A 241,195-nucleotide genomic window follows, 5' to 3' on the forward strand; every position below is an offset into this window, starting at 1 on the left:
CCACCGCGACCCCGCGCTCGGAGGCCCGCCCGCTCGCCGCGCCCTCTGCCTCCGCCCCGCCCCCAGCCCCGCCCCCAGCCCCGCCCACATCCCTCAGCCCCGCCCACAGCCCCGCCCAGCCCCGCCCCCCGCGCAGCCTCCGCCCCTTCCGCCCCGGCCTGGCCGCGGCCTGCAGTGCGGCCTCCCGGCGGGGGGCGTCGCTGTGTCGGGGTGCGCGCCGCTCCCCGGGCCGCCGGCGCTCGGCGGGGGCGGGAGGCGGGGCGGGAGGCGGGGCGGGGTCGCGGCGGTCGGAGGCGGCGGGCCGGGGTCTCTGCGCCATGGCCGCGTCCGTGTTCTGCTGCCTGCGGTGCTGCCGGGACGGCGGCGCGGGGCACATCCCCCTCAAGGAGATGCCGGCCGTGCAGCTGGACACGCAGCACATGGGTGAGGCCCCCGCCCCGGCCCAACGGCCCACGCCCCGGCGCGCGGCGGGACCACGCGACACGGCCCCGCGGGGCGCCGCCCCCCCCCCCCGGCCCCGGCCCCGGCCCCCGGCCCCCGCCCTCCGCCCTCCGGGTCCCCGGGCGCCCGGACACCCCTGCCTCCTCTCCCGACCCCGGCCCTTGGGGCCCCGGGTCTCCCGTCCCCCCCACGACCCACCCCGCCTCCTACCCGCCCCTTGGCTCCCCAGATCCCCCGGGCCCCCCCAGCTGCCCCCCTGCACCCGCGCGCGGCCTCGCGGGGTCCCCGGGTTCCCCGCCCCCCCTGCCTCCCAAGTCTCCCTGGCCCTCCGGGGACCCCCCCACCCAGCTGCTCCCCTCCACCGGGGCATGGCCTCGCGGGGCTCCCCGGGTCCCCGCCCCCCCAGCTGCCCCCCTGCACCCGCGCGCGGCCTGGCGGGGCTCCCGGTCTGCGCCCGCTCGGCCGGGCCGTGTTGTGCGTGGAGGCCGTGGAGGGTCCTGCCCCTCCCCCCCGCCGGGCCCTGCACCTGCCGCCCCGTCCCCCCGGCTCTGGCTCTCGGCGCCGCGCCTCCCCGGACCCGAGCCCCCGGCCCAGCGCTCCTCCCGCGGGGCTCCTCCCGGGTGGCCTACACAGGATCTCTGGCCGCAAATGAATATTAAATACAAACATTCGGGGGGGGGGGGCGGGGACAGTGAACTAAAAATTGTTTCGAATGTATCAGCATTTGTATCTTTTGGACTGAATATAGCGTGGCTCTATTTTTGGCTGAGCGTTAAAAGTGAAACAAATGAACCTTGATGGTTGGATGAGAATTGAAAAAAGAAAACTTGACACGGCCTCTGCATTTTTTTTTTTAATTCAGGAACGGATGTTGTCATTGTGAAAAATGGAAGAAGGATTTGTGGGACAGGAGGCTGTTTAGCCAGCGCCCCTTTACATCAAAACAAAAGCTACTTTGAATTCAAAATCCAGTCCACAGGTGGGTATAATGGTTCTTTACCATTGGGAGCCCTAACTGTAAATAGTAAGAGCAGTTTTGGGGTACATGAGAAAGATCAGTGAGACAGTAAAAAAAAAATCACAAAGCTTGTTTGGAAAGCCCCTTTCCCCCCCCCCCCCCCCCACCTCTTGTGTGATCCTGGTTAAAGTAGTTAATTTAGTTATTTTAGGTTCAGTTTGCATATCTATAAAATGAGATTACAGGAACTACCATTCCTGCTTTGCATTAATCATACTTACAGATGTGTTTTGCACTGGGTCTGTGTAAGGCGCTGGCCTTATTGAATGGGTACTAGATGCTCCATTTCATTCGATCAAGCGTATAAGGTGTAGATTCCTGCTGTGTTATCTTAGGATAGAATCAGTCTTACGATCCTGAATTTTTTTTAACACTTGTTAAAATACCAAGATCTGTTGCCTTCTGAAGCAATCAGCAGATTTAGAATTCTAATATCTATACTTCTCATTAAAAAATTTACAGAGTGTCTTGAATCATATGACAGTCCTGTTTGAGTATTAGAGTAGCAATGAGTTAACTTGGAGCTGTACTGAATATGAGGAAATATATTGTTTAAAGCTTTGTTGTAAGAAAAAAAACTTCTAGTGAAATATAGCTTGAAAAATATAAGTATAGGTATAAAATAGGAAAACTAGCCGGGAGTAAGTCAATCAACCATACTCTTCTTACTCGACAAGCTTGAATGATATAAAACATCCTTCTGGGGCTTATTTTCTTAATTAATGTAAAATACTGATATTCTTAAGTATATGAAATAAAAGGAAACTGTCCTCCATTCTTTTATAAGCTAAACTGCAAAATGTCTCTGGTTGCTAAAATCTTCTCAAGTACAATCTACCTTTCTCAAGAGAAGCCATTATATTCTTGAACCTTAAATTTGGTACAAATTTTCATGTGGGTTTTCTGTAAAGGATGGCATCCTCAGTGACATCTCTAGGATAAATACATTGTTGGGGTTTGTAAATTGATCTCTCAATGCAAGCCTGAGACAGTTGTGCCCAAGGGCATCACAGCATGCACAGTTCTCTAGCGGTAAGGAGACTCTAACCCCGTCTAGAACTGTTGTCCACGAAGCTAGTATTATCACCTCTGTCACTCTTAAAATTGTCCCACTCTGGAAGGTAAATTACATAGTCGGATTATCGAGGAAGCCTAGACGGTAATATCCAGACATGCAGCTTTTTGATAGTGCTGCTCACTTCAGAAAAATTGGCAACCTGATCTTCAAACTTTCTACCATTTATAGATTTTCTTCTAACTGATTTTGATAAAAACTGAGAAGGAAACAGTTTGAGACAAAAATCCAGAGCTCTAGGTAATTCAGTTTCACTGGTTAGCTGCTTGCTTTAAAATCAGCTTAGACCAAAAGGCTTTAAACTCACTGACTTAAGGTACGGGTAAGAAAATCATTTTTCTATCATTAATTTTCTCCTCTTTGTGATCTTGACCAGGTCCTATATTCTCTGTCACACACCATGGACAGAAAAGTTAAAGACAGATTTCCCACCTCTCCAAGTAGTGCTTGGCTAGAACCCTGGGCCATTTAAATTTGTTGTGTAGCTTTTTCAAAATGTCTTTTAAAGAATAGTGATGACAATAATAGCTAACATCTTATAAAAAATACTCTGCGCTTTACTTAACCGATTTTGGGGGGGATACTTACACTGATCCAACTATTTACTAGGTTACCTTCCTGTATCTCTTAATAACTGAAGTACTGTTAGAAGCCCAAGTTCGCAGGTGAGGAAGCAGAGGGAGGTTAAAGACCTTGCCCCAGATGACGTAGCTAAGCCGAGGTTTCACCCAGGCAGTACGGGTTCAGGACGCATTCTTACCTCCTAGGTTGTGCTCCATCCGTAGAGAACATAGGGTACTTTGCAGCCTACTTTTATTTACTTATTTTTTCCTAAATATATATATTTTTAAAGATTTTATTTATTTATTCATGAGAGACAGAGAGCGATTCATGAAAGAGGCAGAGACACGGGCAGAGGGAGAAGCAGGCTCCATGCAGGGAGCCCGACGCCATCTCGATCCTGGGTCTCCAGGGTCACACCCCAGGCCGAAGGCAGGCGCTAAACCGCGGGGAGCCACCCAGGGATCCCCTGCAGCCTATTTTTAAAATATTTGTTTTTTAGAACATAAAAAATAGTTCAGTGATAGTATGCCTCTTCTTTTAAAAACAACTTATATTCTTCTTAAAAACAATTCCTTCTTTCATATTTGTATTCCTTCGATTTTGGGGGCATTTAAACTGTTATTTTTTAGGAATATGGGGTGTTGGCGTTGCAACTCAGAAAGTTAACTTGAATCAGATTCCTCTTGGCCGAGATGTGCACAGCCTGGTGATGAGGAATGATGGAGCCCTGTACCACAACAATGAGGAGAAAAATAGGCTGCCAGCAAACAGTCTTCCGCAGGAGGGAGATGTGGTGGTAAGTTTTCTTGTGGGATTGTTTCCCACTGTAACTTATTAGACTTGAACTGCTTAAAAAACAAAAAACAAAAACAAAAAAAGACTTGAACTGCTTTTAGCCTGGCAGTTTGTGCTTTGAATTCCGAAGTGCTGGGACTGGGTCTCCTGAGATGGCACATACTCCAGAGACAGCCCCTCGGGTAGTTGCTGCTGCCTCACCTGACTGCCCTGCTTCCTGACGCCGCCGCCGGCTGGGAAGAAGAGCGTGAGCCCTTATTTCCATTCAGGAGAATTAAGGACAGGTTGGCTGTTGATCAGCGTTTCCTGCTTCTCTCACATCAGAGAAGTTCTTGGTCCACAATGTTAAAAGTTTGCTGATGTTCATATTAGAAAGTACTAGGTATTTTCCCCACTCGAGATCTCTTAGAGAAAATTGTGACGTTTATTGCAGGCATACCTCGGACATGCTGTGGGTTTGGTTCCAGACCGCTTGCAATAAAGCAAATACGGTAGTAAAGCAAGTCAAGTGAGGCTTTGGTTTCCCGATGAATATAAAAGTTATGTTTGCACTTTACTGCGGTCTCTTAAGTGTGCGATAGCGTTACATCTAAACAAGTATACGTACCTTAGTTAAGAAATACCTTATTGCTAAAGAAATGCTAATCATCATGTGAGTTTTCAGTGAGCCATAATCTTTTTGCTGGTGGAGGGTCTTGCCTCAGTGTTGATGGCTCCTGACTGATCAGGGGCAGTTGCTGAAGGTTAGGGTGATGGGACAGTGGCTTAAAAGCAGATGACAATGCATTTTGCTGCAAAGATTGACTCTTCATTAACAATTTCTCTGTAGCATGCAATGCTGTTTGAGAGCATTTTATCCAAAGTAGGTCTTCTTTCAAAATTAGAATCCATTCTCTCAGACCCTGCTGCTGCCTCATCAGCTAAGTTTGTATGATATTTTTTTTGAAAGATTTTATTTATTTATTCGTGAGAGACACAGAGAGAGGCAGAGACACAGGCAGAGGGAGAAGCAGGCTCCATCCAGGGAGCCCGACACAGGGCCCGATATGGCCTGAGCTGGAGGCAGGTGCTCCACCCCTGAGCCCTCCGGTTGGCCCTATATAATATTCTAAATCCTTTGTTGTCATTTCAACAGTCTTCACAGCATCTTCACCAGGAGATGTTATCTCAAGAAACCACTTTCTTTGCACATCAGTATAATAACTCTTCATCTGCTGAAATTTTATCATGAGGTTGCAGCAACTCAGTCACATCTTCAGGTTCTGCTTCTAATTCGAGGTCTGCTGCTATCCCTACCACCTCTGCAGTTATTCCTCTAAGTCTTGAAACCCTCGAGGTCATTCATAACAGTTGAAATCAACTTCTTCTAAACTTCTATTAATGTTGATACTTTGACTTCTTCCCATGAATCATGAATATTTTTCTTCTTTTTTTTTTTTTTTTTTTTTTTTTTTTTTTAAGGTAAGCTCCATGCCCTTATGGAGCCCAACACAGGGCTTGAATTCATGACCCTGAGATCAAGACCTGAGTGGAGACCAAGGGTCACATGCTTAACCAGCTGAGCTACCCAGGTGTCCTGAATCACAAATGTTCTTTTTATTTTTTTAGAGATTTTGTTTATTTATTTATTTGAAAGAGAGTGAAAGAGAGAAAGCGAACACAAATAGGGTGAGGGTAGAGGGAGAAGCAAACTCCTGCAATCACGAATGATCTTAAGGGCATCTAAAATGATGGATCTTTTTCCGAAGGTTTTAGGTTACATTTCTGAGATCTTCCAGAAGAATCATCATCTATGGCAGTTGTAGCCTTACAAACTGTATTTCTTAACTAATAAGACCTGAAAGTTGAAATTACTCCTTGATCCATGGGCCACAGAATGGATGCTGTGTTAGCAGGCATGAAAACAGCATTAATCTCATATATTTCCATCAGAGTTTTTGGGTGAACAGATGCATTGTCAGAGAGTAAGGATTTCATTTTTTCAAACCAGTGGGTCTCAGCGGTGGGCTTAAAGTATTCAGTAAACCATGTGGTGTTCTCCAGGCTTTGTTGTTCCGTTTATAGAGCACACAGCGTAGAAACACGTCGGTCTTCAGGGCCCTGGGATTTTTGGAATGGACAGTGAGTGTTGGCTGCAACTTAAAGTCACCAGCTGCATAGCCCCCAGTAGGAGGATCAGCCTGCCCTTTGAAGCCAGGCCTGGACCTCTCCTGTCTAGCTCTGAAGATCCTAGATGGCATCTTCTTCCCGTGTAAGGCCGTTCCATCTGCCCTGGCGATCTGGTGTCCAGCGCAGCCACCTTCCCTTGGCGAGGTCCCCGGGATGACTTGCCGCAGCTTCTGCTCAGCACGGGCTGCTTTACCTTGCGCTTTTGTGTTATCGAAATGGCCTCTTGCCTTAAACTTCATGAACCGACTTCTTCTCGCTTCCACCTTTTCTTCTGCAGCTTCCTCTCTCAGCCTTCATGGAATTGAAGGGAGTTCACTGGTTCAGGCTTTGGGTTGAGGGAATATTATGGCTGAGGCGATCTAAGCAGACCACCAAAATTTCTCCACATCAGCAGTCAGGCTGTTCCGCCTTCTTACTATTTGTGTGTTCGCTGGAGTAGCACTTTTAATTTTCTTCAAGAACTTTTCCTTTGGGGATCCCTGGGTGGCGCAGCGGTTTGGCGCCTGCCTTTGGCCCAGGGCGCGATCCTGGAGACCTGGGATCGAATCCCACGTCGGGCTCCCAGTGCATGGAGCCTGCTTCTCCCTCTGCCTATGTCTCTGCCTCTCTCTCTTTCTCTCTCTGTGACTATCATAAATAAATAAAAATTAAAAAAAAAAAAAAAACTTTTCCTTTGTAGTCACAGCTTAGCTACTTTGTTTGGTACAAGAGGCCTAGCTTTTGGCCTGTCTTGGCTTTCTACAGGCTTTCCTCACTGAGCTTGGTATTTCTGAATTTTGATGTAAAGTGAGATGCACGTGACTTCTTTTCGCTAGAACACTTACAGGTCATTGTAGGGATATTAACTGGCCCAACTTCAATATTGTGTCTAAGGGAATAAGGAAGCCGGAGGAGAGGGGGGAGACGGGAACAGTCAGTCACTGAAGCAGTTAAAACCCACACATACATCCATCAAGTTTATGGTCTCATATGGGTGTGGTTTGTGGCACCCCAAAACAGTTGTAATAGTAGCATCAAAGATCGCTGAACACAGATCACCTTAACAAATACAATAGTGCAAAAGTTTGAAATATTGCAAGAACTACCAAAATGTGACCTAGAGACTTGAAGTGAGCAAACGCTGTTAGAAAAACGGCACCAATAGACTTGGTTAACACATGGTTACCACAAACCTTCAATTTGTAAAAAACACACTATCTGTGAAGCACAATAAAACAAAGTATAAAAAAAAATGTATGCCTCTATTTAATTTATGAACTTCTCTTAAAGAATTTCAGCATTTTACTAGGAGTATTAATCCTCATTAAACTTAATCTTATTAAATTTCTTCACTTTGAGAACTTTTCAAAGAGGGACCCCGTGGGTGGCTCTGTGGTAGAGCATCTGCCTTTGGCTCAAGTCGTGATTCCAGGGTTCTGGGATCAAATCCCACATTGGCCTCCCTGCATGGAGCCTGCTTCTCCCTCTGCCTGTGTCTCTGACTCTCTCTGTATCTCATGAATAAATAAATAAAATCTTAAAAAAAAAAAAAACTCTTCAAACAATAGGACTTAATCCTAAGACCTCTCTATTTTTATTCCCAACTAGATATATTTAAGTCTTTACCAAAGCCACCCTGTTGAAAATGAAATCCGGAGATCCCTTTCTGCTTTCCCTGTTACTTCTTACATGGCATTATCCAAGAACCTTACACACTGGGTGTGGGCTATCAGCTCTTGATTGAGAAGAGAATCCTCGGCTCCCCTTCAGCAAAGGTGCCCTTATACATAGAGCCTTGCGTTCCTGGCTCTGGTACCAACTTGAAAGAAATCTATGTAATGAAGGAAAGTTTCTAATGATAAGACAACACAGGGTAAATCCAGGTTTTTGAATTGAGGAAATATACAGCATTTTGGTGAGAAGGAAGACACATGTGGAAATTAAGATTTTTAACTGTGGTCTGATCTTTCATTTTTCTTAAAGGTTTATTTTACAGAAAGAGTGGGGGAAAGGGGCAGAGGGAAGGGGAAAGAGAGACTCTCAAGCAGACTCCTGCTGAGCACAGAACCCAGTGTGGGGCTCAATCCCATGATCCTGAGATCATGACCTGAGCCAGAAATCAAGAGTTGGACAGCTAACCAGCTGAGCCACCCAGGTGCCCCTGATCTTTCATTTCTTTTCTGCAATTAAAAAAATACAAAGAACGTTTAGTTTGCAATTTTTTTTTTTTTTTTTTAGAGAGGGAGAGAGAGAGAATCTTAAGCAGACTCCATGCCTAGCATAGAGCCTGACTCAGGCCCCATGTCACAGCCCTGAGATTATGACCTGAGCCAAAATCAAGACTTGGACACTTAACTGACTGAGCCACCCAGGTGCCCCTAGTTTTTTTAAATAGGTAAATTATTGAAAGATTTTTAGGAGAAAAAAAAAGTAAATTGTTTTAGGAGACAAAAGACATAAACCATTTATAAAATCTGCTTTTCTCTGTTCTTCTTTTTAAATAGTTGGTTTTGTATTTGTAGATCATTGCCAGATGTCCGTAATACGGAACACCCTTACTCAAATGGATATTTCTTGAAAGAGAATCTTGAAGTCAGGTCGATGCTATCAACCTGTTTACACTAAGATGAAATTCAAACATAAGCAAGGATAATCAGTAACAAATGTTTGTCTTTGTTGGTGTGTTGAACTTCTACCGTGTGTTATTCTTGCCTTCCTATCTCATTTGTTGAGATTACTGATACCACAAATTGACAGATTTAAGAATGTCATTTTTAGTCTGTCAGCTTTATTAAATTAGACTTTGAGTTCTCATACCCATTCTGATAAAAGGAGGACTTTAAAAAAGGTGAAATATATGCAGAATCAAGAAAAGTAAAACATTACCTTACCATATTACCTTCATCTGCCTAGTTCGGACATTTGAGAACAAATTTCACCAAATTGCTGACAGTGGCATAGGAAAAATAGGATGGATTTAAGACAGTGAAAACACTCCCATATGTGTAACATTTCAGTCATATACCATTCTCTGAGGAGAAATCAAGAAAAATAAGCTTTCAACATCCGACCAAATGATTATATTCATGCGATAGTCCTACAGTGCCCACAGGGCCTGCTACAGCACGAGGAAGGTATACCTGGCTTGGGAGTGTAGGTGAAGAAATGTAATGAGATTAGGTTTAATGAGGATCAATACTTTTTTCCTTTTATATATAGTCTTGGAAAGTGGAAATCATTCTAAAATTGTACTTTTTGGTTCAATTTAGAGAAGTTTTATAAACATTCTTTGTAATGATAATGGCAAACACTTCTCTAGCATTTATTATGGGCAGGCACTGTTTTAAATGCCTAGCAAGGATTAAATTGTTTAATCCTCATAATGATTCTATACACTCTCTAGTATTATTACCATCATTTTACAGATTAGGAGAAGTAACCTCTTCTGCGGAGGGATCCTGGGTTAAAATACAGGCGTCGTAATTACAGAGCCTGTTCACTGAATATGCAATTATTGATAAATGCCTTGAACACATTAGATTATTTGGTATCATTATGGTGGAGTGAAACCTGGTTTCTAAATCATATAAAGGACTAAGTTAGAAATACTTGGGCTGAACTCTGCTCATAGTACTTAGTACTCCTATCCTTTCCCACTTGTTTCTTTGGTTTTAGGATTTTGCCCTCAGCTGCAGGTTTGGGCAACTAAAGCTTGCTTGCTTGCAGTAGGTTATGCTGCCACCAGGTGGTGGAGGCCGCCTGGATTATGCGGCTGATTACGCGGCTGCTCCAAACTGAGAGGTACCCCATGACATGTTCCTATAAAGAAGGAACACATTGTTTCTACGTAATTCTGTTTTCATTACAAAAAGAAATCCCAGCCACCAGTTAGCTTTATTATTATATTTAAATAATAAACTAAATGAAACAGAAACAATCTGTCTTGATATTTTTTGACTACTAACAAATTTTTATTTAACCCTGGCTAAGATTTGAGGTTTTTTTTTTTTTTTTTTTTAAGATTTATTTATTTTAGAGAGCATGCATGAGTGAGGGGGGCAGGGCAGAGGGAGAAAATCTTCAAGCAGACTCGCTGCTGAGCGCAGAGGTAGGCCCCAGGACCCGAGAGATCAGGCCCTGAGCAGAAGCCAAGAGGCCTGACTGAACACCCAGCTGCCCCAGGAGAACCTTTAATAGCGCTTAGTACGTGGACTCGCCTGGGACTTGGTTGTTTTAACTAGAAAGTGCGGGAGGCAGGCTAGATCATCTGTACGATCTTTTTCTAGCTCTATAAAGTTTTTAAGTTGATATAGTATATCCACAGTCAGAAATCCCTGGAGTGGTCTTTTTGGTCTATGATGATTTTGCAGTTGAAAGATCTCTGCTGTTCTGCATTCTTCAAAGCTCTCCTCCTGCCAGCTCTTAGGAGCTATGGCATCAAGCTTTAAAGAGAGGCAGGATGGTGCGCCACCAGAGTAAGTATGCTGCGTGGGTGTAAATCCCAGGCCTGCCACTTCCCAGCTCTGTGGTCTTACGTAAGTTACTAAACCTTTTTGTGCTTTAGCTACTTCATCTGTAAAATGGGGATAATAGTAATAATAATACCCATTTTGTGAGGACTAAATGATTAAATATGAAATACTTAGAATGGTGCTTGGTTCATAATACAGGCATTAAAAGTGTTTTTCAGCATTTTATTAGTAATAGCCGTTTATTATTAGTCTTTTTCACCATCAGTAACATACAGATGTAGAGAGTGATCTATTTTTATTCCACCTTTTTTTTCCCCTACTCTTTTGAGTTATTTTTCTGTTTTCAACTTGATGTATTCCATTATATAAACACTTAATTTATTTATTTTTTATATATAAACACTTTACCTTGGTAATGGATTTGAAGTGCTTGAAAGCAAGGTAAAGAGATACGGAAATGTATTTCATTTCAGAAATAAGTTGTATCGGGAAGCCTGGGTGGCTCAGCAGTGGAGCGTCTGCCTTGGGCTCAAGGCGTGATCCCGGGGTCCTGGGATCGAGTCTGCATCGGGCTCCCCACAGGGAGCCTGCTTCTCCTATGTCTTTGCCTCTTTCTGTGTGTCTCTCATGAATAAATAAATAAAATTTTAAAAAGAAAAAGTTATATGAAGATACTTTTTCACAGTTTGAGAACAGTGACAAGTAGTAAGCCCTAATGCAGAAAAATTCATTGTTTTTCCCCCTATCTACAGAATTAAGATAAAATTCTGTTTTTTGTGTATGAGTTTTAAGGGTCTCTCTCTGAAGGTGCCGGGGCGGGGGGTACAGTCAGGTAAGTGGCCAGCTCTGGTTTTGGCTCAGGTCATGGTCTCACGGTTGTGAAATCCAGCCCAGCCTTGGGCTTTGTGCTCAAGGGGGACTCTGCTCCTGTCTCTCTCTCTCAAATAAGTAAATAAATCTTTAAAAAAAAGATCTCTCTGTACGCGGTCGGCAGTACTTCTATCATCTTAATATTCAGATTATAAAATTAAGATTATCTAAATATAATACCAGACATCAAACTGTTCTCATTTGTTTTACCTCTTGGAACTTTACCTGACTTCCCACCACATAATCACCACTGATTTTTTTTTTTTTTTTTGGTCTCAGTTCAAGTAGAACTCTACCAATTTGTAAACCCTTAATGAAAACTGTTGTGACACTAATTACTTTTTCCATGATTTTCAGTGAGTGCTTTCTGACTATTTAGACTTTTTATGTGAAACATTTATATTTTTACTTTGTAATATTTTCTTTCCTTCCTAGGGTATTACATATGACCATGTAGAACTAAATGTATATTTGAATGGAAAAAATATGCATTGTCCAGCATCAGGTATACGAGGGACAGTGTATCCAGTTGTTTATGGTAAGCTAAAATATTTCTAAATATTACTGTATATTAACTTTTACTTGACATTTTCACTAACTTTATAACTATCATTCAAAAATCTGGACAAGTTAATAAGGACCTTTCTTTATATGAAATGTACTCAGTAGGGTATCAGAATTCCACTTTGCAGAACTAAGGAAGTTTTTCTTCTGATGTATAAAAATTTTTTTTCCCAAATACAATGATCATACTTTAAATATGCAATAGCCATACTCCCTTTTTTAAATCATATAGTCTTATATTCTAGAAAGTTCCAAAAAGCTTTGATTTTACAAAGCTCTTTCTGCCAGTATTAGGGAGATTTAGATGACCGAAAATATAGTTGTAAAAAATATTGTGGAACTAAGGATGGGAATTTTATGTAGATTGAGCATTAGTTACCTTTGTAAAATTACCTGTTAAAATTCTTCTGAGAGAAATTGTGACTTAGAATAGTTTCATATTAGTTGTTTCGCTTTTGATGGTTATCTGTATGTCTGTACTATAGTTTTGCTCAAGTGAGTCCTGCCCAAGAATTGGGTTACTAAAGAGAGGATTCTATACCATTTATTAACTTTAATTTTTATTATAGAAAAATTCAAATGTTTATAGAAGTAAAGAGAATAGTATGCTGAACCCTCATGTACCCATCACCCAACTTCAAATAGTTATCAGCCTGGAGCCAGTCAGGTTTCATCTACCCCCTAATGCTAATACTCCTTCTGTTCTTCATCTTTCCACCTTAGATTATTTTGAAGCAAATGCCAGACATTTTATCATTTTATTCATAAGAATATTTCATATGTATCTCTAAAAAATCAGGTATCTTTCTTTATTTAAAAAACCAAACATAAGCACAGTGCCTTTATTCCTCTATTCTGCTTTATTTTTTATGTTACCAACTTTAAATCAACAGGTGTATGATTTTTCTGCCTATGACCTTAATAGATATAAAAATATTTTCTCATTTAATCACTTTAAGTTCTTATATTTGAGGGACGCCTGGGTGGCTCAGTGGTTGAGCATCTGCCTCCAGCTTAGGGCATAATCCCAGGTCCTGGGATCGAGTCCCACATCTGACTCCCCGCAGGGAGGCAGGGAGCCTGCTTCTCCCTTTGCCTGTGTCTCTGCCTCTTTCTGTGATTCTCATGAATAAAGAAATAAAATTTTCAAAATAAATAAATAAATAAATAAATAAATAAATAAATAAATAAAAATTTTTTGAAGTTCTTAGATTTGAGCCATAAATAGAAACCGATTAATTTTATAGTAATTTACTAGAAAGGTAGCAGCATTAGAATGACAGGCTGGATGTCAAAAAAGTATATAAATAACAAATATAAATATTTAATAACATAATAACAACCAAAGCTTATGCTTTACTTTTTAGTTTTCATTAGTCTTTTCTCCCCAAAATTACTTTTCAGTGATTTTACGGTCTTTGCATATAAAAGTGTATTTTTAAGTTTGATTTTAGTTAGTTTCTTTACCATATTGGATAAACCTAAAAGCAATTCCTTTATCTACTTAAATGGAAATGTAGCTTAGTATTCTAAATAATATTGTCTGGAAAAAGTATTCTAAATAATATAGTCTGGAAAATGAAATTTAAAAGTACACAAATGAATGTAGCAAATACAATTTTATTCCATATTGTTTCTTTGATTGAGCATAATTTTAATGTAGTAAAGCTATGGATAGTAAATTACATAGAGTAAAGCATATTTTATAAATTGGCATTGATATATCAGTTAAATTAACCCAAATATTTTAATAATCTGATAATATCAGAGAGAAAAATAAAACTTAAGGAGCGCCTGGCCAGCTTAATCAGTAGAGCATCTGACTCTTGATCTCAGGGTGGTGAGTTCAAGCCCTATATTGGGTGTAAAGATTACTTTAAAAATAAATAAAAATAAAACTTAAATTTAATTATCCTTTGTCCTCTATCCCATGCCTAATCCTAGATCCATCCATTCATTTTGTCAGTTCTTATACTATGGAGAGAAAAGGCTTTATCACACTGAAAGAAAAGTGTCCTTACAAAGTTATGCCTTCCAGCCTAAGCTCTCAGCATTTGTGGCAGTTCTTTTACATTTGTGCACCTTCTAGACCTTCACCATACTTCTTGAATTCCCTCCTCAGTCTCCACAGATGACCTTACCTTCTACTTTATAAAGAAACAGGCTGTCAGTAGTGAACTCTCCCTTCCCACCCCTGCCCTCCTGAAGCTTTTCTGGATCAGATACAGCCTCGCCTTCTTTCTGTCCCATCTTAGATGAGGTGGTTTCCTTCATGTTAGAAACACTATAGTCTAGATCTCTAGGATTCATACCCCTTTGTCGGTTATTTCACTCATACCTCAAGTCAGGAACCTGTCTCTCCAGTGCCTGTAAACATTCTATGAGTCATCCTTATCCCTCAAACCCTTCCTAAATTCACTAGCCCTTGGTTCGACTTCTCTATGTGGCTATATTAGCAGTGGCTACAACACTTGGTGTGTCGTTCAGTTGTTCTTCAACCCACCACTTCACCCAAAGTACCCTTCATAAAATCTCTAGTGGCTTGATGAATGTCAAGTCCAGTACTTTTCTCTGCATTTCTTATGCAATGTAAAATTATATTTAGTCATGTGCATTAAACATTTGTGCAGTTTAACATGTAGCTCTGAAGTAAACACTCATGTCATTACCAGAGTCAACATATTCATCACCCCAAAAAGTTCCCTCCTGTTCTCGTGTAATCCTTCCTGCTCCCCTCTCTCCACCACCGCCCCAGGCTTACACTGATCTGCTTTCACTACAGACTATCTGAATCATAAAGTTTGTATTCTTTTTATACATGGCTTCTCTCGGCATAATTATTTTAAGATTGATCCATGTTGTAGCATGTATCCATAATTCATTCATTTTTATTGCCGAGTAGCACATATAGTTCATCGTGTGCTTATATTGTAATTTGTTTTTCCCTTTGCCTGTTTGTGGGTATCTCAGTTGTTTCCAGTCTGGGGCCATTACCAAGAAAGCTGCTGTGAATATTCATGTACAAGTTTTGTGTAAGACGCTACCACTAGGGGAAGCTGGATGAAGGGCACAGGGAACTCTATTATTTTTGCAACCTTTTTTGAATCTATAATTTTATCAAAATAAAAGAATTTTTAAAAAGTAATACATCTTGATGTATAAAACAAAATACAGAGGCAAATAAGGAAAAATTAAAAGTACTCATATTCACACTAATTATCAGTAATATTTTAATGGATCTCCTTTTTAGTGTTTTAATTTTATTTTTCATTGTGGTTATTTCTACCTAATGGGATTATGTTTTGTAACCTGGGGAGCAGATGTATCTATTCTTTTTGCCTGTTAATATTATGGTATTATGAAAATAGTTTATTTTATAATTATGCATTCTTGCGATTTAAGCTGTTAGCTTCTAATTTCTTTCTTTCTTTTTCTGTCTTTAGTTGATGACAGTGCAATTTTGGATTGCCAGTTCAGTGAATTTTATCATACTCCTCCACCTGGTTTTGAAAAAATATTATTTGAACAGCAGATCTTCTGAATGTATTTGTTTTTGAAACTTGTGTTTCTGCACTTTTAAAAGTGTTTACCATTTAATAAAGCTTTACCTGACCTGTAGATGAAAATATATTCTTAAAAATATGCTTGTTAATGTTGTTTAAGAAACCAATGTATTCAAGATACCATCTGGAAGTTGTGATTTAAAATATTTTTGTTTTGTGAGATAAAATCAGCATTTGGGGCAGTTTATTTAATTCTTATTTAAATATAACTATGGGTTTGATTAACAGTATTAAGTGGAAATATGTATATACATATTTAAAAGGGATCTTTCTTACATAAAATAATTTGTTTTTATAATAGAGATGTAGAGTTGGGTGGGTTTTTCTCATTCTGAAATTTAGACCTCATCAACTATTTTAAGTCTGCCGTCTAAGATTTTGTGTCTGTGTTGTCTTTTATATAGAGTGTAACAAAGTGAGAAAATATACATTATTGGCAACTTCTTTTTTGGTGGTTTATTTACTGTAAATCGTACCACTTTTCTTAGACTTTAAATTGTTTACTTTGTATGTCATTGCTTTAAATTTGCTTTGTGAAAGGAGGTAAATGTTTCAGTAACTGTCAGAGCGTTTTGTTGAAGACCATCATGCTGTGTTATTTCAGTACCAGAGTAAGTCATGGTTGATGGGCGATGTATACACTGGCAGACATTTAGAATAGTATGATGCTTTAAACTTAAATGTAAATGAGATTATTCTTTTAAGAACTTTTATTTAAATGTGTGTTTTTCTGTAAGAAATAATAAAACGATAGTAATTAAGTAATACTTAGTACTATATTAAATACATGTTCTTCCTGTTTTGTAATTATATGTTAAGTTCGTTTCATCCTGATTATTTCAGAAGTTCAGAGATAAGTGAAATGCTCTCCGTGACCCTGAGCCTTTGTCGAGTCCTCAGTAGAGATTCCTTCAGTACCCTACTAACTTGAACTAATTCATTGTACACACGCTGGTACAGTCTCCACTTCTAGCAAGTATGCCAAGGATGTGGACGTTTCACTCCTTTGTCAACAGAGAGCAGTATGTTGTACTAGAAAACCACGGGACTTAGAATCAGATATCTGAATTGTAATTTTGCCACCTAATCCCATTACCTTCTCAGCTGAGTTCCTTAGCTTCCCTGAGCTCAGCTTCCTCATTTATAAAAGATACTCATACCTGCTCGATAAGATTCTATAAGTAAATAAGGTAATATATGTAAAACACTTGAATCACCATAGGCACTTAATAAGTGTAGCTTCCTTGTTGACCCTTAAAACAGTGGGTTTCATAGTGTTGTCAGACTAGCAGCCTCAGCAACACTTGGGAACTTGTTAGAAATGCATATTCTCAGGCCCCACCCCAGACCCACTGAATCAGAGACCGTGGGGATTAGCACCCTGGAGTCTGTGGTTGAACGAGTCTTTCAGGTGATTCTAATACATGCTAAAGTTTGAGAACCACTGTTGGGGAGAGAATGGTTGACTACTATAAGTTTTCTAAAATTCTAAGACTATTTTTGACCTATAGGCAAGAGAATCCTGCAGTGTTTGTTTATTTGGTAGATAAAAATGCAACAATATGCTTTGAAAACATAAGTATACTTGAGTAAGTTTATTGACGTAAAACCCAGATTTACCTCTGAAGATACATAATTGAAATAACTATATTATTTATGCGTTTTTGTCTGACTTTCTGTCCTAGTAATCTTAATTTGTAAAGAACATGCTTACTTTGGAAAGCAAATTAAAATGACTACTGTTTGCTGTCTTTATAATGTTATCTACCTCTTAGTTACCCTTTCTTTTTTTTAAGCTAGCTTTTTAAAATCATCATTTTCTTTACTCAATACTATTTTTCTGTCTCTAGTCATATGGAATAGGGACAATACTAAAAATGATATATGAATTACGTCCATGGCAATGGTTTGATGAAGTCTAGATGTGTTTTTAATCTGTAGGTATTTAAGTCCTGTTAGGAAAATTATCTTCTTAAAACTATGACCTCAGTCTAATCTTAAAGAAGACATCAAATTCCAGTACAGGAGCAACCTACAAAATACTTGAACAGTACTCCTCCAAACTATCAAGGTCATCAAAAAAGAAAGAGAAAAAGAAACTGTCATACCCAAGGAACTGAGCCCAACGGGACACAACAAGTAAACGTAATGTGGGATCCAGGAACAGAAAAAAGATACTAGGTAAAAACTAAGGATATATGAATAAACTATGGATTTTAATAATAAAGTATCAATATTCATTTATTAATTGTAACAAATGTATCCTGTGTACAATGTTAATGGAGAAACTGGGAGAGGGCATATATGGAAATTCTGTACTACTCAGTTTTCCTGTAATTCTAAACTATTCTAAGAAATAAAACCTTAAAAAATTACACTGATGGGGCACCTGGCTGGTCAGAAGAGTATGCGATCTTGATCTGAGGGTCTGGAGTTTGAGCCCCACGTTGGGTGTAGAGATTAAATAAAAGAAATTACATTGAGCTAGGAGAAATTTAAAAATAAAGCCTTTCATGAAGCCATCATGAAGAACATTAGTATAAACCCATAGCTTAAATATTTAATGATAGCCAAATACAGGCCTAGATGGGACATAAAACACAGCATTTGTTCCTGGCTGAAGAGACAATGTCCAATGTCTTGATTCTGTATATTGTAAAAATATGTTCATACTAGTGCAATTTATCATAGTTACACTGAAAATTATTACTCATATCAATGATTTAAATATCGCAAATGATTTATAATGTTAGATATGTGAAACAATGAGAATCTTTTACATATTAAAAGCCAGAAAAAGTAGATTTGGCTTTTAGTTGCCTTAGGCTCATTCGTTAAGATAATTTTTTTTTTTTAAAGATTTTATTTATTTATTCATGAGAGAGAGAGAGGCAGAGACACAGGCAGAGGGAGAAGCAGGCTCCATGCCAGGAGCCCGATGCGGGACTCAATCCCGAGACCCCAGGGTCATGCCCTGAGCCAAAGGCAGTGCGAAACTGCTGAGCCACTCAGGGGTCCCTCATTAAGCTAATTTGAACATATTTTCAACTTGGATTACGGACTATTATACATTAACTTTGGAATGATATAAAACATAATTTGACCTAGGGCTTTTCTAAATCATTAACAAAAACAGACATGCATAACATTGTTGCTCAGATCTTTAATTGTATGTTTATTTTCTAATATAAGTCTAGTTATGGACAGCAAAAGTGTTAGCTAGAAATGCAAGTGAGATCTTGGACAAGTCTTGATAAAATACCTTAAATCAATGACTTCTAGATAATGCAAAAGATCTAGATATGACTGAGAAGAAATCTGTCATCAAAACTCTAATTTCCCTGTACACAGATAAAACCAAACATAGTGCTCAGAAATGGAATATAATCAACTACCACTTATATTAATTTGCATTAATTGTGCAACCTGGCAGGCAGATACTGTTGGGAGCTAATTGGGCCGTTTGTGGGAATGAGTGGAAACATAATAGTAGAATCAATTAACTATTGTTCTTGCATGTACTGAATAAGATAGGAGATTCCCTTTCAACTTGCTCTTTTAAAGTAACTGGGACGAAATTATTCAAACAGTGGGTACAAAGAGGATAATGTTAAATATGATGAGCTAACATAAATGAAACCACGTACCATCCAAGAGTTCTATAGAAACTTAAAGAGGAAACTCTCCCAGTATTGGCTAAATTGTGTAATACGTAGTCACATAGGAACCATTACAATGTAGTCATCCAACAACTATCATCCATGTGCTGTGTTTCATAAATACTTAAGTCTCTGCCCTCAAGGAGCTCTGCTAATCGCAGTTAATAAGTATGGCTCTAGAATACCCAAGATAGATTGATGAATGGTACAAAAAAAAAAACGTTATTAAACATTTCTGTGTTTAATATGAACCATTAAATGCTAGAGTCTAGGAAAAAGTAATATATATACATACATATATATGTGTATATATATATATAATATCCTGGAAATAAGATTACTGGGCATTATGTCTTTTATTAATAAAGTTACCTGGTAAATTACTAGTTGATGTCGTGCCAGGCGCCAGCGTAACCCTGACCCCCGGACCCAGGAAAGTAATAGTGCCCGTGAAGCCACACGTGGATAGACCAGTTCTGGCAAACGCTGCATGTTTTTAAAGGACAGCGACAAACCAGTGGGGGCTACCAGGCTGCCAAGGGTCCGCTGACCCCACGGATGAGTGAATGACGATGGGAATGTTAGAAAATACTCAATTCACTGGGCTGTTGAAACCACAGTGACTAGTGAAATGCTGATCATTGTAAGAAGGAAACTAGAGGGCGGCTCGGTTGGTTAAGTGGTTAAACATCTGCCTTCGGCGCAGGTCACCATCTCCGGATCCTGGGATCAAGCCCCGAGTCGGGCTCCCTCTGCCCCTTCCCCTGCTCACATGCGTGTGCTCTCTCTCTCAAATGAATGGATAAAATCTTTTTTTTTTTTTTTAAGGGAGACTAGAAATAAAGCCAAAAAATTCTGTAGATTCATGTGTGTGATTCTCACAAATGTATTTCAGGAAGGCAGTCATAGGTGTGTTTCAGATCCTCGATCATTCACTTGAAAAATAAAAAGGGGAGTAGATTATTCTCTGTTGCCCTGGAGGCAGAAGTGTTTGGAAGGTTCGGGAAGCCGGCTGCAGTTCCAGCTGGGCGGGAGCTGTCCTATCAGGTCACCACTGAAGTCGCCGCCTTGCAAAGAAATGGGCTTCTGGTCCCTGGAATCGTTGTGACATTTGTTTTAAAGATGGAGGTTTTTTAAAACTGAGAGATGGTGGGCCAACAGATCGGGGACAAATGCCATTGGAAAAGATCCTTTGTCACAGTTCCCAAGAGGAAAGGGCACCCGGGCTGCCTGGGGACACACAGGGAGGCATCGGGTTAGGTCAGGACGGCATCATGTGAATTCTGCAGGTTCGTGGGTGAGTCATCTGTGTAGCTGCAAATGGCAAGATTTCATTCTTTTTTTTTTTTTTTTTTTTATGGCTGGAGAATATTCCATTGTATATATAATGTCTGTGCCCCACATCTTTATCCATTCATCTACCGATGGACGCCTCGGCCGCTTCCGTAGTTTAGCTGTTGGTCACGCACCGATTATTTAAAAACGACCGCTGATTCAGGTCGGATCGATAAGCCTTGGAATAAAATATGGATCCAATACGTTAACATTCAAATGTATCTGAATCGATTTTACTGGCCGTTAAAAATTGGCCATTTGGTATTTCGAGGCGATGTAGAGTTTAAGCTTTTCTGCTGCCCTGTGTGTCGTCAACAGTGTCTCCCTACGTGCGTTTCAGAGAACAGCAGTTCTAGAGGGTGTTGGTAGAAGGGGTTCAAGGGCAACTGCTTTGGGAACCATGTCTACTTGCTGCAGAGCCCCGGGCCCCGGGCAAGCGCGGCCTCGGTCTTCACTGCAGTGAGCACGGGGGTGGGGGGTGGGGGGGCAGCGGGGTGGGGGGGTGGGGGGTGGCAGCGGGGTGGGGGGGAGGTGTTGAGCAGTGTCAGCAGGCCCCGCGGCTGAGAGGCCTTGGTCGGCGGGCTGCGCCCTAGGGTGACCGGGCCAGGGGAGCGCCGCATCGGGGAGCTGGGGCTCCGGGCTGGTGGGGTGAAGGCAGCTCGCCGCAGGTGGGGCGCCAGTGCCAAGGCATCGGGGACACCGCAGACGGAGCTGGGTTACTGCACGGCCTGGGTTGCCGTCCCGGGGGCGCCGCGGCGAGGCCAGACTAGATGTTTTCTGGGGCTGTGATTGGGATCCATTCGGCCCGTTGCCCCGTGTCCTCACGAGTGACACTGACGACAAAGCAGTGGGAGACACGGCAGCTGCAGGGAGCGAGGCCGGTTTGTCCTGTGAAGCTCCTGTTCCTTCTGGAGCCGGGAGAGGCCGCCGAGGTTTACTGGGGGACGTAGCCCTAGCTCGGCCCTTGCACGGTTTCGGGAGTGAACAAGTGACTTAAAAGGGGTGAACAAAGGCCTGTGAGGTTTGGGGGCAAACAGACGAAAGGCCGCGGGTCGCGTGGCCTGTGGAGCGTTTCAGCTCAGCCAGAGCCCGAGGCTCCGGGGCACCGCACCTGCCAGCACGGGGCTTGCGGGGAGAGGGAAGCTGGCGAGCGGCCCAGGGGACGAAGCTCGCCCGGGGCCCTCGCGCCCGGCCAGGATTACCGCCTGCTTCCGGCGAGGCGGGTCGAAGGGAGCCCCGGTGACCCCGAGGGGTGACCCCGAGGGGCCGCCGCTCGCCACGAGGGCCTGCGGGCTGGGAGCCAAGGCCCGAACAAAACGCACCAAGCCTGGAGCCAGGGTGGGCGTGGGTGGGCCGGCCCCGCGGGCGCCCACTGGGCATCCGATTGCTGGGTGCCGGCAATTAAAGCAGAACCTTAAGTACCCAGAGGCGGGACAACTTCCCGCTGATGCCGTGGGAGCCGTGGGTCCACGTGGGTCCACCCACGCCGGGGTGGTGCAGGAGGGCGAGCTTAAGCCACAAGACATCCTGGAGGTCATTCGTGCAAACCCTCACCTCACGCTTGGACAGGGTAGCCAAGAGCCATTAGGTGTCCCAGCCACGGTGACACCGTTAGCAGAATCCGCGTAACCAACATCCGTGGAGTGACACAGCGCCCTGTCAGCCGCTGTACCAAGTTCATTCTACCGGGGGTCCCCGAGGGGCTCAGCAGTTGAGCACCGGCCTTCGGCCCAGGGCCTGATCCTGGAGACCCGGGATCGAGTCCCGAGTCGGGCTCCCTGCGTGGAGCCTGCTTCTCCCCCTGCCTGGGTCTCTCTCTCTCTCTCTCTCTCTCTGTCTTTCATGAATAAATAAATAAAATCTTTAAAAAAAGTTCATTCTTCCTTGGCGTGGGGCTAGATAAATCCATTAACAATTTCTAGAAGTTTCTAAAGGAATGTTTGCTTGTTTTTAATTTAAATTCAGCTTGCCAACACATAACACCCAGTGCTCATCCCCTCAAGCGCCCTCCTTAGCACCCCTCAAGGGTTCTTGGTGGAAGCTGGACATTTCGGGAGGTGAGGCTTCTAGCACTGACCGCGTGGAAGAGGCCTTTGCAGTCCTCGAGACACACCCTCGTCACATGAGACAAAGGCCAGGATAATCGACCTAAGGTCGATTCACATTTGATTACGCTAGTTCCACGGTCAGTACCTGTAGAGCTGTCGGAAACGATGAGATGAACCCCTGCCTTTGGGGATGATCTGGGTGACAGCTCTCCACGAGCACAGGTAGTGGTTCGCCCACTCTCATCCCTGGGTCGCCTGTGGACACGGAGGCGTGGCCTCCAAGACAGGTAACCAGGCAGCATCTGATCTTTCTCCTCGTGTTATATTCTTGTAATTAGATGGGATATGTCCCCTGAAGCTTGGAAAACCCACAGTCCTGTAACGAAGTCTGCTAAGACTTAGCTTCCGTGCACCTCCTGGAAGGAATATGACACTATATGTTAACTAGAATTTAGGTAAAAAAATTGAAAAGGAAAACATGTAAATTGCTTCAGGTACTATAGACATTTTCACAATATTTGTTATTCCAATCCATGCACATGAAATATCTTTCCATTTGTGTCATCTTCAGTTCCTTTCATCAGTTTTTTTAGGTTTATTTATTTTTAGCAATCTCTGCACCCAACATGGGACTCTAACTCATGATCCCAAGATCAAGAATCTCGCGCTCTTCAAACTGAGCCAGCCAGGCACCCCTTGCATTAATGTCTTAGAGTACAGATCTTTCACCTGTTTGGTTGCATTTATCTCACGCATTTTATTATTTTTGGTGCAACTTTAAATGAGATTGTTTTCCTAATTTCTCTTTCTGCTGCATTGTTATTAGTGTATAGAAATGCAGTGGGTTTCTGTTCATTAGTGTCCTATGACTTTACTGGAGTCATGTATCAGTTCTAGTAGTTTTTCCTTGGAATCTTCAGGGTTTTCTATATATAGAGTCATGTCACCTGCAAATAGTGAGAGTTTTACCTCTTCCTTACCAATTTAGATGCCTTTTATTTCTTTTTGTTGATTGCTGTGGCTAGGATTTCCAGTATTGTGTTAAATAGTTATGGTGAGAGCAACATCCTCCTCTTGTTCCTGACCTTAGGGGAAAAGCTCTCAGTTTTCTACCATTGAGTATGATGTTAATTGTGGGTTTTTATTTTTTTTATTTTTAAAAAGATTTTATATATTCATGAGAAACAGAGAGAAAGAGGCAGAGACATAGGCAGAGGGAGAAGCAGGGTCCATGCAGGGAGCCCAACGCGGGACTCGATCCCAGGTTCCCAGGATCATGCCCTAGGCCAGAGGCAGCGCTAAACCACTGAGCCACCCAGGCTGCCCAACTGTGGGTTGTTATTATGTTGAGGTGTATTTTCTCTAAATCCACTTTGTTGAGTTTTTTTTTTTTTTTATCATGGAATGGATTTTGTACTTTGCTAAATGTGTTTTCTGTGTCTAGGAGATAATCATACGGTTCTTACCTTTTCTCTTATTGATGTGGTGTATCACATTGATCCATTTGCAAGTATTGAGCCATCCTTGCATTCTAGGAACAAATCTCACGATTGTGGTGAATGATTTTTTTAGTATATTGTTGGGTTCAGTTTGCTGATATTTTGTTGAGGATTTTTGCATCTATATTCAGGGCTATTGGTCATAGTTCTCTTTTTTGGTGATATCTTTATCTGGTTTTGGAACCAAGATAATGCTGGCCTCATCAGATGAATTTGGAAGTTTTTCTTCCTCTTCTATTTTTTGGAAAAGTTTGAGAAGAAAAGGTATTAACCTCTCTTTAAACATTTGGTAGATTTCACCTGTGAAGCCATCTGGTCCTGGACTTTTATTTGTTGGGAGTTGGTTTTTTTTTTTTTTGTGGGTATTTTTGTTTTTTGTCTTTTTTTTTTTTTTTTAATACTGATTCAATTTCATTGCTGGTAATTGGTCTGTTCAAATTTTCTATTTCTTCCTGCTTCAGTTTTGGTAGGTTCTGTTCCTAGGAATAGTATCCATTGTTCAATTTGTTGGCATATAATTCTTCATAATATTCTCTTATAATCCTTTGCATTTCTGTGGTGTCATTAACCAGCATATTTATTTGAAGAACTTTTTTGTTCCTTCTGCAAAATAAGATTTTTTTAGAAGCAGTGATTCAAAAATCTTTTTACCACAAAAAAATGGAAAATATAAAGACTTAAAGCCCACAAAAGGCAGCTCTATACAAGCACAATTTCTTGATTAATTATTGTAAAAACTCTACCATTGCTTTAATTATCTGAATGACTGCTTCAATCTTCATTACATATTATTTAAGAATGACTACTGATTCAGGTCTGATAGATATGCCTTGGAATAAAATATGGATCCAATATGTTAATACAAATGTATTTCAATCAATTTTACTGGCCATTAAAAATTGGCCATTTGGTATTTCGAGGTAAAGCATAGTTAAGCTTTTCTACTGACCTATATGTGGTTAACATAGTGTTTCCCAAAGTGCGTTTCAGAGAACAGCAGTTCTAGAGGATGTTAGTAGACAATTGTGCAAAAATGGTTCAAGGGCCAACTGCTTTAGGAAGTATGTCTGTTTACTACAGAGCTTTAGAGAACCAGCTTGTGACCAAGAGAGGGAGACAGAATACATATAATATTACCTAAACACTTAATCCAGGAACTCCTTTTCTTAGGAACAGGGTGTGGTACAATACTTTGGCCAATACTCATCTAGTGAGTTCAGGTTATTTAGGAAGAAAATTGAAAGTTGATTGTAAGTATAAATGTTATAACTCGCTTCTGCGTTTCAGAGGGACCACAAAAGAAGATAAAATGCATAGCGCTTCATGTCCAGGCACTGTTCTAAGAACCTGACTTGCATTTCCTTCTTTAACGTTCAGAACAACCTTCTGAGGTAGTTACAATCACCGTCATTTTATAGATGCAGAAACTGTCCAAGTTCCTGTGGCCACGATGTGGCACAAGGAGGATTCAGCCCCATTCTTCATAACTGTTCCACTATCTGGCATTTCTAGGAGCAGGTATAGGTCTAACCTTCCTGAACCTGTCTGATATTGCACCAGTGTTAACAGGTTTAATTATTGTTGCTTTTTAGAATGTTCTCTCGTCTTTGTAGGGCTTTTCCCCGCTCTGTACTCTTTTTTTCCTTGATTCCCATAGCTATTATCATTTGTTTCTTTTTCTAGATAACCTACAGAGTAATATGTTATGTTCCAAAAATAAAACAAAAATTTTATTGGGGCTTTCATTTTGTTAAAACTCTAAGTTAATATGAGAAAAATTGCCATTTTATGATACTCAGTCTTTCTGTTCATTAACATGATTGCCTTCCAGTCTTCTTTCAGTCTTGCATCTTCTCGGGGAAGTAGTTCTTTTCAAGTGCATTTTAAGTGACTCAGACTCTGTTTAGGGACATTTGGGGTAGGGATCTCTCTTCCAAAACCATCTCGGTCCCATAATGCGGCCCCCTCACCTTTGGCCCCTTTCTTCATCCCATGCTGTAGCTCCTAACTGTGCCTTCTCTTCTCTACTCCTTGACAGAATTTGAAGCCTTATTCTACTATTTAATGATGATATTTATGTTTATTTATTTATCCCCAGAAATCCTCCAGCAAGACTGGACCACTTAGCACCTTCCTTTTACCTCTACCAGTCACCTAGGGCAGATCTCATTTTCCCCTTGCCCCCTCCCTGTTTCACCCCCCATTTCAGGACATTACTGACTCCTCCCTACCCCAGGGCTCCACTGTTGTTGGAACGCTGCCCCCATTCACATCCTGGCCCTGCGCATCCCTTTGGAGGTTTCCTTTCCCTTTCCTTCCCTCACCAAACCAGACAAGGGCTGTGACCTAAATAACACTGCCTCCCCAGCTTCTACCCGGCCTGGGGAATTTCAACAGATGTTTGATCTCTTCCCCTCAAGTCCTGATGACAGAGATGGTGCGATTGGCTTTACAAAATAAAATAATACTTTGTGTTCATCTTTCTCCACTCTCAAAAAGATCATGACTACCACTTAATTTTTATCCCAACACACATAAAGCACAAGGTATACTTGTAGCAAAGCAGGAAGGAGGGTGGTGGTGGCCAAGCAACAGAAGCAAGGTAGCAGTTCATTTGTACTTATATTGAGAAGTTGATTGTTCATAATTCAGGAAATGGCTATGTCCCTAATGCGTTATCAGAACATTATCATTTTACTTAAATATGTGAGGTTTTAAACTTTATAGACTCCTAAGTATGGTTTTATTTTGTTTCAGGTTGGTTCTGGAGATTTCTGTTAGAATTTCTTCTAACAGAATTTCTTCTGTTTTTCTCCAACAGAATACTTCTCTCATCTGACGGTTAAATCCAATGAACTAAATAAAGGATTTCTGGCTTCTTCCATGTCCATCTATCTGTAAGAATATAATCATTGTTGACATTTATTGACTGGGCTAAGCATTGCAAGGAGATATAAAAAGAGACACGTGGTTCTTTTCCTTTAAGAGCTGACATTTGTGGTGCGGAGGGGTGGGGAGGACTCCAACAGAGAGCTCCTAAATAATTTTTTCAGCCTCTGCTTAGAAACCCAGCTCCAGAAAGTGCATGGAAGGGAAGCTTTTTATTTATTTATTTATTTTTGATAGAGAGAGAGAGGCAGAGACATAGGCAGAGGGAGAAGCAGGCTCCATGCACCGGTAGCCCGACGTGGGAATCGATCCTGGGTCTCCAGGATCGCGCCCTGGGCCAAAGGCAGGCGCTAAACCACTGCGCCACCCAGGGATCCGGAAGGGAAGCTTTTCAAGCAGGCTTTTCATAAGGAAACAGAAAAACCTCAAGAAAAAGTTCCCTCAATTAATACAATTGTATTAATTAATTAATTAGCCTCACTGAGTCATAGGCTAAATGGAGGGAAACCAAATAATCAATTTACCATCAGTGTAGAGAGTAAAGAAACTTAGTATGGAAATGAGGGGGTGAGTCCTTTGTCTTATCTACAAAGAAGAGATTGGATGCTTCGGCATCTTTATCCACCTGTTATTTCAAGGTTTATAAAATAAATCACCATCGTCTCTCCCCTCATACCACTGCAGTTGTCTTCTGACCAGGTGTCATACCTGTTCCTGCCCAGTGAGCAAACAAATGAATATCTGCTGGGTCTCTTAAACCTTCAATTCAATCTATTGATTAAAATATGTACTTGGTTCAACCTGATTAAGAAAAGTGGACATGATTCTGGTTATTACCAGAAAGAAACATTTCCATGAATTTGTTTCGGCTGGCCTGACCACTAGCTTTTGCTGGGTCTCTCCCATGGCAGTATCAGGCGCTGGGCTGGCCCTGGGTTTATAAGTAGCTTGATAAGAAGTAACGTTCTCTGCCTCTGAGTTGCTTACAGAGACATTGGAACTAGAGACTTGAAAAGAGATCATTATGGTGTGATGGTACAAGGAAAGTATGATGGGGACACAGTGGGAAGCTGTTACCTTTTTCTTTCTTGAGGTGGGAGGAGGAATAGAACGGGGTTTTGAGAGATAAACATTCCAAGTGGAGGAAACAATGTACACAGTCACCAGGCCTGGTCGGGGAAAAAGGCATCAACAGAGGAATATCAAAGGGCAGCTGAATCCAGCTGTGAAGGGTCTTACATTCCAGGCTAAGAAAATTATCCTTTATTTTATGGGTGAGGAGCTAAAGGAGGATTTTTACACAAGGGTAATTTAGTAATTCTAGCAGCAGGTGTTTTGGAGTAGAGTAAGAGTAGAGGCAGAGAGACCAACGGGAGGCTATGGCCAAGGTCCTGGAGATGTTAATGGTCTAAGTCAGTGCCTTAACTCCTAGAAAGTGAAGGGAACAATAACAGGGTCTGCAGTCTACTTTATTAATTCACTAAAAGAAAGATTTGCTTTCCTTAGCTTCCAAGAACACCCTCAATTAATTAATGTAATCAGCCATCAGAGAAATGCAAATCAAAACAACAATGAGATATGACTTCATACCCAAAGACAGATAATAACAAGTGTTAGCAAAGGCATGGAGAAAGTGGAACCCTCATACACTGTTAGTGGGAATGTAAAATGGTGCACTACTTTGGAAAAGTATGGCTGTTCCTCAAAAGGTTAACATAGAATTAACATCTGACCCAGCAGATCCATTCCTAGGTATATATCCAAGAGAAATTGAAAACATGTGCATGCAAAAAAACTTACACATGAATATCCAAAGCCACGTTATTCATAAGAGTCAAAAAAGTGGAAACCACCCAAAGGTCAATGTCTTAGTTGGTTTGGGCTGCTTTAACAAATTACCATAGACTGAGTGTTTTATTTTTTTTAAGGTTTTTTACTTATTTATTCATGATAGTCACACAGAGAGAGAGAGGCAGAGACACAGGCAGAGGGAGAAGCAGGCTCCATGCAGGGAGCCCGATGTGGGATTCGATCCAGGGTCTCCAGGATCGCGCCCTGGGCCAAAGGCAGGCGCCAAACCGCTGCACCACCCAGGGATCCCAGACTGAGTGTTTTAAACAACCGAAACTTATTTCTCACCGTTCTGGAGTCTGGGAAGTCCAAAGTCATGGTTGGACTCTGACGAGAATCCTCTACTTGGTTTACAGTTAGTCGGTCATCTTCTCATTACATCCTCCTAGAGGACTGAGAGAGGAAGGAAGCTCTTCTATGTCTCTTTTTATAAGGACAATAATCCTATCAAGAGAACTCCACCCTCATGACTTAATTACCCACCAAGGGCCCCACCTCCAAACACCATCACATTGTAGATTAGTCTTCCACATATGAATTTGGGGGGAACACAAGCATTTAGTCCATAGCAGTCCATAAGCTGATGAACGAATAAATAAATGAAGAATATTACTTGGCAACATGCTACAACATGGACGAACCTTGAAAACATTACACTAAGTGAAAGAAGCCAGTCAGTCACCAAAGACTGCACACTGTAGGATTTCATTTATATGAAATGTCCAGAGTAGGCAAGTCTACAGAGACAGGTTGATTAGCGGTTGCCTGGGGTTGGAGAGGAAATGAGGGGTGACTGCTAAAGGGAATGTTTCTTTCTGGCAGGATGCAAATATTCTAAAATAGATTGTGCTGATGATTGCACGACTCTGTAAATAAACTCAAAACCATTGAATTGTATACTTTAAATAAGAGATATGGTATATGAATTAGATCTCAATGAAGTTGTTATCAAAAAAGGATAAAAATGTCACACACTGATTATGGAAAGAGAGAAAATATAAGTAAAACTGATATAACCTTCTTCACCAATCTGCAATATGAAACAGCCTATCTCTTCTCTCTCCAGATGATCACGCCATCTCTTTTGAGACCATGCTTTCCAAACTGATGCATGTAGAGGGGCAGTCCTTCCCAATGCCAAGAGAGAGCATGAGAGACCCAAGCCACCACTCCTCCGTGCTCCTGCTCCTAAAGCTGGATCCACGGAGTTAGGGGTCCTGGGGAGGAAGACCACAGAGGTAAAATGCCATTTTCATCACATAATATCAAGGTTGGGTACTATCAACATCACTTGTCACCGTTGATGTTGATCGTGGTCACTTTGCTGCAGTAGTGTTTGTCAGGTTACTCGCTATAAAGTTACTCTTCCCTGCCGCGCCCCGACCCTTTCCATACTGTACTCTTTGGAAGGAATTCACTATGCACAGCCCGCACTTAGAGAGTGGGGAGTTATGTTCCACCTCCTTGTGGGCAGAATAGATTTGGAATTCTTCTGCGTGGGAGATATGTTCATTCTCCCTCCGTTAGTGAAGGTTCTTCTGAAAAACAGAACCAATAGATGATAGATGATAGATAGATAGATAGATAGATAGATAGATAGATAGATGATAGATAGATAGATAGATAGATGATAGGATATAAAGATATGCATCTTTATAGGGATATCTACATCTTTATAGGGATATCCCTTTATAGAGAAAGGGTATAAAGATATGCATATAGATAAACAGAGAGAAAGGGACAGATTATGAGGAATTGGCAATTATGGAGGTTGGTGAGTCCCAAGATCTGCAAGGTGAGATGGCAAACGAGACCCAGGAGACCTGATGGTACAGTTCTAGTCTGAATCTGAAGGCCTGAGAACAAGGAAAAGCTAATGTTTCAGTCTGAGACTAAAGACAAGAAAAAGCCTATATCCCAGTTCAAAGGCTGTCAGATAGAAAGAGCTCTCTCTTACGTGGAGGAAGGTCCACCTTCAACTGTTTCAATGAATATCTCCTACATTAGGGAACACAACCTGATTTACTCAGCCTACAATCTGAACGTTAACTTCATCTGAAAACACCTTCATAGAAACATCCAGAATAAATTCTAACCAAATATGTAAGCACCTCATGGCCCGGCAAGTCGACACATATAATTAACCATCACAAGTCCACACCTTGTATATGTGGCACCCGTGTGCACCTCCTTCAACCATACTTAATCTCCAAATAAAGACAATAGCAAAATCATGATCCCACCTAGCATGATGCAATGATCTTGCCTACGGCTGACAACACACTAACCCCTTACTCAGAAGAGGACACAAAGTCCTTGAGTAACGTTGATTCTTCTCCTGACATATCCTGTAACTTAACAACTCATAAAATTTATACTCCTTGTTTCTACAACTGGTCACATGGTTATAGCTGATATTTATGACTACCTTCCTCCACCACCCGTTCTGTATTCCTTTCACCCTCAACAAGCACCTCAGCTGGTCGTGGTTCTTTTTTTTTTTTTTTTAATTTATTTTTTATTGGTGTTCAATTTACTAACATACAGAATAACACCCAGTGCCCGTCACCCATTCACTCCCAACCCCCGCCCTCCTCCCCTTCTACCACCCCTAGTTCGTTTCCCAGAGTTAGCAGTCTTTACTGGTCGTGGTTCTTTACCTGATGGAGTGACCCAAACCTTCATTCCTGAAGAATCTGTGCCATTAATAGTCCAGCCTGGATTGGGTTGTAGATTTCCATTTACCTCAATCATAGGACACGGTAATACTAAGAGACACCCTAAGAGATCTCCTGCATGCCAGATACTCTCTTCCTTACATTCAGTATGGAGTCGCAATCCAATTTCCCCTCGGTAGCCAATGTCAGTCACCCCAGGCAGCACAATAGCTCCCTTCTTTGCTTGTTGACTCAGAGGCATGCGGAGCCCAAAGTGACTGGGCAGCAGTCTTAACTTTCAGTTCAGTGGACTCATTGTGTGTCTTCTGGTGGAAGCATTCTTCCCTTTAGAACTAAGGCCTCTATTCACCAAATGATGTTGGGAAAACTAGACAGCAACATGCAGAAGAATTAAAATGGACCACTTCCTTACACCACACACAAAAATAAATTCAAAATGGATGAAAGACCTAAATGTGAGACAGGAAACCATCAAAATCCCAGAAGAGAACACGGGCAGCAACCTCTTTGACCTCAGCCACAGCAATTTCTTACTGGACACGTTGCCAGAGACAAGAGAAACAAAAGCAAACACGAAGTATTGGGATTTCATCAAGATAAAAAAGCCTCTGTGCAGTGAGGGAAACAACAAAATTGAAAGGCAGCCTATGGAATGGGAGGAGATATTTGCAAATGACATATCTGATAAGGGGTCAGTATCCAAAATCGATAAAGAACTTGTCAAGCTCAACACCCAAAAAAGCAAACAATCCAATTAAGAAATGGGCAGAAGACATGAATAGACATGTTTCTAAAGAAGACTTCCAGATGGCCAACAGACACGTGAGAAGATGCTCAACATCACTCGGCATCAGGGACATACTAATGAAAACCACCATAAGGTTCCACTTCACACCTGTCAGAATGGCTAAAATTAACAAGGAACCAACCCTCTCACACTGCTGGTGGGAATGCAGACTCTCCAGCCCCTCTGGAGAACAATGTAGAGATTCCCCAAAAAGTCAAAAATAGAGCTAACCTACAACCCAGCAATTGCACTACCAGGTGTTTACCCACAGGATACAAAAATACAGATTCAAAGGGATACATGTGCCCCAAACTTTATAGCAGTGTTATCAGCAACAGCCAAAGTGTGGGGAGAGCCTAGATGTCTATCAATTGATGAATGAATAAAGATGTGAGATATAGATATATACTGGGATATTCCTCAGCCATCAAAAAGAATGAAGTCTTGCCACTTGCAATGATGTGGACGGAGCTAGAGTGTATTATGCTGAGTGAAATAGGTCAGAGAAAAATATTTGATTTCACTCATATGTGGAATTTAAGAAACAAAACAGACGAACCTATGGAAAGGGCAAAAAAAAAAAAAAAAGAAAGAGAAAGGCACACCAAAAATGCTTAATTATAGAGAACAAACTGAGGGGTGACGGAGGGAGGTGGGAGGGAGGTGGGCTAAGTGGGTGATGGATATTAAGGAGGGCACTTGACACCAGGAGCACTGGGTGTTCTACGTAAGTGACAGATCACTAAATTCTACTTCTGGAACCAACATTACACCATATGTTAACTAACTAGAATTTAGTTTTTTGAAAAGGAAAAGAAAATACTACGAAAGAAAAAAAAAGTGCTCAAGACCAGCAAAGCACAGGCTGTGGGAATCGGAAGCAAGAAATGTTGCCAGTGGGTGCCTGGGGCTTCTGGCAGCGCCGCCCCCTCCTGGCCCTCGCTGCGGCCCGTGGCTCCGGGAAGGGCGCCGAGCAGGTGCGCGGTGTGTGCGGCGCCCCGAGAGCCTTGCCCCGGCCCTGCAGGGCTCGGCCACCCGCTGGTGCTGCAGCTGCGCCTGCACAGGGCCTGCCGCCGCTCCCCCTGCTGTGTCCCCCGGCCCGCGGGACCGTGCGCAGCAGCCGACGGGGACCAGGCCTTCTGAGCGACCTCGGGTGGCTGCTGCGGGGACGCAGCGCGGGGAGGGCCCACGGATTCGGACCTGGCCTAAGTGTCCATTCCAGGGGAAACAGAAGGGGCTCCTTCCAGGTCAGCCGCCAGGTCACTGGCTGGTCACCCCGGGAGATGACGCCCTATCCGAGCTCAGCGTGGTCTCTGCCGTTGGCCCGGTGGGTGCCGAGCGGTGACCGGAGCAGGTCAGCCTTGGCCCTGGAAGCCCCCGTTGCCGAGCCCGTGCGCGACCCCCATCCCTACCACCAGCCCGCTTTGTCCGAGCTCTGGAAACAGGCTGAGTCATCCCCTGCACTCGATCATCAACCGCCTCCTGTGCGAAGCTCACCCCGGGTGATAGTCCTACGAGACACGAGCGGTCACATCTCGTCCCACCCACAGCGGTCTTCCACGCACCCAGCCCCAGGCTGCCTCGTCCCCACCATCTGGCCTGCCCGCGGCCACAGCCCCGCACCTGGCCCAGGTGCACAGCCAGGTGCGTTGCCTGCAATCCTGGCCATGGGGAGGGTCTGCGTCCACCCCCACCCTCACGGGCGTCTCAGGAAGGGCCACGGCTCTGCAGCCGTCCCCCTCGGTGGGGGCCTCCTGTCGTGCGCGGCCATGTGCAAGGTGGCCCGAGGCCTGTGTCCCTGGCTCAGCGGGTTACAGGGAGCTCCCACGGGGTGGTGGGCGCCGGCGGGCGGGAGGAGCACCTGCACCTGTCCCCGTCGTCACGTCCCCACGGTCACACGTATGCCATCTCCACTGGAGGCTGGAGCGCCGCAGCCTGTGGCTTGGCTGGCCCCGCAGTCCCCGCTTCAGCCCCCCGCGGTCTCTAACCAGGCCCAGCTGCAGGCCCAGGCCGACAGCTGCTGCCCGAGGAGAGCAGGTGTTTGCGGAGGACCTGCTCCGGCCCGAGCGCACCCTGCGGTTCCCGGGCGGGCACCTGCCCCTCGGCCCGGGGTTCCCCAGACGCCACGGGGCAGCTCGTGGGGCCTTCAAGGCTGTCGCGGAGCCTCCTATCACTCGGGGCCCCCCTCAACACCAGCAGCTCCCTCGGTTACGCGGTGAATGGGCCGGAGCGACACACTCAGATGGAAAATCTGTTGCCTCCAACATCCAAAGCGGCCCCCCAAGGTGCTGTGCCTGTTTGGGTTGCAGGAAGGGACGGGTGCGATTTAAGGACTTCCGCTCCCCCTCCCGGAGGACAGATGTCGTAGCTATATCATTTGTTCAGAATCCCCCTGCACAGAAGAGGAGTCTACTCTCATGTCTTTACTCAAGCATTTATGTAGGTCAGCACTGACTCGTGAATATTTCCTTCTATCTCGGGCTCTAAGCCACTCCTACTTAATCTTACTGCTCACGTTGTGCCAGCTTGGACCACGGGGATCAGTACTTTATAGATTTCCACAGGTGATTCTGATGTGCAGCCAAGGCTGAGAACCACTGCTCCACGTAAAACACTGTATAGAATTTCACCACCACAGAAGCATTGATCTCCCCAAAATTAGGACAGATCCAAACTAGGAAAAAAAAAAACACCTGCAGAAGGAGTCCTATGCACTTGCAAATACTACTCTATCCCTTCAAAGGCAGTTCATTAGGAGCTTCTCCTCCGTTCCCTTTTTTACTGCAGATACATAAAATAACACTCATTTCTTGATCAGGACAAATTTTAAATAAGTGGGGACTGTAGGATTCAGCTGTTGGATCAACAAGCTGAGAGCTGCCCCGTTGCCCCGGGCGAAGAGAAGCTAAGTGACCCTGCGATGACCTCAGTGACTAGAACTCAGATTTTTTTATTTTTTAAGATTTTATTTATTTATTCATGAGAGACAGAGAGAGAGAGAGAGAAAGAGAGAGGCCGAGAACCAGGCCAAGGGAGAAGTAAGCTCCATGCAGGGAGCCCGACGTGGGACTCAATCCCGGGACCCCGGGGTCACGCCCTGGGCCCAAGGCAGGCGCCAAACCGCTGAGCCCCCCAGGGATCCCCAACTCGATGTTTCTGCAGAGACGAGTGCTTACCTCACTGAGCCGCCGTTTCCTGCACGTGGCCTTGGCGACAGCAGCCTCCGTAGCTTGACCTCCAGGGCAAGCCCCAAAGCTGGTTTCGGGTAGGTCGAGCCGGCCGACGGCTTCCCCAGGGCTCCCCGGGGAGCAGAAGTGGCAGCCCAGGAAGTTGCCGGTTCATTACTCCGAGGTGCAACCCCTTCCCCCCGGCGTGGGCCCAGCCAGGGGACGGGTTACAAGGGGGCGGCCACCCCGACGGCCAGCTCCAGCAGTCTCCCCCTGCCGCTCCACGGAAAGGCGCTCGCGTGGATCTTCTTAGAACGACCCTGGCACGATCTTCGAGGAACGGTGCTTGTCAAGGTGCGCCCTGAACCAGCAGCACCCGCGGCCGCGTCCCCTGGGGACTTGTTGGGAGCCTCCATCCTCCGGTCTCCCACGGAACCTACTGTGTTAGAGCCCCTAGGATGGTCCCCACAACCCAAGTCCCAACAAGGGAGCCCCTCCGGGTGACTGGGGCACATACTCGGGTCCAAGAACCACTATCCTGGGAGAAACCCAGGGGTTTCTGGCCACGGGCTCCCTCTTCCCCTGGCGGTCCCTATGCGGAGTCCCGGGGACACAACTCCTGCTGCCCCGTGGCGGGCCCTGTCCTCCCCTCTGTCTGTCCCGCTTCTCTCATCCGCGGACCACCCCGTCGGTCGTGTGGCTACAGGCCAGCCTTAACCTTCTAGACCCTCACAGAATCCAGCCACCGTGGGGTCCCCTGCGGTGTGGGGACGGGCTGGGGCTGCTCCCCCCGCCGTGACTGCAGGGTCCTCCTGTCGTCGTGAGCCACAGTCGTTCACCCCAGCCTATCACTAACTAGTTAGCATCCCATGGTGCGTGGGTTCCCCTGTTCCCCTGTGGGGCCGAGCCGCCTCGAGGGGGGGCTATACAGAGAGCCACCGCACACCAGCGGCCGGTCCTCAGGAGGAGCCCTCCCACGTGGGGCGGCGCCGTCATCCTCGCAGAGCCCCCAGGAGGCAGGCCAGGCCCTGGTGTCACGGCCCCCACGGCCCGTCTCCCTGCTGGCCGCCAGTCGAGCCCTTCTCACCGCCTCGTTGGCGGTTTCTGGCTCATTTTCCATGGAGCGTTTGTTCAAACCTTTCAGTTGTGTTCCTATTGTGGAGTCTTGAGTGTTGCTTGTGCCCCAGATGCAGGCCTTGTCAGATAGATGCTTGGCAGAGCACGTTTTATTTTTTTAAAAAGATTTATTTATTTATTTATGATAGAGAGAGAGAGAGAGAGGCAGAGACACAGGCAGAGGGAGAAACAGGCTCCATGCAGGGAGCCCGATGCGGGACTCGATCCCGGGACCCCAGGATCATGCCCCGGGCCAAAGGCCGCTAAACCGCTGATCCACCCAAGGATCCCCCTAGAGCACGTTTTAATGTCAAAAAGAAAATACCTTGAGAACCGCGGTGACGATTGCGGCCTTAGGCCTTAGCGTCTTGGTAGCTGCGGAAATGAGGCAGACGGGCGGCCTCGGGGCTTGATAAGCCAAGTAGGTCCCTGTGGCGTCACCCGTGGCGGCACGTGCGTCCTCAGGAGCCGGTGAGGACAGGGTTTCTCAGAGAGAAGGGCAGCCTGGGGGGCTCCTCGGTTTAGCTCGGTCTTGGGCCCAGGGCATGATCCTGGGGTCCTGGGATCGAGTCCCACGTCGGGCTCCCCGCATGGAGCTGCTTCTCGCTCGGCCTGGGTCTCGGCCTCTCTCTGTGTCTATTGGGAATAAATACATAAAATCTTAAAAAAAAAAAAAAAAAACAAAAACAAAAAAACTTAAAGAAAAAAGATCAGACTCGTATAGGCTGGCGACCCTGTGTGTTCGGGAGGCGCCCAGCCCAAAGCACCACCTGGTCGGCCTGTGCCCCGGGGAGAGGTTGCCAGGATACGCCTACTGGTTTGGTTGCCACTGTCACCCCGAGGGAGGGTCTTCAGTTCGAATCCTGTCTCCGTCCTGCTTTGCGGTCACTGCCAGCTAGGAGAGACCTCCCCGGCACCGCCACTCCGTCCTTCCGCTGCATGTGACCCCCACCTGAAGGGGGGGGCTGTGTCCATCGGCTGTGTCCCCGGGAGCCCTTCTCCGTGGCCCGGGACTGTCCCAGGCCCTCCGCCTCGCCTCCGGCCTTAAGCCAGGCCCCGGGGCTCGCAGACACCGTGATGCTTGGGCGGTGGCCCAGGCCTGCGGCACAGCTGCCCGGCACTCATCCTGCCTCCAGAACCGAAGCTCTTCTGAGGACCAGGCCGCACAGCTCCCTCCACTTCCCCCTCGACGCGGCTCATCACCTCTTGGCTGCACCTGCATCTGGAAGAAAGGCCACCATTTAGCCTCCTGCCTCCTCTTCGCAGCGCTCGCTCGTCATGTCACTCTCGCCCACTCTCGGGGAGCTCGGCGTTGAGTCGCCACAACCACCCAACACCACGGAGCCGAATCCTTCAGCACTCTGGGCGCTTAGGCCTCCGGCCAACATTTCCAATGACCTCTCCTCGTTCTGCCTCGGCCACTCACCCGCACAGCCACACGCTCAAGACTTCCAGAAGGGACCCCCCCACCGAAACCCGCCCCAAGCATCCTGCCCTCTGAGCACCACCTCCTTCCCTCCAGGTCCCTTGTTCTGGTGCCTCCGCTACCATATTTCTTCACACTTAGCAAAATCTCCAATCCCCTGGCCCCCTGCTTGATTCTCATCAGCTTCCTCATGACTCCGTGCTCCCTGTCTAGCCTAGGTGCCCTGGGCCACCATCGCCACTTCCCCAGGAAGGCACCGCACCCCTGAGCCCGGCTCCCTTCTTCCGTGGCAGGTCCTCCACCTTGGACTAGCTCTTTCATGCCCGAATCGAAGCAGCTAAACGTCACTGGACGAAGATCACACATAGACTTCCCTGGTTTAAAAAATGAAAAAAATGAAAAAAATGAAAAAAATGAAAAAAATGAAAATGTGTCTTAACAGAAGTAAAATATGCTTGTAGAAAAGTATTTAAAAAAATGAACACCTTGGGGGATGCGGACTGCTTAATGGGTGTAGAGTTTTCTTTTGGGGCGATGAAAGCATCTTGAAACGGGATGGGGGTGTTGGTTGCAGAACATTGTGGATATACTAAAACAGCACTAGATCGTTTACTTTAAAATAGATAATGGTCAGTTTTATGTTATGGGAATTTTACCTCCATTCTTTAAAAAAAAGGGAACAGCTCAGTTAATTGGCATAAAGTGAAGACACACCTGTAACCACCGCACAGGTCAGAAAATAGAACATTACCAGCACTCGAGAACCCCTGCGAGGCCCACTGCCAACTACAACCCCTCCGTCCTGCCCAAAGGCAACCAAATAATTAGCTTCTTTTGCCCAAATTATGTTTGCGAGAGTCACTCATGTTACGCCTATAACTATGATTCATTCATTGTCACTGTTGTATCAACCCTTTTTTTTTTTTTTTTTTTTTTACTATCTCACAATTTACTTAACCATTCTATTGTTGATGAACTTTGGGGCTGTTTCTAGTCAGTTGTCATCACAATAATACATGCAAACCTTTGGTCAGTTTTACACCTCGGAATACAACTGCTGAATCACAGGGTGTGCGTTTCTATCAGCAACAAAACAAAAACAAAAACCTCCAGCATCCTTTTTTATTTTATTTATTTATTTTTTAAAATACTCACATTCCTCTCTAGCTCCTTCCCCATTTCTCTGTTCCTCTTCATGGTGAAACTTCTCCAAAAAGCCATCTATGCATGCTACCTCCGTTCTTTATCTCACATCTCACATTCACTATTTTTGAGCTCACTTGTTCTTGTTTAATTTCTGCCTGCTTTTCTTTCACGATTTCTTGGGGGTTTTTTTTTTTGTTGTTGTTGTTGTTGTTTTTTTTGAACATATAGGATGATTTGAATACCCAGGATAAATTGACGGAAGTCAATTTCTTTTTTTTTTTTTTTTAAGATTTTATTTATTTATTCATGAGAGACAGAGACAAAGAGAGAGAGGCAGAGACCCAGGCAGAGGGAGAAACAGGCTCCATGCAGGAGCCCGATGCAGGACTCGATCCCAGGTCTCCAGGATCACACCCTGGGCCGAAGGCAGGCACTAAACCACTGAGCCACCCAGGGATCCCCTGGAAGTCAATTTCAAGCGAAATCTGAAATCAGTGGAATGTCGTTAAAAATCCTTCCAAATTAATCGTCACAGAAGCAAAAAGCACACTTGAATTCTATTTGTATAAGATTTTGTAAAATAAAAAAGGCAACGTTTCCGTAAATGTAATGTGCAACATCATAGGTTCCTGCCACTACGTGCATCAGTATTACAGGCGATCCTAAATACAGCACAACTAGTCAGCAACAAGCCATCTATATCCAGGCTAACCAAGCTTTGCACGTGTTCCACGCTATGCAGTAAGACAGAGACCAGTCCATAAGATTTCCAAAGCATATCTTACAGTCGACGTGACCACAGCAAGTCATTAGACGGTAGTGCCCTAAAACACCCCCCATGGAAAATTAACACCGACCCGTTAGTGCCAAGGGCTTCAGGCCAAGTCACGGAAACTCCAAAGATCAACTCAAATCTCAAGTCCTTTAGGCAAAGTGACATCTCGCAGGATCCACCAAGAAGATCACAGCAAAACAAAGCACAGAAATAACCAAGCTACACTGGCCACCGTCTTAGATGAAAATCACAGGGACATGAAGGTGGAACCCGCGGCTACCTGTGTGTTTTGCGCACCGTGTGTGTGTCTTTTGCGCACCGTGTGTGTGTGTTTTGCGCACCGTCATTTAAGTGGGTACAGACGAGCTTCTCGTCAGTGCTCACACAATCTCAAATAGGCACACGTTCCTGTGCATAAAAAGACAATCGTGCATGATTTTTTAAAAAACCCTCCCACCATTAGTCGGTTGTAATCACCCGTTAGCATCTTGGTTACCAGGAGCCACGTACTTTCCTTCTTTACCACAAGGACGGGACACGTGAGAGAAGAGCGACATCAGAGACAGTGAAGCAAAGGTAAGTTGCAGCCCGTCTGGGTCCAGGGTTCAAGAACACCTTGTCACTGCCAAGAGTGGGTGTGCCGGAGGTCCACCCGAGAACCGACACACACGCAGGCAGCCGGGGAGGGGACACATCCGGACCCAGGCCGCTTTCCTGCCACCAGCTACTAGCAGACGCAGGAGGTCACCTAGGAAGACGAAGGGTTTGATAAAGAACTTCTCACCTTTCCGTTCCAGCGTTCCCGAGCTTCCGTTTTGCTCCTTGAACATCTAGACAAACATTTAAAAATCACTGTCACCGGGGGCAGCCCGGGTGGCTCAGCGGTTTAGCGCCGCCTTCAGCCTGGGGCCTGATCCTGGAGACCTGGGATCGAGTCCCACGTTGGGCTCCCTGCATGGAGCCTGCTTCTCCCTCGGCCTGGGTCTCTGCCTCTCTCTCTCATGAATAAACAAAATCTTTAAAAAAAATAAAAATAAAAAAATAAAAATCACTGTCACCGGGCCCCTGGGGGGCTCAGCGGTCTGGCGCCTGCCTTCAGCCCAGGGCGTGACCCTGGGTCCCAGGATCGAGTCCCGCGTCGGGCTCCCTGCATGGAGCCTGCTTCTCCCTCTGCCTGGGTCTTGGCCTCTCTCTCTCTCTTTCTGGGTCTCTCATGAATAAATAAGTAAAATCTTTAAAAAATAATAATAATAAAAATGAAAATCATTGTCACGGGGCCCCTGGGTGGCTCAGTCGTTAAGCATCGGACTCTAGATTTTGGCTCAGGTCACGAGAGCAGGGGGTGACACTGAGGCCCACGACGAGCTCTGGACCATCTCTCCCCCTCGCCCCCCCCCAACCTGCCCTGCTCCCCGCCCACAGGCACTAGACTAAATAAATAAATAATAAAATCTTCGAAAAACTATTCTTGTTCCGTTGTCACTTACTAGAGGTCGTTGCTCTTATGCCCCGTGTCACATTGTCCCTTAGTAGAGGTCATTGCTCTCATGCCCCGTGTCACACTGTCCCTTAGTAGAGGTCATGCACTCTAATGCCCCGTGTCACACTGTCCCTTAGTAGAGGTCGTGGCTCTCATGCCCCGTGTCACACTGTCCCTTAGTAGAGGTCGTGGCTCTCATGCCCCATGTCACACTGTCCCTTACTAGAGGTCGTTGCTCTCATGCCCCGTGTCACACTGTCCCCGACTAGAGGTCATATGCTCTAATGCACTGCCACACTGTCCCTGTTAGTGTGATGAAGTGTAATACAGGGTCACACTCCCCTTGACTCTGGGTAATGCACTGCTTGGGGCAGAGAACACCTACCCAGGAAGAGCCCGGAATGGGGGAAGTCTCAGTTCTAAAGGCTGGAAGTCCAAGGTCAAGGTGTCAGCAGGGTTCTCTCTCCAAGTTCTTTTTTTTTTTTTTTTAAATAAAATAATTTTTATTGGTGTTCAATTTACCAACATACAGAATAACACCCAGTGCTCATCCCGTCAAGTGTACCCCTCAGTGCCCTTCACCCACTCACCCACACCCCCCGCCCTCCTCCCCTTCCACCACCCCCAGTTCATTTCCCAGAGTTAGGAGTCTTTACGTTCCGTCTCCCTTTCTGATATTTCCCACACATTTCTTCTCCCTTCCCTTATATTCCCTTTCACTATTATTTATATTCCCCAAATGAATGAGAACATACATGTTTGTCCTTCTCCGACTGACTTACTTCACTCAGCATAATACCCTCCAGTTCCATCCACGTTGAAGCAAATGGTGGGTATTTGTCGTTTCTAATGGCTGACGAATATTCCATTGTATACAGAGACCACATCTTCTTTATCCATTCATCTTTCGATGGACGGCTCCTTGCACAGTTTAGCTATTGTTCTCTCCAAGTTCTAACGGAAGAATCCCTTTCTGCCCCTTCCAGCTTCAGGCCGTTCCCGCCAATATTTGGTGTCCCCTGACTTACGGGTGCTCAGGTGCTACGCTAGCAGGACTTGCTGGATGCAGGCTATTGGGCTGCCAGCAAAAGCCGTGCACAGGAAGGTGTCGTGCCTCCCAACATGCCCAAATCTGCTCTCTGGGGTGCCAAGGATAGCTGTTCACAGACAGGTGCCATGCTGGCATCACTGTGCTCCCAGTTGCCCAAGGTGGGCCCGAGGAAGCTGCCGTGGCCACTGGCCCTGCCTCCCGCAGGCCCCGGCCTCATCAGCCACCCTCATGGCTGAGCCTAGCTGCATGTGAAGCAGATTAGAACCAGGAAGCAAAACCCTCCTGCCCAAGGGTTCCCACCGCACCTTTCACCAGCAGGACTTAGCATCATCCCGGCAGGCGAAGGAGAAATAGCTGTAGGGTCCGTCTCCATCCAGTAGCACAGAGCAGGCTATGAAGGGTGGGTCTGGAGCCCAGAGGCAGGAAGTTGATCACTGATACAGCCCACCTCTCTGGCTATGTGGCTTCCATATACGGCTCTCTACAAACATTGCAACTCCTATAAAATAGCAAAACAACTTTCTATTTCTTTTCTTTCAGATTTTATCTTATTTTTTAAATTTTATTTATTTATTTATTCATGAGAGAGAGAGAGAGGCAGAGACACAAGCAGAGGGAGAAGTAGGCTCCATGCAGGGAGCCCGACATGGGACTCGATCCAGGGACTCCAGGATCATGCCCTGGGCTGAAGGCAGGTGCTAAACCACTGAGCCACCGGGGCTGCCCTATTTTATTTTCTCATTTATTTTATTTATTTATTTTTAATTTTTTAAAAGATTTATTTATTTATGATAGACATGGGGGGGGGCAGAGACACAGGAGGAGGGAGAAGCAGGCTCCATGCTGGGAGCCCGACGTGGGACCCGATCCCAGGACTCCAGGATCACGCCCTGGGCCAAAGGCAGGCGCTAAACCACTGAGCCACTCAGGGATCCCTATTTTATTTTTTTAAAAGATTTATTCATTAATTTTAGAGGGAGGAGAGGGGCAGAGGGAGAGGGAGAGAGAGAATCTAAAACAGATTTCCTGCTGAGTGTGGAGCCCAACACAGGACTCGATCCCAGGACCCTTGGGATCATGACCTGAGCCAAAACCAAGAGTCAGACACTTAACTGATCCACCCAGGCACCCCTAAGATTTTATTTTTGTAAGTAATCTCTACACCAAATGCGGGGCTCGAACCCACCACCCCAAGGTTGAGAGTCACATGCTCCACTGACTGAGCCAGCCAGACACAACTTAATATTTTTAACTAAAACTATAGGTATCCTTCCAAGTAGAGAAGTTCTCACCGTTTCCTCAAAATGAAGAGAGGTAAAGTCCAGTCACCGTATCCATCGCTAGTTATGTTCATTAATCCCCAAGTTTTGTCACAATTCGATTTGCTATTGTATGAGCCCAAAGACTAAAGTTAACGTCCAACGACTTATATTTAAAAATAAAAATGAAGAGAAGGAGAAAGACGAAGGAAATGGTGATATATGCAAATAAAAACCTACATATACCAAGCAAAGAGAAAAATATGCAAAGCAATGTACCCCTCACTTCTTTATTTGGCCACGAGACTGTAGTTGATATCTATGGCTTCTTTCTTTTCTTACTCATCCTGTGTGTCTCCCACCCTCAGTCAAAACTTCAGCTGCCAGAGATTCTTTATGTAGTGGAATGACCCAAACCTTCATTCCTAAAAAGGACAGGGCGGCCAATTATCTTGCATTTGTTGCTTGTTTGTTTCTATGGTCTCCATTGACCCTTCACGTTGGGCATGGAAACACTAAAGACACCCCAGAGAATCCCCTGGGTGCCAGACGAATTCTCCTTGTCCCCACTGTGTGCAGCAACTTCGTTTCCTGTTGGTAGTTAAGACCGATCACTGCAGCCGTTAGACTTTTCTGCTGCCGATTGGTTCAACGGCATTAGGCACCCACAGAGGCCAGAGGAAAGTCTCACTTCCCAACTTAATAGCACCATTGTTGTTTCCCTGGTAGAAAGATTTCCTCTTTGGGGATTAAGACCTCCAGACCAGCAGAACCCAAGGATGAGAAGCAAAACTCAACTAGAAGTGAGTTATTAGGTAAAATACTGAGAAGAGCCACTCCCATTTGGAACCCTTGATTCTGGACCCATGTGTTCTGGTTAGAGGGGAGCCCGTAGGGTCCTTTCTCAAGGGCTCTTATTTAATCAATCAAGGAGCTTTCGATCTGTAAATTGATGTAGATTGGGAGCTTGGTAAAAGGCCATGACTGCCCGCAGTGGCTCAGCAGAAGCGTTGGGCTACCAGTCTTGTCTAGATCAAGCAATTCTTGAGTAAATGGCTCAGCTGTTCTCATTCCGGGCGCTTGATACGCTACCCACCACCCAAGGTCAGGCGGAGGCATTCTGATCACGCTCCAGGTAGACGCACCCACTCTGCCACTGGGGCCTAAGTGACTGTCGCTCTAAGGTCCCATCCTCACCCCTGGGATTGGGGAGGCTGTGTTGGTGGCGACCGCTTCCATCTGGCCTGCCAAGCCGACCAACCACAGGGCCATCCTTGAGAGAGTTTGCAGGGGCTCCACTCCTTGATGCAGTCCTCGCTCGCTTCAGTGAGCCAGATGCGCTCTGGCCTGGTCATGCAGCATAGCGGGGTGGCAGGACTGAGTCATGACGTGATGAGAACGGTAAAGAAATGTTTTGTACCATCTTCCGGGCTCTGTTCACAACTGACTAGTTTTTTCCTAATAATATGGACCATTCTGGGGACACCTGGGTGGTTCAGTGGTTAAACGTCTGCCTTCGGCTCAGGGCATGACCCCGGGGTCCTGGGATCGAGTCCTGCATCGGGCTCCCTGCATGGAGCCTGCTTCTCCCTCTGCCTGTGTCTCTGCCTCTCTGTGTGTCTCTCATGAATAAATGAATAAAATCTTCAAAAAATAGTAATAATAATATGAACCATTTTTATGGCATGGTGGAAAAATATAGATTCTACATGAGTCAAAGCCTCAGAATAGCAGAAACCAAGAAGTCCTGGGTTCTTTAGGTGCATTCATTTGTGAATCTCTTCTTTTTTTTAGGATTCTGCTATTATTATGACAAATTTCCCATCCTTACCCTTGGGTTTCTCCATTCAAGTTCTAGGGGGGGAAAAGCTGATTTTCCCCTTACTATTTTTTCAGTATTCTTGGAGCCAATACCAATCAAACCCAAATTCAGTAACAAGGCGTGCTCCTAGTAGGCCCAGTTAGCAAGTATTTTGAAGAGTAAAAAACTTTAACATCAACTTCCACAAATGCATGTGACATCATGCTTTTAAGCTGGAAGAAGTGCTTGGGGAATGACACATGGTATGAAGAAACCTGAACAGGCTGTACTCAGGGAAAAATATGTGATTTATCTAAGCATCGTAAATACTTCAGAGTTTAGTTTTCCTGGTAGGAATGTCTCATGTAAACAGTAGCAGGGACTATCCCAATAGCAAAATTTCCAAGCACGAAAATAAATCAAATTTTTCTGAAGAACGTTTTCTCGGTAATATCTGGGCCCTTTTATTTACAGAGCAGAAGAGGGAAGAAATATGAAAAACATACTTCTATTGCCTTATCTTTGCTCGTATCCTTTTCCTTGCACTGAAGAGAAAATGCACTGTGCGCTAAATTCAAGGCCAATGCCGTATCACTAAAGCCATCAAGTTTTGCAAATCCGTCCCATGGCAATGCAGCACTACTTGTTTGGGAACCCGCTGTCTGGGCGCGGGTACCCCCAAGGCCCCCCAGACCCCTGCATTACCAGGGCTCCTGAACAAGGCACGAGCCAAGCCTTTAAAGGAGAACTGGAGCCTCTCTCATGCAGCCAAATGAAACATATTTGTGCTCTGTTAACTCTGTCTTCACTTTTGCCCACAGAATCTGGGATATTTGAGGTGCTTAAAATATATTGCTTTCAAAATGCAAAAGCAGCTCCAGCATTTCAGAAACAGAAGAACAAAACCAAAATGTTGAATTCTGATCCATCTAATCTTCATTAGATTGGCTTGTTGTCTTCCATCTGTGTTGTTTTTTTGTTTTTGTTTTTGTTTTTGTTTTTGTTTTTTTAATCCCTGCTGTAATCCCTGATCAATACTCATTTTCTCAGGGTGTGGTTTCATAGCTTTGGTACCACTTCCTATCTCTCCACGTCTGAGAAGGTACCAGCCACTTACATTCTTCTGTTTTACAGGCACTGATTGTTTGCTCTTTTCCTTTTCCCATCTGCCGAGCTGATTCCACTTAACTCAATGAAACTTCAGTCTCTAGATTCTTTTATTTTAGTCATTTAAGCTTTCTCACGTTAAACTAAATCGTGAACAAGCCAGACCTGTGTGTTTGACCTGGAGTGATAAAAAAACACAATGCTAGTCAAAGAGGCCCTTGTGAAAATCTAAATGAGCGTAGAATAAGCCAGGTGAGCTTCAGAGAGGAAGACAAACCATGAGAGACTCTTGGCTCTGGGAAACACATGGGGGGTCTCTGGAGGCAAGGTGGGTGGGGGTAACTAACTGGGTGATGGGCACTGAGGGGGACACATGATGGGATGAGCACTGGGTGTTATACGCAACTGATGAGTTACTGAAAACTACATCTGAAACTAATGAAACTAATGATGTGTTCTATGTTGGCAAATTGAATTTATATTAAATAAACAAACAAATGTCTCCATATATGTTTATAGGTTATGTGTTACCTCCTCTGTGAAAACACTTTTTTTTTCTTTTTTTTTTCCTCTTATTTTTCTACTTGGCTGCTTATGCTTTTTTTTTCCCCCCCACTGATATGTATATTGATAATTATTCCTGGCCAGTTTTATGTACTTGAATATCTACTAGATATAACTTTTCACCTTCTCTAAGGTACTTTTTTTAAGATTTTATTTATTTATTATTGAGAGAGAGAGAGAGAGGGAGAAGCAGGCTCCATGCAGGGAGCCTGACTTGGGACTTGATCCCGGGACCCCAGGATCACGCCCTGGGCTGAAGCCGGCGTTAAACCACTGAGCCATCCAGGCTGCCCTCTCTAAGGTACTTTTGATGAACAAAAGTTCTTAATTTTTTATAGTAATGTTTATCAACCTTTTATAGTCCACATTTTTGTGTCTTCTTTACAATCTTTCTCTACTGCGATGTCTAAATTCTGTCTACTTCTGTTTTCTACAGTGAATTTTTAATAAACCTGGGAGGAGAGAGGGTACCTGGTTGTCTGTTCAACCTGTTAATAATCAAAGAGAAATGTTGAAATCTCCCAGTAGGATAGTGGATTTACCATTTCTGCCTATTGTTCCATCATTTTGCTTCATATTGCATCCTTTTGTTTTAGGAGGTGTGTACATGCTGTGTATCTTCTTGCTTTTTGTTATTAAGTCCATTTTATCTAATGTTACTGTAGTAAGCCAGCTCTATTTCAAGTAGTATTTTACTGATACGTCATTTTTCATACATTGACTTACAACCATTTTATTTCCTATGCCTTATGTTTATTTCTTTTTTTTAAAGATTTATTTATTTATTCATTCATAGAGAGCAAAGAGAGAGGCAGAGACACAGGCAGAGGGAGAAGCAGGCTCCCTGCAGGAAGCCTGATATGGTACTCGATCCTGGGTCTCCAGGATCACACCCCAGGCTGCAGGCAGTGCTAAACAGCTGCGCCACTGGGGCTGCCCCCTTATGTTTATTTCTTATTAGTAGCACAGTTTAAAAGAAAAACAACAACAAATGAATCCAATTTGTTGAGGTACCTGAGTGGCTCAGTCAGTTAAGCATCCAACTCTTGGTTTTGGTTCAGGTCATGACCTCAGGATCATGGAGTGGAGCCCCATGTCAGGATCCGTACTCCTCAGGGAATCTGTGTGAGATTCTCTCTCCCTCTCCTTCTGTCCCTCCCCTTGTTCATGTGCACTCTCTCTCTCATATAAACAAATCTTTTTAAAAATGTTTTTAAAAGTCCAATTTATGAATCTTTGTATGTGATGAATTTAGCTCATGTACATTTATTGTAATTATTTTTATGTTTGGATTGTTTCTGCCATCTGAATTTTTTATTTCACCTATTTTTTATTTGGCTTTTATTTTTAGATTTATTCGTCACTCATTTTTTTTAAATTAATAGCTATATCATTCCCCAAATAAGAACAAAACTTTATTATATACTCATATCTCTTCATCTCTACTCCTCAAACCCATATTACCTTAATATTACATTATTACCTATATTTTAATGCCAGTTTATTGTGGATAATAATTTTTCTCTAGTCATAGTTATTCTTCTAAGTCAAACAAATTCTACCAAGCGCTTGATCATCTTTACTTCACATATTTCTTGCAATATCTACTACTAGATTTTTCTCTCCCCTTTTGAAGCCCTTTGTCTAAAATAGTTTCCAACATAGTCTTTGTGTGATAAGTTTTCTGAATACTTCTATGCCTGAGAAAATTTTTTATCATGCCCTTGCTTTTCAGTGGCAGATTGGACATAAGGAGAGAGGATGATTCTAATTTCTTTTCCTGCAATATTTTGAAAATACCACTCTGCTACATTTTTTTTTATTTTAATATTTTATTTACTTGACAGAGAGAGAAAGCACACACAGGGGGAGCGGCAGGCAGAGGGAGAGGGAGAAGCAGGCTCCCCATGGAGCAGGGAGCCCAATGCAGAGTTTTATGCAGGGCTTGATCCCAGGACCCCAGGATTACGATTTGAGCAGAAGGCAGACTCTCAACTGAGTGAGCCACCCAGGCGCCCCACCGCTCTACTATATTCCTGAATCAATTGGTCTTTTTGAGAAATCTGATGTCAGTCTGACTTCTGTGTTCTTTTCATGATCTTCTCTCTCTTTGCAGTCTTTTAAGATTTCCTCTGCTTCTCTGAAACTCTTTAATGTAAAGTGTCCTGATGTGGAATTTTTTTCCTTATCTCTCCTCCATAACCCTTTCAATCTTTTATATTTTTCTTCTTGGTTTTTTAAGTTCAATTTGTCAATATTATATTTTTATAATTACAGAAAATTATCTCAGTTTTCCTTCAAACATTTCTTTCTCTTCATTTTTATTTTGCCTCTTTCTAGGCCTCTTATCACCCCTGTGATAGTACTTCTATCTTCCAAATAACCTTTCTTTTTCTTTATATTTTATACTCTTTTGTCCTTTCCTTCTTTCTTCTGAGAGGTTTCCTCCACCTGGTCTCCCAAGTTGCTGACTTGTTCTGCATCTCTATCCATTCTGTTCTTTATCCATTCTGTTCTTTATCCATCCGATGTGTTCATTTCAGCTTTTATATTTTTCATACCTAAGATTTCTTTTTGGTGTCTTTTCTTATTCCTTCTTTTAGAAGCCATATGCTTTTAAATCTCTTTTGTGTGTTTATTAGGCCAATACTGGCTATTAGGTCAACTATTGATCCATCTGTTTTTGTGTATATACTTGGTTCTGTAATCTAATAGGTTATTTTTCATCTCAAGTAGTTGTGCTTCTCAAATATCTCTCATTACTTTGACGTGTGACTTCATGTTCCCCTGGAGGTATGTGCTCTGTCTGGTAATGCATATAAGGAACACCTGTCCTAATTAGCTCACTCCTATTCAGCCCCAATTAGCCCAGAGGGTGGGGATGGATTCGGTGGGGAAGGTAGCCAGGGCACAAGAAAACCAGGTCACTTGCTCTCCACCTCACAGGACAAGGAAGTCAGGATTTCACTCTTTGTCTTCCAGAGATATTCAACATTAGGAGAAGACTCTCTTGGAGGCTAATTTGCCAGCCTGGGGGTATGGAGAGGAAGGAAAAGTGACAACTCAAGGTTAGTTAATCCTCATTTCAAGCACAATTATTGAATCTAAAGTTGTGAATCTGACCTGTAGCCCTTGTCTGATATCCCTGGGAGGCAAGTCCTTGGCAGATCATCCACCACTGGTCACTATTTGTATGAACATTCTCCTTCAGTGGGTACCAGGAAATCTCCTTTGTCCAGAAATAATTCTTTTTCAAGAATTTCCCAATTCTATATCCCATCTCTTTGCATTACTTCCCTTATGATTTTTCCCCTCCCGTACTTCTTCAGACATGTATTAAGATGTACTGTGCATCAGCCACTGTGCTAGGTTCTGATTGTGACAGGTGTGAAAATCACATGTTCTTAAATAATTAAAAAGGGGGAACAGAAATGTGGCCAAGTTTGGGACATTAAAGACAAATCTGACCTTCTTTCCCTAATAGCACGGCAAGGAGAGAGGGCTGCCTTCCTCTGAGAGAGAGCCCAGGATGATGATGATGGAAAGGTGCTCTAAGCCAGTGGTTCTGACCTTGGCTGCTCCTGGAACCACCTGAGGAGATTTTCTAAATCCCAATGTCCAGACATACACTGTCAAATAAATCATCATCTGTGGGGATAGAACCCAGGCGTCAATAACTAAAAAATTCTCTAGGTACACCCAATGTACACGCGGCTATACATGCAAGTACCAAGGTCAGAATCAAGAGTTTTTGGTTAAATACCATTAGGACTGAATCGAGTGCCCCCAAAATTCATTTGTTGAAGTTCTGGCCCCTCGTGCCTCAAAAAGTGACTTCGTGTGGAGCTGGGATCTTCACAAAAGTGATCAGGTTAAAACAAGATCCTTGGGGTGGACTAGTGTCCATATAAAAAGGGGAAATTCGGGGCGGACACACACGGACTAAACACCACGTGACCACGAGGAGAGCCATCTGCCATCCAAAGAGGAGGTTCTGAAGCGATCCCGACTTTACAGCCCTCAGAGGGACTGAGCCTTGCTTCAGGCCGGCAGCCTCGGGGCCTGTGGGACGATGAGCTGCTGCTGTGTAGGCGCCCAGCGTCTGGGGGCTGGCGGCTGCACCCCAACGACCGAACAGCTCCCCACACAGCGAGTCTCACTGCGTGGCCACAGTTGCCCTCCTCACGCTGCAGTCACGGACACCCGCGCCGCGCCCTCAGGTGTGCTGTGTGCTGCACGGAGGGGGCCAGCCTCGGGGGCGGGGGACCCTGGTTCCTGAGGTGGCCCCCGGGGGCCTGGACTCAGTGGGGCATGTGGGGAGCCCGGCCTCACCCCGTGACCCCGGGGCCACCTCACCCACCCGGACGGCCTTGCCCCTAATCCCAAAGCAGGGAGTTAAGGCTCAGGGAGGTTAAGGAAGGCAGTCGGGACCCCCAGCAGGGCAGTGGCACCAGGTCGGCCTTGTTCCTCAAGGCGCAGGACGCCTGTGTCCAGCCCCCCACAGGCAGGCCTGGCACCGGCCCTGATACTGGCCTGCCCCCCGGGAGCCCGCCGCCCTGGCCAGCAGACCCCTGCCCCTCTCGGCACCCCCAACCCTCCCCACCCCGGTGGTCGTTGCTGCTTGGTGCGTGTGAGAGAAGGTGCCAGAGCTGCCTTCCTTTTCCTTCCTTTCTGCCCTTCGGTATCTCTCAGGATGCTTGATTCTCACAGCCGCTCCAAAGGAGTATTTAGGACAGTCCAGGAGCGACGGTTTTAATTATTTACTGCCTCTCTATTGAGAGAGTCAGGACATGTTTAAAAAAAAACACTGGTAACGAGATGTAATTAATTAGCTGCTGGTGTCTACACTGCTAGGCAACAGCAGCTTTTCCACCAAGACATAGTCCCTATGCCAGAAAAACTAACCAATGATAATTCTAACGTTTTATGTCTCAGAATTTGTATGCTGAGGCTGTCCAGGTAACGTTCTCCGACTCCTTCCTGCAGTCCTCTGTTCCGAACACATTCCAAACACATCCACTCATCCACCCACCCAACCCCCATCATCCACCCAGCCAACCCCTATGCATCCATCCAGCAACCCATCCACCCACCCAACCCCTACCCACCCATCCATCCACCCACCCACCCATCCACCCATCCATCCACCCACCCAACACCTATGCATCCATCCACCCACCCATCCACCCACCCACCCAACCCCTGCCCACCCAGCCATCCACCCATCCATCCATCCACCCACCCAACCCCCACCCACCCATCCATCCACCATTCACTCATCCACCTACCTACCCACCCATCCATCCATCCACCCATCTACCTACCCACCTATCCACCCACCCAATCCCCATCATCCACCCAGCCAACCCCTATGCATCCATCCATCAACCCATCCACCCACCGAACCCCCACCCACCCACCCATCCATCCACCCACCCAACCCCTGCCCACCCAGCCATCCACCCACCCACCCATCCATTCATCCACCCACCCATCCATCCACCCACCCGTCGGTCCATCTGTCAGTCCATCCATCCATGCATCCTGCTGACAGTTCAGAGTCCACAATGCAGAGCCGTGGACAGGTGCACCTGGCCAGGGCTTTGCCCACAGAACATTTGTGATTCATGGGAGGATGGCACCAAGAGCACATTGAGGAAACTCTCTTTGATGAAGGCCATGCTCATCCAGAAGATGCCAGTTCTTTCTGCAGTTTTTGTTTTGGTTTTGTAGCAATTCTTTTTTTAAAAAATTTTTATTTATTTATGATAGTCACAGAGAGAGAGAGAGAGAGAGGCAGAGACATAGGCAGAGGGAGAAGCAGGCTCCATGCACCGGGAGCCCGACGTGGGATTCGATCCCGGGTCTCCAGGATCGCGCCCTGGGCCAAAGGCAGGCGCCAAACCGCTGCGCCACCCAGGGATCCCTGTAGCAATTCTTCTTAAGAGGATTAGAGCAATTAGAGAAACAGCTGGGAGGGGGGACTCGTGTCCTCTCCGTGGCGCTAACCAATGCTGAGCTTGTGGACAGGCCATTGGCTTGTGTGCTTATAAAATAGGGAACATGGGCTCCTTTTCTGGCTCTGCCGGTGTAGCATGTCACAGGCTGGTGTCATCAGCTGCAGCAGCCTTGAAACTCCTCTACTAGCTCACCTGCCCACACCAAAGTTCACCAGGCACAGTGCTGTCCTTGTGCAAGGTGATCCGTATTGACACCCCCAGAAAAGAGACCTCGGGGCCGAGGCAGCCTCCCTGCCCCACCCCTTGCACATTTGTTCTCTAGGTCAATAGACACAGGGAGGCCCCTGGGTCTCTGAGCAGCCCCCTCCCTGGGCCCTTTGTTCTTCGAACATCTTTGCTCAGACATGCCATCACAAACGTCTACGTAGGTATTATGGGGTATTCTGGCAAGTAAGGACACTTGGAAGGTGCTTGTGAATGAGAGTCATAATGAAAGAGCAGAGAGTTTACAGAACAATTCCCATTCCTTGGGTCAAGCTGATGGGATCCAGTCTGTAGGCGTCGGCGGCACCCTTTCCTGCTCCCCATTTCTGGCAGGGTAGGTACCTTTGCCCCTGCCCTGGTGCCCGGTGTCCTCACCGCCGCCCACCAGAGCTGCAGAGCAGGGACCGCGCAGTGTTCAGAGGGAGGTCGGCCCCGCGTGTCCCTGGCTTCCAAGCCCGTGTCCTCGCTGCCCATGAGGATGCTGAGACCACAGCGCGCACCCCACCCGGCACCGGACGGAAGGCCCTGGCCCTTGGCCCGGGGCAAGTATGTTCTGTAAAGGGTGTTACCTCCCCCGGGCACCTTTCCTGCCCCCAGACACCATCGTCTCGGGTTGGTTGAGCTCAACAGGACGGGAGGGTGCGCGTCTGGACTGACCCTTCCTGGCTTCCCACGCGCTCAGGGGAGGGAGCCACCTGCCGCCATCCCGGCACGGAGGTCCTTCGAAGCTCAGGCCATCAGAGCAAAGCCCTGCTCTCCCCTGCTGGCCCCTTTGCTACGTCCCAGTCCTTAAAGATGTGGGGCTTGAGCTCCGATCTTCCTTTCCAGCGACCACTCCACCAGCCGTGGCCTCTGCGTTTCTCACCCTTCCCCCGTCAATGACTTTGGGCTTCCCCGCTGGAGGTCGGCTGCTGGGCCTGGCCGTCCCCCCTAGACCTCAGTTTGGAGCCCCTCACTTCCAGACCACCTGCTCCCCAGGTAGTCCCCGTCCCAGAGCCGCCTGCCGCCTCTCTCGTCACGCGTCATGCTTCGGCTCCCCGCGCTGGCCCCGCCGAGCAGGCTGCTTCCCACCTTTTCCCGGGTCCTCGGCTCCGTCCTCAGCCTCCGGGAGGCTCCATTGCCCCGCTGCACCCCTGCACCCAGCCAGTGAGCCGACAACACCAGCTGCTTGAGTCAAGGGCCAAACCTCAGGTCCTCCGGCCACAGCTCCCATGTGCATCCTACACCCCTTCCTACTTGTCGGAGGCACCCCGGACCCAGAGCGCAGGCATCTGCAGGGAGGCCGCCCCGGGTGCCTGAGCTCCGACCCCCCGGGACGTCCCGAGTCGGGATCTGCATCCTCACCAGGTCGTCGGGTGACCGCTCCATTCCACACCGAAGGTTCCAGGGCACTGCCCTGCGTGGCTTGCTTCCCGGATGGCCAGAGGTGCACTGGGCACCTTCACATCTTCCACCTGCTGCACCTGCGTCACCTCCTTCCCCGCCCCTCAGCCTGCGACAAGGGCCGCAGCGGGGTGTTGCTTGCCCAAGGCCCCGAGGCCTGCACCCGCGTTTGAGAAAAGGCCGTGGCTCCCGCAACGCGGCCTCGCCGGGTCTGTTTGGGGGAGGGGGGGACACCCAAATGCTCTTGTTATCTCAAGCGAAGAGGAGGAAGACGGTCCCTGAGTATGAAGAACACCGCTGTTCCCGTGGGGGGAGACCGCAGGGGCCCCCAGGGAATCTCCCCGCGGCCCTGCCGGGTGTGGGGCCTGCCCCCCGGAACATGCCTGGCCTGGAGCCACATCAGGAAAGACCTGCTGCTCCCCTTCGGGTCAGTGGCTCCGGGGGAGCCGGCCGCCCCTCTGAGCCCCGGGGTGGGGGGGGACCCAGGCCTCAGGCCGCAGCCTGCAGCGCTCACCCACCCTGAGGCAGGCCCTCCTCCAGAAGGATCCTCCAGCTTCCGGGCCTCCCTCCGATGCCCTGCGGCCTCCGTGGCCACGCGTTCTGCTGTCCCTGCCACCTGCCCACCTCTCTCTGCAGGTGGCCCTTTCCGCTGACTGCTTTTTTTAAGATGCAGTTATTTGTTTGGCAGAGCGAGCGCAGCCCCCGGTGGGGAGGGCAGGAGTCCCAAGCAGCCTCCGGGCGGAGGATGAGCCCGAGATGACGACCTGGGCCGAAACCAAGAGTGTGGCCCCCGGGGGATGGGCTGCGGGGCGCCCCGGGCCGGTGTGGAGCGCAGGTGGCACAGGGCGGCGGGCAGGTGGCCTGCGCAGGGTGGCAGTGCGGGGCTCTGTTGTCTTCACAGAATGGACTCGGGGCTCCAAGCGGCTGGAGGGGGCTGCGCCGGCGTCTGGCCGGGCCTGCCACTTGCCACTGAGTACTTCGCGTGTCGTCTCTTTGGCCTCTCAGAGCCACCCTGCGAGGAAGCCAAAGTTCAGAGAGGTCACTCACGGAAGGTCACACGGTGACCGGAGGCCAAGCGGCCTGCTCTAAAGCCAGGGCTCCGGGCCCTCATGGCTTGCGATCCAGGGCTGCCCCCCAGGCCCCTCGAGGATTTCTGCCCTCCCAGGAGCTCACAGTCCCTTAGACTTTATTTTTTTTCTGTGTAAATTCTGTTTGTTTGTTTTTTATTAGCTTCGAGTCCCTTTTCTAAAAGTCCTTTTGCTGTTAGTAAGAGTAATTATGTACCCACGACCTTGATCGTTAATACAGTGACTCCACAGTTAAAAATGAGCCAGAGGGACCCCGTCAGCTGGACAGACCGCACCTGGCCACCCTCCCGGCGACGGGACTTGTGGGCCACTTAGAGACCGGCGGCCGGCGCGGCCTGCAGCTGCCGGGCTTACCACAAAGGCACGTAGAGGAGCCCTGGTGAGGCGGTCAGGGATGCAGCCCCAGGGATTCAGCCCCGGGTCGTCTCTGCCCATCTCTGAACTTGCAGAAATCGCAATGTGAGAAATAGTTTAGCGGTCTGTTTGCATCATTCCTCAGCAAGTTAGAAAGCAAATTGCAGTGAATTAAATACATCACTTCTCAAAAGGGGCTCCTTATCCCTTGAATCATTAAACATTTTACTTTTTTTTTTTTTACTGTTAGAAACTACTTTCTAAAGGAGCCAGTTGGACACATCAGAATTTAAATCCTGGAGATTACTGTGTCTCTATTCAAGTTCAAATCCCCGTTAATAATAATCTACCAAAACACAACACACACACACACACACACACACACACGCACGCGCGATCCTCAAACACTAGTGTTTCGCATTAACACTACTTGTATTCTAGAATTCTGAAGTTACAAACCGATAATAGGTCATTAGGTGACCCCACTCCATCTTTCTAGGTTTGGCAATGGAATTGTCCTGTTTCAACACAGAGTCCTTGTCCTGCAGACTAAGACGCCTGGCCACAGGACTTTGCAGTTCCTCCCATCAAAGGAAGGAGCCCCTCTCCTACCCCCTTGCACCTGGGCCTGCCTTGTGACTTGTGTAGGGCAGCGGAATGAGGTGGAAGTGAAGTTGCATGGGCTCCGAAGCCCAGACGTTAAGGGGTCTTAGGGTTTCCACTTTCAGTCTCTTCATGAGCTGCCGGTGCCACGCAAGGAGCAGGCTCAGAGAGAGAGGCCCGCTGACAGCCAGCACCAGGACTCAGACGCCCTCCCCGCTCAAGCCACTAGATGTCCGCAGCGGCGTGAACCACCCCGGGGAGACCGCTGGCACCATCACCCGCTGAGCCCGGCCTCGCAGCAAAAGTGTGAGCAAATAAATAGTAGTTGTTATAAGCCAGTATGTTTGGGGGTGGCTTGCAGATAATGGATACAGAGATGGGTACAGAAATATTTAAGGATGAAGCTGTAAACATTGTCTCGCACTTTCTTAAAAATTATCAGATGGTAGGAGGAAGATAGAGGTGTAGACGAAGGAAGATCAGCTGTAAGTTAATAATTGCTGACAATAGACAATATGCATGTTGGGGGATTCATTATTCTTTCTAACTTTTTAATTTTGGGATATAGTTGAAATTTTTCCTACTAAAGTTTTGAAAAAGAAAAAAAAAAAAAAGAGTCAGCATTGCAATATTGCAAACCCAGTGAAAAAATTGCCTTTCTGCCATGGTATAACTTAACCTTTCATGTTGAATATTGGAGGATGTCATGAATGGTCCCATTTAAAAAAAAAAAGTAGAATCAAGACCAAAGAAATCAGGCTAAAAGAAATATCCCTGCATAGGGGATCCCTGGGTGGCTCAGCGGTTTGGTGCCTGCCTTCACGCCCAGGTCATGATCCTGGAGTCCCGGGATCGAGTCTCATGTCGGGCTCCCTGCATGGAGCCTGCTTCTCCCTCTGCCTGTGTCTCTGCCTCTCTCTCTCTCTCTCTCTCTCCATATATATATATAAAATATATATATATAAAATATTTTTTAAAAAAAGAAAAAGAAATATCCCTGCATCAAGGGCATGGGTTCTCACACCACCTGAGACTGAGTGCTGAAAACATGCCTGGGAGCCAGGGTTCAAAATTAAATTCAGGAAAAGATGCTGAATCCTTCTCAATCACCCATGTGTCAGACCCTATGCCAAATACAGAGAAGCACAGCAAACAGTAAAGCCTCCCCCACCCCCCCACCACAGTTCATGGAACCTTCTTGACTGCCTTTGGACACCTGTACTCTCCTTAGCACAGGGGCAGGAAATTCAAATGCCTAAAAAGCCCGGTCAGGTACACACATGAGTGAGATGACCACAAGGTGGGGACCCCAGCATGTGTTCTAGTGAGGAAGAGCTGGATGAGGATCCAGAGAAGCATCTAGAAAGGTCACTGCAGCTACTGGTTCTCCCAGTAGCAGCTCTTCCCTCACATGACAATTCTCACATTATGGTAGACTTTCAATTGGGGCGCCAGGGAGCCCAAAATACAGACTGCATTTTCAGCCTTAATTGCTGGGTGTGGTCGTGGATTAAGATTGAGACAGTGGGCTGTAAAAATAACATGTGCAACTCCCAGGTTATGCCCTTGAAGAGAGAGATCTTATCCCTGACTTTCTTTTCTTCTCCTTTCAGCAGCCTTCTGAGACAGAGTGGACCATAAAATGAGAGTAAACACCCAAGGAGGTGACAGGGCTGCATTATGACTTTGGAGAACCCTGGACACCCATGGCTTTAGGGGCCCCTTCTTCTATTAAAAAAATAATAGTATTAAAACTTCTGTTTTACACCTGCATTGATATAATGGCAAATATAATCCAAGTTGGATTCATTTTTATACATTCATTATTATTTTTTTTTCTGATTCTAAATGAAATTAAAACATTTTCATGGATTCTAAAAACATCACAGACCTTGGGCACTGTACCTGCTGCGCCTAAGGGGTCAGTTGGCCCTGGGTGGTGGAACAATTAGGGAGAAGAGCCAGGGTGCCAGAGGGTGCAACACCAGACAGGACTCCCTTGAAAGAGAATAAACATCTGCCTCTTTAAAAAGTTACTATTATGTGGGTTCTCTGTGGCGTGGACTTGAACCAGTGTATCTCCATGAAGACAGCCATTGAGCCCAGTGACTGGAGACCCAGGAGGCTCCCTAAAAGAGGTGACATCATGAAGGATGGATAGGAATTGGCCAAGTGAATGGGAGAGGGTTAAGGAGAGCCTTTCAGGTGAGAAAACAGCAAAGGCCAAGAGGAGACATGGGGAGAGGCACCCTAACCATGTCAAGTCTTCCAACCTAGGAACATGGGATCTCCATTTATTTATGTCTTCTCTGACTTCTTTTGGCAATGTTTTGTAGTTCTGACCCTACATGTCTTTCACCTCCTTGGTTAAGTCAATTCCTAAGATTTTGTTCTTTCTGACACTTTGTAAATACTACATTTTTCTTACTTTCAAGTTCAGATTATTCATTGTCACTATAGAAATGCAACTTTTCCACAGATGCAAATGATTTTTGCACGTTGGCTTTGTATCTATGACTTTTCTGAATTCATTTATTCTAAAAGTTTTTTTTTTTTTTCGGTAAAATCTTAAGGGTTCTACATATAAGATCATATCATCTGTGAACAGAGACCATTTTATGTCTTCCCTTCTGGCATATAGAAGTTTTTATTGCCTAATTGCTCTGGCTAGTACTTTCGGTTCTCAGCTGACTAGAAGTTGTGAAAGCAGGTATCCTTGCCTTCTTGCTGATCTTAGAGGAAAAGCTTCCCATCTTTCACTGTTTTTTTTTTTAAATATTTTATTTATTTATTTATACATGAGAGACAAAGAGAGAGAGAGAGGCAGATACAGGCAGAGGGAGAAGCAGGCTCCATGCAGGGAGCCCAACGTGGGACTCGATCCCAGGTCTCCAAGGATCATGCCCTGGACTGAAGGCGGCACTAAACTGCTGAGCCACCCAGGCTGCCCCCATATCTCACTATTGAGTACATTTTCTATGGAGTTTTCAAATATGGCTTTTACCACGTTGAGATAATTCCTAGTTTGGGGAGTGCTTTTGTCATGAAGGGTGTTGAATTTCATCAAATGCTTCTTCTGCATCAATTGAGATAATCATGGGCTTTTCCCTTTCGTTCTGTTAATGTGGTGTATTATGTTGACCAATTTTTTGTGTTGAACTATCCTTGCACTCCCCTATTAAATCCCACTCGGCCGTGTATAATGCTTCCAGTAAGCTGCTGAATTTGGTTTGCAAGTGTTTTGTTGAGAATTTTTGAGTCAATGTGCATAAGGGCTATTGGTCTGTAGTTTCTTTCCTGTTGCGTCTTTGGATTTAGTATCAGGGTAAGGCTGGACTCATGAACTGGGTTAGGAAGTGTTCCTTCCCTCCTTTCAATTTTTTGGAAAAGTTTGAGAAAGATCATGTTAGTTCTCCTTTAAATGTTTCACCAATGAATTCACCAAGCCCAGGGCTTTTCTTTGTCAGGAGATTTTTTTTTTTTTTTTTATTAGTGATTCAGTCTCCTTACCAGTTATTCAGGTAAATCTTCTTACCAGGTTGATTCAGATTTTCTATTTCTTCATGATTAAGTCTTAGTAGGTTCTGTTTTCCTACTAAGTCATCCATCTTATCTAAGTTATCCAATTTGTTGGTGTACAATTGTTCAAAGTTATTTCTCATAATCATTTTTACTTCTGCAGAATCAGTAGTGGTGTCCCCGCTTTCATTTCTGATTTTAGTAATTTGAGTCTTCTCTTTCTCTCTTTTTAGTCCAGTCAGCTAAAAGTATATTAGTTTTGTTGATCTTTGCCAAGAACCGACTTCTGGTTTAATTGGTTTTCTTCTCTCTATTTCATTTATCTCGGCTCTAATCTTTATTATTTCCTCCTTCTGGTAGCTTTGGGTTTAGTTTGTTGCTTCTCTAGTTCCTTAAGTTATAAAATTAGGTTGTTGACTTGAGATCTCTCTTGTTTTTTAAACAAGCATTTATAGCCATAAATTTCCCCCTTATCACTGCTTTCCCATGTTGTGTTTCAGTTTTCATCTATCTCTAAGTATTTTCTACTTCCTCTTGTGATTTCTTCTTTGATTTACTGGTTGTTTAAAAATGTGTTGTTTAATTTCTGCAAATCTCTAAATTTTCCAATTTTCCTTCCATTATTGATTTCTAATCTCATCCCGCTATAGCCAGAGGAAATATTTTGTATGATATCTATCTTTTAAAATCTATTGAGACTTAATGTGTGGCCTAAAATATGGCATGCCTGTGGGGACCTTTTGAGCTACTCAGACACGAATGAAAACCTGGAAATACTAAAGAGTTGCCCATGTTTGGGCAATCTTTGAAGAGTTTGGGTAACTGGACAATTCTGAGGTCCATTCTCCCCAGCAACTCAGAGTCCCCAACAGGATTAATTCCCAGGTGCCCAGAGCAGCAACTGGCTTAATAGTACCAGCCTTGGATTCATTCTCCCTTCTTCCTGCTTTCACCCAGATACTACTCTCCCATTTCTGAGGATCATTTCCTAAATAAACTACCAGTAAGTTCTGTTTCAAGGCCCATGCAGGGAAGTCGAGAACACCAAGTTCTAATGGAGGGAATGTGTCCAGAGAAATAGTTACACGTGTGATATAGGAAGCTGAGAAGCCCACAGGGGGCAGAGAGACCAGTTAGAATTAGAAGCCACTAACCTCTAGGCAGGAGGGACTAAGGACAGAGGTGATGCCAATAGAGTCTGGCAGATGGAAGAATCACCAGGAGCCTGTCTAGCAGGAGCTGGAGCCACAAAGGAGGTGCCTCAGCTGCTGAAGGTACTGCCTCCTCTACTCTCTTGTTGGCAGAGTTGAGCCCAAAGCCAGGTGATGGAGGAGCCTCGGAAACGCAGCCTTTAGGGATCGGCTCACAATAGCAAGACATGCAGCAGGGCAAGGGAAGGCTTCAGGGCGAACCCGTGTGGACTGGGACAAAGGAGCGGGCAGGAGAATAGAAAGACAAAGAGACTGACCTGAATGGCCAAGAAGTCTGATGCCTCAGAGAGCCCGAGGAACTCACCCAGAATTACTCATCAGTCAGTGGCAGATAGGAGACGATCCTCAAGTGATGTACTTCTTACGTGTGGGTGAACTCAGGACCATATTACTGAATATCAATGTTCATAAGCTAAACATAGAATTGATTTTATATTAATGAGAAAATCTTGACCTTGGGCACTGTCTCACAGGAGGATACAACGGACACATTGAGCTACAGCACCTAGGGCCCTCCTTCCGCACATGCTCAAGGTAGGGAATCAGTAGAATTCCAGAGAAAGCGGGAAGTTTGTTGGTACCCTCTACAGTCTTCTGTTATCTATCATTTGTTGCCTACCCTCTACCTTTGATATGTTGTTGTTGTTGTTTCCAAAAGGCTTTGACTCGTTTATGCAAGTCCGACAGGGAAGGACAAGACTTTGAAGTTTTTAACTAACAGTTACCTAACACAACTCTTTGTACATAGAAAGCCCTACGGAATGAATATTACTGAGTAAACAAATCTGTAAGAGTTCCAGTTTACACCTCGGTGACCAGATCATATAATAATGTTCCCATGGATGATGGCCTTAGGAGAGATGAAAAGGCTCCAGAGGACTGAGAAACAGTCTGAGGAAGAAGTAGGAGGTGCCATCAATTAGTAGACAGGTAAAGAAAAGGGAAGCTGGAGAGCTGGGACTTAACGTTACTCTGCAAAATTTTTCTTGGTGACAACAGCAACGCTTCCTATCACAATACAACTTTTCTAGATTTGCGGATACCCAGGAAAAAGGAGGAGGAGTTCATAGAAGAATTCCCAAGCACGAGGAAACTCCCCACCAGTACAGAAGGGAGCAGGAAGTGATGTGAGGAGGCAGTAATAAGCCAAAAGCAGAAACAATGAATATCCCAGTTCTGCTAACTTCTGCCAAGGAGAAAAAAATCTTCAGTGACTGGATATGATGTGGACAGATTGCAAAGCAGCATAGGATTTGCTGGCAGAGGTTTTAGCGGACTTGGGGTAGAGGACTTGTTCTCCTGATTATGAACTTAAAATAAGGATGCTGCTGCTGCTGATGATGATACTTACCTTATTGGGTTATGTGGATTCAAATCCCCATCCTAGTTTTCTCATCATTAGTTTACAGTTTAGATATTGGAAACTCACTTTCCTTTGAAAAGTGTCCTCTCTCAAGGGCTACTGTTTGCTGAAATTTGTCTTAGAGTCAACTTGCTGCAAGCTAAGTCCTGTTCCCCAACCCCAGGGCTGACTCTAAGGGATTAGGACCATGCGAGACCACTGAGGATGCTCATCTTCCAATAGAAGACAAGAAGCATGTGGGTAATATTTGGATATTATTTTCATGTGATTTGATAAGGACGTGTTGCTGAGCAAATAAATGGGAGAGAATAGACAAATTGCCCATGTAGAATTCCAAGTGGTTTATGTAGATATCCACTCAAGAATGTGGGGAACAAGAAAATGGGGACCATAATCCCCCACTCCTTAAGGGTGGGCCATGCATAGTGACTCTCTTCCAGAGTACAGTAGAGAAAGTGCGTGAGAAGGAGTAACTTTACTGTGGAGAAACCTGACAAACATCACCTTAGCTGGGTGACCAAGGTCAGCATCAGTAATCAAAAATGATGTATAGGGGCACCTGGCCAGTTCAGTTGGGTATAGCATGTAACTCTTAATCTCCAGGTTGTGGGTGCAAGCCCCATGTTGAGCGTAGAGATCACTTAGAAACAAAAAAATTTTTTTTAAATGATGTTGGGAGTGCCTGTGTGGCTTAGTTAGTTGAGCATACAACTCTTGATGTAGCCCCAGGTCATGATTTCAGGGTCCTGGGATCAAGTCCCATGTTGGGCTCTGTGCTTAGTGGGAAGTGTGCTTGAGGATTATCTTTCTCTCTCCCCCTCTACCCCTCCCCATGCTTGTTCTCTCTTCCACTCTCTCTAAAATTAAGAAATCTTCTAAAAAATGATGTTGAGGGGTGCCTGGATGGCTCAGTTGGTTAAACATTTGCCTTCAGCTCAGGTCATGATCTCAGGGTCCTAGAGAAGAGCCCTGTGTCGGGCTCCCCGCTCCATGGGGAGTCTGCTTCTGCCTCTCCCTCTGCTCCTCCCCCCTGCTTGTGCTCACTCTCTCTCTTTCAAATAAATAAGTAATGTTTAAAAAGATGATGGTGAGGGGATCCCTGGGTGGCTCAGCGGTTGAGCGCCAGCCTTCAGCCCGGGGCGTGATCCTGCAGTCCTGGGATCGAGTCCCACGTTGGGCTTCCTGCATGGAGCCTGCTTCTCCCTCTGCCTGTGTCTCTGCTTCTGTCTCTCTCTGTATCTCTCATGAATAAATAAATAAAATCTTAAAAAAACGATTAAAAAAAAGATGATGGTGATAGTATGTACATTTGATATGAAGTGATGAAAATAACATTTTGCATCTGTGACCTTAATCCTCCAAACCCATTATCACAGTCTGATTATGAGAAAAATACCAGACAGATGCCAATAGGAGGCCATTCCACAAAATACCTGACCAATGCTACTGACCAATACTGTCAAGCTCATCAAAAGCAAGGAGAGTCTAAGAAACTGCCACAGCCAAGAGAAGCCTGTGATTCTAGACAGGATCCTGGAACAGGAAAAGGACATGAGGTAAAACCTAAGGAAATCTGAATAGAGTGTAGACATTAGTCAATAATGTATCAGTTTTGATTCATTAAATGTACCAAATGTACAGTACTAATGTGGGATGTTATAGGAAAAACGAGGTGGGGAATATATCTCTACTCTGTACTATCTTTGCAATTTTTATTTAAATCTAAAACTGCCTAAAAATAAAGCCTTACTTTTTAAAAATTTGTTAAGAAGAAAAAACAGAACAAGAATAATAGAAGAGATTAGTGAGGGGCCCCTGGGTGGCTCAGCCAGTTAAGCATCTGACTCTTGATTGCGGCTCAGGTCATGATTTTGGGGTTGTGGGCTTGAGCTCAGTGTCGGGCTCCAGGCTCAGGGGGAAGCCCGCTTCTCTCTCTTTCTCCTTCTTCCTCTGCCCCTCCCTCACTCATTCTCTCTCTCTCTGTCTCACTCTAAGGAAGGAGGGAGGAAAGGGAAGAGGGAAGGGAGGGAGGGAGGAAGGAAGGAAAGAAGGAAGGAAGAAAAGAAGGAGAGATAGCCCAGTGGAGTATACGATTAATTGACAAATCATATAGATAATAATTATTCTGGAAGTTCAGTGGAAGGAGAGACATGACTTGAGACTAACGAATGCTTTATGGAAAACTGTGGGAGTTAAAGTGCTTCTTAAAGATTGATAAGATGTTGACGAGTACAAGTTGAACCAACTTTATCCAATGAGTACAGTTGACCCTTGATCCACACTGGCTTCAACTGTGCCAATCCACTTAGACGCAGATTTTTTTTTTTTTTATAAAAACAGTACAATACCACAAATGTATTTTCTCTTCCTTATGATTTTCTTAGTAACATTTTCTTTTCTCTGCCTTAGTTTATTGTTAGAATATGGTATAACATACAAAATCTGTGTTAGTTGATGGTCCATATTATCGGTAAGGCTTCCAGGCAACAGTAAGCTGAGTAGTCAAGTGTTTGGGGAATTGCAAGTTATATGCGGATTTTTGACTGAGCCAGGCAGGTCAGCGCTCCTAACCCCTACATTGTACAAGAGTCAACTGTAATCGTAGTATATCTGGATTAACTAATTGATGAACTGTTCTCTAAGTCCAAAGCTAAACTTAAAATTATTAATATTAGTTCATAATATATAAGCACTGATGGTACTCTACAATAATTCAGCCTCTGAATGCAAAGGGGATTTTCTTATTTGTATTCTTTGTTAAACATTTTTTGAACAAGAAAAACTTTTTAAGGGGTGCCTGGCTGGCTCAGTCAGTTAAGCATTCGACTCTCGATTTAGGCTCAGGTCATGATCTCAGGGTCGTGAGATCGAGCCCCGCATCAGGCTCCGTGTTGAGCACCGACCATGGATCCTGCCTAAGATTGTCTCTCTCCCAACCCCTCCTTGCTTCATAAACAAACAAGCAAACATATTTTTTTGACAAGACAAACAAAAACAAGTGAAAAATCCTTTAACCAGCCTCTACCTAGACTAGACTAGCCCATAAGCAGAAAAGCAATATCTACTTCTTCAAATAGTGATTAGAAATGAAACTAATTCAGAATAATTAAAAGAGAAAATATGAAACCCCTGAGAGTCTGAGTATCCTTGCATCTGCAGTGCCCAGCATAATACTCACTTCTCTTGGTTCAACTCTAATCTTTTTGACCCCTTTTCCTCAATCTCTTTTACTACGTCTGCCTCCATCTGCCGATTAGGAATCAAAACAGATATAAACAGGTTTGGAGAACTGTATGAAAATATGGGTCATGCTCTTGTACTATATTTAAAAAGACAGCGGAAAAATTGATGGCTTCCTAGTAAAATATAATTTACCAAAATTGATCCAAGCAAAGGAAGGAAAACTAAACAGATCAATACATCGAAGCGATTAGAAGAGTAATTTAAAACTAACATTTGAAACAGCAGCAGGTCCAGGTGGCTCTGTGACTGTGCTCTATCCACCCTTTAAGGCGGTGCTACTTCCAGCAGCCAGTTAGGGAACTGTGTATTACCAGTCTGCCAAGAGGTAAGGAGCTTACACTAGAACGTAAATCAACATGTTGCTCCCTTCAAAAAGCCTTGCTTAAAAAAAAAAACAAAAAACAAAACAAAACAAAACAAACACACACACACAAACAAAAACAGAAACAGAAACAGAAAAACAAAGCAAAAAAAAAAAACCCCAAACATCTGATTTTATTAACGGTGTCCTGAACTGACCCCTTTGGATTTAGTAACTCAACCTGGGGGGGGGGGGGTCCCAGGAAATATCAGAGAGGAGAACCTTTGGAGAAAAATAAGCCTGTCATATATTGGGATATATATTTCCAAATGAATATTTGTGTATTAAATATGTTGTGGCCCTATTATACCCTGAGCTGATGAGGTAGACATATATCTGTTTGTTTTCTATTACTGTTGTTATAGATTTGGGGGAAGGATATTGTTTTAAAACACCTTTAAGGCACCTGGGTGGTTTAGTTGGTTAAACATCTTCAGCTCAGGTCATGATCCCAGGGTCTGGGATCGAGTCCTACATCGGGCTCCCTGCTCAGTCCACTTCACCCTCTCGCTCTGACCCTGCCCCCTGCTCATGCTCTCTTGCTCTCTCTCAAATGAGTGAATAAAATATGTTAAAAAGATAAATGAAATACCTGTGATTTAAACACCCAGAATCAAGCACTCTGGGATATATATATTTGGTGTAGATGTACAAATTTAGATATGGGGCAATTAGTATCCTCCAAATTAAACACTATACAAACTATTTTGTAATCTGCCTTTTTTCACTTAAAGAATGTGAATGAGTTTCCATATCAAAATTGATCTACAAAGATCCCTGGGTGGCTGAGCGTTTCAGTGTCTGCCTTTGGCCCAGGGCTGATCCTGGAGTCCCAGGATCGAGTCCCACGTCGGGCTCCCTGCATGGAGCCTGCTTCTCCCTCTGCCTGTGTCTCTGCCTCTCTCTCTCTCTCTCTATGTCTATCATGAGTAAATAAAATCTTTAAAAATTTTTTGAAAAAAAATTGATCTACATTATAACTGAATTATATTCTATTAGATGGATGGATATGCTATAACTTTTTCAATCAGCTCCATGTTAAGAATGAATTCGATCGAGCATCTTCAACTTTAAAACATCATAGATATCATCGTAGAGAACAACTGTGTGTCCATTCCTTGTGCCACCACCCTCATTATCTCCTCCAGAACTGTTGCAGTGGCTTCATAAATAAGACCATTTTGGCTGGCAAGAAAAAGAAGAAGAAGAAGAAAGAGAGAAGGTCAGCCGAACTAAACAATATATTTAGTGACAAAGCCGATTTACATTTTCATGCCTGCAGATCACATTTTGAGTAGCGTTGCTTCCATAAGTGTACACTATTTATGTTATTTAAACTATTTTAGCTCATTAGGATGAAAAAAAAACCTAAAAATGACCAAAAAAATGTTATGAAGTTGTCAGAATCTTAAAATCCAATTAAGATACTAACAACAACAACAATAAGAACAAAAGGAAGGGGAGCAGAGAAAAGGAAGCGAGAGACTGGAAACCTAGAGGGGAAGGAGGCAGAGCACCGGGTGTGTAGGTGTCATTGTAGAGGAAGGACATGGGCCGGGGCATAAAAACAAAACACGACAAGTGCTGTGAAGAAGATTAAAAATTGGGCAACGTGGTGGAGAGTTACAGGAGGGGGGGGCAATGCACTTTAGCTGTTGTAACAGAGACTCTTGTTTTAAAGATTTTACTTATTGACAGAGAGAGAGAAGGAGGGAGAGAAGGAGGGAGAGAGGGAGGGGGAGGGCGCAGAAGCAGGGGGAGAGGCAGGCAGAGCAGGAGGGAGGAGGAGGCTTCCAGACCCCAGGACCCCAGGATACGATCTGAACCCCCCAGTCGCCCCACAACTCTGATTCTGTGCAGATTTGCCACCTTTGGGGTGCCTGGGAGCCTTAGGCGGTTGGGTGTAGGGCTCTCTGCTCCATCATGGTCTGGGGGTCACGGGGAGCAGGCTTGGCCTGGAGTCGGCCTGGGCTCACTCTGCCTCTGGGATGTTCACTTGGGTCCTTCTCTCACCAGGTGGCATCTTGAGAAGGGCTGTTGATGGGGGACGGAAATGCAGGGGAGGCAGGACGTGGCCAGCGACAAGCATCGGTGGCCTTAACCAATGAAAATCCTTCCCCCCCCTCCGTTCAAAGCTCTTTGGAAGCCAATGGCCAGCCCGGTTTTTACAAGGTTGAAGCAATTCTAGGATGAACAACCAGGGAAGCAACAACTCGAGGGAGGCTGCTTCCCAGAATTCGATTCCACTAGAACAGCATGCCCAGTTGGGGCGGCCCTGACACCCGTGGGCCTCACACGCTTCCCGCAGAGCCAGCCGAGCTCCCCTCTGTGTCCCACTCCCGCAATAGTGCAAATGTGGGGCTGGGGTGTCGCAGGTCCCGGATCCAGGGCCTCCCAGCCTCTCTGCACCTTTGCGTCTCCTCCACCACCGCCAGCAGGGAAAGACCGACAGCAGGGAAAGACCGACAGCCACTGCTGAAACCGGGCGTGGGGTTGGCACCGCCGTTCCAGGCCGCAGGGGAGGCTCCTGAGACAGAAGGCCCCCCCCAACAGACACCTCCTCAGGTCTCCTACTGGTGTCACGGGCTGTGACCTGAAGGACCTCACACGATCTCTCAGCCCGATTGTCCCTGGCTGTCTCTCCCACCTCTCCCATCCTCCTCATTCTAGCACCTTCCCTAGGGGACGAGGTCTTCCTCTAAGCGCTCCCTTCCTCAGCTCCCATCCACACCCCCTTCTCGGAAAGCCAAGGCCCATCAGTCAATTGGATGGTATTGATTCTCTAAGTGCTTTCTTTAGTTTTTCTTAAATGTTTTTGAGTATGATTTATGTGCCTTCTAAAAATGGCAAGACAACCGAAAGGTACGCAGTGAAGCATGCGTCCTTTTGCCTCGACGCCCATCTGTTGCAGACGCACACACGTCCCGTGTGTATGAGCGCTGGCTTCTTTTACACCAATGGGCACGTGACGCTCTGTTCTCCACCTAAATGTCTAGGAGATGAGGCCACATCCATTCAGGTGCATCTGTGAGAGGCTTTTGTGGCTGGGGAGTGTTGTGCTTCGCGGTCGGCCGAGTTGGGGTGGAGGCCTGGGCCTCTTCCCAGGCTGGGACTTCAGATAATGCATCCGCTGTCTGGTAGCCTTGTGGTAGACTTGTGGGCTAAACCTTAGGACAAAAGTGCTTGCCCGGCAGCGTGTCATGAACAGTCGTGGCTGACGAGCTCGGGGCGACGGTGCCGTCCTAGCATCTTAGACGGGCCCTCACTCAGCTGGGGCCGGGGCCCGCCTCGGGAGCCTGGGAGCCCAGGGCACTTGGGCCCAGGGAGAGGAGCCAGCTCTCCAGGTGGGCATCAGGCGAGGGCCGCGGAGGGAGGGCTCCGCCTCAGTTTTCACCTGTGCCAGGGCGCTGTTCCCGGAGATCATGACTCCTTTCCGTAGTATAGGGATGGGAGGGCGGGGGGAGAGACAGTGTGGGCAGGCTCCAGGGCTGTAGAGGCCCGGGGTGCTGCACCCCCACCGCCCGCAGCCTTCATCCTCAGCGGGGGCCCCGGAGCTGCCGGCCTCCCCTTGGCCTCCCAGTGCGGTTCCCAGGCCTGAGAGGTGCTCCGCTAACTGAGCCCTGGGGGCAGGCTCGGGACGCTGGGCCCCCGACCGCCGGAGAGTTACCCTGGGAAGGGAGAGGCTGGGCGGCGGGCCTCACTCTGGGCCAAGGAGGAGGGGGCCGCGCTGCCTCCCCCCACATCCCCCTCGCCGCCCAGTGCAATCGCGGGAAGACCTCCCAGGCTGTGTGATTTACCGTAGAGTGGCTGGGGAGGGCCGTGTACGGGCGCGCAGGTCTCCACCTGCACCCCATGGATGGGGCTGAATACAGGTGCGCGGGTCTCCACCTGCACCCACGGAGGGAGCCGTGTACAGGTGCGCGGGTCTCCACCTGCACCCACGGACGGGCCGTGTATAGGTGCGCGGGTCCTGGCCTAGTAGAGCCTTTAAGATGCTGCTGGGAAAAGCGAGGCAGGGGCAGGCGCGGAGAGTATTCGGGATCAGGGGAGCTGTGCGGTCAGCGCGGGAGGCTGTCCAGGGATGTCAGGGTGAGCGGGGCCGTCGAACCAGGGTGAGAGGAGGGGGGCAGTGGGCTGCGGGCCAGCGGGGCCAGGCAGGGGTGACTGAAGGGGAGCGAGGGGCCCTGGGGCTCTGTCCCCCAGGAGGCGCTCGGCTCCGATGGGGTGAGGACAGGGCGTCAGAGGGGGGCCGCTGGGAAGGCTGACAAACCACAGCAACCCCCGCGCCCGGATTCTGGTCTCTAAATTCAACTTGTCACCAAAGGGGAAGCAGGGCTCCTCTGGGCGATCCCCGATCACAGAGCTGGGGCAAGGACTGAACATCCTGTCCCACCAGAAAGCAAAGAAGCTTTCGAAGACTCGGGGCCTGGCCAGAAGACGAGGTCAGGAGCCGGGGCAAGGAGACTCTCAAAGTTCAAGGATGGACTAATTGGAGTGTCTGCAGTGGATCAAAACACATCAAACATGTTAAAATCCACGAGTTTATAAATTATACCAAGGGGAAAAAAATACCCTGCGTAGGTCACCTTTACAGGTTGCTAGGGAACCATCTCACTACTCTGAAAACTGGTTTAAAAAGGGAAAGAATCGAGCATTTGTCTTGTCTTTTCTATAGGAACTGTATCTCAGGATAGCTAAGTCGTCGTTGAGCAAAAGTTCTTCTTTTAGCAGCATTCCAGCTAATTGAGGAAAGAGAAATAGTAGACCGAGGGTGCCTAATTTTTGCAATTCTTAATGAACTGATAGATTTGTGATAATCATTGATGGCTCTTGAAAACTACCAGGGGAGGAAGGGCACCTGGCTGCCTCGGTTGGTAGAGCGTGGGGCGACTCTGGATCTCACTCAGGGTCATGAGTTTGAATCCCATGTTGAGTGTGGAGCCTATTAAAAAAAACAAAACAAAACAAAAAAGATAAAATTATCAGGGGAAAAGCTTATGGGAGACTTTTGCCAAAAAAATTTGTATTATTTATTTTTAAATTATTTTAAATTATTTTTCTTTTTAAATTTTATTTTTATTTCTTTTTTATTTTTAGGTTTTAGCTCATGGGTAATTTTTAAATGACTGGATCAAGCCGTCAGTGTCTCAATCCACTAATCAGTATTTTATTTTATTTTATTTTATTTTATTTTATTTTATTTATTTGCTGGAGAGAGAGCACACAAGGTGGGATAGCAGGAGAGGGAGAAGCAGACTCCCCACTGAGCAGGGAGCCCAATGCGGGGCTGGATCCTAGGACCCTGGGATCATGAACTGAACTGAATCAGACGCTCACCCACTGAGCCACCCGGGCGCCCCTAAGATTATTATTTTTAAGCAATCTCTATGTACAACATGGAGCTTGAACTTACAACCCAGAGATCAAGAGTCTCCTGCTGTACCAACTGAGCCAGCCAGGCACCCCTGGAACCTGAATTCATCAAGATCCAACTGATACTTTTCAGGAAATATGGGGATAAGGTAATATGTTGTATGATACCACAGGGATGCAATCAGCCAAGTGCAGGATGTGGGAAAGTCTATGGGACAAATGACACAGTTTCTCCAAAAATACATAATAAGGGAAAAATAAAAGAAGGCAGGGGAGCCTTTAAGTTAAAAGAGACATAGATGATACAATAACCAACAGCAAAGTGTGGGTCCTGTTTGGACACTAACCTAAAAAAAAAAGAAAACTATAAAAAATCGTGAGAAAATTGGGGAAATTTGAACACTATTTGATAATATTTTTAAAACCTTAAAAGTATGATACCATTACGGTTATGTGTTTATTTTTCTTTAAAGTCCCTATTATTTATTTATTTATTTATTTTTTAAAGTCCCTATCTTTTAAAGACAGGATACTAAAATAATAATACTAAAACGTATGGATGAAATGATACGAAGTCTGGGACTTAGTATCACCCAGGGAGGTGAAGGCAGGAAGAAGGGTGGAATGGGATTTCCATATGTTGATAATTATTAAAGGCGGGCGGTGGTCTGCAACAGACACTATTTTCTATGTTTTGTGTATGTTTGAAACATTTCATAATATAAAGTTTGAAGAGAATGTGCTGGGGGCCAATAATCACGTACACAGGAGTCATTAAAGAAAGATCTTCTAGGACAAATGGGAATAATAATCCCTATTTTCTAACTATAGGGCCGACAAATAAGTCACCCTTCGCACAGTGTCTCCTTTGGTAACCAGTAACGTACAGGAGCCCTAAAGAACTATTTCGGGGAAGATCAGCTTCTTCTTGTGAACAAAAGGGCTCAGCTCACAGTTATCAGGTGAGGTGTGGGTAGACTTTTCGGGTACATCAACAACAACGACCAGGGCCAGTGCTTGGCTGGAGGATGAAACCATGAGAGAGGCACAGAATGCTTCCCGCCTCACCTCCCCGCCCCTTCCCCCCCGGCCTCCTTCTTACTGCTTTGCCGCTCTCAGGAGCAGGGCTACCTGTCCAGCTGAGTGGCCTGTGCACTGCACAACTCACATATAGAGCCTGTGTGGATGACGCCCCCTGGACCAGAGCAGCACGGAGGCCCTCAGCGGGAGCCTGCTCACCTCAGGCCATCTCTGACTTTTGGGGTCCTTAGTCTTCATCCAGGGATATTTCCTTAGACCCTGTTTTCAGTCTCTGCTAAGGTCAATGGGTGATGATGTAAATCATGTTGGCTTTTTTAAGTTGGTATTTTTCTAGTGCTTTCTACTAGTCCCTTTCTCCCAGCGATCATAATCCTATATGTCCTAGTCAAGATAGGCAGACAACCCCCAGATTTCAGTGCTTTAAGGAAATAAAGGCTTGTTTCTTGCTTCCATCACAGTCCAAGGGATCTGCGTCCTGCTCCTTTGGGCTCCCTCCTCTATCGTCACCTCCTTCCCTGGGCCCCCGGCAAGGCAAGAAAGTGGGGAAGGCATGGCCCTCCGAACGGCCTCTGGCTGGGCACCCCCAACGCCCGGACCCCCATTCCTCCAGCAAGAGCCCACGGAGGGGCGGGGTGCCAGGGAGGTGACGCCGACGTTTCAGGGCCACCGGCCAGGGTTGGCTGCGCCCCGGGCCGTGGAGTGCCTCCCCATCCTCGGGCACCGGGGGACGCCTGCCCTGCAGACACCCGACACTGGCGGCCCAGCTGCCCGGCCCCCCGAGAGCTGAGGGACAGGGGACGTCGGTGGGGCAGCTTATGAGGCTCCTAGAACCCCGCAGCCGCGCCCTTACCCCACCTGCCAGGGGCTAATTGCTCTTCCAGGGCAGGAAGCCGGGGAGAGGGACATGTTCTGTTAGATTGCTTTCACTAGCCAGAGGCTCAGGGGGGTGGTTGTTGTTTTTAAAGATTTTATTTATTTATTCATGAGAGACACACACAGAGAGAGAGAGAGGCAGAGACACAGACCGAGGGAGAAGCAGGCTCCATGCAGGGAGCCCGATGTGGGACTCGATCTCAGGACTCTGGGGTCACCCTGTGAGCCAGAGGCAGATGCTCCACCACGGAGCTACCTGGGCGTCCTGAGGCTCAGGGGTTTTTAATTTGGGGGGGGGTCCATGAAGTGCTTCGACAGATTGGTGATTCCCTGAAAACCATATGTACAACTTGTGTTCACATGTAAAATTTTCTGGGAAGAGGGTCCATAGTTTGACACCTAGAAGGCATTCGATAAATATTCCTTCTAAAAACTCACAAAGAGTCTGCAAGACTGAGTGTTCTCCAGAGAAACAGAAGTAGTAGGATGTGTGTGTGTGTGTGTGTATACACCCACCCCCACACACACCCCCTACACACACATAGGTTTTAAGGAATCGGCTTGTCCAGGCCCCACATCTGCAGGGGGAGCTGGTGGTCTGGAAACCTAAGAAGAGCCAATACTGGGGTCCCCGGGCGGGGGCGGGGAGCTCAATGGTTGAGCGTCTGCCTTCGGCTCAGGCCGTGACCCTAGGGTCCTGGGATCGAGTCCCGCGTCAGGCTCCCTGCATGGAGCCTCCTTCTCCCTCCCTCTGCCTGTGTCTCTGGCTCTCTCCCTCTGTTGTCTCTCATGAATAAATACATAAAATCTTTTTTAAAGAAGAAGAAGAAGAGCCTATGGTGCCATTCAAGTCCAAAGGCTGTCGGGCGGGAAATTCCCTCTTGCCTGAGAGAGGTCAGTCTTTCGCTCTATCCAGGCCTTCAACTGATAGGACGAGGCTCACCCGCATTATCGAAGGCACCGATTTAGATGCCCATCTCATTCAAAAGCACCCGCACAGAAACATCCAGAACAGCATTTGAGGCTACATCTGGGCGCCACGGCCCAGCCAGGTTGATGAATAAAATTCACCCTCGCAGGAATCTTGACCCATGCGAACGGTAGAGATTAGGAAAACTATATCTAAGAAATTCCCACCATCCTCCTTCCTCCTCTCTGGCCAGGTTTCTGTGCTCACCCAGTTTCTGTGCTCAGCCCTAGAATAGCTTACTTTTTTTTTTTTTTTTTTTTTTTTTTACTTATTTTGGCGACGCGTAGAAAATCTGCCTAACAACTCCCTTCTAGCGACTTCCATCTATTTCACCCCAAAAGAACTGGGGACAGGGATTCCCAATTCAGGTTTAGTAAATGTTCAATAATGTTAAAGACAGCATTACTTCTCTCCTGGAAAGAAGAAAAGAAAAGAAAAGAAAAGAAAAGAAAAGAAAAGAAAAGAAAAGAAAAGAAAAGAAAAGAAAAGAAAAGAAAAGAAAAGAAAAGAAAAGAAAAGAAAACGTTGCTTAACCCAAGCATCTGAGCTTTCCCACCCCGCGTAGGTCAATGATCGTGCCCAGCGGGCTGAGGTGCGTATCTTTATTGTTTATATGGTACAACCCTGCCTCCAGCCATTTATCTTGAATAAATCCTCCTGCCAAACGAAGTCCTTGCAATCCCAGATTATACTTTATCCCTCTGCAATCCTGCACGGTGTTGACAACGCTGCTGGCGCAGGCAGGAGTGCTGGGTAACGGCTGCTGTTGCCACATTCTGTTTTCTTTGACTCTGCTAATATTAAGCCACCAGCCAGCCCCGGTATTAAAAATAGCCCAGATTTATCTTTCAGGGTTGTCACCCAGCTTCGACATCTGCACCTTGCTTCCACCGACAGAGCTGCTCGCGAAGCAAACTGAGGCAGGGCTGGGGCGAGAAGCTTCTTGCTGTGCGGCTCTTTGCCGGCGTAGGGAAGGCCTGATGGTTCAGTGCAGGTGTTGTCTCCCGTCCTCCTTCCCCTCACGTCGTTTTCACGGGCAAGGATGCGGGGAGGCCCATCTGGGGGGACAGGGCCCATCTGGGGGGGACAGGGCCCTCTCCGCCCGCCCGCTGAGCCTCCCCTTCCCCGGCCTGGGAAAGAAAGGACGTTCCGCGTTATAAAGTACCGAGGGACCTGGACGGCTCCACACGGCTCTATTAATATAAGATGAGCTGATTCCCCAGCTGTCGTCCCGCCGCTTTCAGCAGAGCCATCCGAACATTTGCAAAATAGCAGAGCAGTTCTGGGTGGGAGGGCCCGGGGTTCACCATCCAGACCACCCAGCGGGCACCCCAGGTGACGGGCTTTGCAGGCGCCCGTGGGGAAACTCGGTAACACATCGAGGGTCTTGCACCATCAGTCTGGGCCACGGGGAGACGGTGGCTGGCACCCCCGCTTTGCTTCCCGGTTACTTCCTTTTCCCCATTATCTTTCCCCTCCTTGTGCGCAACCAGACATCTTTCTGAAAAATCTATTCAGAAGGAGTTATTAGGGTAAATCAAACACAAATCCAGGTAAAAGATAGCAAATGCTGCCTTGATGTAGAATCTGTCGTCCGGAGCCCGCACTATGACCGACTTGTGTTCGATTTTCACAGGCTCGTGACCAGTAGCTGAGATGGGCCAGGGAACGCCGGGGAAAGGTATGTACCCGAAGCAGCACCTTCTCCAAAGTTCAAGTGCACCAAAGCACCAGGGATCCTGGCGGAGGGGAGGGTTGGAGAGGGTTGGGGGGACGGGCCCAGGAATCTGCATTTCTGAACAGCAATCGAGGGATGGACGACCCTTTGAGCGGCAAGGGTCCGGATTCAGTGTTGTCCCACCATTTCCAGTTTGGGGCACATTTGTAAATATGCCCAAGTGATAGAAAACGTAGTCTGAGTGCATCACCAAAGTGGCAAAACTGCTCTCCCTGAGGCTGAATTCCTTCAGAACTACTTTGGGACAGAAATATATGTGAGAATGGAGCACAGCGTGACAGCCGTTCAGAAACCCCATTCTCCTCTCCGTCCTTCCCACTGATGGCTCACCCGCCCTACTTCTGCTGGTTTCCTACTGGACACCCCCTTTCTTATTTCCAGGGTCCTCACCCTATAACGACCCCTCCTGTGAGATGTGTTCTCTGGGAGGGAAGGTTCCAGAAGACACTTGGCCTGGTGGCGGGGAGGGTCTGAATCGGGCTCTGCCAGCTGGGAAAGGAGAGCCCTTGGGCCAGTTCGTTCCTTCGCCGCTCCCGTCCTCAGTCTCTGCACCTGAGAGCGGTCGGGGTGTGAAAAGTTGCTTTTGGATCTTTAAGTGAGAAAAACAGGACAAGAAGCCTTCCGGGACTAGTGTTCGCTTTAGACGAACCGGTGGGCCGACTGCGGCCCGTGGGGGTGAGGAATGCACGGAGCCACGTGAAGAGCTCCCCACGCCACCCGAGCCCCGACGCCGGCAGTCGGGGTGCCCAGACGCCCTCCCAGTGAACCGTTTCGAAGGGGGAGCTTTCCCAAGCGTCTGTCACCCCCACCGCATGTATGGGGCGCACTCCTAGTCCAGGTTAGGTCTCTGCTTGACTCGGGGTCCTTGTCTGGGACATGAGGGACTGCTCCGTCCTGAAACGCAGGGTGGCCTCAGCTCGGGCTCGGCGACACCACCGTCCCCAGCTGTCCCCCAGCCCTGCCGGCCCTCCCGCCTCCTCCTTCTCCGTGCAGCCTCCAGAACAGCACTGAACACGCGGAGGCAAGGACGCGAGTCTGCCTCCCTTCTCAGGCTGGGCCGGGCCCTGTAGACGCTTGCTGTCCAGCGACACTTGAAACTGCCTCGCTCGTCAGCTGGGCTGGGGCTGAGGGCCGGGCTGTCCTCCTTCGGTGGAGGTGGCCCCGCCTCCCCAGGACCCTGAGACGGTGGTGTCCCCCTGGGCCGGGGGCTCCGTGCCCGTCCGTTGGCCTGTCGCTCACCCGGTCTTCTGCGGTGCTCCGGGCCACCTCCACTGGTGGCGGGGACATTGGGGGCAGACAGGCCTGGGCCCGGGCTCTGTGGACCCACTGCCACTTGACTTTGGGTGAGTCGCTTAAATTTTCTGCAGCTTCCAAGTGTGTGAAGTGGGGTGACAAGTGTCGCCCTGCAGAGCCACTGCAGCTGCATTGGTGCCCCCCACCCTGCGTCCTCCTTGCTGCCGCCCAAGCCGGGGCAGAGGCGCCCCTTCGGCTTCTCTTATTAGGATGCTGGGATGCCGAGATCCACTTTTATTATTAAGGCTCGGGTATGGATTTAATGGCAAACCTTCTGAAATATTTCTGGGAGATGTTTTCCTTTCTGGCGAGCACGCATGTGTGTGCAGGGAGCTGGGCGGCCAGAGAGTGAGAAGGAAGGCTCCCTTCTTACCTTTGGGTGAAGTTACCTGCCGAGACCATTCCTAAGCGTTAGACATTCCCCATATAATGACCACGAGGGACAGCTCTGGGGACGCCAACCTCCGGGGCGCGCGTGGCTGGGGGGAAGGCCAACGGCACCCAGTGGGTGCTCGACGATCTCACCGCGCCTCTGAACCAACCAAGCCTGGACCCGATCCCTCCAGGGAGGAGAAACCTTATTGTTGGAGCTACCCTGGGTCCCCGGTTCTGTTACTGGGTCTCCATCAGCACCCAGCACACAACTGAGGCCGGGCCTTGGAGACGGCAGGAGGAGGGGGCTGGCGATAGCGGGACAGAAGGGGACGCTGGGGAAAAGTCACCTCGGGGGAGGATTTTAACCGTTCCTGGATGTGCAGTGTAAACCTCTGCTCCGTGCCGGGAAGGCTTCAGTGAATTCCACAGTTCCTCACGGATGCTTTCGGTGCTGGGGGCTTGTTCTGAGGGATTCGAACCAAGGTCGAGCTCTCGAGCAGGAACGAAAGCAGAGACACACCTGGGAATAACAGTACTTTGGAGTTACGGGAGGACTAGAGATCATATCTGTCCGCGTCCAGAATGATGCCTGGGATCACGTAGGACACGTGCGACAAAAGGATGGATACGATTCCTGTTCTATATTGCTAGTACTATGATCTCGGCTCCTGATTGGCGGCCAGCAAGGACGTGGAGGTTAGATGCCCGTGGGTAGGGCTGGACCTGGGGGCAGACCCAGTGTAGGCTTCGCGAGGCAGCTCTGGGGTGAAGGCTGTATGAAGTCAGCTTTGCTTGGCGGCAGCCCCGGCAGGTGGGCAGTTGGTGCCCGGAAGGCCGCCAGAGCTTCTGTGATCCCGCCGATGGAGCCCAAGGCTGGATCCGGGGGCCGGGGCAACGGGGAGCTGTGATTCCATGGGCACAACGGAGCTTCCGTCACGCTAGACGAAGAGGTTCGGGAGATCTGTTGGACAACAAGGTACATAAAACGCGACTGCAGTGTAGACTTAAAAAAAATGGTGAAGATGGTGAATTTTATGTGATGTGTTTACTATAATTAAGAAAAAAGGGAGGGATCCCTGGGTGGCACAGTGGTTTGGCGCCTGCCTTTGGCCCAGGGCGCGATCCTGGAGACCCGGGATCGAATCCCACGTCGGGCTCCCAGTGCATGGAGCCTGCTTCTCCCTCTGCCTGTGTCTCTGCCTCTCTCTGTCTCTCTCTCTCTGTGACTATCATAAATAAATAAATAAATAAATAAATAAATAAATAAATAAATAAGGATATTTAAAAAAAAAGGGGGGGGGAAGCTCGATCTCAGTTCCTAGAACTAAGGGGTACAGTCCTAACAGGTTCAATAGGAGCCTGACTCATTTGCGTAGGCCTTCCTGAGCTTTCCCCGATTAGGAAAGGACCGGTCCCAGATCTCAGGCTGAGATTGACCCTGCATCTTCCATGTGGAAGTCAAGAGTCATTAAAATCTATCTTCATATATATGTATATGTGTGTGTGTGTGTGTGTCTCAAAAGTGGTATACAAGCTCTGCGTGTGTGTGTGTACACCCATACGTATGAAATCCCCTTTCTGCGTGTATGTGACTCTCCTTATCCTACTTGAACTCTCAAAAGGACCTCAAGTGTCGACCTCATTTACGCAGCCAGCTCCCGGGAGCCCTAAGAGCCAGGATCTTGCTCTGATCGGTGAGGTGTGACAGGGTGGGCCACTGTGCATGTTTCCACCTGCTGTTCTGCTCTTTCTCCTTCTGCCACAGGAATGGCTTGTCTCAGATAGAAGCCACTTCTGCAGCCGTGGTGCCAGGATGAGAGAGCACGTGGAGAGGAGCAGCAGAGCCCTCTCTGATGTGGCGGTGACTGTTTAAAGGCAGGGTGAGGAACACTGGTTGTGACAAGCTGACTCGGGGAGCCTGTGCTACTGTGGTAAAGCTGACTAATAAGTCTGGGCAATCGCCCACTGCCAACGCACAGAATCAGGAGAGCTAATAAGTTGTTGTTTCTAGCTACTACGTTTTAGGGCTTTCGTAAGACAATAATAGGTAAACAGGGGCATCCTGTAAAGAAGGGACGTCAACCTGAACCAAGGCAAGGTTGGCTGAAAGGAGCCGATGAATCGAGAAATATGAAAGGGGTGGTCTGGAACTCTTAATCTCTAACGATAGAACTTAACCACAAAGTGGGGTTTATTGGCTTAAGGTACTGAAAAGGACTCAGGACTGAAGTGATGTCACAGGGTTCGGTTTCTCTGCATCACTTGGCTCTGCCTTCCCCTGGCTGAGTGGGTTCCCTGGACTCTGTGTGGCAGGTTCCAGCCACCTTGGGGACAGCACTTGCTGATTGACGTCTTCCCAATTTCAAGTCCAGTGGGAAGAATTCTTTTCTGGTCATGCTATTTTGAGATCCACTCTGCATAGACCGGCTTGAGGACCCCTGAGAAAATCTCTTTGGCTGAGTGGGGATGGTGGTGATTGGAGAAGAGAGTGTACGTGGGTCATGGGTCCTTCTGTTGAAACTCAAACAGTTCTTTAAGAGGGAGATTTATTCATTCATATAACTAAAAAAAGAAAAATTCATGGACTGTCTCAACTTCAGGTGCAGTTTGATTTGCAGACAAGGATGTCACCAGAATTCATCTCCTGACTTTTCAAAATTGTTGCCAGCTGAGACACTGGGGATTTCAAAAACCAAGAAGTGGGTTTGAGGATGACAACAAGCTCCAATCGAATGTGTGGGGCTCTTCCTTTTAACTGCTTTTTGTAAACAAACACAGGGGTAAGTTATTGGTCCTGGTGAATGGTCATAGGTTTGGGTTTAAGTTCAACATTATTCAGACTGTCCACAGAGACGAGAGCGTAAGGTGAATCCAGATTGCTTGAGCTTAGGTCCTGGCTCTCACACTGATTAGCTGGTGACCTTGGGTAACTCATTTAAACACTCAGTGTCGGGCAGCCCCGGTAGCGCAGCGGTTTAGCGCTGCCTGCAGCCTGGGGTCTGATCCCGGAGACCTGGGATCGAGTCCCGCGTCAGGCTCCCTGCATGGAGCCTGCTTCTCCCTCTGCCTGTGCCTCTGCCTCTCTCTCTGAGTCTCTATGAATAAATAAATAAAATCTTAAAAAAAAAAATAAACACTCAGTGTCTCAGTGCACCTATCTGTAAAATGTGAAATGACATTATCTACCTACCTTTGAGAGCTGTTGTCAATAATATATGCAGGCCACTTAGAAAATCCTAAGTGCTCAATGTTCATTATTACTCTCATGTCTACTGTAAGCGAATAATAATTTGCAGACTTTTATTTTAGAATTATGGCCATTTTAGATGGCAGGTGTTGGGTTAGTTTTAGATCTCTCTCTTCGCAGTGAGTGACTAGAACTATATCTGCTCGTAATATGGGTCAGAGAACACATTCTGACAGCATTTTGCTATGTATTTTCACTGGCCCCAGCCATGCTCCCATGAGTTACTGGACTGTAGTCTTCCAAGAGAGGTATCTTCCTTTATCTATACTTCTTTGGTATGAAAGAAAACCTAAGAGAAGTTTGATTAAAGGTCTAAAAAGGGGACAAAACACAGGCTTTTTAAAAACTAGTGAATATTTTGCAATACAGCTCTGAATAGTGAGGGCAGAGCATTGTCCTGTATCTTTTTATCATCTCATTGCATAATCTTGTTTTTTTTTTTTTGACAAGCTTAGAAAAATGGAAATTTCAAAGTAAGTGTGATGTTCGCAATTCCTATCATGATGAGTAGCAGGTTACTCATAGCTTCCCCTGGTTATTTTTGTTGGGTTGTTTTGTGTAGTTGGGGTTGGTAGAACAATTGTTCTATGAGTCTGGAATTATCTTGGCTCTGGCTGCCTGCATTCCTAACTGCAGTGTGTCCCTCTGTGAGAGTGGCAGGGATTAAGCTCTGTGGGCACATTATCCACAGCTTTCTCTCTCAGTTTTGGATGCTCTTACATAAGGCTCCATATTGATCTCAAAGGGGGGAGAGTGGGTGGGGCTGGGGAGACAGATAAGTTGAAATACTTTCAAAAATGCTGGGATGTGTAACTTGCATGGGTTTTCTCTCCAAGCTAAAGGGTGGTGGGGACAGGGACACAAATTTTGCCTCGTTGCTCTGCAAATCAGCCTTGGTTAGCCAATAGTCTTCTCGTTCAAATACAAACATTTGCTGGACATGTTTATGAATTAAATTGCAGAGATGGTTTGGGAAATCAGCAATCTCCCGGGTTGCTCTATAGATTTAAACAGTTATGTGACTCTAAGGCTTCTCTGGGGCAATTCAAGTTGTTTTTCTCTGATAGAAGTTTGATGTCTTAGATGAAGAAACGATATAATAATGCAAGTGTCCTACGATGTTCTTAATTTTAATTCAATTTATATTTTTGAGTAGCCAGCAAGATGTATCGAGTACTCATGGTATGAAGCAAATATTGGTGTTCTAATTTGAGTCTCCAAAGTTTGAATTTGATCCCTAAACATTAATAATAAGCTTTATCAAGTAATTAAAATGTGCTAGGCATTAGCCTGGTGTAAGTATTTGTATCTCTACAATTTAACTAACTGAAGCTCTAAAAGTTTGAGAAACTTAATGTGGTCACAAGTCTGGTGAGAGATAGTTACTTTTTTTTTTTCTTTTCTTTTCAGTAATCTCTAAGACCAACATGAGGCTCGAACTCATGACCCCAAGATCAAGAGCCACTCACTCTACCAACTGAGCCAGCCAGGTACCCCACAACTCTAATGAAACACGGGAATCGAACACAGATCTGTCTCTCACTAAATCTGTGTTCTTTCTAAGGCAGTGCTGTCCCATAGAATTTTCTGTAATAATGTCCTATATCTCTGTGGTCCAATATATGGCAGGCACAATATGGTAGCTACTGAGCATTATTTAAAAAAGATTTTATTTATCTATTCCTGAAAGACACACAGAGAGAGGCAGAGACACAGGCAGAGGGAGAAGCAGGCTCCTCACAGGGAGCCCGACGGGGGACTCGATCCCGGGTCTCCAGGATCACAGCCTGGGCCAAAGGCAGATGCTCAACCACTGAGCCCCCCGGGCTTCCCACTACTGAGCATTTGAAGTGAGACTAGCGGGGATCCCTCGGTCGCTCAGTAGTTTAGCACCTCCCTTCGGCTCAGGGCGTGACCCCAGGATCCCAGGATCGAGTCCCACATCGGGCTCCCCATAGGGAGCCTGCTTCTCCTTCTGCCTGTGTTTCTGTCTCTCTTTCTCTCTCTCATGAATAAATAAAATCTTTAAAAAAATATTAAGCGAGACTAGTATAAATGAAGAAATCAATTTTTAGTTTTATTTAATTTTAATTAAGATTAAAATTTAATAGCCACATGTATTGGATGCATAGGACATCACAGTGTCTGGCCTACAAACACTAGAGCTACTGTGATCATCTAGTCCAAACTGCTTCTTTTATAGGTAAGGAACTCGTGACTTAAGAGAGGCGAAATAACCCATTGAAGGACACACAGCTGCTTATTTAAGGAACCAGCAAGTCGCTAAGCTTCTGAGGTGGTGCTCCTCTCTAGGATATCATTTGGTTCTATATCCAGGATATCGTGAACTTATAATCAAGGTCCAGGATCCTGACCTTAAGATATGGAGAGATGCTTAAGTATATTCAGAATTATTGAATCATGCTTTTTATAATTATAGTATGCTCACTATAATTTTAACATTAAGTTGATTTTCTTACACCCTGATTACCTGAGAATTATACTGGAAGTGTAATGTGTGCGTTGTAGGTCCACGGGCCCATCACTACGAAACGAAGCCTCTTTATCTGTATTATCCGCATCATTATGTGTAAGTGCTCACTGGCCAGACGCTAGCCCCCCTCTAGGTGACCCTAGTCACTTCCGAGAGTTCTCAAGTCCTTCCTCTATGACTTTTCACCTTATTGCCACAACGCTGTGTCTGCTGCTACTAACTTTTGAATCACAGCCTCAGGCTCCACCTGTCCCAGAAAGAGATGCAGATGAGAATTCCAACCGTGCGGTGTTCTCAGGGGGATTAGAGATGATTTATGTAAATGCCTGGCATGTGGTAGGTATTCAGTAAAGACAAACTCTTATCATTATTTTAGATTTCTTTGCCACCGGAGTTTTTTGAGAGCACAGCTAGGCGGCTGAGTTGATGAATTTCAACATAATTTTCTTCAATTTTCTGCATTTGCTCTTTCCTTTAGGCGCTCTCAGTAGCGAAATCATCTCATAACATGATTATGAGCGAGGGAAGTTCATTCATTCACTCACTCATTCGTTCAGAAAGCATGTGTGAGATTCAGTTATTCTAGGCTGGGGAGCACAAATATGTACAAGCTATTTCAAGGGTCTACGCAAATCGCAGCAATACAAGACACTTTGTGAACTCTTCTGAGTCGCAGAGAGGAAGATACCCCTCCCGGTTGGAAAGATGGTAACAACTAATATTAATCTAGCCATTTCCAAGCACTTCCACGTGCATCTGAGAACTTGATTCTCACAAACACCCTGTGATCAGAACTCGGGTTTGTAGAGAATACAGTTCACGGGAAAGAGGGACTTACCGGGGTTGTTGTGGTAGGGTCCGCCCTAGGGTCTGACTGGCGAGGTCCCGAAGGCCGCTCCACGGTGTCCTGCAGGGAAACCTTCGTGCACAAGGGGGCTCTTCACCTGAGTATTTAAGGAGGGACCACCTGGGGCAGGTGGACACAGGGCCAGGGCCTTTTAAGTAAACCAAACAGCAAAGATGTGAAAACTGGGAAGGTTAAGACGTATTTTGGAAAGGGTGAGTAGGGCATGTTAGCTGAAGCATCAGCTATTTCTGGGGGAGTCAGACGTAAGAAAAGAGCGCTGCACTGCGGCTGCATCACCCGGAGCTGAGCCACCCACCTAAGTTGTTTAGGAAGTATTCAGAGGCAACGGGAGAGAGGAAGGCGTGTGCTGAACTCAGGGAGAATTAGGACGATCCGAGGGGTGAGTCAGACTGTCGAGGAGAGCATGGGGAAGGCAGGGGACCCAGTTAGGAGGCGACGTTAAGGCAGACTTGTGGGTGGCAGGGGAAGAGGAGCCAGATCCCAGAAGCACTGGATGGTGTGTTTGTGCTGCGACGGTGCGGGCGGGGTGGCGAGGTGTGGGAGCTGAGACAGAGGCAGGGGAAGATGCCTCTTCGCTTTGAGTGGAGTCCCTGCGAGAGTGGTCACGCCGCTAGCAGAGCAGGCGTAGCTGCAGAAGCAGCTGGCTCAGAAGGACAGATCCTGAGCTCCCTTTGGTTCTGCTGCGTCTGGGCCGCATTCTGTGTTGCCACCTGACTGTCCACTGGGAAAGTGGGAGGTGAGGAAGAAGAAGGGTTTGGCTGACCTCCCTGGCAGAGGGCTCTTCCTTCCTGTCTCTGCTCTGCTCCCCAGTCCCCCTACTGCGCCTGATGACAACAACGCCTGCTATGTGGGAAACACTCAACATAACTTGGGGAAAGAAACCCACTTAAAAGAAGATGTGTCGGGAAAAGTTTTAGGGCAAGGGAGAAGACGAGGGTGCTAGAAGAGAGATGTGTGCCAATAATGGGAAGCACCAAATTCGAGTCACTGGATATAGCAATTTCTCGGAGATTAAGGACTCCGTGGCCTATGTTCTATCTCAGTGTGGGAAGGAGCCAGGAGATGCGAAAGAAGGGGAACAAAAGTTGGGTAAGGGGTTGGCTTCTAGTCCTATTTGTACCATCGCATTCTGAAGCAGAAGTCCAAGAAGTCAGGGAATTTAAATTCAAACCCAGACTTCCAGGTTGTAAAGAAAGCACCAAACCGCTGAGTCACCCAGGGATCCCCTAAATTTTTTTTTAAAGTAGACTCCACACCTAGTATGGAGCCCAACATGGGGCCTAAACTCATGACCCTGAGGTCCAGACACGAGTTGAAATCAAGAGTTGGACACTCAAGTGACTTGGCCACCCAGGTGCCCTACACCTTCTCAATATTTACATGTGTGATATGTAGATCTCCATTTGGGATCCTATCCTGCCGTGTTAGGTGTCTTCAGAATCAGCCGGTCATAAAGATCTCCCTTGCTGTGAGTCTTGAGCTTCCTTATCCTTTCTTGACAACCACCACACTTTTTGGGTGGTAACTTGTTTTATTGGCTGTCTCCTCCGACAGACATGAAGCTGTGAGGAGGCAGGAACCAGGCTGTCTTGTTTACAAATAGATCCTAGTGCTAGTGCAATAACTGACGATGGTATGTGCTCACTAAATGGGTTTCAAACCCTGAAATGATGAAAGACTTATTACACATTTGATGACAGCAAGTAGGGTGAAGAGAAGCGATGGAAGGGAGTAGAGTAACCTTTAAAGAGAATGCCTTGCTAAATCATAATACAAACAGAGCAGCAGTCTGGCAGTTTCTCTCACAATCAGGGCAACTGCCAAACGCACACTTCTATTGCCTTAAGAACTAAAGTTGAAGTAATCTATTCATTCTAAATGTTAGGGGTTTGCTGTTGTTGTGGTTTCCCTTCAAATGAGTGGTTGGATTAGGATCAGATATCATAAAAAGTGAGGGCCTGGAGTTATCAAGCGACTGATTCACTTAAGTGCATTTAAAAATGCAAATTGACATTTAACAATAAAGAATAAAACACAGCTTTTTGGTTTTCCTTGAAAAATTTGGGGATCCCTTGGTGGCTCAGCGTTTGGCGCCTGCCTTTGACCCAGGGCGTGGTCCTGGGGCCCCTGCATGGAGCCTGCTTCTCCCTCTGCCTGTGTCTCTGCCTCTCTCTCTCTCTCTCTGTGTGTGTCTCTCATGAATAAATAAATAAAATCTTTAAAAAAGAAAAAAAAAATTGGACCTTTGGCAACAGTGGTCTGAAGCCTTTCCATGGGCCTGTGTTTATCAACAGGCCACATCCCACCACTCCCAAAGCAAATGCTACCGGCATTGTAAGGCCTCCGAAGTCATGACCCTTGCTCTTGCAGGATCTTTAAGTCCCCTTTGCTTGGGGGGGAAGCTGTCTTCTTTGATCTCGGTAGGGTTCTATTTCTCAGTATCGCCTGAACGGTACTATGATATTGCATACCTGCTTATATCTGTCATAGACTCTGAAACTGGCTATTTCACATATAATCAGGGGACCCCCAACTGCTCCAGAAGGCTCCCTTCTGCTACTGTTATTGATCCACGTTTCCTCTAATCGGTCCTCCGATGACCCTAAGGGGCGATCCTGCTAGGACAGCCGGTCTGCAGGTGGGAATCTGAGTGCTGCCCTAAGGCTGAGAGCATCGTGTGTGCGGTGGGGGCACGAGAAGGGTCGGAGACGCGGAAACGCGGGGACTGCGGGTGTGAAGCTTGCAGGACCGGGCTTGGGAGGATGACCGAGACAGGACGCCGCAGGGCCCGTGTGCTCGCAACCCGCCCAGAACTGCGGTCGCCGAGCCGAACTCCAGGTGCGCTAAGCCAGGTAGCGCATCAATGAACACGTGCACCGCAAATCTCCATGTCAGATGGAAATAACTGCTATTTATAAAACCCAAGCAGAGCCGGGGAACAGCGGGCGAGGGCGGCTGCTATTCCGGGAGACCCCAGAGCAGCAAGTCAGCGAAGCCCAAACCGTCCACCGGGTTCTAATTCTCCAGGCTCCCCGAGAGCGAGCCGCGCCTCCCGCGAAGCCCCGCCCCCGGCCTCCCCATTGGGCGCCGAGGTAAGCCCCGCCCACTTCCCCGCCCACAGGCCGCCTTGGGGGCGGGGCTCCGCGCCGCGCTGAAAGCCGCGCGCGCAGACTTCCCGGCATTCTTCGCGTTCTGTCAAGCCGGGAGGATCGGCCCCGCCTTTCGCCACTTCCCCCTCTCCCGCTCCCTCCCGTCCCACCACCCTCTGCGGTGCGTGGCATGCTGGGAATTGTAGTTCCGCCGTCCGCTCTGCGTCTCGCGCGCCGCATAAAAGCGACGGATCCGGTCGCGTCGGAGCACGCGGCCTGCCTCGTCGAGGGGGCGCGAGGGCGGGCGGCCCGCGGGGGTCCTCGCGAGAGCACGCGGGCGGCCGCCCCGGTCACGTGACCCCCGCTGGCCGGCGCCGCAGCGCCATTCCCGCCGCGCCCGGCAGCCGGCCTGCGCCTCCCCAGGCGCTGCTGCCACCTCGCGCTCGGAGGCGTCGCGGAGCGCGCTCCCCGGCGCCCTCCCCCTCCCCCTCCCGTCCCCTCCCGCCCTCCCCCGGCTCCCCCGCCCGAGCCTCGCCGCCGCCGCCGCCGCCGCCGCCGCAGCCGCAGGAGTAGCCGCCGCCGGAGCCGCGCGCAGCCATGGCCGAGAACCCGGGCTTGGAGAACCACCGCATCAAGAGCTTCAAGAACAAGGGCCGCGATGTGGAAGTGAGTGTGTGCGCGCCTCGGCGGCCTGGGCCCGCCCGCCCCGCGGCGGGCGGCGGGCGGCGGGCGGCGGGGCGGGGAGGGGCGGGGGCCGGCGGCGGGCGAGCCGGGCGGCGGGCGGCGGGGGCCGCGGGGCTGGGGGGGCGGGAGGCGGCCCCGTCGCGCGGGCGCGGCCTGCAGCGGGCGAGGAAGGGCTGTGCGGCCGAGGCGGGGTCGGCTCCCCGCGCCGGGCTCCCGCGGGCCGGGCCGGGGCGGGCGGAGGGGGTGGGGACCAGCCGGGCGGCCGGGCAACCGACCTGCCGGCGGGCGGCGGTGGGGGAGGGTAGGATGCGCCGGGACCGCCGCCTGCCGCGCGGCGCCGCCGGCCTTCGAGCGGGCCCTTGGACGTGCACAATGGTGCCGCCCATTGTGCGGAGGCCCCGGGGGCGCCGCGGGCCCCGGCTCCGCTCCCGGGACCTGTTCCCCTCGCCTGCCCGGGCTCCGGCTGGCGCGCGGGATGGCCGCGTCCTCGGCGCCTTCCACCGGCACACACGGGATGCGCCGCCCCCTGGGGCCTCGCAGGGCTCTGCCTCGCGTGGGGCTGCTGCTGGCACTTGCGGGCGGTTGCAAAACCCCGTAAACAGCGCGGTCACTTGGTTGGTCGCCACTCCGCGTGTTGCCATTGTCTCACTAAGGTGACACTAGCAGGTACTGTTTGCAAACTCGGCTTAGGGAGGCAGCGCTAGAGGTCTCTCTGCAGCTACTGAAAGCAACATATTATGCAGGGCACTAACTTCCCTGGGACTCTGACCTCTGGGCTCGACGGGGAGGACGTGCTTGTAGGTCCACAGCGTCCTTTTCCAAAGCGAGGTGACATGATTTGCAGTTTTGGGATTCTTGAGAAAGGGCCGGTGGGACTAAGGAGCGTGCATGTTTCCCCCCAGCCCTTGTCTTAGTGGTGGGAAAACGTTCAGCGTTCAGTTTTGTCCAGAAACACACACACACAAAAACCTCAAGCGACTCTTTTTTTTTTTTTTTTCCCCCAGAGCTATAAAACCGAATGGTAATTGGAAACAAGAAAAAAAAAAAAAAAAAAAAGCTAAGGAAATACTGTGGAGTTCCCATTCGATTAACACAAGTGAAGGTCATCTGTCTCTCCGTCCTGGTCCTGGTTAAATTTCTTTTTGTGAGAAATAATTCTAAGCAAAAGTGAAACTTTAGGAATAGCAGCAAGAAATTTTGGGACCGCCTCTCGTTACTGGTTCACTTGATGAGAGGAATTAACTGTGAGCTTTTTCCATCAGTAATTGTTCTTGAAGCTTTACCTCTGTTATAGAGCAAAACTTATGTAGTTTGGGAAATGCCCATAATTGTTTGTGTAGAAGAACCAATAACGCGGTTTCCTCCGCTGGATATTGATGCTGGGTTTTGTTTTATTATTTGGCCGTATTACTGTGTTCTGGGAGCTCAGTGCTACCCAGTCAGGACGCTTGGACGTGATAGGTATACGATAAATGTTTGCTGGTGATCAGAATGTGATCAATGACTTATAGGTGCCTGAAAAAGAGGATGGTTGCCAAGCCTTTTAGCCTGAAAATGTTGATCACATTACATTCCCCAGGATACATCAGGGTAACTAAGGCATGAAACAGCGGACACTACACTAAGAGCTTCATGAGATTTCATTTAATCCTTATAAGAACTTTATAAACTAGATATAGAATTATCCCTACTTTACTGGAGGAAAGTACTTTAGGCGAGGACACGTGAGTGTGCTTATGTAGCATATAGAAGGTTCCTAAGTGGCAGCGAGCATTCATTCACTAATTGTCACTTGGACGTCTCACAGTGTTAGGTCTTGGGGATACAGAGGAGGCTAAAATTCAGCCTGTACCTCAAGAAGTTTACGGTTCAGTGGGAGCCATAGAAAAGTAAACTGATAATTGCAACGCAATTCATTGATAAGTACATTCCGAGAAAATTCTAACTTGAAGCTGAGCAGTCCAAGGAGATGTTCTGGTTGATTCCTAGTGGATGAATTGGAGTAAGCTGATCCTGAAAGGTGAAAGAAAGTTGGCCCGGTAAAATGCAGGAAAAGGGAGGGCGCAAGGAAGGGGCATTGCAGGCTTGGGGGAGGAGTAATTGGGCAGTCCTGAGAGAATGCGGTAGGACTGCTGCTAGAGAAGGGAGTGTGACTAAAGGGTGAACTGGGGTCAGATCTGATAAGGAGGTGCCTCTGCTGTGGATTTAGGTATAATCAAGACTAGACACTGTACGTAATGTAGTTTTATCTATTAGAAACTGTGTTAGGTCAAGCTTCCACGACAATTTAGACTTGTGACTAGTTGAGATTATTCGTTATTTAAAACAGTGAGATGCCCTTTGATGAGATAGGATTCCTACCTTTTCACGTACAGGATGTACAGGATCGAGGAAAGATGAAACGTTACAAAGTATACAAGCAGCTGATACACGAATAAGATGCTGGATGCAAATATAAAATACATATTTTCCAAAGAAAACTCACAATTCACAATTGTGAATGGGAAGAAGGTTGAGGAAGAGAGTAATTTCAAGAATGGCTTCTTAGAAAAGAGGTTGGTGAATTTTATAGGAAGTATGTGCTAAACTTGAGCAGAGAACAAAAGAAATTAGTGAATAAAGACCCAGGTCAGAAGAAAGAATAGATTCGGGAGTGAAGAGATGAGACTTCCGTATGGTGCATGGTGGCCTGAGAAATATGCCCGCAGCGCAGAGTTGCTTAGACACTTCTTGATAGGGAGATCTGAGGGAATTTATTCTGGAGTCACGTTAGAGGTACAGTGTGGGTAGAGTGGTGGAAAAAGGCGTGACTGGCAGTAATATCTAGAATTAATTCTGGAGGAATGATGCCCTTATCCCATATGTAAGGAGGAATTTTCAAAAAACATTGAGATTGGGGATGGTCATAACACGGAATGAGAATTTGAACTTCCTCTACCGCCGCCTCTTCCTTTCTCTTCCTCTTCTTCATAAAACTCACAGTAGAGCAAGGGGATAAAAACTTATTCTGAGGTCTGTAGATACAGATAGGGGAGGAAGTAATTATCCCGGATAGCAGTTTGGTGCTTTAGTAGGAGGAATGGATTTTGTAGCTAAAACTAGGGAATACGTTGTGAAAAGGAAGCTCCTAATTATCTTCATTTGCTCCGGAATGTGTGTTTAATACTAGTCTTTTTTTATGTAAGGCATTGTTCTTAGGCTTTTTCCCCCCCCTCTTAAAAAAGTATTTAAAACTTTTCCAAGACACTTACAGAAAAATGCACAAATGGAAATGTTACATTCAGTGAATAGTTATAAATCAAACACTCTGGTAATTGCCACCCAGGTCAACTTCGCTTTTACTTGTTCCCGTATGCCTCGAGAATATAACATTTTTATCAGTAACAATAACTAATAGCAATTATTTTAAAAATCTTAACACTTTTTAAGTCTTTGCAGTATACCTATATACCTATATACTCAGTATTTCATATGGATTAGTCTTTGCAACAATCCTATGAAGTATGTACTATTATTATCCAGATTCACTGCTGAGGAAACTTGAGGCCTACGATTCTTAAGTAACTAGCTCTCTGTCATCAGGGGTAGGTGGCAGGACCTAGATTTGTGGTGAAGCAGGATGACACTAATGCCAGAACCCTTGCTCACCATTCTTTACTGTCTCTCCACTGCATGGAGCCTCAGATCTGACTTTATGGAACACATCTGAAAGTTAATTAGTGGGGAAAATACTTAAGAAATCTTGGCTATTTCACAGAAATTCCTATCTTGGTATTTTAGAACCTTGCTGATAAAAATTTCTGATATAATTTGATTTATGTGCCTCTTTTTCCTTTTCACTCTCACAAAGTTTCCTTATTAACGAGGAGCTAGTTAGTTTCACCAAAAAATAACAACCAGTGTCCTTGGGCACTTAAATTTTAAAGCTTAAGTTTCGTGATTAAGAAAATTAAATTAATTTTAAATTAAATTTTATGCTTAAGTTTCTAATATTGGGGATAATATGTATTTTCTCATCTGCAAATTTGACCAGCATTACCAAACTCAATTTTCTGTCTTTTGGAACTTCTGTTGCTAAGTGGTACTACCTAATTGCTTAAGCTTGAACCCTTATTGACTCCCTTTTCTTCCTTTCCTTCACTTTTCTGTATTGGTCAGTTATCCGAAGAGCCTTCGTATTTTATCTTCAATACCAGCCGTACTACAGCTGCGCTGGTTTGGGCTGCTGTCACTTTCACCTGCGTGAGTATGCTGGTGCACCTGGGTGCTCTGTCGCCAGTATCTTCCCTTCCAGTGGACCTTGTGGGTTGCTCTTTCTGAAATCTTTTTGTATTAACTTTCCTGGTAAGAACATTCCCATTGCCCTCAGGATAAGAGGAAAACTTAAGATGCCACACACAATCCCTTTTATCTTCTTTGTACCAGCTGTGAGAAAGGACTGGAGATGGTGTGTGATTTTCTCTCCATGCCTCTGCACACGCTCTTCTCTTGTGTACCTTCTTTTGCTGTTTAGAGGGGCTCACTCTGGCAAACTCTTCCTTCACTCAGACTGCTTCCTGTATTTCTGGAACAGCAAGATTATAATTCTGCCACAAGCATGTCATCCTAGTTCAAGAAAACGAACTCTTCAGAAGTTCTTCAGGGGGCTTTTCCTGACTGACCAGTAACATATTTAGTACTATCAGTCCCTAGTTTTTTCTTTCTAATGCTTTCCTAGGTGAGTTTGCCTTTACCTCCTTGGGATAAATTGCTATGATCTACAACAAATCCTGTGTGTGTGTAGCTATTAAAGTGTGTGGGCTCTGGGGAGGAAGCTGTAGGGATGGGGCAACTGGGTGATGGGCATCAAGAAGGGCTCTTGATGGAATGAGCACTGGGTGTTATATGCAACTGATGAGTCACTAAATTCTGCCCCTGCAACCAATAATACACTGTGTGTTAACCAAATTGAATTTAAATTAAAAAAAAAAATTCTTCAGGGGTGCCTGGTGGTTCAGTCAGTTAAGCCTCTGCCTTTGGCTGGAGTCAGGATCCCAGGGTCCTGGGACCAAGCCCCACATCTGTTTCCCTGCTCAGGTGGGAGCCTGCTTCCCCCTCTCCCTTTGCCTGCTGCTCTCCGTGCTTGTGCTCTCTCTTTTTCTCTGTCAAATAAATAAATAAAATCTTAATTTTTTTTTTTTTTTAAAGTATGTGGGCTCCATAAAGAAGCTCACTGAGGGTAGAGACCTTGGGCTGTGAGTGGTCATTTTAGTGACCAGTCTATAAAATTTAACAAATATTCTGGGAAGAGAGACTAGATAATATACTTAAAAACACCGTACATTTGGGAGTGAATGGTGCTCTATGATTTTAGGATTTCAGTAATTTCTTTTGGTGTTGACTCCATGGCATTGATACCGTTGCCTAGCCCTCCTTTGACAGTCTGTTCTGCTATAATGTATTTCTGTAACATGAACTAATTCATATTTGAATGCTGAAGAGGAATGATGTTAACGCAGAATTCATGTTGATTCATATTTGATTTTTGAGTTGCTTTTTACCAACACATTGACTCTTTAGCACTCCCAAGTAATAGCACTTGAACATGAACACGTGAAGTACAGAAACACAGTTGAACACAGCAAGTCTGAGTGCACCCACATTGCTCCTTCACCCATAACCTACCTCTAGGCTCCATTTAGCCCTGTGTTCCATCCTAAAGGTGCTTGTAGCCCTAACCATCTTGATGTATTTTCTTTTTTTCTTAATTTCGCAGACCATAAAGTTTTTCGGGAATTCTCACACAACAGATAGGTTATAATTATCTTTATTTGAACTCACTAATGGCATAAAATTTCTTCTCATCCTTCTGCCTCATTGATTACTCCTTTTTGGTTGATATTGCCAACTCTTCTCCCTACCTATTGAGTGTAGGCATGTCTTAGGATTCCGTCTGTGACTCTTAAGATTGTTTTTCTTACCCACATCCAGCAGCTCTCTTGATTTTAACTATCATTTCAGCGTGGGGGACTTAAATCTGTTTTAAGCATCTGCTGGAAATTAATCATGAACATCACATCAGCTTCTTAAGCTCAAAGTGTTTAAAGCTATGTTCTGCCTTTTTTTCTTTTTTCTGTTTATGGCATCATCACCCTCACTGTGACCTGAACTTGAAACTTGAGAGGCTTCTTGGACTCCTTCCTCATCTTCCACATTCGGTCAGATGTCAGTCATGTAGCTTGAATCTCTGTGCTGTCTCTGGGTTTTGGCCCTGCCTCTCTATTCACTGCCTCCAGCCCACTTTCCGGCTTAGTACTTATCATCTAGCAATTTAAAAGTTGTCCCCAAAGTGGTGGTCTTTCTCCAGTTTATGAGATCTTTCAGTGAGTCTGCTACCTGATAATTTTTCCAGATTCCACTTTCCTCTCTCCATCCCTTTCTGCCCCTTTAAGCTCTAGCAACACTGAACTTCTTATATGCTTATACATAATCTGGAATCCCGCCCTCCGCTGCTTGCCAATGCTATTTCTATTCTCAGGGCTATCCTGCTGACTGGAATATCCTTCCCTGCCTCCTGTTGCCTGGCTAATTCCTACCCCTCTTGAAATACTCCACTCTGGGTTTAGCTCTTAAGAGAAATCTTTCTGAATCTCCTCATCTTCCCAGGTTGAGTTAGGTACCATTCTTCGCTCCTGAATCTATCTTTCTCATTGCAGTTATGATCATGCATTTCAATTATGTTTTCTTTCTCCTACTAGATTGTGAACACTCTGAGCACATTTGCCTGATTCTTAGTACAGGGGCTGGAACAATGTAAGCACTAAAATATTTCTTGAATGAATATATCTGTGCTAGGTGACACCAGCACAATAATTTTCTTAAAATATATTTTTGAACTGAAACTTTTAATCTTTTAGTGCCTTTTCCTATTGCTTTCCAAAATAAGTTCAAGCTTTTTATTACGATAGGTAAAGTGTTGGGAGATTAAGACACATGCACAGTGAAATAATTTTAAATTTTTTCTTATTTTTTTATTTTATTTTTTTGAAATATTTATTTATTTATTTTAGAGTGAGATCAAGTGAGGGAGGAGGAGAAAGAGTTGTAAGCAGACTCCATGCCAAGGGGCAGTGCCTGTCTTGAGGCTTAATCCCCCAACCCCTTGATCACAACCTGAACCAAAACCAGGAGTCAGACACTTAACAGACTGCACTACTCAGGTGCCCTCTTACTTTTTAATCATAGAAATATTCCAATATGTAGGGAAGTAGGGAGAATAGTATAATTCCATATACATATCACTACCATTTACTAAGTAACAGCTTGCTCTTTGTTTCATCTTTTATACCATCTACATATATAACAGACATCATGACATTTTACTCTTGAAGACTTACGGCTACTTCTGTAAAAAAAAATAATGCATTCTTACATAAATACCATATCACCCTGATGCAATAATTTCCTAATAACATCTAATCTAGTCCACATTTAAATTTCTGCAGTTGTCTCTTTCTTTTTCTTTTTCTTTTTCTTTTTCTTTTTTCTTTTTTCTTTTTTTTCTTTTTTTTTTTTTAACATTTAGTCATAAGAACCAGGATTAAACAAGATCAGATCACATTTGGTTATGTTTCCTAAGTCTCCTTTGACCAAGAACAGGCTCTTCCCACCATTTTTTTATTGTAATAAAATATACATAACCTAAAATTTACCATTTTAAAACTATTTTAAGTATACAGTTCTGTGGCATTAAGTACCTCCACATTCGTTGTGTAATGATCATCACTGTTCCATCTCCAGAACTTTTTCATCTTTCCTAACTGAAACTCTGTCTCTATTAAACAGGAACTGCATTCCCTTTCTCCTCAGCCCCTGACAACCTCCCTTTGACATTCTGTCTTTATGAATTTGACTCCTGTAGGAACCTCATATAAGTAGAATCATATAATATCTGTCCTTTTGTGACTGGTTTATTTCTTTCAGCATAATGTCTTTAGGATTCATCCATGTTGTAGCATGCGTCAGAATTTAGTTTCTTTGTATGACTGAATAATATTCCCTTGTATGTAGGTACCACGTTTTGTCCATTCATCTGCTGATGGACTTGGGTTGCTTCTACCTCTTGGCTATTGTCCCCCAACATTTTATAAATGCTGTTAATTTGTTGAAGAAATGAGGTCAGTTTTCTTGTATTAAGTTAAACCACATGAAATTTCCATTTTTGAAGTTAAAAGTATCCGTCAAATATCAGCAGTTTTATATGGTTCATCCTAATAAAATGACCTAATTACTAGATTTGTCTGTTTCTTTGTTCCTCCTGTAACTTGCTCCTCCTATTTCTTAGCCACCTCTGGATTTTCTGTAAACTGGAGGTTAGTTTTAGAAGCATGATTATCTTCAGTTTAAACATTTTTTTATTTAAAAAAAAAAAAACCTTCCATTGGTGATGCTATGTATTTCAGACTATATCCCAGTAGTGGTGGTAATATCAGTCAAAGAGTTCAGATGATAAAGAGTAGATAAAGATAGTTTAGATAAAGAATTAGGGGTACCTGGGGGGCTCAGTTGGTTAAGTGTCCAACTCTTGATTCCAGCTCAGATCATGATCTCAGGGTTGTGAAAGCAAGCCCTGTGTTGGACTCCATGCTGAGTATGGACTCTGCTTAGGATTTTCTCTCTCCCTTTCTCTCTGCCCCCCTCTCTCTCTCCCTCTCCCTCTCTTAAAAAAAAAAAAAAAAGAATAGTTTAATGTTATAATGTCATAGTCATTACATTTGGTGAAATGAATTTTAGTTATTTGGGTAAAATGTGACATAGACTGGGTAACATTTGCAGTAAAAAGAGTAATCTGACATCTTGGTATCCAACAAAGGAGTTAGAAAATGTATCTGGAAAATCTAACTTCAAAGTCTGTGGCGTTTTCTTTCCATGACTGACACTATTCTTAAGTTACTTTGGTTTCTTAGCATAAAGTTTGGCTATATTCTCATTTCCAAGGCTCTATTCCTTTACTTTGAAGATAAGGCAATAGTGTAAGGAGGATATAGCTGTACTTTCAGCATTTTTGCCACAAAAGAAAAATTTTGTCAAGGTGTCTAGGTGGCTCAGTTGGTTAGGTGTTTGCCTTGAGCTGGGGTTGTGATCCTGGGGTCCTGGGATCAGGCCCCACATGAGGCTCCCTGCTCAGTGGGGAGTCTGCTTCTCCCTCTCCCCCTGCTGTTCCCTACCACTTGTGCTCTCTGTCGTGCGTTCTCTCTCTCTCTCTCTCTCTCTCTCTGTCAAATAAATCTTTAAAAAAATCTTTGTCACAGCCTAGGATACCAACATTAATAGTTAAAATGTGATAAAAATAAATCATGACTGTATTTATTTGGAATTAACCTTTCTAAATGGTTGTGTTTCTGGGCTATAAGTTTATTTGTTTACATATACATACCAAACTTTGTTATTTTGAAAGGTCAGTGTTTCTGAAAATGTCCTATACATTTCTCTACATTCTTAAATAGAATATAATTTATTTTCTTGTTTCTTGAGAATCACCATTGTGCATATGGACATCAGTTTTTACTTTTATTTAAGTAATGCCTTTAGGTTCTTAGATTTGTCAGAATTTTATCCTTAGATTTGTCAGAATTTTATCCTTAATTTCTAAGTTTAAGGAGTTTTTGCTCTTCATAATTCTTTTGTCCTTCCCTTGCACAGTCTGTCAGCTTTCTCTTTTTTATTTTTTATTTATTATTTATTACCCTGGAATTATGACCTGGGTGGAAGGCAGGTGCTTACCCAACTGAGTCATTTAGGCACCCTGTCAGCTTTTTCTTTGATATTGTCAGTGTGTTAACCTATAGTAGTTCCTCTCGTCTCCTTTAATTTAATGCTTCATATATCCTGGTGACTTGAATAATAGATTTATCACTTATATAGCATTTGCTATGGACTGAGCAGGCATTGTTAATGCCAAAGATAATAAGTATAAATAACATTGTCCTTGCTCAGTTTAGTCAGAGACTGATACCTAAGCATATACAATTGACTCCTGAACAATGTGGGGGTTAGCAGTGCCCATTCCTGTGCTGTCAAAAATTCACATATAACTTTGGATTCCCCACTTAACTACAGATACCCTGCTGTTAACTGGAAGCCTTATGGATAACATAAACAGTCAACCAACACATATTTTGTATATGTATGTATTATATAGTTGTGTTCTTAGAATAAAGTGAGCTAGAGAAAAATGTTATTAATAAAATTATTAGGAATAGAAAATACATTTATAGTACTGTAAAAAGAATTGTATATAAGTAGACCTGCATAGTTCATACCCATCTTGTTCAAGGGTCAGCTGTACTCTGTGTACAGCATGGTAAGTTCTGTGATACAGGTATGTAATTTGCAAAGTACTATGAGAGCATAGAGAAAGAGAGTGACCATGTCTGGGGAAATTGAATGAAGTTACACAGAAGATCACATTTGAGCTAGGTCTTGAAGAATGTGTAGGAGTTTGCCAAAATAGAAAGAAAAACAACATAACAGTGAAAAATGTCATGCAGTCTTAAAGGTGTGATGTGTTCAAACAGTAGTTGATTTGGTAGCCTTAGAAACATTCTCTTCTTTTGGAAACCACATTCAGATACGGCCAATTTCTTAGGAAGCTACTCTTCTGCCGTTGGGTATCTTTTGGGGAGATTTTTAATCTAAGTGGTCCTGTCTCCTTTCGTTGATTAAAGTGTCTTTTTCTGTTTAACACAACACCAGTCAAATGCTGTCCTTAGCATGTAAATCTTAATTGAGCTGATACTGAGACCTGAGTGATTCACCTTGGCAGAAGTACTATGAAGAAGTTTTTTATTAATTCCCACCACTTAGATCTGTGGAGTTGTTTTCATCCTGAGTTTTTCATAGATGAGATTCTATAGCTTTTCCTTTGCTTCTGTGAATTGCTCCATATTTTTTTTTCAGTGAATTCTCCTGCGCCTCCCTCCCCCTTGTTTCTTAAACTAACTCAAGTCTGTTTTTACTGTTTGAAACGTAACTCTAATTTAAGGTGACCAAATGTCCTGGTTTGCCCAGGACTGAAGGAGTTCTCAGGACACGGGACTTTCAGTGTTCAAACCAGTAAATTCCTGAGCAGACCTTAACAAGTTGGTCACTTCACTGTAATTGAAACAGTTTGGGAGTGAAGATAATGAGTTTGGGGAACCAAATGTTCAGATGGAAATATCCAGTATGCAGCTGAAAATAATGTGTGCAGAACTAGCTTGCTCTGGTTATTCACTCAGCAGCTATTTGAATTCTGAACTAAGTATGAGAGAAAACAGTGGAAAATAATACCAGTAACTGTTGAGCACTCACTATGTACAAGGCACTATATTTAGAATAATAATAGTAAGTAGTAATGATTACATAATTGCCATTATACAGTTTGTTTAAAGACCTACAACTAGGAGGAGGCCGACCTGGAATTCAGTCCTAGATTTCCTACTTTAAAACCCTCTTCCATTACTAACCATCCTTCCGCTCTGCCTCAGGACTCCCAGTCAAGGAATGTGTTGATTAATATGGAAATGAAGTAACAGCAAACAAATGCTTAGAATGGAGGTGTGTAGAGAGAACACTGGGCACATAGAGGAAGACTCAGCATGAGTGAGCCAGAGAAGGCTTCATGGAGATGATTGTTCTTAAGCTGAAACTGGAAAAATATAGGTCTTTCTTTGATAGTAAATCTTGGGTGGGCCTAGAGATAAGAGACAGCATGAAATATCCTGGAGAATAAAGTAAATCAGTTTTTTCTGACAGGTGGAGTGACTGGAACGTTGGATAGGATAGACAGGGGCCAGATTGTGAAAGACCTCTCCTGCGTTTTGTGCATTTAAAACTGTTGCTTCAGTTATGCCATAGGAGATAGATTGGTGAGGGTGAGAAGGGAGCTGGGAAGAACAGTGAGAAAACGGTCAGGGGTCTTAGAGAGATGAACAGTCTAATAACAGCACTGGCGTTGGGGTCCAAAGGCAGGAAAAGATTAGAACTGTTGTGTGGCATATGTTACCTTCTTTTTTTTTTTTTTTTTTTTAAGATTTCTATTTATTAAAGAGAGAACTGCACATGTGCACTAGCAGCGGGGAGGGGCAAAGGGAGAGGGAGAAGCAGACTCCCTGCTGAATAGGGAGCCCAACGTGGGCCTTGATCCTAGGACCCAGAGGTCATGGCCTGAGCTTAAGGAGGATGCTTAACCAACTGAGACACCCAGGCGCCCCTGTATGTTACCTTCTAGAACAGAGGTTGGTGAACTTTTTTTTTTTTATAAAGGTCCATAATATTTTTCAAAGCCTAATAACTGTATTAGACTTTGAGGGCCATACTATTTATGTCACAACTATTCATCTCTGCTGTGAGCATGAAAGCAGCCATAGACAATAGGCAAACCGATGGGTATGGCTGTTCCAATAAAGCTTTATTTATAAAATCAGGTGGCAGGCTAGATTTGGCTTGTGGGCTAGATTTAGCTCATAGGCTGTAGTTTACCTAACCTCTTTCTAGGATATGGCCAGTAGTGAAGATTTGGAAGATAGGTCAGGCAATGATTTGAGTAATTAAGATGATAATATAGATGAGAGTTCTTAGGTATAAGAAGAAGAGAGACCAGGGGAGGAAAGAACCCAAGTAAGCACATCATCCTAGGGCACTAGTGAGAAAGCCACTGAACAAGAAGTCTGTAGGAAGCTTACAGCAAAGTGGTATATTAGAACTTAGCGGGGGAGAGTTTCCTGAAGGAGGGGCAATAGTTACACTATCAGTGCTACTGAGAGGAGAGCTATGAGGAAGGACCTGAAGTGAGCCATTCATTATATTTGGCAATTGGGGCCAGGGAAAAGTGGAAAACCAAACAGTGGAGGAGGCTGGGAGCTCAATTATGATGGAGTGAGAAGTGAATTAGAGCCGAGGTAGTAGAACCAGTAAGTAGAAACTCAGTTTAAAAATTTGGTAGCCATGGGAAGGAGGAACCACAGGTTTGTGTGAGGAGGAAGTAGGGTTAAAGAAGGCTTTTTGTTGTTTCTTGTTTAGAGGTATGGAATTGACTCTTGTTTGTAGGCTGAATTGAAGAAGCCAGAGCAATAGAGTTAAGGATCTGGCTAGAAAAGGAGTAAACGATTGAGCCAAGAGTAAGTAGGGAGCTGTTAGGAAAGTGATATAAGAAATATAAGTTGTAGTTAGATTCTGAAGGGCCTCAATGGAAAGGACTTGAAGATGACCAGAGGGGAGTGAGGATGTGCTGAAGGTAGGGTAGGGAAACTTGAACAGATTATACCTAATGAAAAAAAAAAAAGATTATACCTAATGGCCTCTATTTTCTCTGATGTGATTCTCTCTGGGGAATAAAGGGCCTAAGAGAGGAAAAGGTTTTTCAGAAATCCAGGATATTTGGGGAGCAAAATACCTAGGAACAAGGGACCCAGATGAGTGACTATAGTGTTATTTTGATAACAGTTGTAAGCAATTTTCAGTTAATTGTATCAGAATTAGCTGTGCTTTTTTTTTTTTTTTTTTTTTTAAATGCATTTTGGATTCTAGTTAGGGGACACCTGGGTGGCTTAATGGTTGAGCATCTCCCTTTGGCTCAGGGAGTGACCCCGGGGTCCCAGGATCGAGTCCTGCATCGGGCTACCTGTGTCCTTTGCCTCTCTGCCTGTGTCTCTGCCTCTCTCTCTGTGTGTGTCTCATGAATAAATAAATGAAATCTTATTTAAAAAAAAAAGATTATAGCTAGAATGGTTAAACCAAATTCTAAGTGTAGAGGTAATATTCAGTTGAATCATAAAAAAATTGAACTAGCAGGAATGTCAAGATTTAATGAGTCCAAACCTCATTTTCCACAGATGTGGAAACTGAGGACATAGAGAAAGAATGAATATTGTCTACTCATCTAGTTGGTAGCCAGAGTTTCTTAAATTCCAGTACTTGTATTATTTAATACAACACACTTAAAGATGACAAAAGCTATAGTTTATATATTTAAAGTAGGCTCCATGCCCAACATAAGGCTTGAACTCATGACACTGAGATCAAGAGTCGCATGCTCTACTGACTGAGCCAGCCAGGCTCCCCGACAAAAGCTGTATTTTAGAAAACTTCCAAATATATGCGAAGTACAGAGAATGAGATATTGAACTGCCATGTACCATTTAAAAACAAGATAATTTATGGCCAGTCTTCTTCACTTATATCCCTAAACACTTCATCTTCCTTTGGATTATTTTGAAGCAAAATCCAGACACCATCTTTTTTTTTTTTTTTCTTAGAGCGAGCAAGCGAGCAGCAGGGGGAAGGGCAGAGGAGAGAGACAATCTTAGTGGGCTCCATGCCCGGAGCAGAACCTGAAGTGGGGCTCAGTCTCACAGCCCTTGAGAGCATGACCTGTGCTGAAATCAAGTCGGACACTTAACTGACGGAGCATCCCAGGCGCCCCCAGACATCATCTTTTATATGTCAGTGTTTTAACATGTATGTCTAAAAGTTAGGTCAGTTTTGACACCAATTCTAACTTTTGAGTTTTTCCCCATACCAGGTAAATCTCCTACACCCGCTGGGTGTCCTGCAGTTCAGTTTAGTTCTGGCACTGGGTACCTGGTGATAGCATCGGATTCCACAATTTAAGGGCTTAGTTCTACAGGATTTTACCCCCTGCCCCCCACTGCCCTTCCCATCTACACCATAGATTGGAGGTTCCTACAACTACCACTTCCTTTTTATTTTGCTGGAGTGACTCACAAAACCCAGAGAAACCTTTTACTTACTAGATTACCAGTTTATTATAAAAAGATGTAACTCAGGAACAGCCAGATGGGAGAGATGCTCTCTCTTGGAGAGTGCCACTCTACCAGCATCTCCATATCTTCACAAAGGAAGCTCTCTGCACCTGGTCATTTTAGGTTTTTATGCAGCATGCTTGATTAAATCATTGGCTGTTGGTTACTGAAGTCAATCTCCAGTCTCTCTCCCCTCCTCAAGGTTGGGATGAGTGGGGATGGGAAGTTCCAGCCTTCTAATGATATGATTGTTTCACCAGGCAACTAGCTCCCATCTTTAGGTGACCTAAGGGGACTTTCCAAAGTCCCCTTAATAACACAATGAAAGACTCCTTTATAGTTGTCAACACTTAGGAAAGTCTAAGGGTTTTAGGGCCTAGGTGCCAGGAACACTAGCTGAAGATCAAATACATATTTCTTATTATAAATTGTTATATCACAGTAGGACATACAGTATTATCATACTTTAAAACCCCAAAACAGTAATTGTCATATCATTACCGAAATAAAAATGTACTTCTGATATGAAGTTGCAAAGTAAAAATACCTGCTGTCATACCACACATTTACAGACCAAAAGAACCATCTTTGTAAGTTGTTTGGAGTTGGGTGTGGCATAGAAAATTAATATTAAAAAAAAGAAAAGAAAAGAAAATTAATATTTTAAACAATTTCTCCAGGGATCCCTGGGTAGCTCAGCGGTTTAACACCTGCCTTCGGCCCAGGGCGTGACCCCAGGGTCCCAGGATTGAGTCCCACGTTGGGCTCCCTGCATGGAGCCTGCTTCTCCCTCTGCCTGTATCTCTGCCTCCCTGTGTCTCTCTCTCATGAATAAATAAATAAAATATTTAAATAAAATTTTTCTTCTCTACTCAAACTAAAAAGAAATAAAGGAATAATCCTACCTCTGTCAAAACAGGTTGATGATAATGTGTAGTTAATCTTTACAAAATGGTATAGAAATTGTTACACAATGAGACTTTATGGAACTAAAGGTGTTTCCGTATTTGCAATATTTTGATAGTGATTTTCTTTTACTTTTTCGGATGAAAATGACCAATGAATGCTATTATACATTATCAGAAAGATATTAAAAAGTACTGTGTATGTCTTTGAAACAGCTTGATGCATTCCAGTTTATTAAACCTTGACTTAAGAAAACAACAAAAAGTTTTCTTATCAAATGTATAAGCAAAAAAAAAAAATGTAGAAGCATTAGAATAATCAAGTAGGACAGCAATGAATTTGTGCTATGGTCCTTACCGTGTTGAAACACTGTGTTTTTTCGTTGCATTCACTATCTCAGAATTGCAAAGCTGGTAAAGATCAGCTTTTCTGGATATCTCTGTGATGTATACAGAGAGTATTAAGGTAGACATTGTTGTCATTTTTCTGTACTTAAGATAACAGTGGAGAGACAGGGACACCTGGGTGGCTCAGCGTTTTAGCGCCTGCCTTCGGCCCAGGGCATGATCCTGGAGTCCTGGGATCAATCCCGCGTTGGGCTCCCCGCAGGGAGCCTGCTTCTCCCTCTGCCTCTGCTCCTCTCTCTCTTTCATGAATAAATAAAATCTTAAAAAAAAAAAAAAAAAAAGTGGAGAGACAGCTGAAGACAATGGAGGAAGGTAGCTGGATAGGCATTAAAATAAGAGATTGGATAATGTCTGTATCTTCCTCTCAAAATTCACGTATGGGAGAAAAAAGGAATTAGGTAGCCTGAGAAGGATGATCATGTTAGGTGGATATTGGGCTGTAGATGGTAGAGATGCAAACATAGATGATAGAGGACAACGTACTAAGTGTACTATACAGTGTTAATCTCAACTAGCAGAGAGCCATGTACTATACAGTTAGTATCTTTTTGTAAATTTGAACCTAATTTTGCTAATTTGAATCTAATTCCATGAATATCATATATATATATATATATCTTGGTTTTAGAATAAAGTATAATTAAGAACATTTGTTGAGGCTTTTTATTTTATTTTTTTAAAATATTTATTTATTTATGATAGACAGAGAGAGAGAGAGAGAGAGAGGGGCAGAGACACAGGAGGAGGGAGAAGCAGGCTCCATGCTGGGAGCCCGACGTGGGACTCGATCCTGGGACTCCAGGATCACACCCTGGGCCAAAGGCAGGCGCTAAACCGCTGAGCCACCCAGGGATCCCCTTGTTGAGGCTTTTTAAAAATACTTTGTAAAAACAAATTTTTAATAACTTTAGCATTTGGTGTTTTAAAGAAAAACCTAGGAAGTGGATAGAATATTTTGGGAATGGTACTGCATAACACTGATTTGTGTACTAATTCGTATTAGTAGTTATTCACTTATTAGTTGTATTTATTCTGCTTTTATTTAAAAGTTAAATATATTTTAAGGAGCAAGAGAAGATGAAACTATAAATCATGATTCTAATGAGAAAATTTCAGCATTTAGATATATTCACAAATTTTAGGGAAAAAGTTTATAAACTGGTAATTCCCAATTAGGGTTATAACACTATTTAATGATAAAATACAAATTTACTCCTGTATGAAAAGAAATTCTCATTGACTGAAATCCTTTAGTGAGAGTGATGATAATTTGGAATGCCTGGGTGGTACAGTTGGTTAAGTGTCTTACTCTTGATTTCAGCTCAGGTCATAATCTCAGGGTCATGAGATTGAGCCTCCGGCATCTGCTTAAGACTCTCTGTCCCTCCTCCTCTGTCCCCCCTCCCCCAGATAGATAGATAGATAGATAGATAGATAGATAGATAAATTTTTTTTTTAAGTGACAATAATTTAAAATGCTCCCTCACTTCCTTTGGACCATTTACAGTTACTGTCATGGACTGTGGCTGCTGGCAGCGGTGTGGTTTTCAGTTATGCATTGAGTTTGAGAATTGTTTTTGCTACAAATAAACGTATTTGTATTTGGATGTTAAAGTTCTATAAGGGCTGAATGTTTGCTTTTGCTTTCTAAATTTTGTTAATGTGGGGCTAATACAAATACTTTCCTTCATCCTTTTGAGGTTTTGAAACTTTGGGAAGGTGGGATACTTGACAGACTTGGAGCTAAATTAATCTAGATTGGGAATACAGAGGGAGAAAAAACATAGACTGTATACTGTGATTATGATATAGTGCAAATAGCACTGTCATGACTCATCCAACTTCAGATTTAACATTGGTTGTGTAGACCACCCTTTTTTGATGGAAAAAGGTGGAGCAGAGGGAAATAAAAATGAATGAAACAAGATCCCTGCCGTCAAGGGGCATTTAATCTAGTAGGGTAAATATTACAGCTAAAGATAACTATAAGGCAGAGTGCGGTGGTTTAATAAAAGAAAAGATAGTTTGAGAACAAAGAGGAAGATCAGGTGAATTCCAGCCTTGCTTATTTGCCAGAGCTTTATAGCAGAGCTGACATGAATTGGACTGAACATTTATTTCATGGTTTGAACAGATGTTGAATTAGAATAGCAGAGAAAAACATTTTTTTAAAAGATTTTATTTATTCATGAGAGACACAGAGAAAGAGAAGCAGGCTCCATGCAGGAAGCCCGATGTGGGACTTGATCCTGGGACTCCAGGATCACGCCTTGAGCCAAAGAGAAGTTCTCACCTGCTGAGCCGCCCGGGCGTCCCACAGATTTTTTTTTTTTTTAATTTTTATTTATTTATGACAGTCACAGAGGGGGAGAGAGAGAGAGAGAGGCAGAGACATAGGCAGAGGGAGAAGCAGGCTCCATGCACCGGGAGCCCGATGTGGGATTCAATCCCGGGTCTCCAGGATTGCGCCCTGGGCCAAAGGCAGGCGCCAAACCGCTGCGCCACCCAGGGATCCCCGATTTTTTTTTTTTAAGCTAATTTGTGATCATCTGTGAATGAATTTCCCTCTGAGCATGAAAATCTGTGGATCTAGAGCTCCCTTCCTCTCAGGAACAGAAAAGGGAGAAGGAAGCAGAAGAGAAACTTAGTTTTAAAGTTTGAATTTACAACCCTGAAGAAACCAGGCAGCTGGATATCCTGGCCTAGGTGTTACAGGAGCAGCCTAGTTGTGACTGTTGGCAAGTGTTGAATTCAGGCACTAGCTCTAGATCCTGGGACTGGTATGGCATGAAATCCCACCCCTCACCCCGCGTTGTATCGGAAAGGAGAAATTGGAGCTCCAGCTTTCTTCTATTACCAGAGGAGACACTAAGACAGTTCTAGCGAAGAAATAGTTCTGGTGCCACAGATTTTCAGAACATGACTACTTTGTGTGTGCGTATGAGATAGAAGATGCCTAGAGGTGTTTAGGGCTCTTCAGAAAAGATTCAGCATCCTCTTGCTCTTTGTTCAGTTCCTCTGCCTAATAGACTTTAATAATGTTAGTTTGGCTTCGTAACAGTACTGTAAATAAAATTTTTTTTGCATAAGTATAACATTAAATAAGTGTCACGTAAACAGCATTGTAAGTTTTATCCATAACACTGTTAAGTGTTAGTTATTGACTGCGTACAAATTTTTTTAATTATAGGGAATATTTATCAACTGCTGAAGTAGCAATAAGCAATACAACCAGTGCATAATACAGTTTTAATAGAAGAAAAAAATTAGAATGTTATTGGCAATTATGTATTATAGAAAAATTAATCTTTGAAGCAAATTAATTTAGGAAGGGTTTTAAATAATTTGAGCTTTTCTCAGTGGGATAATGAACTTGTTTTAAATTACAGAAGTAATACACACAATTGGTAACATAAATTCAAAGGAGAAAATGAAACGTGTTACCTTCATTTGCCATCTCTCTATGCAAGTAACAACTGCTTTTAATAAACTTTATTGGGGTATATTTATCCATCTTAAGTAATTAGCTTGATGAGTTTTGACAAATGATTACTTCCTTCTAGGCACCATCACTGCCAAAATGTAGAATATTCTCCCTCAGAAGTTCCCCTATGTCCGTTTGCAGTCCTTTCCAGTCCCAAATACTAATCTGCTTTCTCTCATTATAAATTAGTGTGCTTTTTCCACTATTTCATATAAAGGTAATCATAATACCTACTCCTTTGTGTCTGTGTCTGTAGTATAACAAATATTTTTTTGTTTACTTGGAGTTCAGTATTGTTAATTGGTGGCACATAGTCCATTCTGTGAATGTATCACAATTTGCTTATCCATTCACCTGTTACTGGACATTTGGGTTCTTTTCAGTTTTTGGCAGTTATGTGTAAAACTGCTATGATACTTGTTTACAAGTCTCTGTAGGTATTTTTTTTCTCTTGGATAAATCCCTAGAAGTCTAGGAGTAAAATGGCTGTATTATATATATGTGTGTTGTTAGCCTTATAAAAAATTTTGAAACTTTTCCAAAGTGGTTTTAGTATTTTACATTCCCACCATAAGTATGTGAGTTCCAGTTATTGTTTTGTTTTGTTTTGTTTTGTTTTTGAGTTCCAGTTATTTCACAACTTCACCAATACTTGGTATTGGCAGTCTTTTTAATTTCAGCATTTAATAAGTATATGGTGGTATCTCATGGTTTTAATTTTTATTTTTCTAATGGCTAATGATATCTACCAGGTTTTTGTTGTTTATGCACTTACAGGCTAGTCATATATCTTCTTTGTGTAGTGTCTGACTTTTTTGCCTATTTTAAAGTTGGGTTAAAAAAAATAAAAGTTGGGTTGATTTTTCTAATTACTAAATTGAGTTTTTAAATAATCTAGATACAAGTTCTTTGTCAGATATATGTATCATGAATATTTTCTCTCAATCTTTTGTTTGCCTTTTCATTTTCTTAAGTGTCTTTTGAAAAGCAAAAGTTTTAAAGTTTTGAAGCTCAATTTATCAATTTTTCTTTTATGGTTCATGCTTTGTAAAACCTTGTTTTTCTTATGCAAAGCTTTTTTTTTTTCCTTCTTCTGGAATTTGTTACTTTCATTTTTTCATTTAGGTTTATGGTTCATTTCAAATTAATATTTGTACTATGAGGTAAGTTGTTACAACACTTCAATTACCTGGCACTTTTGTTGAAAATCAATTGACACATATGTACGGTTCTCTTTCTGAACTCTATTCAGTTTTACTGATTTGTATGAATATCCTTATGCCACTACCTCACTGTCTACTGCTCTAGCTTTGTAGTACTTTTTTTTTTTTTTTTTTCTTTTAAGGGGCAAAGAGTTTGTCATAAGCACATTGTTCTGAGAAAACATTTTTATTGAAAATATGGGATGACTAAGTCTTGAAGTCAGCTTTTGTAATCTTCTATACCTTGTTCTTCCTTTATGAGATTGTTTTGGCTACATAACAGACATCATTGAACACTTTACCCAACAAGGTTAGGCTATACATTTACATTCTTCAAATTTTCATGGGACATTCTATAGGATAGGTCATATGTTGGGTCATAAAAGAAGTCTCAATAAATTAAAAGGTATTTAAATCACACTAAATATGTTCCTTGACCCCAGTGGAATAAAACTAGAAATCAGTAATAGAAACAGGAAATTCACAAATTATGTGGAAATTAAACAGCACACTTCTAAATAACCAATGGGTCAGTGAAATTACAAGGAATTAGAAGATGAAGTTAGAAGAAAACAGAAGAAATTTAAGATGGATAAAAATGAAAACGCAACATGTTGAAACTTACTGGATGAAGCTACAACTATGCTCAGGAAAATGTATAGCTATAAATACCTAAATTAAGGAACCCCTCGATGGCTCAGTTGGTTAACACATTGACTCTTGGTTTCAGTTCAGGTCTTGAGCTCTGGTTCGTGGAATGGAGTCCTGTGTAGGGCTCTGCCCTCGGGGCAGAGTTGGCTTGAGATTCTTCTCCCATGCTTCTCCCCCCACTTTCCCCTCTTCTCCCCCCTCCCTTCCACTTCACATTTTCTCTCTCAAATAAATAAAATCTTTAAATAGATACATTAAAAATGAAGTATAAACTAACAGCAAACAGAAGATAGGAAATAATAAAGGTTAGAGAAGACAAAAATGAAATCAAGAATAGAAGAATGATAGAGGAAATCAGTGAAATCAAAAGTTGGTTCTTTGAAAATGTCAACAAAATTGACAAACCTTTAGTTAGACTGATGGGAAAAAGAGAAAACTTAAATTATCTTACAGAAATAAATCCGATAATAAGGGAATACTGTGAACAATTGTATGCCAGCAAATTACATAACCTAGATGAAATGGAAAAATTCCTTAAAAAGACATGAACTACCAAAATTGACTCAAGCGGAAATAGAAAATCTCAATCGATTTGTCACAGGTAAAGAGATTGAATCCATAATCACAAAACTTTCCACAAGGAAAAGCCCTAGAACAGAAGGAACCGGGAACATTTTCCAACTCATTCTATGAGGTCAGTATTACCATGTTAACCAAACTAGACAAATGTATCACAAGAAAATAATATTACAAACCCATGTCTTTTATGAATATAGACACATATATCCTCAAGAAACTGGGAGCAAATAGAATTCAGCAATATAAAGAAGATTGTACATTATGACCAAGTAGATTTATCCCTGGGATGCAAAACCTGTTCTCCATATGAAAATCAGTCAACATAATATACCATATTGATAGAATAAAGGATAAAACCACATAATCTTCATAATAGGTACAGCTACAACATTTGACAAAGTCTAGCACCCTTTCGTAATAAAAATATTCAAACTAGGAAAAAAAAGGAGCCTCCTCAAGCTCATAAAGAGCATCTATAAAATATCTACAGTTGGTCTCATATTAATGGTGAAAGATGAAAAGAAAGTTTTCCCCCTAAGATCAGGAACAAGATAGAGATGTTCATTGTTCTTTGTATTCAACATTTTACTGGAGGTTCTTATTTATTTATTTTTTTTTAATTTTTATTTATTTATGATAGTCACAGAGAGAGAAAGAGAGAGAGGCAGAGACATAGGCAGAGGGAGAAGCAGGCTCCATGCACCGGGAGCCTGATGTGGGATTCGATCCCGGGTCTCCAGGATCGCGCCCTGGGCCAAAGGCAGGCGCCAAACCGCTGCGCCACCCAGGGATCCCTTTACTGGAGGTTCTAACCAGGACGATTAGGCGATGAAATTTTTAAAAATTTAAAAAATGGAAATAAAAGCCACCCAGATCGAAAGTAAGTAAAACTATTCTCTATTTGAAAATGATATAATCTTATATATGGACAATCCTAAGGAATCCACAAAAAAACTACTGAAGCTCTAATATGTGAGTTCAGCAAAATTCAGGATATAAGATCATTATATACATAGCAGTTGTATTTCAGCACTGTCAATGAACAATCTGCAAAAATTTAAGAAAACAGTTCCATTCACAAAGAAATACAGAAGAACACTTAACAGAAGTTTAAGACTTCTACACTGAAAACTGTAACTTCATTGAAAGAAATCAAAGATCTAAATAAATGGAAAGACATTGTGTATGTGTGGTTTAGAAGAGTTAATACTGGTAAATTGAGATACTCCCTACATGATGTACAGATTCTGTGCAGTTCCTAACAGAGTCCAAATTGGCTTGCTTTTTCTTTCTTCTTTTTTAGCAGATTTTGACAGGTGGATTCTAGAATTTTTGTGGATATAAGTGACTCCAAATAGTCAAAACAATCTTAGAAAAGAACAAAGTTGGAGGACTCCTACTTAGCAATATCAAAACTTTTACTACACACCTACAGTAATCCATCCTGTGCAGGACTGGCATATGAATTGGACCTCTGCCTCACAGAATACACAAAAATTAATTCAAAGTTGATCAAAGATCTAAATGTAAGAACTAAAGCTATGAAAGTCTCAGGAGAAAACATAAGTGTAGATCTTCATAATCTCAGATTAAGCAGTGTTTTTTGTTTTTTGTTTTTTGTTGTTTTTTGTTTTTTTTTTAGTATGACACTAAAAACACAAGTGACAAAAGGAAATATCCAATTGGACTTCATCAAAATTAAAACCTTTTATACATTGTGGTGCCTGGGTGGCTCAGTGATTGAGTGTCTGCCTTCAGCCCAGAGTGTGATCCCGGCGCTCTGGGATCGAGTCCAGCATCAGGCTTCCTGCAGGGAGCCTGCTTCTCCCTCTGCCTGTGTCTGTGTCTCTGCCTCTCTCTCTCTCTCATAAACAAATACAATTTTTAAAAAATCTTTTGTACTGCAGAAGACACCAAGGCAGCCCACAGATGGGAGAAAATCGTATGTCTGATAGAAATTTTTATCTTGAATATATAAAGAACTCAGAAGTAAAAAGACGATCCAAGGGGCACCTGGCTGGCTTAGTTGGTGGCATGTGCAGTTCTTGGTCTTGGGGTTGTGAGTTCCAGCCCTACTTTGGATGTGGAGATTACTTAAATAAAATTTTTTTAAAAATCCAGTTTTTAAATGGGCACAGGACTTGAATAGAAAATTGTCTAAAGTTATACAAGTGGCTAATAAGGGCATGAAAAGATTCTCAACATTATTAGTCATTAGGGAAATGCAGATCAAAACCACAACGAGATATCCCTTCATACACATTAGAATGACTAAAACAAACAGATAATACCAAATATTGGGGGAGGATATATAGCAATTGGAAAACTCATACATTTCTGGTAGGGTTCTAAAATAATGTAGCCACTTAGGAAAACATTTTTGCAGTACTTCAAAATATAGAATTGCCATATAACCCAGCAATTTTACACCTAGATACATACCCAGGAGATACGAAAATGCATGTACACAGATGCTTATAGTCACATTATTTGTAATAGGCAAAATGTGGACACAACCCAGTGTTCATCAACTGATGAATGGGTAAATTGTGTATATTTATACAGTGGAATATTAGTAATAAAAAGAAGTAAAGTACTGATAAATGCTATAACCTGGTTGAATCTCAAAAGCATTTTGCTAAGAAATGAGACAAAAGGCCACATAGATTATTCCATTTATATGAAATGGCAGTCCATGGATACAGAAAGCAGATTAGTGGTTGCTAGGGTTTGTGGAAAAGTACAGAGAATGAATGATAAAGGGTGTGTAGTTTCTTTTATGACGAAAATGTTCTAAAGTTAGATAATGGTGATGGTGTACAACTCTGTACTAAAAACCCACTGAATTTATACTTTAAAGAAGTGAATTTTATGGTATGTGAAATATCTGAATAAAACTTAGAAAAAAGGTAACGTACACCTAATATATTAGCACAAGTTACATAATGAAAGCATTTTCAAAATGGAAAATTATATGTAACAAGGGTAATGAGTTCTGGTATTTAAAGTCATTGGGTTTTTTTTTGTGAAAGGGCAGTGTTGTTCAGTTTCAACAGTCTTTGAGAAAAAAAAATCACTTAAGAAATGTCATCTTTTCTGGGAAATTCCTCTAATACTCCAAGGCAGAACTAGTTGGTGTTTCTAATGATTACACACATTGTTGCTGCCCATACTTAAAGGCTAAGAAAAGCTTAAAAAACAAATTGTAGTCAGCACTAAAGTGGAGTATCTTTGAGTGGGATAAAATATGTATCTAGAATTCATGGTTCCTGTGCAGCTAGGTTGCCCTTTTCAGTCAGCATTCATCCCAGGAGGTGTTCTCTTCTCAATATTCAGGCAAGGGCTTATTAGTGGCTTTCTACCATAAAAATTAAGTGTTCAGGGGAAGTAAAAGCATTTCAAATTGAAAATACAGATCTCAATCTGTAGAAAAGGGAAATAAACATTGATGACAACCTGCTTTGTGATACAAACTGTGCTTTTGTTAATGTTTATCTCATTTAATTCTCAGAACCACTTTTTGAGGTAATTTATTCTACTTTTGAAAAGTGCTGTTATCTAAAGTAAAAACAGTAGGTGAAGCAAGATCAATGAGAAAAATGATGAGCTCAGTTTTGAATACGTTATGGGACTTGGGGTTTTTCTGGGGAGTGATCCAGGAGGCACTTCAACACAGGAGAGAGAGTTGAGCTTAAATTGAGCTGCTTACATTCCCAAGGGTGTTGGTCTTGCAGAATATACCAAAACCTGCTTACTTACAAATACAACAGTTTATTTAAAGTATGCTGGCTAAAGGGAGCTGCAGTTGAGGAGATGGTTCAAGTCTGGCATCTAAAATTTATATTGACGGGCAGCCCCGGTGGCGCAGCGGTTTGGTGCCGCCTGCAGCCTGGGGTGTGATCCTGGGGACCTGGGATCGAGTCCCACATCGGGCTCCCTGCATGGAGCCTGCTTCTCCCTCTGTCTGTGTCTCTGCCTCTGTCTATGAATAAATAAATAAAACTTTAAAAAAACTAAAAATAAAATTTATATTGGCTGCCTTTCCTTCCAGGAAACTAAGCTTCCTTTCACATTCTCTCCCTGCCCCGATCACACATTTTTGTTTTTTATGGGTAGCACTTAATTTTTTTTTTTTTTTTTTAGTTGTGCACAGACTATTATCTGCTGGTGTGGATAGTCTCTTTAATTTCATTTTTAAGAAATTTTGTATTTTCTTGGGGGCTTATTCTTGAATGAAGTCTTCACATACTAGTAGTACTATTTTTTTTTTAAGATTTTATTTATTTATTCATGAGAGACACAGAGAGAGAGGGAGAGGCAGAGACACAGGCAGAGGGAGAAGCAGGCTCCATGCAGGGAGCCCGAAGTGGGACTAGGATCACACCCTGAGCTGAAGGCTGCTAAACCACTGAGCCACCCAGGCTGCCCTAGTAGTACTAGTTTTAACAGCTTATCAATCAACAGTAATGGTTCATTAATTGAGATTGTGTGGTACTGACCTAAGGATAAGCATATAGATCAATAGAATAGAACTAAGAGTCCAGAAATAAACTTTTACATTTAAAGTAAATTGATTTTCAGGGGTGCCAAAACAGGAAAAACAGTCATTTCAGCAAATGGTGTTGGGACAACTGAACTGGATATTCTCATGCAAAAGAATGAAGTTGGGCCCCTACCTTACACTATAAAATTAACTCAAAATGGGTCCACAACCTAAATGTAAGAGCTAAATCATAAAAGTAGATGAAAAAAATGTGCAAATCTTTATGATCTTGGGTTAGTTTCTTAGCAGCAAAAGCAATCACATAAAAATGGATAAATAGACTTCATTAAAATTAAAAATCTTTGTTTCAAAAGATATCATCAGGGAAGCAAAAAGAAACCCATAGGATGGAGGGAAATATTTGCAAATCATATCTAATAAGGGATTTACATCTAGAATATATGAAGGATTCTTAAAACTCAGTGATAGGAGTGCCTGGGTGGCTCATCAAGCATCTATTTCAGCTCAGGTCATGATCTCAGGGTCCTGGATTGAGTACCCTCCTCATACTCACACACTCTCTCTCTCAAATAAATAAATAAATCTTAAACCCAAACCCCTCAATAATAAAAAGACAGCCCAATTCAGAAATGGACAATGTACTTGAATAGACATTTCTCCAAAAAGGATATACAAATGGCCAATAAGCATGTGGAAAAATGCCAAATATCATTGGTCATACGGAAATATGAATCAAAACCACGATGAGATGCCATTTCATTAAACCTACTAGCATGCTAAATAATAAAAATAGATTACTAGTAAGCCTTGGTGAAGATATAGTGAAATTGAAACTCTCGTCATTGTTGGTAAGATTGTGAAATGGTGTAACTGCTTGGGAAAACAGTTTCACAATATCAGAAGGTTAAACATTAAGTTACCATATGACCTACTAATTCCATTCCAAGTTATATGCCCAAGAGAAATAAAAGCATATGTTCCTCCCAAAACTTACTCATAGCATTATTCAAAGTAGTCAAAAAGTAGAAGCAATCCAAATGTCTATCAGCTGATGAACCAATAAATAATGTGACATATCTTTATAATGGAGTGTTATTCAGCAGTAAAAAGGAACGAAGTACTGTTAAATAGCTAACATGGGGGCAGCCCGGGTGGCTCAGAGGTTTAGCGCGGCATTTGGCTCAGAGCATGATCCTAGAGACCCGAGATCAAGTCCCACATCAGGCTCCCTGAATGGAGCCTGCTTCTCCCTCTGCCTGTGTCTCTGCCTCTCTCTCTCTCTTTCTCATGAATAAATAAATCTTAAAAAAAAAAAAAAGCCAACATGGATAAACCTTGAAAACATTACACTAAGCAGGAGTAACCTAACAGAAAACACATACTGTATGATTCCATTTATATGACTGTCCAGAAGAGGCACATCTATAGAGACAAAAAGATTAATGGTTGTGTAGAACTGAGGTGGGAGGATGAGTAGAATGGGGTGGAGGTGACTACTGAAGGATACAAGGATTCTTTTTGTAGTGATGAAAGTAACAAACTGATTTTGGTGATGGTCACACAGCTCTGAATATACTAAAAGCTATGGTATGCTTCAAATGGGTGAAATGTGTGGTGTGTGAATTATATCTCAAAGCTGTTATGATAACAAAGAGTAGCGGTTCCACTGTGATATATTGACTATTTGCAACCTAGATTCTATGTAGGTGGACAAAACAATATACTGTACTATTTTAAACCCTAGATATAAATATTTCCCTATAAAGATTAAATGTTTCCTGTTATGTGTATTCTGTTTATGACCCTTTGAAAAGTTCCACATTATTACATGTTTCCAAATTCATCAGGAAACAGTGCTCGCTTCGGCAGCACATATACCAAATTCATCAGGAAACAATTCCAGATGACTCAGTTATTAGTATGTAGATGGTAATTGAAGCTACAGAAATATGTGTGACGTGATATCTTGGGTAGAGTGAGTAAATGAATAGGCCTATAGGGCTGTAGATAGAATATAGGGAAAAACAACATGGATGAGCGGAGGAAGACCATAGAGGATAGTATGGAAGTTAAGGAGGTGAGAATAAATAGTTAACTGTTTTCCTGCAGAAATGCCACATAAGGATTGTGTTCCATGAACAGAAGGTCGCTGATGATCTTGGCATTGGAACTTTGGGAGTGGGCTAAGTGAATGGAAATGAAGAGAGTATAGGCCATTCTTTCAAGAATTTAGCTAAGGTGGAGAAGAAAATATAGGGTGAGGGAGGACTTTAAAAAACGTAAGATGAAGGAGACATGAGGTTACCCATGATGATGGGAAATAGAGGTTGAAACATGGGAGAGAGGCAATAATTGATGAAGCAAGGCCCCTAGGAAGATGAGAGCAAAGACAGATACCTCTGGCTCTGTCATTTTTGATAGGGTGAAATGAGACAAGGATATTGGAGAATGTGGGTTATCAGGGCTGGGATGGGGGAGAAGATTTGGATTTGCACGAAAGGAAGTTGAGGGAATTGCTACTATCTACTTTCTTAAATAGGAGGCCTGGTCATATGTTCAAAAGAAGGAGGACACAAAGAAGGGGGTTTGAAAGTAGTAGCTTTTTGTACAAAATAATAAGAAACCTGGAAAAATTTCCGAACAGCAAGCATTGTGATCTTAATTGAGATTAGAGACCTAGAATTAGTAATACCTATAATGAAGGGAGGTGGAGTCCTTTTTTTTTTTTTCCTACTCCCAGCACTTCACAGCCCAGCGTTTAGAGTGAGAATTGAAGTGACCCAAGGTAAAAAAAGAAAAGAAAAAAGAAGAAGAAGAAGAAGAAAGAAGAAAGAAGAAAGAAAGAAGAAGAAATGACCCAAGGTTAGCTTTTTGCCAAAGCAATAAGTTAGAATCACAGGGGACAAAAGAGTTTTAAGTACGAGGTATGTAAGAAGAAAGCACAAACAATAGGGGGTTGATAAATTGATAGAAATTGAAGGGGCTAAGAGATTAGGGTAATCTTTGTGGATCTAGGTCAGTCTGTTGAATGGCTAATTAGTGGGGAATTGTTTAATGCTTTAACTGGATCTAGGGAGAGTTTTGCTGCTAGGGTCAGAGAATTCCTCAGATTAGAGAACACTGTACAAAGTGTTTAAATTCATATCTTCATTTCATATTTAAATGTTGAGCATTTCATAGTTCTTGAATGAAATGTAAAACATCCAAAATTTATCCTAATTATACTGGCAGATCTGTGGCTGGTTCTTGATTGCTACAAAATTTCAAGTCATGGTGAAACTGAAATGTAGGAAAAAAAGAAGAGCCTCAATCTGTCCCTGACCAGCCTCTTCAACTGGATTGCTTGAAGGGTTGTTGAAGGTACCAAGGATGCTGTCAAGACTTGGTTTGAGAAAGAAAATTGAGCCAGCTGTCAGTCTTCAGTGAATATAAGGGAGATGGTGATAGAAATGTGAATGGACACAGGGGGATATGTGGCTAAATGATAGAAACCTTTTCTACAACCGGGTAGAAGCAGTGGTCTTGTAGTAGTTAGAGACAGGTAAGATATTGACCCTGACACCTGTGGAATACGGGAGCATCATTAACAATGATGATAAAGGTAACTAACGTTTATTAAGGGCTTTCTATGCCAGACACTGCCCTCTTATAAAGAGTTAGCATGAATTCAATTTGTTTTAGTAACTCTTTGAGGCATTGCAATCATCATTTTATGGATAAAGTAGCTGAGATAGGCCAGCAACATTCCTTAAAATATCATAAAGTTTGCATGTGAGGGGGCCAGTATTTAAGCCTGCTGACTCCTAAGGAGATGTTTCTAACCATGTTGTGCCATCAACAGTGCACTAGTCCAATATATGTATTCTGTGTACATTGAATAATTTACATTGTTTATAAGTACCTTTTAGGAAAATTGTTCAGTAGAATTTTTTGATGCTTTCTAATTGATGATTGTGTTGTTATATGTCTCATAGAAATATTATCATAGAATTGTACCCTGAAATTGTGGTTCTTGTGTGGGCCTTGGACCAGTAGCATCAGTCTGGGATCTTGTTTGAACAGATTCTTAGCCCTTACCCCAGACCTGCGGCTCAAGAAATTCTGGGAAGAGAGCCTACCAGTCTGTTTTAAACAAGCCAGAATGGGCAGCCCCTGTGGCACAGCGGTTTAGCGCCGCCTGCAGCCTAGGGCGTGATCCTGGAGACCCGAGATCAAGTCTCACGTCGGGCTCCCTGCATGGTGCCTGTTTCTCCCTCTGCCTGTGTCTTTGCCTCTCTCTCTAGCTGTGTCTCTTTGAATAAATAAATTTTAAAAACCTTTAAAAAAATAAATAAACAAGCCAGAATGCAGGCTAAAGTTTGAAAACTACTCAGAGCAAGGTGTAGTATGAGAAAGTGAATGAGAGTTTGAATCAGACACTGGAATGGTATTGAGATTACCAGTGTTTATCAGGTCATGTTCTGTGAGTTGAAATCTGACGGGGAATTATTTATGGCTGCAGTTTGGTATGTTGGTGCTACTAGACACAAGTGAGATGGGAGGTAAAATGTCAGTGGATCAGAACTATTGACAACTCATAATGCATATTCCAATAGTATTGTTTTCTTTCCCTTAAACATTTAAAAATTATATAATATTTGATATACAAAAATAGGTAATGTCCTCACAAGTTTTGAAGCCATAATAAAACAGATATTCATGAATCTGATCACATCCCTAGCTTCCTACTGGAAATAATCCACTGTCAGAAATGTGTGTAAATCATTATTTTGCTTTTCTAGATTTACCATACATGTCTATATCCTGAAATAATATATTTAGTTTTGCTTGCTTGTTTTATAAAAATAATCTGAAATACTCCTATTCATAATATTAAAAAATAAGGTTTTTTTGGTACTTTGTTCATCTAATGTTACATATTGGGATTTGTTCATGTGGGTCTAGTTCAGTCTTCCTTGTTGCTAAGTTGTATCTCACAATTTATTCTCCTTTTAGTAAACATTTGGGTTGTTTTAATATTTTTGTGTTTTGCTGTCACACACTAATGATACCAGAAACCACTTGTAATATGTCTCATGATGCGTATATGCAAGAGTTTCTGGAGGATTATATCCTGGAGTAGAATTGCTATAACTCTTGGGTATTTTTCCACTTGACCAGATTTTTGCCAAATTGTTTTCCCAAAATGGTTGTACCAATGGACCTTTTACCAGTTGCTCTACATCTTCATGAATGCTTGGTGACACTATACCTATTAATATTTGGCCATCTTAAGTGCAAGATGATATCTCACTGTGGTCTTAATTTGTATTTTGAGTAGTAAGGTTGACTACTTTTTCATGTTGGCTGCCATTTTATCTTTTATGAAATGCCTTTTCTTATCTTTCTCTTATTTTTTATTTTGTCTTAATGTGTGTATACTTTATATATTCTGGGTATTTATTCATTATTTGTGTTTCAAGTATCCTTGCAGTTTGCTTGTGTTTTCACATTCTTTTTCTTTCTTTCTTTTTTTTTTTTTTAATTTTTATTGATTTGACAGCACACGCATACACAAGCAGGGGGAGGAGCAGATGGAGAGGGAGAAGCAGGCTCTCTGCTGAGCAGAGAACCCAACATGGGGCTCAATTCCAGGACCCCGGGATCATGACCTGAACCAAAGGCAGATGCTTAACCAACTGAGCCACCCACACATATCCCTCTTTTCACATTCTTTGTGACATCATTCAAAGAACAGAAATTCTAAGTTTCAAGAGTAGTTCTTTTGGTTTTAGCATTTTTTACATCCTCCTTAAGAAATTTTTCTCCCCTCAAGGATCATAAAGATAGTTTTCTTTAAAAATTTAAAGTGTTGTTTTTATAAGTGTTCAAACCATCTGGAATTGATTTTCTGTATAGTGGTACAGTAGGTATCGAGTTTCATTCCCCCTCCCCCAAATGGGTAATTATTTGGCCCAGCACCATTTACCGAATAGTCTGTTTTTTCCCTTTGTTCTGTAATGCCCTCTCTATGGTATCAAATTCCCATATATGTTTGGATTAATTGGGGGCTCTTTTCTATTGGTGAATTTAATTTTCCTCTTTAATGTTTATATACTTTGTTATATGCCTTTAAATGTTGTCAGTTAATAAAATTGGAGCTAAACATGAGTAGTAATAGTAACTTATCATTAAATATGCAGTGTTAAAATTTCCCCAGTTGTGTTTTACATGTTTGAATTTGTTTGGATTAGTATCCAAATAAAGTCCCCTTATTGTGAGTGGTTGATATGTCTCTTAAATCTTTTAATCTGTAGGCTCCTACTATGTTTCCCCAATCACCCCTCCCACCTTTTTTGCTTTGTTGCCTCTTGTTAGAGAAATGGAATTATTCTGTATTTGGCTGTTTGTAGCGCAGTGTTTAGTATATCTTTCTGTCCTCTATTATTTCCTGTAAATTGGTTGTTAGATATAAAGGTTCAGTAGGGTTTGTTTATTTATTTGCCAAGACTGATTTATAGATGGCATTATATATACTTTTTAAAAAAACATTTTGTTGAGATAAAATTCACATGCATTTTCACATAGCACACAATTAGTGTGTACTCAATGGGGTTTTTAGTATATTCATAGAGTTGCATAACTGTCACCACAGTAAATTTTAGAATATTTTCATCACCACAAAGAGAAAGATTGGGTGCCTCGATGGCTCAGTCAGTTGTCTGCCTTTGGCTCAGGTCATGATCTCAGGGTCTTGCTCCCTCCCCCCCCCCAATTCTTGCTCTCTCTCCCAAATGAATAAATAAAATCTTTAGAAAGAAGAAGAAGAAGAAGAAATGTTATGTCCTTCAGCAGTCATTCCCCATTTCCCTATCCTCCCCAAAGAATCCCCTCGCCCAGACCTAAGCAACAATGAATTTACTTTCTGTCTCCATAGATTTGCCTGTTCAGGGCCATTCATATAAATTGAACCATAGAGCAGGTGATCTTTTGTGACTGGCTTCTTGTACTTAGCATAATGTTTTCTAAGTTCTTGCATGTTCTCAGTATGTGTCAGTATTTCCTTCCTTTCTATTGCTGAAATGTGTACCATTATATGGATATATCACATTGTATTTATCCATTCATCCATTGATGAAGGTTTAGATTGTTTATACTTTTTGGCTATTATGGATAGCATTGCAGTGAACATTCATGTGTACGTTTTTGTGTGGACATATATTTTCCTTTCTCTTGGGTATTTACCTAGGAGTAGAATTGCTATCAGATGGTGTTTTGATGTTTAACCTTATGAGGAACTGCCAAACTCAACCAAAGCGGCTATGCCATTTTACAGTCTCACCGGCAGTGAATGAGAGTTCCAGTTTCTCCATATCCTCACCAGTACTTACCTGTCTTTTTAAAATTTTATCCATCCTAGTGAGTGTCTCATTGTAATTTTGATTTGCATTTCTCTGATGGCTAATTTTTTTTTTAATTTTTATTTATTTATGATAGTCACACACACAGAGAGAGAGAGAGGCACAGAGACATAGGCAGAGGGAGAAGCAGGCTCCATGCACCGGGAGCCCGACGTGGGATTCGATCCTGGGTCTCCAGGATCGTGCCCTGGGCCAAAGGCAGGCGCTAAACCACTGCGCCACCCAGGGATCCCCTGATGGCTAATTTTATTGAGCATCTTTTTATGTGCTTATTGACCATTTGTTTATCATCTTTGGGGAGCTGTCTATTCAGATCCTTCTTTGCCCATTTTAAAAATTGTGTTATCTTCTTATTGAATCAAGGGCTCCTTTATATACCCTAGATTAAAGTCCCTTATCAGGTATGTGATTTACAAATCTTTTCTCCCATGGTATTATATATTTCTATTAGGTGATACATAATGTCTGGTTATCTCTGTGATACCATCAAGCCTTGATAATCATTGCCTGGATCTGTTAATTTATTAACTATTGTGAATTGGTGGTATTTGAATTCTTTTGTTCCTTCTTTATTAGGATGCTAGTTTGAAGTTAATGTTCTTTCAGCACATTGAAGGTATCATTGCACCACCTTTGGTTTCCATTGCTTTTCAGAAGTCAGTTTTGTCATATATTCCTTAACGTGGATGCCCAGTTGGTGGCAGTCTTAAAGCGTATCAGCACCAGTACCCTTTAGGTTTTGTTTTGTTTTTTTGCTTTTTGGGCTTTTGTTTGTTTTGTCCCAGAGCTATAGTTTTCTAGCTCTCTCACCTCTTGAAAAAGCAATTTTGTATCCTTATATAGTCTGTATCTTCTTCTCCCCAAATAAAATGTATATATTTGCTTCAGTTGGTATACTTAGAAAAAAGGAATTCCTAGCCTCCAGAACAGTATATAAATACCCAGATTACAGGGGATTTTTAAAAGAACAGGTTTACTGAGGTATTATTTGTCATATAATTCACTCATTGTTAGTGTAAAGTTTGATTTTTAGTAAACTTTTACAATTGTGTAACCATCTCAATCCAGTTTTAGAACACTTCCACCACCCCAAATCCTGTCCTTTACTGAAATTATTTATTTATTATTATGGATATTAACAACTTGGAGTTGACATAGCTTTTTTTTTCTGTTATTTAAGATTTTATTTTTTTTTTTTTTTTTTTTTTTTTTTTTTAAAGATTTTATATATTTATTTTTTTTTTTTTAATATTTATTTATTTATTTATTTATGATAGGCACACAGTGAGAGAGAGAGAGGCAGAGACACAGGCAGAGGGAGAAGCAGGCTCCATGCACCGGGAGCCCGACGTGGGATTCGATCCCGGGTCTCCAGGATCGCGCCCTGGGCCAAAGGCAGGCGCCAAACCGCTGCGCCACCCAGGGATCCCAAGATTTTATTTTTAATAATCTCCACACCCAACATGGGGCTCAAACTCACAACCCCAAGATTAAGAGCCACATGCTCCACAGAGCGATCCAAACTTTTCATAACTCTAGAACCACCTGAAATTGCATGTCAACATGTTCTACAAGGCCTGTTTTGAAAAAGCAAAATTTCAGTAAAATGAAAATTATAAATTACAGTCAAAACCATTGAGTGTATCTTGTTAAAGTGATTCTGAAATTGTTCCTATTACTGCAAAGCTTTAGGAAAGAAAAATATGGGGATGTGCTGTTTAAAAAATAAAAATTAAATTAAAAATTAATTAAACATTTTTAAAACTTATAATTTCATAATAAAGTTACAGACCTGGGGATCCCTGGGTGGCTCAGCAGTTTAGCGCCTGCCTTTGGCCCGGGAGTCCCGGGATCAAGTCCCAACAGTTGGGCTCCCTGCATGGAGCCTGCTTCTCCCTCCTCCTGTGTCTCTATCTCTGTCTCTGTCTCTGTCTCTCTGTCTCTCTCATAAATAAATAAAAATAAATCTTTAAAAAAAATAAAGTTATAGACCTGTAAAATATAACCATTTATAAGGTCCATTAGCAGTGAATAAAATCAATAGAAAAATTTTTTTAAGTCTGTTTTCAGACTTTGTGTTTTTAAAGATAATCTCTTTTCTCTGGCTATTTTTTGGATTTCTTTTTTCTTTTCTTTTTGTTTTTCCCTTTTGTGTCCTGCAGTTTTACTGTGATTTCTTTTTATTTTCCCTTTTAGAGTTTATTTGGCTCCTTAAATCTGTGGTTCAGTGTTTTTCATTAATTCTGGAAAGTTCTCAGCCAGTATCTCTTCAAATATTGCTTCTGTACAATGCTTCTGATGTCTTTGTAGAACCCAAATAAACAGTTTTGTAACTTTTTACTCTGTCCTCTGTTTCTTACCCTTTCTTCTGTAATTATAAAATTTATGCTTTTTATATTTCATAATTGTTTCTTACCAACTTTACAGTTAACAGGATCTCTGTTAAACTCTATCAAATCTACTTATAAAATTCATCTATTGAGATCTTAATTTTAGTTATAGTACTATATTTCAACAATTATTTTTCATATTTCAAAAATATTTGGTTCTTTTTTCAGATATCCATCTTTCTCTTTTCTTTTCTTTTTTCTTTTCTTTTCTTTTCTCTTCTTTTCTTTTCTTTTCTTTTCTTTTCTTTTCTTTTCTTTTCTTTTCTTCCTTCCTTTCTTTCCTTTCTTTCCTTTCTTTCTCTCTCCCTCACCCACCCACCCAACGTGGGGCTCAAACTCAAAACTCCAAGGTCAAGAGTCACATGCTCTACTGACTGACTGACTCAGCCAAGTGCCCCCAAATCTGATAATTTCTTCTGGCTTGCTGATAATTTTAATTTCATTTTTCTATTTCTTGAATATTTGCTGATATTTATATTTTATAATTTAAGTTTAGTATTCTAATTTACTTTAGTAAACTAATTCTAAGTTTAGTATTCTGTATTCTTAGTTGTCTCCACTCTGTGGTTTTGACTCTCTTTATAGTGGTTTATTTTCTTGTATATTTGGTGAATTTTCCTTAATCCTGAGAACTTAATGGAACTGCTTTTTAGCAGAAGGGGTTTGCATCTATTGAGGAACAGTCCATTTTGGCCATTTTGAGCATTCTGACTAAATGAGAAGTTTAGTTTTCTAACCTTGCATTAGAGTCTGAACTTAATTTCTGTTCCCAATGTGAAATAGATTATTAACCTCATACTTTCCCTTTCATATATTTACTTTTGATAACTTCCCCTGTAGGTTGAACTTTACTGGCTTCTCTGTCCCCTTATTACTTACATGAGTTTAGCAATGCATTTAGAAAGTATTTTTTCTGTTCTGGCTAGGACCCAGTTTAATGAAACAGAAGACTTCTCAAAAGTATGAGGTCTTCCAGAAGTGACATATTTTATTAGGAAAGATGTATGTATGCTATTTAAAATAAATAACAGGGATCCCTGGGTGGCGCAGCGGTTTGGTGCCTGCCTTTGGCCCAGGGCACGATCCTGGAGACCCAGGATCGAATCCCACGTCGGGCTCCTGGTGCATGGAGCCTGCTTCTCTATCCTGTGTCTCTGCCTCTCTCTCTCTCTCTCTCTCTCTCTCTGACTATCATAAAAAAAAAAAAATAACATTACCACATTTCTCTTTCTCTCACACACACCCGCCTCACCCTAAAAGTAACTCCTTTAAAACTATCAAAGTATCCATCGTTCAAATTTCCAATTACGTCAAGTGTTATATTTATATATTTTTGAACAATTTGTTTGGATCAATATCTGGATAAAGGTCTGTAGGCTTACTGTGACTGAGTGAATTTGAAGTCTTTTTAATCTTTTTTTAAAAATTCGATTAGCCAACATATAGTAGTACATCATTAGTTTCAGATGTCGAGTTCAGTTGTTCATCAGTTGCATATAATACCCAGTGCTTATCACATCATGTGCCCTCCTTAATGCCCATCATTCAGTTATCCCATTCCCCCCCCCACCCCACCCCCAGCATCCTGTTTGTTTCCTGTGGTTAAGAGTCTCATGGTTTTTCTTAATCTGTAATCTTTTAACTTAAGGTGGTTTTTTTCCTTTTATAATTAGTCATTTAACATGTTTATCTGTCCTCTGTATTTCCTATAAATTGATAGTTGAATCTGGAGGCTTTATCAGATTCAGATTATTTGGGGCAGAGGGGACAAGGGTGCATCATATATGATGGTTTCCTCCTCCATCAGGATGGCACATAGTGTCTGATTGTCTCTCTCTGTCATGCTGACAGCCATTGAGGAACATTGCCTAAATTTATTACTTACTAGGAGTTGTAAATGGTGATATTCTAGTTCTGCCCTTCCTTCTTTATTAGCTGGAATACTATTTTAAACAGAAACTTCCTCTCATTTAATAACTGGTTAGGTTACCCTCATGATAAAATTTGTTTAGGTTAGGGCAGGATGAGTACTTGATTCTATTTATGTTTTCAGAACAGTGAGGTGGATGATCAATCCAATAATGACCAATCTTTTTTTTCATATTCTGAATTCATGAATTGAACCATATGTATGTTTCAGTTCATTGCGGGGTTTCTTTTAAAGATTTCGTTTATTTTGTTATTTGAGAGAGAGAGAGTTGGGGGGAGGAACAGAGGAGTAGGGACAAGCAGACTCCATGTGGAGCTTGGAGCCTGACAAGGGGTTCTATCTGATGACTCAAGCCAAAATTAAGAGTCAGACTCTCAATTGACTGAGCCACCCAGGTGCCCCCATTATAGTTATTATTTTTATTGATCCTCAGATTGACCATCCTTGACCAATTGGACCCCCTTCAAGGTGGCTTCTGAGTGTTTTTGACAGATACTGGAATTTTAAGTGGACAGATCTAGGAATATTTTTAAAAAGATGTATTCTGGATAAAGAAGATGTGGTTTATGTATACAATGGAATATTACTCAGCTATTAGAAATGACAAATACCCACCATTTGCTTCAACCTGGATGGAACTGGAGGGTATTATGCTGAGTGAAGTCAGTCAGTCGGAGAAGGACAAACATATGTTCTCATTCATTTGGGGAATATAAATAATAGTGAAAGGGAATATAAGGGAAGGGAGAAGAAATGTGTGGGAAATATCAGAAAGGGAGACAGAACGTAAAGACTGCTAACTCTGGGAAACGAACTAGGGGTGGTAGAAGGGGAGGAGGGCGGGGGGTGGGAGTGAATGGGTGACGGCACTGGGGGTTATTCTGTATGTTAGTAAATTGAACACCAATAAAAAATAAATTTAAAAAAATAAAAAATAAAAAAAAATAAAAAGATGTATTCTGCATATATTGAATTTCCAATTCAAATTCAGGACAATAGGTAAGGTTTTCCTAAACAACTTCTGTTGTGTATCTCTATATCCTTTGTCCCAGGTTGAAATTCCTTGTTTTCTTTGATACCAGGGATGGTAGAATTAGAATATCGCATTATTTTATTTCCTTTACTCCAAATACATACACAATAGTGTCAGAATAATAATCTCAATACTAGAACCAGTAATAGGATTACTGAAAATAGGGTAGAGTTTTCTTTGTATTTACCTTGTCTTTAGGGTTGACTGGGAACGTACAAATTACTACGTTGAGAAGTTATTTGGGATAGTGTGACTGTGTCACCAAATGAATATACATTTACGTTAATTAATTTTTAAAATTCTTTTACAAATTGCTTTCCTTTTTAAGTTTAATTTTGTTATACACGTATATAATTCATTTTCATATAGTTTTGAAGTCAAAGGGTGCCTAGTTCCCTTCAGTTCTTTACCCTATTTCCTCCCTGTTCCTGTATATTTTTCTGTGTAATCTGTTTTATTTACTATATTTTAGTTTATTTTTGGTATTTTGGAAGGTTTGTATACTTGTTACAGTGGTTAACTTTATTTAGTCTCCCCTTTTTTAGTTATTATTATCTATTGATTCCCTTTTGTGTGCATTATTGAAATTGGTTGTGACCTCTTCCCCTTCAGCATCTCATGTGAAGTATATCCTTTTTAAAAAAAGTTTTAAAGAATTGACCATTGTTTTGAGATATAGATGGATATGTAGTTGTAAAACATAATACAGAGAGATCCTATATACCCTGTACCCAGTTTCCCCTAGTGGGAACATCTTACAAAACTATAGTAAAATACTGATATTAATACAATGAAAATATAAAACATTTCTGTCACCTTAAGGATCTCACATGTTGCCAGTTCATAGCCATGCTTCCTCCCTTCCGCCCCTGCCTCTCCTCAACCCCTGGCAACCACTGATCTCTTCTCTATTTCTGTAATTTTGTTATTTCAAGAAAGTTATATAAATGGAATCATATGGTATCTAACCTTTTGAGAATAGCCTTTTTCTCTTAGCATAAGTCCCTGGAGATTCATCCAAGTTGTTGCACGTCTGAATAGTTGGTTCCTTTTTACTGTTGGGTAATATTCCGTGGTGTGTGTGTGTGTAGTTTGGCTGAATTGTGAAGGATACCTGCGGTGTTTCCAGGTCTGGGTTTTTATGAATAATACTCCCTTAAACATTTGTGTACAGATTTCTTGTGAACATAAGTTTTCATTTCTCTGGGATAAATGTCTAGAAGTACAGTTGCTGAGTATTATAGTATTTACATGTTTTGTTTTTTAAGAAACTGTTGTCCTAATGGCTGTACCATTTTACAATCTCATTAGCAATGTATGACTTTCTGCACATCCTTGCAAACATTTGGTGTTGTCACATTTATTTTAGCTGTTCTGATAAATGTGTAGTTTTTATTTGTGGTTTTAATTTGCATTTCCCTAATGGCTAATAATATTGAAAATCTTTTCTTGTGCTTATTTTGCCATCTGTATATCTGTCCTCTTTGATGAAATGTCACTTCATTTCTTTTGCCTATTTTCCAGTTTAATTGATTGTCCGTTGTGGTTTGAGAGTTTTCTATGTATTCTAGATAGTGGTTTGCAGATTTTTTTTTTTTTTTTCAGTCTCTAGCTTGTCTTTCATCCCCTTCACATGGGGGCTTTCTCAGAGCAACATTTTTTAATTTTGATGAAGTCCAATTTACCAATTATTTCTTTAATGCATCATGCTTTTTTAAAAAAAAAGATTTTATTTATTCATGAGAGACACACAGAGAGAGGCAGAGACACAGGCAGAAGGAGAAGCAGGCTCCCTGTGGGGAGCCTGAGGCGGAACTCGATCCCAGGACCCCAGGATCACACCCTGAGCTGAAGGCAGATGCTCAACCACTGAGCCACCCAGGTGCCCCATCCATCATGCTTTTAAGGTCAAATTTATTAACCTTTGCCTAGCTCCAGAGCCCAGAGATTTTTTTTTCTGAATGCTTTATAGTTTTACACTTAAACGTGATCCATTTTATATTAATCCCTGTGTAACATTTGAGACTTAAGTTGAGATCCATACATTGTGTCTAGCAATGTCTACCTGTTCTGGCACCATTTGTTGAAAAGTCCATCTTTATTGAATTGCTTTTACCCTTTGTCAGAAATCAATTTGAGCATATTTGTATAGCTGTATTTTTTTTTATTCTGTTCCTCTGATCCACCAGTATAACACAGTGTTTATTATTATCTATGTGTTCTTGAAATTGGATAGACTGGTCCCTCCCACTTTATTCTTCTTTTTCAAAATTGTTTTAGTTCTTCTAATTACTTTCCTTTTCTATATAAATTTTAGAATATTTTCTGTATTTACAAAGAATATTGCTGGGATTTTGAGAGGAATTGTTTTAAACCTGTATATTATTGTGGGAAGAAGTGACATTTACTGTGTTGAGTTTACCAATCCATGAACACAGTATGTCTCTCCATTTTTTTAGATCTTTGAATTCTTTCTTCAGTGTTGTGTAGTTTTCAGTATGTATGTCCTATACATGTATTGTTAGGCTCATACATAAGTACTTTTTTGAAAGATTATAAATGATAATGGATGTATTTTAATATTGGTGCTCATGTATTCATTGCTAGTATAGAGACATAAAATTGATTTTTGTATTTTTATGGTGTATCTTGTGACTTTGTTGAATTGACTTATTAGATTTACCTAATCACTGGATTTTTTTCCTAATGGCATTTTTCTTTCTTTTGGAAATCCATTCATTTTCCTAATATATCTTGATATTGTTTTCTCTCAGTTAATGTCCCAGGCATCGGTATACTCGTCCAGTATTTCATTTAAAGGTTTCTAGTTTTTAGTATTTGCTTTATTCCATTGCTTTCCTTTTCTTCTTTGAGGACTCCTTATTATATGTATGTAAGATCTTTGGTTAACTTTGTCACTTTCTTTTTTTTTTTTTTTTTACTTTGTCACTTTCATTCTAATATTTTCACCTTTATTTATTCCTCACTCTCTCCCTTCCTTCTTCTTTCCTTCCTTTTTAAGCAATCTCTACACCCATTGTGAGGCCTGAACTTAAAACCCTGAGATCTAGAGTCACATGCCCTACTGACTGAACCAAACAGTTGTTTCTCACCTTCATTTCTTTTGACTAAAAATTTATTTGCACATTCTTTACCTCTTAAGCATTATTTATTATATATTGAATTTCATGACTATTCTTGATTAGATTTCCTTTCTGAAATGATTTTTTTCTTTTACTTCAAATCTTTTCGTGATTTCTACCACCTGATTTCTAAGTTTTTCTAATTCTGATTTAGAATGTTACTTCATATTTTGGTGAATATAATTTTCATTTGTTTTGTGGGTATGGCTCTTTGGTGGCAAGCTTTTAGTATCAACATTCTACTCCTTATTTTCCCATTTCTTATGGCATGGAATTTAATCTCACTCCTTTTCTGTTGTTCATGTATAATAGGTTTTCTTGAACTTTTTGGAGCAAGGGATTGGTCAGGATAGCTTTCCTAGCTTTACTACTGTATATCCCCTTCTTCTGTTGACTTTTACAAAATGATAAGAAGTATTTAGCTTCCCGTGTTCTGAGATAAGGCTCTGTTTCATTAACCTAACTTTTGTCTGGACCCTCCTTTTCTTTGCCTCATTGTGCCTGTCTTGCTCAATTGGAATAATTCTTCCAGAAGTCCTTTTCAGTGTAGGGCTTTGCCTAGGAAGGGAGACTTCAGTCCTTAGTTTTTAAGTCTAGAGCCTTATCTGTGTGTGTGTGTGTGTGTGTGTGTGTGTGTGTGTGTGTGTGTGATAGAGAGGGGGTGGGGGAGAGGGAGAGAAAGAGAGGAGATTGTAGGAAATTAAAAACTTTATTGAGAAGTTTTTATTCAAGAGAAATATAACACAAGTTAGGAGGCTGTTGTAGTGATCCAGGTGAGGTGATGGTGGCTTAGTCTAGGATAATAGCAGTGGAGCTAGAATGTTTGAATCCTATTTTTGGTGACTTGTTGGATGTCAAAGAGTGAGAGATTGAGCAGACATGGATGATCTCCCAAGATTGGAGTTCTTACAACTGTTTAGATGGTGGTGCTTTTTCCTCATGTTGGGAATATTCATGGAAGAGTAGTTTTTTGGGGGGAAAGGTTTTTTTTGTGAGGGGAGGAGTCAAAGGAGGAGAGGGACCAGCTATTAAGATATTTGTAAGCATGTGGAATGTGAGGCCTTGGAACAATCTATCCTCTACCCCCAAACACACATATAGACGTTTCATTTCTTCAGGGAGCTTTTTCCTGACTCTAACCATGTCTCCTTCCAGTGCTGAACTTTATTTACTTTCCTATCTTAACATTTAACACATCTGTATTACTGCTTATTACTAACGTGTTTTTCACTAGACCAACTGTTAGCAAACTTTCTCTTAAAAGGACAGATGGTAAATATTTTAGGTTTGGGGAGCCAAGAGACAAAAATAAGGATATTATATGGATACTTAATATCCTTTATAGTATAACCACTTAAAAGTGTAAAAACCATTCCTGATCGGCCCTACAAAAAAACAGCTGAAAAGATTTGGGCCGCAGGCTGCGGTTTGCTGACTATTGTTGTACTAGGCTGTAAATTCTATATTTGTCTTCCAGTTACCAGCATATTACCTGGTGCATTTTAGATGAATTCAGTAAATTTTTGTTGAGTGAGTGAAGATAGTATTTACAGATTTGGAGCTCAGGCAAGAGGGCTGATGAATTAAAGATAGATATTTGAGAGTGGTCATCAAACAGTAATTGAAAACATGAGAGTAAATGAGATCACTTGGGAAGAATGTTAGGGAGGAGAAGGCCCAAGATGGAGCCTTTTTCTGTAGCTCAAACAGAACTGAATGAGCCCTGACAGTGGTACTTGTATTGCATACATAGTAGTCAGTACCTGCTGGTGACAGACCCAAGCCCTGTGCTATTTTACATGCATCCGGTTCTTTTGGATGAATAGGAGGCCTTTAACTATTAGAAATAGGTGAGGTAATAGAGATTTTTTTTCTTAGAAGTTTTATTATCGTGAGTTATGTTATAATAAAAGAGGCTTTAGAATTCTGCCCCTTATACAAGTATGTGTCCTCAAGCAGTTGCCACCTTGCAGTAGAACTTCAGCTGTAAGCATTTACCATAAAGAACTGGTGAGGATTAGGTGACAAAATCTTCCAAGAAAGGGTGGGATATAGGATCAAAGGGAGGCCTAGACTCAAAAACTTCTCTTAAGACAGACTCTGGTCCTTGCCAGATTCTTAAACTGGAAACAGATAAGAATCAAGGCACACACATGCACAATATTCGCATATAGTCTATATATATATATATATATATAATCTTGAATAGTTCCATTTCAACAATAAAAAGTTATTTCCAACGTCTCTTATACTAGTTAACAAACTATTATCTAAATTCAGATGTATTCAAAGCACTTACTTAACTGGGAGCTAGCTTCTGATACGGGTGCTTCAAATGCTGACACCTACTTTGAAGTATGGATTCCTAAGTTAGGGAACTTCACAAGTTGACTCACCACTCCTATTGATCCTGAAGTATTTTAATGTGAATTACAGTGTAGCATTGACTTGATTATATTTTGTAAGGGATATGTTGCCTGAATCTTTTTTGTTGTGTGCCAGTCATCTTACTAACACTTCATAAACAATTAAATGGAGTAGTTATTGCAGTGAAAATATCGTTTCTTCTCAGTTCTAGTAACAGTTGGATTAGATATTGATATAGGCATATTTTAACTGTGGTGCAATTCTGAGTGAATCAAGTGATTCAAGACAGTTTAGAGTTATCAAATTAGTATTGGTATTTGAAAATTGCTCAACATTTATTACCATTCTATATGATGAATTTATACATGAAATGGTCTGTGTATTAATAATATTAAAGTCAAGGGATGCCTGGGTGGCCCACTGGTTGAGCATCTGCCTTCAACTCAGACATGATTCCAGGATTCCGAGATCAAGTCTTACATTGGGCTCCCTGTGAGGAGCCTGCTTCTCCCTCTGCCTGTGTCTCTGCCTCTTTCTCTGTGTCTCTCATGAATAAATAAATAAAATCTTTAAAAAAAAAAAAGGATTAAAGTCAAAATACAGAAATATAAATTAGATTCAAGGCTGTCATTCTACTGTTGAACCGTAATGGTGATAATAGTTTTATTGGAGCATCATTTCTTCACATTAAATGAATACTACTATTTTGTTTGGCAGTTTTATGTTTTATATATATTTAAGCTTAATTTTATATCTAGATTAATATTTCAGTATATTTAACAAACTTTTTGATTTGATTTTTATGGGATTTTTTCCCTAAAAAGAGTTAATTTATCACTCCAATTTAAGAAGATTTGACAGAGAAACCATAACAAAAGAATTATTAAATAAAATAGTAGCATACTGAATGTGGCAATATATTAAAATGTATCATGACCATATAATCTTTATGGAACCAGTATTCCAAAAATGTAAGGATTTTACCATACTTATACATGCAGCAAGATAATCCATCGTATCAGTACATCAAGGGGAGAAGGGATATCTAATCATTTCAGTCATTCCTGATAAGACCATGCCTAATAGAGCCTCTCAGTAAACTTAGGACACTTTGCCTTTTGATACAAAATATTTATCCCAAATTTATTTTCCCTTATCATGTGGTTTTGAGACCATGACAATGAATTATTTACTTTTTTAAAAATATGAATCATGGGCAGCCTGGGTGGCTCAGCGGTTTAAGCGCCCAGGGCGTGATCCTGGAGTCCCGGGATCAAGTCCCATGTCGGGCTCCTTGCATGGAGCCTGCTTCTCCCTCCCTCTCTCTCTCTGTGTGAATAAATAAAATCTTTTAAAAAATAAAATAAAATAAAATAAAATAAAATAATAAGAATCACTTGAGGTAGATTTCACTGGTTGCAAACATTAAAACCAACTCTGGCGGACTTAAGCAAAACCAATTCCAAATTTATTAGAAGAATATGGGTAGTTCATAGAATAAGTAGGGACACCTGAGAACTGGGACTAGTGCAACTCCAGGATGTAGGTATTACTTATTGTCTTGTCCAAATATTTCCTTTGGAAATTAATGTGCTACCCTTCTTTTTTTTTTTTTTTTTTTCCTTTCCACTTAGCTCAAGGTTCAGAGCTGGGGCGAGAGAGTTCTGGTGGCATGGTGTTAGTTTCATGCCCTATTCAAAACTAGGAGAGAGTAAGATACTTCAATAGGCAGCTCAATCAAGGCAGCCCACAGCAGAGGGTATATAATTCCCCAAAGAAATCTGGGTGCAGTTAGAAGAGGGGAATGGATTCTAGGGAATCAAGCTCCATCTCCCACTCTCCACAAAATTAACCAACAGCTTAGCTTTTCAACCTCCCATGGTTCATTTGAAGTCTAAAACTGACCAATTGCTTAATCCTTAACAATGAATTACTTCTAAAAAAAATGTTAAATATTAAATGCCTCAGACCTTAATTTATCTACTAGCAGTATCAATATTCAGGTACTTATGTATTCTTTATTTTTCCTTTTAGACAATGCGACGACACCGGAATGAAGTGACAGTTGAACTGCGGAAGGTAAGGGTGGTTGCATGTAATAGAAAGTAAAACTAGGAGGTTTTTCTGATTTTAAAATTCTGTATAACATGAATAATGAAAATACTTTGGCAAATTAGTGGTCATCCCTAAACCATACAGCATAAAAATACATCATTAAATAGTTTATGATGGTGTATACTTCTGATAGCTTTCATTTACTGAGGTACTTACTATGTGCTGTGTGAAGTACTCTAGTGCCAGCATTGAAATTCTCACAGCTGATGAAATTAGATACTCTTCTGGTTTGGTTTGGTTTGGTTTGTCTCAATATGCTCTTTCTTTGGGCTGTGTGCTAGACAGGATTCCTCCACGTTCTTCATGTAGAAGTTACACATACTTGTTAAAGATGCTTTAGAAAAATAAAGTTGAATGACCTTATGTCTTACCAATTAAATGAAACTGCCATTAAGATTAATTGTGTTTTCTTCTGTTTTTTTTTTTTTCTGAGGACTTTAGAGTAGTTAACATTCATGAAATTGTGTGCTCATGCAAACACATTTTATTTGAAGCAAGTATTTTAATTGCCAGTCAAGAAAATACACATAACTATTCTCTATATTACATGTACATTTAAAAAAGATCTTGAAATTTATTTCCAAATTTTTGTGTTCATCTTAGATTAGAGCCTTTTCTTGATCTTACTTCACTCCTGAAATTCCTATATTAAATTACCATCTTGAAACTTCTCAGTTTCAGAGAGAAGGAAGGTCTTGATTCTGAGAATAACAATCTAATAAGTATTTATTTAATACCTACTTTGGGTCATGAATTTTTAGCCAGCATCAACATTGCTCATTGGTATATGGTTCCTGAAATTCATTTTCCTGTACTACCTCCTCCTCCCCCACTCTTTAGTATAATTGAAAAATGCTTGCTATTTTCAGTGTTCTTTCAACTCCTTAACCTTTCCAAAGATACTTACAGATTAACAATAGTGATTTGGCAATCATGAATTTAGGTCAACATATCCTAAGTGTACAGCTTAGTGAATTTTCACAAAGTGAACACTTCTGTACCACAAGCTCCTAGATCAAGAAAGAGAACGTGATATGTATTCCAAGGCTCCTTTCCAGTTACTCCTTCCCACTAAGGGTAATCATTATCTTGATTTTTAATATTATAGATTACTTTGCATAGTTCGAATTTATATAAATAGAATGGTAAGTGTCCTTTTACATCTGGTTTTTCATTAATCATGTAAAGACTGTTCTCCTCAATAGAGACAGTAGGAGTAAAACATCTGTTAACAATACACAATCTATCCCCAGATATGGGCCTTTACTTTCCCTTAAATTTTCATGCTTGGAATACAACTCTAAAACTTTTGTATTGGTCCTGGTATTATTACTATTCAGATTCCTCTTGTTCTAATGTTTTTAGTCCTTCTAATATGCTTATAGTATTCATTTGTGTTTACATTGGTTATTTGTTCCTCCTTCTATAGTTGTGCTGTCTTCTATACTTAATTTTTAGAATTAAAATTTCTTGCTTGTCAGAGTACATCTTTTTAAATATCCCACTTTGATTACCTTGGAGTCCTCTTATCTCTTCTTCATCTCCCTACATAATAACATTATTTCCTTTCCAGTCACTAGAATCAGTTCTTAGAAATCCTTATGGAAGAACCAAAACTGAAGTCAACTAAAGAAATCTCAAGAAATTCCTTACTTCACATTTCAGATTGCCTGGTTATACAGAATGTGAACCATTCTGAAGCAAAACCTAAACTTCAGACAAAGCTTAATTGATTTTGATATAGTCCTCTAGAGGTGTGGAGAGCTCTTCAAGAGAAGATTCCTTTACTGTTTTTAGTTAGTGTCTGTCTCTACTTCTAGCCTTGCTGTCTGTATAGCTCCATTGAGGAGAGAAAAATCACAGCATTGTTGTTAATGACATTGAGGTTCTTGAAAATAAAAGAAAATGAGTTTCCAGAGTTTCATAGATGAGCTTGCTATCCATTTGCATTAGATTGTAATCTTCTAAAGTGAGGGTAATAACTATACTCCCCCACCCCAGGTACTCCCAAGTCTCTCTCCCAGTCTATCCAATGCCTAGTCAAATTCTGGACCTATAGTTGGTACTTATTAAATGCTAAATATTCAAGAATTAAATTGATTATGATATCTTAAAAATTTCTGTATGCTCAAATCATTTATTGAACTTTTATTTTAAAAAATCATTTATTAAATTTTTAAGACAAACACTATAGATCCAGAACTACTCAAAAATACTAATCTGTGACAAGTTAAGGAGTTTGTGTCAAAATATTAAACAAGGGACTACTTCCTTTAGCAGAAAATCCTTCTGCCTAAATAAATACATTAATGAAACTAAAGAGTGTGTTAAAACAGTGTGTTGAAACACATTGTTTAGTTTCATAGTTGATTTCTGGCACAAGCTCCATATCTTGTAGTTGACCTAACAAATTATTTGAGAAGTATTAGCTAGTCCAAGGACCATACTTTGAATAACATTGATACTGTTCTGTCAGATTGAGGGTGAGATCTATGGCCTCACATTCTTTTTGTTTGAACTTTTTTGTCTTCTTTTACCTCCTTGATATCTTACTTTCCTATTTAATTTAGGTACTTATGCATCAACACTTAGGTAGAAGTCTGTACTTCTGTTTTATATCTTGTTATAAACAGAGTTACATAGGAATTAAGTAACTTGCTTAAAATCACACGGCTGATAAGTGGCAGGGCCGAGCTCTTAATCATTATGCTATAATGTCTCTCAAGGTAAATGTTTGTTGAGTGCATAATGCCTCATGAGTTGAAAATCAGTCCAGAACCTGTCATTGGCATTTTTAACTTTGGCACATTATATTAAACTTTATATAATCTCTTGGTGATTGATCAGTCAGATATCCCATTAGGATTTTATTGCTACTAGATTTGGGGTGGGGTTGGTTAAGTTATTACATGATGAAAAACACCACCCCAATGTCCTACTTGACTAATCAGATACAGTATAATTCTTTGGCCTTTTAGTAAAATAGCTTTGTAAAATAGCCTAAATTCCCCCTATCAACAAGATAGAATTCATATGATCATATAAATTAATACAGAAACGAAATCCACTCATTCCTAATAAAACCCTCAATAAATTACAGATGGAACATGCTCAGCTTGATAAAAAACATCCACAAAAAAAAAAAAAATCCACAAAAAACCGACAACTAACATCATACTTAATGGTGAACAACTGAGTGCTTTCCCCATAAGCTCTGAGAACAAGGCAAGGATGTCTATTACTGCTCTTATTTAATACCGTTTTGGGAATTCTAGCCAGTGCCGTAAGTCCTGAATAATAAAGGCATTTAGTTTAGAAAGGAAGATATAAAATTGTCTCTGTTTGCAGATGACATGATTGTCTATGTAGAAAATCCTAAATATTTTACAAAAAAGCTCCTAGAATTAATAAGTGAGTTCAGCAAGGTCACAGAGTACACATAAAAGTCAGTTGCTTATATATGCATATATATGCTAATAGTGAACATGCAGAAACCAAAATTGCAAGCATAATACCATTTATAGCCACTCTGAAGAAAATAAAATACTGTGTTCTACATTAACAAAACATGTACAGGATATATACACTGAATATTATGAAATGCTGTTGGAAGAAATCAAATAAGACTTAAGTAAATGGAGAGACATATATACTGTGGTTACGAATTGGAAGATTCATCATACTAAATATGGCTATTCTCAGATTGATCTATTGGTTTAATGCATTTCTTATCAAAATCTCACCAAGATTTTTTGTAGACACAGACAACCTTATTTATTTATTTATTTATTCATTCATTCATTCATACATACATACAGAGAGAGCACACACATCTGGTGGGAAGGAGGGACGGAGGAAGACAGAATCTTTTTTTTTTTTTAACTTATATATATCCAACATCTTTTTTTTTAATATTTTTTAAATTTTATTTATTTATTTATTATTTATTTATTTATTTATTTATTTAATTTATGATAGTCACAGAGAGAGAGAGAGAGAGGCAGAGACACAGGCAGAGGGAGAAGCAGGCTCCATGCACCGGGAGCCCGATGTGGGATTCGATCCTGGGTCTCCAGGATCGCGCCCTGGGCCAAAGGCAGGTGCTAAACCACTGCGCCACCCAGGGATCCCGACAGAGAGAATCTTAAGTAGGCTTCATACCCAGTGTGGAGCCCAACACAGGGCTCAATCTCATGATCCTAATTTTATGACCTTAGCTGAAACCAAGAGTCGGGTACTTAACCAGGCACCCCCAGACAAGTTTATTTTAAAATGTATGTGGAAAAAAAAATGTATGTGGAAAGGCACAGGGTCTAGAAGACCCAAAACATCCTAACAAAGAGTTAAAATATTGCACTACTCCATATTAAGGCTTATGGAATAGCTACAGCAATGAATACTGCATGGTATTGGCAGAAGATGGACACATTGCTCAATAGAATAGAAGATAGAACCTGCAAATAAATCCACACATACCCATTCTTTTGGCAGGTGCAAAGCTAATTCAGTGGAGGAAGAATAGCTTCTTTAGCAAATGGTACTAGAACAATTGGAAATCCATAGGCAAAAGTAAATAAATAAATAACCTCAACCCAATTCTCACGCCTATACAAAAACATAAAATGGTTCCTGGACTTAAGTGTAAGACACAAAACTATAAACTTTTAGGAAAAAATGGAGGAAAGTTTTCAGGATCCAGAGCCAGGCAAATGCTTCTTACAGTTGACCACAAAAGCATAAACATAAAAAGAAAGTTGGACCTTAATAAATTAAAAAATTTTATTCTGTGAAAGCCCATGTGAAGAGGATGAAAATACAAGCTAGGAACAAGAAGAAAACCACACATCCAATACAGGACTAGTATCTAGCATTATAAGTCTCCAACTCTTGATTTCAACTCCGGTCGTGATCTCAGGTGAAGAGAGATCAAGCCCCATGTTGGGCTCCATACTCAGGAGTCTGTTTGGGATTCTTTCTCTCCTTCTGCCTCTTTCCCACTCACACACACTTTCTCTCTCTCTCAAAATAAATAAAATCTTTTTTTAAAAAAAGAGAACCTGGCCTAGGGATTTTTGCATTATTCTTATAACTGCAAATTTACAGTTGTCTCAATCAAAACTTCAATTAGTAAAACCCTGAATTAGTTTTTTCTTTAATTTTTATTTTAATTCCAGTTACTTAACATACAGTGTTATATTACTGTCAGGTATACAATATACGGATTGAACACATCATACACCACTTGGTGCTCATCACAAGTACACTCCCTAATCTCCATCACCTATTTTTTTTTAAGATTTTATTTATTTATTTACTCATGAGAGAGAGAGAAAGAGAGAGACAGGCAGAGGAAGAAGCAGGCTCCATGCAGGGAGCCCGATGTGGGACTCAATCCTGGCTCCCCAGGATCACACCCTGGGCCGAAGGCGGCGCTAAACCGCTGAGCCACCGGGGCTGCCCTCCATCACCCGTTTAACCCAGTTCCCCAGTCCCTCCCCTCTGGTAACCATTAGTTTTCTATAATTAAGAGTCTGTTTCTTGATTTATTGCTTGCTCTTTTTTTTTTCCTTTTGCTCACTTATTTTATTCCTTAAATTGCACATATGGGTAAAATCATACGGTATTTTTCTCTCTGACTTATTTTGCTCAGCATAATACTTTCTAGCTCCAACCATGTCACTGTGAATGGGAAGATTTCATTCTTTTTTATGGCTGAATAATGTTCCATTATGTATATAAACCACATCTTTTTTTTTTAAGATTTTATTCATTTATTCATTGGAGACACACACACACAGAGACAGAGACACAGGCAAAGGGAGAAGCAGGCTCCATGCAGGGAGACTGACGTGGGACTCAATCCCGAGTCTCCAGGATCACGCCCTGGGCTGAATGTGGCGCTAAACCGCTGAGCCACCTGGGCTGCCCAAACCACATCTTCTTTATCCTTCATAAGTCAGTAGACACTTGGGCTGCTTCCATATCTATTGTAAATAATGCTGCAATAAACATAGGGGTGTACATATCCCTTTCAATTAGTGTTTTTGTATTCTCTGAGTAAATACCCAGTAGTGTGATTACTGGATCATAAGGTAGATCTATTTTAAACTTTCTGAGGAACCTCCAAGAGTGGCTGCACCAGTTTGCATTCCTACCAACAGTGTAAGAGAGTTCCTTTTTCTCCACATCTTTGCCCAACACTCATTTTTTCGTGTGTTTTTTATTTTAACCATTCTGACAGGTGTGAGGCGGCATCTCAGTGTAATTTTGATTTGCATTCCCCTGATGATCAGTGATGATGAGCATCTTTATAGGTGTCTGTTGGCCATCTGTATGTCTTCTTTTGGAGAAATGTCTATTCATGTCTTTTGCCCATTTTTAATTGGATTATTTGGGGTATTGAGTTTTATAAGTTATTTGTATATTTTGGATACTAACCCTTTATCAGAAATGTCATTTGCCAATATCTTACCCAATTCCATAGATTACCCATAATTGTTTTCTTCACTGTGCAGAAGCTTTTTATTTTGATCAAGTCCCAATAGTTTATTTTTGCTTTTGTTTCCATAGCCAGTGTCAGAGAGCTTACTGCCTGTGTTCTCTTCTAGGATTTTTATGGTTTCAGGTCTCACATTTAGGTGTTTAAACCATTTGAATTTATTTTTGTGTGTAGTATAAGAACGTGACCCAGTTTCCTGTGCGTGATGCTGTCCGGTTTTCCCAGAATCATTTGTTAAAGAAACTGTCCTTTTCCCACTGGATATTCTTTCCTGCTTTGTCAAAGATTAATTCACCATATAGTTGTGGGTTTATTTCTGGGTTTTCCATTCTGTTCCATTGATCTATGTGTCTGTTTTTGTGCCAGTACCACACTGTTTTAATCACTGCAGCTTTGTAATATAAACTGAAGTCCAGAATTATGATGCCTCCAGCTTTACTTCTCTTTTTCAAGATTGCTTTGGCTACTGGGGACCTTTTGTGGTTCCATACAAATTTTAGGATTGTTTGTTCTAGTTGTATGAAAAATGCTATTGGTATTTTAATAGAAATTGCATTAAATGTGTAGTTTTGGGTAATATAGACATTTTCACAACATTGTTCTTCTAATCCATGAGCGTGGAATATCTTTCCATTTCTTTGTCTTGTCTTCAGTTTTTTTCATCAGTGTTTTATAGTTTCCAAAGTAGTCCTTTCACCTCTTTGGTTAGGTTTATTCGTAGGTATCTTATTTTGAGCATAGTTGTAAATAATACTGTTTACTTAATTTCTCTTTCTGCTGCTTCATTATTGGTACATAGAAATGTAACAGATTTCTGTATATTGATTTTGTATTCGGCAACTTTACTGAATTTATCAGTTCTAGCAGTTTTTTGGTAGAGTCGGGTTTTCCATATAGAGTATCATGTCATCTGTAAACAGTGAAAGTTTTACTTTCTTACCAATTTTGATGCCTTTTTTTTTTCTTTTTTAAAGAGAGGAAATGAGAGGAAGGGCAGAGGGAGAGAGAGACAGAGAACCATCAACAGGCTCCACGTCCAGCTTGGAGCCCAGAGTGGGGCTTAATCTCACAACCCTAAGATCATGACCCGAGCCAAAATCAGGAGTCAGATGCTTAACTGACAGCCACTCAGACACCCCACTTTTATTTCTTTTGTTGTCTGATTGCTGAGGCTGGGACTTCCAGTACTATGTTAAATAAAAGTGATAAGAGTGGACATCCCTGTCTTGTTCCTTACCTTAGGGGAAAAGCTCTCAGTTTTTTCCTATTAAGGGTGATGTTAGCTGTGGGCTTTTCATATATGGACTTATGTTGAGATATGTTCCTTCTAAACCTAGTTTGTTCAGGGTTTTTATCACAGATGGATGTTGTACTTTGTCAGATGCTTTTTCTGTGTCTTTTGAAATGATCATACGTAAAACCTTGAATTAGTAAAAGATAATCCTAAAGAGAGCAGCCATTTGATAAGATTAGTTAAGTGATCCTTTAGGAAAAATAATTTCTGTTATGTTGTCAGATTTTTACATGATTGATAAATCAGTAGTATTTTGGTCTTTTAAATTTTTTAATAAAATATAAAAAATAAAATTTTTAATCAGAGTATAATACCCTGAGAGTAGCCAAAATGTAAATATAACATATAAAACTTGTGGGTGAATATCCATGTATCTACACAGCAGTAGTATCTTTCATAAATGTTAATATTGAAGGAAAGGTCTTATCTTTTGAGTATTTTTTCTACTTTTTAAATTTTTTAAGTTATTTATTAGAGAGCATGAGCATAAGGGATGTGCAGAAGGAGAAGCAGACTCCCCACTGAGCACGGGGGTCTGGGGGCTCAATCCCAGGAGATCATGACTTGATCCCGGAGATCATGACTTAAGCTGAAGGCAGATGCTTAACTGACTGAGCCACCCGGTGCCCCTTTTTTCTACTTCTTTAGAAGTATTTAGATGCAGCTAGAGTTGGATTACTTAAAAAAAAAAAAAAGTTATAGAATATATATTTAAGAAACAGCTCTGTAGCCACAACCAGGGTTCAAATCTTAGCTGATACTTCCTAGATATATAATTTAATTTCACCAGGTTCTCAGTATCCCTATACTCATCTGTGAAATAAGAGATTTTAATTTTACAAGAACTAAAACTAGATAAGAATTTAATACAATGAGTATGTTGCTGGATAAGAACAAATTTAATTATGTCACATTCAGAATGGGGCTGATAAATATCTATTTTTTTTCATACCATGCTTAAGAAGTGATTGCTGACTTATTCCACAAATTTAGGTATAAAATGTTCAGCCACTTTTTCAAGATGAAGAGAGAAATTTGGGAATGAAAAACTTTACATAGAGATCAATATACAGAATTTGTTGACTCAAAATTAACCTTCTTAACCAACAGTGTTAATTCTGTGTGGTTCAACCCTACTAGTCAGAAAACAGAAAGTTAAAAAAGATTAAGTACATAGTTGCTAAATAGAGTAATAATAGATTTTTAAAGGAACTTTAGAAATGAATCTAATTGTGTGTGTGTGTGTGTGTGTGTGTGTGTGTTTGGAGATAAAGTAGGTGTTGAAACTAGGTTAGTTTCCATATCTTCTGAGCTCTCCTCCCACTTGACAAAAGAAAGAAATAGCTTTTATAGATCCTGAATTTATTGAAGTACATTGTCCAGGAGGGTAAAAATCTCTAGGTTGTTAAGTAAAGGGACAGTTTAAGTTACGGGTTTTGATGAAGCTTCATTTAATAATTAATTAGATTACCAGAAACCTGCCCAGGGATTATCTTTCCTTGGCTTGTACATAGTTTTTGTCTTGTTAAGAGTAAAGTATGATTTTCATGCCCTATATTTTTTACTTATTTTAGGATGCTTTCGACTCAAATGTGGGAGTTATTAATTTTTGATAAACAATTTACTAACTACAATAACTTTAAACTTGTGTATGCTTCATAACATATGTCCAAATATATATGAAGCAAAAATTGACAAAACTACAAGGTAGAATTTGTCAAAGACATACATAATCATTGTGGGAGACTTTCTTGTCAGTAGTAAATATACCAATTAATAGTGGAAAGAAAAGTTAATTTGCAAGTGTTATATAAAAAACACATATAAAACCCTATGAAAAAAAAAACCCTATGAAAAATGGTTTTATGATAGTATAAAGCTATAATTTCCAGACTGTTCATTGAAGTACCATGGGGCTCTGTGGTGAACCCAAAGGGACTTTTGGGATATTCTAAATTTTAAGAGAAACGTAGGGACATTTAACATCTTTCAGATACCACAGAACTATTAGGTACTGAAGTAGTTCACAATTAAACATTAGATCGCACTCCATTCCTTTTAATCACATATTTTAAGAGTGAAGTAAGATTTTTTTCTTACAATTTATATGCCCCCATAACACCCCCCCCCCCCAGCCCCACAACCCTCTACCAATGACTGTTAAGTTTTTTGGACCTGACTACTTGAAAAGGAGGTACAACAGGTATTTTCTTTGGCCTACACTGTGGACTGAGAAAGTTCAGGAAGTTCTGGTATGAAGCAAGTATCAGTTAATTTCAGGCTATTGTACAGACTTATGTTCTCTGATCACAATACAATTAGATTACAAATCCAGGAATAAGATAGGAAAATCTCATAATTGTGAAAAAAGAAATAAAGCACTTCTGAAAATACGTCGAGCATCACAGAAATCCTAATGGCTATAGGATTACCTAGAAATGCACAATAGGAAAAATATTACATGTCAGAACCTGTGGAATACAGTTAAAAAAGTACTTCACAAGAGACATATATAGCAAGTAGAGATACAGAACAAATAATAATAGCAATTTAAAAGGCATATTAATATACCTGTAGCATAAGTTTTAAAATATTAGTACTTCACTTAGTTTTTGCTGCATAATAAACCACTCCAAAACCAAGTAGCTTAAAACAATAGCTATTTTATTCATTTAATAATTCGGTGGATTGGCAGAGTGGTTCCTCTGGCCTGGGCCAGTTCAGCTGATCTCTGCTGGGCTCCCTCATTCACCTCCGGTCAGCTAGTAGGTTAGCTGGTGACTAGATGATCTGTGGATGGTCTCACACAAGTTTCTGGCTATTGGATGGACCTTGGTCGTCTTCTACACAGCCTCATCTTCCAGCAGGCTAGCACAGTGTTTTTTTCACATGGTGATTTTAGAATTGTAAGAGCAGCAAGAGGAATGTGTAAGCACTCTTCAAACCACACCTAGAATTAGTGCAAGACCAGACTATCCAGAGGCATGGATATGGGAAGGGGGATTCTAGCCATTTTTGCAAACAATCTACCACAGTTTGAATATAAGTAATTTTATGCCAATAGATTTGAGAACTTAGCTGAAATGAACAATTTCCTAGTGGGAAAAAATAATTTACCCAGCTAAGTCAAGAAGAAATGAAAAACCTAAGTAAATCTAAAAATAAATTATATCAGTAGTGATAAATTTAACCTCTTCCAGCCCCCTGAAAAAGTAATCTTGCAGATAGTTCTTCAGCAAACATTCAAAGAACAGATAATTTCGGCCTTATTAAATGATTTTAGAGAAGGTAAAGAGGAAACACTACCCAGCCCATTTTATGAGGCTAGCAAAACCATGGCATCGAGAGTGAGGCCAAGACAGAATGAGAAAAGATGTTTATAAGCCAATTTCACTTATGAACATAGATTTTTAAAATAATAAATAAAATATTAGTAAATTAAGTCCAGTAATGAATATCTTTAAAATTTTTCAAGAAAGGTTTATCTTGTAAACATGCAAGTTTTACATTGCTAAGATTCTAAGTTTAACATTAAAAAATCAATTAATTTACCACACTTACAGATGAAGGGAGAAAATTCATGTCCATATCAATAGATGCAAAAAGAAGCACAGTTTAATAAAATTAAGCATCTATTTGTGGCTAAAAAGGAAGAGAAAAAGATCTTAGCAGATTAGGAATAAAAATGAGCCTCTTTACTCCCCCCCCCCCAAAAAAAAAAGAGACTGCAAACGTTGTATATTATGATAAAATGTTATCCTTGAATTGGGCATCATATATATATGAGGTTTTAATTGTATTTATGCTTTGTATTGTTTTTATGCCTGAAATACCTGGGGGAATTGGAGGAATGGAGGGAGTTCAATTTCTGAAAGGTCTTTGGAAGCTTGATTATTCAGACTCAAAAAAGTTAAAAGAAAACAATAAAAGCAGAATGGCATAAACTATAGTGAAACATTTAAATTCCAAGAGATGTTAAAATATAATAAATTTTAAGATTAACCATTTTACAAATCACAAAGTACAATGCGTAGATATTTTTATTTAAAGTTTTGAAACAAAAAAATAAATAAATAAAGTTTTGAAACAATTTCAAACTTGGAGTTTGAAATTCAAATTTACATTAGTACAAAAACCACTATACACTCTTTACTCAGCAGCCAGCTTCCTTGTTGTTAGCTTTTTTTCTATATTTGTCTTATTCTCTCTCATTTACACACACACACACACACACACACACACACACTTTTTCTTGAAACAGCTAAGTTACAGGCATATGCCCCCATTAGCCTTAATATGTTAGTGCATATTTCATAAAAACCTACTTTCCTATGTAACCATAGTGCATTTGTCAAATTAATACAGATAAATATCTACCATCTAATTCATAGACCTAACTCATATTTTGCTAGTTGTTCCTAATAATGTCCTTTGTAAATCCAAGGTCCAGTCTAGACATTGCACTTGTCCTGTTTCTTTAATCTCATTCAATCCAACAGTTCATGACTACATTTTTGAAGACTAGTTTTTGTAGAATGGCAGATTTAGGTTTGTCTGACTTTCCTCAGGTGGTGGCTGTTATTCTGGTCAGGAATACTACAGAAGTAGTACTGTTTTCTCAGTGCATGAGACCAAAGGCACATAATGTGGATTTGTTCTTTATTTATGATGATAACCTTTGTCAGTTGGTCAAGATGCTCTCTGCCAAGTTTTTCCACTATAAATTAGTAAGTATTTTGTGGAGAGCCACTTGATACTATAAAATATCAGTGCAAGGAGTTTAATATTTGTGAGATGCATTAATTTTAAAATAATGTAGAATTGATTGCATAGTTGCTAAAGAAGTATACTATAAGTGGGAGTTGGTAGGTAATCTAATGATTAGCATACATATTAAGCCTCAGTTTTTTTAAACCTGTTTGCTTATACATAGGACAAAAGATAGGTTTATGCAGATAATCCAGTAAACTTAAGATATACACATATTTCCAGTTTTAACTTTCTACTTGGTCTGAATTTTAACATCAATATTAATACCTCTTTAGGAATTTCTATTGTAATCAAAAATTTCTGTAAATATTGTATTGAAGACCAAATAGTATACCCTTTGAAATTTTAAGTTGAAAATGATTTTAGAAATCATTCAGTCTTTTTTTAAAAAAACGAAAAAGATTTTATTTGAGACAGAGGGGGAGAGAGCACAGGGGGAAAGCAGAGGAAGCAGTGGAGGGAGAGGGAGAGCAGCGGAGGGAGAGGGAGAGGAAGGAGAGGGAGAAGCAGATTCCACTGATCAGGGAACCCAGTGGGGGACTCTGTCACAGGACCCTGGGATTGTGACCTGAGCCAAAGGCAGCCGCTTAACTGACTGAGCCACCCAGGTACCCCAGAAAGCATTCAATCTTTTCTCTAATTTATTTTGACTTAATTCCATAGATAAACTATAAACTTAAAAGAAGATTGATTTACCCAAAGTGATATATTACATGAAATGGCACATGTTGCTGCCATTACAATTGAAATCCCATAAGATGTAGAAATATATTTGCTAGTAGAGAATTTTTGTTTGTGAGAGCTAAATAACAACCATTTATATCTGAGATGTTGGCAACTAAATGGCATTTATGCTAATGAATTCCTATTCCCCACATTCCCAACAAGCATACAAACCTTAACATTTGAGCATTGAATTCTTTCCCATCTAGCTGATTTGTTTGAGTAAGTAGGTGAAAGTCAGCATACTATTTAAAATGTATTTGCTAGGCTTGTATACTAATAATGCATCCCCAAATTTGAGTCTTTATTAAAGATTAGGAGGCATGATATTGGTCAGAACTATTGGTATTTAATATGTGTATTGTGTGTGTGTGTGTGTGTGAGAGAGAGAGAGAGAGAGAGAGAGGGAGAGAGAGAGAGCGAGCTGTACTGTTACCAGTTAATTATGTTACCAAATCCAGGATGTAGCCTGTCATTGGTTTGTAGTATGCACATTTAATTCATGTTCTCCTTATCCAGAACAAAAGAGATGAACACTTACTGAAAAAAAGAAATGTCCCCCAAGAAGAAAGTTTAGAAGATTCAGATGTTGATGCTGATTTTAAAGCAGTAAGTTATCTTGATGTTATAAAGTGTTTTTATAATAATTTTTATAATCAGAGAATTTGATTTTTAATATAAGATCAATTTTATAATGATTAGTGTATATTAACTTCAGTAAATTTAGTAACTTTATTTTTTTTAATTTAGTAACTTTAGTAAAATAGACTTAATAAATGTAATTTTGTTTAAAAACTTCCCTGAACTGTCTTTTTTTTTCCTTTTAAGCAAAATGTAACACTAGAAGCTATATTGCAGGTATGTTATTAATTTAATTCTCATTTTGGAGTATTTTGAAATTGATACCTTTTAAATTTCTGAAGTTTAAATTTGGTGTTACAGAATGCCACAAGTGATAACCCAGTGGTCCAGTTAAGTGCCGTTCAGGCTGCAAGGTAAATACTAATTTGTCCAGAGAGAGAATTATTATAGATGTTTGAGCGGGTAGTCTAGAAGTAATACATTGTTATTTTTGTTCATAGTTTGAAAATTATAGCAATTAATTTCTTATATTGCTTTTTCTAGAAAGCTATTATCCAGTGACAGAAACCCACCAATTGATGACCTAATAAAATCTGGGATTTTACCAATTCTAGTCAAATGTCTAGAAAGGGATGATAAGTAAGTATGGATTTGAGTCCCTGTTCACTTTTTTCATTTAACTGAAAATTTAGGATTATAATTTAACCAATGGGTTCAGTTAGGTTTCGCATTTGTTATGTTTTTCATTTGTCATATATTTTTATGTAATTTTCTAATTCTATGATCCTAATCAGAAGATCTAAAGTATTTCTTTTTTTAGTTTTTGAAGTATGTGTATATTTTCTAGGAAAATTGTAGCTTCTGTTTATTGCCTATTCTAACTTACCTCAAATATTTATAGTCTTTATTTAATTTGTTTTTGTTTTTGTTTTGAGAAATATTTTAAAACAACCCAAATAGGTTTGAGTCACTCTTTGCTTATGAGTCTATATATAGATTAACCTCATGACTGAGTCAACATGAATGGTTTCCAGAACTGAGTGGCTTTTACCCTGGGAATAGTCCAGCTAGTCCACTGATCTTCTATGAAGTCTTTAATAGAACTCCAGCCATAACTAATTGTCTAATAACTTTCTTTTTATTTGTGGTAAATTAAAAATCAGGTTATACTTTTCCAGAATAGAAAGGGAAAAACACAGCTTTGTATCTTTTGAGGTGTGGCCCCATCTCGGTTAATGTTTAGAGATATCTTGGTGTGCTGTATCTTAAACCTCATCAGTTTGAATACTAACTGGGAAGAACATAAATTTGAACTCCAAAATATTTTTAAACAAATGCTGGTTTTTGCATTTGAGAGCATTTAGACTAAAATTTGGTATATTTTGCTAAATGTTATCTAGTCAATTTTCAATTGACTAGTTACATAGTGGAATATAAACATTGCCACTAAATACTTCTTTCTACTTTCATTGTGTGCTACAACCATCCCTCCAAGAGTGCTTAATACTTATTTTATACAATCATGTATATTTTCTGTATAAGTATTTAAGTAAAAATAAGTTTTATTTCAGCTCTTTATTATTTTTTTAAGATTTTATTTATTTGAGAGTGAGAGAATATGAGAGAGAGAGAGCGCGCGTGCGCGCACGCACGAGCAGGGGGAGGGGCAGAGGGAGAGGGAGAGGCGGACTTGCCACTAAGCAGGGAGCCTGAGATGGGGCTCTATCCTGGGACTCCCGGATGGTGAGCTGAGCCGAAGGCTTAACTGATTAAGCCACCCAGGCACTCTTATTTCAGCTGTTTAAAAAATAGTCTACTCCTCTACTTCTAAAGACCCCCTTTTTCCCTTGATCTCCTTCTCTCTCTCTCTCTCTTTTTTTTTTTCTTACTTTACATTCCAGCCTTTGGCATAGGCTTATTTGTATGTATCTGTGAAATATGGCATATATACAAAAAATATGCTAAAATACATATAGGCCTGTGTAACTACTGCCCAAAGCAAAAACAAAATTATCAGTAGTTTGGATCTGACTTTATGGATTTGTCATGGGAAATTGCATTATCATGTAAAAGCCCATAGACTTTGGAGCCACATAGATGTTGGTTTAAATCTACAGTTTGCTATTGACCAAAACCCAAGTGGTTTTTGAGCCTCAGATACCTCTTCAGTAAAAATTAGGTGATTGTGAGGAACGGAAATAATATACCCAAAACACTACAATATCAAACTTAATTACTTAAAAAAAAAAAAAAAACACTTTATTTAAGTAACTTAAATACTTTTCAAATGTCATCTTAGAATACTATATCATTTTATTTTATATATCTCACTGTTTTCTCATTTAAGACCCTAATTTCCAGTATTTTGCCAAGCTACCTAGACTAGCTTAATAAAGTAACCTAATAACCCTTTCTGATTGTAACTCAGAACAACATAAACTCATCATCTTTGATCTTATTATCCCTTTGCTTCTTTTCGGCCTCTGATATCCTCTTTAGACCCTACCTTTTGCTAAAATTCATTGTGTAGTTCTTATTTGCTAGTCCATTTTTTTATCTGGCCCACCTTTCTGACCTCACTGCATGTTCTGTCTCTGACATTTATTCTCCTTAAAATCTTTTTCCTTCTTGGATTCCTCTAACCATGTTACTAACAACCTCACTGTCTTTCTTTGATATTTATAGAGCTTTTTTTCTAAGTCCCTAACCTTTCACTCTCCTTAGGTTTTGCTCACTACTACCCTCTCCCACCTTGGTTTTCTATTTAAAGGAATTTATATTCTTTCAGCCATCTATCCTAACTTGATGTACATAATTTCCTTTGAACAGGTCTTTCCATCAGGCTTTAACCTTTTTTATCCATTTTTTATATCATGGACTCCAACATTTTCTTTACTCTCCTTTTCAGTAGCCCTCTATACTTAGTATGTCTATAGAATAAATTCCAAGTTCTGAAGCTTGGGATTTGAATTCTACTCCCCCTCACCCCCCCACACACATACACTTAGATAACCTACCCTCCCAATTTCATCCCTCGTTAGATTTCTGCATACTTTCTTAGCTTCTGCTCTCCTGATCTATTCCTTGTCATCTGTACACATCATGGTCATTCAACTCGGGATATTTTTTTTTGTATTCCAGTTGTTAGTGCATTTCTTTCTTTATCTGTCTTTAATAGGCTAGTTCAGTTTTCACTTTCTTTGTGAGGTCTTCTATCACAATTCCAAATTGTGATAGTAAAATCTGAAACCTCGTAGTAGCTCCAATATATATAAAGCAGATGATGTAGTGGATCAGCTGGGGTCCCAGCTTTAAGACCAGTCTAGAAGTCATGATAGTATTCAAGTGAAATGGTGAGGGCCTCAGCTAGTTCAGTGATTTTGAGAATGATACTATAAATATAAGAAATGTTTAGGGGGGAAATTGACATGACTTTTTGATTAGATGTTTATTGGAGAGGAAGGAGTCAAGGAAAATAATGACTAGCTAAATGTTGCAACTATCAGTGGACATAAATAAGTAGATTTATATTGACTGACTTTGGAAGCCATTAGGATAGTCAGGTGAAGATATCCAACAGGCAATTGGATATAACAAGATGAAATTCAAGAACAGGGTAAAGGATAACTGTAGAGGTCTGTGGTCATAAATATAACTGGTAGTTATGTGTCTCAAGATTTTTTGTGTTTTACAGTCCTTCGTTACAGTTTGAAGCTGCTTGGGCGTTAACTAATATAGCATCAGGAACTTCTGCACAGACTCAAGCTGTTGTACAGTCTAGTAAGTAAATTAACATCTTTACTTGCTGGGAGTTTTTTAAAAATAAAGGCAAAGAAGTGGAGTTTTTTTGTAAAGACTGAATTTTATCTTACAACATTTTTAAACTAGTGAATTTTATGAGTTACTTTTGATGGTTGATATCTTTCCCATGGCTATCATATTTTGCCCACCTCAGGGTGGGTAACTATGATTAGTCTGTTGATCCAAACTGACAAAAGAAGCTCTTTGAAAAAACTAAATGTCACCAAGTACTATCAATGTATGGGACACTTAACTGACTTTAGGTGGCACTGAAGATGATTTTAGGTAGTATATGATATTGCAATAAATTACATTGAGTCAGTTGGTGAAAATACTGCTCTCTCTCAGATATTTCAGAAATATCAAAGGAGAAAGTTCCCAGTTAGATATTAGCTGTACTAAAAAGGTAGCAGATTTTAGACTAGGCTTTTAATAGAAACTAGTAGGTACAATTTAATAAGAATGTTTTATTTGCATTTTTAATTTTTTGGTTATTTTCCATTTGTAATTCTGGTAAGTGATGCTGATCTTCTATTTATAGAAGTGATAAAATTAAATTACAAATGTGAGGTCAGTTGAAACCATCATACATTGCTAGTGGGAGTGCAAAATGGTGGGCCTCTTTGGAAAACAGTTTATCAAAAGGTTAACCATTGAGTTACCATTTGACCCTGCAGTGCCACTACTGGGTGGAACCAACAGATATGAAAACGTGGCCACACAAAGACTTATTCATAGATGTTGCACATTTATTTACTCATAGTAGCCCAAACATGAAAACAATCCCAGTATCCATTAACTGATATATTAGTAGATGAACACAATGTGTTCTATAGTGGAATACTATTCAGCAATAAAGAATGAAACACCGAAAAAAAAAAAAAAAAAAAGAATGAAACACCGATATGTGCTATACACAGATGAACCTCAAAAACATTATGCTGATTGAAAGAACCCAAACACACACAAAAAACCCACATATTATACAGTTGTGTCTATATAAAATATCCAGAATATGAAAATCTATAGAGAGAGAAATTAAATGGTTGTCTAAAGCTAGAGGAGTGAGCAAGTAGGACAGCTATGGGTATGGCATTGTTTTGAGAGTGATAGAAATGTAAAATTAAACTGTAGTGATAACTATGCAACTCTGTATAAATGCTAAAAATCATTGAATTGTTTACTTAAACAGATATATTGTGTGTAAATTATATCTCAAAACCATTTAAAGTGTGAGTTGGTCTTAAGTGTTAAGTAAATAATACAGGTAGTTCAGAGATACAACAAAAAATCCTGGAAGTAGTAAGTTCAGAGATACAACAGAAAATCCTGGAAGTAGTACACAATTGACTGAAATTTAAGAAAAAATGATCTAGCTTATGCTTAGTTTCCTACCTAGAATGAGTATAATACCAGTATTTTAGAACTTATTAACATATAAATTATGTAAGAGTAAGGATTATAATGATAAATTATTTTAACATATAAGGTAAGCCAGATGTGGGAATGATCTTTAGTTAAAATCCCATATCAATAATTGAGATTACATTGGCTAAAGTCTTCTATTCTAAATTTATGTGTTTGGGGGTGAGGGGGACGGAACTTTTTTTTTTTTCATTATAGGAAAAATTTTCTTTTTTTTTTTTTTTTTTAGTTGATGATATAATAGCAACTTTTAAATCTTGCCAGTAGGCGTGTTACTCAAATATTACTAGGGGAAAATACTAAAATTAACTTTTTTAGGGTAAGGGTATTTGCCACATTTATTCATTCAGTGAATTGTAAGTGGGTAACCGTAGTGTGCCAGGCTGTGTACATTTTATCAGCTTATTTAGCCTGAAATCTGTAAGCTCTTCAACATTTTGCAGTATCAATATTTGTTTTTATTAATAGATGCCGTACCTCTTTTTTTGAGACTTCTCCATTCACCACATCAGAATGTTTGTGAACAAGCAGTATGGGCTTTGGGAAACATTATAGGTAAGTTGGATTTAGGTTTAAAAAGACTCCAATTAAGAATCTTAATTAACTTTTTTCCTACATTGGCATAGCCATTACATCCTATGTTTCCTCTAATAAAATTAGAGGGTCCACGCCTCTAATCAACATGGGTTGGCTATCTTCTTGCCTCATAAATACTACCTTAAGATGGTACCTCTTGAAACAGATATGCAATTTGCTATCGGGATTAGTAGGTTAAATTTGTGTTCTCCAAATCAAAATCTGGAGAAACAGCAATACTTGATGCCCTTGACTAATGGTGAGGAAACATAGAACATCAGTGTCCCAACATGAGCCATTGCATACATTTCAGACTTTCTCATCCTGAATGTAATTTTTTTTTAAATACAATTTTCATTTCTGTAGGTGATGGTCCTCAATGTAGAGATTATGTCATATCACTGGGAGTTGTCAAACCTCTTCTGTCCTTCATCAATCCCTCCATTCCCATCACCTTCCTTCGGAACGTCACATGGGTCATTGTCAATCTCTGCAGGAATAAGGACCCCCCACCGCCTATGGAGACAGTTCAGGAGGTAAATGAAGAATTGCAAAGCCCAGATGGTATATTTTCCCTATGTTTATGCTTTAGATTTTCATGCACAGGGAATGAAATAATGCATATACTGATTTTATGGCAGGTATGACATTTTTTTTAAGTAACATATATTTAATTTTTTATTCCTGTGAAATGAAAGTTGAGTATCTTATGGCACCTGACAAAATGTTAGTCCAGCCTAATTCTTATTTTTTAATGCCTACTTTCATAAATTAAAAAAAAAAAAAAACTGCTTTCAAAAAGAAAAATCCAATCGGAGAAAACCAAATCTCAGAGGTTTTGCATTGTTGGTTTACTACTAAAACAATAAGAGATTGCTACAGATAAAACTAGTATACTTATATGAATATATATGTTCTTGAATGAATTTGCTTTAAGTCCAATTGAAATTTCCGTAAATTTCTGACAAAATCAGTTTTCTTAAATGTGTGACATACTTTGTGTTAGATCTAATTAAACAAAGTCAAAACTTTTCTATTTACATTTAATTTGTAAATAGATCTGAGTATTTTAAATGTTTAAAAATTCTGTGCAACCTTTAATCACTTGACTGTGTTGAAAAATGTTAACTATGAATCTTTATAATTGACATCTTTCACCAGCTTCTGGGTTTTGCTGTTATGGAAAGGGTACTTAGTATGACTCCTCCACCCCCACTTCCTCCCTCCCAAGTTTAAAAAAAAAAAAAAATCTGTAAAGCCTAAATTCAGCAAATAAACTGTATACTTTGTACTGATTATAATCTTCTTTACTAAATCTTAAGTCAGAACCTTTAACTTGACTGAAGTAGCTAATTAAATAAAATCATATCTTATTCTTTAAGCAGGTAAGTAAAAGGACAGTTTTCAAAAAAACTTTTTTTAGGGATACCTGGCTGTCTCAGTCAGTAGAGCATGTGACTGTTGATCTTGGGGTTGTAAGTTTGAAGCCCACGTTGAATATAGAGATTATTTAAAAATATAATCTTTAACAACAAAAAACAAAAAAACAGCTTTTTTTTTAGATAACTGTGCTGTATAGTTGCATCTCCATTCTTTCCACTTAACATATGTCATAAAGTTACTAAAAACAACTATTTTTCCTTTAAGGTACATTAATCTTTGCCAGATTTTATTTGGATATTTAAATTGGACATCTGAACTTTGGTTTTGGTTTTTTAGATTGAATTGAAATCAGATTTTCATTTTCCTAATAAAAATTCAAACAAATTTAACATTATCTTTTCTTGCTCTGCAAGTAGTATTTACTACTTTCTGTATCACAGTTATTCATTTTTATAAAGACATACTCATCAATCTACTGTTATTTATTGTTTATCTTTTTTCCTCAGATTTTGCCAGCATTATGTGTCCTCATATATCATACGGACATAAATGTAAGTAAAGCAGAAGCTTAGGTTTGGGACTCTGTTCTTGATGGGACTGGAAGGGTTTGTTTGTTTGTTTGTTTGTTTATTTATTTATTTATTTATTTATTTATTTATTTTTAGGCTTTGTCTTAGCATATGTTTTATTGTGAAGCTTCCACAATGTGTGGCTGTTTTTCGAAATAGGATTAAGGTTATATTAACTTTGTATCTTAAGTTATTCAGATAGCAAAAATGCTAACTTTAGAGAAATTTCACATATTGTCTTAAGTATCAATATTTATAAAGAGGTAAAAACTTTATAAAGGACCTTCATATTTCTATAAATCTCATTTTAGGGACACCTGAGTGGCTTATGATTTCAGCTTAGGTCATGATCCTCATGCTCGTGGGATCGAGCCCTGCAACAGGCTTTGCATTGGGCTCTGTGCTTGGCACTGAGTCAGCTTATCCCTCTCCCTCCCTCTTCTTGCTTTCAATTAAATAAATAAAATCTTTTTTAAAAAAATCTCATTTGATTCTTAAATAGATATTATGTTGCCATTCTACAGAATAAAAAACTGGACCTTAGGGACATATTAAGTGATTTATCCAAGGTTGCAGAGCTTGTAAGAATCAAAGTTGAGGGATCCCTGGGTGGCGCAGTGGTTTGGCGCCTGCCTTTCCAGGGTGCGATCCTGGAGACCCGGGATCGAATCCCACGTCGGGCTCCTGGTGCATGGAGCCTGCTTCTCCCTCTGCCTGTGTCTCTGCCTCTCTCTCTCTCTCTCTCTCTCTCTCTCTGTGTGACTATCATAAATAAAAATTAAAAAAAAAGAATCAAAGTTGATGTTCAAAACTAGATCTTCTAAAAAACAAAACAAAACAAACAAAAAAAAAAAAAACAACTGAAATCTTCCAGTGGCAGATCTTATGTGCTTTCTGTGAAACCACACTGTTTCTCAGGACAACTTTTGGAGGTACAGTGTTGAAGAATATCAAGTATAGTTTTAAATTTAAAGGCATTTTCGGATGAGCCTAGGTGACTCATCATTTGCCTTAGGCTCAGGGCGTGATCCCAGAGTCCCTGCAAGGAGCCTTCTCCTCCTTCTATCTGTGTCTCTGCCTCTCTCTGTGGCTCTCATGAATAAATAAATAAAAACCTTTAAAAAAAAAATTTTACTAGCTGTATTCTGGCAGAGTTTTTTATTAGATAAAATGAAAATTCTCCTTAATGTAGCAAGGCAAAATGTTACTCTTCCATGGAGAAAAATAATGAATGAATTTCAATGAATCTAGAATTGATTCTAGTGTTCATCTAGCATTGATTTGTTTTCTCTTGTTCCAGCTAAGAGATCTTTCTGATTTGTAGTATGTTTGTGTTTTTATAATCCTGGCTTTGTTTATATACATACATAATACATATGTCTATGTGTGTAATTTATCATTGGGATAAAGGAAATGCATCTTTACTGACATTGAACCACATTCCTCTAGTTCATTTTAGAACTTTAAGCTCTTAGGAAGGAATCTTTTTGCAACTAAAGTAACTTGCCACTTGTGACATATTAACCTGAAATGTCATAAAAATTAAGTGGAACCTATTTAGCTATATACTGTATTTTCAAAATGAATATAAAAATGACTTAGCAAAAGTCAAAAAAGAGCAAGAAGGAGGGCAGCCCGGGTGGCTCAGCGGTTTAGCGCCACCTTCGGCCCAGGGTGTGATCCTGGAGACCTGGGATCACATCCCACATCCGACTCCCTGCATGGAGCCTGCTTCTCCCTCTGCCTGTGTCTCTGCCCCACCCCCCTCTCTCTCAATCTTTTTTAAAAAAAAGCAAGAAGGAGTAAAATTATATCAAAAAATGAATTTTCGGGCAGCCCTGGTGGCGCAGCGGTTTAGCACTGCCTGCAGCCTGGGGTGTGATCCTGGAGACCCAGGATCGAGTCCCACATCGGGCTCCTTGTGTGGAACCTGCTTCTCCCTCTGCTTGTGTCTCTGCCTCTCTCTCTCTCTCTCTCTTTCTCTTTCTCTGTGTCTCTCATGAATAAATAAAATATTAAAAAAAAACAATGAAAAAAATGAATTTTCTGCTAAATTTAATTCTAAGCATTCCATCAGCTAAGATTAAAGGGAAAATAAACAGAATATCTGATACTACCCTCAAGACTTTTACCCCAGAACCTTATGGCATAATGATTACAGCTAAATGAAAGCTTCCACCATCTACCGATGATGTTTATTTGAAAGCCAGGGGTATTAAATGGCAAAGTACTGAATTATAATTGTATCTGTTAAGTTTGACAAATACTCATGGATTATTAACCACCTAAGACAGTGCTGTGAATTGTTGACTCAAAGATAAAGAAGACATACAGACCATGCCTTCTAAGACCTTAACATTAGTAGCAGGTAAAAAGTGTTGAAAGGAATGAGCTTTTGTTGATGACTTGCTATGCTGAACCTATTTCTGTAATTTCCTACAAATGAGTTTGAAATTCAGTAAAATAACCTTTCTGGCAACCAGAAAGCTTCACTGAGAAAGTAACATTTGAAATAAGTTTCACATGGAGAAGGATGGCGGTAGAATGGCAACAGGGGTAGCAAAGATGATTATTTGAATAGCCGGCATTTATTAAGGGTTGAAAATGTGCCACGCACTATTTTAAGCACTTTTCATATATTAGCTCATTTATTCCTTATGAAAATGAGATTGGTACCATCATTATTTCCCTCTTACAAACGTGGTAAAAGAGGCAGGTAGTTAAGTAATCCGTCTAATGTGATACAACTGTGACAAGTGCTATTTTGTTAAGTGGAAAGTCATTTCAGGTATATGAGGAAAGATATTAAAGACTCAGGAGCATACTTGGAGGGTTTGGAGAATACAGATAGTTAATAACCCAACACATTTGCTGAGGAGTTAAGTTGTAGAGTTTTGAATCCTGTGTTAAGCAGTTTGGGGTTTCTCCAGTGATCAGTACAGAGTCATTGAAGATTTTTAAATGGAGGAGTGAAGTCATATCTGTTATAGTTAGATAACTTAGAAGAGGTATTCAGGGTTTGGAATGGGGAAAGTATGAATACAAGTAGGTTTATTTTGCTATCATAATTGGTTTAAAGAAGTTGATGAAGGTCTGAAGTAAATGATTGAGAGGAAGATTTTGAATATTAATAGATGAAATAAGTAGAACTTGAAGAGGAAAGGATCAAAGTGAAGGAAAAGTAAAAATTACTTTAGTTTCTGATTTAGCAGTCATCATTGATAATATGCCATAACCATCAGGAGTAAAGCAAAAGGATGAGACTGGTAGAGAAAGATGAGTTTATTGTAGGGCAGAGATATTGATTCTGATTTATTTGTTGTTTCTCCGTAGCAATATTCCAAGAAGGAAAAGGTAATACAGGTTTGAGAATTATTAGTATTTAAAGGATTCATGAAAATATGGGGGAAAGGCTAAAAATTGAATTCTGAGAAATTCTCTGCATTTGAGCAGTGACAGCAAGAGAGGAAGAACCAGCAAAGGAGTTGGTAAAACTAGAAAGATGGAAGAGTAAGTTATAAAAACAAAGAGTGGGGATAAATATGGCAGGAATTTAGCAGTTTCTGGATCATACAACGTCTCCTCTACCACTTTAAGAGCCATATATCCTTTATGTATCTGATACCAAAGAATAAAGGTCTGATTTGTATTCTGGATGAATGAATGAATGAATGAATGGTCATATCATTAAGTGACGTGTAGATTTTAGGGGAAAGGGGAATTAAGAGGACAAATTGGAGGTTGTAGTTTGGATGAGAGAAAATTAGCACCAGTTTTAGAGCTTAGATATTAGGAAGATAAGAGAAGACTCTAAAAATATTTCAATGATAAATTTGCTGGGTTTCATATGGATGGTAAGAAAAGAGGAAGTCATAACCCATCTTTCTAACGTGGGTTTTAGGGTTTAGGACACAGCGGAAAACAAGAATAGCAACAGGCAGAGGAATGAAATAGCACAAGCGACTTAATTTATGAGACACTGACTAGTGAGAATGCTGGAGAAGCTGGGTTGGGGTATGGAGATAATTAGTTGGTTTTATAGATTACAATATGCCGATGTGACATTAGAAGAAAAACTAAATATTCACCCTTAGGAGTAGAGAAGAAATCTGGACTGATTCAGGTTAGTCTGTGTTTATTGCTTTCTAGTTATTGTGTTTCTTAAATTTGCAATCCCTATGATTCTGTAGCATTTGGTTTTCCTGCCCTTTTTGAAGTTGTTCGTGCATGGCCTGTTGACATGCTGAGACAATTTTGAGTGTTACCTAACACTTGATTCAAATCTAGCTTATTGTGGTATTGCTGGTGCAAATGAAATTAATCAGTTGTAGCAGATTGGTTATATGTGGAGACTTGACTGTTCGTGACACTTGATGATAAGCGTGTCAGGTTCAGTGAATTGCTAGAAAGAGTCACTGAAAAGCTATTACATTTATATTTATAGTTTATTACAGCAAAAGGGTACAGATTCATTTAGGAAAAACTTAGTTTTTTATTTCCTATATAGGGAAAAGCCTAGTCCTTCCCAGCTGTGTGTCTGTCTTCTGTATGTCTCTGTTACACAGAACACTTCACTTCTGATACTTCTGGTTGCCAGATGTATAGGGGTTTTCCCCACAACAACATGCAAGTCTCTGTGATACCATCTGGGTATCCTACATTTAATTTGTGATACGGTCTACCTGGAGAGAATGTCAGATCCCACAGTTTAAGCATTCGTTTCTCTCAGGTCCCCAACGCCCACCCTAATACTCACACACTTCAGATGTCAGTTGCAGGCCCAGATTGTCACCTGTGCTTCTAACTGGCTATAGATTGGAAGTTCCAACAGAACTCAGGGTAACACATTTACCAGGTTATTAAAGGACATGATAAAGGATACAGATGAAACGATATAAAGGGCAAGATCCAGGAGGACCCTGAAGGCAAGAGCTCTACCCATGGGGAATTGGGGTATACCACCTTCTGGGTGTGTATATATTTACCCATGTGGAAGCTCACTGAACTCTGTACTATTGGAATTGGTATGCAGGCTTCCTCATGTAGGCATGATCAATTATTAACTCATTTCCAGCCCTTCTTCTCCCCCCTGGAGGATGAGGGGTAGGGTTGAAAACTCCAAACTTCTAATCAGGGCTTGGTCTTTCTTGCAACCAGCATCCATCCAGAGTCACCTCAACAGAACAAAAGATGCTCCTAGTTCTCGTATCACTGAGGAATGTATAAGAGTAGGAATCCTGTGTCAGGGACAGGGGTCAAAGGCAAATACTAGAACATGAGGTGTTCCTAGTCTCTTATCACTTAAGAAATTCCAGGAGTTTTGTGCCAGGGATAGATACCTATATATAAAAATATTTATACTATTTACATGTGTAAACATATGTACATTATTATTTTACAAGATTAAAATCAACAAAGGCAAAAGGCACAAGAGGCCAGAGTTTAGGAGAAACCAGATGCAGGTTTCCAGTTCTTCTCTCCCAGTAGGGTTGTAAGGACAGTGCTTTATTTTCCCAGTAGCAATGTGTGACACAGATGAACACATGAAATACTGCTAACCGGGAACCTCCTGAACCTTGGTGTGCAGGGTATTCATTGGGGGTCATTCATGTAGACATGGGCAGCCTGCATGACTGCCCTTACCTACTCAGTCTCCATCCCCTTCTGAAGGTCACACTGATACAGTGTGGCCCACAACTGTAAGCAAACTAAGAGAGATATTCAACTTAAGATCACAATGTTACATAAGCTGTTTGCCCAAGATCTCAGGCATACAATGTTATCAGGCAAGGATAACCCAAGAACTCAGAGGTTATCTCAAAGGACCGGATCAAGGGCCAGTCCTTTTCTTTGGAATTTGTAGGATGTGAGTACCCATAGTGTCCTGTGTTACCCATTACTGCATATAAGGATTAAATGTTAGTACACAGTTATAACCCGATTCAGCTCTAGTTGTCTCCAAAGCATGTATGAAGTTGACATTCCATAGACATTCCATTGATATCTAATCTTCCAGGAAATGCTGTACATGTTAATAGCAGTTTTCTATAACAGTGCCTAACAGGACATTATTTGTTAGCACATTAATTGGTGGTGACATAAATCAATTGATGGTCTTTGAGCTGAGCATATTCCTATTGGAAGACTTTGAGTTGCTGGAGATTTTCCTTTGGTTTTATATGCCAGTTTCCAAGATTATAATTTCAAAACATTAATCGTGTAGAATTATCAGTCTTTTGCATGTATGCTCTTCATGTGTCTAGAGATTAGCTTTCTAGCAGTCTTCAAGTATCTGAAGTATTGGCTAAAGTAAAACCTTTTAAAGCTTTCTAGCAGAGAAAAATAGACATGAATAGTGAAAAATAATTAAAGAAGCCCAAGATTACTGAAGATTTTGTTGGCATATCATTAATGAGATGATTAGCTGGAAGAAGAGTACAGTCACTGACTATTAGTGGCTATAAAAGCCAGGTAGTTTAGCATGGAAATCAAGAAAAGGGGAAAACCAAGAAAAAAAAAAAAGAGAAGTAGAGGGGGAAAGTATAAAGTAACAGTTAACATTAGGAAAGGCAACAAAAGGTAAAATTATAAGCATCAAAAAAAAAAAATTACAAGCATCAGGGACATAGAGCAGCTGTTAGCCTGATAATGGAAATGAGAAAAGCAAACTGATGAAAACAGAAGTTGGAGTAGCCTGATAACTGTGTGCTGTGAATATCAAAGTTTTTAGAGCTTTTTAATAGGAATTTTCAGGGGCACCTTGGTGGTTCAGTCAGTTAAGTGTGCAACTCTTGATTTTGGCTCAGGTCATGATCTCAGGGTCCTGAGATTGAGTTCTGTGTTGACCTCTGCACTGGCTGGGGAGCTGCTTAAGATTCTCACTCCCTCTCCCTCTCCCTCTGCCCCTCTCCCTGCTGCTGACCATGGGGTGTTCTCACTCTGTTTCTCTCTCTCTCAAAAATTAAATTAAAAAATGTTTTAAATAAAATGAAATCCTCAGTGAAAACCTAATCATATTACTAAACAAAATTAAAGAGAGACTAGAGGTGTCTGGAATTTCAAGAGGCCTATGACTCAGCTATAGCTTACCTTCCCCCACCAGTTTTTCAGATACTGTTGTGGAGATTCCTTTGAAAATTATTAACTGACCTCAGCTTAGAAACCTTAAATATTTCATTTTTCTAGGCCTCTGTGTATTAGAAAGTGGTCTTCTGCTAGTAGTAGGTACCACATGATGGAAAAAAGGTTACGTCTTATATATCAGCCTCCTAAACTACAGGCCAAGGCAACATTGTTTTGTGAATATGGTTTATTCAAACACACTATTACAGATAGGTATTTAGGGTGTTTCCTGAATTTTGCAAATATAAATAACATAGCAGTAAATAGTCTTGTGTATTTTCATATTATTAGAGATACACTTGAGGATAAATCTCTAGAAGCAAGATTGCTAGGTCAAAGGGTGGATGCGTTGTAATTCTGTTATATACTGCCCAAATTCCTTGTCTTAGAAGCTGTGCTATTTTGTATTCCCCAGCAGCAGCACCATACAAAAGTGACTTTCTCCTTAGCCTTGCAAGTAGAATGTGGTGTCACATTTTTAATTTTTGCCAGTCTGATAGGTAAGAAACTATGTATCAGTTTTAATTTGAATTTCTTTTTTTTTTTTTTTTTATGAATGAAGTTGGACATGATTTCATAGTTTTAAGGTCCATTTAAAATCTTTGCAAATACCCTGTTTGCATTTATTGCCTGTTTTTCTTTCAGACTTTGTCTTTTTTTTCTTAGCTTTTAAGTGTTCTTTATATATTAAAGATATTAGCTTTTTATTTGTAATACATATTTCTGATATTTTCCTAATTTTTTTGTCATTGATAAATTTTGCCACACAGACTTCTTGCTTTTTATGTAATCAAATTTATCAGTCTTTTCTTTTGTTGAATTTAATTTTGTTTCCTAAGTTAATAGGTTTTTTTTTATTACGTTAAGCAAATATCCATAAAATCCTATTTTGAGTGTTGACATCAAGACTGAGTGTTGAGGGGTACTTGAGTGGCTCAGTCAGTTAAATGTCCAACTCTTAATTTCTACCCAGGTCATGGTCTCAGAGTTGTGAGATTGAGTTCTGTGTCAGGCTCCCTGCTGGGCATGGAGCCAGGAGCCTGCTTAAGCTTCTCTCTCCCTCTCCTTCTGTTCCTTACCACCCCCCCTTAAAAAAATGGCTGTTGAATTTTTCAGTGTCTGTGGAGAGAGCCATGATTTTTCTCCTTAAATTTGTTAATGTGACATATTAATGGTATCTCTAAAATTGAACCATCTTTGCTTTTTTTTTTTTTTTTTGCGATTTACTTATTTATCTTATAAAGAGAGAATGTGAGCAGGGGAGGGGCAGAGGGAGAGACTCCCTGATGAGTGTGGAGCCCCATGTAGGGCTCGATTCCATGACTTTAAGATCATAACCTGAGCCAAAACCTAGAGTCACACTCAATCATCTAAGCCACCCAGGTGCCCCTCATCTTTGCATTTCTTAAGTAATTCCACTTGATCATCATACATTGTTTTCTTAGTGTGGTATGGGATCCTGTTTGCTAATGTTTTATTTAGAATTCTTGCAATTAAAGTTTAGGTATTAATTTTATGCTTCCTTTTTTTATTTCTGTTCTAAAACAATTTAAACAATTTATATAACATTGAGTCTATATGATCTTTGAAGATTTTATTGTGTTGCTCCTGAAACTTTTGAGTCTTGGTACTTTGTGGGATTAGTTCCTTGATAATTTTCTTAGTCTTTGCTATGGAAATTGGCTTCCTTAAGCTGTCTATCTCCTCTGAGGTCAGTTTTTGTAAATTATTGTCCCAGGGAATTATTCATTTCATCTAGATTTTCAACTTTACTTCCATGTATTATTTACTGTTCTTGTATTTTTAGCCTTTTTGAATTACTTATTTTTAGATATGTCTCTTGTACACAGCATAGAATTGGGTTCTATTTTGGGGGTCATTTTAAGAATCTCTTTCTTGTTTATAGGTGACTTAATCCTGTTTATATTGTTTGATATATTTGATTTCAACTCTGTCACATTATTTTGTATAGTATTTTGTGGGTTTTTTTTCTATTTAGTGTGCTATTTTTTCCTTAATTTTTGGTACTTAGAAAGGTTCTTTTTTGCTCTGATGTTATCATTACACTTACACCTTTTGTAACGCCCATTTCTTTTACTATCTGGTTTGACAGTTTTAAATAGTATTTTTTGACTCCTGTGTAATACCTATACAATAATTGAAGGGCTTATTCTGTTTTCTCTTTCCTCTTGCCGCATCCTCCATTTTTTTTTTAAGATTTTATTTATTTATTCATGAGAGACACACAGAGAAAGAGGCAGAGACACAGGCAGAGGGAGAAGCAGACCCCGTGTGGGGAGCCCGATGTGGGACTCGATCCCGGAACCCCAGGATCATGGCCTGAGCTGAAGGCAGATGCTAAACCACCCAGGCATTCCCGCATCCTCCATTTTTTAATCTGCTTATCTGTTTGCCAAATTTAGGACATTTTCTGCCATTTTTTCTTTAAATAATTTTAGCTCCACTTCTTGGACTCTTGATAACACAATGTTAGACCTTTTGTTATTGTTGTACAGCTGTCGTGAAGTTTGGTTTTCCTGTTACTCAGATTGTATGGCTTGTATTGATACATCTTTGAATTTGTTGATCTTTTTTTCCATTTTTCCATTTTACTAGTGAGTCTTTCCAATGAGTTTTAAATTTGGATTACTGACTTGCAGTTTGCAATTTCCTTTTTGGTGCTTATGTCTTCTGTTTCTTTGCTGAGATTTCCCGTATTTATTTGTTTTAAATATGTCTATAATTGCTCACTGCAGTGTTTTTGATAGTTCCTTGAAAATCTTTGTCAGATAATTTCAAATCTCAGTGCTAACATTTGTTGACCATGTTTTCCCTTTTGAGTTGAAATGTTCCTGCTTCTTGGTATGACAGGTTATTTTCATTTGTAAGCCTGTACATTTGGGATGTTAGGTTATGCGTGCGACTCTGGTTTCTATATAAATCTTGTTACCTGTTAACGGCTACACTGGGTAGTAGGCTTTGCCCACACATAACGAGGTGAAGACACCATTCAGTAGGGGGAGGCCTTAGGGCTGGGGTAAGGGATGGTAAGTGGGTTCAACTCTCAGGCATAGCTCCCTGCCAGCCTCCCATTTTTGAAGTTGCAGTATTTCTGTTTTTTCAGAACATACACGATTTATAAATTATTCTTCTACTTTATCCCACATTTATGTTAGTCTGTGATCTATAATGAAGTATTTTCTCAGGCAACTCTTAGTTGAATGAAGCTCATTCTCTAGTGCAGAAAGTATCAGCAGCTTTTTCTGAAAAGGACAGATAATAAATAATTGTAGGCTTTTGGAACCACATGGTCTCTATCCTACTAACGTGAGATAGTTTTACTAGGATATACTACTTTTAAACACTTTACTCTCTTCCCCTCTCATCTTCTCTCAAGTCTTACACAGGCTTGGGGCAGGAGGCCCAGACAAAAGCTAGAATTTAATTTTTTCTTTTCTTATAGGTAATTTGTAATATTCTCTAATGCCTAATAATGCTGATGGTGTGGGCTATGTGTGTTTTTTATTTAAGATAATTTATTTATCAATTTACTTATTTATCTATTTGTTTATTTATCTAGTTATTTATTTATCAACTTATTATTTATCTATTATTTATCTATTGATTGATTTATCTATATATTTATCTTTTTATCTATTAATGTGTTTATTTATTTGTCTATATATCTATTTTTCTAATTATCTTTATCTATTAATGTATTATCTATATGTCTATTTTTCTATTTATTTAATCATCTATTCATCTATTTATTTTTCTGTTTATGTATCTATGCATTTATCTAATTTATCTATTTATCGTTTATCTGTTTATCTATTTGTCTATTATCTATCATTTATCTACTTATCTATTTACTTGTCTATGTATGTTTCTATTTTTCTATTTAGTTATTTATCTAGTTATTTATTTTTATCTATTTATTAATGTATTTATCTATTCATCTATCTATATATCTATTCATATATTTATTGTTTATCTATTTATTGATGTATTTATCTATTTGTTTATTTTTTATCTATTTATCTTTATGCATTTATCTATTAATCTAATTTTATGTATTTATTTGTTCATCTATTTATCTGTTTATCTATATGTCTATTTATCTATTCATCTAATTATTTTTCTATTTATCTATTAATGTATTTATTTACCTATTCATTTATCTGTATATCTATTTATATTTATACATTTATCTATTTATTTTTATCTATTTTTGTATTCATTATCTGTTTACCTAGTTATCTAGTTATTTAGCTATTTATGTATATTTATTTTTTATCTATTTATTTGTCTATTTATCTTTTTATTTATTTATCTATTTATTTATTTATCTATGTACCTATTTACTTATTTATGCAACTATTTATTTATTTATCTCTGTATTTATTCATTTATCTGTTCATCTACTTATTTATATATTTGTCTACTTATCTATTTATCTTTATTTTTTTATTTATCTGTTTATTTATTTATTTATTTGAAACAGAAAGTGCACGCAGGGGGAAAAGGCAGAAGGAGAAACAGGCTTGATGTGGGGCTCGATCCCAGAACCCTGAGATCATGACCTGAGCTAAAGGCAGATGTTTAACCAACTGAGCCTCCCTGGTGCCTCCATATGTGATTTTATTTGCTGTTTTTATTCATCTCTATACTTTTTGACACATATGTATTTGGATTTTAATTCAGGTAGCATTATTTTAAAGCAGCAGCAGCGTTCTTTAATTTGGATACCTTAGTAAGAAACATCTCCAGATTTTACATGAGATAAGACCTGTGCTTACATATGAACTCTCTGACTTTGAGAAAGTCAGCAAACCTGAGGCTTTCTTTTGCTCTTATATTATTTTCAAAATCAGATGGGTTTAGGGCATGGCCTACACTCTCTGCTCTTCACTTGAGGGCCTTTTTCAAGGGCTTTGCAAATAATTAAACTTTCCCCCAAAGTTAAAATGCCAACTTGCTTCTTTTGTCTGTTTACTTTAATAACCTGAAAAATTAATTATATTGTTAAATATGTTTGAAAATCATTGGTATCTTTTTGGATAGACTTGAAGCATCTGGTATATGGTCTTGTTCTGTATATAAAGTGTTTCCTTGTAATTATTAGGTACTCAGCTTGGGCAGAGAGAAAAACTTTTTTGCCTGTTTTTTTTTTTTTTTAAGATTTATTTATTTATTTTAGAGATACAGAGAAAGAGGGTGAGTGAACTCAAGCAGAGAGAGAGGCAGAAGGAGGGAGAGAATCTCAAGCAGGCTCAACTCTCCACTGAGCATGGAGCCTGATGTGGGGCTTAATCTCACCTGCCTGAGATCATGACCTGAGCCCAAATCAGAAGTTGGACACTTAACCACCGGAGCCCCCTGCCAGTTTTTAAATTCATCCATCTAATATATAAATGCAGAAATTAGGGTAGAAGTTGTCTCAGACTTCTTTCTGTGTCTCATTTTTGTGAAGAATGATCTGAGGTAGGCATTGGGAGAGTTCTCTGCTGCCTAGTAGATTTAATCAGGTAAGCAAATATTTTTGCCACCAGCTAAAACATAAAGTTTAATTACTTTTTATGTCACTACCTCTCATGTATGTTAATGTATTTTAAGCATTCAAACAAATACCTAAACTCGTAATTTTTTTTTTTATTTTTTTTACTTCCTGTAGATTCTGGTTGATACTGTTTGGGCTTTATCATACCTGACAGATGGAGGTAATGAGCAGATACAGATGGTTATTGACTCAGGGGTTGTACCATTTCTTGTGCCCCTTCTGAGCCACCAGGAAGTGAAAGTTCAAGTAAGTATTTTAAAATTTTTCTCACTTGTATAGAATCATGTTTGCTATGTAATCTGTTAAAACTTGAACAACCAGGCTTCAGTTCTGACTTTTTGCATATATCTTCCATATTTCTCTTCTATTTTACTGCATCTGATTTTGCTGGTTTCCAAAGCTTTATCTGACCCAGACTGAGTTTCAGACTCATAATAGCCAATTGTCCTTGAGCACTTAGACATCTCCTCCAAGAATTCCTTCAGGCATCCCATTGCCATTTTGACCAGACAAAATTAAGATGTATCATCTTCTCCCACAAACCTTCCCGTCTTTATATATCCCCTTTCAATAGACCACACAGCCCAAGCTTGAAACCTGATTCCTCTTTCATTTCCCCTCCATTACAAAGTCCTGTTAATTCTTATTATATATATAGCGTTCAAATCTATCTACTCCTTATGTGTCTAGAGCCACTGATTCAGTTCAAGAGTCTTTTTGTCCCTTCCAGATAATTGCAACAGCATCCTAAACTGCATTTCCTCCTCTCTCCTTTCTCCTCACTCTAATTACTGTTGGGTGGCTGATATTCATTCCACTTCTGCAAAAGTGACTGTCTAGATGGAAATATGTGCCCATCCCAAGCCTTTAATAAAATATTTCTGTGGTACAATTTAGTAATAGATAAAAAGACAATTGTTAAAATGAACCTTTACTTTTTACATTTTTGTTTCTTTGTATTTTTTAAATCTTTTCTCAGCAGTTTTTCATAGTTTTTCTATATAATTCCATTTTTTTATAAGACCTATTTATAATTCAAAATTGCCTCTCGGTTCTACATAGTACTTTGTGTAAGAATACAGTGTCAATCATTCACCCCTTGCATTTTTACATTTTCCTGGGATTATGAAAAATACAAAATCCTTTCATCATAAACAAATTTATAGAAAGTATTTTTCCCCACCCCAGACAGCAGCACTCAGAGCAGTTGGCAACATAGTGACTGGCACTGATGAGCAGACCCAGGTTGTTCTCAACTGTGATGTCCTGTCACACTTTCCAAATCTCTTATCACACCCAAAAGAGAAGATAAATAAGGTAAGGCATATAATAGCCTCACTGATGCATTTCTTTCTCTCTATATATTTCTTTTTAACTGTCCCCTTTTTTCTGTTGCTTTGGTTTGATCATGATTTTCTTCAAAACCACTGTAGTTAAGATGAGAATTATTTCAAAACACCCCTGTATTTTATTATAAGTGCTGCCCTGATAAAATAATCAGTGTTTTTACGTAAATAGATTGGGTGGTAGCAAAAACCAGTAAAACAGTAGCCAGTATGTGAGAATACATATGAAATCTCTCATTGGATGGCTGGTATCTTTTATAAACAGATCATAATTTAATCTCTTTATGAAATTAAATTGGACCAAAAAGAAACAGTGCCTAAATTAAAGGATCAAAAAGTCTTTTTTAAAAATCTCAAACTTGAGATACAACCTTATTATTGTTAAATATATACTTAAGTTCTTTATTCCTTTTGTGTCTGCCTTATTTCACATTGCAGAATTTTTTTAAGGTTCATCTATGTTGGAGCATATGTCAGAACTTCATTTCTTTATATAGCTGAATAAGTATTCCATTGAACATATATGTCACATTCTGTTTATCCATTCATCTGTTGATGGACACTTGGAGTTTTTCTACCTTTTGGCTGTTGTGAATAATGTTGCAGTGAACACTGGCATGCAAGTGTCTATTTGAGTCTCTGCTTTCAGTTCTTTTGGGTATATATCTAGGAGTAGAACTGCCCAGTCATATGGTAATTCTATGTTTAGCTTTTTTGAGGAACTGCCAAATTGTTTTCCGTAGCGGCTGTACCATTTTACATTCCCACAAGCACTGTATGAGGGTTCCAATTCCTTTTTTAAAATTATTATTATAGCCACCCTAGTAGTTGTGAAACGATGTCTGGTGGTTTTGATTTGCATTTAGTTTAATGTAGTTTTTTCTGCCTAAAATGCCACCATCCCCAAAACCAGCAAAATTGATCATTTCTTCTGTGTCGTAGCTATATTTATATATAGTAACTCAACTATAATTCAATTGTTGGATTCTTAAGAAAACTATATTGTCAAAAAGTGCATTTTATGAATACATTTGTTCCAATGAAGGGAAAGAGGGCAGAGTCTTTTAGACTCTGGGCCAGTTAAATTTTTACTGTAGAAATTTCAGTAATATAGGTGATTTTTACAGCTAAATGTATTCCATAATTGGAAACAGAGCTGAGAAAGCTGGACAGAAGTGGGTGCAGAGAAGTTCTGGCCTGTGATCGATAAGCTCTAAGTGAAATTATCACTGGGGAAAGGGAAAGGGTTCACATAGATAGCTACTAAGCCTCAGCAGCCAGTTAAGTCTCCTCAGAAGTTTTTCACCTTTGAGCATTTGTGTTATTTGCACTTGGGATCATTATGGGATCCTCAAAGTAGAATAAAACTCGATTTTATTCCCTCAGCATTTTTTTTTTTTTAAGATTTACTTACTTATTTGAGAGATTGTGCGCGAGTGAGCACAATTTGCGGGGAGAGGGTGAGGGAGAGAGAATCCCAAGCAGACTCCTCACTGAGCACCGAGCCTGACATGGGGCTCAATCCCAAGACCCGGAAATCATGATCCGAGCCAAAATCAAGAGTCAGACACTTAACCAACTGAGCCACTGAGGCACCCCATATTCCCTGAGCATTTTTGAAATTTTTCAAACCTGTGGGAAATTTGCAAGAATATTAGAGTGAACACCCATATACTCTAAACACTGATTTACCAATTAGTAAGATCTTACCACATTGGATGGCAAAATAAATCTGCAGGTAACTTTTTTAATTGTAGAAGAAGAGACAACATTTGACACTAAAACTAAAATAAAACCTGCTGGTTTGTGACTTATAAATACTTTAGAGTTATAGTAAAATTTGTTATATAGACCCATTCTAGACTAATTAGATACTTAATTTCTAAATACATCTTGCAAGTAAATATTTTACAAGAAAGCAATTCTCCTTTCTTAGAAGTAGTTTTAACAGACTATTAAGAAATTTATTTCTGTCATTATCTTTTAGAGGGAGTTTAAGCACCAAAAATGTAAGCTGCACAAGTAAAGGTTTTTTGTCTGTTTTGTTCATTGCCATATTACCATTGTCTAAAATGCCTAGCTTGTATAGGCATATATTTTAGTGGGTAGATAAATGCTAGATTAATGGGGCCCAAATATGATGGATAGAAGTTTCCTTGTAACTTGTTTAAAATGAGAGATACTGTGTCACTTAATTGCTTTTTATACATGCATTCCCCCTGATGCAACTCAAGTGATTTTGTTATATGTAAAGTACACTAAAGTAAAAATATAAATTAAAAATAATTTTTCAAACAAAAGTACCCTGTACCTTGTTCAATTATAGGAAGCAGTGTGGTTCCTTTCCAACATAACAGCAGGCAACCAACAACAAGTTCAAGCTGTAATAGATGCTGGATTAATTCCTATGATTATTCATCAGCTTGCTAAGGTCAGTCTTATTATGGAGTTTATCGTGTACATTAATATATTATAACCAAGATTTTTTGAATAAAAAATTCATGTAATCATTTCTTTTTTTTAACCATCAGGGGGACTTTGGAACACAAAAAGAAGCTGCTTGGGCAATTAGCAACTTAACGATAAGTGGCAGAAAAGATCAAGTGAGTTTGGAGAAACTGTTAGGATTGTTAATATTGGAAAGTATACTACTCTTTTATGTTTAGGAGCTGCCGATTGTTTATAAGCCCTGTGCTGTGTTCTTTTTGGGGAAAAGATAATTATATAAATAAAAATTTTTTTTTTGTTGCCTAGGTTGAATACCTTGTACAGCAGAATGTAATACCACCATTCTGTAATTTACTGTCTGTAAAAGATTCTCAAGTTGTTCAGGTGGTCCTGGATGGTCTGAAAAACATTCTGATAATGGCTGGTGATGAAGCAAGCACAATAGCTGAGATAATAGAAGAATGTGGAGGTAAGAGTAGATTAAAGAAAAATCGTTGAGCCTGGAACACTAAAACATCAGTTCCTTTAAAGACAACTAATCAGGAAGAAAGCTGTCAGGAAAGATTGCTGTTCCATCATCAAAGTATGTTGCTATCCTTTGTTTCCTATGTTCGCATGCCAGGAGGATTTTCCAGCAAGCGTTAGTCTGTGTGTTGGAAAAACTCTGTGACCTTCCTAGAGGTTTACATTGCTTTTTAGGTAACAAATCCTCCTCTTGAAGTCACAGTGCGAGAGAGCAAATTAAAAGCTTGGGAACAGGTACCGTAGAGAAACTTACAAGCTCTTATTTACCTCAGCATTTCTTAGACTCCATGACAGTGAAACCCTTCTTTTGTGCTACACCTAATATCATGTGATTCTGTGGACCTTACTTTGTGAAATACTATTCCATATTGTTGGAAAAGGTTAATGATTTCAGAGTCATCTAGCTATTTTATTTCAGTCTTAGGATTGTTAGAGATGCATGTTGAACTTACTACCACAGAAGTTACTTTGAAATTTTAATGAGAAAACTGTGATTTGAAATATTGTATTATTTCTCTGGTAATCACATATGAAACATATATTTAAAAGTTTTATTTTTAAAGGTAGCTGTTCCATATGTACTAAGTTGTCTAAACCTTAAATTAATTCATTCTGTTGCCATGTTTTATTTTCTGTGTTGTGTTGACTATTATGTACAATTATACGACCCAGTTTATATTTTTAAGAGAAAGCAAACAAAATAGCATCATAAAATATTCAGATTAGAAGTATTTTCTTGGGCCGCCCCGGTGGCTCAGCGGTTTAGTGCTGCCTTCAGCCCGGGGCGGGATTTTGGAGACCCGGGATCGAGTCCCACATCGGGCTCCCTGCATGGAGCCTGCTTCTCCCTCTGCCTGTGTCCCTGCCTCTCTCTGTGTGTCTCTCATGAATAAATAAATAAAATCTTAAAAAAAAAAAAAAGAAGTATTTTCTTAATAACAAGAAATTACCCTAGAGATGTTAGGGAGTTTTATCTATGATTATAGAAGTAGATCTTAATACTGTTAATTCACTGCTCATTCTGGTTTTAAGATATTTTGAGATAATTTGAAATTAGCTTTATAGTCTAATTCAGAACAATTACCCCCAGAAGGTTTAAGCTGCAGAATTGTTAGTCTTTGGCTTTTTATCATTGTAGTTGCTTTGGTCTTTGGGAGTGTATACTTATAATTAGGATACACATTTACTTAGTATTTTATAATTTTATAAAGAACTTTACATCCATTATCTTTGATACTTATATTCCCATTTTTCTGGTTTTTATATTACTATATAAAGAAAAAATGCAACTATTTCAAACTTACCTAGCTAAAAAGATATTTCAAGGAAGAGTACTGTTAAGAATTTAAATTTATAGACTTGTGCATCTAATGCATCGAGTAAATATATTGGGAACAGAAATGAAGGCATTCTACAGTTGTGAAAAGTTGTTTCCCAATTTCATTGTGGCTATAGGATATAAGCACCCTATTTGATTTTTTCTTGAAAGAAATTACTTCAAATTTAAAGCTTTGTCTTCTGTTTATATCAGTTAATCATGAAGTTTCTGAAAACTTGTTTTATAAAAGTAATAACATTTGGAAAACAATGGAAACATTAAAAACTACTTATACAAGATAATATGCTTCCATTAAAACGGTCTGGGGAGGCCTTGGTTCAAGTTCAATCACTAACTTGCCACACAACCCGAAGTAAACCCCTTACATCTCTGGATCATAGCTTCCTCATCTGTCAAATAGAGCGTTTAGGTGGATTTTTTTAACTGTCTGCCTCAGATACCAGGGTACCTCAAGGGTTTCTAAGAGGAAGAAATTCGTGAGATGCTCGTCCTCAACCAGAGCAGCCCAGGGTTTTATCTGTTTTTTAGAAAACTCATCTTTGGGTAATGGTGGGAAGGTATTCTGAGTTCTTTCAGATTTTCCATTGTTAGTATGAACACAGTTTTTATATGTGTATATGCCTAAGAATCTGATTTTGTTCGTTTTTATTACCAGGTTTGGAGAAAATCGAAGTTTTACAGCAACATGAAAATGAAGACATATATAAATTAGCTTTTGAAATCATAGATCAATATTTCTCTGGTGATGATGTAAGTATACATTAAAGTATGGTATGCCTGCATGTACATTAAAATATGTACATACTCTGGGGGATCCCTGGGTGGCGCAGCGGTTTGGCGCCTGCCTTTGGCCCAGGGCACGATCCTGGTAGACCCGGGATTGAATCCCACATCGGGCTCCTGGTGCAGGGAGCCTGCTTCTCCCTCTGCCTGTGTCTCTGCACCTCTCTCTCTCTCTGTGACTATCATAAATAAATAAAAAAATTTAAAAAAAAAATGTACATACTCTAAATTTACTAAGAATTTTCCTTTTATCATTAATAGGACAATTTTATAATATATTTCTATCAGATACTCTTGAAGTGGCATTTCCAGTTATTTTTAATCTAAAAAAATTAATGATTATTTTCCATCAATCATTTGTTTAAATACTGTGTATGTAACATCATTATAAAGTAAAAATATAAAAACAGTTCTTTGAAGGGGCACCTGCTGGCTCATTCAGTAAAGCATGAGACTCTTAATCTTAGGGTTGTGAGTTTGAGCCACACCTTGGGCATAGAGATTACTTTACAAATGCAATAAGAAAAAAAAAATTTTTTAATCTGTTAAATGGGAAGAAATACTACAGTTGACTCCTGAGCAACAAGTGTTTGAACTGCAAAGGCCTACTTATAGGTAGAATTATATATATATATATATATAATTATATTATAATATATAATATATAATATATATTATTATATAATATATAATTTTATATATATATATATAATTACCAAACTATCAAATAATCAAATAGGGTGTGTGTGTGTATGTAAAAAATATATATATCAAATACAGGTATATGTATGTAAAATATATATATATCAAATATAGGTGTGTATACACACACACACACACACACACACACACAGTACAGTACTATAAACGTATTTTCTGGAGCTCCTGGATGGCTCAATCAGTTAAGCGTCTGACTGGCTCAAGTCATAATGTCAGGGTCCCAGGATTGAGCCCCATGTGGGGCTCCCGACTCAGCAGGGTGTCTGCTTGTATCTCTCCCTGGCCCTTCCCCCCATTTGTGTTCTCTGTCTCTCTCTCAAATAAATAGAATCTTTTCCAAAAAATGTATTTTCTATTTCTTATGATTAGTAACATTTTCTTTTCTCTAGCTTACTTCATTATAAGAATATAGTATTTAGGGACACCTGGGTGGCTCAGCAGTTGAGCGTCTGCCTTCACCTCCGGTCGTGATCCCAGGGTCCTGGGATCGAGTCCCACATCAGGTTCCCTACAAGGAGCCTGCTTCTCCCTCTGCTTGTGTCTCTGCCTCTCTCTCTGTCTCTCTCATGAATAAATAAATTAAAAATCTTTTAAAAATACAGTATTGGGGATCTCTGGGTGGCTCAGCGGTTTAGCACCTGCCTTCAGCCCAGGGCGTGATCCTAGAGCCCCAGGATCAAGTCCCGCATCGGGCTCCCTGCATGGAGCCTGCTTCTCCCTCTACCTGTGTCTCTGCCTCTCTCTCTGTCTCTAGAATAAATAAATAAAATCTCTAAAAATAAATACAGTATTTAATACATATAATGTACAAAATATGTTAACTGTTTATATTATTGGTAAGGCTTCCGGTCAACAGTAGGCTATTAATAGTTAAGTTTTGGGAGTCAGGAGTTATACTTGGATTTTTGACTCTGCTTTGGGGAGGATATTGGTTTCCCTAGCTCCTGTGTCGTTTAAGGGTCAACTGTAATTATAGAAATGATGTGTGTTGAGATGAGTAAAATAAATCTACAGATACAGAAACTTAAGAATGAGGCATGGATGAGGGAGGAGGTAAAAAAAAAAAAGAATGGAGCAATTTTTATATGTGTTCAGTTTAATTAAATTGTTAAATTACTGGGGGGACTTGGATGGCTCAGTTGGTTGAGTATCCAACTCTTGGACTCTTGATTTGGGCTCAGGTCCTGATCTCAGGGTCGTGAGATTGAACCCCCATGTTGGGCTCCACAGTCAGCAGGGAGTCTGCTGGAGATTCTCTCCCCCTCTGCCACTCCCCCCACTCATACCCACTCTCTCTCTCTCTTTCTCTCTCTCTCTCTCTCTAAAATAAATCCTCAAAAAAAAAGTTAAATTTATTAATATTATTATTGATTTACTTGTTTTTATTTATTGATTGAAACATAGAGAATAATTACAACAGGAGCACCTGGGAGGCTCAGTTGGTTAAGTGTCTGCCTTCGGCTCAGGTCATGATCTCTGGGTCCTGGGCTCAAGCCCTATGTGTGGCCCCTGCCTATCCCTCTCCTCTCCCTGGGGAGCCTGCCTATCCCTCTCCTCTCCTACCCCCCCCTCCCTGCTCATGTTCTCAAACTCTTTCTGTCAAATAAATAAAATCTTTAAAAAGAAGAAAGAATGATTACAACATTTGTAAAGAATTCTCTCATAAGAAGAAAGATTTGCTTATACCACATCTAGTATCTTAACATAATAAGGATATTTTTTGTGTGCTTTTTTATAGATTGATGAAGATCCTAGCCTCATTCCCGAAGCAACACAAGGAGGTACTTACAACTTTGACCCAACAGCCAACCTTCAAACAAAAGAATTTAATTTTTGAGTTCAGTTGAGTACAGCATCTTTCCCAATTCAGTACGAAGCACCACCAGACGGCTACCAAATGACAAGAAGAACAACAAAAGGCTCCAAAACACACATGCCTCTTCGTTTTGATGCTTCTAAAGCAAGCCATGTCTCAGTCACTTTGCAGTTGCCAAAAGTTACTATCACATGGACTGTAAATGCATATGCATGATTTCCTAAACTGTTTTAGAATTCTCCTTAACAATCTCAACTACCCTATTTTTCCCTGTTCCCGGGTGCCACACGCTGACAACTGCAGTCTCCAGTTTAGAATATTCCGTAGCGGTGGCATGTCAGCTGCCCACTTGATATTCCTTTGGAAAACGGTGCGCTGTGGATCAAGACACTTTGGTATGATGCATATACACGTTGGAAGACTTTCAAGAGGTGCAGTCTGATCTGAGCCTCCATCATTGTCCTCCACAAACATATTTTCATATTCTTTATGTGGAAGAATAGATTTTAAAGTACAAGCCAAATGATTTTCATTGGTGGAACTAACTGACACACAAAAAAAGTAACTTAAAAAAAGAAACTTGGTTATTGATTAAAACAGATAAGTCTAAAAAAACAACAAACAAACAAACAAACAAAAAAAACTGTGCTTCATCTACCAGTAATTGATGTGTTTATTATCTGCCTCAGAAGCCAGGGTTGGAGGAAGAACTTTAGCTATGGATGGTAATGCTTTCGCCATTATACCTAATTTTTGAGAACAGCAAGCCCTATTTGACCACTCACTTCAGCCTGTGTGTTCCTGCTGTTTTGAAGTAATCAAATGCTGTGCATGGTATATTACCTGAGCTGCAACCTGTTACGGACTTGAACTTCTGGTGAAGTTGAAAGCAAGAGTCCCTGACTATAAAGAAAACAAAACAACAAAAAACAAAGGTCTAAAAAGTACCGATTAGTGATATTTAAAAAAAATCTTGCTTTCAGCTTTCAGGAGTTAATATTTTTTGTTTTAAATTGATAATTGGATATGGTTGATTTATATTGGGTTTAAACTGTGGAGCTTTCATGTTTACTGTAATTTAGTCTTAAAATATTTTTTACTTAGTAACCAGTGCTTTTGATAATGTGGTTGGCAACAAACCAGCAACTATTTAGAAGTGTTATAAAACTTCATTCTTTGAGTATTGGGAAAGTTAATTCAGATCCTACTCTAAAAGCATATTCACATATTAAAAGATTCAGACAAGGATCTGTGTAGAGGAGTAATCTGCAGTTATTTGACATAAACCTGATTTGCAGTGATCTTTCAGCAGTTCTGCAAAATCTGGTGTTACTATGTAAAGTCCTTGCTTTTGGTAAATTGTCTGACCCAGTTATTAATGAAAGGATAGGGATTTGAAAACTTTTAAACTGAACAATTTATGCTGTCACAGAAATGGTTTCGTTGCTATTGTTTACTGGGTATAATTTCCCAATGCATTGATGTGAAGGGATAGAAAATCTGAACTAATTTAGTATCCAGTGGGGGGTGTATTTACTGTGATGAAGATGAGACCGATGCCATCAGAGCTTTGTGAATCAGCTGGGGTGTTTTCACTGATAAACAACACATAGCAGGTGTGCATTCATTACAAATATATGTATCTGCCAAGGTGGAGCCACTTTAAAGAGTGAGTTTTGTCTTGTATCTGAAATGGATACAAGCGTATGTTTAAACTGCAAGATTTTTACTTGCTAGAGAATCTGTTTTAATATAGTGGTTTGGCCTCTATTTATAGGTTTTATAAATTTTAGAATCAATTTCTCTTTAAGGTGGCTCAGATTTTTCAACTCTTGTGCACATAAAATTGAGTTGAAGTTCATTGTGCCTTTTTTTCTTTATCCAAATTTTGAGTTAAAGCTTCATATGGTAACTGCATCCTGTTCAGACACTGTAGTCGAAATTTTTGAAACTGTGTGGTGTTCACTAAAAGTAGGAATAACAAAGTCAAAGCTAATTAAGGTCACAAACTTCGGTGAAACCCTTAAAGTCCAAATCTTCTTGATATTGTGAATTGTACCCCTTCCAGGTTAGTTTCTTCTGGACTCTCCATACTCCTTACAGTTACCTTTTAAATTTTGCACACATTGAGATTAAATTGGGCCTCTACCGTGCCGATTCCTATTTCCTCTTGTGTTTTAAGTGCGAACTAACAACATAAGTGAACATTAGCATCAAGTAGTGCAGACATATGTGTGCATTTGCTTGATTCAATTTGTTGTGACCTTATCAGTTTGGAATTGGAATTGCACCATTTTGTAGACAAAGGAAACTAAGTATATTGCTGCACTTTTAAGTTTTCAGAACAGTGTTGAAAAATTGCATTGTTTTTATTTTTTTTAAACTCAGTTAAAAAAGACTAAAACGTTCTTTCAAAAGAGGCATCTAAATGTGTTCCTAATTTTGTATATGGGCTTAGGTTTTGTAACCAATAAAAAAAGCTGCTATCAAATACGATAAAACATTGGAGAACTTATTTCTAAAAGTTTCTCAATTTCTAGTTTTGTTTTCTGTGTGGTTAAATTTAAATTTGAACTATTTTTTGCACATCAGCCACAATGGAGGCAAATCATGAATTACTCTTTCATTGTATTTTAATATCCGTCTTCCACTGTAACAAACCGGACAGTAACAGTGTTAGATTTAAGAGTATTTTGTGACAAATAAGAAATACCCAAATCTTTATTCATTTCCTGAGCTGCCTTAACAGCATCGCAAACCAGGTGGCTTAGAACAGTAGGAACTTGCTGCTGCACGTTTCTGGAGGCAGAAGTCAGAAATGGGGGTGCGGGCCTGGGGCATTCTGCGGGGGCCCTGGGTTAGGACCCTTCTCTGTCTCTTCCCGGCTTCTGGGGTCCGCAGCAGTGCCCGGCGCTCCCCGGCTTGTAGCTGCATTCCTCCGGCCCCTGCTGTCATCCTCGTCCTGGGGCGCGCTCCCTGCATACCTCAGGTCTAGCTACTGCGACTTAGGAAGGCTGTTCGAGAAAATGGCTTGGTTATGACTTCCATGAGACGACGACAAAGCCAAACTTTACGGCCTGCCCAATCCTTGAGAACGAGTAACTGGAAGATTTCGTCATCGAAGTAAACTGGGGAGTTTTAACTTGTGAGACAGAGGTTGTGGCTCTAAATGAAATCTAGGATTCACTAAAACAACTATGGAGTATCCGGATATTATTACTTATTATTGAAAGAAGTCCGTGAATATAAGTAAGTAAAGGTGATCGCACCTTCCTGTAATCTTGCCATGATTTCCTTCAGAAGAGCTGTCCTTCTCAGAAGATTAATTACTTAATTATTGCAAGTGAGAATTCGTGAATGTCCGTTGTCTTACAGTGACGGTTATGAATTTTTTTAAAGATTTGATTTGTCAGCGCAGCACGCACCAAGCAGGAAGAGCTGCAGGTCGAGAGAGCAGACTGTCCGCGGAGCAAGGAGCCCGGTGCAGGGTGGGACCCCGGGACCCCAGGATCGTGACCTGAGCCGAAGGCAGCTGCTAACCCACTGAGCCCCCCAGGCGCCCCTGCTTATGAATTTTCTTTGGCCCTAGTTGAACTGAGGAATTTTAATTAAATCAATTTGGAGAAAGGGAGTATGATTTCTCTACACTGAGCTGCGAATGTGAAGGTGCACGCCCCCAGGGGTGCTCCGTGTACCCAGCACCCATTTCTCCAAAGTTCTCAAGGGTGTCAGTGTTGTGGTCTGTTGGGTGGCTACAGAGCAGTGCAACAAGGAGTCTCCGTGGCACTGGAGACGGGGGTCTGTGTCCCCGTACGGATGGGGCTCCCGACTGTACCGAGGAAAGCGTGTGGGACGAGGACGTGAGAACGTGGCCCCTGCACCTACCTTAGCCTCCGGATGACACCGTCCACTAACTTTGACCTAAGTCCCGGTCTCTCAGACCCTGCGATACTAGCATTGGAGGCCGGCGGTTGTCGTTGGGGGGCTGTCCTTTGCGTTGTAGGATGTTGGGCAGCGTCTTCGGGCTCTGCCCTCTAAGGACCTCTGCAGTCCCCGTCGCGACAGCCAGTCTCCAGGCATTGGCACGTGTCCCCTGGGGGGCCAAGTCTGCCCGAGTGCGAACCACCGGCCCAGAGGAATGTCCATAGACAACTTCTCGGCTCCAGTGACAGCCTCAGTCGTGCCTCTGTGTTGTGTAAACAGTCGCAGACTTGGCTCGGATGCGTCAGATAAAAAGAGGAGACAAAAATATGCTTTTTCTCCATTCTCCACTTTCGGAGAACTCGGAGCCCGCGCTCCCGGGAGCCCCTGGTGTCTAGGGCCCACCCGCTGCCGAGGACTTGGGAAAGAGACGGGAATATGGAGGATCTACCAACCTTCTCGAACGTATGCTGTGGCTAAGAAAAGGTGTGCGAAATAAGCAAACGTGCTAATTGCCCCCGATTTTCACCACACTGCCCTGTAGCAGTGTTTCTCAGCCCTCGTAGTTGAGACACTGAAGCTCCCTGGGAAAGCTGCGGTTGGAGCAGACGGCCCAGCGGGCTGGAGGGCGCGCCTTTGAAGCATCTGAGACTGGCCCGCCGCGACGCTCACGGGTTTATTAAAAATGATCAAAAGCAGCAGAACGGCGGGGAGTCCCGCCTGAAAGGCTGTCCCCCCGCAGGGCCTCCTGCGCCACGGCGGCCCCACGCCAACAAGAGCGCCGTCCCTCCCTGTGAGGCTCCTCTCCCCACCGTGGCCTCCGGCGAGTCCCGCGTGGGCCGCGGACAGATGAGCAGCTGCACGGCCATCCAGGCCCCGTGGCAACACCGCAAAGGGCGTGCTTCGTGTGACTTGTACACACCGGAGCAGGCTTCCAAGGCTGGCCGTGTCTCCAGAGCGGCTCCCGCAGGAGCGGGAGTCAGAGCTTGGGAAGCTGAGGAATGCTCTCGCGGGGAGCCTGTCCACCTTGCGGGACAGCGTCAGCGGCGCCCAGCTCCCTTCTCACTGTGGGGCAAGGCGCGGGGGCTCCGCCCGCAGCCCAGGGCCTGATCCCGAACACCCGGAGAGAGTCCCGCATCGGGCTCCCCGTGGAGAGCCTGCTTCTCTCTGTGTCTCTCATGAATAAATAAAAATCTTTAAAAAAAAAAGAAAAAAGCACTGCTCTTGAGCGACATCTCTATAAAACAAGCCCTTCGGGATTCCTCGTTAGCAGGAGAGGCGGGCTGCTCCTGTGGGTTGCGGTGCCCGGCCCGGCCACCCCACGCGTTCCCGCCCAGTGTGGATGCAGCCGGGCCTGGGATGGGCTCCTGTCCCTCCAAGCATCCCAAAGGCCCCGGAAGACCACGTGGCGCGACGAGCTTCTGGGTACAACGGAAAAGGAACATTCCATTTCCCCGGACACTTCGTTCTCTTAAGGTGGAGGCAACGTCTTCCAGTCCTACCAGCCTCCTCACGGTTGGACTCGGGATCAAGTAGCCGCCCCGGCGCCCTGTCCTCGGCTCCCTCTGACTCACTAGTTAGGCACTTACACTGTCAAACTGAAGTAGAGGAATTTTTAAAAGCCGGGTTACTGGTTTCAGCCGGCTTTCGTCATAATAAGGTCAGACTGTGCATATGTATCCTTCCCGGGTCCTAGGTGGGGAGCACGTGGGGAGTTCAAGGGAGTGAGAATGATGGTGGGGAGCAGGCCCCCCGGGGCCCTGGGCTGAGGACTGCACGGGGCCGGGCAGGAAGGTCGCTGTGGGCACCCGGTCCCCTTGCACAGGGCCCCGGCGGGGGAAGGCGCTTGTGCCCACCGCCCCCCGCTGGCCAGCCCAGGCCGGCAAGGCCCTCGGCTCCCGACGCCGAGCGGTGACCGGGGTGAACGGCTTGGGCCCCGCAGCCGCTGTGCGGTCGGGAGATGCCTGGTGGCTGAGGACCTGGAGTCGGGGACGCAAGGGTCCAGGGTGATGGCCCGAGGTGACCCAGCTGGGGAAGGGCGGGAGCTGGCGGTCCCGCCGGGTTGTGCGGATGCTCCTGAAGGACCGTGCAGGAGGGCAACCCTGGGGGCCCGAGGGAGGCGGGGGACAGGCCTGGGCCGCACCTGCAGGGAGCACGGGCCTCGGACGGGGCTGCGGGCCGCAGGCTGAGCCCGCAGAGGCGAGGGCGCAGCACGAAGGCCATGTGACTCCTCAGGCCACGGACACGAAGGAATCCCGGTGGCCGGGCCGCTGCTGCCAAGTCCAGGAAGGACCGGAGGTGCCCTCGGGTTAGTGATACGGGGGTCGGCGGTCCCCCCCTCCGTGAGGGCGGTAGCACTGGGACCGGGCTGCAATCCAGGCTGGGAAGGACTGAGGACAGGGACGCACTGTGGAGACCTCGACTCTAGTCAGGTTTTTGTTGCTGTTGTTGTTTTTTAAGATGTCCTGTATTTATTCATGAGACCCAGAGAGAGAGGCAGAGACGCAGGCAGAGGGAGAAGCAGGATGTAGGACTCGATCCCGGGACCCCGGGGTCACGCCCTGAGCCAGAGGCTGATGCTCCACCGCGGGGCCACCCGGTGCCCCTAATCCGGTTTTTATTGAGAGAGATATTGATCAACCATGCATGAGAAGAGCGATTGCCCCTTCCTAAGTTACAGGAGACACTCCAAAGCCCAGGTGGCAGCGGGGGTCATACCCGCTTCTTCAAGCGGCACACACTTAACTGAGCAGCTGGTGTGGGCCAGACCCCAGCAGGTGCCAGGATACAGCGGCCAAGCAGCCATACCCGGGCTTGCCACGGGCACTCATGCTCTCGCTGCAAGAGACCAGCAATAAATGTGTAATAAATAACATAATTTCCCTGGTGCTAAATGCTATATAAAACATTACATACGAAAAAAAAAAAAAAGAAAGAAAGAAAAAAAAAACATTACATACGGAGTAACCCACTGAAATTGTGCTCGGAATTTGAAATCGTATTTTTAAACTGTGGTAAAATACACATAACAACACCTACCGTCGTGACCATTCTTAAGCGTGTAGCTGAGAAGTGCAAAGTGCATCCACAGTTGTGCAGTCCTACCCCGTGACTCTTTCATCTCGCAAAATGAAACTCCACAGCTATTTTTTTTAAATATTTTATTTATTTATTCATGAAAGACACAGAGAGAGGCAGAGACACAGGCAGAGGGAGAAGCAGGCTCCATGCAGGGAGCCCCATGGGGACTTGATCCCAAAACCCCCGGGTCACGCCCTAAGCCGGGGGAAGACGCTCCACCCCTGAGCGCCCCACCCCCACCCCAGGCGTCCCTAAACTCCACAGCTATCAACTCTTCTCACCCCATCCGGAGCGGTGGGCATCGTCCTGTCTGCGTTCTGTCTCTAGGGATACGGCTACTTCAGATACCGCATATAAACCCAATCCTACAGCTCGTTCTCTTTTTTTGTGACTCACTTATGCCGGCATCTTGTCCTCAAGGTTCCCCCACAGCCTGTGACAGGGTATCTTTCCTTTTCGCGGCTACGTAATATTCCACTGCGTGCATATACCACCGTCTAAAACAGCAAATAGTCTTTTAGCCTAGGATCCTAGTGATACTTCAGTGCAAGTATTTAAAAATTCCTTTTTTTAAAAAGATCAAACCCAAGTGTATGTGGGCAGCCGGTATTTTATCTGGCTCTCCAGCAGTGAACACACAGGCTCGCTCCGTCGGGGCTACCGTCCCCTAGAACTCAGACTCCTTTCTCCTGGGTCTCTAAGTAACAGGCGCCCAAGGAGGGCAGAGGGAGGGAGGTTAGCAGACAAGGCGCTAGCAAACGCGCAGGGGAAGCGAGGACCGGTCAGGACGCCGGGCCAGGTGAGCGAGCAGGTGAGCGTGCAGGTGAGCGAGCAGGGCCGCCTGGGTCCTGGCGTCCCAGGCCGCGGGAGCCCAGAGGCGGGGACTCCCAGGGCTGTCGGGGCCTGGAAAGGTCACCTTCAGGCTCCAGCGTCGAAGCAGCACCGCCTGTTGCCTCCCCCTCGACGGCTGCTGCTTCCACGGGGGAACAGAGTCGGAGGGGCGCGGGCGGGGGGGCTGCCTGCGGCCCAGTCCGTGACCCCGGGTCCCGGGATCGAGTCCCCGCGCGGAGCCTGCTTCTCCCTCTGCCTGGGTCTCCGCCTCTCTCTGGGGCTCTCAGGGGTAAATGAATAAAGTCTGTTTTTAAAGAAAGGGCGAGCGTAAGCCACGGGGGCGGAACAAGCGAGCTGGTGGCCGCAAACGGCCCGGGCCCTCGGCCGTCCTGCGACGCTCCAGGCACAGGGAGGACCGGCCCCGCGGCGGAGTCTCCCCGGCCCGCTGCGCCCGTCGCTGGAGCTCGGGAATCTTGTCCGAAGGTGTGGCCTCGTGTCCCAGCGGCTCGGCCTGGCACCGGCTGCGGCCCCGCGGTCCGGGCCTGCGCGACCCAAGCCCCGCCCCTCGGAGGGCAGAGGCGAGGCGCGGGGGGAGCCCCGCCCCTCCCCGGACGCCCCGCCCCGCCCCGCCCCTCGCCCCGCCCGCTCTTCCCGCTCCCGCCCCCCGCCCCGCCCCCTCGCCCCTCCCGCTCCCCGCTCTCCGCCCCCTCGCCGAGTCCGCGCGCCCCGCCCCGCTCCTCCCCTCCCCTCCTCCCGCCCGGGGTCGGCGCCTGCGGGCCGGGCAGCATGGGCGCGGGCGGCCCGCTGCTGCTGTGCGCCTCGCTGCTGCTGGCGGGCTGCGCGCTGGGCCTGCGCCTGGGCCGCGGTCGGGGCGCGGCGGACCGCGCGGTGCTCGCCTGGCTCTGCTACGACGCCCTGGTGCACTTGGCCCTGGTAAGTGGGGCGCCGCCGCCCCCGGGACCCCCCCCGCGGCCGCCGCGCCCTGCAGCGGGCCGGGCCTCCGCGGAGACCCGGAGGACCTCCCCGGGGCGGGGGAGACCGAGCATCCCCCGCGCGCCGCCAGGGAGACCCGACCCGGACCCCACGGATGCTGCTGCCCTACGGCCACGTGCCTCGGCCTCCCGGATCCGTCCTCACCGGGGGCCGAGAGCCGGGGAGCTTTGGAGGGAGCAGGGAGGGAGGGGGAGGGAGGGGGAGGGCGGAGAGGGAGGGGAGAGGGATTGGGAGGGGGAGGGGGGAGGGAGGGAGAGAGGGGAGGGAAGGGAAGGGGATTGGGAGGGTAGAAGGGGGAGGGAGGGAGGGAGAGAGGGGAGGGAGGAGGAGGAGGCGCCCCGCGCCAAGTCTGGCTCCGAAGTTCGCCCTCTGTACCAGGCCAGGCTATGGGAGGCGCGTCCCTAAAAATGCAGCCCACTTTATGAATAACCAGGAGGTTAATATTTAAAGGAATTCTGTTGACGTTCCCCCTCTCCTCCACACACACACACACACACACACACACACACACACACGTTTTTTTTTAAAGGTTTTTTTTGTTTTTAAAAAATTATGCCAGGGATCCCTGGGTGGCGCAGCGGTTTGGCGCCTGCCTTTGGCCCAGGGCGTGATCCTGGAGACCCGGGATCGAATCCCACATCGGGCTCCCCGTGCATGGAGCCTGCTTCTCCCTCTGCCTGTGTCTCTGCCTCTCTCTCTCTCTCTGTGACTATCATGAATAAATAAATAAAAATTTAAAAAAATAAAAAAATAAAAAAAAATAAAAAATTATGCCAAAATAGCTTTTTTGCACATTTGACCTCGCTTAGATGGAGGCAGACGTGTGGCTGATGTGCAGCGGGTCTGTAGGACTGAAGAAGAAGACATTTGATGCTCATTTAGTTCCCTGAATGTCTATCAGTTGGATATATGCACATACAGACGTTGCTGGAATGTGAAATTCTTTCTTTCCTGAAAGTTTACTGCATGTGGAAATACACAGTCAATGGGCCCCTCAATTCCTTTATTTATAGAATTGACTTTTTTAAGCTGTCATTGGACACAAGGTCTCCCAAAGAACAGCGGCAGTAAAACAGGTGGCCAGGCCCTCATAAAGAAGATGCAGGATAACGTACTTTAGATGTGCAAAGATGCATAATGACGCTAAAACAAATACCCAGATGCCCACCACCTAGTTCAATAAAATGAAGTCTGCTTTTCAAGCGCAGACTGTTCCGGGTAACAGCGCTTCCGTGGAGATAGTAATATTACTATCACAGTAACAGTATCTAGTAGACTAGTAACTAGTATCACTACTAACAGTAATATTACTGTTCCGGGTAATATTTACCTGGTAAATATTTACCTGGTAACGTCTCCATTTGTGACCCTTCCGGTGTAACTCAATGCATGAAGTCATTGCATCCCACCTGCTGTTCTGCAGGAAAAGCCCTAATTTATCTCCCACAGCCCCAATGTACGTGTCCCAGCTACAGAAGAGTCCACTGTATGAATGCACCATACCTTAGTTTTTTAATTCTAAAATGCACATTTTTCCCCACTTACTAGAACTGTCAGTGACATAAAACCACTGTGGGGTAGTTTGTTGATACTTTATGTCTGTGAAATTGGGATGTATCTTACAGTTGATGGTGAAATAGGATGATTTAGCACCCCACACGAATAGATACGTTTATATTTTGCTGCTTACGTGCAACGCCTCAACGAGCATCCTTGCCCACCCGTCTTAGAGACTGGCGAGGAGGGCACTTGAAGGAAGATTAAAGCCTGCACAGAAAACGCACGCCCGCATTGTCTTTGGTTGGGAGTTGACGGCAAGAATACCCGGCAATGTGGCATAAAGTCAGATTGGAAAAGAAAGCCCCCCGGAGAGCTGAAGGGGCCCTCGAGGCTTCGGGTTCCGCGTGACGTGGGAAGGCCTGGGAGCCTCCGGGAGTGAGGCCGGGTCACGGGCCTGCGCCTGCCTGTGTGCACTCACCCACAGCGGGGCTGAGTGTGCCTCAGTCTACCCCTTGTCCTCCAATCAAACCCCCCTGACTGTTCCCCCCACACTTTCCTCACCGAGAGCGTGACTTAGGCCTGCCCTTCAGGGTGAAGCACAGTTGTCATGTGAGACGTGGACTTCAGCTGTCCCCCATGCATCATCCTACCCTCCCGCCCATGGGTCTTTCTTTAAGAAGTCCTGAGTCCCGGGGACGGCTCTAGTCCCTATTAACTCGTGTGTTTCGGGCATCACCCTTCCCCACTGAGCATCACCATCTGTTCCTACCTCCTGCGTCAATGACTCGAGCCTTGACTCTTGGGATTCTAGGAATATCCTCCCCCTCCTCCTCCCCCTCCTCCCCATCCTCCTCCTGTCTCATTAGGTCTCAGGTTGCCTTTTAGCTCACAGTCTGTGGCTGTCTCCTGTCCTCCCTCCCTTTTCTGGCCTTGTCATCTCCGTGGGGTTTGCTGTAAGGCACAGCTCCGCCCTGGCAAATGCGTGGGTGGCCCCCAGGCCGGTGGGCAGGCCTGGCGGGTCGCCGTGGGCTTCGGTCTGTATTTGTGGTAAAGCTCTGCGACGGCTCACTTTCGGTGCCAACTGGACCGAGCCGTGGGACGCCCGGTTCTGTTTGCCCGCATGCTGGTCTGAGCGTTCTGTGAAGCTGTTTTGGATACGGTGGGCATCGAGGGGGAGCCTGGCAGGCTCCTCTGGCTGGTAGAGCACATGACTCTTCATTTCAGGGCATTGAGTTCAAGCCCCATGTAGAGCATGGAGCCTCCTTTAACATAACATAACATAAAATTTAAACTTATAGACTGAGTTTGGGTGTTATCTGTTGGCAAATCAAACTTCAATAAAAATATATATATAAATAATAAATAAACTTGTGGACTGAGTAAAATAGATCACGCCCCTGTGGGTGGGCCTCATCTAATCAGTTGAAGGCCTGGGTGGGACAAAAAGGCTGACCATTGTTCAGAGTAAGCTAGGATGCCTGCTGCCCTCAGACCGGTGGGTACATGGGCCTTTTCCTCCTAACGCCTCAAACCGAAACGGTGGCTTTTCCTGGGTCTCAGGCCTGCAGCCTTTGGGCTAAACCCACACCGTCAGCCTTCCAGTCACCCCGGAGGTCACAGGGTCCCAGCCTTCATGAGCCCGTGGACCGGCTCCTGATGATGCACCGTCTGTGCCAGTGTGTCTGTCTGCGTGTATCCCCGTCCCCCTGGGTCTGCCTCTCGGGAGAACCCCGATACACGCGTAGAAATGGTGCCAAATTGCGAGTCCGAGGAATAGCACCCATAGCGACCCAGCGGCCGTTTTGAGGATGTGGGGGTGTGGGGCCTGTGCTGCCGCAGGCCGAAGTTCCCTTAGTTCTCTAGCGTCCTGGACGAGCCGCGCAGCAGGGGCGGCTGTCTGTGCAGCCAGGCCTCGGGACAGAATCCTGACCCGTGGTTCCTCATCTCCACAGATGGCTGGGTGCCGGCTGGGGTGCTGGGTGCCGGGTGCCGGCTGCCGTGTTCATCCAGACAAAACACGTGTCCTTCGTCCCCTCGGAGCTGAGAGCAACAGCCACCAGTGTCACTCTTGGTGGGACTCGGAGGGGAAGTTGCTTTTGCAGAAGGTGCGGGGAGAAGCTTCGTTTCTCCTAAAAAAAGGGGGGGTTGGGTCGTGTTGCTTTCCGACAGACAGCACGGTGGCCCTGCCTTGGCCTGGCCGGGAGGCTGGCACCTGGACATCACAGCAGCAGGACGCCCCGCGTCGGCCTCGCCGGCCCCCTCGTCTGCACTCTCACACACTTTCATGTTTTTGTGTGACTGATATCTAAAAATTCTTAAGTACGTTTTGCCATTTAACCAAATGTCTTTGCTGTGATTGACCGGGAATAGCAGAGCAGGTATACGAGTAGCTCAGGAGAGGTTGGCGCTGCCGAAATCCGCCTCCTCCGAAGTGGACACGCCCGGGGAAATGCCGTGGCTTCGCTTGGCTTTTGCTCTGTCCTTTGTGACACTAAACACCGTGTGTGATGGTCTTGTCTCCCTCCATCCCGGGTGCCGGCTGGGGTGCTGCGTGCCTGGGTAGGAGCCGCCTGGAGAAGCTGTGGGCACCCAGCGGCGGGGAGAAGGATCCTCTCATCCCAGCTCCTGGTCCTTATCAAGCACCTGTCTGCCTGTCGCGCCGCAAGGAGCTCAGCGTCGAGGGGGTCAGAAGGCCTCCCTGGGTCACCCGTGGTTTAGAACAAAATTGCTTTAAATTGTAGATGCCCCGTGATCGGTGCAAGACCTATGACATTTACCCCCAGGATCACGCCCTGGGCTGAGGGCGGCGCTAAACCGCTGAGCCACCCGGGCTGCCCTGGAAAGTGACTTCTGAGTGTCCGCATGTTTCTGTGGCCACCGTGAGATACTTTTCCCATGCGCTTCCCTTGCACCTCCACGGTTGCTGCTGAAGAGTAGAAACTGTGAGGGTCGGTCTGTGTCCGTGGAGCAGCAGCTGCTTTCCCAATTCCCTTTTTGCGTGTTTCGGCTTCCCGGAGTCATGACTTCCGCTCGATGACATCCCCCGTATGGCCGCCAACACAATCACAGCCTCGGACATTTCCATCCCTGGTTGTTTTATTTTTCAAGATTGTATTTATTTATTCCTGAGATGCCCAGAGAGAGGGGCAGAGACCCGGGCGGGAGAGGCCCGAGGCGGGACTCGATCCCGGGGCCAGGCTCACGGCCTGGGCCGCAGAACGCCCCCCACCCCCGGCCGAGCCCCCGACGCCCCCAGCCATGGGCTCCGGCCGGGGGCCTGCTCCGCTCACCGCCGCCTCCCGCGGGTGGCGTGTCCGACGGCGGGGCCGGGGCCGTGGTCCTGTGTGGCTCGGCCAGTGCCCGGCGTCGGGCCCAGGCGCATCCCGACTCACGCATCCGATTACCGGCTCGTGGACGTCGGGCTGCTCCTGGTTTGGGACTGTCCTTAAAATCCGTGTTGAGAGACGTGCCCCCAGCGCCCGTGTGAGCGTGTTTCCATTCCCGGGGGGGGGGGGGGACTCTTCTGATGGGGGCAACTGCCAAGCGTTCCCGAGGTGGCTGTGCTGGCTCCAGTCCCGCCGGCGTCGCCGACGGTGGGGCAGCGCAGTCCTCAGCGGCTCTGGCTGTTGGGGCGACACTATGAGGAATGGGTGGCACCAGTGGCGGCTGCTTCCTCGTCACGCGTGGGAGGCTTGGCAGTGCGGGGAGACCCCCTTGGCCCCCCGGAGCCTGCCTGCGCGTCCTCACGGGCTGACAGCAGCCCTGCTCTCTCTTCTCCTGAGAACAGAGTCCCATCCCGGGGCTCCCCCCGGGGACCCCACAGTGGCCTCTGGGTGCCACCACCTGGGGTGGGGCGTCAGCACGGATGTCGGAGCGGCCACGTTCGGGCTGTCACCCTTAGGACCGTTCCCCTTGTCGTGCTTTAGTCGTTCTAACAAGTATGTACAAAGGAAACCTTTTTAAAAGATTTTTAAGATTATTTTTGGAATATTTTTATTTATTAGAGAGACAGCGAGAGCGCAAGCAGGGAGCAGTGGGGGGAGAGGGAGACGCAGGCCCCGCCGAGCAGGGAGCCCGTGGGGGGCTCGATCCCGGGACCCCAGGCCAGGGCCTGAGCCCAAGGCGGCCGCGCGCCCACCAAGCCCCCCAGGCGCCCCTACCGAACCTTCGGTTGCCACTTCCACCATGTCTGTGATAGTGGACGTCGGTCCGTGTGTCTGTCCGTCTGCCCGCCGGGTATGTTCCATGGGGATGGCCCAGTTTTTAAAGGAAGCTTGTGATTTTGAGATTCCTGTCACTTCCTCCCCGGGGGAGGACACGGAGGCCCCCTGTACCCTGTGCCCGCTGCCCCCGGGACAACACCCCGCAAAGCTCCCGGATAACACCACCACGAGGATGTGCGCACGACACGAGGAAGGGCAGAGCCAAGAGACTGGGCTCGGAGTCACACTCCACATCCGTGGAGTCACAGCCGCGTCAGCAGAGCCCCAGGCTCCGCGCCCAGCTTCCGTCGGGAGTGGCCTGGCCGCCCCGTCCCCTGCCTGGCCCCCTCTGTCCCCCCACCCTGCCCACCCCCCATCCCCCTATCCCCCTGCCCACCCTGTCCCCCGACCTCCCCCATCTCCCTGCTGGGAGCGCTGCTTCCCAGGCCACAGGACCCCCCCCCCCCCCGGACTGCGGCCTCCCCGGCCCTCCTCGCCCCCTGGGCCGGCCACCTGGTGCCAAAGCCGCAGTGTCACCGCCGCCACCCCGGGAGGCCCAGGGGGGTGTGGAAGCTGGGAGGGCCGCCTCCGGGTGGGGCCGGGCTCTGGGCCGGGGAGTCGGGCCTCCCCGCCTTGAAAGAGGAAGTTTACTAAGAACCTGGACAGACACGGGGTCTCCAGCCTCAGCTTGAAAACTTCCCGCCCAGACCACCTTCCGGGGTGCGCACAAGTGGGCCCCTTGTCGTGTCTGCCCGTCGGTCCCAGTCCTGCCCCCATGCAGCCTGAGGGGAAGCCAATGCCCGGTCTACACCACCGCCGTTCCTCTGCAGGACATGGTGTCCTGGTGCTTTTCTGTCCTTGTCACCCAGCCTCACACGTGCCACTTGTTGTGTCTTATGTGGGGTGCGGATCCCCGGAGGCCCTTCCAGAGGGCCCTGCAGCCTGGGCCGGGGGGGCCGGGGGGGGCCGGGGCAGCGGGCCTTTGGGGTCTAACCACACGCTCTGGAATGCTGGCTCCGGGGCACCTCAGAGTTCTGGGCGGGGCGGGGGCAGGAGGCTTTGTCTCCCTGTCCTTACTGTCTTCAGATGTTTGGGCCGTGGCAGAGGGACAACCGGCATTTACTTCTCAGGGGTCAGGAAGCCAGCCCCCCGGGTCAGGCCCAGTGCGGTCCCCCAGGATCAGCACCCCACATCAGGCCCCCCCAGGATCAGGCTACAGAGCTAAAAAGCCGCCCCCCATCAGGCACCCGAGCCATCCCAGCCTCCCCCCAGAATCAGCCCCCATCCCCCAGGATCAGCACCCCACATCAGGTCAGTCCCCCCAGGATCAGGCTACGGAGCCGCCCCCCCAGAATCAGCCCCCCCCAAGCCGTCCCCCCGGGGTCAGCCCCCAAGCCACCCCCAGGGATCAGTCCCCCGAGCTTTCCCCCCGGGGTCAGCCCCCGCATCAGTCCCCAAGCCACCCCCAGGGATCAGTCCCCCAAGCCGTTCCCCCGGGGCCAGCCCCTCCAGCCCCCCCAGGGTCACCCCCTCCCCCCCGGGGTCCGGCCGCCGTCCTGGCAGGTGAGGCCTCCGCGCAGGTGTCCGGCGGTGCCCTCCAGGTGGCCCGCACCTCCCCAGGCCGCCGCCCGGCGTGACCCCAGCGCTTCCCCGGGGCGCCTGGGGTGGGGGGGGCGCGTCCACACGGGCATCCGGGCGCGTCCACACCAGGGCGCTTACCTGCACGGCGCGGAGGGGGCTTCTCTCCACGGCGACCTCGTGAAGATTGGAGGAGCCTCCTTCTCCAACAGGCGGCCCCGGAACGACCCAGGGCGCAGGTTTGCGCCCCAGGCCTGGGTGTGACGTCAGCCTGGGCGTGACGTCATGCGGGGGCGGGCTGCGGGGACACCTGCGGACGCCGTCCCCGCCACTGTCGCGACCCCCGCCCTCGCCCGCAGCAGCCGGTGCACCTGCCCGCCCCGCCCCGCGCCCAGGATGCCAGCGGCGCCCGGCAGAGGCTGCCCTCGCGGAGGGGCGGACCTGCGAGCACAGGCCCCACCAGGCCCCACCAGGCCCCACCAGGCGGGGGTTTTTGCGAGGCTGAAAACCGAATATGCTAATGCATTTTGGCAGGACCCACGCAGGGGCCGGCGCAAGGATGTCTCGGGGCCTCCCCTCGGCGCACCCCGCAGGCCCGCCTCGGCCACCAGCTGAGCTACCACGAAGAACCGGAGTTCTTTTTTCTTTTTTATTTCTTTTTTTAAAAATTTTATTTACTTATTCATGAGAGAGACACAGGCAGAGGGAGAAGCAGGCTCCCTGCAGGGAGCCCGCCGTGGGACTCGATCCCGGGACCCTGGGATCATGCCCTGGGCCAAAGGCAGGCGCTAAACTGCCAAGCCACCCGGGCTGCCCTCTTCTTTATTTCTATAAAGACCTTTTTTTTTTTTTTTTTAATTTTCCCCCACTAAGTTTTCCTTTAAGAGTTGAAATGAGTGGGGGATCCCTGGGTGTCTCAGCGTTTTGGCACCTCCCTTCCACCCAGGGCCTGAACCTGGGGTCCTGGGATCGAGTCCCACATCGGGCTCCTTGCATGCAGCCTGCTTCTCCTTCTGCCTGTGTCTCTGCCTCTCTCTGTGTCTCTCATGAATAAATAAATAAAATCTTAAAAAAAAAAAGTTGAAATGTGTAAATGGAGCATTTCCTCTAAAGTGGTCCTGGAATGACACAGAGCAGTAGCTTCCAGAGCCCAACATTTTGTTTTATTTCTTAAAGATTTTATTTATTTATTCATGAGAGACAGAGAGAGAGAGAGAGAGAGAGAGAGAGGCAGAGACACAGGCAGAGGGAGAAGCAGGCCCCATGCAGGGAGCCCAACACAGGACTCAATCCCAGGACCCCGGGGTCAGGGCCTGGGCCTAAGGCGGCGCTAAACCACTGAGCCACCCAGGCTGCCCTTGTTTTGTTTTGTTTGATATGAATTTTGGCTTGTAGTTGTTTTAAAGCCTCCAAACTACAGTTGCTAAAAAAACAAAAACAACAACAAAAAAATACAGTTGCTAAAACTACAGGCCTGCAACACCTTAGATGAAAAAAGCAAAGCTGCTGTTGTTATTTTTATTGCCGTGATACTCTTTAGCTTTTAAGTTGATTTTGTTAGCAGCTCAGTTAGCCACAGTCCAATCAGTCAGTCACCAGGGCATCTAATAGGAACTTCTGTGTGTTTTTTACTGTTTTTCTTCTGAATGTTTTTTAAACCAAAATTCCCAATCCCCAGAAGTTGAAAATTTTTTAAATCAAGAAATGTGGTAAAATTTTCCTCATCACTCTCTGGGTTTATATTTGAAAAATTAATAGCAGAAAGAAAGTATTTTAAATATTTATGGCTCCCTATTAACATATATGTGAAAAGTGTTGTGCTTTTTGTTTTTGTTTTTGTTTTAAGATTTATTTTAGAGAAAGAGCAGGGGCAGGGGCAGAGGGAGAAGAAGAAAGAGAATCTCAAGAAGACTCCGCACTGAGCGCAGAGCCCACCACAGGGCTCGATCCCAGGACCCTGAGATCATGACCTGAGCTGAAATCAAGAGTCGCACGCTCCACCGACTGAGCCACCCGGGAGCCCTCATGAACGTGTCTTGAGGGTGGAAACTCCACAGTGTCTCAGGAGCCTGAGGTTGGGGCTTAGGAGAGAAAGCAGTTGGACCTCTCCCTTGATACCTTCTCATTTTTTTTTTTAACTTTCAGGACGTATCCCTTTAATAGTATTTTTTAGTAATTGAAGTAGTGAAGGCCTACCACCAGAGGAGATGTCCAGGACTACCATACGTCCGGCAGGTCCACTTTCACATAAGCATCCAAAGAAATGGAAACCGGGGCCTTAAGTGCTCGCACAAGCGAGTTGGTTCTCCGAGGCCAAAGGGAGGAAGCAACCCGACGTCCACCTGCAGATGAGTCGAGACTCAAGATGCGGTGGCCGCACACACTACAGTATTGCGTGGCCGTGAGACGACACGGAGGCCTGGCACCTGCCTGGCCCAGAGCAGCTTGAGCCGAGTGCGGCGGGCGGAACGACAGGTTGGGTGCGATTCCGCGGGTGGGCCGCGCAGAGACAGCAGAGTGGGGCGTCGGGGGCCGGGGTAGGAGGAGAACCAGGGCTGGATTTCTAATGGGTTCGGTTTCAGTTTGTAAAGACTTAGTTCTGGAGCCAGGTGGTGCTGATGGTCGCACGCTACTGTGAATGTGCTTACTGCCCCTGCAGTGGACGATTAAAATGGTGAAAATAGCAAATTTCGTGTATATTTTACTACAATATATGTATTTTTTTAATTTATGTTCTTTTTACTGGTGGGAAGGGGGAGAGGGGGAAGACAGCCAGGCCTGGGTGCTGCAGGCAGAGGAGCAGCTCATGAAAACCAGCCTGAGGGCACAAGTATACGGGCCCTCTGCCCTGGCGAGGGAGCCCGAGGGGGGCAGGGGCAGAGTCTGGACCCAGCAGGACTTCAACGTCCTGCCCTCTGCACCCCTGGGCGACCATCCCTGTCCTTCCTTCCGCCTCTCAGCCTGCCTGCCACGGCCCAGCTCTAGGCTGCCCCCTCCTGGAAGCTTCCCCGACTGTGCCAACCGCAGGCCCTCATCTTTTTGCAACGTTTATCGAGTTGGAAGTTGGTGTTACCCAACTGGATAAGCTCTCGGAGGCCAGGACCATGCCTATTCTAAATTAAAAAGAAAAAAGAAAAGAAAAGAAAAGAAAAGAAAAGAAAAGAAAAGAAAAGAAAAGAAAAGAAAAGAAAAGAAAAGAAAATTACTGGCCATTGATTTAAAAATGTTATTCAATTAGTAATGTTATTCTTCCATATCTCATGTTCCACCTGTTTTTTTAATGAATTTTTTTGAGGGGGGAGATAATTGTTGAGTCACATGTAGTCTTAAGAAGTAATACAGAGGGACTCCTAGGTGGCTCAGCGGTTGAGCATCTGCCTTCAGCTCCAGATGTGATCCCAGAGTCCCAGGATCTAGTCTCACATCGGGCTCCCTGCATGGAGCCTGCTTGTCCCTCTGCCTATAAGTCTGCCTCTCTCTTTGTGTCTCTAATGAATAAATAATTTAAAAAAGAAAAAAACAAAGAATACAGAGAGACCCCATGTACACTCTGCGTAGCTTCCCCCAATGGTAACATTTTTCCAACCTAAGTATAACATCGTACAATATAAGCAGGACATCGATGCAATCCACTCATCTCACTCAGATTTCCCTACATCCACTTGCACTGGTGTGTATTAATTTCTGTACCACTTTAGCAACCGGGTAGGTTCAAGTACCCACCACGACAGGATACCAGACAGTCCCAACCCCACAGGGATCCCTGGAGTTTTCCTTTTGTATCTGCTGGCACTTGCTCCCCCCACTCCTGTCCCCTCCAGCCACTAACCCCTGGCGACTGCTAATGTGTCCTCCATTTCTAAAATTTATCATTTCAAAATGTGTCGGATAAATGGAATCAGTGAGCATGTCATCTTTTGGGGTTGGCTTTCTTCGCTCCCCAGATTCCCTGGAGATCCACCCAAGTTGTTGAGTGTATCAGGCGTCGGTTCCCCCTGATTGCTCGGGAACGGTCCAGTGTGAAGGGACTGTGGTTCGTTTCAGCGTTCACCTGTTGAAGGACATCCAGCGTTAAGCTGTTACGGGCAGAGCTGCTGTGACATCTGTGTGCTTGTTTTTGTGTGAACAGAAGTCTTTATTTTTCTGGGACAAGTGCCCAAGAGCACAGTGGTTGGGTCCCCATAGTTTTCCAGAATGGTACCATCTTCATCTCATGAAACGTGTGGGTGATCCACGTTCTTATTGGCATGTGTTGTGGTCAATTTTTTTTTTTTTATTATTTTACCCATTCTGATAGGTGTGTAATTCTAACCCATTTTGGTTGTAATCGGCATTTCCCCGACTGCTACTGATGTGGAACATCTTTCCGCGGGTTTGTCTGCTGTCTTTAGAGCCTCCTTACTGAAATCTCTCTTCATTTCTTTTGCCTGTTCTCTAAGTGGGTTGTTTGGGTGTTGGTAGTTGTTGAACTCTTTTGTCTCCCACTACCCTCCTCCTTTTTTATTTCTAATCCTTTTAGTAAACCTTTATTACCGTGTACTATCTATCAGGCATTCGGGATACAGAGATAAAAGACAAAGACTCTGCCCTAAAGGAACTGACAGTTTTGAGAGGGAGACAAGTAAGCAAGGTCCTATGTAGGAGGGCACCTACTTCCCATCAAGAGAGTCAGGAAAGCTTTCCTTGCTTCCTGGAGGAGGCAGCATCTGATCAGCATGTGGAGGCACGAATATATTTATTAGACTTTACATTTACTACAGTTGACCCTTGAACGTCATGGGTTATACTGCACTGGTCAACTTCTACATGGATTTTTTTTTAATAAATATAGTACAGTAGTCTGTATTTTATGATTTTCTTAATAATTTTCTCTAGCTCACTTTATTGGAAGGATACACGATATAATACATATAACAGAATATGTAAATTGACTGTCTAGGTTATCAGTAAGGCTTCCAGTCAGTAATAGGCTATTGGTATTTAAGTTTTTGGAAAGTCAAAAATTACATGTGGATTTTTTACTACACAGGGGCTGGTGCCCCTAACCCCTGTGTTGTTCAAGAGTCAACTGTATACTGCCGCTCCATCTGAGAAATGGGTATAGTAAGAAGTATACAAAAGCCCCTAGGGGAATCTTTCTAAGTAGTTCATTATGTGACCTTGTCATTAATTCAAGGTTAGTAGACACTGAACACAAAATATCATCCTGGGTTCTTGAAGATTGTGAGAGATAAGACAGCAAGCCAGACCCCAGAGATGTGTGATCTAATGGGAAGCTGGAGATTCAGCTTCAGCAGCAGACAGTTGATGACAGAAGCATAAATTTAGTGACACGGTAGAGTGAGGAATTGTCACCAGGAGGTTGGGAAGATTTCTTGGAGGAAGGAGGGTACAACTTCAACGGGCAGATATAAAAGGAAGAAAATTTGTTATATACTCATCGGTCCCTGCATCCCCATCTTGCTCTTACCTGCAGAGTTGCTTCTGAGGAAAGGTCCTGGACCTGATTGCTGGGGAATGCTCCCAAGCTCCAGGTGAAGAGATTGCTAGTGGAAGTCATGTGTAGTTTTAGGATGAGATCCACAGTCTAATTTTAGGAGGTCCTTCATCTTACAGCTAGATGGACTGAGATCCACAGAGGATCAAATTCAGCCCAACCTCATTGCTCCTGCCGGCCAGGCCAGTGGGTGTGTTTTGTCTAGAAAGTCGCCAGGCCAAGCCAAGGAAGTGGTGTGGATTTCTTGCTATGTCTCTGCTAAAAATAGGAAATTGGTGAAAATAAAGTGTTACATAGTGGATGGGGAGGACTTGTTTTAAAACATTGCTGTTTAACTCCTATGTAATTTTTAAAAATCTCCCTTAAAGAATATAATTTTTACAAATACTCTGAGGTAAGCCACATTTACCAAGTAAGTAACTTACACAGTGTCAAGAAAAAACAAAACAAACCAACTTTAAGGCTTCCATTTAGCAGAGATCAGCTGGAAGATATTAATGAGATAGGAAGAAAGTCAGATTTCTTCTCTCAATAAGAAAAAAAAGGCAATTACAAACTGTAACATAAAAATATTTTATAGAAAGTCATGGCCCCAAAATGCAGCAAACTAAAATATAGCCTGATTTTGAGAAATTTATGAGGGTAATAAAGGATAATCCAGCTGCCACATTCTTCTTAAAAGGCACAGGAATCAAAATACTGGATCTATAGAGATAGGAGTTGTGGTCCTTTGCAGAGAATGACATTTACCTAATCACCATATTGTAAATGCTGTTGATTTTCGGCCTTTAGAATCCACGTAAAACAGGAAGACAAGTATGTTTACAGAACAGGAATGGAACTGTAATCAATCTCAGGAATATATAAGCAAGGTAAACAGAAGATGAGCGTTGGAAATGGGGTGGAGAGGACGAGAGCGTGGTGCGGGCTAGCATCCTTATCTCATGTGTTGGGAAGTCCTGATGCTGGGCAACACTGATGAATGAGGAAACCAAGATTTTAAGTTTGCTACTTAAGTTACAAAGTTGGATAACTAATGGGAGAATTAAAGAGCTATTTGAGAAGGTTCAGGGGTGCTTGGATGGCTCAGTCGATGAAGCAACCAACTCTTGGTTTCAGCTCAGGTCACCATCTCCATCCAGGTTGTGCGATCAAGCCCCACATCAGGATCCACAGTCAGTGGGGAGTCTGCTTGAGATCCCCTCCCTCTCCTCCCTCTCCCTCTTTCCCTCTAGCCCCCCCCCATGCATGTGCTCACTCTCTCAAATAAGTAAATCTTTAAAAAAAAAAAAAAGTAAGAAAGAAGAAAAAAGGGGTTCAGAGCATGCCATTCTGTGCCATTTTGGCATATTGATAGTTTTGAGCTGAAGGCAGTTGGAAAATAGCAGATGTGGGAAGGCCTCTCTGAGTCCTCCTTTGTACCTAAAATCAAGTCCTTAAATTCCCATGAGAAAGGTACCCTCCCTATACCAGGAAGAGAAGAACGTTCTTATCACCAGAGATTGGGAGTCAGCGCTAAAATGGTCCTATACAAACAAACCTACTAAAATAACACGTATCTTCCACTAGTTTCCCTCATATATTTCTTAGTCACTTTCCCACAATTTACTGTCCCCTAGTCCACGCGCTTTTGTCTTGTGACATGTCCATGATTTATGACTGTTCTTTGTGTAAACAAAAAAGTGTATAAGCATTTGGGCCTAACAGCTCCTTTGGTTTGTTTTCCTTTTAAGGACTCCCGTGTACCTGTAAAAATAGGAAATAAAATTTGTGTGCTTTGCCCCTGTTGGTCAGTCGTGTTAGTTAATTCTTAGGCCAGCTACAGAATCCAAGAGGGCAGAAGCAAGTTTTTTCTCCCCTACACTATCAAAAAAACTAAACAGAGGGGAGACATAAGTTAAATCATAATTTTTCAGGATTGGCAGTTAGTTGAGAATATCTAAAGAAATAGCAGCGTAAGTATATTGTGAGTTAGGGCGATAATCCCCAGAACTAAGTACAGCAGTGACTGTAAGTGGTCAACTCTGGGAAGTAGTAGTGTAAGTGAGCAGGGATGGGGCAGGGGCATAATTTTAATGCCATATAAGCAATTCATTTAAAAAAGGGGGGGGGATATTGTATTGACAAGCAACAAAACTTATTCAGAGGAGAAACATGACAATTAGATACCCTGGTGGATTCTAACTAATTAGTTTTGAAATTTAAGCAAAGAAATACTTCAGTTATGGGAAAAGCTAAGTGTAATTGCAGATATTTCGTTACCTGAAATTTAAAATGTAGTCCGTAAGGATTTTAATTTTCCTAAACTTGCCCTCCTGCAGGAAAAAGAACTAGTTCAACTCTGACATAAGATAGGTGAATGCCACTTTTTTTAAGAGAGACCCTGGCTTTTTTTCAAGGTGAGACGAAATGAACTGCTGTGAGGTTCTTCTCAAAGGTGTAAAATCTCTGGAATAATCCAGAATGTAGCCTTTTTAACATAATAACCTTTAAGCTCTTTCCTTGTGCAAGATTTTCCATTTATTCCCCACCCCCCGCTAGAACACACCTCTGATTTTATAATGCCAGTCATTGAAAAACAGCATTTATTAGATAAACATTCCCTTTGGACATACCTGTTGGCAGGGTCGGGAGTCCGGCCCCGGGATCACACCCCACGGGGTCGCGTAGGTGCCGTGTACAGAGGCCGCCAACCTGGATGCGGGCTCCTGGGGATGGGGCCATCCTGGGGCTGTGACACCAAATCAGAGCCTCTCTTCATTTTCTTCTCTCCAGGAAGGCCCTTTTGTCTACTTGTCGTTTGCAGGAAGCGTTGCGGATTCCGAAGGCTTGATTGCTTCCTTGTGTAAGTACTGTAAAGTGTTTGCATTTGGGATGTCCCAGGAGATTAATGGCACGCGTGACTGTCGATTAAATGAGCACCTGTAGCACCAATCATGTGATTCCGTTTGTATGAAAGGTCCAGACTAGGTGACTCTCTAGAGACAGATTATAGACTGGTGATTGCCTGGGACTAGAGGGGGTGCCGGAGGAGGGGGATGGAATATGAGGGATGGGTTATGGGTATGGGTGTCTTTGGAGGAGTTAATGAAATGTTCTAAAATATTGTTGCAAAAATTATAATAAAATAAAATAAAATAAAATTTCGTTGCAATGATTCAAGTCTGTGAATATCCTAAAACCTATTGAATCGTACACTTTAAATGGGTGAATTATAAGTCGTGTGAATTGTATCTCAGTAAAGGTGTGTATTAAAAAATAGGTTTGGGGACACCTAGGTGGCTCAGTGGTTGAGCGTCTGCCTCGGGCTCAAGGCATGACTCTGGGGTCCTAGGATCGAGTCCCACATTGGGCTCCCCGCAGGGATCCTGCTTCTCCCTCTGCCTCTGTCGCCGTCTCTCTCTCTGTGTCTCTTGTGAATAAATAAAATATTTTTTTAAAAAATAGGTTTAGGGATCCCTGAGTGGCGCAGTGGTTTGGCGCCTGCCTTTGGCCCAGGGCGCGATCCTGGAGACCCGGGATCGAATCCCACGTCGGGCTCCCGGTGCATGGAGCCTGCTTCTCCCTCTGCCTATGTCTCTGCCTCTCTCTCTCTCTGTGACTATCATAAATAAATAAAAATTAAAAAAAAAAAATAGGTTTGTAGTGCAGATTGAGAAGTTTGCAGTATTTGACCTTGGTGTTCTTCTGTACTTTCAATACCAACTTTCACTTTATCATATGTACATGTATATGCACCACACGTACGTGCACGTGTGTGTACCTCTCGTGCGTGTATCTAGATAATTTCCATTCGTTCCGCTCTGCGGAGATACTGACTAGCTTTGCCTACCTTCTTTGTTCTGCTATAAGTCAGTCAACAATCCATCAGTCAGTATGGGCTTCCTCTCATGTACTGTGTCAAATCTGACAAATAAATGAGCCGGGCCACGACGGGGGCCTTTGCCACTATTATAGAATTGCCTTATGCAAGGTAACCTCTTTCAGATTTTGCACCTGAAATTCTTCGCTGTTTATCTCATTTCTCCCATAATTCTGATATCGGATCCTCCAGCCAGGATCTGTGTGGGGGCTGCTGTTCATCACTAGCATTAGGAAACTTCTAGAAGATTGAGGGAACTGGTGTTAGTGCTTCTCAAAGTGGAACGTTTGTCGTCCTTGATGCCTGTCAGGTCCGAGCCAGTGGTAGCTCTGGGAGCCCGAGCGTCCACCTGGGGAGTGAAGTGTTGCTGCACACGTGTGTGTGTGTGTGTGTGTTTGTGTGTGTGTGTGTGTGATGAGTAGGCCAGAGTAGAGGTGCTCGGGAATTGCTGGGGGGATCCCGGGGGCTGAAGGACCCAGCCGCAGTCACTGTCCTCCATCCTGGCTCCTGGCCTGGTGGGACAGAAAGTGAATAGCCCAGATCCGGCTCAGGCCCATGAAATGCGAATGTCTAACCCGACCTTTATCAGGCATCTACACTTTACATTTTCGGCCTTAAAAAAAAAAAGTAAGGACTCATTTAATGGTGGTGTCCTTTATTCTTGAGAAAATGAAGACCCAGTCCCTTCTTGGACTTTAAAGGGCACCAGACTTCCTTGGACAAATACAGATTCTGATTCAGAGGGTGTAGGGTGAAGCCCCCCAGATGTTGATCTGTGGGCTGTCCTTTGAGTCACCAGGATGCAGAGCCGGGCCATGAACATTACGTGGATCCTGTGAAAGAAGGACTTATTCATGATGGCAGAGAAGATCCTATTCAGGAAGTACCCCGACAGTGGAGTCGTGCAGTAGGGAAGAGAGCTCGGGCTCGGCTCCAAATACAAGGACAGGCGGGGCTCTACAGCCAAGAAGCAGGTGGGATCAGTGGATGCAAAGTCACTAAGACGAAACATCAAGGATGCAGATTCTGAATAGACCGACTCAACAGGATTCTTGCTGCAGCCGGCCGGGATGATGGGATATGGTGTAGAGGGGGAAGGATAAGGACCTTGGTCAGGTGTCTGCACTGCCCTGTCTGTGACAGCACCACTCACAGTGGCCGAGGCACGGAAATGGTCCAAGCGTCCATCGACAGATGCGTGGATAAAGGACTCAGGACGGTGTGCGCGCGCAGTGGAATACTATTAACTGTAAAAAAGCAAGAAATTCCACCGTTGTGACGACGTGGTCGGACCCTGAGGGCATAGGCTGAGTGGAACGGGCCAGGCGGAGAAGGGCAACTACTGTATGACCTCGCTTGTATGTGGAAGCTTAATGAAAGAACAAAACCAAAAAACTCAAAAGTACTAGAAAAAGAGATCAGATTTGTGGTTACCGGAGGTGAGGGGTAGAGATTGGAGGGACTTGGATAAAGTTGATTAGGAAGTCCGAACTTCGGGTCACCCGGGGTGGGGGGGTAGCAGTTGGGCGTCTGCCTCCGGCTCAGGCCATGACCCCAGGGTCCCGGGATCGAGTTCCGCCTTGGGGTCCCCGCAGGGAGCCTGCTTCTCCCTCTGCCTGGGTCTCTCTTTCTCTCTGTGTCTCTCGTGAATAAATAAATAAAATCATAAAGAAAAAAGAAGATGACGACGACGTGCAGACAGACTTCCAGCAGCGAGGCGGGTGAGTCCCGAGGCCGAGCCGCAGACGTGCCCACGCTGGTACCGCTGCTGGGAGCCCGAGTTGTCAGCACGAGGAAGAAAACACGGCTTTTTCTTATTTCTTTTGTATGTGCGTGGAGTGGTGGGTGTTCACCGAACTCCCGTGATGGTTTCCAGGCGTCGGGGGGCCGGTGGTCGTGCCGGGGCCGCGCAGCAGGAGCTGGGGTGAGCAGGTGCAGGGCCCGGGCGGCTGCCAGGGACAGCTGCCCCTCGAGCACCCTGTGGCCCCCACGTCTCGGGGGAGCAACCCCCCTGAGGGGGCAGCGGGGGGCCCCAGGTATCGCGGGCGTATTTAGGTGTAGAGGGAAAGCGTCCCTTGGGGCCCCGCACACTGCATCCTTGGGCCAGGCCGACGGGACGGCCGCGCACCAGCCTTTCCTGAGAGCCCGTGTCCGCGGCCTCACTCCGTTCTTTCTAGAAGAGCCCATCCTGATAGTGGAGCCTGGAAGGCTTTCGTAGGGTGTGCCCACCCCCTGCTGAGCCAGGGGAGCTTAGGTGGTGCCCATCTGGGCCCCTCCCGCAGCCCAGGCCACCTCAGTACCCCTGCACCGCCCCACTGCCCCCCAGCACTCAGTTGCTCTGCCGGTGTTCATAAATGCTTTTTAAAAGACAAACAATAAAAATTTAATAAAAATATTAAAATATAATAAAAATGTTCCCACATCTACATGACACCTGCAGACTTGACGTAGCAGCTTCGAAGCAAGGAACTGTTAACGCGTTTACCTACATGATTATTAAGGATCGTCTTTGCAAAATCTAGTTGTGGTGAATTCACTTAGAATTCTGCTGCTTGGGGCGCCTGGGGGGCTCAGGCCATGACCCCGGGGTACTGGGATCGAGTCCCACAGCGGGGTCCCTGCGGGGAGCCTGCTTCTCCCTCTACCTGTGTCTCTGCCTCTCTCTGTGCATCTCTGATGAATGAATGAATGAGCGAATGAATGAATGAATGAATGAGAATTCTGCTGCTTATAACGAAAAGGGGGGGGCGAAGAGGGTGCACGCGTGAATGCACTTCGGGCACGCAGTCCCTTTACACATCACATGATGCCATTATTATTCCTGGTGTCACACGGCAAATATGTCCTGCTCCTGCCTCCCACCAGGACACTGGGAAGACTGCAGGGGATGGCGGTTGTTCTTTTTCTGTCCTCCTTAGGGAGGAAGAAAGGTCATTTCCACTGAGTGTCAAACAAATGGTTGCCAGATGAGTAACAAAATGCACTTCACTTATAGGGAAAGAATATGGCAAAGCCGACGCGAGATGGCTCTATTTCGACCCGACCATTGTATCCTTGGAAGTTCTGACTGTTGTCCTGGATGGGTCCCTGGCCTTGGTCCTCGTTTATGCCATAGTCACAGAGAAGTATTACCGGTAAGTGCCCTTCCCCTGGCCCGCGGGAGACAGGACAGGCCTGCGCCGCCCCAGTGCCCGCGTGGCACTTAGAGTAGATTGGGACCACATTATTTTAAATAATTTTTTTAATTTTTTTAAATTTATTTATTCATGTGAGAGGGGGTGGGCAGAGACACAGGAGGAGGGAGAAGCAGGCTCAATGCCGGGAGCCCGACGCAGGACTCTATGCCGGGACTCCAGGATCGTGCCCTGGGCCAAAGGCAGGGGCTAAACCGCTGAGCCACCCAGGGATCTCCTATTGGAACCACATTTATTTGTTAGATGAAAAGTAGAGTAGGGGATGCCCCGGGGGCCCAGCGGTGGAGCATCTGCCTCCCCCTCAGGCCGTGACCCCGGGGTCCCAGGATCGAGTCCCGCATCGGGCTCCTCACAAGGAGCCTGCTCCTCCCTCGGCCTGTGTCTCTGCCTCTCTCCCTGGGTCTCCCATGAATAAATACATAACATCTTTAAAAAAAAAAAAAAAAGATGTCAGGATTCAGGGCGCCACGTGGTGCCGAGCCGGCAGCTCCACGCCTCGTTTCCTTCTCCGACAGGCACTTCATACAGGTGACGCTGTGCGTGTGTGAGTTGTACGGCGGCTGGATGACCTTTGTCCCAGACTGGCTCGTGGGAAGCCCCAACCTCAACACCGACGACTGGCTCTACTTTGGGGTCTACCTGGTATTTTTCAACAGCGTGTGGGTTCTGATCCCAGGACTGTTATTGTGTCAGTCGTGGGTGGAACTCAAGACGATGCATTACGGCCGGAGCAGCTCACGGAAGAAGCTGCAGTGACGCCTCCGAGTCGCAGCGCTGCTGTCCTCGGGGAGCGGGGAGCCCCGGCGGGTCAGGCCCTCGTGTGGCGGCCTAGCGCTCCACGTGCCGTCGCCTCCCACGCCTGCTCCTAAACAGCCTGTTTCCAATTGATCGGTCGGTGGCAAGTTTTTGTTATTGTTGTTTTTGTTCTTATTTCAATTCAGTGACAGTGCGGGGAACAGAGAATCCATTTTAGCTTGTAATAATAACCCATTTCCTTACGTGTTCTGAGGCTAGCTCGAGTTGTCCCACAGCAATAAAGCCAATTATCAGAAAATACCGTAGAGCCTGCTAATTTCTTATTCAAGAACATACTCTCGTCTCAACTGTGAACCCTCTCACGGGTCTTTCGGTTGCCAGAGTGAAGCCGGAGATGAAATGGACGCTTCTAGTTTATTTCTGTACTTGGTCAAATTTGTGAAGCCCACGGACATGACGGTCGTCGAACCCGGGATGGCCGGCGCCCCGCGGGTGGCGGGCTTCCGTCTGCCCCGGTCCAGAGCGGGACACTGAGGAATGCGCGCACAGTGGTGGCAAGACGTAAATGGGGAGCTAGGAACACCGGGGGAGTAAGAGTGACAGAGTAAGGTAACGGGATGCCTGGGTGGCTCAGCGGTTAAAGCGCCTGCCTTTGGCTCGGGGCGTGATCCTGGAGTCCCGGGATCGAGTCCCATGTCGGGCTCCCTGCACGGAGCCTGCTTCTCCCTCTGCATGTGTCTCTGCCTCTCTCTGTGTGTCTCTCATGAATAAAAATAATCTTAAAAAAAAAAAAAAAGAGTAACATGACAATGTGGTGGGGAAGTGGCAGCTGCCAGGCACGCCCCTGGCGCTTCCCTGCAGTGCAGGAGGGATGGCGAGCATCCGGTGTTGGACGACATCCGTGAGCACGTGGTGTTGCACGACTTAGGTGACCATGCGGTGTTGCACGACATCCATGAGTGTGGGGTGTTGCACGACTTCAGTGACCACGCAGTGTTGCATGACATCCTTGAGCACACAGTGTTGCACGACTTTGGTGAGCACGTGGTGTTGCACGACTTTGGTGAGCACGTGGTGTTGCACAACTTCTGTGAGCACGTAGTGTTGCACGACTTCGGTGACCATGCGGTGTTGCATGACATCCGTGAGCACGCAGTCTTGCATGACTTCTGTGAGCACACGGTGTTTCACGACATCGTAGCAGGTCCGTCGCGGCGAGAGCAGCAGTTACACAGGCTCACTGCCCGCGACACTCGAGGCTCACAGCTGGACCTTACACCCGGGTAAGGGCGGCCCAGAGCCCAGGCACTCGGGGAGTCCACACTGTCTCCTCCCTGCCTCGTCCTGCCCTGCGGAGGGGAGGCCCTGGCCGCGCCTGTGGTCCTGGATGCGAACCTGGTTTCCCCTTTCAGGACCTCTGAGGGGTCTAGAGGATAAACGCCTGGGAATCATTTCAAGTATTCCTCCTTTTTTTTTTTCTGTTGTTGTTGTTGTTTTTTTTTGTTTGTTTGTTTTTGGTGACACGTGAGGAGCTTTGGCGTCTGTGTTCCACCTCCTAGGTTCTGAGAGGCAGTTGCAGCTGCGGCATAAGCACAAAGTAGTGCTTGTGGGCTGAGGGGCTCCCGGGGTGACCTCTTCAGTACTGCCTCCCTTGGGGGGGCTCCCTCCGTGAGCATCCGAGAGTCGTTCCTAGAAGCTTAGCCAAGTACCTGCTCTTGCAGTCTCCCGGGGAGTTTTGCAAGCGCCTACCTTCCTGTGCGGACTCCTCAGAAGCCCTGGACGACTCCTGTTTCCCGCACTGCATCTTGACAGTATTTGTTGAATATGGAGTAAGTGTAGCCAGATGAGTTTGGAGGCTCTTAGATTATCACATTAAAGGCTTTGGCGGTCGTGCAATAAAGAAACTTGATTACTTGGTTAACCCAACTTTTTCTGAACATACTGACCAGGCCGCTTTAACAAGTGAGATGGCATTTCATGGAACGTCACTCAGGGGAGCACTGAGCCGCACAACATAGCATCCATGAAATTAAAAGCAAACCAGTTGTTGATAAATGTTTAAAACCTGAAATAACCATTTACCACCGCATAGAAACATTCTAACGCTCAGGGGAAAAAATGAAAGATAGATAAGGAAGTAAACTATAAAATATTATTGAGGGACGTTATATGAGATCTAAATAAGTGGAAAGAGAGGCCATGTTCATATTTTAGAAGATTCAAGATTGTAAAGAAGTCAATTCTCTCCAATTTGATATATATAGATTCAGGGTAATCCCTGAGTCAAAAATACCAGGAGACTTAAAAAAAAATGATAATGAACCAGTTGACTCTAAGATGTTTTAGGGGAACGAAACGCAAAGGGCTTGGAAAGCTAAGACAAGCTTGTAGGAGAACAGAGCTGGGGGTGCCTGGATAGCTACGTTGATTAAGCTTCCGACTCGTGATTTTGGCTCAGGTCATGACCTCAGGGTCCTGGGACTGAGCCCTGAGTCGGACTCTGGACTCTGCAGTGAGCCTGCTTGGGATGCGCTCTCTCTCCTTCTCTGTCTGCCCCTCCTCTCGCTCATGCTCCTTCTCCTCTCTATCTCTCAAATAAATAAATCTTAGGGGGGAAAGAAAGAACAGAATTAGAGGATTTACACTACCAGACATTGTCTTAATATGAAGCTGTGGCAATTAAGGCGATGTATCACAGGCACGGAAATAGTTAAGTAGCATATGGAACAGACTGGAGAGTCCAGAAACACAGCTTTCCATATATGGACACTGGATTCGTGCCCAAAGTGCCACTGCCGAGCAATGGGGGGAGGGTGGTTTTCAGTAAATGGCACCTGCTCCGCTGCACGTCCGCATGGGCCAACATAAATCCTGAGCCTTACCTCACACCGTGCAGTGTCAGTTCTGGGCGGATGCTTGATGTAACTATGAAGAGTGAACAATAAACACTTCAAGAAGAAAAAGAATACCAGAAGACTGGTTTCTCAAAAAGGATACAGAAAGCCGCCGTAAGTTTGCACTAAAGTCCACCAAAAGCCACCATGCGCAGAGTGAGAAAGGAAGCCACAGGAGGAAGACAGTTGCAGAATGTGCTCCACTAAGAGACTCGCCCTACATGGTTGGAGAATTCTTGTAAGTCGATTAGAAAACCTAACAGAGGGCGCCGGGCGGCTCAGGGCCTGCAGCGCACGGTGTGACCCCGGGGACTCCTTGCAGGGAGCCGGCTTCTCCCCCTGCCTGGGTCTCTGCCCTCTCTCTGGGTCTCAGGAATTAAAGAAATAAAAGGCTTAAAAACAATAAGAACAAACACAGCAGGGTGCTGAGGCCTGGAGCGGGGTGGCCCAAACCCGGCCACGAGCGCGGGAGGGCAGGGGAAGGCTAGAGAGCCTGCGGCCCAGTCACCCGGTGCCGACGGCGGCGTGAATGTGATTCCTCGCTCTTGCCCCCTCCTCTTTCCCCTCCGAGGCACGTTCCCCTAGTGCCTCGGGACAGAGGGGCTTTTCAGCAGCACCGGAGGGCAGGGTGTCAGCCCCGCGGGAACCGAGGTCCCCGGCTGCTAGGGCTCCGCTGGGCTCGTCCTCCCCGGGGCTGACGAGCCCAGCGCCAGCCTCGGGGTCCCCAGCTGTGACAGCGGCTACCGTAGGTCTGATCTGGGTTTCTTTTTTTTTTTATTTATTTTTTATTGGAGTTCAATTTGCCAGCATATAGCATAACACCCAGTGCTCATCCCATCAAGTGCCCCCCTCAGTGCCCGTCACCCAGTCACCCCCACCCCCACCAGCACCCCTAGTTCGTTTCCCAGAGTTAGGAGTCTGTCTGTGTTCTGTCTCCCTTTCTGATATTTCCCACTCATTTTTTCTCCTCTCCCCTCTATTCCCTTTCACTATTATTTATATTCCCCAAATGAATGAGAACATATAATGTTTGTCCTTCTCCAATTGACTCACTTCACTCAGTGTCACACCCTCCAGGTCCCTCCATGTCGAAGCACATGGTGGGTATTTGTCGTTTCAAATGGCTGAGGAATATCCCACTGTATACATAGACCACATCTTTATCCATTCATCTTTCGATGGACACCGAGGCTCCTTCCACAGCTTGGCTATTGTGGACATTGCTGCTAGAAACATCGGGGTGCAGGTGTCCCGGCGTTTCATTGCATCTGTATCTTTGGGGTAAATCCGCAGCAGTGCAATTGCTGGGTCGTAGGGCAGGTATATTTTTAACTCTCTGAGGAACCTCCACACAGTTTTCCAGAATGGCTGCACCAGTTCACATTCCCAACAGTGCAAGAGGGTCCTCCTTTCTCCACATCCTCTCCAACATGTGTGGTTTCCTGCCTTGTTAGTTTTCCCCATTCTCACTGGTGTGAGGTGGGATCTCATTGTGGTTTTGATTTGTATTTCCCTGATGGCAAGTGATGCGGAGCATTTTCTCATGTGCATGTTGGCCATGTCTATGTCTTCCTCTGTGAGATTTCTCTTCATGTCTTCTGCCCATTTCATGATTGGATTGTTTGTTTCTTTGCTGTTGAGTTGAATAAGTTCTTTATAGATCTTGGAAACTAGCCCTTTATCTGATACGTCATTTGCAAATATCTTCTCCCATTCTGTAGGTTGTCTTTTAGTTTTGTTGACTGTATCCTTTGCTGTGCAAAAGCTTCTTATCTTGATGAAGTCCCAATAGTTCATTTTTGCTTTTGTTTCTTTTGCCTTCGTGGATGTATCTTGCAAGAAGTTGCTGTGGCCAAGTTCAAAAAGGGTGTTGCCTGTGTTTTCCTCTAGGATTTTGATGGAATCTTGTCTCACATTTAGATCTTTCATCCATTTTGAGTTTATCTTTGTGTCTGGTGCAAGAGAGTGGTCTAGTTTCATTCTTCTGCATGTGGATGTCCAATTTTCCCAGCACCATTAATTGAAGAGACTGTCTTTCTTCCAGTGGATAGTCTTTCCTCCTTTATCGAATATTAGTTGACCATAAAGTTCAGGGTCCACTTCTGGGTTCTCTATTCTGTTCCAGTGATCTATGTGTCTGTTTTTGTGCCACACTGTCTTGATGACCACAGCTTTGTAGTACAACCTGAAATATGGCATTGGGATGCCCCCAGATATGGTTTTCTTTTTTAATATTCCCCTGGCTATTCAGGGTCTTTTCTGATTCCACACAAATCTTAAGATAATTTGTTCTAACTCTCTGAAGAAAGTCCATGGTATTTTGATAGGGATTGCATTAAAAGTGTATATTGTCCTGGGTAACATTGACATTTTCACAATATTAATTCTGCCAATCCATGAGCATGGAATATTTTTCCATCTCTTTGTGTCTTCCTCAATTTCTTTCAGAAGTGTTCTATAGTTTTTAGGGTATAGATCCTTTACCTCTCTGGTGAGGTTTATTCCTAGGTATCTTATGCTTTTGGGTGCAATTATAAATGGGATTGACGCCTTAATTTCTCTTTCTTCAGTCTCATTGTTAGTGTATAGAAATGCCACTGACTTCTGCGCATTGATTGTGTATCCTGCCACACTGCCGAATTGCTGTATGAGTTCTAGCAATCTTGGAGTGGAGTCTTTTGGGTTTTCTATGTACTATGTTGAATAGCAGTGGTGAGAGTGGGCATCCCTGTCTTGTTCCTGATCTTAGGGGAAAGGCTCCCAGTGCTTCCCCATTGAGAATGATATTTGCTGTGGGCTTTTCATAGATGGCTTTTAAGATGTTGAGGAATGTTCCCTCTATCCCTACACTCTGAAGAGTTTTGATCAGGAATGGCTGCTGTATTTTGTCAAATGCTTTCTCTGCATCTATTGAGAGGATCCTATGGCTCTTGTTTTTTCTCTTGCTGATCTGATCAATCACATTGATTGCTTTACGAGTGTTGAACCAGCCTTGCATCCCAGGGATAAATCCCACTTGGTCATGGTGAATAATCTTCTTAATGTATTGCTGTGATCCGGGTTTCTCAAGGGACTGTCAATGCACCGTGATCTGGGTCCCATGGGCCCGGCCTCCTGCCCACGTAGCTTGTACCTGGGCCGCTCCCTCCTTTTGTTCCCTGTGGGTTAGCGCTCCAGTTTCCCGAGGGGCAGGGGGATGTGGACAGGATCTTCCTCAAGCCCCAGCTCATTTGCCTGTGATCCCGAAGGCCTAAGCAGACCTCGCCAGGGTAGGAGCCTCGGCGGTGCTGGTGACGATGCCCGCCTGCAAGGCGCCAGGCTCCTGCCCCAGGGTGCTGGCCACAGCTTCTCGGTTCCACGTCATGCTTTGCCTTCCACGGCTGGGATCCGTCTCTTGGGTTGGCTATTCCCACCATTGGAGTCAGGGCTCTGAGATTTCCCCTGGTGGAAAACCCTGTTTATGGTCACCGAGCCCAGCATTTCCCAATGGTTGGCCCAGGAAGCCCCCTTTCAGGTCCACCGCATGTGCCACCCCTCAGACTAGAGCTTTACGGAACCTACTTTGGGAAGCGTCAGCCCAAACCATGTGTCGCCTTCTGAGCGCCATCAGCTGCCTCAACTCAGGGCCGCATTCCACCCCAGATGGCGTCTCTTAGGACACCAGCCCCTCCTAGAAGGGAACCTGGGCTCACCGGGTCCCGAGCCAGCCCCATGCGGCCCATCTGCTCAGCCCTAATCCTACTCAGCCCTGTTTTCCACCACACGCTTGTTTGCCCAGCCCCTGAGCCATCCTAGGGTGACAGGAGTGGCCAGAGGAGTCCCCTTTGGGTCCACATCTTCACTGTCCCTCCCGGGTGAACTCATTCCGGGCTCTCGGGCCTCTGGAACCATTGCCCACTCTCCCCCTCTTACTAGGACCTGCTCCCAGCACACTCCTCTCATCAGCATGTTCACGTGAGATCCACCACACGTCGCCAAGATGGGGAAGGAGCCCAGGGGCCGGGAACACCCTGAGAGCACGTGCAACTGGAGAACAAAGGGCCGTACGAGATCAAACATGCAATTTCACATGCCTCACAACAGGAAGCCAGCTTGGGTCTTTAATCGTATATGTGCTGAGGAAAGGACATTGGAACCTCAGGAAGGTGCGGCGGGTGGCAGGGGATACCCTGCCTTACTTGAGCATATGCTTTCTTGCTTTGTGTCCAAGAGGGTTCAACATAAGTGCAGTCACATCCAGGGCACGCAGGGGAGGGCGACCGTGGCTGCTTCCCAGTCGCCTCCTCAGAATGCCATCCTGGGCCTCATAAACCTGGGAGATCTTGATATAAACCCAGAACGATCGTCCCTAGTGTTGGGGGCCCGTGTTCGTCAGCCAGTGTCAGGTTCGAGGCAAACATCTCCTGGGTTCCATGCAGCAGGAAGCGTTTGCCTGCGGAGCTCCGCTTGTCGTCTGGGCTGGAGCCGATGGGAACAGGCTCAGCCGGTCGGTTCTGCACAGGCCGCCAGGGCTCCAGGGGGCCGCCCTTACTTGGGGACCCTGGACGGCCACGGCGGTGGTGGCTGTCCTCCTCATGTCTCTCACCCTCCGAGGACAGCACGCTGCCCAAAGCTTGTTCCTCCAATGGCTCCAGCCGAGGTGGAAGAGACTGAGCCCGGGTGTGAAAGCACAGTTCTAGCCCCCACTCATGTCACATCTGCTGCCATCCCCTTGACCACAGGTCACTCAACCAAGCTCAAGGTCATCTGCGAGGAGGCCATGCCCCGGTAATGGGCAGAGAAGGGAGTGAAGAGCTGGGGACACAGGTCAGGGCTCCAGGGAGCCATGGAGCCAGTTGTCACAGAGCCATTTGGCTGTGAAGATGGCCTGGGGACCCAGCAGGCCCGGGGAAGTCAGATGCGGGGGAAAGGAGGGGGAAAAAAAGACTTGTTCCTCAGTGGTTGTTTTCATAGCAGCTTCTCTCGGGGAATTTCCTGAAGATCTCACAGGCTCCATGAGCCACAGAGGGACACACCACCCGAGTGATCCCGAGGCCCGTGGAGGCAGTGGGCACAGAAAGGCAGCGTGGCCTCCAAACAACTCTTCCACGGCTGAGGCTGGAGAGCCTTTCTGACACACAGGTGCCAAGGACGGCACCCAGGTGAGCATCAGCCTTACCCAAGAGTCAGGGGTGCCACACGGGCAAGGCCAGAGCCTCCAATGGGCAGCTTTAGGTGCCTACATCAACAGCCAGGGGAGCACAGTTACCCAGGACATTTCGGTTGCTCTCCACTTATTTATTTATTATTTAAAATGTAGTTTTTATTTACTTATTTATTTTAATAAAAAGAATACAGACATGTAGTTTCAGAAGGGAAATAAAAGTAGAGGCTTATAATGAAAAACAACAGCCTCTTGCCCCACTGCTCCCAACCCCTAATACCTTCTCCCCCGGAAAACTGGCTAGTTTTCCCTACTTTCCCCTCCCATGTGTCTGTTGCTGTTTCTTGATTTTTTTTTTCATCATCACACACAACCTAGTCTCCTCTGACCTTGGAAGGCGAGACTTGAGCCGTCTGGCTTTCCCCACACCAGTTCTCACCCCCACACGTGCATATAATCCCCTTCCCCATATTCCCAACGTAGACATTTTGGTTCAACGAGTATTTAGTGTATGTACTGTTATGAATATGAAAATAAAACCGTTGACAGCTGGGGTATGATAGTAAACTATGATTACATGTGTTTTCAGTGTGACCCTTTGTTTCTCCAGGAGCTGATTATTGCTGTTTGTTTGCTTCATTTTCTGTGTACTTACCAATAAGACAACCTAAACTCTCAAAACTGAAAGCTTCCCTGATAGAATCAGGCCGATAAGGTAAACCTTTCCCTCTTTTTGATTTATGACAAAAGACATGAAGTGAGACGTCCTTATGGGATCCATTCCTTCTCTGGCTCCCAGCTGACAGGTGGCGCTGGCAGCCCCTGCGTAGCTCTTGTTCTGGAAACTCCTTTGCTCCTCGTTGGGTGTTGAATCCCATGCTGCAGGGACAAGCGTCTTTCTTTGCTTCTCTGGAAATGTCATTATTCTATCTGCACAATTGACTGATCAGGTCTGACGTTCTGGGTTGGCAATGATTTTCCTTCAGAACGTTTTCATCTTACTTTTTGTTTTCAAATAATCGTAGACGCTGGAAAGGTCGCAGACACATTAGTGCTCCACCTAATGCCTTCACCGGGCTGCCCTGGATGCCAACACCTAACATAGCCATGGCACAATGATCAAAACGAAGGCGATAATTTTCATACACTGGTATTAACTGAATTGCAGACTTTGGAGTTCATCAGTGTTCCCCAATAATGTCATTTTATGTTTCCAGGGTCCATTCCAGGATCCCACATTATAGCTGGTTCTGGAGTCTTCTTCGTCTCTTCGAGTGGGGAGCAATTCCTCAGTCTTGCTTTGTCTTTCATGATCTTAACAGCTTTTTTTTTTTTAACAGCTTTTTTTTTAAGATTACTTATTTAAAAAAGAAGATTACTTATTTATTTATTCACGAGAGACACAGAGAGAGAGAGAGAGAGGCAGAGACACAAGCAGAGGAAGAAGCAGGCTCCACGCAGGGAGCCCGACACGGGACTCGATCCCAGGACTCCAGGATGCGCCCTGGGCTGAAGGTGGTGCTAAATTACTGAGCCACCCAGGGATCCCCGATCTTAACAGTTTTGAAGAATAGTGGTCAGGTACTTGGTAGAATGTCCCATGGTTTAGATTTTTTTTTTTTTTTTTTTTTTTGGTTTCTCATGATTAGGCCACGGTTCTAGATTTTTTTTGGCAAGAATACCACGGAAGTGATGCAGCTTCTTACTGACAGCGTTAATCTTGACCCCTTGGCTATATGGTTTGTGCCAGTTTTCTCCACTGTAACTATTTTTCTTCTCATAATTAGTAAAGATACCAGTAGACACACTCTTTAAAAATGTTTATTTTAATTTCAGCATAGTTAACATACAGTGTCATGTTAGTCTCGGGTGCACAGTGTAGTGATCCCAACACTTGCACACACCACCCGGGGCTCATCACAAGAGCCCTCCTTAACCCCCATTCCCCATTTACCCCCTCCCCACCCACCAACCCCCTTCCCCTCGGGTCACCAGCCGTGTGTTCTCTGTAGTTAAGAGTCTGTTTCTTGGTTTGCCTCTCTCTCTTTTTTTCTCTTTTGCTTGTCTGTTTTGTTCCTTGAGTTCCACCCATGGGTGAAATCATATGGTATTTATCTTTCTCGGACTGACTTATTTCACTCAGCTTTCTACTCCCAAGATCCATCCATGTTGTTGCAAATGGCAAGACTTCCTCATATGTATGACCAGGGGATAGTCCACTGCATGTAGATACCACATCTTGGTCCCTTCATCTGCGATGGACGCTTGGACCGCTGCCTGTCTCAGCTACTGTGAATAACGCTGCAGTAAACACGGGGGTGCATGTATCCTTTCAAATTAGCACTTTCGTATTTTTTGAGTAAATCCAGTAGGGTGATCACTGGATCATGGGGTAGTCCTATTTTTAATTTTTTGAGGAGCCTCTAGTGGACGTACTTTAAGATTATGCAAATATCCTGTTGATCCTCAAACTTCCACCCACTAATTCTAGCCTGGATTGCCGAATCTTGCCTACAACAGTTATTACTGCGATGTTCTTAATGGTAATTTTCTATTTTCCTCCTGTCTTTCACATGTGTTGATGTAATTCTTTTGTAAGGTAGAACCGTCCCTTCTCTTCCATTTATTTACTCATTATTTATTTACATCAGCATGGATTCATAGTTTTTTTTCTGCCCCCTAAGGGTTATAGTCCAATTTCATTGTTAAAACTGCTCTCAGAATTTTTTTAAGAGTTTATTTTTTTATTTCAGAGAGACAACAAAAGTGGGGACAGAGGGAGAGGGAGATGCAGACTCCCCGCTGAGCAGGGAGCCCAATGGGGGGCTGGATCCCAGGGCCCTGGGGTCATGACCTGAGCCGAAGGCAGACGCTCATCCGCTGAGCCCCCAGTTGCCCCAAGAGGTTTTTGTTTCTACCTCGTGTTCCAACTTTGGGTGTTCAGTTTGCAGTACAGACTTCCAGGAGCTCTTTCTTGTTTTCTAAATATTATTTTTATGGTGATCTAGCCTTATGGGTGTGACGTCTTCTCTTATTTCTAAAGCTATTTATTGTTTGGGGGAAGTGTTCTTTTGTTTCTTGCACTGATCTCTTTCTGAGTTACTTTTTTGTTTGTCTGTCTGTCTTTGTCTCTCTTTCCTGTGGGAGGCTCTTTCTCAGATGTCCTGGCATTCTCCACTGTCTGTCTACATGTGAGTGATGCACCTGCACAGGATAGTCACTCCGCGCCCAGCGTTCTCCGTGGTCCCTGGGAAGGGAAAAGCGGATCTTTACGGTGGGGAGATCTACACTGCCTTTGCCAGACCTCACTTCACCGCTGGTGAGACAGCAGATGTTATCTCCTGACGTGATGCAATATTGAAGTACAAAACTTCACCCCTGCGACTTGCCAAAAACATCTGATCTGAATCTATCCGTGCCTTTAGATCTAACTTCCAGTCGACAAGCTTTACGAGATACAGGGACAAGGTAAATGATCCCACAAGGGAGCCATCAGGCAACTCAGTTGTGAAACCCTCCTTGAGTTAGATAACCCGGTCCCTTCAAAGGGGGATGGGGGGCTAACAAAAGGACTGGTCTAGGGAAGACGAGAAAGAGACTTACTAACCAAATGCAATGGCATTCTAGGGACAGTGGGGGAAATTTCCATATGGATTGACTATGAGACTATATTAGGGGATTATTTTAAATTTCCTCAGGCGCCATCATGGATTATGTATATATTTCTATTATGTGCGATAATGACCTTCCCCTGAGACATGTAGGGCAGAACTATCACAATGTCCACAGCTCATTTTCAAATGGTTCGGAGAAACAATACACGGACACACATACGTGTAAAGATAAAGCTAATATGTTAAGATGCTGATTGTACCGACTTCAAAGGGAGCACATGGGTGTGCATTACACTATAGTGTTTCTATATGTTTACTTTTTCCCTAATAAAAAATATAGTTGGAAAAAAAAAGAGGAAGATACCACCAAGCTGCCTGAAGCTTGTGCGAGCCCTGCGTTTGCGGGGAGGCTCGTCAACTGGTGGGCCACCTTCCCTCCTGGGCCTTCTTCCTACACACACTAGTTCCTCGCTGTGTGGACAATGAGAGGTGCGCGGTCCGCACTCCGACGGCCCTGAGCAAAGCTGTGGAGTTCCAGCTCTTTCCTTTCAGGCAGCACACCTTACTTTTTTCAGCTGTTCTCAACCTTGAGTTTCGCCTTCCTAAGGAAACCCAAGAGGGTCTTAAGAATTCATTTGCATTAAAGTGCAAATAACTAATGACCCTTGCTTCTTCTGGGGATATTTTCTTTTAAAAACTGAAATCCAAGGAAGGAACCTATAAATGTGGAATTTCAAAGAGGAGTGGAATTGAGTGTGAGCTTCAATGTCCAGTCTTCTGAACTCATTCCTATCCCTCCAACCTACTAGCTTTTTGCAAGAGGAGGGGGCGTTTAAACGTGGTGAAGAAGGCAATGTATAAACCTGTCCAATCACTATGTTGCACACCTGAGACTAGAGGAACCTTGCGTGTCAGCCCTGCTCAGATGATGAAAAGATCGAGTGCATGGAGGAGATACTAAGTCTAGGCTTACAGTACTTCTCTTGAAAGTGCTCTGGGCCAGGAAGGGGCAGAGAAGCACTAAGAGAGGTCAGGAGGCATGGTAGGAAGGTAGATGGAGGCTAAGTGTCCAGAGTTTCCGAATTCATAAGAGCTCTGCTGTGACCTCACTCCTACCCCCTCTACCCTTTACCCCAGCGATGACACCCCCTTTACCTCCTTTACTTCCAGTCTGGGCCTGGAACATTCTAGGGGGGGAAGAAGGAATGTGCAAGAGAAGCCTGGGCCTCCAGAACTCTGTTTCTTTCTTTTCCTTCTTTCTTTTCTTTTTCTTTTTTTTAGATTTTATTTATTTATTCATGAGAGACACACAGAGAGAGGCTGAGACACAAGCAGAGGGAAAAGCAGGCTCCCTGCAGGGAACCTGATGCAGGACTTGATCCCAGGACCCCAAGGTAATGCCCTGAGCCAAAGGCAGATGCCCAACCGCTGAGCCTCCCAGGTGCCCAGAACTCTGTGCATCTTTAACGCGCTGGGGCCTGACTTAATAGTCGTCCCACGTGGAAAGCTAGCCTGTGAGTTGGAGGGCAGGGACCATGTGTCTCCTTCATCCCGTAGCGCGTGTCCGAGGCTCAGTGTTCTGCACACGTAGTAGGTGCTCAAGAGATACGCACTGGCCGGCCGGATGCATTGCCTGGCTGCACTCTCACAAGAACTTCCTATTACCCGTCCCTTTCTGCAGGTGAGGCAGCGGGAGCTTAGTTGGGCTAAATAATTTGCCTGGGTTGCCCAGTTGGTGAGACACAGAGCTGGTGTTCTAGTGAGTTCTGACCAACTTTAAGGCCAGGCTCCAAACCAGAGCCCTTAACTGCATTTAGCATCAATTTGAGCAAAGGGTGGGGTTGCATCTCCATCTCGGTAGTGATTCTCTCATGGAAACATTTTCATGACCCCCAAAATCTTTGTACACATTCTCATACCCTTTTACATTTTCCCTGCAGGATAAACCAACATTTCACCCGGTATGAAATTCTGTGGACTTCAAAACGGTAAATAAAAATGGCAAAGGGATGCAGTAGCATGTTCATAATCTGGAGAATAATTTATAATCATAATGCCTCCTTTTATTTGAAGAATTGGGACTGCTCTCGTGAGAACTAATTTGTTTAGGCCTCTGATTTCACGCTTAGAGTAGGCTGCAAAGCTCCCCACCTGGATATTTCCAGGCTCCAAGTTGCTGTGCGGAGGGGGCCGGGGGAGGGAGAAGGATTCATTATTAGGTCTTAGCTTGAAATCTGAGGCCAGTTTCTAATGGGAAGTTCTTAAACACTTAAGCCCTGTGGCTGTATAGCCGAACCTCCGGAGGGTGAATGTTGTCCGAGGGGTAGAAGTCGAGGCAATGAGGTAAAAATAAAAGACTCCCTTTGTCCCATTCTAAAATTGTGTGGTTTTCTTTCCTGAGCTGCTGCTCTTAGGAGCCGCAAGGGAAAGGGGCTGCAGGAGCCCGCGCACCCAGAAACACTGCTCGCGGGGAGCTGGAGGCGATCACAGGTTTCCGCGTCTTGTGAAGGAGAATGTCGTGGGTCCCACTGGACTCCCGTCCCTCATTCACAGCTGAGGGTCCTCCAGACACCTTCCAGGTGCTCTCCCATTGATTGCCCTGTATCAGGTCACAGGTGCAACCAGAACTCAGAGCCACACCAACCGAGGCTGCTGTTGGGCCGCTCCGATAAGAACGAGTCTCGGGCCAACCCAGAAGCCTCTCCCCAAGGGTCGTGGAGGAGGAGGTCGGGCTTCTTATCGGACACGCATTCAGCCGATGTGGCTCGGTCCTCGGGCTGCGGAGCGCAAGGAGGAGGGCGTGCGGGGCTCTGCTCCAGCCAGCCCTGCGCTGCCACCAGGCCTCGGGGCACCATCTGTCATACGAGGTCATCCTAGATGCACCTGGTAATTGGGGTCGCCGTCTGTTAGCTAATTGGCTTTAAGCTAAAGAGAAACAAAAACTTCTATTTTTACGACAGGGGGTAGTTTTGCAAGGTGGAGTGAGGCGCTTGCCCAGTTAGGCTCCTGCCCTCCCACAGAGACCGGAGGCAGGCCCTAACCCCCCACCCCCACCCCCGGGATAGCACTTCCAGGGGGATTGGCCCCGGTCCTTGAGAAAGGCATTCCAGAGTCCTAAGGCTGGCAACGGCTTTGTTTAGCTTTTAGAAGGATTTATACACATTTCAAAGAGACAGAGGCAAGAACCTACAAGTCGTCTAAAGCTAATGCTCTAAGAAGGGAGCTGGAGGGAGAAGTCTCCTCCTGGAAAGAGGGACAATGAAGCCTCCTAGTTTGAATTTGTATTTGTCCTCCCCGAGAGGCGAGAGGCGGCAGCAAAGGTGGCCTCCCCACCCCGCCTCCTGTTCCTGCACTCGGTCTCTCCCGTCTTACCCCAGGCGCTGCAGAAAGACACGGATGGAACAGCTGAAGGCCGGGTGGGGGGCTCCTGGGCGGGGGGGGGGGGGGGGGGGGGCTGTCCTCCTATTCACCCCTCACTTGAGTTGCACCATCTTGGTTCTGGAGAAAGTGCAAGCCTTCTGTGAGGGGACCTCACCACCACCACCCACCCACCTCGAGGCTGGGGCCGGAACACGAGGTGTTGGTGTGTGTTCTGAACCCTTGAGGCGAGGTCCCGGCTCACCCACGTGCGGGGCACGGGCGCCTGGTCTGCTCCGAGGGCCGCAGCCACCCCAGCCCAGCAGGCAGGAGGCGCGGGTGTAGACACACCGGGGAGCGGTGGACAACTGAAAACCACGACACAGCAGAACCAGGTCAAAACCAAACCCTGCGGTTCACTTTCACCAAAGAGGGTTTTTGACTAAGACAGAGAGGGAGAAGAACCTTTAAAATCTGTGAGCCGGGAAGGGAGAAAGCGGACCTCACATTCCGCTGGGCAATCAGCCCTCCAAACCAGGACAGTTCTCACTGTGCCCCATGTTTGCAGAAGAAAAGAACAGTCATTTCCATGCAGGAAGGAAGCCGGCACCTGCTGTCCAGCAGTTCTAGCCACATCCGCTGGCCGCCTTCCTGCTCCTTGCTGGATCTGAAAGGTGTGGGGGATGGGAACAGGCAAAGCACCTCGCAGGTAAGGAGGGCACCATTCAAAAAACGAAACAGAAAGCATGATCTGTTTTTTCCTAAAGTTCCCTGTCTGTAGCTCTGTAATATATATGCGTGTGTCTCTGAGCCGAGGAGCAGGAGGGAAGCCCTTCCATCTGCCCCCACCTCCTGCTTCCATGGCCCCGGAGGGCCCTGGCCTGCCTCGCGTGGGGAAGCAAGGCCTGACGCCACCCTACTGACTACTGGCTGCCCCACCTCAGGTGCCAGGGGCAAAGGGGTGCAATTCCCAGTTCTAAGGGCTAGCCCGGGCCTACTGCCACTTTTGCTTGCAGGCAGGCAGGGCTGGCTTCCCCGGGGAATCTTGCACATCACAGAGGTACAGAAATGTTGGGCAAATGATGACCAAAAAATTGTATCTTAATAGGTGTTGTCCCTGAACAAAAGAAGGCATAGGCCCGAGTGGCAGAAACGAAGGGCGAAACCACAGCCAAAGCGGCTGGGTGTAAGCGGGGAGCCTGGCGCCAGAGAGGCGTTAGAGGAGCCACGGGCAGGCTCCAGGGCCCAGGCCAAGGCTCCACCAGCAGCGTGGGAGGAGCAGGTAGGGCCTGAGCTTGCTCGCAGGACGGTCTTGCTCTGAGCTCAGGAGGAAAGCAAGCGCATCAGAGCTGCGCCTTCCTTCCAAGGCGACTGGCGAGGCCTGTCCACCGCTCAGGGAAGCAGGAGGAAGCGCCTGGTCTCTCTGGGGACACGGGGGTGTCGCATCCCTGGGCCCACGCGTGAATGGGCAGAGTCCAGCTCGGTGCCACCTTGAAGGCCAGGAGCCCCAAGCACAGAAACTAACGTAACGCTTCGCCTAAAGCAGTTGAGGCCTCCAGGAGCCTCAGGAAAGCACTCGGTGCGACCGCCTGGGGCACGCGGGGCACCCAGGATGACCAAGTCCTGCCCAGGATGCGCTCAGCCAGGAAGTGACCCATCCCCCGCGGAAAGGCGCCTGGCAGGTGCAGCCGGCAGGGACTCCCGGGTTCGTGCAGGCTCCGAGGCATCTATCGGCACCTTCACAGCTGGTAAGGGCGCCACCGCCAGCTGCGGCCCGGCCCAGCTGTGCCTCCGGGTCCCGCCTTCTCAGGCCACTCCATCCCCTGGTCGCATACACTCAAAATCTTGCAGCGTCTTCGTCTTCTCTCAGGTTTTCCCCTTAAGAAAGGCTTTCAATTTCTCACCTTTCTTCCCTCCTCTCACCCATTGCGGCGACGGCCAGCTACCCGTCCCTCTTCTTTTTATTCCCCCTGCCCGGCCACAAACGTATCCTCCTAAGTGGCAGGTCCAGTGGTTTTGCTTCCCGAAGCCAAATCCTGCTTACGGAAGTCCAAACCGTCCCCAGCTTGGGCTTAAAGCTCTCTCCAGCTTTGTTTCCTATTATGACACACTCCCCTTCCCCCCACACCCCGGCCTCCTGCTCTGGGACATTGGGCTACTTGTCCTTCCTTCGCTCCGCCTCTTACTTCCAAGCAGCCTCCTCCCTCCGACTGGACTGCTTCCCTCATCACATCAGCTGCTGGAAGGTCAATCTTGGCTTAAACCTTCTAGAAACAGGCTCCAGCGGCCCGCGGGCCGGGGTCATGGGTGGCGTCTTGGGGCGCGCCTCGCTGCCGGGGCTGCTGAGTGGCCCGTGGGCCCCCGGACCGAGCCTGCTCGCGCACCCCAACTCGGGAGGGTCCTCCTGGACTCGAGAGCGGACCCTGGTTGCAGTGAAGCCGGATGGGGTGCAGCGGCGGCTTGTGGGGGACGTGATCCAGCGCTTTGAGAGGAGGGGCTTCAAGCTGGTGGGGATGAAGATGCTGCAGGCGCCAGAGAGAGTCCTTGCTGAGCACCACCATGACCTGCAGAGGAAGCCCTTCTACCCACCGCTCATCAGCTACATGACCTCCGGCCCCGTGGTGGCCATGGTCTGGGAAGGCCCCAGTGTGGTGTGCTCCTCGAGGACCATGATAGGACACACCGACTCAGCTGAGGCCACCCCCGGCACCATCAGGGGGGACTTCAGCATCCACATCAGCAGGAACATCATTCACGCCAGCGACTCCGTGGAGGGGGCCCGGAGGGAGATCCAGCTATGGTTTCAGAGCAGTGAGCTGGTGGACTGGGCAGACAAAAACCACGAGAGCAGCATCTACGCAGCCTGAGCACTCGGGCTGCCCTCAGCCACCCTGCGGCCGCTCAGGATCAACTACCTCTGTCGTGCAGACCCCGAGCCCACCCTGGCGGTCTGCCCTTCTGTCCCAGACCCCGTCTACTTTCCGCTCCACACTACCCCGAGGAGCTGAACAACCAACTCTATGTGCCTTTTACTATCCTGAGCCAATAAGAAATTGGACCAAATCCTTTCTATACCAAAGTGCCAGACAACCTTTGGGGTGTCTCCAAAAGTATGTAGTGTAAGCGCCCTTTCCCCAAGGGGGGTGGGACACCACTGTGTTGTGGCGGGCGTGGGTCGTTTGGTACAGTTCCTGCCATCTCTCAGATTAGGGGTGAGGACTTCATGCAAAGTCGTAAGAGTTTGAAAGTAGAAATAAAGCTTACCTGCTCACGCAAAAAAAAAAAAAAAAAAAAAAAAAAACCTTCTAGAAACATGATGTTGTGGAAAATAAAGGCATCATGTAGACTAGACGTAGCTGGTTTCCAGTTCCAGAAATGTTGCTTACCAGCTCTGTGCCTCCAGCAAGTCACAACCGCCCCCCCCCGCCCCCACCTAGTTTCTGATTATGCGAGATGAGCAGGACACCTACTTTGCAGAAGCGAGACAGCTGGAGGTAATCTCTGGAAAGCACCTAGCACAGACTTGGTCCCAGTACGTGCTCAATAAACCGTTGCTGAATTGCGCCTCTATCGGCATTTTCGTGGCAGTTTTGTCCTACTGCTTCCCCAGCCAGAGCCCCCTGAGGCCCGAGGCCTCATCCAAACTGTCTTGGCCTCTTTGTAGTTTCCTATGTCCGACACAGGAACACACCTACTGACAAGTGGTGGAAAGAACTTAGCATGCCTAACCTGATGTTAGGGAAGGGAAGAATCCGGGTAGAGGGACCTAGTGGATCTCAGGTACTGGATGGGTGTTGAGGGCCCACTTGTATGGCGTCACTGCAGAGAGGGCAGGACCCCCGTCAGGAGCTATAAGGAGGACAGTTTTAGCACAGGGTGGGAATAGCCAACGGGTAGAGAGCTGCTCAACATGAGAGCAGCTGTCCACTGTGAGCTGCTGGCGGTTAAAAGAAGTTGGATTATGGAAAGTGTTCCTCCGTGGGATGATACATAAGACCAGATCTGCGATGCTTAACTTTGGGGGCTCACAAAAGCCTTTGAAAATCTGATAAAAGTTATGGATCTTCTTCCCTAAAAAAAAAAAAAAAAAAAAAAAAAGAAAGAAAGAAAAGAAAAGAAAAAGGTTCGAAGCATCACATTTTGCAAATAATTTTGCAAATGATTTCAGGAGCTTCATGGCTCCTAGGCAAAGATCACCTGAAAACCCCTGGAGGATGCTATCCATCTTCAACTTTCTTTTTTACTGTTAATAATGAGAAAGAAGCATTTCTGTTCTATGTATCTTCAAAATTCATACGTCCATCTCAGGGGCCTGGCTCATAACTTTTGTCCAGATTCAATGCTCTACATATTTGTGGATTAAAAGGATGAATAAATGAATGAAACCTTTGATGAATCTGATCTTTAAGTAAAGGCATATGCTGCATGGAGAAAAGACAAAGGGAAAAAAAAAAAGACAAAAATGAAACGTTCTAGAAAAAGACCGGGCAGCCTGGGTGGCAGTTTAGCACCGCCTTCAGCCCAGGGTGTGATCCTGGGGTCCTGGGATCGAGTCCTGCATTGGGCTCCTGCATGGAGCCTGCTTCTCCCTCTGCCTGTGTCTCTGCCTCTCTCTGTGTCTCTGATGAATAAATAAATAAAATCTTAAAAAAAGAAAAAGACTAATACAGGATGACAAAAGGTGGAAGAGAGCTCATCAGGGATGGAGAAAAGGATACACTTTGGAAGGCCTCGAGCCCCAGCCTCTTGCCTGGATCCAAAACACCCCAGCAAACCTCTAAACCCACAGTTTCTTTTTTTTTTTTTATTTATGATAGTCACACACACAGAGAGAGAGAGAGAGAGGGGCAGAGACACAAGCAGGCTCCATGCACCGGGAGCCCGACGTGGGATTCGATCCCGGATCTCCAGGATCGCGCTCTGGGCCAAAGGCAGGCGCCAAACTGCTGCGCCACCCAGGGATCCCTAAACCCACAGTTTCAAGAGTCTCCCACTCAATTCTGCTGGCCCTGCCGCTCCCACTCAGAATGACCGTGGCACCCACTCGGAGGTGGGGTGGGTGGGTGGGAATCACTCCTTAAGACCACCCTAGGATTCCTGTGTGGCTCAAGGGTTTAGCACCTGCCTTCAGCTCAGGGCATGACCCCCTGGAGTCCCAGGATCAAGTCCCACATAAGGCTCCCTGCATGGAGCCTGCTTCTCCCTCTGCCTGTGTCTGCCTCTCTCTCTCTGCCTCATGAATAAATAAATAAAACCTTAAAAAAAAAAAAAAAGGATGACGACCCTGACCAGGTGGTACTCTTTACCTGATTCTGAAACCCCTTCCCCCTTGTGAATTTAGGTCTCAATTGCAATGCAACCAACCATTCATTGTTCTATTGTTCCAGTTGGTTCACCCCGGTAAGGAGCTGTTCAATGCAGTGAGCGTGTGGGGAGGCATTTGTGTTTTCTTCCCCAGACTATTATTATTGATGGAATAGCTGACTTTCAACATCAAGGGGACAGTGAGCTGCAAGGAGAGGACCCGCAGCGCGGCCAGGCCCAGCAGGCCTGGGTGTTGGAGGAGGCTCAGGTCGGGTGCTGCCGTCAGGGGGCAGGGCCGGGGGGCGCCCTCAGGTGCAGGCGGGGCTGCGGGCACCCAGGAGCCTCCTCAGGCGGTGCAGGGCCTCGGGCAGCCCGGCCCGGGTGAGCCGCTGCAGGCCCACAGCTCGGCCAGGGCCTCGGGCAGGGCAGACACGGCTCGTCCGCCGCGGCCAGCACGAACAGGAGCACCGTGGTGCCATCCAGGTGGTCCCTCCAGGGGGTCCCTCCAGGTGGTCCCTCCAGGGGGTCCCTCCAGGTGGTCCTTCCAGGGGGTCCCTCCAGGTGGTCCCTTCAGGTGGTCCTTCCAGGGGGTCCCTCCAGGTGGTCCCTCCAGGGGGTCCCTCCAGGCGGCGCGCAGTGGGCGCTGCCCTCCCACGTCCCACACCGTCAGGCCCGCGTGCCCCGGGGCGGCGAGCGGCTCCACGTTGAAGCCCACGGTGGGCAGCGTCTCCACCTGCCCGTAGCCCTTCAGCTTGCACAGGAGCGTGGTCTTGCCCGCCGGGTCGAGGCCCATCATCACCACGTGCGCCTCCGCCCTGGGGCCCCGGGACGCCACCGGCCCATGACGGCCGCCGAGCCTGAGGGGAGGCAGGTGTGCGGGTCAGCCTGGGGCACGGGGTGCGGGGGGACTCAGAGAAGGGGGGCCTCGGCTGCGCGCGCAGGGAGGGCCTGAAAGGGCAAGGCCTGACCGCGAGCTGACCTAGCTCGGGAGGGGGCACAGAGGCCGTGGGGCCCCCTGGAGGACGCCCAACGGGGTCACCTTCCTTGGGGAGGTTTTTTGTTGTTGTTGTTGTTAAGATTTTATGTATTTATTCATGAGACCTAGGCCGAGGGAGGAGCAGGCGCCGTGCAGGGAGCCCGACGCGGAACTCGAACCCGGGACCCGGTGGTCACGCCCTGGGCGCTCCACCGCGGAGCCCCCGCGCCCCGTCCTTGGGTAGTTAAAGCCAAGAGGCAGAAGGCGGCTCCGGTGGGATGGTCAGATGGAGCCCGGGGCCGTGGAAAGGGCCAGAAGCCGCCCTCTGATCCCGCCCGGACTGCAAAAGCTTTGCCTCCTGCAAAAGTCTGGGTCCTCCAGGGGGAGCCCCAGCCCCGCGCCGCGCCCCCTGCGGGCCGCTACCTCCGAGGCGGGGCTCCTCCTGCGGGTCGGGGCGCAGGTGCTGCAGCCCGCGGAGGCCGAGGCCGAGGCCGAGCGAGCCCGGGAGCGACGGCGGGAGGGAGGCCTGCGGCTGCGCGGCTTCCGCTTCCCTGCCCGGGAGTGCGGGTGGAGGGTGGGGGGTGGGGGTGAGGGGTGGACTCCCCGGGCAGTGCTCCCCGCAGCCGCCGGGGGACCCCAGCGCCTGGGCTCCTGCCCCGCCGAGCCTCCCCGCCCCCCCCAGCAGCTCAGGACGCACCGAGAGCCCCTGGTTCGCTTGGAGCCTACGTGATTTCAGAAACGGCCCAAGTATGATTAAAACATCCTTAAAAAAAAAAAGTAACTATGTTGAAGGTAAACGGTAAATATTCCATAGTTGTAGGGGCACCTGGGGGGCTCAGCGGTGGAACACCTGCCTTGGGCCCAGGGTGTGACCCCGGGCTCCCTGCAGGGAGCCTGCTTCTCCCTCTGCCTGTGTCTCTGCATCTCTCTCTTTCTCTGTGTCTCTCATGGATAAAGAAGTAAAATCTTTAAGAAATTAATACAAATTAAAATTACATAGTTGTGTCAATGCGGCGGAACTCTGGGCATTTGGACTCTGCTTAATTTTTTCAGCAGTGTCATCACGTTTTTCCCAGCAAACCAGGACATGTCCGGAAAACACAATTTTTTTTTAAAGATTTTATTTATTTATTTATTTATTTTTTTTTTTAATTTATTTTTTTATTGGTGTTCAATTTACTAACATACAGAATAACACCCAGTGATTCATGAAAGAGAGAGACAGAGAGAGGCAGAGACACCGGCAGAGGGAGAGGCAGGCTCCACGCAGGGAGCCCCATGCGCGACTTGGTCCCAGGTCTCCAGGATCGCGCTCTGGGGCTAAGGCAGGCGCTAAAGCTCTGAGCCACCCGGGGATTCCCCAGAAAACATGATTTTTAAAAAATGACGAGGGTCAATCAGAAGCCCCCAAGTCTGTAGCTTTCTAACTGGCGCCCGCACTTGGGGCAATTTGGCTCTTGTAAAACCAGGTCACGTCTCGGAAGGTGCCTTCTGCTTTCCCAGGCGGTGTTTCATGAACACGCCAGGGACCCAGGGGTGCCTTAGGGCTCTCCTATTTTGCAAATAGAGAAGCAGGCTCAGAGTAAATAATTTGCTCAGGATCTTGCTGGGAGTTAGTCATCCCGTCCTCTTTTACCGGGTCTGCTCCTCACGGGGAAAGTGCTTTGTGAAGAGCAAACATCCTGTTGTAACCTTCAGTTGCTTTTGTCAGGCCAGGGTGTCCTAACAGGAGGAAGCAGTGAGGGAAGGCCAGAGTGTGTCCTGTACACCGCTGTGTGCTGGTGGTGCTGACAGTGCGGTTGCTTAGTTCTTCGTGTGTACCTGTGCTGGTGGCTGTAGTGGCTCTGGAGCCCGGGCGAGTGGCAACTCCGGCCAGGATGGGGTGGATTTCCAACAGCAGGACGGAAAATGGCTAAGAGGGAATGTCAGGGGTTGGGGGAGGGCGGGTTCTGGATCGACTCACCTAACAGGATTCTTGCTGAAGGCAGGCCAGATGGCCAGACCCACCTGGCGGAGGTGGGGGTGTCAAGGAACCCAATCAGACACTGTGATTAGATACTAAGGGTAGGGGATTCCGGTTAACAAGCAGCAGGATCCTTGCCAAAGGGAGATTTTGTGCACATGAGCCTAGAAGGATCGGGAGCCTGACTGCAGTTAAGCCTTAAGGAGCCGCCTGGAGGAGGCCTGTCTGCGACGTGGTGCTGGGCGATCAGATCAAGCCCAGACTCAGCCCTGTGCAGCCGATGAGCCCATGGGGATCCCCCCAAGGGGACTGGGATGAGGGGCAGGGGATGAGGACACAGCGGCCCAGGATAAGGGGTGTCTGGGGCCTGCGAGCCAGGGAGCAGGGCTGCCTTCACTCTGATCCGGCTCCGGTGTGAGGAGGAAGGAGAGATGTTCCCCTGTGGGGGGAGGACAGAGAACAACGCTGAAGGAGGAGAAGGGAGGCAGTCAAGGTGCCCTGAGGTTCAGCACCACGAGCATCTTACAAGCACAGCGGGGTTTATATTGAGCAGCTTCTGGAGCAAAGCTCTGGACAGGCTATCACATGATTTTTAAATTATTTATTTATTTGTTTTAAAAGATTTTATTCATTTCCTTGAGAGAGAGAGAGAGAGAAAGGGGGGGAGCCGAGGGAGGGGCTGGGGGAGAGGGAGCAGCAGACTCCTCCCAGCCCTGGGAGCCCAGCCGAGGCGGGGGCTCGATCCCAGGACCCCAGGGTCATGACCCGAGCTGAAGGCAGTCGCTTAACAGACCGAGCCGGCCAGACGCCCCATCATATGATTTTTTAAAAACCTTTTCAAAATGCATCTGTGTTCCATATGGATGAGAGAGTGCACATCATCCTTGAGTGTGAGGACCTGGACGGCGTCTGTCAGCATTAGATGGGGTATCGCAGGCTTGCGTGCAAACTGTCTGTATTTTGCATTATAGATGGCATTTAGAATTATTATCACTTTTAGTGGCTTGTGAGTGTTTTACATTCACAGCACAGCTCATCCTCCAGAACTTTTCTTCTATTTCTAGTTTCCATTTCATTGGAACTCTTGGTTTGGTTTGGTTTGGCTTTTTTTTTTTTTTTAATCTCCACCTCCTAATACAGCCGAATGAGGAACCGGGGAGGGGAATTTCCTTGCCCGCTTCTCTTTCCTCGTCTCCCCCCAAACAGAAATCGTATCTTTTTCTTTCTGTCTCAAAAGCAAAACCAAACAACACAACACAGAAACGGAGCTGGCAGTGGGCGAGCTGCTTTCGGATCTGAAGGACCTTGGCCCTGCACCGGGCGGCTCCGAGCAGTGCTCTGACGGTATTTGCAGGATGTTTTCTGACCCCAAGGGGAACAGCAACAGCGGCAGCGGGGTCTCCCAAAATTGTGTGTGTGCCGGGCTGCCAGCGTCTGGAAGCGGCCGAGCTTCTGCTAGTTCCCCTCCAAGGTTGTTTCCATGTGCAAAGTGGGTCCCCGGCAGCAGCCGCGGTTCCTGAGCTGGAAAGCGTATTTTTAGTTGGCAGGGGAAAAAAAAAAAAAGAACTTGATTAGGAAGGAGGTTGGAAGGTCACTTAGCTAGAAACTCAAATCGGCTCTTGAGGCTTTTTTATGTTTCCCAGCTGAGCTGCTGTCACTCTGGACAGCAACCAGCAAAGTGCTTTGATTCTCTTCTTTTTATAAACAAAATTACATACGTAATGATGAATATATTGGTTTTCATTGAGTGGCAAAAGATGCAAATGCCTACAGGATGAAATTCTTGAGTTCACTCTTTTTATTTTTTTCCTTTTTTTTGAGAAGGAGATTGAAAGAGAGAGAGAGACAAGAGAGGCAGAGAGAGAATCCCAAGCAGGCTCCACACCCAGCGTGGAGCCCAACGTGGGGCTTCATGTCACAACCCTGAGATCATGACCTGAGCTGGAATCAAGAGTCTGATGCTTAACCAACTGAGCCACCCAGACACTTTTTTTAAAGCTTTCATTTATTGATTTTAGACAGAGAGAGTGGGAGCAAGCAGGGGGAAGGGCAGAGGGAGAGGGAGAGAGAGGATCCCAAGCAGACTCTGCGCTGAGCACAGAGTCCAAGACAGGGCTGCATCCCACAACCCTAAGGTCACCACGGGAGCTCAAGACATTTATTTATTTTTATTTTTTAAAGGATTTTATTTATTTATTCATGATAGAGAGAGAGAGAGAGGCAGAGACACAGGCAGAGGGAGATGCAGGCTCCATGCAGGGAGCCTGATGTGGGACTCAATCCCGGGACTCCAGGATCACACCCTGGGCCAAAGGCAGGTGCTAAACCACTGAGCCACCCAGGGATTCCCAGCTCAAGACATTTAATGGACTGGGCCACCCAAGTGCCCCGAGTTCACCCTTTCGATCACTACTCCCCTCCTCTGAGGTAATCAAGATTAGTAGTTTGATGCACATCTCTGTAGTGATCTTTCTGTACATTTAGGAGCACACACACGTATTTTACTGTTTATTTTTTGTTCGGGTCTTTTAAATGTAATTGTGGTGTCCGTAGCTTACTTATTACATGAAACATCTATGAGATCTTTCCATGTATTAAATAATCTTAGCTGTGCTTATCATTTTGTTACTATTTTTACAAGGATTGTATTAAATAATGAGAAGGCCACAAGGAAATACAAGAAGTCTAATGCTAAAATATTCGTAGACGAAATCATACGATTCTGAGATCTGCTTATAAATAATCTAGCAATGGAGAAGTAGCCACTTGGATATAGTATAAGAAGATTGACTGTGAGTTGATAGTTGTTGAAGCCGGGTAGGGAGTGTGTGTTATATCAGTCTCTCCATTTTGCATACCTTTGAAATTTTCTGTAATAAAATATGGAAAGCATATGTAAGAGGCATAAACTATTCTGGTTTACCTAACGTCTGGTTCCGCCACAGGTCAGGGCCACCTAGGACCTGTCACGCTCCACATTTTTTCCATGAGAAGTCAAAAGGTGCCCTCTCCGGACTCTGCCCTGACCCTAGCCAGTGTAGGGTGTTCCCGCTTTGCCCTTCCCACACTTGCTATGTGTATAAATGGACATCACACAATCACACTCACACACATACACACGAAAGGGATTATCTCATTAGGTTGAGTTTAGAGACATAGCTGTCATCCACGGGGCCCCTATCTGTCCCCTACACAAGGTCTACAATTGTGTAGTTACTCCTCTCAACAGCTTTGAGAGGTTGTTTTTTTTTTTTTTTTTTGTCTGCTTTTATAAATACGGACCTGAAGCTAAAAAAAAAAAAAAAAAAAAAAAAAAGATTGAGTAACTTGTCCCAGCCTAGTTTTTTTTTTCCTTTTTTATCCTCAATTTTATATCATGTTGTCAACTATCTGTGTATCGATATTTGTAAAAAGTGATCAATACAAACACGGAGAAGCAAGCACAGACCTTTCCGAGCAGGAACCCTGGCATTATGAGATGAACGTAAACTGATCCGGGTGTCTGGGTCACAGTCCGGATTCGGCTTCCCTGGGACCTCATTCCCACACGATCAAGGCCTGCCACATACAGGCAAAATTTGAGCCCGACAAAGAGAAAATAATGACTGCAGGTAGTTTGGTGGTAACAGACTGCATCGTGTCTGCCTGCCAGGCCACAATACGTCCACTGGCTAGTGGTTCTCTGACCGCGTGCGCACCGACCTGGAGGGTCCCTCCACCTGTGTCGCATGTGTCGCATGTTGGATCCTCTGTTGTTATGGCCCAGATTCCCCCCTTTCTTGGTTCCTTTGGGTGTTTTGGTGGAACACACCTTTAGTAGCCTCTCAGATGCATAGGAAGTAAGGTTTAGACCTTGAAAATGCCTTTTTTTGTTTGTTTCTTTAACTCTAATGGTTTGTCTGGATATGAGATTCTAGGATGGAAATCATTTTCTTTTGGGACGCAGAAGGCATTCCTTCATTGCGTTGTGGCTTCCACTGCTGCTCTTGAGCATCTAAAACCAGACTGACTCTTGAGTCATCGTTTGTGATTTTTTTTTTTCCTCTCTGGAAGTTTAACGTTTTCACTTTGTTCCAAGATTTTGGAAATTTCCACTAAATTGTCATGTTGGGAAAGTTTGTTTGTTTTTAATTTTTTTCCCTTTTTCTTACTTTTTTCCCCCTCTCCTTTTTATTTTGTTATGATTTTTAATTTTGGGAGGGGGGTTGTATGTGAGAGATGTTAAAAAGGTTTGTACATCAAAATACTTGCTATGACTCTATTTTCATCCATTTTGCTGGACACTCAGTGGGCCCTTCCCTTTGCCTCTTACTGCTAGAAGTAAGTTACTTTCAATGTTAGGACACCTTGAATTTTCCCCTCCATTTTTTATATTCCTTCTTTTTGGGATTCCTATTATTTGGTGGCTGAATTTTGATGGATTCTTTTAACTATAAAAAAGTTGAAGTCACACTGAGGCACCCAATGCCTCTGGGTGACCAACGTGAAATTAAGGTAGTGATAAACCCTGGAAAGATATCTGGAAAACCTCCAAATTTTTGGAAATTAAATAACCTATTTCTAAATAGCCCAAAAGTCAAAGAAGACATTGCAATGGAAATTAGAAAATATTTTGAGCCCAATAAAAATGAAAATACAATATTCAAAACTCATGAGTTACAGGAAAGCCACTGGTAAATATATATACTTCAATGAACATATTGTAAAAGAAGAAAGGGGCACCTGGGTGGCTCAGTTGGTTAAGCATCTGCCTTTGGCTCAGGTAATGAATCTGGAGTCCCAGGAGGAAGCCCTGCATTTGTAGTCGTACTGTTGTCATTGTTGGGCTCCCTACTTGGTGGGGAATCTGTTCCTCCCTCTGCCTCTGCACCCCACCCAATGATCTCTCTCTGGCTCACTCTCTCCTCTCAAATAAGTAAAATATTTAAAAAAAAAAGAAAGAAAGATCAGTTATCTAGATGAGAGGAAAAAAGAAAAGCAAATTAAATACAAAATAAATAAAATAATCAAAATTAGAATGAAAATCAATTAAGCAGAAAAAGTAAAAAAAATGGGCACAGTCAAAAGTTGATTCTTTGAAAATATTAATAAAAACAAACTACTGATAAGGCTGATTAAGAAGCAAAGAAAGAAAACCATAAAGAATAAAAAAGGGACATTATTATCAATTATAGACCAAAAAAAAACTGTCAGGGAAGATATTATGGGCAGTCGTATGCCAAGAAGACCATTAGCTTAGATGAACTGAATGAATACTATTTATTGAAAAAGCTGTCCTTTTTTCTTGGCTAACTTGCAATAGCACCTTTTGGGGGGCACCTGGGTGGCTCAGGCAGGTAAGCATCAGACTCTTGATTTCCGGCCGGGTTCATGTCTTGGGGTTGGGAGACGGAGCCCCATGTCAGGCTCCACGCTGAGTGTGAAAACTGCTTGGGATTCTCTCCTTCGCTCTCTCTCTGCCTCTCCGCCTCCCTTCCCTCACTCTAAAAAGAAAGCAAGAAAGAAAGGAAGAAAGAGAAAAGAAAAGAAAAAGAAAGATCAGCTTTATTGTACACAAATTCACATACTGACGCGTATGGGTGGGTCGGGATGCTTTTACCTGCTGTACCACCTTCCATCGCTCTCTTTGCTCCAAGAGCAAGTATTGTGGTAAAGCAGTGGGACCTTGCATCAACTTCTCCGACCCGGTCTCAAAGGGCCACCCACCTCTGCTGCATTTTCTTGGTTACCACAAATTTTAAGCCCACATAGATTCCAGGGGAGGATACGTAGGTTCTGTCCCTCAATGGGAGGGGTACCAAAGAATTTGTGGCCATTAAAAAAAAAATCCACACCATCTTTAGTGGTAATGCTTCTAATTTTTTTTTTTAAATTTTATTTATCCATTCATGAGACGCACACACAGAGAGGCAGAGACACAGGCGGAGGGAGAAACAGGCCTCATGCGGGGAGCCCGATGCGGGACTGGATCCTGGGACCCCAGGATCGCGCCCTGGGCCAAAGGCAGGCGCTAAACCGCTGAGCCACCCAGGGATCCCCGTACTATTTAGATTCTAAACCTTAGATGTTAAATCTTTGGACAATTTTACAACATAAGAGGGGGCAGTACTCTTGATGAACTGTAATTTGACTGATAGTATTTGGTAACGCCCAGCACAAACCACAAACAGATTCACAGAGAAAAGAGTGGTTTGTTTTTCACAACGTCAACATTTTCTTTTTTTTTTTTTTTAATTTTTATTTATTTATGATAGTCACAGAGAGAGAGAGAGAGGCAGAGACACAGGCAGAGGGAGAAGCAGGCTCCATGCACCGGGAGCCCGACGTGGGATTCGATCCCAGATCTCCAGGATCATGCCCTGGGCCAAAGGCAGGCGCCAAACCGCTGCGCCACCCAGGGATCCCCTCAATATTTTCTTATAGAAACTGTACATTTATTTTTCACACCAAGAGCATGACTAGGGAAGGTAGACAGTGGTGAGCTAAACAACACATTTAATTTCACTAATGCTTCAAGTCCCACTATAGAATCCTGCTGAGCTGGATTAAATCACACCACATGGTGACCTGCTTAAGCAAAGTAAGCGGTCTTGTTTCCTTTTTTTTTTTTTTTTTTTAAGATTTTATTTATTTATTTATGAGAGACGCAGAGACACAGGCAGAGGGAGAAGCAGGCTCCATGCAGGGAGCCCGATGTGGGACTCGATCCCGGGTCTCCAGGATGGGCCCTGGGCTGAAGGCAGGTGCCAAACCGCTGAGCCACCCGGCTGCCCTAGTGGTCTTGTTTCCTAAACCCACATCTATCACTTCATTGATAAGGAAGGGATGATCTGGAGCATTTAGGCCAAAGAGAAAAATGGACAAAACCAGAATATACGCCCCAATCTCAAAGCTGATTTGGGCCATCCGTAGGAGAACTTCTTAGAAGGGGGAGTGGTACGGCCTTCCCTGCACCAGTTTTACTTGGCTATACAGGTAGTGATAAGAAGGAGATCAGTAGGGGTGCCTGGGTGGCTCGGTCAGTTAAGTGGCGACCTTCAGTTCAAGTCATGATCCCAGGGTCCTGGAATCGAGACCTGCCTGAGGCTCCCTGCTCTGTGGGGAGTCTGCTTCTCCTCTCCTCTGCCTGCAGCTCCCCCTACTTGTGCACGCTCTCTCTCTCTGTCAAATAAAATCCTTAAAAAAAAAAAAAAAAAGATCAGTGGCTGCTCTAGACGGAAGGCAGAGAACTCCCCTCAAGAATAGATATTTACACAATATAGGATTATGTGTATACCTTTGGCCTCTATAAGATAGGGCCCAAGTGGTGTTCTTGGTCTTGGTACTACCAACGCTTGGGAAAGATGTGGAGGCTGGGGGAGGTAAAGAGGTGGGGAGAAATCTGCAGTGTAAAGGAACTCGGATTTCCATCGGCACCCCCTTTTTTCCCTAGAGAGATACTGACACAGTCACAGGAGTAAATTAGTGTTTCCACCTCCACTAGCTTATTAGATGGGAATGATACATGTACACACCAACGTGGGAGCTTATCCTCATGAAACTTCCATCCAAAAAAGGGGAAAAGAAAAAGGATGCTGAGGGATTTTTAATCTACTGTCAAACATTAAAAAAAAAGAACTCCCCCCCCCAAAAAAAAATAAGACCTTCTTCCTTTTCATTGCTTTTCCCAGTTATATATGAAATTGGTATTTCAGAGTTTGCAGTGGAAGGAAAACAACGAAATTATAAGGACCAAAGAGAAGGAGAGACATTTAGAAACCGCATCAGGAGACGACCTAGTCCCAGTCATTAGTCACAATGGGTGGAAGAAGCAGAAATACCAGATTTCCGTCTAGCTGCCTGCAGTATCTATTGCTTTTTAAACGACATCAGCTGTTATTCCTGTTTTGCTAAATACAGGGAAGGGCCGGGAAATACCTGCCTGGCAAGTGATGTTAAGCTTATGTGCTGTTAAAACTCTAGGAAACGTTGAACCCTGTATAGATTCTCAGTCCCCTTCTTCATATGCCTGTTTTGTTCCTATTGGAACAGCCCTTCGGCACCTATTGCACAATTGGGAAATCTGCCCTCCCATCTGGCTCACTGATTCACATCCGAGCGGACTGAGAGAAATCCTACTAAATGGGAGTGTGTTTCTGACTTGTGAAAGCCCTGAAGTAATCCTCTTGTGAATGTGCCTGGGCCACATTTTAGAAGTGGGTCCCCCTTGCTCCCTCCGTAACAGCTTTGGAAATAGTGCAAGAATCTTAGAATTGGATGAAGGAATGTATCTTGACATATAGAAACAAAAAACAACCTTTGTAATTGAATTTGGTGTGAATTTCTTACTAGAGAACATCAAATCTAGTTGGCTAGTAACTAAACTAGAAGCCAAGTGAAGGGAGTCAGGGACAGCTGCCGGACTCTAGGTGGGGCCCCACACCACACGGTGGCGGGCTTACTCTGCTGAGCTCCGGCCTCGGGCCCTAAAGAACCAAAAATAGAAAGGGGCGTGGGGTGGAGGCACCGACTTACCAAGCAACAAATCTTAGCACTTGGATTGAACTACCTTAAGCCACATATTTAGGAGTTAACTTAGAAAGGATGACGTTTGGGGCAGCCCGGGTGGCTCAGCAGTTTAGCACCTGCCTTCTGCCCAGGGCGTGATCCTAGAGACCCAGGATAGAGCCCCACGTCGGGCTCCCGCATGGAGCCTGCTTCTCCCTCTGCCTGTGTCTCTGCCTCTGTGTGTCTCTCAGGAATAAATAAATAAAATCTTTAAAAAAAAATTAGAAAGGATGACGTTTGTCAAGATTATATGTTTATATAAAAGTGTTTGCATTGGATGTGCCCGGGCAGCAATGATGGGACTTAGGTGCAGTAGGACACTCTCCCCCTCAGTCTCAGTCTCCATCTCGGTCTCTTTGCTACATTAATGGCTTTGGAGGACTTGGGGTTCTAAAATTGTCACACACACACACACACACACACACCCCTTATAACTAAAAGAAAGCCAGGATATTTTCTTTAGGAGCAAGAATTTCAATGACATGGCCGTTCACTTGCTAAGGAATCCGGTTTTGAGTGTGATTTCTGCCACTTGCTGCCCGCGGGACATTAGATCAGCTACTCGGCCGACAGCAGTTTCAGCTTTTTCGTCTGCAGCGTGTCACACGTCACAGTGTTGCAGTGTCACAGTGCCTCCCTCAGGGGGACGTGGGGATGGAAGGGCACAGTGGGGCAGGGCCCGGCCCTCTGTTCACTGCCCCTCCTGTCCTCCTCCCAGGCAGCAGCCAAGCCCCGTGTCCCCTCTTCCCGGGCACTTGGCGGTGGCCCCAGCTGAACTGGGGCGATGCCCGGCCCGGGAGAAGAGGGTGCAAGGCCCGGGGGAGGCTGGGTTCACGGGACCCCCCAGCGCGGCCCCCCCGTCCTTGCCGCCGCCTGGGTTCTCGGGGAGGCCACTTGGTTAAGATGCTGGAACCACAGGTGGTAGGGGCCGCCGCCCCCACAGTGCTCCTCAGGGACACGCCGGCCTCATGGGGGCCTTCCTCCTGGAAGATCCGTGAGCAGGAGAGAAACTTCTGTTTAGTGAAGACACTGGGATCCCGGGGCTCGTCTATTAGGTCAGCTTAGGGTTCACTGAGATGCATGTGGAGCACCTAGGCCACCGGCCACCTCCTAAACGTTAGATGACATTAATGTCACGACTCTCGACATAAACCACCGGGCGTGTGGCTGGTTTGCAGGGTTGAGCGTCTGACTCTTGGCCTTGGCTCGGGTCGTGAGGAGCCCCGCAGAGTCTGCTTGTCCCTCTCCCCCTGCTCCTCTCTTTC

The 241,195-nt window shown here is 43.9% G+C and overlaps 4 protein-coding genes and 2 long non-coding RNA genes across 15 annotated transcripts; 4 read left to right on the forward strand and 2 right to left on the reverse strand.

The window, feature by feature from the left end:
- The first annotated feature begins 243 nt into the window (after nt 1-243).
- SPRYD7 (SPRY domain containing 7) lies at nt 244-17,885 on the forward strand. The gene is made up of 5 exons (XM_025478387.3): nt 244-423; nt 1,304-1,420; nt 3,728-3,894; nt 11,819-11,921; nt 15,391-17,885. The coding sequence occupies exons 1-5, from the start codon at nt 318-320 to the stop codon at nt 15,486-15,488; spliced, it is 591 nt and encodes a 196-aa protein (XP_025334172.1). The 5' UTR covers nt 244-317; the 3' UTR covers nt 15,489-17,885.
- Nucleotides 15,862-31,747, reverse strand: LOC112678933 (uncharacterized). The gene is made up of 5 exons (XR_007404976.1): nt 31,452-31,747; nt 29,809-30,008; nt 29,080-29,184; nt 24,019-24,654; nt 15,862-20,682 (listed from the first exon to the last, which is right to left on the reverse strand). It is a non-coding gene; the product is annotated as an uncharacterized LOC112678933 (long non-coding RNA).
- A 42,063-nt stretch (nt 31,748-73,810) lies between these two features.
- Nucleotides 73,811-87,804, reverse strand: LOC118351912 (uncharacterized). The gene is made up of 3 exons (XR_004808120.2): nt 87,241-87,804; nt 84,740-84,896; nt 73,811-79,121 (listed from the first exon to the last, which is right to left on the reverse strand). It is a non-coding gene; the product is annotated as an uncharacterized LOC118351912 (long non-coding RNA).
- A 547-nt stretch (nt 87,805-88,351) lies between these two features.
- On the forward strand, nt 88,352-181,218 carry KPNA3 (karyopherin subunit alpha 3). 2 transcript variants are annotated; one of them, XM_025478384.3, is made up of 17 exons: nt 88,352-88,524; nt 135,356-135,400; nt 149,242-149,331; nt 149,551-149,580; nt 149,665-149,717; nt 149,848-149,943; nt 152,999-153,084; nt 154,999-155,085; nt 155,473-155,642; nt 156,996-157,040; nt 169,855-169,986; nt 170,929-171,057; nt 173,413-173,517; nt 173,618-173,689; nt 173,841-174,003; nt 176,054-176,148; nt 178,640-181,218. In XM_025478384.3, exons 1-17 carry the CDS (start codon nt 88,456-88,458, stop codon nt 178,736-178,738), a joined length of 1,566 nt encoding a protein of 521 aa, XP_025334169.1. In that variant the 5' UTR covers nt 88,352-88,455; the 3' UTR covers nt 178,739-181,218. The 2 variants fall into 2 exon arrangements, with proteins under 2 accessions (XP_025334169.1, XP_048955331.1); XM_049099374.1 differs by lacking the exon at nt 88,352-88,524 and adding an exon at nt 92,658-92,784.
- Nucleotides 181,219-187,321: 6,103 nt separating this feature from the next.
- EBPL (EBP like) lies at nt 187,322-208,432 on the forward strand. The gene is made up of 4 exons (XM_025478383.3): nt 187,322-187,483; nt 203,096-203,165; nt 207,178-207,316; nt 207,892-208,432. Exons 1-4 carry the CDS (start codon nt 187,337-187,339, stop codon nt 208,130-208,132), a joined length of 597 nt encoding a protein of 198 aa, XP_025334168.1. The 5' UTR covers nt 187,322-187,336; the 3' UTR covers nt 208,133-208,432.
- A 142-nt stretch (nt 208,433-208,574) lies between these two features.
- On the forward strand, nt 208,575-227,530 carry LOC112678922 (nucleoside diphosphate kinase, mitochondrial-like). Of its 9 annotated transcripts, none has more exons than XM_049099378.1 (9): nt 208,575-211,264; nt 214,942-215,171; nt 215,983-221,177; nt 221,341-221,464; nt 221,724-221,771; nt 222,185-222,669; nt 223,736-223,849; nt 224,249-224,888; nt 225,337-227,530. In XM_049099378.1, the coding sequence occupies exons 8-9, from the start codon at nt 224,753-224,755 to the stop codon at nt 226,005-226,007; spliced, it is 807 nt and encodes a 268-aa protein (XP_048955335.1). In that variant the 5' UTR covers nt 208,575-211,264; nt 214,942-215,171; nt 215,983-221,177; nt 221,341-221,464; nt 221,724-221,771; nt 222,185-222,669; nt 223,736-223,849; nt 224,249-224,752; the 3' UTR covers nt 226,008-227,530. The 9 variants fall into 9 exon arrangements, with proteins under 9 accessions (XP_048955335.1, XP_048955340.1, XP_048955338.1 ...); XM_049099383.1 differs by lacking the exon at nt 221,341-221,464 and having other exon boundaries at nt 215,983-219,488; nt 219,595-219,637; nt 221,065-221,177; nt 221,724-222,669; XM_049099381.1 differs by lacking the exon at nt 221,341-221,464 and having other exon boundaries at nt 221,724-222,669; nt 224,249-224,422; nt 224,508-224,888.
- Nucleotides 227,531-241,195: the final 13,665 nt, after the last annotated feature.

This window comes from Canis lupus, chromosome 22 (assembly GCF_003254725.2).
Source record: "Canis lupus dingo isolate Sandy chromosome 22, ASM325472v2, whole genome shotgun sequence".
NCBI lineage: Eukaryota > Metazoa > Chordata > Mammalia > Carnivora > Canidae > Canis > Canis lupus.

Bases quoted from the DNA above. Each gene is read 5' to 3' on its own strand.
- SPRYD7 (XM_025478387.3), top strand. From the start codon at position 318: ATGGCCGCGTCCGTGTTCTGCTGCCTGCGGTGCTGCCGGGACGGCGGC. The intron at 424-1,303 runs GTGAGGCCCCCG...TTTTTAATTCAG, and splicing joins GCTGGACACGCAGCACATGG to GAACGGATGTTGTCATTGTG. The intron at 11,922-15,390 runs GTAAGCTAAAAT...TTCTGTCTTTAG, and splicing joins AGTGTATCCAGTTGTTTATG to TTGATGACAGTGCAATTTTG.
- KPNA3 (XM_025478384.3), top strand. From the start codon at position 88,456: ATGGCCGAGAACCCGGGCTTGGAGAACCACCGCATCAAGAGCTTCAAG. The intron at 149,718-149,847 runs GTAAATACTAAT...TGCTTTTTCTAG, and splicing joins AGTGCCGTTCAGGCTGCAAG to AAAGCTATTATCCAGTGACA. The intron at 173,518-173,617 runs GTCAGTCTTATT...TTTAACCATCAG, and splicing joins TTATTCATCAGCTTGCTAAG to GGGGACTTTGGAACACAAAA.
- EBPL (XM_025478383.3), top strand. From the start codon at position 187,337: ATGGGCGCGGGCGGCCCGCTGCTGCTGTGCGCCTCGCTGCTGCTGGCG. The intron at 203,166-207,177 runs GTAAGTACTGTA...CTTCACTTATAG, and splicing joins AGGCTTGATTGCTTCCTTGT to GGAAAGAATATGGCAAAGCC. The intron at 207,317-207,891 runs GTAAGTGCCCTT...CTTCTCCGACAG, and splicing joins GTCACAGAGAAGTATTACCG to GCACTTCATACAGGTGACGC.
- LOC112678922 (XM_049099378.1), top strand. From the start codon at position 224,753: ATGACCAAGTCCTGCCCAGGATGCGCTCAGCCAGGAAGTGACCCATCC. The intron at 224,889-225,336 runs GTAAGGGCGCCA...ACTTCCAAGCAG, and splicing joins TATCGGCACCTTCACAGCTG to CCTCCTCCCTCCGACTGGAC.